The sequence below is a fragment of the Prionailurus bengalensis genome, chromosome C2 (assembly GCF_016509475.1).
Source record: "Prionailurus bengalensis isolate Pbe53 chromosome C2, Fcat_Pben_1.1_paternal_pri, whole genome shotgun sequence".
In the NCBI taxonomy this organism is placed as follows: Eukaryota; Metazoa; Chordata; class Mammalia; order Carnivora; family Felidae; genus Prionailurus; species Prionailurus bengalensis.
The window spans coordinates 87,151,344-87,439,701 of NC_057350.1; the positions used below are offsets into that span (position 1 = coordinate 87,151,344).

The 288,358-nt window shown below is 36.4% G+C and overlaps 2 pseudogenes; one reads left to right on the forward strand and one right to left on the reverse strand.

Moving 5' to 3' along the window:
• Positions 1-14,026: 14,026 nt before the first annotated feature.
• On the reverse strand, positions 14,027-14,522 carry LOC122491698 (annotated as a pseudogene).
• Positions 14,523-41,748: 27,226 nt separating this feature from the next.
• LOC122491699 lies at positions 41,749-42,956 on the forward strand (annotated as a pseudogene).
• Positions 42,957-288,358: the final 245,402 nt, after the last annotated feature.

Sequence of the window (288,358 nt, forward strand, 5' to 3'; positions counted from 1 at the left end):
CACGACAAGGATGCCCACTCTCACCGCTGCTGTTTAACATAGTGCTGGAAGTTCTAGCATCAGCAATCAGACAACAAAAGGAAATCAAAGGCATCAAAATTGGCAAAGATGAAGTCAAGCTTTCGCTTTTTGCAGATGACATGATATTATACATGGAAAATCCGATAGACTCCACCAAAAGTCTGCTAGAACTGATACAGGAATTCAGCAAAGTTGCAGGATACAAAATCAATGTACAGAAATCAGTTGCATTCTTATACACTAACAATGAAGCAACAGAAAGACAAATAAAGAAACTGATCCCATTCACAATTGCACCAAGAAGCATAAAATACCTAGGAATAAATCTAACCAAAGATGTAAAGGATCTGTATGCTGAAAACTATAGAAAGCTTATGAAGGAAATTGAAGAAGATTTAAAGAAATGGAAAGACATTCCCTGCTCATGGATTGGAAAAATAAATATTGTCAAAATGTCAATACTACCCAAAGCTATCTACACATTCAATCCCAATCAAAATTGCACCAGCATTCTTCTCGAAACTAGAACAAGCAATCCTAAAATTCATATGGAACCACAAAAGGCCCCGAATAGCCAAAGGAATTTTGAAGAAGAAGACCAAAGCAGGAGGCATCACAATCCCAGACTTTAGCCTCTACTACAAAGCTGTCATCATCAAGACAGCATGGTATTGGCACCAAAACAGACACATAGACCAATGGAATAGAATAGAAACCCCAGAACTAGACCCACAAACGTATGGCCAACTCATCTTTGACAAAGCAGGAAAGAACATCCAATGGAAAAAAGACAGCCTCTTTAACAAATGGTGCTGGGAGAACTGGACAGCAACATGCAGAAGGTTGAAACTAGACCACTTTCTCACACCATTCACAAAAATAAACTCAAAATGGATAAAGGACCTAAATGTGAGACAGGAAACCATCAAAACCTTAGAGGAGAAAGCAGGAAAAGACCTCTCTGACCTCAGCCGTAGCAATCTCTTACTCGACACATCCCCAAAGGCAAGGGAATTAAAAGCAAAAGTGAATTACTGGGACCTTATGAAGATAAAAAGCTTCTGCACAGCAAAGGAAACAACCAACAAAACTAAAAGGCAACCAACGGAATGGGAAAAGATATTCGCAAATGACATATCGGACAAAGGGCTAGTATCCAAAATCTATAAAGAGCTCACCAAACTCCACACCCAAAAAACAAATAACCCAGTGAAGAAATGGGCAGAAAACATGAATAGACACTTCTCTCAAGAAGACATCCGGATGGCCAACAGGCACATGAAAAGATGTTCAGCGTCGCTCCTTATCAGGGAAATACAAATCAAAACCACACTCAGGTATCACCTCACGCCAGTCAGAGTGGCCAAAATGAACAAATCAGGAGACTATAGATGCTGGAGAGGATGTGGAGAAACGGGAACCCTCTTGCACTGTTGGTGGGAATGCAAATTGGTGCAGCCGCTCTGGAAAGCAGTGTGGAGGTTCCTCAGAAAATTAAAAATAGACCTACCCTATGACCCAGCAATAGCACTGCTAGGAATTTATCCAAGGGATACAGGAGCACTGATGCATAGGGCCACTTGTACCCCAATGTTCATAGCAGCACTCTCAACAATAGCCAAATTATGGAAAGAGCCTAAATGTCCATCAACTGATGAATGGATAAAGAAATTGTGGTTTATATACACAATGGAATATTACGTGGCAATGAGAAAGAATGAAATATGGCCTTTTGTAGCAACGTGGATGGAACTGGAGAGTGTGATGCTAAGTGAAATAAGCCATACAGAGAAAGACAGATACCATATGGTTTCACTCTTATGTGGATCCTGAGAAACTTAACAGGAACCCATGGGGGAGGGGAAGGAAAAAAAAAAAAAGAGGTTAGAATGGGAGAGAGCCAAAGCATAAGAGACTTAAAAACTGAGAACAAACTGAGGGTTGATGGGGGGTGGGAGGGAGGAGAGGGTGGGGGATGGGTATTGAGGAGGGCACCTTTTGGGATGAGCACTGGGTGTTGTATGGAAACCAATTTGTCAATAAATTTCATAAAAAAAATAATAATAAAAAAATAAAAAATAAATAAAAAAAAATATGCCCATTGTCACCATCTTGGTTTAGGCTTTCATTACGGCATCCCTTAATTCTTTGTATTGACCTTTGGGCCTCATGTTTCCACTTGTATCAGTTGATCCCACAGCTTACTCTTGCCAACTACTGCCTTCAGGTCACTTCCTGTTCATAAACCTCAAATGGTTTTTATTTCTTATGTTAATGTGCAACCAAGACTCTTTTTCTTTTTTAGCTTTTTGTTCATACCCTCTCATCTGACAGATCATCATCTCTAAGATCACTTCTTCCCCCCAAATACTTAGAAATGCTTATGTCCTTTTCAATCTAGTCAAAACCTATTTTTGAGACCCAAACACACCCATTAAGCTTTTTCAGACCATCATGACTCATAATGGTTATCCTCTGAGTGAGATTTTATGGTTATATAAGTTCTTCTCTAGCTAGGAAAATCTTGGTTTCCTCTTTTATTTATTTATTTATTCATTTATTTACTTATTTATTTTTGACTATAGCTGACATCAATGTTACATTAGTTTCAGGTGTAAAACATAGTGATTTAACAAGTTTATATGTTATGCTTTGCTCACTGCAAGAGACTACTGTCACCATACAGCTATTACAATATCATTGACTATATTCCCTATACTGTGCCTTTTATTCCTATGACTTTCTCGTTCCATGACTAGGAAAAGATAATGGGTCTTTATATCCCACCTCCCTCAGTTACCAAGTGTAGGCCACTCTGGAAAATGTGGCCTCAAACAAGGAGGGCTCTTTGCAGCTGAAGTGGACCCAAAAGAAGCTGGCAGCTGGAGGCTGCCTGCTGACCACACTCCCTTTATGTCCCTGAGCAGAAAGTCTCTCCTTGAAGGTGTATCTGGTGATGAATCTCAGTGTTTAATATTTGGTTTATTTTGTTTTTCTTCATGTTTAGTCAATCAAAAGTTTATGTTGTTTACTTTCAGTTGTGTAATAATAAATATATTTTAGCTTATAGATAGCCCTGTGAGTATTACTTTGGCATCATCCCACAGGTTTCAATATATAATGATGTAATTGTTTTTTCTGTATAGTTCATAATTTTCATTTAGATTTCCCCTGTAACCAAAAAACTATTTAGTGTTATGTGTTAAAATTCTTAGTGATGAATATAAAAAATTCATTATTGTGGAAATTTTCAAATTTTGAATTGTTAATGTAATATGTTTGTAATATAATCTGGATACTAATGGATACATATTGCTTATTGTATATATTCTTATATATTGTATACATTGTTTTTTATTAAACTACTTTTATTCATAAATATATTTTAACTTAAACACTTATGGAGTTATAATAATTAAAAGTAGTTTTCCACTGTGCATGATATTTACTGGTGATATGATCAACCAGGCTGAAAATGAACAAGTAATGATGTCATAGTGGCCAAATCCACTTGATTATAGGGTGCAATGTGGATAACTACATAAAAATTTTAATGCAATTTTCCTTGAATAATGATTCATAAATTGTAATTCTGCATTGCTGTTATTGTCTTTTTTTTTTTTTTTTTGTCTTTTAAGTCTTCGGTTTTATAACTCCTTTCAACCTTGAATTTCAATCACATTGAGAGGGATATTGATGAATAAATAAGTGGGTAGAAAGATCATGACTTTTTCTTTAAATTAAGTTCTCTAAACTCTAGAATATTATTAACACAGAACAGTTTTACTCCTACTTACCTCTCCTTTGCTAAACACTTACCAAACAGTATAGCAATGTGAAACTCTGGAAAGTAAAGAGGTTATGTGAGACTGGCTCTGTATTTTTTGAGATATTTTAATCCATTTTTTCTGTCTCATTATATTTCATATAATACAGTTCCAATTATTTGTCTCCTTCCCTTCATTATGGTACCAGAATTGTCTACATGTCCCAAAAAGAATGATTACTTTTTCTCCTTTTTTTTCTTCTGAGAAATACCCTGTTACATTTTGAAGATAAGCCATTATTATGGCCGTTCATATCAATGTGAAAGTAGTAAAATTCTATCAAGTGTCAGTACTCAATTTACAGTGATGTTTCAACAAACTCTATTTGCATCCATATTCTACTTTATATACAGGCCTAAAATTATGTTTCATTTCTTAACACCACATCTCTAATTGAAAATAAGAAAAGTCAAGGATAGGAGGCAGAAATGATAACTTTGAATGTAAAAATAAGAATTTTCACCTATAGGAAGCCATCATATTTCTTGCTCCAGGGGATTGAATACACCATAACATAATGTAATCTTTAAAAGCATAATGGGACAGAGACAACTGTGAATAAGATGCACAAATTTTGACATCAACAAATTGTCCAAGAATCTATGTATTATACCTGGGACTGACAAACATTCCATTTCTTTTAACATTTAGTTACTTTAAAAATCAAACTGCTTGAATAATTTTTTTTCTTTTAAAAATTTTTTTTAATGTTTGTTTATTTTTGAGAGAGACTGAGACAGAGCATGAGTGGGGGAGAGGCAGAGAGAGAGGGAGACACAGAATCTGAAACAGGCTCCAGGTTCTGAGCTGTCAGCACAGAGCCCAACTCAGGGCTCAAACTCACAGGCCGTGAGATCATGACCTGAGCTGAAGTTGGACACCCAACCGACTGAGCCACACAAGCGCCCCAAAACTGCTTGAATAATTTTAATGCCAGTATTTATGCAAGACTTCTAAAGCCTGTTTAAGAAAAAGAAGTCTGAAAACACAATATTGCATTGTGTCATTATATACTTACCAAAATAGAGCCTAGTATAAAACCAACCTTATAAATAGCACTATTCTAAAAGAGAACAGAATTGTTGATTTAGTAAGGAAAATAACAGTGCCTTCACTAAGAAAAAAAAAGGCAACAGTTAGTAAAAAAACTTGTACCAACACCTACAGATTTATCTGCAAACATTACTATTTTTTTTAATTTTTAAAAAATGTTGGGTATAGTTGACATACAATATTATATTAGTTTTAAGTATACAACATAGTGAATTGACAATTAAATACATTACAAAATGCTTAACATGATAAGTGGTGTTACTGTTACCATACAAAGTTATTAAAATACTGACTATATTCTCTATGCTATACTTTTTTCATCCCTATGACTTATTTATTTAAAACTTTTTTCCTTGATGAGCCTGGCTGAAGATTTATCAATTTGTTTATCTTTTCAAAGAACCAGTCTTGATTTAATTGATATCCCCTATTGTTTTTTAATCTGTTTCATTTGTTTATGTTCTGATATTTATTATTTTCTTCCTTCTAACTTCAGGTTTTGTTTGCTATTCTTTTCTAGGTCTGTCATGTGTAAGGTTAGATTATTTGAGATTTGTCTTGTTTCTTGAGGTAGGCCTGAACTGAGATAAATTTCCCTCTTAAAATTGTTTTTGCTGCATTCCAAAGATTTTGAACTGTTGTGTTTTCATTTTCATCTGTCTCAAGGTATTTTTTTTTAATTTCATTTTGACTTCTTTGTTGACTCATTGGTTGCATACGGGGTTTTAGGCTGATATAGATGTGTGTATATGAATATATATCTGTTCTACCTCATCAGCCTACATATATATATGATACATATTTGTGTATATATTATATATATATGTGTGTGTATGTATAGGTGTGTGTGGGTATGTATGTGTGTGTGTGTGTATCAGAGTTGATGGAATGCTCTTGTTCCAGAAAGACAGATTGCACTCAGCAGCTTTACTGTTTCTGTTGATCCTCAAACATTTACCATTTCAGCAATTCTCCATTTAAATGGAAAACATTTCTCCTGCATTGACCCCACTACAGTCTAATCTGTTTACATATAGTAGTGATGTTTCTATAAAGTTGCCACAAACACTGAATTAGTGAATACTGAACTATTGCACTTATGATAAATACAGGGTTAAGTTTCTGCGAGCCTTTGGTCACAGCATTTTTGTCAGCTGAAACACCATTTGCTTCATATAGGTTCATTTGCCAAAGTCCTTGTAAAACGAGTCAGTCTCATAGGCATTGACAGCCTGCTCTTCCACATAACTCTGTTTTTGTATAACACCTAGCAGGTATTTTAAAAAGTTCTTCTGCAGCTTTCTGATCTGCAGAACCTGCTTTCCTGGAAGTTTAACATTTTTTACTCTTTATTGCCTTTCGAAATATGCAAGCAGCCAGAACTAGCTAAGAAGGGTTTGACATTTTCTTGACCCTAGGTAACATGACCATAAATTTCTTTGATTTTCAGTCTTACAATGGTGCTCTCCACTATGCTTTTTTAATTGGTTTTAATCTGATGAATCCACAAATTTGTTCACTTTACATATTTTCCATAACTTCATTGCACATATAGATGTTACTTTAGCACTTCCAGAGTGTCTTCATGTACAAATAAGCAAATAACCTATTTTTTTCCTAGAAGTACCACTTTTTAGATTTATTAATTTTTGACTCTTGGCCAACAGAACTATAACTCAGTCCTGAAGGAAGCTAATCTAATACATGTATTTTCTTTGTAAAGCACCAGCATAGCCTTTTGCACTTAGAAACACTAGATAGCACTTGAGCACTATGTTTGGGGGTCATTTTCAACAGCAACATCACCAACAGAAAGCTCAAAAATGTGAAAAACGTTAACACTAGACCACAAGAAGAAAAGTTGTTTACAGTAAGAAAGTTGAAATAAGAAGATAGAGGTTTCTTCATTTGACCTCAGCTGGTAATGTGTTAGTGAACTCAAATTATTATTCTTCATTCTGTGCATGTCCATGAGTGACCATGAGAGAGTTGTGGAGATTGATTTTGAGGTTACAAATAAATTTTAGTGAGTAGGTGAATTTGCAAATATGGAATCTGTGAATAATGAGGATTGACTGTAGTTGGGCAGATGATATCAGGGAAATTATCTATATTCTTTCCGTGCCAATGTGGCTACTGAATAGACCCCTTCACCACAGACTGCCATCATTCTTTGTATACAAAGTGTCCTTAGAAGATTGTTATACAAGGTAACTAAGGTCAGATTTTCAACATCATTTGGTATAAGTTAAAGAAAAGGCTTGTTTGGAAAACTTAAGATCTGAGAGCCAGTATAAAGGGGCACACAGACCCACATCGAGGGAAGCAAGCTGGGTCAGGGGCAAGATGTAGGAGGGTTACATTCCAGGGTAGGACCCTTCCTCCTTATAGGAAAGACATGAGGGCAATCTTGTCTGTTGGGAATAGGATGGTGGGGGTAACAGACTACATGGGTGCCAGACAGTCTGAATTTAGATGTCAGCTATTTTCAGGAGACTTCTGTGAAATCTAGCTGCTCAGCACCTGGAGAGCATAAAATCTATGGGAAATTTCAGACCTTTTTTTCGTGGGAGAAGAGAGTCATGAGACTGGGGAGCTGAGTTCAGGTGCAGCCCTTCCCATTCTCCCCTGGCATTAAGGGGTCTGGACAATGCAGAGTGAGCTTCCACATCACTGTACATCAAATCTCATAGCACCATGTTGTAGTTGATTTATTGTTTGTGTTAAACTGATTTCCAGATTGGAAAACAATCATTATGCTTGAATGTGATTTTCTATTGCCATTTTTCTCCCTGGAGACTAGGATTGATTGATGTCAACCTGATCAGAGAATGCCACTTTATATTGAGTACTCTGTATTCAAAACTATTATAGAATATGTGTAGCAAATCTAGGTTGTGCTATTTAAGGTAGCTATGTACTTTAAGTTATAGAACTTCCTTTAGAAATCAAAGCCCAAACAAATGAATCCATTTCTGTCTCCCCTCGAAAAAAGGACACTTATCTATTCAACTTGGAAAATTAGCTAAAAAAGTCCCCCAATTAAAATAAAATCTAACACTTAATTTTATTATACCATATTTTCTACTGCCTTTACATTCCTTAGCTTTAAATTTAAAGGTTTTAAATTTTTAATAGTTTAAATTTTCTATATTAAGGACCTTTCCAATTTGTAGTTGTAAATCTCTTTAAAGATCATATTTTACTAGAGATGGTAGGAGGACTGGCCAATACTTCTTCTCATTTATTTTTTAAAGTTTTTATTTAAATTCCAGTTAGTTAACATACAGTGTAATATTAGTTTCATGTGTACAATCTAGTGATTCAACACCTCTATACTTCACCAGGTCAGGTGCTCATCACAAGTGCTCTCCTTAGTCTCCATCACTTATTTCACCAATTCCCCCACTCACCTCCTTACTGGTAACCATCAGTTTGTTCTCTATAGTTAAGGTCTGTTTCTTGGTTTGCCTCTCCCTGCTCCCCACTGTGCTCATTTTTGTTTCTTAAATTCCCATATGAGTGAAATCATATGAATTGTCTTTTTCTGTTTGACTTATTTTGCTATGTGATTACAAATGACAAGATTTCATTCTTTTTTATGTCCAAGAATATTCCCTTGTGTGCGTTATACACACACACACCACACACACACACACACACACACACACACACACACACACACACAGCATTTTCTTTACCCTTTCATCAATTGATGGACAACACTTGGGCTATTTTCATAATTTGGCCATTATAGATAATGCTGCTATAAATTCCAGGGTACATTTATCCCTTTGAATTATTGTGTTTGTATTCTTTGGGTAAATACCTATAGTGTATTTCCAGGATCAGAGGGTAGTTCTATTTTTAGCTTTTTGAGGAACTTCCATAGTGTTTTCCAGAGTGGCTACACCAACTTGCATTCCCACCAGTGATGCAAAAGAGTTCCCCTTTCTCCTCATCCTTGCCAGCACCTTTTGTTTCTTGTGTTGTTGATTTTAGCCATTCAGACAGATATGAGGTGATATCTCATTGTAGGTTTAATTTGCATTTCCTGATGATAAGTGATGTCGAGTATATTTTCACGTGTCTGTTGGTCATGTGAATGTCTTCTTTGGAAAAATGTCTATTGTCTTCTGCCCATTATTTTAAAAAGTTTTTATTTATTTATTTTGAGAGAGAGAGAAAGAGAGAGAGAAAGCATGAGCAGGAGAGGGTCAGAGAGAGAGAGAGAAAGAGAGAGAGAGAAAACAAGGATACCAATTAGGCTTTGCATTGCCAGTGTGGAGCCCGATGGAGGGCTCAAACTCACAAACTGTGAAATCATGACCTGAGCCAAAGTTGGCTACTTAACTGACTGAGCCACCCAGGTGCCCCTATTTTTGTGTATGGTATAAGAAAATGGTCCAGTTTCCCTCTTTTGCATGTTGCTGTCCAGTTTTCCCAATACCATTTGCTGAAGAAGTTGTCTTTTTCCCACTGGATATTATTTCCTGCTTTGTTAAAGATTAATTGACTATCTAATTGTGGGTTCACTTCTAGGTTTTTTACTCTGTTCTATTGATCTATATGTCTATGTTTGTGCCAATGCCATAGTTTTGATTATAGCTGTGTAATATAACTTGAAAGTGTGGAATTGTGATGCCTCCATCTTTGCTTTTCTTTTTCAGGTTTGCTTTGGCTATTCGGGGTGTTTTGTGGTTCCATACAAATGTTAGGATTGTTTGTTCTAGCTCTGTGAAAATCCTGTTGGTATTTTGGTAGGGGTTGCATTAAATCTGGAGATTGCTTTGGGTAGTACAGACATTTTTAACATTATTTGTTCTTCTAATCCATGAGCATGGAATGTCTTTCCATTTCTTTGTGTCCTCTTCAGTTTATTTCATCAGTGCTTTATAGTTTTCAAAATACAGGTCTTTCAACTCTTTGGTTAGGTTTATTCCTAGCTATATTATTATTTTTCATGCAGTTGTAAGTGAGATTGATTCCTTAATTTCTCTTTCTGCTGTTTCATTATTGGTGTATATAAATGCAGCATGTTTCTGTATAATTGATTTTGTATCCTGCAACTTTACTAAATTCATTTATCAATTCCAGAAGTTTTTTGGTGGAGTCTTTCAGGTTTTATCTGTATAGTATCATGTCATCTGCAAATAGTGAAAATTTTACTTCTTCCTTGCCAGTTTGGATATCTTTTATCTCTTTTTGTTGTTTGATTGCTGTGGCCAAGACTTCCAGTACTATGTTAAGTAACAGTGGTGAGAGTGGACTGTCTTGTTCCTGACCATTGAAGAAAAGCTCTCAGTTTTTTTCATTTAGGATGATGTTAGCTATGGGTTTTTCATATATGGGCTTTATTGTGTTGAGGTATGTTCCCTCAAACCTACTTTGTTGAGGGCTTTTATCATGGATGGAGCTTGTACTTTGTTAAATGCTTTGTCTACATCTATTGAAATGATCATATGGTTTTTATCCTTTCTGCTACTGATGTTATGTATCACATTGATTACTTTGCAAATATTGAAGCACCCTTACTTACTGGGAATAAATCCCACTTGATCATGGTGAATGATTTTTTAATTAATTAACTAATTAATTAATTTAATATAATTTATTGTCAAATTGGTTTCCATACAACACCCAGTACTCATCCCAACAAGTACCCTCCTCAATGCCCATCACCCACTTTCCCCTTTCCTCCACCCACATAAACACTCAGTTTGTTCTCTGTATTTAAGAGTCTCTTATGGTTTCCCTCCCTCCCTCTCTGTTTGTAACTTATTTTCCCCTTCCTCTGCCCCATGGTCTTCTGTTGAGTTTCTCAAGATTCACATATGAGTGAAAACATATGGTATCTGTCTTTCTCTTACTGGCTTATTTCACTTAGCATAATACCCTCCAGTTCCATCCACATTGCTGCAAATGACCAGATTTCATTCTTTCTCATTGCCAAATAATGAGACAATATATATAAATATTATTATTTATATATAATAATATATATAATATATTATATTATTGTATATATTATATACATTATATATATTTATATAATGTATAATGTATATTTATATACATACATTTATATGCATACATATATATACAAATGTATATACATTTATATACATACATATATATAATGTATTATGTATATTTACATGGAATATTGTATATATAATATACAATAATATATATTATGTATATTTATATGTATATATATATAAATATATATATTTATTTATTATATATAATATAATATATTATATTATATATGTATATATACATATATATACATATATAATATAATATATATATTATATATGTATATATACATATATAATATATATGTATTATATATATGTATATATATGTACATATATTATATACACATATATGTATTTATATATGTATGTATATATATATGTATTATATTTATATATGTATATATATGTATATATTATATATACAATATTCCGTTGTATATATAAACCACATCTTCTTTAACCATTCATCAGTTGATGGACATTAGGCTCTTTCCATAATTTGGCTATTGTTGAAAGTGCTGCTATGAACATTGGGGTACATGTGCCCCTATGCATCAGCACTCCTGTATCCCTTGGGTAAATTCCTAGCAGTGCTATTGCTGGGTCATAGGGTAGTTCTATTTTCAATTTTTTGAGGAATCTCCACACTGTTTTCCTGAGTGGCTGCATTAGTTTGCATTTCCACCAATAGTGCAAGAGGGTTCCCATTTCTCCACATACTTGCCAGCATCTATAGTCTCCTAATTTGTTTATTTTAGCCACTCTGACTGGCGTGAGGTGGTATCTCAGTGTGGCTTTGACTTGTATTTCCCTGATGAGGAGTGATGTTGAGGATCTTTTTATGTTCCTCTTGGCCATCTGGATGTCTTCTTTAGAGAAGTGTCTATTCATGTCTTCTGCCCATTTCTTCACTAGATTATTTGTATTTCGGGTGTGGACTTTGGTGAGTTCTTTATAGATTTTGGATAATAGCTCTTTGTCTGACATGTCATTTGCAAATATCTTTTCCCATCTGTCGGTTGCCTTTTAGTTTTGTTGATTGTTTGCTTCGCTGTGCAGAAGCTTTTTATCTTCATGAGGTCCCAATAGTTCATTTTTGCTTTTAATTCCCTTGCCTTTGGAGATGTGTCGAGTAAGAAATAGCTGCGGCTGAGGTCAAAGAGGTTGTTGCCTGCTTTCTCCTCTAGGGTTTTGATGGTTTCCTGTATCATATTCAGGTCTTTCATCCGTTTTGATTTTATTTTTGTGTATGATATAAGAAAGTGGTCTAGTTTCATTATTCTGCATGTTACTGTCCAGTTCTCCCAGCACCATTTGCTAAAGAGACTGTCTTTTTTCCATTAGATATTCTTTTCTGCTTTTTCAAAGATTAGTTGGCCATACATTTATGGGTCCAATTCTAGGTTCGCTATTCTAGTGAATGATTTTTAAAAATATATTGTTGGATTCATTTTGCTAGTATTTTGTTGAGGATTTTGCATCTATGTTCATCAGAGGTGATGAAGTTCTCATTTTTTGTAGTGTCTTTATCAGATTTTAGTATCAGGGTAATGCCTCATAGAATGAATTTAGAAGTTTTCCTTACTTTTATATTTTTGGAATAGTTTAAGAATAGGTATTAATTCTTTAAGTATTTGGTATAATTTGCCATTGAAGCCATCTGGTTCTAGAGTTCTGTTTGTTGGGAGTTTTCTGATTCAATTTCTTTGCTGATTATCAGTCTATTAAAATTTTCTATTTCTTCTTGATTCTGTTATGGGAGGTTATATTTTTCTAGGAATTTATAATTTCTTCCAGTTTGTCCATTTTTTTGGCATAAAGCTTTTCATAATATTCTCTTATAATTGTATTTCTGTGATGTTGTTTGTTATTTCTCACCTCTCATTTATGATTGTACTTATTTATGTTCTTTCTCTTTTCTTTTTGGTAAGCCTGGCTAGAGGTTTATCAATTTTATTAATTTTTTCAAAAAAAAGAACTCCTGATTTCATTGATATGTTCTATTTTCTTATTTTCTTTATCATTTATTTCTGCTCTAATCTTTATTATTTCCTTCCTTCTGCTAGCTTTGGGCTTTGTTTGTTGTTCTTTGTGTTGCTCCTTTAGGTGTAAGATTAGGTTGTTTATTTGAAATTTTTCTTGCTTCTTGATATAGGCGTTTGTTACTATATACTTCCCTCTTAGAACCACTTTTGCTGCATCCTAAAGGTTTTGGATTGTTGCGTTTTCATTTTCATTTGTTTCCATGTATTTTTTTTAAAGTTTATTTATTTATTTTGAGAGAGAGATGGGGGGAGGGACAGAGAGAGAGGGAGGGAGAGACTCTCAAGCAGGATCTGTACTGTCAGCATGGAGCCGGATATGGTGCTCAAACTCATGACCCATATGACCTGAGCCGAAATCAGGAGTTAGAATCTTAATCAACTGAGCTACCCAGGAGTGCTTAGGGAGACCTTCTTTAAACTACCTGAAGTTTGGGTCTCTTGCTATCTCTGGGTTGAGCCATTCATTGATCCACACTGTCGCAGAAGTCTGGATTTTTCCTTTGTAGCATTTAATAAAATTTAATTTGTGTAATGATATAATATTTAGTCTTCCCCACAAGCCTGAAAGTTCCACAAGGTAGGGACTGTTTTCTATTGCTAACCATGGTATTACCAGGGCCCCAGTACATTGTATACAGTAGGTACTCACTCAGTACTCTCTTAGCAGGTACAGCCTTGTCCCACAAATCTATCTTATTAGATACTCTCCAAGGACTAGGTGGAGAGGTACCTAAAGTTTATGAGCTTGGTGGTGGAGACAGTGTCTGAGCAGTCAGAGAGATGGAGGAGTTCAGAGCTGGTGCAGTGGGGGAAGCAAGAAGGGATACTGAGGACATTAAAGGATGCTCATCAGATGAGTTTGCCCCTGTGCTCTCAACATCACATTTCCAGCCCAAATGAGTCCTTCTTCAATCATTTATGAAATAATTTCTTTAGAGGAAGAGGTAAACATCTGAGTAAAAAACCAAGGCCAAAACAGCTTTGCAGAATTATAACATGTCCCCGAAACCAGTTGCAATTCAACTGGATTGGACTTTAAGAGAGAAATGATTGTGTTCCTCCAAATAATCTTCAGTTAGGAAGCTCCCACTCCTCCCAAGATGTGGAAAGATGATTACATCTTCTGCTGTCAGTTGCTGAGAAAGAAGTTTTTTCTCCTGATGGACCGACCAACACTATTTCTTTTTTGCTGCTCTTTTCCCTTCTCCTTTCCTTGGTTTCCCCTTGCCATGAAGCTTCTTTAGATGCATCTGCTCCTCCTTGAAGTCCTGATGCTCATCTCTATAGAGGCTAAGAAAACGTAGTGTCCCCATGAGTGCAAAGTAAGTGTTGTGATTTGGATACCAGTCATAAGTCTCCTTCTTCTTGGCTAAAGGCTACTCACTGAAGAGCTTTACCACTTTCATGTTTTTAGAATCAGTGGGCCTGGCAACTTCACCGAGTAGCCGGGCACTGAGACAACTCATGTGCAAGGCATATTCTGAAAGTGAAGACATTTCCTGGGCAGCAAGGAGCATGAATCCCTACACGCAACCTTCCTCTCCCGTGCGCCCCTCTCCTGGAAGGCCCTCCCCTCTGTCCATGTATTTTTCCATTAATTTCCTGATTGACCAATTCATTGTTTATTAGCATGGTATTTAACCTCTGTGTATGTGGTCTTTCCTGATTTTTTTTTTGTGGTTGACTAATAATTTCATAGGATTGTGATCAGAAAAGATGCATGGTTTGACTTCAATCTTCTTAATTTGTGAAGGCCTGTTTTGTGGCCTAATATGTGATCTATTCTGGAGAGTGTTCCATGTGCATTTGAGAAGAATGTATAGTCTGCTGTTTTAGGATGGAATGTTCCTAATGTATCTGTTAAGTCCATGTGGTCCAGTATGTTATTCCAAACCATTGTTTCCTTGTTGATTTTCTGTTTAGATGATCTGTCCATGTGTGTGGTGTAAAAGTCTCCTACTACTAATGTATTATTATTGATTAGTTTCCTTGTTTACTATTAATTGTTTTATATATTTTGGAGCTTTTGTATTGGGTGCGTAAATACTTACAATTGTTATATCTTGTTGATTTGTCCCCTTTATTATTATATAGTGTTCTTTTTTGTCTCTTGTTACAGTCTTTGCTTTAATTTAATTTTAAAAAGTTTTTTTTATGTTTATTTATTTCTGAGACAGAGAGAGACAGGGCATGAGTGGGGGAGGGGCAGAGAGAGAGGGAGACACAGAATCAGAAGCAGGCTCCAGACTCTGAGCTGTCAGCACAGAGCCTGTCGCGAGGCTCGAACTCACAAACCGTGAGATTATGACCTGAGCCGAAGTCGGTCGCTCAACCGACTGAGCCACCCAGGCGCCCCTACAGTCTTTGCTCTAAAGTCTAGTTTGTTCAATATAAGTATTGTTACTCTGGCTTTCTGTTGACATAGATGTACATGACAAATGTTTCTCCCATCTACTCACTTTCAATCTAAAGATGTCTTTATGTCTAAAATGAGTCTCTTGTAGTCAGCCTATAGATGGGTATGGTTTTTGTTGTCCACTCTGTCACCCTGAGTCTTTTGACTGAAGTGTTTTGTCCATGTACATGCAAAGTAATTAGTGATAAAAATGTATTTATTACCATTATTTTACTTGTTTTGTGGTTGTTCCTGGAGATTTTCTCTGATCCTTTCTTGTCTTTCATGTTTTACTGATTTTCTTTAATGATATATTTGGGTTTCTTTCTCTTTATTCTTTGCATGTTTATTAGTGGTTTTTGATATATGGTTTTTGAAATATGGTTACCATTATGTTTGTATATAACCTCTTCTGCATATAGCAGTCTATATTAAGTTGTAGGTCATTTAAGTTTGAACCATTCTTTTCTCCTGTCCTCCCCACATTTTAGGCATATGTTGTTATATTGTATATCATTTTTTTTGGTGCGTTCCTTGACTGATTTTTTACAAAAATATTCATTTTTACTGCTTTTGTGTTTCTTACCTTTATACTCTCACTTTTGGTCCCCCTTTGCACTCAAAGTGTCCCCTTTAATATTTCTTGTGAGGCTCCTTTATTGGTCACAAACTCCTTTAGTTTTTATTTGTCTGGGAAACTATTTCTCCTTCTATTCTGAATGATAGCTTTGCTGAATAGAATATTCTTGGCTGCAGATTTTTCCCATTTAGCACTTTGAATATGTCATGCCACTCCCTTCTGACTTGCCAATTTTCTGTTGAAAAATATCCTGCTAGCCTTATGGGTTTTCCCTTGTAAGTTAATGACTTATTTTGTCTTGGTACTTTTAAGAATTTTTCTTTATCACTATATCTTGCAAGTTTACTTACAGTATTTCTTGATGGGAATTCTCTGTGCCTCCTGGATCTGGATGTATGTTTCCTTCCCCATATTAGGAGACTTTTCAGTTATTATTTCTTCAAATAAATTTTCTGCCCCTTTTCTCTCTTCTCTTCTTCTGGGACTCCTATAATATGAATGTTATTATGTTTGATGGAGTTACTGAGTTCTCTAAGTCTATTCTCATTTTGCATAATTCTTCCTCTCTTTTTTTCCGCTTCATTGCTTTCCATTGCTTTGTCTTCTAGGTCATTAATTTGTTCCTTTGCTTCTTCTAGCCTACTACTGTTTATTATATCAAGTATGTTTCTAATTTTGTTTTTTGCACTCTTCATCTTTGATTGATTCTTTTTTTAACTCTTTTATTTCTGTGGTAAGAGTGTCACTGATGTCTTCCATTCTTTTCTCAAGTCCAGTGAGTGTCCTTAGGATTGCTGCTTTAAATTTTCCATCAGACATGTTACTTATATCTATTTTGCTTAGATTTCTAGCTATGGCCTTATCTTGTTCTTTTATTTGGTATAAATTCCTCTGTCTTGGCATTTTGTCTAAGTCTCTTCCTGTTTCTCTATGTTAAACAAGCCAGTTATTTCTCCTGCTTCTGAAAGTAAGAGGTCTCCTGCTTCTGAAGAAGAGGTCGTGTAGTGCCGAGGCCCGGGTGTTTCAGGAGCATATCCAGTGTGTGCTGCATGTGCTTTGCATGTGCTCTAGATGCTCTATCCTTCAGGCCAGTCATCTGCAGAGGCTCTCCTTGCTTGCTGTGGGCAGTGTTTGGTCCCTGGCCTGAGTGTGGTGAGTTTTAATTACCACATTCTGCTCTGTCTCCTTGTGAAATGCAATCTGTCACCACCTCCACTGGAAGTGAGGTGCTGTAAAACTCTCTGATCAGAAGACATAGTGTGGGCAGGGGTTTGTGCTGGTCTTCTGGGGGAAGGGCTGGCCTCACTAGGACTGAGGAAGTGTGACTGACAAGGGAAGTTCCACCAGAGCACAGTGGGGTGGGGCTTAGTGTAAGCAAGTTAGGCAGCCATTTTTCTTGCTGCACTGCCTCTCACAGGTGGTTCTGTGTTTATGCTGAGGAGAGGCAAGGGAAACTATGTTCCCTGAGAGGTGTCTGTATGAACGCTGTTTCTCAGGGACTTACTTGAGAAGAGCAAATAGTCTCCCCACTGTGTGCCCCAAGCACTCTTCAGATCGCTATTTCCACGCTGTCTGCCATGGGTTGGTTGCCTGCCTTCTCTCCAAGAGCAGTGTAGTGCCTTTGGGGCTCTATCCCAGCCAAGCTCTAAAACTCCAGGCTTTAAGTCCAGCTGGTTGCAAGAACTCACAAAATTCAGCCCCTCTAATTTCCCAAGGCAATGGCTATGAGGAAACATTCTCCTTATGCATTCCCCTGTGTGGTCATCTCTGTCTCACCCTTTTCTGTGACCACAGCTCCCTCCCTTCCACAGCCAGGATCCATTTCTCCCCTAAACTATATCTCTGTGCTTCCTCCTTTCTTCAGTGTGATCACTTCTCTCCCTTTAGTTGTGAAGTCTGTTCTGCCAGCTTTCAGGTCAGTTTCTTGGGTATTTGGGATGATTTATCTAGTTTATTCATGGGACGAGGTGAGCCTAGGATTCTCCTATTCCACTGCCATCTTCTGGTCCCAATACCTTCTCATTCAGAAGTTACAAATTCCACAGCCTCAAACTAAGATTGCAAAATAATCATTAAAGAATTTTCTCCCAAAACATCAGCCTTGGAGAATAATTCTTGAATAATCATTGTTAAACATATAATGCCATGCATTTCTATATTTTCAACCTTTACCCATTTTTGTTTTCCTATTTAATTAGGGCCAACTTTCTAAACACAAACTTAAGCCAAACACATAAAAAAAATAGTGATTTAAAGCACAAGTCTATAAGAAAAGATCAACATACCAGTTGTTTCAAGATCATTTCAGTTCAATATATTGGGAGCAAAGATCCATTCTGAAAATGAAAAAAATATGTAGTTTAAAAAATTCTTAGAGGCATAAACCAAATTCTTATCTTTCTACCTGGTTTGTTTTACAAAGAAGCTTCAGAAATATTTGACTATAGTTTTAATGATGGAAATGTTATGTTTTCATTTCAAAGCAATGAAATTCTGATGTTTAATGTGAATCCAGTTGGCTCTCTTTTGTACATTCATAGTTTCAAAGGCTAGAATTTGTTATCAGCAAGGAGAGAGATTTAAGCTGCACACATAAAAACAAAGTTACTTAGAGTTCAAGGTTTTGTCTTGTAAGTAGCATTCCACTTAGAGTTTCAAAACTTTTTACTTTAAAATACTTTACTTGAAACCAACCTTTTTTAAGGGTGTTCCTTCTGAGAGGATCAATAAAAGTGCAGCATTATCCCACTCTCACCTCTTAAGACCTTTTGCATTCATCCAGTTTTTCTTATTTTTTACCCTTTATCTTGCTAACAGTTCTCAGAGATTTCTTCTGTGTTCCTGTGAAGGTAAGTTTCTTGTCAAAGAGGCATGTCATCTTCTGAGGTGGCTTATTCTGTTTAGCTACCCTGTCATCTTCGATGTCCTTGTTTAGGGCAGTCCAGTGGTCCAGATACAAGGCCTAGATCAGCTTCTAGAGATTCTGATCATCATCTTTGACTTGTCATCCTGGAGTCACAACAGTACCCATGGAGACAACCTTGATATAGAGACGGGGTAGATATTTTTCAGTTGTCCATAGTTACTATATTACTATTTATAGCTAATTTTCTTCTTGGAAACTAGGAAGAGAGGGGGAAAGATCTTTTCTTGTTTGTCCTTGAAAATCTCTTTGTGACATGGCATGACTACCACTTTCCCTGGGTTGGCTGCTACTCTGTCACTTCCAATACCCAAGTGGCCTGGGCAGAGTTTACTGTAATGAGCAAACTCATTACATCTCTGCAAGCTTTCTTTCTTCTCTCTCTAGCCCTTTTTGATTTACTCCTCACCTCAACCAAAACTTGCTTACTGATCTTCTGGTCCTAGCTGTTGGGCAACTTTACCCTTTCTCAACTTTACCTTTTCAGAGATGACTCCACTTCTATTCATTCATGCATCTGTCACCAGATTCTTTCAGGGCCATGAATTTCTCTCCATTTCTATACCTGTTGCTATAATAAATCAAATGTTTACTGGTTAAAACGTTGCATCCCTTTCTGACCCCCCATCATGGGGATTGAATTAGTCTATTTCTGCATTTTTTTTCTGCCAAGCACTATTCTAGTCTTCCTGCATTTTCCTTCGTGCAGGTAAAGTTAGTTACTAGTGTCTCTGCAGAGACTAGCTCACACCCTGCCCATATGCCAATTTATTGATTCCTTGAGAAATCTAAGTAGTGAGTTGACACAACCTTTCCAATCCCCACCCTAACTTAGGTCATTGGGAAAATGAACTTCCATTACTTCCCAGTTGCAAGTAGGAAAGAAATTCACTTTTTTTAAGTGAAAATCTAGTTTAAAGTTTTTTCTAGGCAGGGGGATTGATAGGTAGAGTCGATGAGACATCATTGATTGGAAGAAATAGTTGACATATTATCTACATCAACATATGTACATGGAAAAATAATTATGCACTGTTTCCAGAAAGTATCTTGGGTATGTAGAATGAAATGAGCTCTATTATAATATATGATCCAAAATTCATCTTTCAGGATGTTATTGTTGTTTTTTAGCACAAACCCCTCCAAACCTCTTTTTAAACCTTTGCCAAAAGGTGAAGATATCTACACTATGTATATCTCCACCTCTAATTATGAATTTATTTTCTTATGGTTGTCCCCATTATAATGTCAGTGGCAGGGGCGCCTGGGTGGCTCAGTCGGTTAAGCGGCCGGCCGACTTCGGCTCAGGTCATGATCTCGCAGTCTGTGAGTTCGAGCCCTGCGTCGGGCTCTGTGCTGACAGCTCAGAGCCTGGAGCCTGTTTCAGATTCTGTGTCTCCCTCTCTCTGACCCTCCCCTGTTCATTCTCTGTCTCTCCCTGTCTCAAAAATCAATAAAAAACATTTAAAAAATGTCAGTGGCATGATGCAGGTGTCTATTATTAAGAAAATTGTCTGTCACCAACATGACTGTTACCAAGAATTACAGCCCCAACTGCTTCATGTGGTTCAATAGTATACTTGGGGTACCTTAATTTTCTGGCCATATGTTTGTAAATAATCTTCAACTTCTCCCTCTTTTTTATTTTTTTACCTTTAATCTATTCTTCCAAAAAGTATTGCTGACCTATGTATGTGTTCTTCTGAATTCACTGACTTTATACATTCCATTTTTTCTAACTCTGATACCTTCTCCTCCTCCATTGCCATGGAGTTTTTCCTCCTCTGAATTCTACCTGTGATCACTATTGCCCATTTTACATAAATGATGTAAATGCTTTTGTAGAAGTGTGAAGGAATTGCTGAATGGAATCAGAGGAAGGAATTAGTGATTTTGCAAGCAAAGAGAGGGTTCCTAAAAGGTTTCCTAGAGGAATTAGAATCTGGGGATATTTGAGGAATGCACAAAATAGGTTAGGAAGGGCATTTTAGGTGATGGAGTTTAGAGTTAGAATAGCACAGGGTAGCTGAAGTGCAGGTTTGAGGAGGGAGGTCAGGGAAGATACCGAAGGGCCTTAAAGTCATGCTGACTGAACTTTGTCATATGAGATCTGGAAAGCAAGTAACTGGTAAAATATTACATGTATTGCAAACATATACTGTCCTTATTCCTTAGAGCAGTGAGTGTGCGCCTTGCTCCCTTCCAGGTGTTATAAAGCAGTTTTGGTCTCCAGAAACAATGAGGGGAGGAATAGTGTTCATGGTTCTTACTATGTACCTTGAGTAGAGTTCTGGCACTAGAGTGGCTTCTATAGTGAGGATAACACTGTTTGGAGTACTGTACCTTACATATCATGGGTGCTTGAACATGTTGTTGAATGAGTAAATGGAAAAAAAAATCCTTCCCTGGCATTATTCTCCCCACAAAATCAGAAGTCCCTTTTCATACACTCCTGTGGAAAAAAAACAGATTCTCCTCAAATACAGTTCTAGTATTTCCCACCCCCTCTGCCCCCCTCCCCCCGCCACAGTTACATTTCCTTAAAATTTGACTGCACCTTGCTATTGGAGGCCACCTGGGGGGGTGGATATGGTATGGGCTTCAGGGCCAGGGAGACTCAGGTTCAAATCCTCACTTAGTAATTGTGTGAACTTGAATGATTATGTAACTTTCTAAACCTTTGGTCATCATCTTTACCCTATCAATGAAGAAAGGTTGCAGTAAGGAGAGAGAAAATGTCTGTAAGATACTTAAGCCAAGGTTTGGCTGCAGCCTTGTCAGAGGCACTCAAAAGTATATGTGTAGGAAGTCTGAAATGGAGTCAGAGGGAGAGATGCAGAATTACATCAGGGTCACCATTTCACCTCTCCACCACTCCTCTACTTTAGTCTTATACCACCCCCACTCAGGCTCCTGTCTGAGTTCAATGCATGAAATAAGTTAGAATCAGACAGGGTTCATTCCATTTACCAGGTATAAATCTCAGTCTAAAAGACAAAATTGTACAAGAATGTTAACTTTATTTTTTAAATAAGAATTAAATGTTCAATTTAATGGAAAGGTAGAACCATAATTCAGTCAATGTGACATTCCTTCTTATTAACTTATACCTTTTAGCATAAATTCCAGGAGACTTTCATAAGGCCAAATCATTGGGAGGACACATCTAGCCCTTTTTAGTGTCAGGTGCCTTCATCAGCATTTGATGGAATGAACTTTGGTCTTGGTGGTAATTTCTGGGTCCTTTCTTATTTCTTTTTAAGCAGCTGGTTCTCTGGGCCATTCCTGTACTGTTCTTAGAAATATAGGAAACATTCTGTGCCTCCTGAGCCGTGTCATGTCACAGGAATCCCTAGGGTACCATCTGAAGACTAATTTATACAGCCATCTCTTCTGTGGGCAGCACAGGAGATGTGGAGAACCTTGGAGTTTGGCTGCTTCCCTAAACTTTACCCAGGAATTGGGCATGGACTCCTCCAAATTCACCTGTACCTGGTGTTTAGGCAGGGTCTTCCTCCAATGATTTCTCTAGTCCTAGGAACTTTTCTTATTCTCTAGTTAATTTTTTTTCTTTTAGCTTTACTAGGATTCTTATAGATTGTTTTATCATAATAATTTTTTCGTTTTGTCCTCTGATTCCAAGGTTTTCAAGTTCAAAAGCCAGAAATAAAACTTTTTTCTTCTTTTTATCAAGGCAATGAGTGTTATTGCTGCTGAATTGGGGGTGGGGGTGGGGGTGAGGAATCAAGGGATATGAATAATGCAGGAAGGAAATATTAGTTAATTTAAAGCCTTAGCCACGTCAGTTTTTTATATTTTCTCTGTTTATACCATCCCAGATTATTTTTCTACATGTCACCTTCTTTTGCCCTTGATATTATATATTGTCTAAAGCAATTTTCTCTTCGTTGCCAAGGGCATCTTCTCAAGTTGACCATGTTAGGGTAAGAAGTAGGAATCTAATCTATGGACTACTCAGTATATTATGAAAATAGTTTGGGATTAAATAAATCAGTCATTTAAAACTAATGTACATATATACACCTCTCTGGACTGTTTTAAAAGACTATAAAAGTGTGTGATGAAACTCACCTTGAAATCATTATATTTGTGGTGTTGTTAGGATAGAAACTTAGGTGACTTCTTTTAGTCCAGTTGCTAAATTATAATATTGAATTTACTTATGTAAAATCTAAGCCAAACTATATAAATGCCAGTACTTTTTCTTCTTTTTATGAGTTTCACCTTTTTTGTGCCCTATCATTAAAATTAAATTTATTAACAACTTGTTTTTTTTCTGCTGCTTTGGTTTTATTTATAAATATTTCTATAAATACATCTCACAGAAATATTTGACAATTTAGTTTATTGGGAAAGTTCATACAGTACCTTTTCAAACCAGTAAAATCTGGTTTCCTAAAGGAGCACTTTAAGTAAAATGGGAAATAGGAAAAGAACATGGGAAAGGAACTAAGTAAGGTATCAGTCTTTTTATTAGACCATCATGATCAGATGGTTTCTTTGTCAGAGTAGAATGTCTATATCTGAAATAAATCTGAGTGTCCATCAGAATATAAGTGAAATATGTAATGACTTGGAATGTAAATCTTAAATACTGATTTGTGGGGCAAGTCAGTCAAAAGTTTTTTTGAGGGAGATGAGAATACAGTTTAAACGAAAACAGGAAAGCCTTTTCAAGATTTAGTAATCTGCCAGTCCTCATCCATCTCCTTGTTCTCCTCCTCTCAAGTCTACATATATAATAGAGAAAAGAAAAAAAGACTGAATGCTTCATTTTCAGTGAAATAAAGAAAGAATGTGACACTTAGAGAGCTTTCTTTTGAGAACTTATTATGAGGAAAAGGGCCAGAAGATTGTATGTATAGCTTTTGTTAGTTTATAGGAAATGGTGTGTTTGAATGGATGAGGATTTACATTAAAAGCTTAAAATATGAAGCCTAAAATTATATTAGAAAAACCAAAATGTATTATTGTCACTCCTCTATTAGAGGAAGTATAAGGGGATCAAATGATTGGTAGATCATTATCAAGGCGGAAAGAAGGGAAAGGCAGGGTTGAGAATGCCCGTGCCATTTCTGTTCCTCTGCTTCACTGCATTATGTTTTTTAAACTTCACACATTCATATCAGGTAGATGCTGTTGTGTTTATTTCACAGTTTAGAAATCAGGCTCAGTTAAGTGAAATATTAAGTGAAACATATTAAGTGAGATAATTTGTTGAAGGTCACCAGCTCTAGCGTCACCTTCTACCATTCTCTACCTCACCTATTCCACTTAGCCACTGTTGCATCTTTGCTCTTCCTTGAACATCCCTTGATGTTTCTTATGCTCAGTGCTCTTTGCCCCTAGCTATTATTGTGGTTATATCACTCTCTTTATCAAGGTCTTTGATGACATATCATTGCAGAAAAGCCTTCCCTGATAACTCTATACAAAATATCTTATATGTCATTTTTAGTAGGTTGTAATCTTACTTTGGATAACACTAAGAAAGAAAAGTACCAATTAAGCAGTGATATGACAGTTTCATAATATGCATCCTGATTTTAGAGATGTTAAAATGTGAAGAAAAAATTTTTTTAGAATCAGTGAAATGCAGTGATATTGCCTTATTTCCTTACCCCAGATTATTTCTCTTTGCAACACTTATCACTATCTGATATGATCATGTACATTTTCTTTATTGTCCCTCTTTCTACACTAGGTACATATAGGGAGCTTTGTTTTGTTCATTACTAGTTGCAAATACTGGATAGGTGTGCATCATACCCATCTTCTCTCTTTGGGGGGCACTCAAGTTTACATTCCCAAGCCTTTCTTTCAGTTATGGTGGAATCATGTAACAGACTTCTGGACAATGGGATATAGGTACAAGTGAGATATTCCACCCCAGGCCTCTCCTATAAAACTATTCTGTAATTGTCTTAATGGTTGGAGCCACTAGTGGTCAGAGACACTAGAAGGAAGAAGCCCTGGTCTCTAAATCATGGTGTAGAGTAAAGCCCATCTCCATCCCCTCACATTGACCTACATTGGATTGTGATGTGGATGAGAAGTAAATCATCAATTAAAGCTACTGAAATTTGAGCTTTTCGGTTATAATAGATGGCTTATCCTTATTAATACATTGCTGTACCCAGACTATGCTTGGCACCTAGCAAGCTTTTTATAATTTATAAGGATAGAGAAAATTAAAGGAATGGCAGTTTTGTGTTAAAAGGTGATTAATTTTGGTTTGTACATAAGGCATCTGCATAGGCAAGTGGGGGCTACTTCTCGTACCTTTTCCCCACTTCAGGTGGCCTGGAAGAATTTGGAAGGACTAAGAATCAGAGGTTGCAAGTGCTTAATTTCTAGAACAACTAGGGTCAGTAGAATGAGTCAATGGGAATTTGTGGAAAGAGAGGTGGTCAGAGAGAGAAATTTTGATGTAGGGATCATTAATTTTCAGAAATTAAGTAAAAATAGGTTCAAAGTAGTTAGCAGGGAAGTTGCAATGTTGGATGGACCAATGAGTTTTAAAGTCAGCAAAATGGGGCCCCTGGGTGGTTCAGTCAGTTAAGCATCCAACTCTTGGTTTCGACTCAGGTCATGATCTCCCAGATTCATGGGTTCAAGCCCCGCATTGGACCCTGCGCTGACAGTGCGGAGCCTGCTTGGGATTCTCTCTCTCTGCCCCACCCCTGACTCTCACTGTCTCTGTCTCTTTCAAAATAAATTAAAAAAAAAATAAAGTCAGAAAAATGAACTTATTATGGGGCAAGGAGTAAGATGAACTATTTGTTGAAATAATCCAGGATGACAATTACCTGATCCATTTCTTTAAACACCATCTTCTTTAGGTATCACCTTTTAATTGTATTTTGCCCTGTTACTGATCTATCTGTAGAGCTTTCTTTAGGTAGGTTCAAAGACGTCTTTCATAGTGGGTGTTGTGGAGGTGATGCCTGAAAGAATCTCAACTGCATTTGAAGATCTGAACTTACTCCTAAAAGACTTCTTATTACTAATAGTTCTATGGCTAGCTATATGTATTATCAGTTAGTATATGTGGCTTTCCTTTTCCTGAATATAAGTTTAAGTAACTCAGGAAACCACAATGAAGCAGAAGGAATATGTCAAAATTCTGAATAACAAAAACTTTCTTTTTTTATAAGGTCTGTAGTTGTAAAATCAACCATTCATTCATATATTTGTCTTTCAAAGCCCACTATTCAGTTTGAATTTTCAATTCCTTCTCTTTAGATCAGCTTTGGAAGTTTCTGAGTATTTGGCTGTTAAAAAAGGTGTATGTGTGTGTGTGTGTGTGTGTGTGTGTGTGTGTGTGTGTGTTTATGTGTGTGTTAGGATAGTACTCCTCTATAATTGATTATAACCTGCCCCTCTAAAACTGTCAAGAAACTTCTACCTCACCCCTAATTTGTTTTTGTTTCTCTCTTGTTTCCACTTTGGGAAGAAGGAAAGGCAGCTGGTTAGCTGGTCAGGGGGATGATATTGTATAGAAAAGAACTATTTTATTTATGTCTCTCATCTCTATATTAAAATGTCTGAGAAATAGTCTCAAGGTTGTGGAATCTCACAAAACTTAAGAATAGGATTAATCAGGGGCAACTGTGTGGCTCAGTCGGTTGAGGGTCCAACTTCAGCTCAGGTCATGATCTCGTGGTTCACGAGTTTGAGCCCTGTGTCGGGCTCTGTGCTGACAGCTGTTTTGGATTCTGTGTCTCTGTCTCTCTCTCTGCCCCTCCCCCACTCATGCTCTGTCTCTCTGTCTCTCTCAAAAATAAATAAAAACATTAAAAATAAGAATAGAATTAATTTATTTCCTTTTCATCTTTCAGGGCTTAGCTTAGATGTTATCTTCTCTAGGAAACAGTAAGTAAATTCCTAAGACTGGGTTGAATGCTGTCTCCAGGTACGCTCCCAGCATGAACTCATCCAAGAGGCATAGTCTCTATCTGCTTCATCATTGTATCTTTATGGCACAACACTGGAATTGATAAAATATTCAATGAATATCTTTTGAACAAAGGAGTAAATGAGGTTCTCTTTTTGCACAACAGAATCATCATGGGAGGCAGTGATTATTTCATTTCTCCAAGGTTATTTTAAAGCCTGCTATATAAACATGCTTTAAAAAAGGAGAAGATAAAAAACAGACTACTTTGGGTTGAGCATTTATTTCAAGTCAGACGTTCCTTTTCTTATTTTTCTTCATTATTCTCGAACTACTCAGTATGAGTTTGTTGGAATAGGCTCCCATCTAATTTGTAACACATATTGAATAGACATTTGGCACAGCTTCATAGTAATCCATTTTATCTGCAAAATTTGCAGATTTTATCTTCTTTGGCTGTTCTTAGTTTTCAATTTAGTGCCATGGGCTTTAGGCCAGTATAAAAGTTTCAATTTTAAGGTAAAAGTTTGAGTTGATTGCCATCTTAAGATAAAACTGAATTGATTTGGTATTTTAAAGCTGTTAAGTGTAACTCATACATGGTAGTCATGAAGGAATAACACTCATCCTTGAATAAGACCTTAGTTAAGAAGAAGCCTTAAGGCTCATTGATTTTCCCTGTTGGGATGTTGTGAGAGGCAGGATGACAGGACCTATCTGGCAGAAATCTCTCTGTGACATTGGTTATGGAGAGGTAGAATGAGAGATGAAGGGGAATGAGGGAAAGAGGTGGGACTAAAATAAGGGATAATAGGACCAGATGGAGTGAGGAAAGGGCAATATTAATAAAAGGAATGACAAAAAAATTAACAACTGCTGTTGTGCTCTTACAGATAAGACAGATATACAAAGAAATGAACAACTCCCCCTCCAACATGCCTGTTTATATCTATCACCTAAATCTAGAGTATTTGCAGAGAGACAGAGAGTTGTATATAACTGTTATGCCAATAAGCACACAGAATGAATTGATGACTCTGGCATGAAAATACGGTATGTCATGAAACTCAGGAAATCACAATATAATATGATTCTGTGGAGGCAGCACGTGCCTGGCATGTGTCAGCTCTTCAGAAAGTATTGGTTGACTATTCTGAATTTTGAATAAGATTCTGAATTTTGAATAAGTTAAGATTAAGAAGAGGAGAACTAGTTGCAGAACCTGAATAAAGAAATGACCATAGGGCACTGGGATGGCTCAGTTGGTTAAACATCCCACTCATGGTTTCCGATCAGGTCACGATCTCACAGTTCATGGCTCTGCCCTGAAAGCATGGAGCCTGCTTGGGATTTCCTCTTTCTCTGCCCCTCTCACACCTGCTCTCTATGTCTCTCTCTCTCAAAATAAATAAATAAACATAAAAAAAGAAATGCCCATAATTGCCCATTATTTTTAGAAGTTTTTATTAATACCCTGGAAATGAATTAAGGATAAGTGAATTAAGAATTGAATAACTCTAAAACTCAGATAAATAGTTAAAAATTGACATTTTAGATTCATTTTATATTATATTTAGACTATCATATTTTTTCTCAATTAATTCCTTTTGCTATTCTTAAAAAAATCTCTAGTTAACTTCTTCAGGTATTGTTAAAAAATAGATAGATGATATTCATTGGAGTGAACAGACAGTGTTAATAATCTCTTGGTGCCTCACCAGGAATTGGCCGTGTCTGGTAACCAGATCTGAGTCTCCATTCTCTAACAGTGTTTGTTATATTTTGAGCAGTCAGTTAATATTTATTAATGACTTAACTGTTTGGTAGCTGGGTACATGATCACATGGTATCACATATACGCACTGATGATGGAATTGTATGTACCTCCCAATGGTTCTGTATTGAACTGTTCTGCTTTACAAGTAAAAATATTTTTTCCTTAAAAGGCACTATTACAAGCTACATCTTAATTATTGGCTTTGTTTTTATTGCTAAAATAATCATAGGCATAGATAAGTCAGTTATTTCCTGTGTCACAAGGATTTGATCTTTTTAACATCTGCCCAGCTGTTGCATAATATTTTAAGCTAAAAGTATCAGATAAACACAACACTACCAATCTGGTAACATTTCACCAAATAATTATTTCTCTCTGAAATCCCTGAAGCAGTGTTTTTTCTAGTATGTAACCTCTCAGGATTTGTCTCTATATTGTTTAAACTTATATTACAAATAACATACAAAATGTTATAAAACCAAGGCAAGTCATAGAAAGAGTGAATGTATTCACAACTTCAGTAGACCATGCATAAATTAAATGGCACTTGCTCTCCTTTGATGTTCCCATTTCTAGTTTTCTCTTAAATTGAATCCCACAAAGAATTCTAATTTAACTGAAATTCTTTGAACTCATTGACAGTTTGTGGGCTATTCAGGAACTCTAATTAGCTTTAAATCAGTTTATCTGCAAATCACTTTTCCATTTCTGATTCCTTCTAGCAATTAATAGATTACTAGTTATTAATGGCTCTAGACCATTTATGAAAAATTTGGCCTCCATCTGAAAACTTGATGAATCTTTAACATTGAACTTCTTTTGTCAGTGGATTTTTTTCCTAATGAACTGCAATTAAATTGGAAAAAGCAGATTGCAAAAAATGTTTGACAATACCTTTTATTTAAAGCACAGAGACAACTGAATAGAAGTACCTAAAATAAAGTAGGAAAGTGAATAATGGCAAATGAATTTAGTGAAAATAATATGTATTTTAAAAACCATTAATATATTCACATAATGAGTGTTTCTCTATAATTTTTTCTCCCCTTGCTCCTTTCAGATTTATCATGTTTATCCCTCAAACTCTGAAACAACTAATTCTTGTGCCCTACTCTTGAGGTAGATAGGCAAATACTACCATTCTACCATTAGCTGTACAATACTTGACATGTCCTATAGTTTTATAGTTGGGAAAGCGAATAATCAGGCTGTAAACTCCCAGGGGTGGAGAAATTAAGGAATTGATCCAAAATCATAATGAATGTCAGAATAATTGTTATCTTTGTATTCACAATTTTTTGGCTCCTATACACAAAGCTTATCTCTCCATTTTCTCTGTGGTTTCTGATTCCTCTTCCACTAATCCTTTTCTTGCCATTCTCCATGCTTTCTACTTTTACTCATTTTCCCATTCTAGTTTGTGGACACAGATACCTCTTATTTTAAATTCCCTTAACAAAACTTATTCTGATTGAATAAAATTAGAGTAATTTTAGGCATAGATTGTCTTTACTAATAGGAAGATGATCACTTAATTTTCTCCCATTCACTGGAAAACCTATCCATCACTTCATTCCCCTTTCCTTTTTTCCCTTATGCCATAGGGGAAGAGATGTTCACAAACAAGGGTTTACTCCCTTTGCCTGTGCTCCTATCGTATTCTAACACATCTTCTTCATTGGTTTTGTCTTTTGCTTAAATTATGCTCAAGTTTTTGCCATCCTAAAAACAGCAAAAAAAAAAAAAACCCCTCCCTTAGTTATATTTTCCCCTTAAACCTTTTTTTTTGCCTTGGCAATCTTTCCTTCACTACCAGGAATAGAAAAAGTCATCTAAACTTATTATCTCTCCTTCTTCCCCACCTGTCTGCTCTTTAACTCATTGAAATCTGGTCTATATTCCTGTTGCTTGACTGAAATTATTCTCATAGATATCATCAAAGGTAGAGTAATTTAACCCGGTAGCTTCATTAAATTTCTTCTCTTTTTTGCAACATACAGCGTTGTCAATCACATCCTCCTTTACTCTTTCCTACTGGGGCCACAAAACAAGTTTCAACAAATTAAACAAGGTTGAAGTCAAACCATGCATCTTTTCTGACCACAGTGCTATGAAACTAGAAGTCAACCACAAGAGAAAATCTAGAAAGAGCAAAGATATATGGAGGTTTATAAACATTCTACTGAACAATGAATGGGTCAACAGAAAATAAAAGAAGAAATAAGAAATTACATGGAGACAAATGAAAATGAAAACACAATGGTCCAAAATCCCCAGGGTGCAGCAAAAATGGCTCCAAGAGGGAAGTTTATAGCAATACACATCTACCTCAATAAGCAAGAAATCTCAAGTGAAAACCTTACCTTACACCTAAAGAAGCTAGACAAAGAACAACAAACAAAATCTAAAACCAGCAGAAGGAAGGGAATAATAAAGATTAGAGCAGAAATAAATGATATAGAAACTAAAAAAAACAATGGGACATATCAATGAAACCAGGAGTTGGTCCTTTGAAAAGATCAACAAAATTCATAAACGTCTAGCCAGACTCATAAAAAAAAAGACTCAAAAAAATCACAAATGAGGGAAGATAAATAGCAACCAACCAACACCAAAAATATGAACAATTGTCAAGAGAATATTGTGAAAAAATTATATGCCAAAAAATTGGATAACCTAGAAGAAATGGATACATTTCTGGAAACATATAACCTACCAAAACCAAAGCAGGAAGAAACAGAAAATTTGAACAGACTGATTACTAGCAATCAAGTTGAATCAGCAATCAAAAAACCCTCAACAAACAAAGGTCCAGGATGACTTCAAAGACAAATTCTACCAACCATTTAAAGAAAAGTTAATATCTATTCTTCTCAAACTATTCCAAAAAAATAGAAAAGGAGGGAAAACTTCCAAAATAATTCTATGAGGCTAGCATTACCCTGATACCAAAACCTGGTAAAGACATCATACAAAAAGAGAACAATGGCACAGTATCTTTGACATATCTAGATGCAAAAATCCTCAACGAAATACTAACAAACTGAATCTAACAATATATTAAAAAAATAATTCACCACAATCAAGTGGGATTTATTCCTAGGTTGTACAAGTGGTACAATATTCACAAATCAATCAACATGATACACCACATCAATAAGAGAAAGGATAAAAACGTCATCACTTCAATAAATGCAGAAAAAGCATTTGACAAAATACAACATCGATTCATGATAAAAAAAAAAAACCTCAACAAAGTAAGTTTAGAGGGAACATACCTCTTATATGAAAAATATTTGCCTTATATGAAACACCTACACCAAAATCATACTCAATGGGGAAAAACAGAACTTTCCCTCAAAGGTCAGGAAAAAAACAAGGATATCCACTTACCACTTTTATTCAACATAGTACTGGAAGTCCTAACCATAGCAGTAAGACAACAAAAAGAAAGAAAAGGCATCCAAATTGGTAAGGAAGAAGTAAAACTTTCACTGTTTGAGAATGACATGATACTATAAAACGTTAAAGACTCCACCAAAAAACTGCTAGAACTGATAAATGAATTCAGTAAAGTCTCAGGATACAAAATCAATGTAGGGAAATCTGTCACATTTCTAAACACTGATAATGAAGCAACAGAAATAGAAATTAAGAAAGCAATCCCATTTATAGTTGTACCAAAAATAATCAAATACCTAGGAATAAACTTAACCAGGGAGTTTAAAGACCTATGTCATGAAAATTATAAAATACTGGTGAAAGAAATTAAAGATGACACAAACAAATGGAAAGACATTCCATGCTCATGGATTGGAAGAACAAATATTGTGAAAATATCTACACTTCCCAAAGCAATCTCCAGATTTAATTTAATCCCGATCAAAATACCAACACCACTTTTCACAGAACTAGAATGAATAATCGTCACAGAGCTAGAATAAATAATCATAAAAATTTGTATGGAACCACACAAGACTCTGAATAGCCAAAGGAATCTTGAAAAAGAAAAACAACACTGGAGATAGCACAATTCCAGACTTCAAGTTATATACCAAATCTGTAGTAACCAAAACATCATGGTACTGGCACAACAATAGACACAGAGATCGGTGGAACAGAATAGAGAACCCATAAATAAACCTATGATTATGTGGTCAATTAATCCTTGACATGGAAGCCAAGAATATGCAATGGGAAAAGACAGTTTCTCTACATGCAAAAGAATGACACTGGACCACTTTCTAACACCATATACAAAAATAAACTCAAAATGGATTTTGGACCTAAAAGTGAGACATGAAATCCTAAAAATCCTACAAGAGAGCATAGGTGGCCTACCATTGACCATAGCAACATTTTTTGAGATACGTCTCCTGAGGCAAAGGAAACAAAAGCAAAAAATAAACTCTTGGGACTACATCAAAATAAGAAGCTGCTGCACAGCAAAGGAAGCAATCAACAAAACTAAAAGATAATTTACTACATGGGAAAAGATATTTGTAAATGACATATCCAATAAAGTGTTAATATTCAAAATATATAGAGAACTGATACAACTCAACACCCCAAAAAGCAAATAATCCAATGAAAACAGAATAGAAGACAAGAACAGACATTTCTTCAAAGAAGGTGTACAGATGGCCAACAGACACATGAAAAGATGCTCACTATCACTCATCATCAGGGAAATGCAAATCAATAGTTTTGAGATATCAATAGTCTTGAGTCAATGAGATATCAACTCATACCTGTTATAATGGCTAAAATAAAAAACACAAGAAACAATAAGTATTGGAGAGGATATGGAAAAAAGGAACCTTCTTGTACTGTTGATTGGAATGCAAACTGGTACAGCTACTGTGGAAAACAGTGCGGAGATTTCTCAAAAAATTAAAAATGGAACTACCCTATGTTCTAATAATTGTACTACTGGGTATTTACCCAAAAAGTACAACAATATTGGGGCACCTGGGTGGCTCAGTCAGTTAAGGGTCTGACTCTTGACTTCAGGTCAGGTCATGATCTTACGGTTTGTGAGTTCAAGCACCACATCAGGCTTTGCACAGAGAGTGGGAAGCCTGCTTGGGATTCTCTGGCTCCTGTCTCTTTGCCCCTCCCTCACCTCTTCTCTCTCTCTCTCTCTTTCTCAAAAATAAATAATCCTAAAAAAATACAGGGCCATACATGCGCTCATGTCTTTATTGCAGCATTAACAATAGCCAAATTATGGAAGCAGCAAAAGTGTCCATCAACAGATGAATGGATAAAGAAGAGGGAATTCGCCATTTGCAGCAAGATGGATGGATGTTGAGAGTGTAATGGTAAGTGAAATAAGTCAGAGGAAGACAAATACTATATGATTTCACTCGTGTGTGGAATCTAAAGAAACAAAACAAATAAACAAAGGAAAAAAGAGAGGGCAAACCAAGAAACAGATGGTTATCTGTAGAGAACAAACTGATGGTTACCAGAGGGAAGTGGAGGGGGGTGTTGTGAAATAGGTGAAGGGGACTAAGGAGTGCACTTACCATGATGAGCACTGAGTAATGTATAGAATTGTTGAACCACTGTGTTGTACACCTGAAACTAATTAACACTGTATGTTAATGTACTGGAATTAAATTTAAAAAACTTAATAAAAATCTTTTCTACTCTGGCTTCATATATGACTATATTTTCTTCGGTTCTTTCCTTAAAGAATTATTTTCTTCTCTTTCTTTCGTTGTTTATTTCTCTTCTATTATCACTTTAAATGACTAACCTTTAACTTTTCACCAACATAGAATAAAGTTTCTCCCAAATGTATCATTCCCGATCCATGTTTTCTCCTGAGTTTCATCTATATTTCCAACTGTTTATTAGCCATTTCCTCTTCAATAATATCTTTTAGCAATGTCCATTTTTACATTCCTAAGACGGAGTTTATTATCTATCTCCTGCAATCTGCTTTTCTTCCTGGATTTACTACCTCAGCTAAAGTTTATCAAAGTCAAATCCAGGAGAATCAATTAAACTTGGAGTCAGAAGTCCTGGAATCAAATCCTAGATCAGGATCAGATTAGTTTTCTGATTTTTTTAGTTTCTTCACCTGAGCCTTCATTTTCTCACATGCAAAATAGTAATAATAATACTTCACAGAACTTAAAAACAAATAAATGAAGATTAAAAATGAAAGCATCTTGCAAATATCTAACATATAATCATCACTCAATAAATATTAGTTTTTTTCTTTTCTGCATTTCCTTCTTCCTGCTGAAGGAAGAGACTACCACACAATAACTAAAACAAACAGATAAAATCATTAGATGGAGATTTATTGGAGATCTAATTTTTTATTTTTAAGAACTAGATAAACTATCATAGTACGGATGTACTACCATTTTGTTCAGCCATTCCTTTGTGAGACAGTCATGCTGTCTCTAGGGAGATAAGAATCTGAATTGTAATAAGCACTCCTAAGGTGTTATGTGTATTGAAGTTTGAGAACTGCTTGTGCATGGGCTACAATTCATATTCTTCAGCAGGAGAAACCCTAATGAAGTAGCTTGGCAACTTTGTATTTTGACATTCTCCATGAACTTTGTGTTGTACTCATACTGGGCTGCTCATCACTCAAACATGTACAGAAAATCCTCTTCTATTTTCTCCCTAAATTTTTGTCCTTTATGCTGAAATATTGATTCACCTTGTAAACTCCTGTTAATCCTTGAAGGCTACCTTTTAAAGGGAATTATTTATAACCTCATAGATGTTCCTAGGCCTGTTAATATACTTTTAATTGCAATGGGTAGAATTAACTGCCTCCTTTTCCCGCTGGCAGACTGAGTTTTCTTGAGAGTAAGTGTCAAGTCTTGTCCATATGATCAAGGTCCGATGTACCTTGCACATTGCCAATCACATAGAATGCATGTAGGCTGCCTTTGATGATATATATTTATATATCCTAGAAGAATCATAGAACATCAGAGGAAGGAGATTTTGCTTGACCCCACTTACTTATAGATGAAACTAAAGCCCAGTGGTATTCATGATGAACTAACTATACTGTTGTCCTAGATTTCTTTGGAAATAAAAATTAACTTAAACATGGACACTTTTTAACAGAAACTTTGTGTTCTAGATTGTTCATTGGATTAAACATTTTAAGATTGTTCCCTTTTAAGATAAGTTCTCTTTTAACCCATGTTTATTTGAAATGTCCTATACAGAGCTTAGAGTAATGCCTGTTTCCATAATTTTGTTTTATTATTTTTCTTAGTCACAAAAGTAACACCTGCTAATTTTAAATAGATGAACAATCCAACATGTACAAAGTAAAAAACAAAAATTCACATACACATGCACTTCCTGACTCCCACCTTCATCAAATCCTCTTTTTTTTCCGTGTTGTATCCAGTTTTATAGACTGATATGTATTTCTCTAACTTTTATCTATGTTCATATAAATGTACATAAGAATAGTTTTTAAAACATGTAGCTATGTTTGTTTGTTTTTGATGGAATCATGTTATACAAACTGAAGTATACTTTTCTCACTTCATAGTATATTATTTTTCTAGTCAATAGATGGAAATCTAACTTGTTCTTTTTAAGGGCTAGATAAAATGTGATAGTATGGATGTACTCCCATCTAGTCTACCATTTTCTCATTGTTAGATAGTCATGCTGTCTCCAGTTCCCCCACCCCCCACTATCCATGTGCTTAAATTAACATTCTTGTCTATGTACTATTGGTTATATTTATATTGAACAGATTGCCAAGAGTTAAATAGCTTGGTTGCAGGTTATTGTATTTAGTTTTAATAACCAAATTATGTGACAGCATGTTAAACATCTTTTTTTGTTTATTGGCCATTTGAATTTTCTCCTTTATGAATTACATACTGATATGCTTTGTGCATTCACCCAGTGATTTATTCTTTTTTATAAACAATAATTTTAGGCACTCTTTAATATTAACCTTGACTCTTAGATATGTAACTAATATTTATCTTTATTTCTTATTTATCTTCTGTCTTTTATTTACAATATCTTTACTCTACAAACATTTAATATTTTTGTGTTTAGTTATTTCTATCTTATCCCTTATGGATTTCTATATTTCTTATTTTTATTCCAAAATGTTTCCCAATCCCAATTTGTATACTATCTTTTAGTTTTTCTTCTAAAAATTTAGTTTTTTATATTTAAATATAAAATATTAAAATTAGCTTAATTTTGCCTTCTTCCAGATGGGTAGTCAGTTCAGTCAACAGAATTCATTATGTCAACTATTCTTTTCCCACTAAATTGGATGTGACTTATGCCATGTATTATGTTGTCATATGTTTGGGGCAAGCAGTTTGGGGAAGGAGAGGAATTCCCTCACTATCCATCACTAAGGAAATAGATATGACAGATGTAGCAGTTACATAACAGGGAGGTTGAGGTAGGAGATGAGGTGGCAGGGAAATTGGCTAACACTGTAATTCCTTTAGTATTAATTTGCTGAATCATATTTTCTCTTTCTCCCTAAATTATACCATTTTAGTAGCACTTTATTATGAAACAGGAAATGATTGCAAATAGTTTGTACCACAAAAGATTTACAGATATGGCAAAGTTTTTTAAGTTGTTAAAAAAGTATTTCCAAGTTTTCTTTTTTTTTTTAATTTTTTTTTTCAATGTTTATTTATTTTTGGGACAGAGAGAGACACAGCATGAACGGGGGAGGGGCAGAGAGAGAGAGAGACACAGAATCGGAAACAGGCTCCAGGCTCTGAGCCATCAGCCCAGAGCCTGACGCGGGGCTCGAACTCACGGACCGCGAGATCGTGACCTGGCTGAAGTCGGACGCTTAACCGACTGTGCCACCCAGGCGCCCCTCCAAGTTTTCTTTAACAAAAAGAGAAATGTTAGCAATTTGTTGATATTTTTGGAAATGATAAGTGACTACCAGAAGACTACTGGGAGATTTAAAAAAAATAAATATATTTAATCTGTCTTTTTAAGGTGATTTTTATTTTATTTTTTAAAGGTCAATTTGCTTTTTAATATACAGTTCAACTATATGTTTAAAAATATTTTTTAATATAATTTATTGTCAAATTGGTTTCCATACAACACCCAGTGCTCATCCCAAGTGCCCTCCTCAATGCCCATCATCCACTTTCCCCTCTCCACCACCCCCCATCAACCCTCAGTTTGTTCTCTGTATTTGAATATCTTATGGTTTGCCTTTCTCTCTCTCTCTGTGACTTTTTTTCCCCCTTCCCCTCCCCCATGGTCTTCTGTTAAGTTTATCAAGATCCACATATGAGTGAAAACATATGGTATCTGTCTTTCTTTGACTGACTTATTTCAATTAGTATATAGTGATAAGAATATACCTTTTTTTCAAAGATTCACACTAATGAGAAACCATTTCAGTATTGTTCTGTTGTTATATTTTGTTGCTGAAAATGTCTATTTTTACTCTCCATCTCGTAGACTTAAGTCTTTTTTTTCCATAAAAGAAGTAAAACTTTAATCTTGTGTGCTCCATGTTCTAAGTTACAGATCCAAAACATATACATCAAACTACTCAGTACTGACCTGACAATTTGAAAGGCTCACTTCTTTACCATTTCTTTTTTTTTTTTTGAAATTTATTGACAAATTGGTTTCCATACAACACCCAGTGCTCATCCCAAAAGGTGCCCTCCTCAATACCCATCACCCACCCTCCCCTCCCCTCCCACCCCCCATCAACCCTCAGTTTGTTCTCAGTTTTTAACAGTCTCTATGCTTTGGCTCTCTCCCATTCTAACCTCTTTTTTTTTCCTTCCCCTCCCCCATGGGTTCCTGTTAAGTTTCTCAGGATCCACATAAGAGTGAAACCATATGGTATCTGCCTTTCTCTGTATGGCTTATTTCACTTAGCATCACACTCTCCAGTTCCATCCATGTTGCTACAAAAGGCCATATTTCATTTTTTCTCATTGCCACGTAATATTCCATTGTGTATATAAACCACAATTTCTTTATCCATTCATCAGTTGATGGACATTTAGGCTCTTTCCATAATTTGGCTATTGTTGAGAGTGCTGCTATGAACATTGGGGTACAAGTGGCCCTATGCATCAGTACTCCTGTATCCCTTGGATAAATTCCTAGCAGTGCTATTGCTGGGTCATAGGGTAGGTCTATTTTTAATTTTCTGAGGAACCTCCACACTGCTTTCCAGAGCGGCTGCACCAATTTGCATTCCCACCAACAGTGCAAGAGGGTTCCCATTTCTCCACATCCTCTCCAGCATCTATAGTCTCCTGATTTGTTCATTTTGGCCACTCTGACTGGCGTGAGGTGATACCTGAGTGTGGTTTTGATTTGTATTTCCCTGATAAGGAGCGACGCTGAACATCTTTTCATGTGCCTGTTGGCCATCCGGATGTCTTCTTTAGAGAAGTGTCTATTCATGTTTTCTGCCCATTTCTTCACTGGGTTATTTGTTTTTCGGGTGTGGAGTTTGGTGAGCTCTTTATAGATTTTGGATACTAGCCCTTTGTCCGATATGTCATTTGCGAATATCTTTTCCCATTCCGTTGGTTGCCTTTTAGTTTTGTTGGTTGTTTCCTTTGCTGTGCAGAAGCTTTTTATCTTCATAAGGTCCCAGTAATTCACTTTTGGTTTTAATTCCCTTGCCTTTGGGGATGTGTCGAGTAAGAGATTGCTATGGCTGAGGTCAGAGAGGTCTTTTCCTGCTTTCTCCTCTAAGGTTTTGATGGTTTCCTGTCTCACATTTAGGTCCTTTATCCATTTTGAGTTCATTTATGTGAATGGTGTGAGAAAGTGGTCTAGTTTCAACCTTCTGCATGTTGCTGTCCAGTTCTCCCAGCACCATTTGTTAAAGAGGCTGTCTTTTTTCCATTGGATGTTCTTTCCTGCTTTGTCAAAGATGAGTTGGCCATACGTTTGTGGGTCTAGTTCTGGGGTTTCTATTCTATTCCATTGGTCTATGTGTCTGCTTTTGTGCCATCGTAGACTTAAGTCTTTATTTAGCACAGGGAAATTTCTTCTGTTATTTCTTTGTTACCTCCTCATTTTCTTTCTATCTTCTTTGGAATTGTGAGTTTTCATATGCTTCAGTCTCTGGATCTGTCCTCTCTGAGTCTTTTACCTTTCCTTCATGTTATTCATTTCTTTGTGCTGTATGAGACGTGTATTCTCTGTGTTTCTGCTGTGCATATGAGATGTGTATTCTACCTGATTAGTTATCATTTTTAAAAAATTACCTATTGACATTTTAAGTTAAAAAAATCACATTAATGGGGACAGAGAAAATCATAAATTCTAGGATTGTCATGTAGATTAAATAAGATAGTATATAAAAAATCATTTAGCATATAGTAAACAGGTTATAGGTGATAGCTCTTGGTGATATGTGGCAGTTTTTAGTATTATGCTTTGCACAGAGCAACCCTTCTTTGTATTGTAAAGGCATATTATCATTTCCTTTATCTTTACAAACATAGGACAGTTTCCAGCTCATCGTTATGCTAACTTTATACAGTCTAAATTAATAAGCAAAAAAATAAATAATGTTTTTTTAACTGAGATTGCTTTTGCCATTAGACAAAGTTGTATGTAAACCTGGAAAAATATTAAACCAAAATAAACTTCCTTCCTATTCTATTTTCTCTTTCTCTTGAATCTCAAACTGTTTCTATTTTAATACAAGTTAATTTAACAACATGAATAACTAATTGGAAAAAGCCCGAGTTTTAGAAACAAGCTATGGACAACTAGATACAAGACAGAAAAATGTGCCATAGATCATGCTAATAATCAGAAAACTATGGCATTGGACAGTGGTACCGTGTCTTTATTTCATGGTATATGAAGCAACCGAATGTTATTGGCATAGTTTACTATTGCTGTCAAATGTAAACATTGCCCTAACTCCCAGATATTTTTTTCTTTATGAAATACTATATGAAAGGGACTACTTCAAGATAACAAAATAGTCCATTTTTCCTAGTTGTAAGCATTTACTTAGTGATAGGGAAACATAAATATTTCTGAATCATACAAAATCAAGCAGAAAATATAAATTTAACTCTGCAATACTTTTCATAGAATGGGAAGCTGGAAACACGGGCTCTTTATTTTTGGGAGCCTGTTTTATTGATTGTGGATGGATCAGAACATTTATCTATTGATTCAATCATCTATGTTAATTAATGAAACAGAAATTTTTACATTTTAATGTCTTTTGATTCTGAGAATCTTCTATTTTTGTGGCCTTTGAATGAAACCTGTAAGTGTGCCATTTTTCTAGTAGTATCTTAAGATATGGATTCTTTATTATTTTATCTTTTCAGTGTGAGATGTTATTTGTATATTTCTATAAACTGAAAGAATTTCTTATTCCAGTGATCTGCTCCACTTCCATCAGAGAGCTCATATTTTGATTGAGGAGAGAGTCAAACAAGTAATTCAAAAGGGATAAGTATAAGGAAAGAGACATGGATAGATTCTATAGTAGCAGAGAGGAAGGAATGATCAGTTTTTCATGGACAGTGAAGGGGTATCTGGGAGGTTTCATTGAGAAGATAATAGTTAAATGAAAGCTTGGAAGATAGATAAGCATTCCCCTGGTGGACGAAAGACAGAAAGTCATTGCAAATAGGAGGATGACTATGTCCAAAAGCAAGAAGACAGAAAAACACATGGTATGTTTTATGAAATTCAAGTGGTTTAGTGTTTTTTTTTTTTGAGTATAACGTTTAGGGTAGTGATTTGTTAGAAATGAGTTTGGATTAATATAATAAAGCAGATTATGTGGATGGTATGAGTTCTAAGGGATTTTCATTGTAGGATATACCTTTCAGGTAATCTATTTGTAATGTAGATACAGTTCAAATACTAAAACAACCCACCTGGGTTCACTAAAATAGGAACTTTATAAAAGCTATATAATATGACATGCATGCCATCGTTTGTTACTTATTTCCCATGAGTATTTTGGGAACTATTTATGAATACATAAATAAGGTCAAAAGAACTCGGATATAGACAATGAAATTACATTTAAATTACATGTAAAACTAAAATTGTTAAGTATAAAAATGAATAATTACAAATACTAATAAAATATTGAGATTGAAGTAAACTTTAATTTTAAAATATTGATTTGGTGGGATTTGGGTAGAGGAGGAGGCGAGCTAGCTCTGAGCTGAGGCGGCAGCGGGGTGTGTAAGGAGTCTGTGGCTAGGGACCGGCACAGAGGCTGGCACAGAGAAACCATGGCCCTGCAGGACTTGGGCACCTTCTGCCTGTTGCTGCTGTACCTCCATGGGGCCTTGATTGCTAGGCAAGATTTCTATAAGATCTTGTGGGTGCCTCAAAGTGCATCTGTAAAAGACATTAAAAAGGCCCACAGGAAACTGGCCCTGCAGCTTCATCCTGACTGGAAGCCTGATGATCCTGGAGCTCAGGAGAAATTCCAGGATCTAGGTTCCACTTATTAGGTTCTGTCAGACAGTGAGAAACGGAAACAATATGATAGTTAATAGTGAAAAGGGGTTAAAAGATGGCATTAGGGCTCCCATGGAGACATTTTTTCTATACTTCTTTGGAGATTGTGATTTCATGTTTGGAGGAACCCCTTATGAGCAAGACAAATTTTCTAAGAGGAAGTGATATTATTGTAGACTAGAAGTTCCTTTGGATGAAGTATATTCAGGAAATTTTGTGGAAGTAGTTAGAAACAAACCTGTGGCAAGGCAGTTTCCTGGCAAACAAAAACGCAACCGCCAGCAAAAATGGGGACTACACAGCTTCCAAATGCTTCCCAGGGTGCTTCCAAATGACCCAAAGGTGGTCTGTAATGAATGCCCTAATGTCAGACTAGTGAATGAAGAACCAACACTGGAGGTAGAAATAGAACCTGTGGTGAGAGATGGCATGGAGTATCCTTTTATGGGGGAAGGTGACCCTCACGTGGATGGAGAGCCAGGAGACCTGCGGTTCAGAATCAAAGTTGTCAAGCACCCAGTATTTGAAAGGAAAGGAGATTTATATACAAATGTGACAATCACACTAGTTGAGTCTCTGGTGGGCTTTGATATAGATATTACTCACTTGGATGGCCACAGTGTACATATTTTCCAGGATAAGATCACCAGACTAGGAACCAAGGTATGGAAGAAAGGAGAGGGCCTCCCCAACTTTGACAACAACAACATCAAGAATTCTTTGATAATCACTTTCCATGTAGATTTTCCAAAAGAACAGTTAACAGAGGAAGCAAGAGAAGGTATCAAACAGCTACTGAAACAAGGATCACTGCAGAAGGCATACAATGGACTACAAGGATATTAAGAGTGAATAAAATTGGACTTTGTTTAACATAAATGAATCCATGAAATTTATTATCAACAGGGTGTGTGTGTGTATGTGTGTGTGTGTGTGTGTGTGTGTGTGTGTGTGTGTTTTGTTCTTATTTTCAATATGCAAGCTAGGCTTAAATTTTTCTCCTAATGATCATAATGAAATGAATAAGTGGGTTTAAGAATTTGTTCATTTGTGTTCAGAAACGAATGACCAGCAAAAAATTTAATAATACCTCTCCCTTTGGAGATTTAATGGATTTAATGGATTTAATCCCCTTGGAGATTTGGAGATTTAATGTCTGGTGCTGCCACCTGAGACTCAAGAATTAAAGCTGCAAGAGAACTCCAGGAGCAAACAAACAAACAAACAAACCCCCACAATATAAAGGGTTAATTGTTAGCTATTTCATTCAAATGCCATTTCATTCAAAATGCCAACAGAAGTGTGTTTTTAAATACATTTTGTTGCTAATTTTTTTTTTTTTGCAATTCCAACACAAAGTAACTGAAATAAGAACACAGTCTAGGGGTGCCTGGGTGGCTCAGTTGGTTAACCTTTGGACTTCAGCTCAGGTCATGATCTCACAGTTTGTGAGTTCAAGCCCGGTGTGGGGCTCTCTGTTGTCAGCACAGAGCCTACTATAGATCCTCTCTTCTCTTCTCTCTAGGCCCCTCCAATACGTGCTCTGTCTCTGTCTCTCTCAAAAATAAATAAGCATTAAAAAAACAGTCTAATGTTTCATCTATTTATCGTTAATGGAACAATTCAAGTGGAAAATCAAAAGTTGGCTGCATAGTAATTTGGTCCAAATAAGACAACTCTATAAATATTTAGAAAATTGAAAGTATTTTTATCTTTTCTTAGAGGTAAAATTCTTTAAGAGTTCATATAAATGAAGGCTTATTTCTAGTTGGAAAGGGTAGCATTTTAGAGTTGGGATTATGAATGGTGGGCATGCATTAGTAAGTTTGAAGACTTACAATAAATGAAGTATATTCAGGAAAAATAGAATGAAATACTATTTACCAACGAACCAGAAATTTGTACCTAGTACCTCAAGAAAAAAGAAATTGTTGGCTTCCATAACTGAAGAGTCATGTATGACTGTATCCAAGGGTTCAGTGTCATCACTAATCTCTGTCTTACTCACTGTTGGCTCCATTTTAAGGCAAGTCCCTCCCTACCTCAGTACAGGCCAGCATTCTCAGACATACATGCCATTCTCTTAGTAGTCTCTGCAAGAAGAAGCCTTCTCTTTCACTATTATCCCAACATACTCCCCATAATTAGCTATGTTTGCTTTAACTGAGATTCCAAGCTCTTTTCTGACCTAATCAACATGGCTGGTGGTTAATTCCTGGGCTTGGGTCATGAAATTCCTTAAAGTGCAGAAACAGGGATAACCTGAAAATTATATGATCTTAGGGTTGGGAAGCAGTTCCTCAAATGAAAATCTAGTAGATCCTGGGCTGGGAAATATAGTAGTTATCTGTTGTTATCAACTTATATTTTACTGTTTTTATTTTGAACCTGGTACAAATGGAGTGTCTGTGAATTTTTATTTTATCAAAATTAACTAGAACAGAGAGCACTAAGATATGTTCTTGCTTGAGGAAATCTTACATTTCAAGTGTTATAGGTTCACAGTAGACTTACATGATTGTAATCTTCCTTTTCTGATACAAGTGACTGCAGACTCACTCTTGAACTTATGTTCCTCATGAACTGATAGTCTGTAATATAAAAGGGCTACAGTACAAGAGGAAATTGGGATCAGAGAGGAGAAAACATGGTATAATGGGAAGGTAATTTTATCACAAAATTTAAAACGTTAAATATTTACATACAACCTACCTTGATTCAAACAAATATTTTCTAGTTCCTGTATTTCCCTGCTGTTAAGGGGCTCAAAAAATAGTGCAAAAAATTAATAGATTAAAGGATTGTTACAGTGTAGTAAATATATTATTAGAGGGTACTATGGGAACCAAGAAAAGGAACATTTTTCTAGGGTGTAAAATGGGATGCAAATGTGTTTTGGAAGAAAGTATGGTCTCTAAGGATTAGTGAAACATAATTTCAATGTTGTCCAATAATTTAAATATGAAATTTCTTAACAGTTAAAATGAGTAATAGAGAAAAAATGTAATTTAGGTTTCATTTCCTATAAATTGCTTTAGTTGGGACATATTCCACTGACCTCTCTTTCGTAATTTTCAGCTTATTAATTTTAGACTATTTTGTCCTCTACATTAACAGTGAAGGATAGAATTTTAGAATGTAGGAATAATAATAAAACTAGAAAATAAGTTTTAAAAGGATACTGTGAATAAGGCATTTCTTTTGCAATTCTCTGAGTACTCAGCAAAGCTCTGGTTTTACTCAATGAGTAATTAGAAAAACACTTCTCTACACAACTGTCTTTATCAGATGGCAGAAAATCTCAATGGAAATGGGAAGGGAAATATCAATGTATGGGTTCCTGCTTCTTTCCAGATGTCAGATTATCTATTCCCTGGACTCTCACATAGGATAATTTAGTTCTTGTCTCAGCTTTACCAGTTAATCAGTCCATGGGTAGTCTTAGGTACTTTTTAAAAATTTCCTTAGCCATAAAATAGGAATAATATTCACATTTCTTACTTTAGTAAACAGACATGACTGCTTTCTTTTTCTTCCCTTCCCCTCTTCCCTCTCTCTGCTTCTTCCTTCTATTCCATCTTTTTTTTACCCTGAAAACATTTCATTAGAGCCCACTAAATACCTGGCATTGTGATTAGTGCTGGGGTGCAAAGATTAAAATGGCATTGTTCTTTTCCTCAAGAGATCAAGGGCAGTTAGGGAAACCAAATAATGAACAAGTAATGTCAGTATAGTATGATCTGTGTTCTAGAAGAGGAGGGAGTCACACCTCAGGCCACTAATAGTATTTTAATAATTGAGAAAAGAAAAATATATGTCTGCATCACATACACAGAATTCCTTGTAAAATCAAGCCTGAAGTGGAGTAAATAGCAGTTACTTTAGCATATTAAATTACTCAATGAGTCGTGAGTAATGAGTTCAATTACTCAGTGAGCTATATCATAGTACACATTCACTGGGCCTTTGGAAGTGGTGTAAGAGAACTTTTTTCACATTGATATTAGTGCTGCACTCTCTCTAACTGTTCCATAGCAGTGACCATGAGTTACTAATATTTCAGAGCTCTGGTGGGGATTAAAATGTGTATGAAAGTGCTAGTCTTGTGTTCATAGCATTTAAAAAATTTCATTTACTTATATGTTCAACAAATACTTATTGTAGACATACTGTATGTAGTGCAGTGGCTAAGCATTGAGAAAACAATGCAAATACACACACACACACACACATGCACACATAGGGGAATATTATTTAGCTTTGAAAAAGAAGGAAATATTATCATTTGCAACATTATGCTAGTGAAACAAGTCAGATACGGAGAGACAAGTTCTGCATGATCTCACTTGTATGTGGACTCTAAAGTAGTCAGACTCACAGAATAAGTAAATAGAAGGGTGGTTACTAGGGGCAGGGTAGAGAGGAAAATGGGAAAGTGTTGATCAAAGTGTACAAAGTTTCAGTTACACAGGAAGAATAAGTTCTGGAGATCTAGTGTATGGTAAGGTGACTATAGTTAACAATTCTGTGTTGTACACTTGAAATTTGCTAAGAGGGTACATCTTTTAAAGTGTTCTCACCAGAGAAAAAGGAGAGAGAAAGGAAATGGTAATTATGAGGTGATGGATATGTTAATTAGCTTGATTGCGGTGATCATTTTACAATGTTTATACATACATATCAAAATATAACTTGTACACTTTTAATATATACAGTTCCTGTTTGTCAATTATACCTCAATAAATCTGAAAAAAATACGATTCCATTAAGAGATTAGTAAAAAAAATAATAGTGGGATTATTCCAAGATTAGAAATAGAAAGAAAAGAGCAGGTTTGCATGGGAGGAAGAGATGATGAATTTAATATTGCGTATGTTGAATTTGAAACAGTACTAAGTGTCTGGCATTCAGAAGTGCAATCTGGTTTATCAGTTTTTGGAGTCCTTAGGCACATAGGTAGACACCCTCAACGATTTCTTGTTCTTTTTTGAAAAATGTCTTTTGCTCTGAAATGACATGAATCATAAAGGACATCTCTAAAATCTAATAAATAAATTATATCAGTTTATACTTAGAAAAAAAAGATGGTTTATGTGTGTGTTAGCAAACACTTGACCATATAATACTTGTATATGAAAGTAAGCTAATCCATTTCTTCTTTTCTAATATCACACAGTGGTGTTCAATATAAGAGGTTACTGGAAAGGTAGAAGGATAGAATATGAATCAAGAAACAATCCATTTATATGTGGAAAGAGAACGAAAGGCTCTCAGAACTGTGGGATCATTATTATCTGTTTGGTTTCTTTATATCATAACAGAGCTATTATTACTTACCAGTCTTCCTGGGTACCAGAAAATATACCTTTATTCTAGTAAAAGGTCAAGTGTTTTATTCACTGTGTGCACTCTTCCTCACACCCAGACTTTAAGTAGTAGTTGTTTCAAATTCATGTCATAAATAAAATAGATAAAAGATGTCCAAGATAGTCTTTTTTACTCCCTTTCAAAACAAATCAGGTAATCACCCATATTTGAATGAAAAATTAAAATAAAACCAAGTAAATATATTTTATGGAATAGAAAGTCTCTCATTGTCTAGGCAGATCAATACTAGGATTTTGTTTGCTGATGAAAAGAAATGATACAGAGAATAATAATAAGAATCACAATTTCCCATTTGCATATATCTTTTCCTAAAGTGTTTCACAGTTTAATTCTCATAACAACTTGTGAAGTAGGTAGGGAAGATACTATTATTCCCATTTTACAGATACTCAACTTCCTTAGGATTTAGCTATTACTCAAAATTAGTGAGTTGGAAACTGGGGTCTAGAGTCCACAAGAAGTACTGTGGAAGTTTTGGAAGTAACACAAATTATGAAGTTTAAAGATACAGTACATTAAAAATACACAAAATTGGTACATTTCCCTAGCAGTAAAGTGAAGGGTTTAACCAAATATGTCTAAGGTCTTGTTTATGTAAACATCCTATCAATTATTCCATGAACAAATGTTGTGTCCACTATATACACTTCCTATTGCCCAGAAGTTTAGTGGATCATTTCCGGCCATGATGTATGTTGTTTCAGTATTCATTCCAGAGACAAGGATTGCTAACCTCTCAATAATTTCATAATTCTCCATATTATTGTATCTTGAGAATAAATAATTGCTTTGTACAGGAATGAATATTATTGTCATTAATTTATGTTTTATATGACAGCTACTTTCAAGCATTATTTGAGATGACTAAATAACCATAGCCTGCATTAACTGAGATCTTATTCTGTACCAGGATATATGGGCTCTACATGCATTTTATAAATTAATACTCCAATAGTGCTGCAAGATAGGTAATAAGAGTATTCATATTATCCTTATTTTACAGATTAGAAAGTATAGACATAAAGGAATCAAATGATACAGTGAAAAAGGCTAGGGATTAAATTCCTGTCTAGGTCTGGTTAACTCCAAAGGCTACCTGCTATGGAGTGTCTCTAACATAAAACATACATGTAATGTGGAGGGAAAAAAAACAGAATAAAAGCTTTTAGAGAGAGAATATAGATGGCAATAGCTTAGTTGGTATAAGTATCTACCATATCCAGCTCCAAATTTCCTGACAAAGCAAAAATACAAAAGTGTTTGTGTTGGGAATGATCAATATAACAAATAGAAACATACATTCAGTTTTTTCTTGATAGTAACTTTTAGAACTGTTTTTTGTTGTACCTCTATACAATAGGTATATTAAATAAGACAGTGTTCTACATCTTTTATAAAAGATTTTGCAAGGACATAGAAATCTTCTTTGAATGGATGAGTACTTGCTTGAGATTTGCTGTACTCTTAACTTGGTGGTTTGCTATTTTTTGATCAAATATTAGAATCTTTTAAATCAGTATTTCTTCAGATATTTTTCTGCGCTATTTTTAGCCCTCTTGCTTTATGGAACTCTGGTTTTATATATTTTAGACACCTTGATAATGTCTCACATTTCACTGAGGCTTTTTTTTCCTCCTTTGTGTCCTGTTTGGATGTTTTTACTAACTATGTTCAAGTTCAGTGATCTTTTTTCTGTTGTCTCCAGTCTGTCATTAATATTTTCAATAAATTTTTTATTTTATATTTTGTATTTTTCAGTTCTAGAATTTTTATTTCATTCTTTTAAGCAGTTTTCCAGTCTGTCCTGAAATTCCCCAGTTGTTTTCCCACTATAGTAATTTTTTTTTCATTTATATGTGTTAACATAATTCTTCATAGTTGTTTTAAAGTCCTTCTCTGCTAATTACAATTTCTGGGATTTCTTTTTTTTTATTTCATTTTTTTTTTTTTTTGAAATTTACATCCAAATTAGTTAGCATATAGTGCAACAATGATTTCAGGAGTAGATTCCTTAATAATGCCCCTTACCCATTTAGCCCATCCCCCTCCCATAACCCCCCCCCCAGTAACCCTTAGTTTGTTACCCATATTTATGACTCTCTTCTCTTTTATCCCCCTCCCTGTTTTCATATTATTTTTGTTTCCCTTCCCTTATGTTCATTTGTTTTGTCTCTTAAAGTCCTCCTATGAGTGAAGTCATATGATTTTTGTCTTTCTCTGACTGACCAATTTCACTTAGCATAATACCCTCCAGTTCCATCCACGTAGTTGCAAATGGCAAGATTTCATTCTTTTTGATTGCTGAGTAATACTTCATTGTATATATATACCACCTCTTCTTTATCCATTCATCCATCAGTGGACATTTGGGCTCTTTCCATACTTTGGCTATTGTTGATAGTGCTGCTGTAAACATGGGGGTGCATGTGTCCCTTCGAAAAAACACACCTGTATCCCGTGGACAAATGACTAGTAGTGCAATTGCTGGGTCATAGGGTAGTTCTGTTTTTAGTTTTTTGAGGAACCTCCATACTGTTTTGCAGAGTGGCTGCACCAGCTTGCATTGCCACCAACAATGCGAAAGAGATCCTCTTTCTCCGCATCTGTTGTTGCCTGAGGTGTTAATGTTAGCCATTCTGACAGGTGTCAGGTTAGGTATCTCATGGTGGTTTTGATTTGTATTTCCCTGATGATGAGTGATGTTGAGCATTTTTTCATGTGTCAGTTGGCCATCTGGATGTCTTCCTTGGAGAAGTGTCTATTCATGTCTTTTGCCCATTTCTTCACTGGATTATTTGATTTTGGGTGTTGAGTTTGATAAGTTCTTTATAGATTTTGGAAATTAACCCTTTATCTGATATATCATTTTCAAATATCTTCTCCCAATCTGTCGGTTGCCTTTTAGTTTTGTTGATTGTTTCCTTCACTGCGCAGAAGTTTTTATTTTCATGAGGTCCCAATAGTTCATTTTTGCTTTTGTTTCCCTTGCCTCCAGAGACGTGTTGAGTAAGAAGTTGCTGCGGGCTAGATCAAAGAGGTATTTGCCTGCTTTCTCCTCGAGGATTTTGATGGCTTCCTGTCTTACATTTAGGTCTTTCATTCATTTTGAGCTTATTTTTGTGTATGGTGTAAGAAAGTGTTCCAGGTTCATTCTTCTGCATGTTGCTGTCCAGTTTTCCCAGCACCATTTGCTGAAGAGACTGTCTTTATTCCATTGAATATTCTTTCCTGCTTTGTCACAGATTAGTTGACCATACTTTTGTGGGTTCATTTCTGGGTTCTCTGTTCTGTTCCATTGATCTGAGTGTCTGTTCTTGTGCCAGTACCATACTGTCTTGATGGCAGCTTTGTAGTATAGCTTGAAGTCTGGGATTGTGATGCCTCCTGCTTTGGTTTTCTTTTTCAAGATTGCTTTGGCTATTCAGGGTCTTTTATGGTTCCATACAAATTTTAGGATTTTTTGTTTTAGCTCTGTGAAGAATGCTGGTGTTACTTTGATAGGGATTGCATTGAATATGTAGATTGCTTTGGGTAGTGTCAACATTTTAACAATATTTGTTCTTCCTATCCAGGAGCATGGAATCTTTTTCCATTTTTTTGGTGTCTTCTTCAATTTCTTTCATATGTTTTCTATAGTTTCCATTATATAGATTTTTCACCTCTTTGGTTAGATTTATTCCTAGGTATTTTATGGTTTTTGGTGCAACTGTAAATGGGATCAATTCCTTGATTTCTCCTTCTGTCGCTTCATTGTTGGTGTATAGGAATGCAACCGATTTCTGTGCATTGATTTTATATCCTGCAACTTTGCTGAATTCATGAATCAATTCTAGCAGTTTTTTGATGGAATCTTTTGGGTTTTCCATATAGAGTATCATGTCATCTGTGAAGAGTGAAAGTTTGACCTCCTCTTAGCTGATTTGGATGCCTTTTATTTCTTTTTGTTGTCTGATTGCAGAGGCTACGACTTCCAATACTATGTTGAATAACCATGGTGAGAGTGGACATCCCTATCTTGTTCCTGACCTTAGGGGGAAAGTTCTCAGTTTTTCTCCATTGAGGATGATATTAGTGTTGGGTCGTTTATATATGGCTTTCATGATCTCGAGGTATGCTCCTTCTATCCCTACTTTCCTGAGGGTTTTTATCAAAAAAGGAAGCTGTATTTTGTCAAATGCTTTCTCTGCTTCTATTGAGAGGATCATATGGTTCTTGTCCTTTTGTTTATTGATGTGATGAATCACATTAATTGTTTCGCAGATATTGAACCATCCCTGCATCCCAGGTATAAATCCCGCTTGGGCATGATGAATAAATTTTTAATATATTGTGGGATCCGGTTGGCTAATATCTTGTTGAGGATTTTTGCATCCATGTTCATCAGGGAAATTGTTCTATAGGTCTCCTTTTTAGTGGAGTCTCTGTCTGGTTTTGGAATCAAGGTAATGCTGGCTTCATAGAAAGAGTTTGGAAGTTTTCCTTCCATTTCTATTTTTTGGAACAGCTTCAAGAGAATAGGTGTTAACTGTTCCTTAAATGTTTGGTAGAACTCCCCTGGAAAGCCATCTGGCCCTGGACTCTTGTTTTTTGGCAGATTTTTGATTACTAATTCGATTTCCTTACTGGTTATGGGTTTGTTCAAATTTTCTATTTCTTCCTATTTCAGTTTTGGTAGTGTATGTTTCTAGGAATTTGTCCATTTCTTCCAGATTGCCCATTTTATTGGCATATAATTGCTCATAATATTCTCTCATTATTGTTTTTATTTCTGCTGTGTTGGTTGTGATCTCTCCTCTTTCATTCTTGATTTTATTTATTTGGGTCCTTTCCTTTTTGATCAAACTGGCTAGTGGTTTATCAATTTTGTTAATTCTTTCAAAGAACCAGCTTCTGGTTTCATTGATCTGTTCTACTTTTTTTTGTTTGTTTGTTTGTTTGTTTGTTTGTTTGTTTTGGTTTTGACAGCATTGATTTCTGCTCTAATCTTTATTATTTCCTGTCTTCTGTTGTTTTTGGGTTTTATTTGCTGTTCTTTTTCCAGCTCCTTAAGGCATAAGGTTAGGTTGTATATCTGAGATCTTTCTTTCTTCTTAGGAAGGCCTGGATTGCTGTATACTTTCCTCTTATGACTGCCTTAGCTGCGTCCCAGAGGTTTTGGGTTGTCGTGTTATCATTTTCATTGACTTCCATATACTTTTTAATTTCCTCTTTAACTGCTTGATTAGCCCATTCATTCCTTAGTAGGATGTTCTTCAGTCTCCAAGTATTTGTTACCTTTCAAAATTTTTTCTTGTGGTTGATTTTGAGTTTCATAGTGTTGTGGTCTGAAAATATGCATGGTGTGATCTCGATCTTTTTGTACTTACTTAGGGCTGATTTGTGTCCAGGATATGGTCTATTCTGGAGAATGTTCCATGTGCACTGGGAAGAATGTATATTCTTCTGTTTTAGGATGAAATGTTCTGAAAATATCTGTTAAGTCCTTCTGGTCCAGTGTGTCATTCAAAGCCATTGTTTCCTTGTTGATTTTTTTATTAGATGATCTGTCCATTGCTTGAGTGGGGTGTTGAAGTCTCCTACTATTATGGTATTACTATCGATGAGTTTCTTTATGTTTGTGATTAATTGATTTATATATTTGGGTGCTTCTACATTTGACGCATAAATGTTTACAATTGTTAGGTACAACTTCTGGGATTTCTGTGAGTCTTTTTATTGACTGATTTTTCTTTGGTCTGTGTGTCACTTTTAAAAAGTTTATTTGCAAAATTTAAAAAAAATACAAATTTATTTGCATGTCTAGATATTTTTTATTGTATACTGTATATTACAGGTAATATGCTATGAAGATGATGAATTTTAATATATTCCTCTGAAGAGTCCTGGGGTTTGTTCTAACAACAGTTAACTTGAATGAATAAGGTTTGGCTTTATGCTTTCTTCATGGGGTCTGTTTCGGTTTTGCCATTAGTCTTAGGGCAAATATTTTAATTCTAAAGCTTAATTTGTATTCCTAGAATGTGGCCATTCTGGGATATTAATGGAAAACTCAAGGTTTTGGAACTCACATTCCAAACTCTGTCTCCCCTGTGGTAGGCAGAAACTGAAATATCTACTCTGATACCACTGTACTACCAAACTTAGTGCAGAATGTCCAAGTGAGTATTCTGTACTTATCTTGTACAGACCATGTGCTGAGGAAATTTCTCCTTTATTTTCCAAAGTGTTACCTGAGATGGGATCACTTGAGTTGCTCCATAAAAGTGTTTTTCTTAGCTATGCTTCTGAAAGGTGGAGGTAGAAAATACAGAGCCAACTTTTTCATTTGTCCTGTCTTTGGGTATCCTTCAGATTTACCCAATGTCCAACTGTGATGATCTCCATATTTTCCATTCATATTTCACCTTGTCTACAAATTTCCCCCAGGGTCCTGGTAAACTTTTGGTGAAGGTGAAGTCAGGTTATGCCCCAGAAACTCTGTTTAGTTTATTTTCTCCTAGGAGCCTTATTCTTATTGCTGCATTATTGACTTTTCCTACAGAATCAGATTTATTCTTGTGATTAATTTGTTCAAAGTGGAATAAAATATGTTTAAGGATACATACATGGGTGACAAAATGATAAAGAAATATAAAAGAATTATTAACATGGAAGACAGTGGTAATCTGTATAGGTAAAGGAGAAGATTATGATTAAGGAGGGGCTCACAGGATTCCTGAGGTACTGGTAAAAGTTTTTTTTTATTAATCTGGATATATGGTTAATCACTGTGTTATTATTCTTTAAACTATACTTATTTGTTTTATGCACAATTTGTGTACACAATTGTGTATTTCCCAATTTTTAAAGGGAAAACAACTTAGTACAACTGAAAAAAGGACAAAAGAAAGGAAAGGAAAGAATGAGATGTTAGAAAATGACTTCTAGTTATACATTTATATTGTACATAGGAAAACTAATATGCTATTTTCAGAAAGTACCTTGCTCAACAAGTAGTTATTGATGATGAAATTCCAATAAGCAATTAATTAAAATAGTGTCCTTCCCTGTGGAAATAAAAAGTAAACATTTAAAGTGTGATATACCAGGGCTCATATTCTACCTCTAAGAGATTTTACTAGTGTGATTTGGGGCAGATTATTTAATGTCTCCAAAGTTCAGTTTCCTCAACTATAAAATGAGGATAAAAGTAACTGCCTCACAGAACTGTTGTAAGGAATAATGAGTTAGCATATATAAAGTACTTCCTAACACAGTAGGTTCTCAATAAATATGTCCACCAATCCCCCCACCCTCAAATTTATCCCCATAGGTATTGAGCAACTAGGGATAAGAGTCAAATCCATAGCCAAATTAAATTCTTTGTATTAATTATGAGAAGCTTCTTCAATTCAGCTTTCTTGGAAATTTGTTTTTTATTTTAGATTCAATAATTACTCGTGATGTCCCATTGTTATTACATACCCAATTATTTCATCCTTCAATATCCTTAAAATTAGTGCCTCAGAGGGGTGCCTGGGTGGCTCAGTTGGCTAAGTGTCTAACTCTTGATTTTGGCTCATGTCATGATCTCATCCTTCACGGGTTTGAGGCCTGCATCAGGCTCTGCACTGACGGCATGGAGCCTGCTTGGAGTTCTTTCTCTCCCTCTCTCTCTCTCTCTGTCTCTCTCTCCGCCCTTCCCCTACTCTCTCTCGAACTCTTTCAATATAACTAAACATTAAAAAAAATCAAAACCTCAGATACTTTAATTGTTATTAAAGCACATGAAAATAGAGGATAGAAAAATAAAACAGAGGATAGGATCCGTGTGTAAGGAAGAAACAGATTGGATGCGAACAATTGAACTATGAAAAAGGGACTCACAGCAAGTTTACACAAAGTCCTCCCTGTTTTAGTGGTTCACATGATAGAATTTCCTTGTATTATTCAGCAGCTTCCCAAGAATATAGCCCTATGAAGAAGCACGTAGCCTCAAGAGCTATTGCTGTACCTAGAATGAATCTTTGATGACACAGAAAATATTTTCCACAGGTTAGCAAAGGCCATTTAAAGACACATGGAAAAATCTCTTTGGATTTTTTTCTAGGGCTGAATTTATGCAAAACCATTTTATTTTTATTTTTTTAACGTTTATTTATTTATTTTGAGAGAGATGCATACTCTTTTTCTCTTGATGAATCTGGCTAAAGCTTATCAATTTTGTTTATGTTTCCAAAGAACCAGCTCTTGGTTTCATTGATCTTTTCCCTTCCTTCCTTCCTTCCTTCCTTCCTTCCTTCCTTCCTTCCTTCTTGTTAGTTCATTCATTCGTTTGTTTCATTTATTTCTGCTCTGGTCTTTATTAACTCCTACCTTATACAAACTTTGGACACCATTTGTTCTTATTTTTCTAGTTCCTTTATGTAAGGAATAATTTATGTAAGGAATAAATAAAAATTTGGGATTTTTCTGGTTTCTTGAGGTAGGCCTGTATCACTATAAAATTCCATCTTAAAACTGCTTTTGCTGTGTCCCAAAGATTGAGCCATTGTGTTTCCATTTTCATTTGTGTCAAGGTATTTAAAACAATTTTTTAAAATATCTTCATTGACTCATTGATTGTGTGGTAGTATGTTGTTTAGCTTCCACATGTTTGTGTTTTTTCCTGTTTCCCCCCGCCCTTCTAATTGTTTTCTAGTTTGATATCATTGTGGTCAGAAAAGGTACTTGATATGATTTGAATCTTGTTAAATTTATTGAGACTTGTTTTATGTCTTAACATATGATCTGTCCTGGAGAATGTTGTATATGCACTTGAAAGAATGTATATTCTGCTGTTTTTGGATGGGATGTTCTATATATATCTGTTAAGTCCATCTGGTTTAATGTGTCATTCAAAGCCACTGTTTCCTTATTGATTTTCTGTCTTTTTAAAAAAAATTTTTTTTTAAGTTTATTCGTTTTTCAGAGAGAGAGAGAGAGAGAGAGAGAGAGAGAGAGACAGAGTATGAGCAGGGAGGGGTAGAGAGAGAGGGAGACACAGAATCCGAAGTAGGCTCCAGGCTCCGAGCTGTCAGCACAGAGCCTTACGCGGGGCTCAAACTCACAAACTGTGAGATCATGACTTGAGCTGAAGTCGGACGCTCAACCGACTGCGCCACCCAGGCACCCCAATCTATCTTTATGATCTATCCATGGATGTATGTGCGATGTTAAAGTCCCCTACTATTACTGTATTACTATCACTTTCCCTTTATATATGATAATATTTATATATTTAGGTGATCCTATGTTAGGTAAATAGATATTTTGAATTGTTATATTCTCTTGTTGGATTGTTCCCTTTATCTCTGACTCTGAACTGTACTATTGATTACGCTTATATAATGCAGCTCTAGGGACTCACCCAGTTGCTGTCCTCACCTTGCCTCCAAACACAAAGCTGCCTTAGCATATCAAAGCCAGATTTTTCTAGACTGGTAATAGAAGAACATCCCCATGGAGGTAGGAATAGCTGTATCTTACAGCCATAATTTCTTCTCCCCAGATTGAATTTTTTCTTCTATATTTTTCACCAGTAGTGCTGTCCTCACCTCTGGTCTCAGGAATTTGTTTCTCTAAAATATGGATCAAAGTAGGACTATAGAAACTTTCCTTCATTTTTCAGTAACATGAATCTAGAAATTCTTATCAAATATTTGTTAATTGTTGACTGTTCCCCTGGCACTGTTCTGAGCCTAGGGGAATGTAGTAGTCAACAAAGCAGACAAACATACCTATTCACATGGAGCTTGCATTCTTGTGTAGATCAGAAAGTAACATTTAAAAGTAGATTTACCAAACACATGGGAAAATACAAGGGAAAGATAAAGAGCTGGTAACATGTAATTTAATAACCTTGCTCATAAACCTGTCCTCTTCTCTGTCCTTAGCCAATGACCTATGCTAGAGGGTTCTTAACAAGTCTTTGTCTCAAACTGTCATCAGATGTTTCTTTTCTAACACGTAGGAGTGTCTTTAATCTTGACTGACTCTTGCAAGTCAAAATGGGAAGAGTGGGACCTAGAAATACATCTTACAAAAATCAGCATCTTGTCTCAGAACTAGTCTCACTGCCTTTCAAAGGGTAGTAGAGACTGATCAACTACTCACAGTTTATGTCATCTTTTTCCATCATCTAAGAGCAACAACATTAAGTAAGCAATGATATTCAGTAAACACAAAATGAGTGCTGGGGCTATGTACATACTGCAGTTATGTAGTGGGAAGAATGGAAGTATTTAATCACATAGCCACATGCACACACATATACATAGAAGCATGACATTTTAATTTAGTTGCTAAGTTTATCCTTTGTTTTATTGGTAAGTACACAATTCTGTAAAAATATTCTTCTTCCTCTCACAGAACATGACTCAAAAATTTATGTATTCTGGGATATTTTAGGATTTGTTATTTAAGATGGCATGCATACATGCTACATACACACATACTTGTAATAAGTAATTTGACTAGCTTAGCTGGGTTCAGAACCTGCTGGTATCAATAACATCCTCCTTCCACTTTCTTTGGGTTAGCTATATTTTTTGACCATGAAAAGAGTTTTACCATGAGTTTATTTGCCTTGAATGTATATGCTCTTTTGCTGTCAGGACTCCCAAAGAATAAAATGTAGATATTTATTATTTCTTATCCTATCTTTAGCTAGAGCATAATTTGACAGATGCCTTATATATATTTTAGAGAGTTATTTAAGAGGGATTGTTTCTTTATGTGATATAGAACATTTTTAAGTTTATTTATTTTTACTTTTAGTAATCTCTACACCCACTGTGGGGCTCGAACTCACAACCCTGAGATCAAGAGTCTCAGGCTCCTCTGATTTAGCCAGCCAGGTGCCCTAAGAACATTTTAAAGGTTTATTCTCTAGAAAACACTTCAATTTTAAATCTGTGGCAAATTGTCAGGTTCTGTTCCATTTATTTTTCAATGCTGTTAGGATACTGTCATGCTGTGCACTTTTCAGAGGTACATTGCATTTGGGGATGATTGAAAGCTCCAGGTATCAATGATTCTATCAAATCTGGTTACATTTCTGCCTTTGGGAATGATTGAAATCTCTAGGTATCAGGGATTCTATCAAATCTGGTTGCATTCCTGCCTTCTTAAAACATACTAGGAGGAGACTTTGATTCTGGAATAAAATTATGAAGGCTTTCATAATTCTTAATCAGCTCTCTGTTTTATGGGCTTGTTTTTGTAATGTAATTTATAATACTTCATGGTTAATTCTTTTTTCCATGCTTGCAAAAAGATTTTGCTGAAGATCTTCTAATAAAGATGAAGCTGTTTAGCACACAGGCTCAATATAATATCTTTTATCTATAATCAAGGGTCTCTTCTTTGGTCCTATCTTTTGTCTTTCTTTAAACTCCTCCCCAGGCCTTCTGATATGGAGCTAGCTCCATCCCTGCTTCCTACAAACTGTAAGTGCTTGTGACTTTTATCATTTATACTATTATTAATGAGAAGGAATTTTCTTATTAAAAATACCAGGAGTAGAACTTGCACATTCTGTGTGCATATGAGTAAATTCCAACTGTGTTCTTGGCTCATCTAACTTCTGTGGTCCCCAGAATAAGGATACTCTCAATTTGTCTTTTTTCCTTTTCCACAATATGAACCTATGCATATTCCCTTAAATTTGCTGACTTAACGTATTCTCTTTCCACTAAACTTTATACAAATCCCTCCTCCAATATAATAGATCTTCTTCTAATCAATACTACCTAACTCCAAAAAACCAAATGATTCTTTAGGCATAGGTGAGAAAAGAATTCTATAAATGAAACATATGTTAGGTTTTTCCTCTACTGTCATCCTTTTTTGCTCTAAAAAACTATTTTTAAAAATTTTTTTTTCAATGTTTATTTTATTTTTGGGACAGAGAGAGACAAAGCATGAACGGGGGAGGGACAGAGAGAGAGGGAGACACAGAATCGGAAACAGGTTCCAGGCTCTGAGCCATCAGCCCAGAGCCCGACGCGGGGCTCGAACTCACGGACCGCGAGATCGTGACCTGGCTGAAGTCGGAGGCTTAACCGACTCCGCCACCCAGGCGCCCCTAAAAAACTATTTTAGAAATGACTCTAATTAAATGAGCCTTCCTTTACACAAATGAGAAACAAGGTTAATTAATATATTCCACATTAAGGATAATGAATCAGTAGAGAGGAAAATACATTTCTTTTATAGCAATTTCAATAACTGGTATGATTAGTATTTTAAATACTTTCATATCTTCTTTCATCTCAAAGTGAAAAATTTAGATACTGTCCTTTAAAAGGAAAAGTTACATTATCAAGAAAGTGAAAAGACAACATACAGAATAGGAGAAAATATTTACAAATCACATATATGATAAGGACTTAATATCCCCAAATATATAACAAATTCTCAAAATTCAGCAATAAAAAGACAACTCAATTAAAAAATGGACAAAAGATTTGAATACACATTTCTCCAAAGAAGACATATAAATGACCAATAAACACAGGCAAAGATGTTCACCCTCATTGGTGGTTAAAGAAATCCAAATCAAAACCATTATGAGGTACACTTCCCACCTTCTAGAATGGCTATAACAATGTGGAAAAATTGGAGCCCTCATACAATGCTGGTGGAAATGTAAAATGTTACAGCCCCTGTGGAAAATAATTTGGTGTTTTTTTTCCAAAAAGTTAAACAGAATTACTATATGACTCAGCAATTCCATTTCTAGGTACATACTCCAAGGAATTAAAAGCAAGGATTTAACTAGATACAAGTGTGCTAGTGTTTATTGCAATCTTGTTCATAATAATAGCCAAATGTGCAAATGCTCACATACCTCAAATATCCATCAAGAGATGAATGAATTTAAAAAATATGGTAGTATATGGAACAGAATATTACTTATCTATAAAAAGGGGTGAAGTTCTTATATATGCTATGATGTGGATAAACCTTGAAAACATATGCTTTGTGAAATAAAGGACAAATATTGTATCATTGAACTTACATAAAATTTCTAGAATAGGTAAATTCCTAGAGACAGAAAGTAGATTAGAAGTTATCAGGGGAATGGGGAAGAGAGGAGGAATGAGGAGTTATTACTTAATGGTTACAGAGTTTCTGTTTTGGGAGATGAAAAAGTTTTGGAAATGTTGGTGACAATTGCCCAACTCTGTGAATGTAATTAATGGCACTGAATCGTATACTTAAGAATGGTTAAAATGGCTAATTTTATTGTATATAGCTTACCACAATTCAAAAATTTTTTTTAAATTTCAAAAAAAGGTCAGTTATATTAAGGATGTACTTTATTTTATGGTGTGCTGGTAAAAATTAGTGTTTATGGTTATTAATTCCAAAGAAACAACCTAAAAGTTTTTGTCCCTATATTCAAGTTTTCCTTAGTGTTGGGATATGAAGAGTATCTCTGAGAATTTTTTTAAATGTTGTTTTCTCAGTATGCCCCTGAATACAACTAAAAAACCCAGAATTGGCACACTGATTTTCATTAGGGGCATATGACATGAATAACTAATTCAAAACCATACATGACAAAATTATTTTAAATGATCAATTCCTATAGAATGGCTCATATTCTTTGTGCAGCTAAATAGTACTTAGCAAATCTATATGGCTCCAGAGAGTCCCATAATTTACATTAGCAGGCTTAACTGAAGTAATAATTCAAGTGGAAGGTAGATGTTCTTTTTATAAGCTCTAAAAGAAAACATCAAATCTGAAGTGGCACTCAGGGATTTTTATCTCAGAGAAGGCACTAACATTTAGAGGCTTGCTTTTAAAAAAATTTGCAACAGCAACAATAATAAAAAGATAACAAAGGACTTGCTTCAATTCTTTTGCAGACCAGAGAATTATAATTTGGGGGGCAAACAATGTTACATTTTTAAAAGATTCTTTAGGTTAGCACAATGAAAATCTGCAGGGCTTCATAAAATTTAAAACTCTATCCTATCTATATATCCTAGTTTATCACAGATAATACCTTTAAAAGGTTTCTCGTCTTTATTTTGCAAAGGAAAATATTGAGAGATGTTGGTTTGGATACCTATTTTTCTGCATTTCTTCTGGTCCTGTGACTTCATGTTCATTTGGTCATACAGGATTCTGAGAGGCCCTAGAAATGACAGTGTTTTTTTTTTTTCATTCTAATCTAGCCTGCCCAATCACTCAGCACCTGCTTGATAAATCTTAGCCAATCACTTAAGAGCAGAGTTCCCTTAGGAGTACTTGACTAATTCAAATGCTTCTCCATGATGTAAAATCTGAAGAGGATGAGTAAGATGGAGAAATGTTTGACTTAAGTACTAATAATTTTTGCCAGCACCTTTTGCCAAATAGCAGGAGAGATTGAAGAAAGTCTGGTGCTGCTGTATCTGAGAGGTATTCTCCAGCAGACTGGGCTGCTTTATAGAGTTCATAGAACCAGATTTGCTCCCTGCTTCTAATAAGTATAAGGGGACATTTTTTCATATGATATTTTTCATTTCATGTACTGATTCACTCCTGGGTTTTATTATTTTTCATGTCATCCGTTTATATATTTTGATTATCCCAGTTATTAATTGCATTTTAGCCTTTGAATTTTGTTTTGTTTGCACAATAGCTACACTTACCAAATGCTTACTATGTGTAAGCATTTTATATGTGTTAATGCTATTAAATTCTTACAACCACACATAGTAAGTTATCATTATTTTCATTTCAGAAGAGGAAAACAAGGCACAAAAAAGGTAGACACACATAGCTTTTATATGATGGAGCTAGGAATACTGACTCCACAGCTCATGCTCTACCATTACATTAAATTGCCTTCTTTAGTATATTCAAAATCTTTCTATATTGTTATTACCACATGACTAATTGAATTCTCAATAATTGTATTAACCATAGTAAAGCCTATTTTATTCATTTGCCAAATATTTATTCAGATCCTATTTGTATTAGTTGCTGCCAAGACTATGGAAAGCAGTAAGGTGAGAATGGTATTTTTCTAGTGGGTATGTGAGTTAAAACTTCAGAGACAGATTTTCTATGAAGCTAATGAAGCTTATGTTCATCTGCTTAGGAGCTTGCCAAAATTATGGGAAGGGTCCAAGCTCTCTATGTGACTGTGCTCACAAAGTCAGAAGTTTGGTAACATTTTCCAAGATGAGATATTTTGATTGATCAAGACTGCTGTCTTTTTACTCTGACTTCTCTGCCACACTTCTAATATCAGGAAGCATTGGAGTGGCCAGGGTAATTTTGGGGATCCAACTAAAAGGAAGTTGTGTTGAGAATACATTTAGCTTGAGTTTTTTAGAATATATTTGTGTGATTAGCAGTCACTTTCTTCTATAATAAAGATATTGCTAGACATCCCACTGTAGGAATTATCTCCAAGATACACTTTTGAGTAGAAGTAATGAATTAGCCTTTTGGATTGTTTAATAATCCACCCAATGAAAGGAATGCATCATATGGACACATTGGGAAATATTTTAATATTTTAATTTGGTATTAGTACTGAAACTGATGAAGATTATAATTCTAGCACAGATTAATGAGTATCACTAAGTCAGTGAATATGTTAGGTTAGTCCCTAGATAAGAAACATGAAAAGCTCTGAGATCATAGAACATACATAGGAAAGACACTTAATAGAGGTTTTTCCAAATATGATAATAACTCAAAAAATATACATGACATGGCCAAAAAAATTGTAAAGCTAAAAAAACCATTCTAAGTCACTTTAAAAAAATTCCAATGAATCATATCAGAGGAACGTCTGATTTTTTTTCTTAGTCACTGCAGAATAATTATAAAACAATTATCATATTCAAGAGGTGTTTGAACATTTTTTTAATGTTTGTTTATTTTTGTGAGAGAGAGTGGTAGAGGGGCAGGGAGAGAGGGAGACACAGAATCTGAAGCAGGCTCCAGGCTCTGAGCTGTCAGCACAGAATCCAACATGGGGCTCCAACTCACAAACTGTGAGATCATGACCTGAGCCGAAGTCAGATGTTTAACTGACTGAGCCACCCAAGCACCCCAAAAGGTGTTTAAAGAGTATGCAACAAAAAATGTAGGAAAAGCCTATTCTAACTGCATGTCAGGCAGTTAATAAAATAATATGCTATATTGCTGGATTTCATCATGTTTGTGGTTACTTGTCAACATCAACATTTATAATATGTTATGGCTTATTTTCTCATTCTAAATTAATATTTTCTTGTGCATCTAGTTTTGTATTTTTTTCTTAGAGAGGACCCCCACAAAACCTGAATGTGTCCCTGAATTTCTGCATAGTATTTTCAATTTAAAAGTATTTTCGCATTTGTTTTTCAAAATGATTATCCCTGTTTTTCTTGATATGGAAAAGGAAGCTTTAGAGGCTTCAGTGACTTGCTCGTTTCCACTGGGGTCTAAAGTTCAATACCCAGGATTCAGGCATAGATTGCTTGATTCTATTGTTCTCTCCCCTACACCTCACTGCATTCCATGCCTGAGATTTGTTAACTAAAGCAAAATCTCCCAGAAAAGCAATGCCAGATTTTAATGAATTGGCATGACCTTGTAAGGAAAACAATAAAGATCTAAATGAGCATTTAATAAAAACAGTCTAAACTTAGACTTTGCAACTTTGGAGTTTATAAACATTCGGGGACACAAAAAAAGGGGCTTGCTTGTTAAGCAAATGAGAAAGATTGATGAGGGTAAAAGGGAAGGGACAAAAAACAGAACAAGCTGTTTTCAAGCACTTTGTTTTACTTTTATATGACAAACTTTTCTTGACCTTTTATTTTCTTTAAGCTTAACTGGTCACCTTAGGTTTTAGAAACATGTTGGTATACCAGACTGAATGATGTGTATAGTTTTCAATCTATAATAGGTTTTTGTATGCACACAGTACTTCTCATTCATTGTTGTATCTCTAAATCCACCAAGTCATCACAACAACCTGGGAAATCTTATTACTTTTTTTTTTTTTTAATTTATTTTTTTTTCTGAAATTTATTGACAAATTGGTTTCCATACAACACCCAGTGCTCATCCCAAAAGGTGCCCTCCTCAATACCCATCACCCACCCTCTCCTCCCTCCCACCCCCCATCAACCCTCAGTTTGTTCTCAGTTTTTAACAGTCTCTTATGCTTTGGCTCTCTCCCATTCTAACCTCTTTTTTTTTTTTTTTCCTTCCCCTCCCCCATGGGTTCCTGTTAAGTTTCTCAGGATCCACATAAGAGTGAGACCATATGGTATCTGTCTTTCTCCGTATGGCTTAGGAAATCTTATTACTTATATAGCCTTTATTGCATAATCAGGCATGAAGGTACTTTACTGTATACCAGGCACTACATTTTTACATATATTAACCCATGTGATAGCCACACAAACTCTTATGAGATTGGCATTATTGATCATTCCCAGGTGGAAATTGAGCCATGGAAAGGTTAAGTAACTTGTTCAAAGCCATGCAGTTGGATAAATACTTAGACTTTGGTACATGAGCTCTTAACCAGGCATTATTATCCTGTTCTGTTTATCATATCTGTGAGATGGACGATGCTGTTGGTAACATTTTACTTGTATGCATTTATTGAATATGAAAGTTATAGCTATAGGTAATGTTCTATATGCAGTTGGCTCCTTTATTTTATCTTTATTTCTATTAAATTAGAAATTCTTTCATAATAATTATAGGCTCTTGGAAATGGCAGCAAGTGTTTGTTGGCACTGTCATACAGTTTCAGATTTCCAGACTGCATATGGATCCAAAAATTTGAAGAAATTTTCCATTGAAGTCTACTTTGAGTACTCTGAAAGATGCGAAGTAGACAAGGTTAACATACATTAGTTCTAAGAGCTTCAATTGGGATATATAGCCAATGGTTTTCCAATCCACTCTTTAGGTAGTGCTTACCTTTGAAAGTGCAACCCATATTCTGTTGCACGATTTCAATTTGGATTAAAAATAAGCCTAATTTCTTTCTCTGGCCAGTACAGAACTGTTGGCACTCAAGTTGCTTGTCTCATAACTTGTCTTCTTAAGAAATCCTGATATTCTCAATCTCAATAGCAAAATTTTGCATTTTGGCCATAAGGCGATAATTTCAGGCTGATCAAGATATAGAATTTATCTTTGAGGCACATAGCTTGAGCAAGTCCCTTGAAATATTAGAAACCATCTTTTCTGGTATTATGAATTCATGAAGGAGTGGTTTTATCTTGCTCATCTTTTCAAAACCTCATGTGTCAACAGCCAGCATTATTTAGTGGGGAAAGTAGCCCTGTTATTTCTGCCAGTTTCTCTGTAGAGCTCACTGAGGAAGTCATTCCTGTGCAGCCTTCCCTCACTTCTCAGTGCCCTTAACTTAACCCCTACCTCATTACAAAACTCCTCCCTATGGCCTGCTTTATTTATATTCATGGTGTTTATCATTTTCTAAAATACTAAGTTGAACTACATGCAATTATCATTTTTATAGAACAAAGACTATCAAATATCAACTATTGAATTCACTTAATTATTTGGTTTGTTGTTTGTCCTCCCCCCAACCAAGACACACACCAAAATGACAGAGATTAGTTTGTCTGCTTCATCACTGACTTATTCCCAGCCCCACAAGTCAGTGCCTGTCAGATACAATAAAAGTTTGTTGAATCAATTAAACCATGTTTGAACTTTGAATCATTTCCTTCAATACTGAGTCAAGATGAGGAGTTACCAACAGCTATCTGTGAATAAGGCAGAGTGTGGCCCGGCATTTGGGTGCAATTTCTTTATTTTTCCAGCAATACTTCTGTTTCTTGGACACACACACACACACACACACACACACACACACAGCTTGCACTGTAAGTTCTAAGTGCACATTTTCTTCCAATGAGCATGTCACAGCATTTGCTTCTCCACATTGTTTGTAATTGATATTAAATGGCATCTAATAGTTCCATTTGATAGAGGAATTTATCTAGAGCTCATTCTGCTTTTCCTGTGAATGTGATACTTATTAACTTTGTAGCTAATTTAGCAAGCCTCACAGTAATAACAGAACTTCTAGCCCTTTTTCCTCTGAGCAGTACAAGTATGAAGGAAGCCTCTGTGGTTTTGGTCACATCTCCCTAAATTGATTAACAAAGTTAATTAACAAAGTTAACAAAAGTTGCTAACAAAGTTAATCAATTTCATGCTGGAAACATTATTATGCATTCAATCTGGTAAAATGTAATTGGTTTGCCAAAATGGTCACTGTGCTGTGTTTGAAAATGAGAGACTTTCTTTACCTCATTATTATTTCACATGGTCTCATAACAGATAATACATCGAGGGATAGAGGTGACTAGATCTCTTGGCCAACAAAGTCTACTTTCTAGATATTTATAGTTGTGTTTGTTATTTGCCAATAATCATTATACTCATAGAATCCTTGTCAGAACAACATTTAATTTCCACATTTGCACAGGAATACTGTGATACATATATGATGATATTCTGAACTGAAACCTTTATTTACCCTTTCTATCATTGCTTTTATGCTTTTCTGAATTACTGTGAGTCACTGATCCTTTTTTTAGATACAACACAACACTATGATAATTTAAAATGCCTGCTTTATGAAAATGATGTGAAAATTCACTACCTGAGATTAATTCACCTTCTTAACTTTGACTGTAGTGATCCTTCATGCTCCTGTACATCATTTGAGGAAATAATGATGATTAACAAGCAACAATATTTGGGGGATGATAATAACTAACCTTGCATTTCACATTTATGAAATGTAGGTGGACAAAACTATAAATAATTGCTTTTTCTCCTAAAACTGCCAAACCACCCTTGAACCACTTGATAATATGGGAGCTGTGGTGTGCTGGTAACTGTTAACAAGAGATTCTCAGGAGAGGAGGGCCTTTGATTGGTAGTGTTTGCTAAATTTCATGGTGCAAATATTCCCACTATCGCCAATTTCAAGTTACTACTAGCTATCAATATTCCTGAATGCTTAACAGTTGGTTCTCATAATAGCAAAGTTACATTAGCCTGTTCCAGCATCCATTGCAGGGGCTATGCACCAATGTTGAGAAACCCTGGTCAAAGAGAAAAAAGTGGCTAACTACTCTGAATTAACAACTGTGGCTTAAATTGTAAGACTTCCTTTACTTCCATTTAGTCATAAGGCTTAGAACTGGCTTATTGGATGCAACTAATTATAATTCAGCAGAGATCCTAAATTTAAATGAAAGGAAAACTTTATATTTATAGCCTGATTTTATTAAATATGTGAATTTAAATTGGAAAGGGATAAGAACATAAATACTTAAACCAAATGGGTCACAGATTTATTTGAATCTGTGAAAAATTAGTATGTAGTGAGTTTAATTGTATCCCTCAAAAAAGGAGTGTCCAAATTATAACCCCTTTATCATACCTGTAGATGTGATTCTACTTGGAAATAAGGTCTTTGCAGGTGTAATCAAGTTAAGGATCTCAAGGTGACATGATATGGATTTATTTTGTTTTAAATCCAATGACTGGTGTCCTTATAAGAGAAAGGACACAGAAACACAGACACAGTGAAAGGAAGGGCATGTGAACATGAAGTCAGAGACTGGAGTTCTGCTGCCACAAACCCAGGAACACCAGGAGTTAGAAGAGGAAAGGAAGGATTCTCCTGTAGAACTTTCCAGGGAGCACAGCCCTGCCAGCTTTTTGATTTCAGACTTCTAGTCCCCAGAACTATGAGAAAATAAATCTCTGTTCTCTTAAGACACCAAATGTGTGCTAATTTCTTATAGCAGTCTGAGAAGACTAATACACAGTATAACAAACTAGTAGCAAAACAAGGAGCAATACTGTTTGGCTCATTTCAATTTTCAACTGAATTACACAAAATTTCAATTTTTTAAATTTTATTCTTACTCCACCTAAGAGTTCTATTTCTGTCACTATTAATTTAGATATAAATTATTTTATTGATTAAAACTAACCATTAAATGGGATTTCTTATAACTATTAAGTCTTCCTGTAGCTAAGATAATCATTTATGAGTACCACAACTAACTAATGAACTTATTTAGGAAACTAGTGTTCACAAAATCAAATAAATGACTCTAGATGTTAAGTATGTAATTTAAATGAGTGGATTTGGCTGGATTTGGCACTCAATAGTGAATGAAGAGGCCTCTAGAACCTAGGGTATTCATGCTGCACGTGAAAGAACTCAGCTATTCAACTAGCTGTTTGTTGCCAGTGGAAATGTGAGTTGCCAGATCCTTGGGTTTTTTGAGGAGAACCCAGGAGTCTAGATTTTTATGTGATATCCTTGAAGTTTTATATGTTGTCTCAAAAAAAGTAAAACAAAAACAAAAATTTAAAAAACAGGAAAAGGAAAAAGAAGGAAAGAAGAGGGGAATAAAAGGACTAGTTACCTGCTTTTGGACAAGTCTCTGACCTATGCTTTATATAATAATTTGTGTGTTGAAAAATTTGTGTAAATTTAATTATGGCCACTGGGATTGTTTTTTTAATGCCTTTCATTAACAATGTTTCAAATAGAATAGGTTTAAAAGTCTCTGTCTTTTCCTCTTGGTCAAAGAAGTCAAATAGTTAACGATTTATGGAGAGAAAAATCTTAAATGTCTGGGAACTCATTTTCCAAATAATTTTAAGGTAAAGATTTTCAGATAATGAAAGTCTTTTGTATTGTAAAAAGTACCTAATTTATTTGGTCAATTTGGCTTTTCATATATTAAATTTTGAGACCAGACTGTTTTTGTAATAAAAATTGTTATTTTATAAAGGACTTCGACCTCTCATCTCATGTTTGAAGCCTATAACTTTCAGAACTTAGTTATTGTGTCTTAGAAATTTCAACCATCCCAGTTGAAAGAAAGTGTATTTTCTCAATTTTAAACCTACATTTAGGAGATGTATTTTTAGCCATGGGGATAAAGGTGAAGTGGTTCACTCTGCTGGTGTCATGCTGTCTTTAAATTTTATGAAAAGAAGAAATTAGGAGCAATTTCTGGACAATGTACTGCAGGACATAGAGGCTGAGGTTAATTTATTTTGATTCTTTTTTGCTACCTACTGTGAAGTTACAATGGACGGGTGACAGTTTACATTACCCAAAGGCACAATCCTCAGCAGAAGACTGAAGACATTGTCACAGGAGCTATAGGTCAGTGCTCAGGGCACAGAGGCTTTGAGAGGGTGCACAGAAGTGTGCCAGGGTTAGACAAGACTTGGCTGCAAAGGGAGAAAACCGATGAGGCATGACATGATACTGGCAAATGAGAAAAGTAAGCACCCTTACTGATCAAAAATGTTGAAGGAAAGACAGCTTTGCCTCATGGAGCAAGATGGAAGGGTTTACAGTGAAGATTAGTTTAAAAGAATTAAATAAGTATGGCTAATTGGGACGAATATTTTATATACAAATTTAAATAAGTATAGCTGTAAGTAATTCTTTGGAGTTTTCTGGGGAAGCAAATGGATTCATGGAAAATGAGTTACCATAGGATTGGGAGGTGAATGACAAACATTTGCTATAGATAGAGAGATGGCTTAGGACAAAATCCAGAGGAGGAATAGCTGAATACTTTTCTGCATGGAAAAAATATAGTAAGGTTTCTTCTTGAGAAAACTTGTCTTAGTCAACATTTTCAAATTAAGAGGTAAAAAGTAACTGACAGGAGGACAATGTAAATATCCATTTTGCATTTAACCTTTGTTATTTATGAATTGAATATCCTGGTCAATTGATATATATCCTAATATATCTGTTTGTGTGGGCAAAAAATAGCAGATGAGTTTCCTACCCTACTTTTATTATTCCTATTATTTTTTTAAAAAATTATTAGTAAAACAGTATGTGTACATAGTCTAAAAGGTACAGTAGTACTAAAAAGCTTATAAGAATAGATGTTCTTGACTCAACTCTTCCCTTATTTCTGATCCTGCTTAAAAGATAGCCATCTTCTGTGCATCTATTGGTGTCCCTCTAGTGTTACTTTAATACATTTAAATAATGAATTTATTCTGCTATTCTTAATTGGTCAGTTTGAGACATTTTCAATGTTAGACATAAAGATGTAGATACACGCTCTGTGTCTCTTACCACACACTCTACTTTTCTTTTGTTTTCCTAACAGAAGTTTCCCTAATTCCAGGATAAAGCAATTGTCCACTTGCATCTGGGACTTATAAACAAGTCTAGTGAATGGACCTCAAGAAAAATGATCAGAAAACTAAAGTGATCAAAAGGGTAGAGATATGCTGCTTGTAGCTGACCAGTAAGGTCTCTTTAGGGGAGAAGAGACCAAAGCTGATACTGGACATGATTAATATCTAAGAATATATAAATGCCATGTATAATATAAGACATGGACTTCTTCATTCATATTTGAAATTCTAGGAAGTAAAATTTTGAGTAAACATGAACACTTTATTCTAAAAGTGCTATTGTTTTTTAAGAGAATGAGCCTACTTTGCATAGGCACTCAGTTTATACCCTTAGAAGACCTTATTTTTATAGCTGGGATAGACAGCAGTGGACATATGTGTTTTGTGTGTGTGTGTGTGTGTGTGTGTGTGTGTGTGTGTGTGTGTTTATTAAAGACAGAGTTTACATTAAAAGCCATTAAAACTTAATTGAATTGAAAATTTTATCAGCATTTGTGAAATTTTCCATGCCTTAAATTGTGTATTGTCTGGGATTTTGCATCAAAATATAGAATAGCTTCCTAAGTGTAACAATAAATAATACATTTCCTGAACTGAAGAGTGATGCATAATTTTCTTCTCACATGCACACACATAAACCCTAAATAGTGTTGGCTCTGTGATTTGGTTGTCTTGGGAGACAAACAATGAAATCACATTTTAGCCTGGGCTCAGAAATCTATAAAGAATTTTTGTTTTGCACAGATAAATAGCACTTGTTATCATTTTACTTAAAAATAAAATATTCTCTTTTGGCAAAGTCCACCTCAAAAGGTGTTTCCATAGAAACCTGGGAAGAAAAATGGGAACATCACTCTAGCTCTGCTCAGAATGATCTACAGTACCCAGAGATTTATTTAATTTATTTATTAAAATATTTTTTATTGAAGTGTAGTCGACACTTAATGTTACATTAGTTTCAGGTATACAGTGTAGTGATTTGACAACTCTATCCATTATGCTGTGCTCACCACAAACGTAGCACCATCTGTCACCCTACAATGCTATTATAATACCATTGACTATTCCCTATGCTGTACCTTTTATCCCTATGACTTATTCATAAACCAGTTATTTATAAATCATAACTGAAAGCCTGTGTCTCCCATTCTCCTTTACCCATTTTTCCCATTCTGCCACTCCACTCCCCTCTGGCAACCAGCAGTTTGTTCTCTGTATTTATGGGTCAGTTTCTCCCTTTTGTTTGTTTTATTTATTTATTTTTTTAGATTCTACATATGGGTGAAATCATATGGTATTTGTCTTATTCTGTCAGATTTATTTCACTTAGTGTATAATACCCTCTAGGTTTATCCTGTTGTCACAAATGGCAAGATCTCATTTTTTTTAATGGCTGAGTGATATTTCATTGTCTCAATATACCATATTTTCTTTATCCATTCATCTATAGATGGGCTTCAGTTGTTTTCATATTTTGGCTAGTGTAAACAATGCTGCAATACATAGAAGTGCATATATCTTCTTGAATTAGTGTTTTAATTTTCTTTGGATAAATACCCACTAGTGGAATTACTGGATCATATGGTATTTCTATTGTTAATTTTTTGAAGAACCTCTACTGTTTTCCGCAGTGGCTGTGCCAATTTACATTCCCACCAACAGTGCAGGGGGGTTCCTTTTTCTCCATATCCTCACCAACAGTGATTTCTTGTCTTTTTTATTCCACCTATTCTGACAGGTGTGAGGTGATATCTCATTGTAGTTTTGATTTGCATTTCCCTGATGATTAATATGTTAAGCATCTTGCAGTGCTCGATGATTTAAACTTGGCCTGAGACAATATTACCTATGGTCGTTACCATAGATACATGGTCATTACCATTGGTTGTTAGTAAAAGCAATTTATCTATTATATGTACATTTCTTAAACAGTTGATTTATTGCTCTTACCATTTTGGGATTGGGGTTATTTTCAGTTATTATCATCATTAGGATAGAAGAAACTCCAATTTTTATGCAGTAGCTATAACTATCTGGACAATTTTAGAACCCAGGGGAAAAAGATGCACTGCTTTTATAATTCTTCCACATTTCATCTTATTCTGATTGAGGTATCTCCCGAGAATTAGGAAGCAATTTATTTTGTAAACTATTTATATTGTACTTCAGGGATGGTAAATAATTTTATTCCATGAACCAACCTTGAGCTAGGTAGGATTGGCACTGCTGGGAACATTGTGCAAAAAGCCTTGCCTAACAGTTCAGAGTGATGAGTTTGATTAGCAGTGTCTTCCAGGAGTTCAGAATGTAGAAGTGATAGCCTGCAGACTATATTTTTACTATCCTTGAAGTTCTAAATTCATGGTTATATTCAACAGACTCATGTCTTAGATCCATCTATTTACTCTAATTTTTACTATAGCTAGGTCTCAGTTTAAGTTTCTATTTCATATGATATTAGAAATATTTTTGGAGAATAACTTCAGAAAATTTTCAGATATGAAATAAAATTTTAGATTTTCCTTCTCTTATATCAAAAGCCTATATAGAGGTACCTGGATGGCTCAGTCAGTTGAGTGTCTGACTTCAGCTCAGGTCATGATCTTTGTAGTTCAGGCCCTGGGTGGGGTTCTGGGCTGACAGCTCAGAGCCTGGAGTCTGTTTTAGATTCTGTATCTCCCTCTCTTTCTGCCCTTCCCTCACTCATGCTCTGTCTCTCTCTCTCTCAAAAATAAATAAACATTTAAAAAAAGCCTAAGTAATTCCAATTATCTTCTCATCAAATTGATGTTTAGGAAGAAAATGGGATAGAAGAAGTAATGAGGAATTCCTAGCTAATGAAATAAGACAAGAAAAAGAAATAAAAGGCTTACAGTTGGGGAAGGAAGAGTAAAACTATCATTGTTCACAGATAAAACACACAACAAACAAACAAACAAAAAGCCTTCCTGGAGCTAACAAACAATTATAGCAAGGTTGTGGGATACAAGGTTAATACATAAAAGCCTATTACTTTCCTATGTACCAGAATGAACAAAATTTCCTGTATAGAATTTGAAATTAAAAACACAATGCCACTTACATTAGCAGTAAAAATCTTATTAAGTTATTTTCTGGAGATCAAAAAACTGATTATGAAGTTTGTGTGGAGATGAAAAACCCCTAGAGTAATCAGGATAATATTGAAGAGAAGAACAAAGTTGAAAGACTGACACCACCTCAGTTCCAAGTTACTAAAAAGTTACAGTAGTCAAGATAGTGTGGCACTGGTGAAAGAACAGAGAAATAAATCATTAGAACAGACTAGACAACTCAGAAGTAGATCACAAAGATAAACTGATCTTTTTTTTAAAATTTTTTTTTATTTATTTATTTTTTCAACGTTTATTTATTTTTGGGACAGAGAGAGAGCATGAACGGGGGAGGGGCAGAGAGAGAGGGAGACACAGAATCGGAAACAGGCTCCAGGCTCTGAGCCATCAGCCCAGAGCCTGACGCGGGGCTCGAACTCACGGACCGCGAGATCGTGACCTGGCTGAAGTCGGACGCTTAACCGACTGTGCCACCCAGGCGCCCCAATAAACTGATCTTTGACAAAAGAGTAAAGGCAATAAAATGGAACAGAAGTGATCTTTTCAACAAATGGTGCTGGAACAACTGGACATTCATATGAAAAAAAAATGAATCTGGACACTGACCTTACAATCTTCACAAAAATTAGCTCAAAATGGATCATGGACCTAAATATAAAACACAAAACTATAAAGCTTTTAGAGGATAACATAAGAAAAATCTAGATGATATTGGGTTTGGTGATGACTTTAGTCAAATGACAACGCTAAAGGCATAATCTATGAAAGAAACAATTGATAAGTTGGATATCATTAAAAAATTTCTGCTCTGCAAAGACACTATCAAGAGAATGATAAGGCAAGACACAGCACGGGGGAAATATTTGCAAGACACATCTAATAAAGGACTATTATTTAAAATATACAAAGAACTCTTAAAGCTCAACAATAAGAAAACAACCTGATGAAAAAATGGGCCAAAGACTTTAATAGACACCTCACCAAAGAAGATATACAAATGGCAAATAATAATATGAAAAGATGCTCCATATTATATGTCATCTGGAAATACAAATTAAAACAACAGTAAGATGCCATTACAAATCTATTAGAATATGGCCAAAATTCACAACAATGATGACATCAAATACTGGCAGGGATGTGGAGTAACAGGGATTATCATTCATTGTTGGTGGAAATGCGAAATGTTTCAACCACTTTGGAAGACTGTTTGGCAGTTTCTTACAAAACTAACATATTCTTACCATATGATCTAGCAGTCACACTCCTTGGGTATTTATCCGAAGGAGTTGAGAACATATTCACACAAAAACCTATATTCAGATGTTTTTATAGCAGCTTTCTTCGTAATTGCCAAAAACTTGAAAGCCATTTGTAGGTAATATACATACAAATGTATATTTGTATACATACAAGATGGCCATTTGTAGGTAAATTCCATTTAGACAATGAAATATTATTCAATGCTAAAAATAAATGAGCCATTAAGCCATAAAGAGACATGAAGTAACCTTAAATGCATATTACTACACGAAAGAAACCAATCTGAAAAGACTACACACTGTATGATTCCAGTGATACGACATTCTAAAAAAGGCTTTATAAATTTGTCCAAACCCATAGAATATACAACACCAAGAGTGAACCCTAATGTAAAATATGGAGTCTGGGTAATGATAACAGTATAGGTTTATCACTTGTAACAAAATGCACCACTCTGGTGGAAGATGTAGATATTGCGGGAGGCTATGCATGTTTAGGGGCAGAGGGTAAATGAGAAATGTCTGTACCTTCCACCCAATTTTGATGTGAACATAAAACTACTCTAAAAAAATTAATTCTATTTAATAAAAACAAGTAATGGAGCACCTGGGTGGCTTAGTCCGTTAAGTGTCTGACTTTGGTTCAGGTCATGATCTCGTGGTTCCTGAGATTGAGCCCCACATTGGGCTGTGTGCTGACAGCTCAGAGCCTGGAGCCTGCTTTAGATTCTGTGTCTCCCTCTTTTTCTCTGCCCCTGCCCTGCTTGCACTCTTTCTCTCAAAATAAATAAATAAACATTTTTTAAAAATAAAAAAAGTAATGCAAGGAGAAAAAGAGTAAATATAAAAAAATGAGTCATGGGTACTCAAAATCCTGATAAATAGTAAAATGTCTTCTCTATGCTTCCCTGATTTCTGCATTTCTGTATTGAATATATATCAAACTCATATGTATTTACCAAGACACTAGGTATAGACCCATGAATGTCACTGTGAAAAATTGAACAAAACCAAACAAACAAACAAGATCTTACCACTTTTTAATACTTACTAGCAGCATGAAAACATGAGGATACACTACATTTTCTGATGAAATCAGTCCATGCATTGGCATATGAATTTGTTGCTACTGCCAAATGCATCAATCAAATGTTAATTTATTTTAACTGACATGTTTAAGCATCATCTTGGGGGAGGGAGGATAAAATACATTTTTAAATTGTTACTAGCATATATTGTTTCCCAAAGTACAGAAATGATATGGGCAATAAAGTAAGAAGAGTATCTCTTGGGAGTAGAAAATAGGCAGGAATCAAACCATTTCAGCAATATGTGATGTTTCTCTGAAAAATAAACACCACAGATAATTCCAGTAATTAGAAGAATTAATTGTAAATATGAAAAGAAGTTTAAGACTAGAATAGGGAAATCAGGGCCCTCTCCTATACTGACATTTTATTCTGAATATGTTTTGTGTGTGTGTGAATTCTGTATGGTTATATAATTCTATTCTGACTGGAAACAAACTAAAAGCAATGTGTTTTTTTCCTTGTAATTAAATAATAAGGCCAAATATATTTTTTACATACCCCTGTGTTGAATTTACAGTTGCGCTGTATACCATACAATTCAGTCCAGTCTAAATCTAAAACTTGTCAGCAATCTTTAAAATATACAACCCTCAAGTAGAGAAGACACTTTTGACGGGATTTAAATTTTTGGACATCCTAGCAGAATTTTTGGAAAAGCTTAACATGTATTGCTGTTGGTTGTGAATTCAATTTAAAATCTTGTATAAAATTTTTTTCTATGATTAAGGAGGATTTTAGAAGGTCCTATACCACAACTCATTCCTAAATATGGGAAAAATAATACCACTGTCTCTGTCTCATTTAGTCATTGTATTTTTTTTAATATAAAAGAACCATATTTGTGTGAAAACGTGACCTTTATAGGATTATAAATGTCAAAACATGGCCTTTTTAATTTTTCAACTTTCTGACAAATATTTAACTTATTTACTAATGTCAGCTACTGTACTTTTGCATTCCTAGCTCTTACCCTAGTGGTTGACACGTAAATACCTCATAAATGCTAGTTGAGTTTAAATGAATTATTTGAAAAAATTCAGTTCTTTAGAGCATAAATCTTATCTCTGTCACTGTCATCACATTACCATCATCAGATATTTATTAGCAGCGCTTTGTTAAAGTAGAAGAAAGTCTTATCTATCAGTGAAATCACATCTTGTGAGAAAGATAGAGTCTAGCAACATAATAGTTTGATCTGGAAAATAATATTATGGTTAATCAGTGAAGAAGGACTTGTAGTTTCCAGCCTTGTCACTCTAGCTTCAGCAGCAGGACTTTTTTGCCCAACATCACTACTCCAGTGCCAGGTTTTGATCTCTAATATGTAATCTAGCTTACTCTAGAAGCAGACATGGAGGCAAAGATTCTAGTGCAAAGAGAGGAATCAAAAAATGAGCTAGGGAAGGGAATGAAGCTGATAGAAGATACATGCCTTTGCATGTTTTGATTACTGATAACTTGGAACTCTGAGAATTAATGTGAAACTCAAGCCTCAGTATTATGCCACTTGTGGATGAGTGAGTTGGAGCATTTATACCTACCTTTCATGAATCATTGCTTGAGGGCTGCTCCCAGGTGGTATCAATTCCTAGCATTTCCAGCCTACCAATGAGAAGGTGGAATGCAGCCACAAGAACAAGCCTTTAGGTACAGAGTAGCAGAATGCTAGCATTTTAGAAGTGGTGCTCATGATAACTGAAATAATAAAGCCAAGGGGAAAGGGTGGGGCAGGGATTGTGTCTTATACAAATATTATTCTCATCTAAAAGGAAACAAGACTGCAGGATAGCTTATTCCAGGTCTTAAGTCACAAACAATTTAAATAGGAAAAAAAATTGTTGTTGCTAGAAAACAAGGACATTTTAAAGGATATTGTGGCAGTGATAAAAGGACACAGTTGTGATAATATAAGCATCAAACCAATGGTGATAATTGTGGTCAATTGAAATAAGTTGAATCTGTATCAGGCCATGAATTCACAATAATATAAAGTATACAAAACATAGTTGTAACAACAAAAAAAAGAAGACTGAACAGAATATGACATGTTTAATTCTTTATTATTAAAAAAAAATAAAGGCATGCTAATATATTTGGATATGTTGTTACTTCTACTTAATGTACATATGCTAAGGTACTTATGCATAGTAGGTACCTGACTCCAAATAAACACGGGGAACTATGAATAGAGTCCTGGTAAAAGTAGCAGTTACATGAAACACTGATCAGTACTGGTGGTCACACATGATAACCAGCCAGGAAGAGAATTGATCTGTGAGTCAGCATCAGTGATCACACACAGTAACCAAGGAGGAACAGGCCTTAACTATGTATTCAAGATGATAAATTAGTTTCATGAACTAAAAAAGACAACTAATGGCTAAGCCTCACACAATACCCACCCATCTCCTGGGAGATACAACTTCAGATGGCCTTACTGATAAAAATAATAATGGTAAATATATAAAACTCTAATAATGTTAACAACATAAATCAATATCCTAGGACAGGACAATAGATTATAGTAAATCTTGCCAAGTGATAATTTTAAAGTGTATCTTGTAACATAACCATTCAGAAAAAATAATTATTGCACCATCCTTAAATGGAGCATTTTGATCATAGATTCTGAAATACAAAGAAATCTTAATCCATAGTTAAATTTTTATTGTTGGTGATAGTATCAATGATGTTCTTTTAGATATATGCATATACTTATAAGTGTATATTATAGGGAAAAACAAGCAATTAGGTTAATGTTAGGAATCAAGATTTTCAGAGAGAGAGAGAGAGAGAGAGAGAGAGAGAGAGAGAGAGAGAGAGATTGAGAAAGAACCAATGAGGTTAAGGAAAGTTATGTTATGTGAAAGGAAAGTTATGTTTTGTAAAAGTAAAGTTATGACTTTAAATTTCAGTTGGAAATATTAGGCAGAATTTGTGATGTTTTTTCTCTTTTTGTAAAAAATAAATATGTCTCAACTGTGTCCACTGAAAGGCATGGAAGTATGACAACCCAGGAACAATGAGCATATAGAATGCCTAAATTGTAGTATTGAAATCTGTCTGTCTACTAAAAGGAATCAGAGCTCCTTGGGGGAAATGGCCAATTCCACAGGGGTAGGAAATTTTAAGATGAGTCTGTGAGATATCTTTGTGCCAGAAAGCAAAGGAGCTAACAAAGACTGACTAATGGGGTCATAAAGGAAACAGGAGACAATACAAAGAGACTCCTTTTGCCAAAGTTAAGACTGCACCTGGTTATGTCATATTAAATGTAAAAAAAACCTGTGTTTCTAATGGTACAAAAAAGAAGAGGAGGAGGAATGAAGAAAAGAAACATACCAAACTCATTGGAAACCATTGGATGTTGCCAGGACATCAATTAAAAAGAAAGAATTAAGCACTTATCCTGACTCTCTTTATAAATTTTATTTCAGTTTAACTGCATAGGCCTGTGAATAAAGGTATTTAGAATATTCTAGCTAATTAATACAGAAAGATAAGAGAATTATAGAATATCCATTTTGCCAACACTAGTGAAATAAATTAGGCAATGCTCATTAATAAATGCTAGGACTGTTAGGTGAAATGTTGATAGAGAACTTTACAATGAAGGAAATCAAGCTCATCAATAGTGCTGATTAATCTCAGCAATATTAAAAGTGAGATAACGAATGTGCCTTTGGATGTGGTGGAATGTTAAGGAGACAGCACCTTCTGTGTAGTATTCTTAAGCCTTTTCCCCCAAATATTGAATGTGAATCAGATAAAGCCTTTAGCACCAGTTTCTAATCTACAGGAAATAAATACATGGAGATAAGGAACCAATCAGTTCTATGAACAAGGAAGCAATTAATCACATACGTGTTGCAGATTTTCTAGAGGACAACTCACTGGCTTCTCCAACAAATTAGAGTAATGAAAATTAAAGATACTACTCTAGGTTCAAAGAGACTTAAAAGCAATTTAAAATACCTGACAAATATAGTGAGTAGATTTGTTCAAATACTTATTTGAAAAAACTTAATAAAATAAACAAGATAATTTGAATATGGGCTGGGAATTGGTCATAGTGAAAAACTATTATTTTGTTAGCTATGATGATAACATTGAGGTGATATTACTCTACTCCCGTTAAGGGGGAAATGACATGATGTCTTGAATTTGCTTTAAAATATTCAAGAAAAAGAGAGGGAGGGAACAGATAAAATAATTGTAGCAAAATATTGATGGATGTTGAAGGTAGGAGGTGGGTATCTGATGGGTTGCTTATACTTGCTATATTTTTGTGTGAAGTTTTTACAATAATTTTTTTTTAAATACCTTTTAGGAAAAGACACCAAACTGCACAAAAGTAACACCTTTTGTGAAAGATATGGATTTTAAGAGTTTAGATTTGAAACACCTTGACAGAAGGAATCAAGTACCTTAACTTAAACAATAAACAATCCACCAAAAACCTATACTCTTGACTATTCTGGGGAAACTAGCAAACCTGAGAAGGTGTCAAAATAGTCCAAAACTCTGGAAGTTATTATAATAAATATAATAGGAACTCTAAAAACATAAAGTAAAGAAATGAATTAGACCCTTGGTATTGATATTTTAGAATAGCTTTAATTGTATACTTAGTAACACATTTTATAATTATTATATCTGTGTGTGTTTTGATATATTTAAAAGAATCAGTTATGCTAAATTATAACTGCAATTTTGTACAAAGACAAATTGTGATTAGTGTTTAAATGTTCAAGAAAAGTTGGTTTCCAAAGTTTTATTTACCAGATACATGATTTTAATAAATTGGACATTAACTAAAGTAAGGATAATTATGAATTTTTCACTAGATGTGCAAAGGACCTTGGAGATTTATTGAATTAATCCTATATACCCACTATTACAAAAACACTGAGAGAATTAGTATTTTAAAGAGTTTCAGTATTTTTACTAAAGGATAGAATTATTCTCTGCCATGAAAATTGACACACACTGCATTTCATTTTGTTGATGAGTTCTTTTTCACAGAATTCCATCCATTTGTTAGACTTCTAGTATGTTACCGTCACCGTTTGAAAAGGGCAGGGATCATGACATTGTATTTTTGCAACTATTGGCATAAACTGATTTGGTTGTCCAATGTTTGTTTAAAATACATGAGATTGTATATGTCTATACCTTGTTCATGCAGACTGGTGTCTTCTTTAGAGAACAATTGTATTTGCAATATTCACCACTTGGTAGATAATTATGATGACAATGATGAGAAAAGATGTCATTAAGTTATGTTGATGGACAGTGGTTCTCATGAGATAATATAAGCAATGTTTCTAAACTGTAGGACTTAATAGCTATATTTTTATTATATTAGGATGGAAAATACAGTTACTACTTGTGCAGTCACATGTCTTCTGAACAAGATTTCTTACATAATTAAGAGCTTTAAGAACAATCCAAAGAACATATACTCCCTGTCATTAATACACTTTATATTTCAGGGAATATGAAGATTCCCCCTACCCTGTCCCAAAAGATGCCAAACTAGAGCTGCCTGTTCAAGAAGAGACTGATGTGTTCTTAATTTTCACAAATATAATATCTTTTTATTCCCCTGAAGGAACACCACTCTCAGGAAAAATATATCACACCTCAGATTGCTGTGACAGGCTTCTCTCAGATGCAAACAGCTATCTATGTTTATAGCTTTGAAAGTAAGTTACCCTTTGAGCCTGGGGCATATTAATGTGCTTAAATCCAGAAAGCCCTTGTACAAAAATATGAAGTACAAGAAGCTGATTCATGAGGTGCCTCAGTGGCTCAGTTGGTTAAGCATCTGACTTCAGCTCAGGTCCTGTTCTCATAGCTTGTGAGTTCAAGCCCCACATCAGGCTCTGAGCTATCTGCTCAGAGCCTGGAGCCTGTTTCAGATTCTGTGTGTGTTTTCCTTTCTCTCTGCCCCTCCCCTGCTTGTGCTCTGTCTCTCTCTCTCAAAAATAGATAAATATTAAAAAAATTGTTTTTAATTAAAAAAAGAAGAAACTGATTCATGTCCTTTTTTTCTTTTTTGGCATCTCCTTTTACTCCCACATGGTGCCCATGTTTATGTGGTTTCCCATCGTTCCCTCACAAAACCTGTTTCTAGAAATTGCTGATTACTGACAGATTTTCTACTGGAAACAGGGCTGTATTTCATGCTAACTTACACACAGAAGATTCCAGTGCTTGAAGTTTCTGTTTGTCCTAGATGTTTAGCACAAGAAGGACAAGACTATGTCTATTAAGCCCTTTATCATAATGTATTGTGCTGTATAGTAACAAAATATCAAGAAGGCTGCATGTATTTAACGTATTTCTGATAAATTGCTTTGTACTCTGTTGTTTCAAATAAAACAAGATTTGCCATTTATTAAGCACTTATTGATTTCTACCAAATTCTTCCTTATTCAAAGGAGTTTCCTTCCATGATTCCAACTTTTTTTTCATGTTGTTATCATTGCACCTCAAACAATTTCTGATACTAAAGATAAAGTTAATTCATCCCAAAGTAGACATTGGGAGAGTAAAATTTCTAGAGCTTAATATATGTGGAAAGTATTTAAAGGGTTGCATTTAAAAAAAAATTTTTTTTTCACGTTTATTTACTTTTGAGACAGAGAGAGAGACAGAGCATGAACGGGGGAGGGTCAGAGAGAGAGAGAGGGAGACACAGAATCTGAAACAGGCTCCAGGCTCTGAACTGTCAGCACAGAGCCCAACGCGGGGCTCGAACTCACGGACCGGGAGATCATGACCTGAGCCGAAGTCCGCCGCTTAACCGACTGAGCCACCCAGGCGCCCCAAGGGTTGCATTTTAAACAAGGGCCCTGCATTTTCTTTTTGTACTGGGCCTTGCAAATTATGCAGTCTGCCTGACCAAGGCTAACCATATATACTGTACTCTAATAACATGATTAATTTTGCCTATTTTTACAATGTACATAAATTGAGATACACGGAACACACTCTCCTTGAGTCTTGCTTATTTCACTGAACAATATATTTGTAAATTCTTCCCTATTATTGTGTGTAGTTGTATATTTTTCACTTCTTTTATTGTAGAGCCTGAATTTTCAATTTGTGGCATTGGAAGCACTTGGTGGGCTTGTTAAAACAGAGATTCCTGGGGCACCTGGGTGGCGCAGTCGGTTAAGCGTCCGACTTCAGCCAGGTCACGATCTCGCGGTCCGAGAGTTCGGGCCCTGCGTCAGGCTCTGGGCTGATGGCTCAGAGCCTGGAGCCTGTTTTCGTTTCTGTGTCTCCCTCTCTCTCTGCCCCTCCCCCGTTCATGCTCTGTCTCTCTCTGTCGCAAAAATAAGTAAACGTTGAAAAAAAAAAAATTAAAAAAAAAAAAAAAAACAGAGATTCCTGGGCTCCACCCTGGGTTTCTGTTCCAGTAGGTCTGGGGTAGGGCCCAAGAATTTGTCTTTCTTTCTTTCTTTCTTTCTTTCTTTCTTTCTTTCTTTCTTTCTTTCTTTCTTTCTTTCTTTCTTTCTTTCTAATGTTCATTTAATTATTTTGAGAGAGTTTAAGGAGGAGTGGGGGGGGGAGAGAGAGGGAGCGAGGGAGAGAGAGGGAGAGAGAGAGAGAGAGAGAGGGGATACCAAGCAGGCTCCATTCTGCCAGCACAGAGCCTGATGTGGACTTGAACCCACAAACTGAGATCACGACCTGAGCTGAAACCGAGTCAGTGCTTAACTGACTGAGCCACCCAGGTGCCCCAAGAATTTGTCTTTCTAATAGGTCAGTGAGAGTGGTGTTGATGCTGCTGGTCTGGGAATGTGGTTATGGCTCCTGCCCCAAAGAATAGGTATCTAGTTAGGGAAAGACATAAAAGCAAACAGTTCCAATGCAATAGTAAATATTATGATAAAAGTATGCACATGGTGCTTTGGGAGCACAGAGAAGAAAGAAAAAAAAAGAATGATGGAAATAGTGGAAAAACATCCTACCTGAGATAACCACTGGGCTATATTTGGAGATGGAGTGTTATCTATGGAGGGAAAGGTAATTCTAGGCAGAAGAGAAAGGTTTGTAGAAGTTTGGGTGAGGGACTAGTAGATAACATCTAGGGAATTGTAGGAGGTCCACTTGGCAGGAACATTGGGTGAAGTTGCAGAGATAGCCAGAAGAAAAAAGAAAAGGAATATGTCTTGAAGTGACCAAATTAGTTGACTGGAAATACAGCATCAGTTGAATGAATATATTTTACAATCTAAATTTACATCAAACTGATGGGGGTATATGCCTTACTTTAAGCCCATATAGAAAAATCAAATCCTTTACATTAGAAAGAACTATCAGAAAAGTCCTAGTTTTTTCTGTGTTACATTTCAAACAGGAAACAAATTTGCTCTTCCAAATGGGTTTATGTCACTATTTAAATGAGATATGCACTTTTTTACTTTTCTAAAACAAATGCATAGTTACATAAAGGATAATAATAATAATATTTATTGAGTGCTAGGCATTGCCTCATTTAATCCTACCTGAAATCCTATGAGTCATGAATTATCATCTCAATTTTACAGATGAAAAAATGAAATAACCTTAAGTAGTTTGGTGAAGGCCACACAGTTAATATGGCAGATCTGAAACTTAGGTCAGATTCCAAGGCTGTGCCCTTAAGCACCAGTGTCTTCCCTTTGCTATTTCATATTAAGCATAATAAACTAGAGGTGCAGTTTAGAGACATAAAAAGATCATGTAGGTAGGATCTACTTGGGCTCATTCCTTGGAGATATCTCTCCTACCCTACCTTCATAGAGCCAACAGTCTAGTAGGCAACACCTATATAAACACAAGTGGATGTGATAAATTATTAACGGGAATAACTGGGCATAAATGAATCATACATAGTACAATTCTATTTAATGAAAGGAGTAGTAGAAGTATACAGAAAGAATTCAGAAAGAAGGTAAGACTCAAGCTGAGTCCTGCAATCCATGCAGGTGTTTAGCATATAAGGGGAAAATGCCTTCTAGGCAGAGGAAACATTTTGAGCAAAAGCATTGTATATTCTAGGAAGTCCAAATAGTTCCATCAGGTTGAGGCATGGGGTGAATATGGAGGAAAATGAAACCCAAAAGGTGAGTGTGATTACCTAACAGAAGGCCTTATAAGCCACTGAAAGTCATGGGGACTTTATGACTCAGGAGGGAAATATTGAACAGGGGAATCACATGATCAGACTTACATTTTCATTTTAATTTTTTAAAATTTTATTTAAATACAAATTAGTTATCATATAATAATGATTTCAGGAAGACTTATCTTTTTAAAGATCAAGAAAGCAAGGTGAAGGATGGATTGAAAGAAGGCAAAGAGATCATTAAAATTTTTTCATCATAATGTAAGCTAATTACATTATGTGAGCTAATTAGAATGTAATTCTAATATTAATCTGTCTTTGCCTACCATATTATTATCTACAAAAAAACAAAAACAATGGTAAAAAATGTCATTCTGCTGCACTTCTTCACTTAAAATCACAATGTCACTAGGAAGAAAAATAATACAATAGACCAGCTCTACAAAAAATTTGCAAAATTACAGATTTAAAATAAATTAAATTGTTTATGAAAACAAATTTTTAAAAATTTGTTGATTTGTTCTGAGATTACAAGATTGCAGAGAACTTATAAAGGTTTAGATATAATATTTAATCAAGAAATAGGAGTAATGAAGTTTTATTGATTATACCAACTATAGGGCTATACTAGATGCTGACCTCCTTATGGACAGGAGTTTTAAAAATTCAGATATATTTTATATTACAACCATGTACAGTTAGTATTGATGTATATTATTTCATTGAATCCATATACCAATTCTGTGGAGCAGACTGATATCATTGCCACTTTAAAGATAAGAAAATTAAGGCTTAAATAATTTATCCCAGATCATATAGTAAGTGGAAGAACAGAGATTTAAACTCTGACTATATTATTCAGGATATGTTGCTATAACAAACTACCTCTGATTTTGGTATAAACAACCGAAGTTTAATTCTTGCTCATTTTACAATGTATAGACATGGGGGAGAGGGCCTCTGCTCCATGCAATCATTCAGAGACCCAGGCTGATTGTGTTTAGTGTAACAACTATCCCCTAGGGCTTCTGATGCTTTCATTGGATACTCCACATGGAGTCAATAGTTTAAGGAAAAAAAGAGACAATAAGGATATTTACCTGAGGTTTTAGTGGCCAAGTACAGTGGTTATGGTAATTAATTTTGGACCGGAATTTTAACAGCTTTTTAAGGTGCTATGAAGTTTCATTTGAAAAGTTTTTATTTTGTCCTTATAACATCATCTTACAAAATGTTTAATTTTTCTCTGCTCTGGTCCTGTTATTGCAACAAGGGGGATCAGGGTAAGAATGGTGAGACTTCCTGCTGGGGGAAAGTTGAAGAAATCAGCATAATGCAGTTTGGCAACCTGCTAACCCATAGAACTATGTAGGGTTACAGTGATCATACTAAGTTTTAGGTACATAGCTAAATTTGAGAAATTCATGCATCCTTCTGCCCACATTCCACTAGACAGACAAACTCAGTCCCATGGTCCATCTCAATGTATGGAAACACTGATAATAGCTTGATGGTGTACTAAGAATGGCAACAAAGATCTGTGAACAGTTAGTCACCTCCATACTCCCCAGATCTATTGTTAGCTCCTAAGATTCATAAGTAGTACTTTATAGTTAGTTGTATGCCCCTTGGCACCTAACAGAGTTTGTGAGATGTAATAGACTCTCTAGCTCACTTCTTAGCTTCAGGGCCATATAAAGACCTTCATAGGCCTTACACACTCTTATTTAGAAGCTGAAACCTACATTATATCAAAATACCACTGCACACTCATATACCATATTAAATATAATTTTACCAGTAAGATTTGAAAAACATTACATATTTTGATTTTGAAATTATTTTACCACTCTCAAGTGGCAAAATTGTTCAAAAACACTATTTATTACATTGAAGAAGAGAAGGATATCAAGGCTTCATAGGTAAAATTAAATGCATTACTAAATTCAAGAAAAACTGTATAGGTTAGAAATATCTGTTGATAACAAATAAAATAATCATCTGTTAATAACATACAAAATAAGTAGGAAAGTGAAAACTGTGATGTTTTTGCCATCACAGGAAGGGGGAACAAAGAACCCAGTTTGATTTTGACCAAATGGAGGAAAAAGGTTTAACTAAGAATAAACTGCACAATGACGCTTCTCACTACCTTGGTAACTAAGCCCTGTAGCATGGTAATGTTATTGTAACAAGAAATTCCCCCATAAAAATAACAAAATTAATAATCAGAGGTGGAACCACATGAACCTCCTACTCCAATCTGGAGATCGTGGGCTTTTGAAGGGACTTTATGCAGCAAAGGATAAGGGTAAGAATTTGGGATCATATATTAAAATTGGGGGTTAAATTGGGGCCTGCATGCTTGGGAAATTCTTGGCTACTAAAGACATTGCATTGTCTACTGACTTAGCTGACTTGTTACCTTCCTTTTTTCTCTCACTATTCCACTCTTTTCCTTTCCTCTTCCAGAGGCAGAGGTGTTTTCAGTTTAGTTGACAAACATCTGTTAAGAGACATTTATTAAACACCTAATAATGCATATTTCCTTGGCACTGAAATACATATGTTGCTCAGGAGGTTAAGATCTAGTGCCCAAATGTGTGACTTGAGAAATCAACTTTATAGTGACTTGAGAAATCAACTGAGGTTTCTCAAAGACCCCAGAAGGATTGGGGCAGATTGGTTTCTACATTATTCTGCCTTAAAAAGTAGCTGTTCTTGTTTGATTAATGATCAGTACATTTCCATGTTCATTTTAAAAGATGTTTCTGCTAAGTATGCTTTCTCTTCAGTGGTTAAATGTAAAAATAGAACTTCTCACTTGAGGAGCCTCTGAATTAGGTTCTGCATATGACTGTGAAAAACCATTACTGACAGAATTGCAGTGTAAATAATTGTAAGTAATTTTTAAAGATAGGTCTAGAGCTATGTGACTTCTAATTTTGACCCTCCAAGTGAAAACTATGTAGCCCATGATTAAATTGAATTTTTCATTACGTGTTAGAAAACAATAAAGAGGAAACAAAACAATCTGAACAATGCTTAGAACCTCTTTGCAAGGAATTTAAATGAAGTAGGAAAGAAATTAGTATGAAGTGGTTTTTGTCATGTGTTTTTCCTTCTTGTGTTGCTGCTAAATCCCTAAAGTCCTGTGCCATCTTTCTTCATACCCTAAATTATATTTTTGCTTGTTTCTGTTGAATTCTCAACACTCAGTTGATAAAGTTCCTTTACTTTAGCTCCTGGACAAAATTGGAGGATAATAAAATACAGAATGCAAAAGAAGCCACTATGGTGTCATGGGCCTGGAACCAGGAAAGGCCTATCTCTCAATCTCAGCTCTACTAGCTGGAAAGCCTTGGACAGAGCTGATGTTCCTGTTTCATGTTCTTCATCACTAAAATCATGGGGTTTTTTTTCAGGATATTTTTCAAGGATTTGAAATTATATACAGTAATGTTCCTCACTGTGTGTCTGGTGCACAGAGAGTATAAGTAAGCTGTAGCCATTATGTGGGTTCTTTCTCTTCTCTCTATCCACAGGAAATTATTGAGTATATATTATGTGTTCTGTGGACTAAGTGGAATATAAATTAATTGTAAGATACACTACCTGTCACATATAAAGACATGACAGGTAAATTAAGGAGGGCTGAACCTGGAATTACTCTTATGATCTAGGTGGGAAGGCCAGCCACAATTATTAAAAAGATAACAGAAAATAGTATCTACAGTTTTGCAGAGTCCTCTGGAGGATTCAGCATACAAGGGACCTATTGTGGTTGCAACACGTGATACAAAAGATGACAAGAACCCAGGAGTGGGTGCTGCTCTTAAAGTCAAACACATAAGCCAAACCAGTCACATCTTTCCACAGACACAAAATCAATAGTCATTGTGCTAAGCTGTGGAACAAAACTCAGATCTCTGGTAGGGACTGGCATTAAAAATGTAGGACCTTGGTCCTGCAAATTCTGAGGTTCTTAACAAGTTTATTAAGAGATGTTTCAGGAGACAGAAACCAGGGAAGACCTGGTTAGCAGAGCTGGGATACCGAGCAGGGACTGAGTCCCAAGAACTAAGTAGAACACGTTTTTCAAGGCTGGGCTTGATGCTAGAGTCAGAGAAGTGATCAGTATGATTGGATGGTGAGATAATACAAAGATTGGGTTATCAAAATCAGACACATGAGTGACAGATTTTGGCCAAGAACAAGTTTTAATAATGATTTCAGGGACACAATCAGGAGACATAGGTGAAGCAGGGAGAGATCTGAATTAGGGCACCTTTACTGGGTCCTTTTTTTTCCCTCTGCGTCAGGGTGATCCCTGGGCTCAGATTAATGTACGAAGTGTCCAATGAGATGTACAGTTAACTATGGAGGAAAAGCTATTTGGGTTGTAAAACATCTCCATTTTAAACTCAGATAGTTGTGTAGTTTATATGACACTTTCCATGAAGCAGTCTATAAATCCATTGATTCCAGGTATGTTTTTACCATAAACAATTTTATAACAGATATATCCTATTGATGAGGACTGTATTGCTAAGCAAATACCATTAGTGTGTTTGCTAGGAGTCATTAGCCTTAGCATGTTTAGGAGGATATTTGACAGGGTCATCTTCTTTTTCCTTTCCTGGAGGTATTCCCTGTTAAATGGAAAGAGTGAATTGCAAATCTTCTATTTAACTATTTACTTGGTAAGATGGTAAGACCCAGAAAATTGGAAGCAAGCCAAATTCCCTCCTTCCTAAAATCTGAAATTTTGGAGTTTGACTTAACAAGAGAACTGATAGGTGGGAGAAATACAGAACTGGAGAAAAACTCAAGGAACTTTTGTGCTTGTCCTTACCTTTAGTGAATAAATTTACTCTATCATTAAAGCTTAAAAAGGACAAATGGACATATAATAAGTAAAAAGTACCTTGAGAATATGGATAAAGGAAGATCAGGTGAATTGGAGTAATGGGGGGGAGGGGTTGTGACCTTCTTTGTTTACCTTATCTTTTAATTTAATCCTTTCTCTTGACCTGTAGTGTTTTGAGTGTGTTTTCAGTTTCTGCTCTGTGCTGATGAATGAATTTCTGTGCATAAAGTCAAGTCTCACTCAGTGGAAAGTCCCAAGTAGAAGTATTAAAGTTAAAAGAGGAATGTGAGAGAGGATTTTAATAGATAGGTGGTTTCTATGTATTGAACATACTTGACTTAATTTATCATTGACATATAGCCCATTGTCAAGCCTGAAGACCTCTCCTAGTAACATTTCACACCAGTTGGAAATATTTTGTAGGGTGATCCTATTCCCTTCGTTTCTTATACAATATTTAACACCCAAACTAAAGCAAACAGATTAATTTCCTTCTATGTTGTTACTTGAAGTTTCTTGTCTATTCAGTCTTTGCCTATAATTCACACCTCAACAGGAACTAAAAATATCACAATATACCTTCATAAAAATATAGAGAAAGAGAGCAAAGTTAGGCAAGACAAAGTTCATCATATTATTAACCAACAATTACTGCTGTGAACCTGGCTGGCTTTGCATCATCTAGAATGATGGGCTCTGCTAGAACCCTATACCAAGACATTAAGCAGAACTTTTATTAATGATACTTACGGCTGACAGCAAGGCAGAGAAAGTGTGCATAAAAAGACCCCACAGTTTTTCTGAGTCTTCTGGTAAATAATGTGAGCAGTGACTCCTCAATTACCTCGCAACATTTCATCTACTGTTGTCTTGAAGTATTATTTAAATATGTTTCATTGTTTTCTACATTCCCATGCTTGTATTTTTCTTGCTGAATTTTAAGTTTTAAACAACACAAGCATTATAGGTGTTCAGCACATGTTTCTTGATTTAATTTGTAGATCTAAGGGACCACAGGAAAATATTTTAAAAATTAGTCTCTGGTATTCTATCTCGGCCAAGGCACCTTTAAGAATCTGTAAAGACAGGCCAAATACAGGCCAAGTACAATTTATAACAGAAAATTAAAAACATACATTTAATGTTTATTTACTTTTAAGAAAGAGAGACAGAGCGCAAGCAGAAGAGGGGCAGAGAGAGAGAGACACACACACACACACAGAATCTGAAGCAGGCTCTAGGCTCTGAGCTGTCAGCACAGAGCCTGACGCAGGGCTCAAACCCACAAACTGCAAGATATGATCTGAGCTGAAGTTGGACACTCAACCAACTGAACCACCCAGGCATCTCTAAAACAGAATATTTAAATTTTCTATTGGTGGGTACTCATTATTTCCAGCTTCGTTTTAGGAGCCTATACAGTAGTACAAAAATAACACTGGGCCTAAAGAGAAAGATAAAGAACATTATGTAGCATTAAAAGGGAATTAAACTGCAATCAAATAAAATTTCTTGAGTATAGTTTGAAATGAATTTTAAGAAAAAGGGTTAAAAATTTTCTAATCTTGGGGCCCCTGGGTGGCTCAGTTGGTTAAGTGTCCGACTTTGGCTCAGGTCATGATCTAATGGTTGGTGGGTTCGAGCCCCATGTTGGGCTCTGTGCTGACAACTCAGAGCCTGGAGCCTGCTTCAGATTCTGTGTCTCCCTCTCTCTCTGCCCCTCCTCCACTTGTGCTCTCTCTCTCTCTCTCTCTCTCTCTCTCTCTCTCTCTCTCTCCCTGGAATAATAAATGAATAAACTTAAAATTTTTTCTAGTATTTTAATAGGTTTTAATTTTTATTCTTAATCTATTGTTGTAAGCAGTTCCAAGAAAATCTTTACTAATATTTATAATATTAGTCAGTCATATTTCTATGTCAGTCAGATTTCAATCAGAAAAACGAATGTTAATTTAAGCATTCCAGCTGGGGTCTCAAAAGTGGATGACAATTCTCTGGAGTTTTGTCCGGAGGCCTTTGTTAGACTGTTCATCTGCTCACATTGCTAGCATAGACTCCTGGCTTCTCTTCAACCTTCCAGATCTAGCCTAAGTGTTTCTCATTGTCAGAATGTGACTCAGATTGTTAGTTGTTCTGGAAAATGTAGTTTTGACATCTTACCTGTGAGGCAGAGGAGATGTAGAAAGGGGTGGACAATGATGCCTAGTAGACCACAGATCATCATCTGTGCACTATCTGTTCAGTATTAAAAAAAATTTCAAGCAGTTATAATACATGATTGATACATTAGTATTTACATATTTGCTTCAAAGCTACAGTGAACTTCCTTTTCAGATAGAAATGAGGCATTTTTAGATATATTCAAGGAAATTCAAAATGACTCTAAGTCTCATAGTTGGGAATAGTGCCCTGGGTAAAAACTTTTGTTATGTCGCTTTATCATCAAAGCAGGTTCTGACACTGGAGCACCCCAGCAGAACATTTTTACTTTTGTTTCATGCTGTAAGAGTTCCATGAACTAGAGTGAACCAAGTTTTCTCATTTTTTGGTATCATAAACATGACTACAGGACAATAATGGAGAAGCTAACTTTGTTATCTTTTTCTGTTGTTAGGAAGAAGTTTAAGAATGCTGGATATAAAAGGCACTTACTACTGTTAACCATATCATTGTTGAGGCAAAGATGTTTAGAAAACAAAATTTATTGTTGACTTGTAAACTTTTTTTAACCAATGTGCTTGTTATTGTTATGGGTATGACTATTAATTGTTGACTTTTAGGACTCTTTCTATATACCAGGCCTGTGCTTTCCGTATGCAACTTAAAAATGATGATATGTATTAACCATTAATATCCTCATTTTGTGGAAAAGGACAAATGAGATTAACATCACAGTTAAGTGACACTGCCAGTAATTGAATCTACCGGGCCCTTGCTTTTAACCAATTGTATGACCATTTTTAGTTAAGAGTAACTTTAGAGAGAGCTAACGTATGCATTTTATGCTCCAGGAAACTAGAAGCTGAAGAGTCGAAGCCTCTTGCCTTTGGTTATATGGTTGACCCTTAAAAAGTGGTTGAAATACATGAATCCATTTATAGTGGATTTTTTGTCTATATAGTATAGTATTGTAAATGTCTTTTCTCTTCCCTAAGGTTTTCTTAATAACATTTCCTTTCCTTTAGCTTACTTTATTGTAAGAATACAGTATATCATACATATAATATGCAAAATATGTAACCAACTGTTTATGTTAGAGGCAAGGCTTCCAGTCAGCAGTAGACTGTTAACTACTGTTAGTAGTTAAGTTTTGGGGAAGTCAAAAATCATTTGTGGATTTTCAATTGTAGGAGGGTTGGCACCTCCAATCCCCATATTGTTCAAGGGTCAACTGTATTGCTAATTGCAGAATTATTATGGTGCAGGTATAGTAGCCAGGTCAGGCTAAGTTTGACTGTAGTAACAAATGGCCTGAAATCTCAATGGCTTTAATACAACAAATATTTGTTTCCTCTTTTATAAAGTCTAAGAGAGGTCAAGCAATCAAACCTTCTGGAATACTTAGCCTCCACTCACTTTTAGCCGCCTGGGACTAAGTGACATGTTAGATTTCACTCAAGAGAATTAATCAGATGACCTCAACTTAACTGCCAGGACAGCTGGGGAATATGGAAATCCTAAAAGTGTGGTAAATAGATAACATTGTCCCTATCATAGCAGAAGTCCTGATATCTAGTCACATACTCTTATTATGACATTATTTTGCCTTTCACCCCATACATTCTAGCTTTGAAGCTAGTTTGATATTCTTCACTAATAGTATTCTTAGCTAAATCATATCTATTTACATAAAATCTAGGCATTCTGGTCTTTTTTTTTCTTATTTAAAAATATTGGGACACCAGGGTGGCTCAGTCAGTTAAGCATCCAGCTCTTGAGATCTTGGCTCATGTTGTGATCTCACAGTTCATGAGTTTGAGCCGCACATCAGGCTCTACGCTGACATCATGGAGGCTGCTTGGGATTCTCTCTCTCAGCCCCTCCCCCTTCAAAATAAACAAACGTTTAAAACAAACAAAATAACAACAACAAAAAAACATGTACACCTTTCAACGTAAGTCCCTTATTTTAGGTGAGATGGGGGACACATCAGGCCTCAAAGAAACAACTCAGGTTTCACATTTATTTGTTCTAGTTTTATAATGCAAATGGACAACTGTACACATTCCATATCCTCACTTCCTATTGAAAAATGTCACTCTAGCTGCTGCTCTACTTGCATAAACTTAGATGAAATATCTATAGAAATATGTCATTGTAATAAAGAAGAGAATTTGGCCAAAATTGACATTCTTTATGTTGCTCTGCAGAGGAAAGATATAACAAACCTGAACAATATATTTGGTATATGAAGTAATGAGTAGGAGATATATAATGAAAAAATTTAAATATTTATTGAGTAGTAACTAAACACAGAGGAGAAAATGTTGATTCTGTTCTACACTGACACCGAAGAGTCATCAAATATGGTTAGACAGCTCAATATTACCAAATAAAGTGCATAGTAGAGTGCTAACTCAATGGGCTTGGTGTGCTCAAATCCTGCACATCCCAGATGGGCTGGTTTTTAACTAGCTCCTGGGAGGCAAACTGAGCCCTTGGAATATCATGCCTGAAAAGAGTATCTTTGTATACCTGAGACCTTGGACCACAGCAGATGGTTTATGCTAACAGTGAAATTTATGGTGAATGCCTGTTTTTATCTTTCCTCAGCCATGCTGTATTAGTTTGACCTCTGGTGGGGGGGTGGGGAGAGTAAGAATGGAGTTGCTACATGACTGACTCCTAATAAAAACCTAGGACACCAAGGTTCTAGTGAGCATCTCTGGTTGATAATACATCTCAAATGTTGTCACACATTGTTCCTGGCAGAACTAAGCACTGTCTATTCAACTCTAATAGGAGAGGGTAACTGGACGCTTGTGCCTGGTTTCTCCTGGACTTTGTCCTATGCATCTTTTGCTTTTGCTGATTTTAATCTGTATCCTTTCACTGTGATAAATTGCAACTGTGAATATAAGAGCTTTTCCGAATTCTGTGAGTTCTAGTAAATCATTGAACCTGAGAGTATCTTGGAATCTCATAAAACAAAAGATGAATAAAAGTTAATAAACAGAAAAAATTGTCCAGTAGAATTATGATATATAAATGTTATAATAATATATCAAACATTTATTGTTACGATTTACAATAATTTTCCATAATTTATTTGTTATAGGAATTCAGAGCAGTGAGAATCACTTCAAACTATAAAGATTGAGCAAGGTTTTATTGAAGAGTCAGGATGTTAACTGGATCTCAAAGGGCTTGGGAGAGGAGAGAAGACAGAAAAAAGTAAGGAAAATGCAACCCAGGGTCAGCGGCAGTAAGCAGAACACCTTGGCTGAAGTATGAATTTGAGGAAGGTAAGTTAAGAGTTAAAACTGGAAATATAGGCAGGGAGCAAATTGTAGGGTTTTAATGCTGCTGTTGTTTACCATAAAACTAAAAGCTAAACTTTCAGTAAATTAAGCTAATCAAATTCCAGAAAGTTTTTGTGTGGAGGGAGTTCCCTATGGGAGGGAGGGTCTCCATAGGCTGCTAAATTTTTATCATAAAGTAAGTCTTACTGCCAGAAAAAAGTCACTGTAATAATAAAATAGTAGGGTTCCACATGTATCCCAATACAGTAATGTCCACATCAAATTTGCACAATTTATTACCACAAAATTGAGGTGTCTTCAGCCAGAAATTGGAAGATTCACCTGTCATCTGAGAATCCAGCTGTGTTCTTTTTGGGTTTTTGTAACATCACAGTAATAAAGATTTTGTAATCTGAATTGAGCTCACAATTTTGATAATGATTCACAATGCAAAACTGTTTCCAGCTCAGCTTCCCTGTGGCTTCACTGGCCCTAAAGTCCCCAAAATTGCTGTCGTCAGGAAGATACACTGGTCTTACTTCTGTTGTTACTCACTGAGTGCCCTAAATACATACCATTTGCTTTGGAAGTGAATTGTGGCAGAATGGGGTTGGAGTGGGTGGGATTTATTAGGAGAAGATGTTAGGTTTATACAACGGTTTGAATTTCAGAAAGGCAAGAAACCTCATGTAAAGGTTAAAAGGTTGTAACCATGGACAGGCCACCCCTCATATTCACTTCTTTAACAAACTACTATACCAATTAGCCCATTTCCTTTCCCCTCAGCTCTATAAGCATAATGTGATGAAAGTGGTGGATATTTTTATTTCAAGTCTGTTTCTTTCATCAGGAGTGAGAAACAGAGGTACATTATATTTAATAGTCCTGTTTGTTTCACTGAAAAATCCATATTATTATATTATTATCTCCAGCCATATTATTGTCCAGACTAATTTTATCATAGCTACATACTCTCACATATCTTTCTTTTTTTTTTTTAATTTAAGATAATTAACATACGGTGATATTAGTTTCAGGTCTACAATATAATGATTCAGCAATTCTATACATTACTCAGTGCTTATCAAGAAAAGAGTGTTCTTAATTCACTTTATCTATGTTGTCTCTCCTCCCAACCATCTGCCCTTTGGCAACCACCAATTTGTTTTCTGTATTTAAGTCTGTTTTTTTAATCTTTTTTCTTCTTTGTTTATTCATTTGTTTTGTTTCTTAAGTTCCACATGTGAGTAAAATCATATGATATTTCCATTTCTCTGATTGACTTATTTCATTTACCATTATACTTTTATATCCATCTGTGTTGTCAAAATAGCAAGATCTCATTCTTTTTTATGGATGAGTAATAAATATTCCTATATTTTCATATACATATATATTTATATCACATCTTCTTTATCCATTTACCTATCAGTGGACACTTGGGTTGCTTCCATAATTTGGCTTTTATAATTTTTTTAAAAAATTTAACATTTATTTATTTTTGAGAAAGAGAGAGAGAGAGGGAGGCTGAAAGAGGGTGATAGAGGATCTGAAGCAGGCTTGGCACTGTGAACACAGAGCCTGATACAGGGCTTGAACTCATGACCTGTGAGATCATGACTTGATTGGCTACTATAATTAATGCTGCAATGAATGTAGGAGTGCATATATATCTTCAAATTAGTGTTTTAATTTTTCTTTGGTAAATACCCAGTAAAGGAATTACTAGATCATATGGTAATTTGATTTTTAATTTCTTGAGAAACTTCTGTACTGTTTTCCACAAAGGTTGCACCAATTTACATTCCCACCAATAGTGCACAAGGGTTCCTTTTTCTCCACATCCTCACCAGCATTTGTTATTTCTTCTCTTTTTGATTCTAGCCATCTGACAAGTGTGAGGTAGTATCTCATTGTGGTTTTGATTTGCATTTCCCTGATGGTTATTGATGTCAAGCATCTTTTCATATGTCTGTTGGCCATCTGTATGTCTTTTTTGGAAAAATATCTATTCAACCGCTTTGCCCATTTTTAAAAATTTTGTTAATTTTTTAAAAATTCCTGTTAACGTACAATATAATATTAGGTTACAATATATTGATTCAACAATTCTATATATCACCTGGTGCTCATCTCAGCAAGTGCACTCCTTAATCCCCATCACCTATTTCATCCATACCCCCACCCCCCTGTCCTCTGGTAACCAGGACTATGTTCTCTACAATAAAGGGTCTGTTTCTTGGTTTCTCTCTCTCTCTTTCTCTCTCTCTCTCTCTCCTTTTCCCTTTAATCATTTGTTTTGTTTCAAAAATTCCATATATGAGTGAAATCATATGGAATTTGTCTTTCTCTGACTTATTTTGCTTACCATTATACTCTCCAGCTCCATACATGTCACTGAAAATAGCAAGATTTCATTCTATTTTTTTCTTCCAAGTTTTTACTTAAATTCCACTTAGTTAACATACAATGTAATGTTAGTTTCAGGTGTAGGATTTAGTGATTCATCACTTACATATAATACCCATTGCTCATCACAAGTACCCTTCTTAATACGCATCATTAATATAACCTATCCATCTCTGCCCACCTCCCCTCCAGCAACCCTTAGTTTGTTCTCTATTTTTAAGAGTCTGTTTTATAGTTTGCCACTCTCTTTTTCCCTGCTGTGTTCATTTGTTTTGTTTCTTAAGTTCCACATATGAATGAAATCATATGGTATTTGCCTTTCTCTTACTGACTTATTTCACTTAGCATTATACTGTCTACCTCCATCCATTTCATTGCAAATGGCAAGATTTCATTTTTTTATGGCTGAGTAATATTCCATTCTATATGTACATGCCACTTTTTCTTTATTCATTCATCAGTGGATGGACATTTGGGCTTTTTCCATAATTTGGCTATTATTGATAATGCTGCTATAAACATAGGAGGCACATATCCCTTCAAATCAGTATTTTTGTATCCTTTAGGTGATTATCTAGTAGTCTGGTTGCTAGATCATATGGTAGTTCTGTTTTTAGCTTTCTGAGGAACCTCTGTACCATTTTCCTCTGTGGCTACACCAGAATGCATTTTCACCAATAGTGTGAAAATACCCCTTTCTCTGCATCCTCACCGACAGCTGTTTTCTCCTATGATTTTAATTTTAGTCATTCTAACATGGGTGAGGTGATCTCTCTCTCTTTTTTAAATGTATTTATTGTTTAATTTACATCCAAGTAAGTTAGCATATGGTGCAACAATGATTTCAGGAGTAGATTCCTTAATGCCCCTTACCCATTTAGACCATCCCCCTCCTACAACCCCTCCAGCAACCTTGTTTGTTCTCTATATTGAAGTCTCTTATGTTTTGTCCCTCTCCCTGTTTTTGTATTTTTTGCTTCCCTTCCCTTAAATTCATCTGTTTTGTATCTTAAATTCCTCATATGAGTGAAGTCATATGATATTTGTCTTTCTCTGATGGACTAATTTCACTTAGCATAATACCCTCCAGTTCCATCCATGTCGTTGCAAATGACAAGATTTCATTCTTTTTGATTGCAGAGTAATACTCCATTGTATACATATACCATATATTCTTTACCCATTCATCAGTTGATGGACATTTGGCTCATTCCATACTTTGGCTATTATCAATAGTGCTGCTAAAAACATTGGGGTACAAGTCCCCCTTCAAAACAGTACACCTGTGTCCCTTGGATAAATACCTAGTAGTGCAATTACTGAGTCATAGAGTAGTTCTATTTTTAATTTTTTGAGCAACCTCCATACTGTTTTCCAGAGTGGCTGCACCAGTTTGCATTCCCACCAGGAGTGCAAAACAGATCTTCTTTTTCCACATCCTTACCAACATCTGTTTTTGCCTGAGTTGTTAATGTTAGCCATTCTGACAGGTGTGAGGTAATATCTCATTGTGGTGTTGATTTGTATTTCCCTGATATTGAGTGATGTTGGACATTTTTTCATGTGTCTGTTCACCATCTGGATGTCTTCTTTGGAGAAGTGTCTATTCATGTCTTTTGCCCATTTCTTCACTGGATTATTTGTTTTTTGGGTGTTGAGTTTGGTAAGTTCCTTATAGATTTTGGATACTAACCCTTTATCTGATATGTCATTTGCAAATATCTTCTCCCATTTCATTGGTTGCCTTTTAGTTTTGCTGACTGTTTCCTTCACTGCACAGAAGCTTTTTATTTTGATGAGGTCCAATAGTTCATTTTTGCTTTTGTTTCCCTTGCCTCCAGAGACATGTTGAGTAAGAAGTTGCTGGGGCCAAGTCAAAGAGGTTTTTGCCTCTAGGATTTTGATGACTTCCCATCTTACATTTAGGTCTTTCATTCATTTTGAGTTTATTTTTGTGTGTGGTGTAAGAAAGTGTTCCAGGTTCATTCTTCTGCATGTCACTGTCCAGTTGTCCCAGCACCATTTGCTGAAGAGACTGTCTTTATTCCATTGGATATTCATTCCTGCTTTGTCACAGATTAGGTGGCCATACATTTGTGGGTCCATTTCTGGGTTCTCTCTTCTGTTGCATTGATCTGAGTGTCTGTTTTTTGCGAGTACCATAATGTCTTGATGATTACAGCATTGTAATACATCTTAAAGTCCAGAAGTATGATGCCTCCAGCTTTGGTTTTCTTTTTCAAGATTGCTTTGGCTATTTGGGGTCTTTTCTGGTTCCATACAAATTTTAGGATTGTTTGTTCTAGCTCTGCGAAAAATACTGATATCATTTTGATAGGGATTGCATTGAATATGTTGATTTGGGGAGTATCAACATTTTAACAATGTTTGTTATTCCAACCCGTGAGCATGGAATATTTTTCCTTTTTTTGTGTGTGTCTTCTTCAATTTCTTTCATAAGCTTTCTATAGTTTTCATTGTATAGATTTTGGTTATGTTTATTTGGTTATGTTTATTCCTAGGTATTTTCTTTGGTATTTTCTTTCCTAGGTTATTTCTTAGGTATGTTCTTTGGTTATGTTTATTCCTAGATATTTTGTAGGTTTTGGTGCAAATGTAAATAGGATCAATTCCTTGATTTCTCTTTCTGTTGCTTCAATTATTGGTGTATAAGAATGCAACCAATTTCTGTGCATTGATTTTATATCCTGCAACTTTGCTGAATTCATGGATCAGTTATAGCAGTTTTTTGGTGGAATCTTTTGGGTTTTCCATATAAAGTATCATGTCATCTGTGAAGAGTGGAAGTTTGACTTCCTCCTGGCTGACTTGGATGGCTTTTATTCCTTTGTGTTGTCTGATTGCTGAGACTAAGACTTCCAATTCTATGTTGACTGACAGTGGCTAGAGTGGACATCCCTGTCATGTTCCTGACCTTAGGGAAAACTTTTATGATCTTGAGGTATGATCCTTCTATCCCTACTATCTTGAGGGTTTTTATCAAGAAACGATGCTGTATTTTGTCGAATGCTTTCTCTGCATCTATTCAGAGGATCATGTGGTTCTTGTCCTTTTTTTTTTCATTTTTTAAATGTTTATGTATTTTTGAGAGAAAGAACAACAGAGCACAAGCAGGGGAGGGGCAGAGACAGAGAGGGAGACACAGAATCTTAAACAGGCTCCAGGTTCTGAGCTGTCAGCACAGAGCCCAGCGCGGGTCTCGAAGTCGGGACAGAGATCATGACCTGAGCTGAAATTGAATGCTTAACCAACTGAGCCATCCAGGCACCCCTCTTGTCCTTTCTTTATTGATGTGATGGATCACATTGATTGTTTTGCAGATATTGAACCAGCCCTACATCCCAGGTATAAATCCCACTTGGTCATGGTGAATAATTCTTTTAATTATCGTTGGATCTGGTTGGCTAGTATCTTGTTGAGGATTTTTGCATCCATCTTCATCAGGGAAATTGGTTCTCCTTTTTAGTGGGGTCTTTGGTTTTAGAATCAAGGCAATGCTGGCTTCACAGAAAGAGTTTGGAAGTTTTCCTCCCATTTCTATTTTTTGGAACAGCTTTAAGAGAATAGGTTTTAAATTTTCTTTAAATGTTTGGTAAAATTCCCCTGTAAAGTCATCAGGCCCTGGAATCTTGTTTTTGGGAGATTTTTGATTACTAATTAGATTTCTTTACTGGTTATGGGTGTGTTCAAATTTTCTATATCCTTCTGCTTCAGTTTTGGTAGTATATATGTTTCTAGGAATATGTCAATGTCTTCCACATTGCCAATTTTATTGGCATTAAATTGCTCATAATATTCTCTTATTATTGTTTGTATTTCTGCTGTGTTGGTTGTGATCTCTCCCCTTTCATTCTTGATTTTATTTATTTGGGTCCTTTCCTTTTTCTTTTTGATCAAACTGGGTAGGGGGTTATCAGTTTTGTTAATTCTTTCAAAGAACCACCTCCTGGTTTCATTGATCTGTTCTACTGTGTTTTGTTTTGTTTTTGTTTTTGTTTTTTGGTTTCATAGCATTGATTTCTGCTCTAATCTTTATTATTTCCTGTCTTCTGCTGGTTTGGGGTTTTATTTGCTGTTCTTTTTACATCTCTTTGAGGTGTAAGGTTAGGTTGTGTATCTGAGACCTTTCTTCCTTCTTTAGGAGGACCTAGATTGCTGTATTCTTCCCTCTTATGACCACCTTTGCTGTGTTCTGAGGTTTTGGGCTGTGGGTTATCATTTTCATTGGCTTGCATGTACTTTTTAATTTCCTCTTTAATTTCTTGGTTAGCACATTCATTCTTTAGTAGGATGTTCTTTAGTCTCCAAGTATTTGTTATTTTTCCAGATTTTTTCTTGTGGTAGATTTCGAGTTTCATAGCGTTGTGGTCTGAAAATATACACGATATGATCTTGATTTTTTGTACTTGTTGAAGGCTGATTTGTGTCCCAGTATGTGATCTATTCTGGAGAATGTTCCATGTGCACTGGAGAAGAATATATATTCTGCTACTTTAGGAAGAAATGTTCTGAATATATCTGTTAAGTCCATCTGGTCCAGTGTGTCACTCAAAGCCATTGTTTCCTTGTTGATTATCTGTTTAGATGATCTGTCCATTGCTCTAAGTAGGGTATTGAAGTCCCCTACTATTATGGTATTTTTATTAATGAGGTTCTTGATGTTTGTGATTGATTGATTTATATATTTGGGTGCTTCACATTTGGAGTATAAATGTTTACAATTGTTAGGTCTTCTTGGTGGATAGACCCCTTAATTACAATATGATGCCCTCCTTCGTCTCTTGTTACAGTCTTTATTTTAAAATCTAGACTATCTGATATAAGTATAGCTACTCCGGCTTTCTTTTGTCAAGCATTAGCATGATAGATGGTCCTTCATCCCCTTACTTTCAATCTGAAGGTGTCTTTAGGTCTAAAATGGGTCTCTTGTAAACAGCATAGAGATGGATCTTGTTTCCCTCTTCATTGTTATTCTGTGTCTTTTGATTGGAGCATTTAGACCATTGACGTTTAGAGTGAATAATGAAAGATATGAACTTATTACCATTATGTCGCATGTAGAGTTGGAGTTTCTGGTAGTGTTCTCTGGTCCTTTCTAGTCTTTGCTGCTCTTGGTCTTTTTTTTTTCTTTTTTTCTGTCTTTTCTTTCCTCAGAGAGTCCCCCTTAAAATTTCTTGCAGGACTGGTTTAGTGGTAACCAACCCCTTTAATTTTTGTTTTTATGGGAAACTTTTTATCTCTCCTATTTTGAATGACAGCCTTGCTGCATAAAGAATTCTTGGCTGCATATTTTTTCCAATTCAGTACATTGAATCCTGCCACTCCTTTCTGGCCTGCCAAGTTTCTGTGGATAGGTCTGCTGCGAACCTGATCTGACTTCCCTTGTAGGTTAAGGACTTTTTTCCCCTTGTTGCTTTCATGATTATTTTCTTGCCTGAGTATTTTGTGAATTTGACTATGATATTCCTTGTTGATGGTTGGTTTTTGTTTAATCTAATAGCAGTCCTCTGTGCTTCCTGGATTTTGATGTCTGTGTCTTTCCCAGGTTAGGAAAGTTTTCCACTATGATTTCCTCACATAAATTTTCTACCCCTTTTTCTCTCTCTTCATCCTCTGGGACCTCTATGATTCTGATGTTATTCCTTTTTAATGAGTTACTGAGGTCTCTAGTTTTTATTTCGTGCTCTTCTGCCATAGTCTCCCTCTTTTTTCTGCTTTATTATTCTCCATAAGTTTGTCCTCTATATTGCTTACTTGCTGCGGCAGCTCAGTTATAGCATTTTTTATTTCATCCTGACTAGCTTTTACTTCTTTATCTCTGCAGAAAGAGATTGTAATCTATTTTCAACCCCAGCTAGTATTCTTATTATCTTGATTGTAAATTCTGGTTCAGGAGTCTTGATTATATCTGTGTTGATTAAGTTGCTGGCTGTCATTTCTTCCTGTTCTTTCTTTTGGGGTGAATTCCTTCATTTTGTCATTTTGGAGGAAGAAAAGGAATTAATAAAGTTAAAAAAATAAAATTACAAAATTTGAAACAACACAAAGAAATCAAATAAAGGATGCTAGATCCTAGGTGTGTTTTGGTCTGGTTGTTGAAAGAAGCTTGATGGATTAGAGAAAAAAGAGAAAGATAAGAAAAGGAAAAAAAGGAAAAATAAAAGGAAAATGTTTGAAAATTTGAAAAAGTGAATACAATAATATAGAATAAATGAAATGATGAAAGTAAAATGGAATAATTACAGAAAAGTCTTTTAATAAAAATGGAAAATAAAAATAGATTTTTTTCTCTTTCTGTACCAAGAATAAGAAAAGAAGAGAAAAAGAAAAAAAAATGAATGCAAAGACCAGTGAACAGAATGAAGTATGATTGAAATTACATCAGGTTTCCCATAGAAGTCAATCTACGAAGCACTTTATAGTCTGTAAACCAAGCAGGCGGAGAGACTTGTGTTTGTCAAGAGCGCTGTTGGCCCAGTTGGGTGGGGTTTACTCTCCATTCTCCACTAGGTGGTGATGCTTAGCTCACTGGGGTAGATTGCTGTGGCGTGTGTAGGCGTGTATGTGCATGCACTGGAGGGGTGACAATGGCGGCACCCAGCTACCCAGTCTCTAGTATCAGAACTCTGACCTCTCCACAACTGTCAATCAAACACCCCTCCTTTGTCTCTGGCTTCCATCTACTCCCTGCTTCTACATTGTCTGTGACCAGGCCATCAGGCTGCCAGGCGGCACCTCCTTCCTGAGTTTTATCTCAAATGGGGCTGTGTTTTTCAATGCCTTATTTCTGAGGGACTGCGGCTTTGATCTGTTCTGACCTTCTGGGGGAGGGTCTCACTAAGCAATGGCTGGTGCTGGCCCCAGGAACGTTCATGAAACCGCACAGCTGCAGATGCCAGAGACTCCCGCTGGGTGCCAGCCCACCCCAGAAAAAGTTTGCACAATGTTGTAGCGGCAGTGTTTCAGGGTTTATGGAAAATCACAACACACATCTGGTGCCAGGCTTCACCCTTAACATCCTGTTCCAACACCAGTGAATGTGGTTGTTATCCAGGTTTTGCTGGGACCTTTGCCTGTGGGGTGGCCACACAGCCTCTACCAAATGTCCTCTCAGCAGGGAACTGCTTCTTCCCATGTGGCCCAAGGGCCCCTTGAACCTCGCTCTCTGCTCCTAGGGATTCACCCTTCCCACCAGAGCACCTCCAGGTATCCAGCTGTGGAGTTTCAGAATCTGTGCTCCCCCTGTTTATAGAGCCTTAATGGAATTTAAACCCTCTCCTTCCTCCCTTCTCCTTTTTTTGTCCAGTCCCTGTGGCTGTTTCCAATTCTCTACTTTCTCTCCAGCTGCTTTTTGTGTGTGTGTGTGGGGGGTGCTTTTCCTATATTCTCCCCCTGTCTCTGTCCTCTCTCTGAAAGCAAAAACAGCTCCCTGTCCTCCGCAGCTTCTCTCCGCCATCCTCTCTCTCCGTGCTGCGTACCTGCCGAGTTCTATAGTTCAAGTTGTGCAGATTGTTGTGTTATTCCTCAAATCAATTTTCTGGTTGTGCATGATGGCTTAGTGTTGATCTGGCTGCATTTCTTTAGAAAAATGTCTATTTATGTCTTCTCCCCATTTTAAGCTAGATTATTTGTTTTTTGGGTGTTGAGTTTGATAAATTCTTTATAGATTTTGTATACTTACCCTTTATAAGATATGTCATTTACAAATACCTTCTCCAATTCTGAAGATTGCCCTTTAGCTTTGTTAATTGTTTCCTTCACTGTGTAAGAAAGTGGTTCAGTTTCAACTTTTGCATGTTGCTCTCCAGTACTCCAAATGCCATTTGTTGAAGAGACTGTCTTTTTTCCAATGGTATTTTCTCCTGCTTTGTCAAAGTTTAGTTGACCCTATATTTGTGGGTCATTTTCTGGCCTTCCTTTCTTTCTTTTTTTCTTTTTCCTGGGTTTTCTATTCCATTGATTTATGTGTCTGTTTTTGTGCCAGTACCATACTGTCTTGATGATGAGACCTTTGTAATATAACTTGAAGTCTGGAATTGTGGTGCTGCCAGCTTTGCTTTTCTTTTTCAAGACTGCTTTGGCTATTGAGGGTCTTCTGTAGTTCCATACAAATTTTAGGATTCTTTGTTCTAGCTCTTGGTATTTGGATAGGGATTGAATTAAATGTGTGGATTGCTTTGGGTAGTATAGGCATTTTAACAATATTTGTTCTTCCATTTCATGAGCATGGAATGTTTTTCCATTTCTTTGTGTCATCTTTAATTTCTTTCACAAGTGTTCTATAGTTTTCAGAGTACAGATCTTCTACCTCTTTGGTAAGTTTGTTCCTGGATATCTTACGGTTTTTGATATAGTTGTAAATGGGATCAATTCCTTAATTTCTTCTGCTTCATTATTGGTGTATAGAAATGCAACAGATTTCTGTACATTGACTTTATATCCTGCGATTTTACTGAATTTGTGTATCAGTTCTAGCAATTTTTTTGTAGAGTCTTCTGACTTTTCTACAGAGTATCATGTCATCTGTGAATAGTGAAAGTTTGACTTCTTCCTTGCTTATTTGGACCTTTTATTTCTTCTTGTCTGATTGCTGAAGCTAGGACTTCTAGTACCTTGTTAAAATAACAATGGCGAGAGTGGACATCCCTGTATAGTTCCTGACCATAGAGTCAGTTTTTCCCCACTTAGGATGATTTTAGCTGTGGGTTTTTCTTTTTTTTTTTTTTTTTTTTTTTTTCAACGTTTTTTTTTTTTTTTTGGGACAGAGAGAGACAGAGCATGAACCGGGGAGGGGCAGAGAGAGAGGGAGACACAGAATCGGAAACAGGCTCCAGGCTCCGAGCCATCAGCCCAGAGCCTGACGCGGGGCTCGAACTCACGGACCGCGAGATCGTGACCTGGCTGAAGTCGGACGCTTAACCGACTGCGCCACCCAGGCGCCCCAGCTGTGGGTTTTTCTTATATGGCCTTTATGATGTTGAGTTATGTTCTCTCTTACCCTTCTTTATTGAGGGTTTTTTATCAAGAATGAATGCTGTACTTTATCAGATCCTTTTTCTGCATCTATTGAGATGATCACATGATCCTTATCCTTTCTTTTATTAATGTGGTGTGTCACGTTGATTGATTTGCAAATATTGAACCACCCCACAGTACAGGAATAAATCCTACTTGATTATGGTGAATGATTCTTTTAATTTACTGTTGGATGGGATTTGTTACTTGTTGAGAATTTTTATATCCATGTTTATCAGGGATATTGGCCTATAGTTCTCTTTTTTAGTGGAGTCAAGGTAATGCTGGCCTCATAGAATAAGTTTGAAAGTTTTCCTTCCATTTTTATTTTTTGGAATAGTTTGAGAAAAATAGGTATTAACTGTTCTTTATACATTTGGTATAACTCCACTGTGAAGCCACCTTGCCCTAGAGTTATATTTGTTCGAAGATTTTTTTTTAATTTTTAAAAATATTTATTTATTTTTGATAGAGAGCATGAGCAGGGGAGGGGCAGAAAGAGAGCAAAACACAGAATCTGAAGCAGGCTCCAGGCTCTGAGCTGTCAGCATAGGGTCTGACATGGGGCTCAAATCCACGAACCTTGAGATCATGACCTGAACTGAAGTTGGACACAACAAATGAGTCACCCAGGTGTCCTTTGTTGAAAGATATTTGATTGCTGTTCAATTTATTTGCTGATTATGGGTCTGTCCAAGTTTTCTATTTCTTCCTATTTCAGTTCTGTTAGTTTGTATGTTTCTAGGAATTTATCCATTTCTTCCAGATTGCCCAATTTATTGGCATATAATTTTTCATAATATCATCTTACAATTGTTTTTATTTGTTGTGTTGGTTGTGATTACTCCTCTCTCATTTGTGACTTTATTTATTTTGGTCCTTTCTCTTTTTATTTTGATAACTCTGGCTAGGATTTTGTCAATTTTATTAATATTTCAAAGAACTAGCTCCTGGTTTATTGATCTGTCCTATTGGGTTTTTTTTTTAGTTTCTATATCATTTAATTTTGCTCTAATCTTTATTATTTCCCTCTACTCCTGGCTTTAGACTTCATTTGTTGATCTTTTTCTAGTTCCTTTAGGCATAAGTTGAAGTTGCATATTTGAAATTTTTCTTGCTTCTTGAGATAAGTCTGGTGTTGCTATATACTTCCCTTTTATGAGTATTTTTGCATCCCAAAGATTTTGGACTGTCATGTATTTATTTTCATTTGTTTCCATATTTTTAAAATTTCTTATTTAATTTCCTGGTTGACCCATTCATTCTTTAGTAGAATGTTCTTTAACCTCCAGGTATTTGTGGTCTTCCCAAATTTTTCCTTGTGGTTGACTTCAAGTTTCATAATGTTGTGGTTGAAAAATATGCATGGTATGACCTCAATCTTTTTATACTTGTTGAGGCCTGATTTGTGACCTAGGATGTGATCTGTTCTGGAAAATGTCCCATGTGCACTCGAAAAGAATGTGTATTCTGCTGCTTTAGGATGAAATATTCTGGATGTATCTATTAAATCCATGTGACCCAGTGTATCATTCAAAGCCATTGTTTCCTTGTTGATTTTCTACGCACATGATGTATCCATTGATGTGAGTGGTACTCTCCCTCCATGTTGATATGTTGATATATATAATATGATGCTTCTTTTTGTTTTGTGAGTCCCTTGACAGATTTCTATAGATAAACATAATTGATTTTACTGCTTTTGTGCTTTAAGTCCCATACTGGTTTTATATGTGATTAATCCATTACTTTTATTATAGGCTTGCTTTTATTTGTGCATTTTTTTCTTTCATAATTCTTTTACTTCTGAATATGACTTTTCCTTTCCACTCCCCTTAACAAGGGGAAATTGTGTAAGCCTGGTTTAGTGGTGATGAACTCTTTAACTTTTGTTTGTCTGGAAACTCTACCTCTCCTATTGTAAATGATAAAATTGCTGGATAGAGTATTCATATTTTCAGGGTTTTTTTCTTTCAGCACTTTGAAGATATCATACCACTCACTTTTGGCTTGCAAAGCTTCTGATGAAAAATCAACTTACAGCCTTATGGTGTTTCTGTGTGTAACTATTTTCTTTTGCTGCTTTTACAATCTCTTTATCACCTTTTTGTCATTTTAATTACTATGTGTCTATGTGTCTTGATGTGGACCTCTTTGGGTTAATTTTGTTGAGGGCTCTTTGCACCTACTGGATCTGGATGTCTGTTTCCTTACCCAGATTAAGGAAGTTTTCAGCTACTGTTTCTTCAAATAAATGTTCTGCCCCCTTCTCTCTCTCTTTCCCTCTGGGATCTCTATAATGTGAATGTTATCATGTATGATGATGTTGCTGAGTTCCCTTAACCTGTTCTCATTTTTTTATTATTCTTTTTTCCTTTTGCTGTTCATTTTGGTTACTTTCCATTACTGTGTCTTCCAGGTTGCTGATCCATTCTTCTCCCTCCTCTAATCTGCTATTGAGTCCCTCTACTGTATTTTTTAATCTCAGTTATTGAGTTATTCATCTGTGATTGATCCTTTTTAATATCTTATTACTATTTGTTGAAGGTCTCACTGAGAATATCTACTCTTGTCTCAAATCTAGTGAGTATCTTTATGATCATTACTTTCACTTCTCTACATATGTATTGCTTATCTCTGTTTCATTTAGCTTTCTTTTTTTGCTATGGTTTTATCTTATTCTTTCATTTGGGATATATTTCTCTGTTTCATTATTTTGTCTAACTCTCTGTATTTGTTTCTTTGTATTAGGAAAGTCAGCTAGATCTCCTGCTTTTGAAAGTAGTGGCCTTTTGAAGAAGATATCCTGTGATGCCCTGTAATGTAATGTCCCCTGTTTACCAGAACTAGTCATTTTAGAGGTGTCGCTTATGTGGGTTGCATACACCCTACTGTTGTGACTGAACCACATATACCTTCAGTCCAGTTGGCTGCAATAGCCCACTTTGCTTATTGTGGGTGCATCAGGCAGGGTTAGGTCACTGTGCTATTGGCCAGTCTGAGGCTGCTGTGGGCTTGTAGTTGGGCAGATGCCTCCCCTCAACTTGTTTGCTGGGACTGCAATCACACTGACCTGTCAGGAGCCTCCCTGCTTTGTCCCCTGAGAGGCTTTTGTTGGTCGGTAGGGCTGGCAGACAGACCAGATTCCTGCCACCAGTCTGTCTTCCAGAGCTGCACTTGTTGCACTGATTGGCAGGGTACTCCATGCTACTGGCTATAAGGTTTGGCTTGGACTGGAGGTGCACTGCTGTGTGTGGTTATCTCCCCCTCTTTTCAGGGCAGAAGTCACCTTGTAGTGGTGCCAGTCCCTGCTGGGGCTACTTAGAGGGTGTTGGGGGGCTTTGAGAGGACACCTGCTGAGTGGGGCAGGTTGGATGCCATGGATCTGTAGGGGAACATGGGGGTAGGGTGCACAGTGCTAGCAAGATAGGTGGAGAATGTTAGTGTTGGTTCCTGCAAATGTCCTGCTATTTAGGTCGAGGGAACAGTGGAGAAAAGTGGTGCCTGCCAGCTCTCTTGTTCTTAGAAAAGTCTCCTAAAAATCCCTGTCTCTCCAGTGCGTGTTCTGAGGTTAGTAAATAAATCTCCTTCTTGTATACCTCAGGCACTTTTCAAACTGCTGCTTTTATGCTGTATGTTGGTGGAGTTATTTGTTAAACTGGCTCTTTAATGTCAAGGACTCAGTTTCCTATTGCCCTCCTGCTCTCCGAAGCTAAGCCTGCTGAATTAAGCCCCACTGATTGTAAAAACGCTTGAGGTTAAACCCCACTGCTTTTCAAAGCCAAATATCATGAGGGCTTATCTTTCCAGTGCAGGTCCCCTTTGCCTGGGGAGTCTGATCCTATTGCTTCTCCATTCCTGTATCCTTCTCATTTGTGACTAAGTCTCATAGGGAGTTTGGTTCCCAACTGCATCACCACCCTTCCTAACCCTTTCAGTGTGGCCTGCTCTCTAAACTTAACTGTGGAAAGTCTGTTCTACTACTGGTTTTGGGGTTGTTTTAGAGTTAGTTGCACTGATATGGCTGTTATCTTGGTGTGTCTGTGGGATGATGTGAACTCACATTCTCCTATTCTGCCACCTCCCAGAAATCTCTCATGTTTTTTAAAATTATCATCTATACTTAAATTGCATGAATAGTTTCTTCAGCTTCTTCTTAATATCTAATAGACATCAGCTTACAATATGACTGCAATTGAGCCATTGAACTCTTTCTCCAAAATTGTATGCTTTCCATGTATTCTCTATCTCAATACCACCAGTATCAACCCAGACCTCAAAGTCAGAATCTGAAATTATTCTGACGTTTCCCACTTATTCACCCTTTCTTACAATCAATCATCAACTCCTGGCTAATTTATTTCCTGAAAACTTTACCATCCTGTCCACTTTTTACTCTTTCTATTACTATTCCTTAGTTTAGTCCACCATTATTTCTTACATGAATTGTGGAAATAACATCTTGGCTGGTTCCTCTGTTTTTCATCTTCTATCTCCTAATTCATTTAAAAAATTATCATGAAATATTGCACTAAGTTTTCAGAATGCAAGGCAAGAGACACATGATAGTCAGTGTAGATCTTTCCTGCCACTTTCACCCTTCTCCCTATCCTGTTTAATCCTGGAGAGGAGCTAGGAAGAGGGGAGGAGGTATAATGAGGAAAGAAAAGAAACTAGCTGTACTCTCTCCTCCCCTCAAGCAGGCCTGCATTAGGGTGAGAGGCAAACTTTAATAGGAACATTTTGGGATGGAAAGGGCAACTCTGATATAAACATGTTGATTTTGAAATCTATTAGGCATTTGAGTAAAGATGTTGAATAGGCAGTTGGATTTATGAATCTAAAATTTAATGCTGAAGGATGTCCACTCTCACCACTTCTAGTCAATATCGTACTGGCAGTCCTAGCCAGAGCATTCATGCAAGAAAAAGAAATCCAAATCAGAAAGAAAGGAGTAAAATTGTCTCTGTTTGCAGATAGCATGATCTTATATATAGAAAACCCTAAAGACTTCACACAAAAAACTATTATAACTAGTAAACAAATTCAGTAAAGCTACAGGATACAAAATCAACATACATAAGTCAATTCTGTTTTTAAATACTACAATGTACTGTCTGAAAAAGAAATAAATAAAACAGTCCTATTTATGATAGCATAAAAAACAATAAAATACATAGGAATAAATATAACCAAGGAGGTAAAAGATTTCTACAATGAAAACTTAAGATATTGATGAATGAAATAGAAGATACAAGTAAATGGGAAAACATCCCATGTTCATGGATCAGAAGAATTGATATTATTTGGGTAATGTCCATATCCCCCAAAGCCATCTACAGATTCAGTATAATGCCTATCAAAATTCCAATGACATTTTTCACAGAAATAGGAAAAAACAATCCTAAATTTGTATGGAACCACAAAAGATGCCAAAGCAATCTTGAGAAAGAAGAATAAAACTTGGAGGTACAACATTTCCTTATTTCAAACTATATTGTAAAGCATAGTAATCAAACAGTATGGTGTTGGTATAAAAACAGACCCATAGACCCGTGGAACAGAATAAACAGCCCAGAAATAAACCCCTACACATGTGACAAGGATTCCAAGAACATACAATGGGGAAAGGAGAGTCTTTTTTATAAATGGTATCGGAAAAACTGTGTATCTACATACAAAAGAATTAAATTAGACTATTTAGATATAGATATATAATTATATAAGATATAGAATTATCTTATATACAAAAATTAACTCAAAATGCATTAAAGACTTGACTTGAATGGAAGACTTGAAACCATAAACTAGAAGAAAACTTGGAAAAATCTCCTTGACTTGGTCTTGATTTTTCGGATGTGACTCCAAAGGCAAAAAAAAAAAAAAAAGAAGAAAAAAAAAGAGTAGTGGTACTACATCAAATTAAAAAGCTTCTGCATTGCAAAGGAAATAATCAACAAAATGAAATGGCAACCTACTGAATAGGAACAAAAATATTTGCAAACCATATATATGATAATATTCAATATTGAAAATATATAAAGAACTTACAAGTCAATAGCAAAAAACCCACAAATAATCCAATTTAAAAATGGGCAGAAGACCCAAATAGACATTTTTCAAAAAAAAAAGACATATAGATGGTGAAAAGGTACATGAAGAGGTAGTTAACATCACTAATCAAAACCCCAATGAGGAAGGGGTGATAAAAGATGGCGGCTTAGGAGGACGCTGGGCTCACCACACGTCCTGCTGATCACTTAGATTCCATCTACACCTGCCTAAATAACCCAGAAAACCGCCAGAGGATTAGCAGAACGGAGTCGCCGGAGCCAAACGCAGACGAGAGGCCCACGGAAGAGGGTAGGAAGGGCGGCGAGGCGGTGCGCGCTCCACGGACTGGCAGGAGGGAGCCGGGGCGGAGGGGCGGCTCGCCGGCCAAGCAGAGCCCCCGAGTCTGGCTGGCAAAAGCGGAGGGGCCTGACGGACTGTGTTCCCACAACAAGCGCGACTTAGCCTCTGGGAGGTCATAAGTTAACAGCTCTGCTCGGAAAGTGGGAAGGCTGGAGGACAAAGGGAGGGAGAGCTGCTGAGCCCCCCGACGACAGAGCTCAGTTTGGTGGGGAACAAAGGCGCTCGCCAGCGCCATCTCCCCCGCCCATCCCCCAGCCAAAATCCCAAAGGGAACCAGTTCCAGCCAGGGAACTTGCTCGCTCCGCGCAAACACCCAACTCTGTGCTTCTGCGGAGCCAAACCTCCGGCAGCAGATCTGACTCCCTCCCGCTGCCACAGGGCCCCTCCTGAAGTGGATCACCTAAGGAGAAGCGAGCTAAGCCTGCCCCTCCTGCCCCCGTGCACCTTGCCTACCCACCCCAGCTAATACGCCAGATCCCCAGCATCACAAGCCTGGCAGGGTGCAAGTAGCCCAGACGAGCCACGCCACCCCACAGTGAATCCTGCCCCTAGGAGAGGGGAAGAGAAGGCACACACCAGTCTGACTGTGGCCCCAGCGGTGGGCTGGGGGCAGACATCAGGTCGGACTGCGGCCCCGCCCACCAACTCCAGTTATACACCACAGCACAGGGGAAGTGCCCTGCAGGTCCTCACCATGCCAGGGACTATCCAAAATGACCAAGCGGAAGAACTCCCCTCAGAAGAATCTCCAGGAAATAACAACAGCTAATGAGCTGATCAAAAAGGATTTAAATAATATAACAGAAAGTGAATTTAGAATAATAGTCATAAAATTAATCGCTGGGCTTGAAAACAGTATACAGGACAGCAGAGAATCTCTTGCTACAGAGATCAAGGGACTAAGGAACAGTCACGAGGAGCTGAAAAACGCTTTAAACGAAATGCATAACAAAATGGAAACCACCACAGCTCGGCTTGAAGAGGCAGAGGAGAGAATAGGTGAACTAGAAGATAAAGTTATGGAAAAAGAGGAAGCTGAGAAAAAGAGAGATAAAAAAATCCAGGAGTATGAGGGGAAAATTAGAGAACTAAGTGATACACTAAAAAGAAATAATATACGCATAATTGGTATCCCAGAGGAGGAAGAGAGAGGGAAAGGTGCTGAAGGGGTACTTGAAGAAATCATAGCTGAGAACTTCCCTGAACTGGGGAAGGAAAAAGGCATTGAAATCCAAGAGGCACAGAGAACTCCCTTCAGACGTAACTTGAATCGATCTTCTGCACGACATATCATAGTGAAACTGGCAAAATACAAGGATAAAGAGAAAATTCTGAAAGCAGTAAGGGGTAAACGTGCCCTCACATATAAAGGGAGACCTATAAGACTCGTGACTGATCTCTCCTTTGAAACTTGGCAGGCCAGAAAGAATTGGCACGAGATTTTCAGGGTGCTAGACAGAAAAAATATGCAGCCAAGAATCCTTTATCCAGCAAGTCTGTCATTTAGAATAGAAGGAGAGATAAAGGTCTTCCCAAACAAACAAAAACTGAAGGAATTTGTCACCACTAAACCAGCCCTACAAGAGATCCTAAGGGGGACCCTGTGAGACAAAGTCCCAGAGACATCACTACAAGCATAAAACATACAGACATCACAATGACTCTAAACCCGTATCTTTCTATAATAACACTGAATGTAAATAGATTAAATGCGCCAACCAAAAGACATAGGGTATCAGAATGGATAAAAAAACAAGACCCATCTATTTGCTGTCTACAAGAGACTCATTTTAGACCTGAGGACACCTTTAGATTGAGAGTGAGGGGATGGAGAACTATTTATCATGCGACTGGAAGCCAAAAGAAAGCTGGAGTAGCCATACTTATATCAGACAAACTAGACTTTAAATTAAAGGCTGTAACAAGAGATGAAGAAGGACATTATATAATAGTTACAGGGTCTATCCATCAGGAAGAGCTAACAATTATAAATGTTTATGCGCCGAATACCGGAGCCCCCAAATATATAAAACAATTACTCATAAACATAAGCAACCTTATTAGGAAGAATGTGGTAATTACAGGGGACTTTACCACCCCACTTACAGAAATGGATCGATCATCTAGACACACGGTCAATAAAGAAACAAGGGCCCTGAATGAGACATTGGATCAGATGGACTTGACAGATATATTTAGAACTCTGCATCCCAAAGCAACAGAATATACTTTCTTCTCGAGTGCACATGGAACATTCTCCAAGATAGATCATATACTAGGTCACAAAACAGCCCTTCATGAGTTTACAAGAATTGAAATTATACCATGCTTACTTTCAGACCACAATGCTATGAAGCTTGAAATCAACCACAGGAAAAAGTCTGGAAAACCTCCAAAAGCATGGAGGTTAAAGAACACCCTACTAACAAATGAGTGGGTCAACCAGGCAATTAGAGAAGAAATTAAAAAATATATGGAAACAAACGAAAATGAAAATACAACAATCCAAATGCTTTGGGACGCAGCGAAGGCAGTCCTGAGAGGAAAATACATTGCAATCCAGGCCTATCTCAAGAAACAAGAAAAATCCCAAATACAAAATCTAACAGCACACCTAAAGGAACTAGAAGCAGAACAGCAAAGACAGCCTAAACCCAGCAGAAGAAGAGAAATAATAAAGATCAGAGCAGAAATAAACAATATAGAATCTAAAAAAACTGTAGAGCAGATCAACGAAGCCAAGAGTTGGTTTTTTGAAAAAATAAACAAAATTGACAAACCTCTAGCCAGGCTTCTCAAAAAGAAAAGGGAGATGGCCCAAATAGATAAAATCATGAATGAAAATGGAATTATTACAACCAATCCCTCAGAGATACAAACAATTATCAGGGAATACTATGAAAAATTATATGCCAACAAATTGGACAACCTTGAAGAAATGGACAAATTCCTGAACACCCACACTCTTCCAAAACTCAATCAGGAGGAAATAGAAAGCTTGAACAGACCCATAACCAGCGAAGAAATTGAATCGGTTATCAAAAATCTCCCAACAAATAAGAGTCCAGGACCAGATGGCTTCCCAGGGGAGTTCTACCAGACGTTTAAAGCAGAGATAATACCTATCCTTCTCAAGCTATTCCAAGAAATAGAAAGGGAAGGAAAACTGCCAGACTCATTCTATGAAGCCAGTATTACTTTGATTCCTAAACCAGACAGAGACCCAGTAAAAAAAGAGAACTACAGGCCAATATCCCTGATGAATATGGATGCAAAAATTCTCAATAAGATACTAGCAAATAGAATTCAACGGCATATAAAAAGAATTATTCACCATGATCAAGTGGGATTCATTCCTGGGATGCAGGGCTGGTTCAACATTCGCAAATCAATCAACGTGATACATCACATTAACAAAAAAAAAAGAGAAGAACCATATGATCCTGTCAATCGATGCAGAAAAGGCCTTTGACAAAATCCAGCACCCTTTCTTAATAAAAACCCTTGAGAAAGTCAGGATAGAAGGAACATACTTAAAGATCATAAAAGCCATTTATGAAAAGCCCACAGCTAACATCATCCTCAACGGGGAAAAACTGAGAGCTTTTTCCCTGAGATCAGGAACACGACAAGGATGCCCACTCTCACCGCTGCTGTTTAACATAGTGCTGGAAGTTCTAGCATCAGCAATCAGACAACAAAAGGAAATCAAAGGCATCAAAATTGGCAAAGATGAAGTCAAGCTTTCGCTTTTTGCAGATGACATGATATTATACATAGAAAATCCGATAGACTCCACCAAAAGTCTGCTAGAACTGATACATGAATTCAGCAAAGTTGCAGGATACAAAATCAATGTACAGAAATCAGTTGCATTCTTATACACTAACAATGAAGCAACAGAAAGACAAATAAAGAAACTGATCCCATTCACAATTGCACCAAGAAGCATAAAATACCTAGGAATAAATCTAACCAAAGATGTAAAAGATCTGTATGCTGAAAACTATAGAAAGCTTATGAAGGTAGTTGAAGAAGATCTAAAGAAATGGAAAGACATTCCCTGCTCATGGATTGGAAGAATAAATATTGTCAAAATGTCAATACTACCCAAAGCTATCTACACATTCAATGCAATCCCAATCAAAATTGCACCAGCATTCTTCTCGAAACTAGAACAAGCAATCCTAAAATTCATATGGAACCACAAAAGGCCCCGAATAGCCAAAGGAATTTTGAAGAAGAAGACCAAAGCAGGAGGCATCACAATCCCAGACTTTAGCCTCTACTACAAAGCTGTCATCATCAAGACAGCATGGTATTGGCACCAAAACAGACACATAGACCAATGGAATAGAATAGAAACCCCAGAACTAGACCCACAAACGTATGGCCAACTCATCTTTGACAAAGCAGGAAAGAACATCCAATGGAAAAAAGACAGCCTCTTTAACAAATGGTGCTGGGAGAACTGGACAGCAACATGCAGAAGGTTGAAATTAGACCACTTTCTCACACCATTCACAAAAATGAACTCAAAATGGATAAAGGACCTAAATGTGAAACAGGAAACCATCAAAACCTTAAAGGAGAAAGCAGGAAAAGACCTCTCTGACCTCAGCCGTAGCAATCTCTTACTCGACACATCCCCAAAGGCAAGGGAATTAAAAGCAAAAGTGAATTACTGGGACCTTATGAAGATAAAAAGCTTCTGCACAGCAAAGGAAACAACCAACAAAACTAAAAGGCAACCAACGGAATGGGAAAAGATATTCGCAAATGACATATCGGACAAAGGGCTAGTATCCAAAATCTATAAAGAGCTCACCAAACTCCACACCCGAAAAACAAATAACCCAGTGAAGAAATGGGCAGAAAACATGAATAGACACTTTTCTAAAGAAGACATCTGGATGGCCAACAGGCACATGAAAAGATGTTCAGCGTCGCCCCTTATCAGGGAAATACAAATCAAAACCACACTCAGGTATCACCTCACGCCAGTCAGAGTGGCCAAAATGAACAAATCAGGAGACTATAGATGCTGGAGAGGATGTGGAGAAACGGGAACCCTCTTGCACTGTTGGTGGGAATGCAAATTGGTGCAGCCGCTCTGGAAAGCAGTGTGGAGGTTCCTCAGAAAATTAAAAATAGACCTACCCTATGACCCAGCAATAGCACTGCTAGGAATTTATCCAAGGGATACAGGAGTGCTGATGCATAGGGCCACTTGTACCCTAATGTTCATAGCAGCACTCTCAACAATAGCCAAATTATGGAAAGAGCCTAAATGTCCATCAACTGATGAATGGATAAAGAAATTGTGGTTTATATACACAATGGAATATTACGTGGCAATGAGAAAAAATGAAATATGGCCTTTTGTAGCAACGTGGATGGAACTGGAGAGTGTGATGCTAAGTGAAATAAGCCATACAGAGAAAGACAGATACCATATGGTTTCACTCTTATGTGGATCCTGAGAAACTTAACAGGAACCCATGGGGGAGGGGAAGGAAAAAAAAAAAAGAGGTTAGAATGGGAGAGAGCCAAAGCATAAGAGACTCTTAAAAACTGAGAACAGACTGAGGGTTGATGGGGGGTGGGAGGGAGGAGAGGGTGGGTGATGGGTATTGAGGAGGGCACCTTTTGGGATGAGCACTGGGTGTTGTATGGAAACCAATTTGTCAATAAATTTCATAAAAAAAAAAAAAAACAAAAAACAAAAAAGAAAAAAAAAACAAAAAAAAAACAAAAACAAAAACCCCAATGAGATGTCACCTCACACCTGTTAATGTATATATATAATATATATATAAATGTATATATAATAGTTATTATATATAATAGTTATATATAATAGCAATTACATATATATGTGTATATATATATATATATATATATATATATATATGAAGAAATGACAAATGTTGGCAAGGATTTGGAGAAAAGAGAATCCTGTGTACTGTTAGGAATGTAAAAAACTAGACCTAGCAATTCCACTTCTGGATGTATATCCAAAGGAAACAAAATCATTAACTTGAAGAGATATTGGCACCCATGTTTATTGTCACATTATTGACAATAACCAAGATATAGAAACTACCTAAGTGTCTGTCAGCAGATGAATGGATGAAGAAAATGTGAAATGGAAAACTAATCAACAATAAAAAGAAGGAAATCTTGCTATTTGAGACAACATGAATGAAATTTGAATGCAGTGTGTTAAGCGAAATAAATCAGATAGAGAATGACAAATACTGTATGATGTCACTTAAATATATGGAATCTAAAAAAGTCAATCCCATAGAAACATAATAGAATGGTGGTTGTCTGGGGCTGGGGTTGGGGGAAATGGGGAGATGTTAGCCAAAGAATATAAACTTTTAGTTATAAAATGAATGCGTTCTGGGGGTCTAATCTATAGCATGGTAACTATAGTTAATAATATTATATTGTATACTTGAAACCTACTAACAGTAAATCTTAAATATTCTCAGGACACACACACAAAGGTTATTATGTGAAATGATGGATGTGTTAACTAACTTTATTGTAGCAATTGTTTCACAATATATACATAGAATAGATCATGATGTGTACATCCTAAATTTATACAGTTTTATTTGTCAATTGTGTTTTAATAAATCTGTAGAAAATGTAAGTGCAAATGAAAAAAAATTAAGTTCCCCAAAATAAAATAATAAAATTTAATTTAATTTAATTTAATTTAATTTAATTTAATTTAATTTAATTTAAAAAATTTAAGCCTGGAGATCTATATTTGGGAGTCTTCAAGATATTAGTGTTGTCAAAAGCCATGAGGCTAGATGAGATCACTAGAGGATAAATGTAAATAAAAAAACTGAGAGGTTCAAAGACTGAGACCTGGGGACTTCCAGCATTTGGATGATGGGTTCTTAAGGAGGAAATGTTTCCAGAGATATGAAAAGAAAACCAGGCTAGTGTGGTGTCCTAGAAGCAAGGTGAAGAATGTGTTTCAAGGATGTAGACTGTTGGCCTTTGTGAAATGGTGTTGAAGAGGTTGTAAAATGACTTTTGAGAACTAACCATTTTATTTAACAACATGGAGACTGTTGGTGACTTTTCAATTTCAGTGAAGTGTTAGGGGCAAAAGCCAATTTGAACAAACTCTAAAGAGAACAAGAGAAGAATCATAGAGGGTAAAGAGTTTAGACAAGGGGAGGAGTTTTGATCTACAAGAAAATGGGGTGGTTGCTGGAGGCAGAAATGGACTGTAAGAGGATTTTTAAGATAAGAGGTGTTTATATGACACTGAGCAAGAGAAAATTGGTGACACAGAAAAGAGAGAGGAGAGTGACTGAAGCAATGTTCCTGTATAAGCAAGAGGGGATTGGATCTGGTGCACAAATGGAGGTGTTGGATTAATTAAGAGCCTAGATAGTTCTTCCAAATTAACAGGAGAAAAGGCAGAGTGTATGGGCATAGACAGATGGGTAGATGTCATGGTGGCAGCATGTGAAGCTCTCTTCTGATTGCTTCAGTTTTCTCAGGCAAATAGGAAGTAAGGTCATCAGCTGCATATGAGGTATTGAGAACTTTGAAAAGTCCCCTTCCCATCAACCTATGTAAAACTTAGCCCCCTTAGCACTCACCACTAACATAACCTATATTTTGCTTACTTCTTATATGTATCGTCTACTTTTCCCCTGGAATGTGAACCCCATGAGAGTAAGGTTTTATGTTTGACGTATTTACTGCTGTAACTGCAGAACCCAGAATATTACCAGGTAACTAAGTATTCATTCAATATTTTTAAAATTAATTAATGGAAGGTTTTATGATTATTAAAAGTGGGGTAGATTGGATTTTTTTAATACAAAAATAAAGGAAGCATCTGAGTATAATACAGGAGTGAATGAAAAAGCTATGGGACTTGGGGACATAGCATCCTAACAGTGGGAGAAAACCAGGCTGAGTGGTTAGAAGAAAAATAAGTTGGGTTCCACTGACACCTTCCTGAGCCCAACTCATTCAATAAATTGGTGATAATATTTCATAAGTTTTAGGAAAACGAATATCTTCACTTACCTGAAAGCATTCTAAAACTTGGAGAAAATAGTGTTAGACTGCTATGGGCTAGATAAGTATGAACACTGAGTTTTTTTCACAAAATGCAGCAAAACTTCAGGTTCGACAATCTGACAGTATGACAAATTACAGGACTGGTGGCCAAAGGGAAATGAATCTTAATAAAACATTAAAATTCATGGCTATGTGACTTACTTTTTGAGCTTCATATGCTTCTCTGCCAGAATCCAGCCCATGCCATAGTAACTAATTTTTACAGCAACATATTTTGAATATAGCTGTGTCAATAATAGTTTCCAGTTACATAAAACTATTAAAAAATGCATTGAGTCATGTAGTCAGGGGACATATGAAATAGAATCAGAGACAGAAGTTATTGTCATATGTTAATGTGTGACCACACATTCATACTTAAAAAAAGATCACCTTTTTGTTGGCAGTGTACTATTGTGAATCAATAGAAAGAGAGCTAGGTAAATAAATCAAATAGACTAAAATTTGAATCTTTATGAGCCAGATGAGTCAGGAGCAGAGAAACCAATCTAGGTCTTCCCTTCCCCTCCCTCTCTCCCTTTTCCCTTCTCTTCCTTTACTTTCCCTGCTGGCGAGTTTTAATACAGAAAGTTCACACAGTTGAGGAAAGGAAAGGGATCTGTTGGGCAAGGGATCAGTTTGGGCCGTTCAGAGATTAGTATGAACAAGAAGCAGCAACCTCTATTGCTGAAGCAGCAAGGAGATGGTAGACTACCTTGTCTTCTTTTCTGTGGCCTCCCGGTCTCCAACAGGTCCCAATCTTACTTACTACCCCTTGGCATAATATATCCAGAAGCCACAATAAAGGAGCCTGGGAATTGCATTTTTAATAGTGAGCAGGCAGAATGAGAGCAGAGAATATTTGAAAGCAAAGAAACAACTCAGAAACACTGTTCAACCTTTTATTAGCTGTGAGACATTGCCTTAACATTTAGAGTCTGTTTCTTCATCAGCAATATGAGAAGAGGGATACCTACCTTATAGTTTTGTGACTACAAATGCAATAATGAATATACAGTGTTTAGTTTATAGTGGGAGCTCAAGACATATTCCCCCCCTCCCATTTAGAAATATTCCTCAAAGTATTGTTTTCCTAAAAAGAAGAAGAAAGTAATGATTCTTAAGAGAATTTGGCCACCAAATCTTACCTTTAGCTCTGCTTTAATTTCAGTAATCTTCATCAAAAGGAGCACAAAATCCAAAACTGACTCAAAGGGGCAGTTCTCAAAGCTCACATTTATCTAGAATTGTTTCTTTGGATTCTTGGTCATTCCCACATTCCCCTGACAAGATAATGTTTGTAGTAATGGCCACAAAAATCAATGTACAAGTGTTTCAAAGAGACTAAAGTCAATAGCCCTTAATCCTTGCTGGTAAAATAGGATGTTGTAATTTTTCATAGATCTTGAAAGAGAGGAATTTTAATGGGTGCACTAAATCCTAAGGGAGATTTATCTCTTGACAGTAAAACCCACTGCCAAAGTTAAAAAAAACATGCTCACGAAAGTGTGCATGAGGAAACACAGTAAAATCTCATTTATTTAGCTTTTCCTAATTTGAAATTGGGGTAACTTGGCCTTGAAAAGATTTAAGTTCCTGCTGAATTATCTAATTTAATTCATCAAGCTCTTACTGAGTCACTTCTGTCCCAGGGCTCGGCTCATGACAGCAAACTCACAGCACTTGTAACATAGTCCCTGCTTTCAAGGCATTCTTGTCTGGTAGTGTTTCCCTTGGTGAAAAGTTTGAGTAAATTATAACTCAGGGAGCAAACTTTAGCTATTTAATAAAAAATTCTTAGTAAATTATATGACTCAGTACAAATAATTTTCATCTCATTAAGTATGCTGTGAACTGTTATTTTGCTTAAAGTGTCATTTAATTGCAAGAAAATGAACAAGACTTTTTTTTTTTTTTTTTTTTTTTTTTTTTTTTTAGCAGATAGTCCTATGATCAAAATCTGACTTGTGACATGCTAGATTGATTTTGGACAAATCATCGACTTGTGGATAATAACATCTGCTCTGTAGTATTTCCATGGCAGTTAACTAAGGAAAGGTATAAGAGGATTTGGCCCACCACCTGGTTCCACATGCTTAAGTAGTATTTGATGATTCCTGTTCTTCCCTTCTCTGGGAAATGTTCTACTTTTTAGTGACCAATTCTAGTTATCCAGTCACTGGAGAGTTTAAAGGGTTTTGTTTTGTGTTTTTAACTTACACATATGAAAGTATAATGGGGGGATCAGTTTTTCTCCTGATAACAAGATTATTATAGGAATTTAGGAACTCAAGGAAAGTATGTGGAAGCAGAAAAAAAATTTCTTAACTTCCTTTCTTAGAGGTACCACTGCTATATTTTCAGTATATTTTCCCTTTAATCTTTTGATCAACGGTTTATGTCATTGAAATGATACTGTATATGCATATGCATTGTGGTATCTCACTTTTTTTGGATAACTTTATATTATAAGCATTTTTCCGTGTCATAAAACATACTGTAAAGCAAAATGTTCTATTATAGATCTCTATCACAATTATTCAGGGGGATTAAATTATTCCCTTAATGTCAGGCCATTTGCTTAAATTCCATTTTTAAATTATAAATAACACTGTAAGTATGTTAGCATATAAATATATATCCACATTGCTGGATTGTTTCATAGAGTAGATAGCTAGTCATATATTTATAGGCCAAGTTTATAATTTTTTTTAAAGCACTTGATAAAAACTACCAAACGTAGTGTATCAGCAGTAGCACAGTTTTATATATATATATATATATATACATATATATATATGTATATATATATATATACAGTTTTTTTTTACATGTTTAACTTTAAGGAAGAAAATAATGTATATTATTTCAACTTTCAGTTGTTAAGTAATGAGACTGGAGATTTTCTTTTTTTTTTTTAACTTTCTTTTTAATGTTTATTTTTAAGAGAGAAGGAAGAGACCAAGTGTGAGCAGGGGAGGGACAAAAAGAGAGGGGGACACAGAATCTGAAGCAGGCTCCAGGCTCTGAGCTGTCAGCACAGAGCCCAATGCAGGCTCGAACTCACAAATGGTGAGATCATGAACTGAGTTGAAGTCAGATCCTTAACCACTTAACTGGGCCACCCAGGTGCCTGGAGATTGGCGATTTTCTAATAGCTTATTGGCCATTTGAATTTCTTCTTTGGCAAATTGCTTGTGAAAGAGCAAATTTTTTTCAGTTCCATTCAGTAAATACTTCTTTAGCATTTTCTTTCTTTTCTTTTTTTTTTTTTTAGAGAGAGTGAGCACGCATGCACACGTGCGCATACAAGTGGGGGAGGGGCAAAGAGACAGGGAGAGGGAGAATCTTAAGAAGGCTCCATCCTCAGCATGGAGTCCAACACAGAGCTTCATCTCAGGACCACAAGATGATGACCTGAGTTGAAATCAAGAGTCAGATACTCAGCTGAGCCACCCAGGTGCCCCTCTTAGCATTTTCTATGCTCTAGATGTTGGAACAACAGGAGTCAGTGGATAGAGAGGCATAAAATGTAATCACAATCTTTAGAAATTCTAAGCATCCAAAGAGAGAAGGATTAAAAATGAGATCAACAATGGAAATAGAAACAGTTTTCAGTTAGAATAAAGAGTGATTAATCTTTGAGGAAGTTTTTGAAGAACGAATAGAAATCTTTTAGGCAGATAATTAAGGAAAGAGTTCTTTGGAACAGACAGTTAAGAACATACACAAACCCTGGAAGTTTGGAGGAATAAATATTTCAGGAACTAGAAGTAATTAGCAACAATTGGAGTATAAAATAGGTCAAGAGAGGATGGAGTGGGAAGAGGTGAAGATGGGAAGATGGAGAAATTTGCAAGAAGTAGATCATGAGAACCTCATATTCCATGTGAGGCAGAATGACTTGACTCTGAAGGTGATATGTAGACTTTGAATTCAGCCTTTTTATTTAATAATTTACAATTTAATAACTAATAAATAGATAGCAATTTAAGCTTTTAAAATGCCTCATCTGTAAGCTAGAACAATCTGTTTATATTTTTGCTATGCTAAACATGCTATGGAAAAGCCAACACTGATTATGTGATGTTACCCTGGAGACATGAAAATTATTTTGTGAAGCTGCATGTGCATTCCCACCAGGGTCCAAGTATTTCCCAGATATCACACACATCTTTTATCTACTTAGTTCTGAGAAACTGTGACACTTTTCATGCCACAACAAAATTTTATGTATTTTAACATTGTCAAGCAATTTTCATTTTATGAAGATTCAGCATCCATGTTTTTACCAAGCCATTGCGTGACTTTTCACTTAGGGATATAATTAAGCCATACCTCCCTTTTTGTATGTTAAGGCTTAAAAATATAGATGTTAATTTGACAGCTAACTATCACCTTCCTCCTGAAGGTCAAGGAGTCCCAACTAGCCTCAGGCAAAACTACGTAGGGATCCTCTCTCCTGCTCTAGTTCTGTCAGTGCTGCAGACACACCATATTTGGCAAGTGAACATTGGATGGCAGAAGTGCAGAGAATTATTTAAACAATAACTGAGTGTTAGGCTACTTCCATGCACTTCTTAAAAATAAACTTTTACTGAAGTACAATATACATGAAGAAAAAATGCAAGCAAGTATATAGCTAGATGAATTATCACAAAATAAGCACCTGATATAAGCACCACCAGGTCACAAAATATTACCAGAAGCCCCATTCATATCTTCTCACATCCACTCATGCCAAAGCAATCATTATCCTAATTTCTAATGCCACAGATATCTTTTTCCCATTTGGTGGTTTTAAAAAAATGATCGGTGTGTCTGTGATTTTCTTTTTCTCAACATATTAGTCCATCTTCACCATATTGTTGTAAACATACCAGAGTTTCTTTTTTTTTAAGTTTATTTATTTATTTTTGAAAAACAGAGAGCATGAGTGGGGAGGGGCAGAGCGAGAGGGAGAGAGAGAATCCCTAGCAGGCTCCATGCTGTCAACACAAAACCCAGTGTGGGGCTTGCTTGAACTCATGAACCTTGGGATCATTGTCTGAGCTAAAATCAAAAGTCAGACTCTTAACCAACTGAGCCACCCAGGTATCCTTCTGACATACCTCAATTTCTAAATTCACTTTATTTTTTATAAACTTTGGGAATGTTTTCAGTTTATGGCTACTACTAATAATGCTGCTATAAACATAGTGGTACACGACTTTTGGTGTGCATATGTGTGTATTTCTATTGGATATATATCTAGGAGTGGACTTGTTAGGTTATATAGGTACTTACATTGACAATATACTAATAGATACTACCGAATATAATTCCAAAGTGATTATATAATTTTTTGTTCTTATAAGAAGTATATGTATCTGCACTTTATCCTTACCAACACATGTTATTATCAGTTTTTTAAATTCTTTTTCTAGCCCTCTGGAAAGTTTGTGATGGTATCTCATTTGGTTTTAGTTTACATTTTTTATGATGCCTAATGCAATTGAACATTTTTTCATGTTTGTTGGTTCTTTGTATATCCTTTTCAGTGACATATCTATTCATGTGTCTTGCTCATTTTTTATTTTATCACTTACCCTTTTACTTACTAAGTTATGAGAATATTTTATAAATTCTGGATACTAACCTTTTGCTGGTTATATTTTGCAAATATCTTCTCCTAGCATGTGATTTGTCTTTTTCCCTCTCTTCATGGTGTCATTTGATGAACAGAAATTATATATATATATATACATATATATATATGTATATATATATATACACACACATATATATATATATATAATTTATTGTCAAATTGGTTTCCATACAATACCCAGTGCTCATCCCAACAAGTGCCCTCTTCAGTGCCCATCACTCACTTTCCCCTCTCTCCCACCCCATATAAACAGAAATTCTTAATTTTTTTAAGAAGGAAGTATTTTTTTTTAATTTTTTAAAATGTTTATTTATTTTTGAGAGAGACAGAGACAGAATGCGAGTGGGTTAGGGGCCGAGAGAGAGGGAGAGACAGAATCCCAAGCAGGCTCCAGGCTCTGAGCTTTCAGCACAGAGCCCGACGTGGGGCTCTAACTCCCAAGCTGTGTGATCATGACCTGAGCTGAAGTCGGATGCTCAACTGACTGAGCCACCCAGGCGCCCCAGAACTTCTTAATTTTAATGTAATCCAATTCATCAGTCTCTTCTTTTATGGTTAGTAATTTTTTTTAAGTTTATGTATTTATTTTGAGGGTGGGGAAAGGCAGAGAGAGGGAGAGAGAGAATCCCAAGCAGGCTCTGTGCTGCCAGCACAGAGCCCAATATGGGGCTCAAACCCATGAACCATGTGATCATGACCTGAGACAAAGTTGGGCACTTAACCGACTGAGCCACCCAGGTGTCCCTGGTTAGTATTTTTTATATTATACAAGAACTCTTTTCACCCCTATTTGTGTACCTTGAAAGGGAATAATGAAAGCTTTGTTTTCCCTTCAGAAGCTTACTTTCTTTGTTATTTGTAACCAATGGGAAATTAATATGGGCAAGGCAATTTTAAGAATATGGGAGCACTTGAGTCTGTACAAACTCTGATCAATTTGTTTCTTAAAGAATGTTTTCGGTCTGAACTCAATTTTTTTGAAAACCAGGGACTCTCTGTAGCCATTTATTGTATCAGTACCACGTTCTCAACCTGCCTCATGGTGAAACCAGACACCTTTAGTCCTATCTAATTGTCTAATGTTCCTCTTGAGGGAGGAAGGGAGGAAGAAAATGTTTTGCTTATCCAGAATAGATCCTGTATCAAGGTTGTTTTTCACCCTCTCACCAGCAGTGGGGTATGCAAGACAGGCACCAAGTGTCAAAATGACATGTGTGAAAGAGTGTCAAGGATATTAACCAAGAGGGGCATATCCAGTTGTGTTTTCAGATAAAGGTGGGTCTGGGTTGAATATCAGAACCTTGCTGAAGAACTAAAATGTGGTTTGGGCCAACCCAAGAGGGGGTGGCTGTAATTTCTTATGAATGGCTCAATATGTTTCTGGAATAAGTCACATGAGTAGAACAATGACATGGAACATATCTGGAAGTACTCATTGCCAGACAATTTTTCTTGCATATTTTCTTTCTTTACATGTTAGACATTTCTATATTAATAAAATCCTCTTAAAATTTAATGTGCTAATTTTAGACATAATATAATATTAAAGATGTATGATTCTCTCCAATAATCTCCCATAAATAAGAAAATACTTTTTATTTCTGAGAGTTATGTTTATGTCAAGAGGGCATCAGTGTGGTAATTCCCCTAAGTACAGTGGAGCAATGTGTGATTCTGTCTTTCTTTAAAACTTCTTCATTAGAGATCAATAACCTTCCAGTTGTACTAATGAAATTTCTTGTCAGCAGAAGGCCGAGGAGTCTAAGATAAAATAGCTCTGCCTTGCCCTGCTTTCAGCCTTATACAGAACATTGTTCCTTTTTAAGGAAGTATGTCCTATAATCCTGCTTGGCTGTAGTTGCCAGCCATTCCTCACAATGGTAGTCAAGTATATTTATTTTATGTGCATTTTATCAGGTGAAAGACAGAGACTTTATAAATATTAAAAATAGGTCAAAATAGATCAAAGAACTATCTGGTACTATTGGTCAGAATGCTCTGCCAACTGCTCCTTGTACTTCTCATTCTCATTTCTATAACTTTCTCCCCCCAGTTTTCATTCATTTCTTGTCCTCAATTACAGCTTTGGGCACTTCTTTATATCAGTTAGTGTCCCCTTTTTTGGACTTTGGCTGCTCCTGGAACCTTACCTCTTGGATTACGTGTCGTGCTGTCTATATTTTCTTTGTAGTAGAATCTACTTGTATGTAAGTGCAATCTACTTATACACAAGTGAGGCTCAAAAATATTATCTATGTTGGTGGATGGAATTCAAATCCTTTTTTCCCATCAATTCCCACTTGTCTCCCTACCACATTCTATCCTAAATTATAGTGAACTATTTTTAGGCCTCCAAATACCTCCCCCACCCCACCCCTTCTTCCATCTGTCTCTCCTCTATGTGATGAGGCCTTAGTGCATGCTGCTTCTTCTGCTTTCAACCCTTTCTGTTTCTATCTGCTCTTGTCCTATACTGCTTCACAATTCACTTAAGGCAACAAGCCTCCCAGGAAGCTTTCCTAATTGCTTTTCCAATCCAATCCCTGATCACTTAAGTTGTCTTGGGAGGCTTTCTATGGATCCCTGTAGCTCATTGTGTGTACCCCAGCTTGGCATTCCTCACACTCTAGTTAGTTATGTGGGTATTCATCTGTCTCCCAGACTAGAATCTAAGTTGCTTTAGATCAAGAATCCCATATTTTTACTTGTTTGTTTCCCAACTCCTGTGGCAATACCTGATACACAACTGGCAAAATATATTTGTTGATTGTTGAATGACTTGAGAGAAGAAGCCCTGAGAAAATAGCAGAATGTCTTACAGATCAATGTTAAACTCTTGCTAACTGATTTGTAATTTCATTTTGGATCTTTACAAAGATCCAAAGACTCTGCTAACACTTCACATCCTAATAGAGGAAGAAAATGCTTATTTTTTTAGAATCTCATAGAGAGAAGCATGCTAATTTGCTTTCCACTAATTTCAGATTTGTAAAAATGTAGACAAGGACTGAGCTTCAAGTTTAACAAATATGTTTTCAAAGATTGTACAGTTTCTCTTGTAGGCAAGAATGTATACATTATTCAAGGAAACAAATGTTTTAAGTACTAATTTAAAGGAAAGAAATTCATATGGTGGTTACTAGTTATTCTCATATATTTATTAAAGTTTTATGTTATAAATGTGAGATAAAACTTATAGAATAAAGAGGGAGACTGGGAGAAGCCAAGATGGTGGAACAGCATGGAAGTTTTTTGTGTGTCTCACGTCCATGAAATATAGCCAGACCAACACTAAACCATCCTACACACCTAGAAAACTTATTGGAGGATTAACACACAATCTGCACAACCTGAACCACAGAATTCAGCAGAAAGAAAAAAAAATTCATTTTTATTTTCAATTTTTATTAAAAATATTTTTCTTTAATTTTTGTTACTATATTTTTTACTTTTTTGTAAATTTTTCCAAATTCTATTTTACTTCCATCATTTTATTTTAGTTACTTCAATGTATTCACCTTTTCAAATTTTCAAACAATTTCCTTTTTTCTTTTTCTTTTTTCTTTTTCATTTATTTTCTTTTTCTTGAATACAGAAAGAGAAAAACTTATTTTTACTTCCAATTTCTATTAAAAATATTTTTATTTAATTTTTTTACTATAAATTTGCTTTTATGTAAATTTTTCAAATTCTATTTTACTTCCATCATTATATTTTAGTCTACTACAATGTAGTCACATTTTCAAATTTCCAAACGATTTTCTTTTTTCCCTTTTTTTGTCTTTTATCTTTTTCATCTCTTTTTTCTTGAATACAGAAAAAGAAAAATATTCATATTTATTTTTAATTTTTATTAGAAATATTTTTCTTTAATTTTTTCTACCATATTCTTTACTTTTGTGTATATTTTTTCAAATTCTATTTTACTCCCATCATCTCATATTAGTCTACTTCAGTGTCTTCATTTTTTTAAATTCTCCAATGATTTCTTTCTTTTTTTTTCTATCCCCCCCCCCTTTTTTTCTCTAATCTGTCAAACTACTTTAAACACCCAGACCAAAACACACCTAGGATCTAGCATCATTTATTCAATTTGTGTGTGTGTGTGTGTGTGTGTGTGTTTAATTTTTTAATTTTAATATTTTTTTAATTTTAATTTGTTTAATTTAAATTTTTCTACCTCATTAATTCCATTTCTCCCTTCAAAATGACAAAATGAAGGAATTCACCCCAAAAGAAAGAACACGAAGAAATGACAGCCAGGGAATTAAACAACACAGATACAAGCAAGATGTCTGAACCAGAATGTAGAATCACGATAATAAGAATAGTAGCTGGAGCCAAAAATAGATTAGAATCCCTTTTTTGCAGAGGTAAAAGAAATAAAAAATAGCCAGAATGAAATTAAAAATGCTATAACTGGGACGCCTGGGTGGCTCAGTCGGTTAAGCGGCTGACTTCGGCTCAGGTCACGATCTCACAGTCCGTGAGTTCGAGCCCCACGTCGGGCTCTGTGCTGACCGCTCAGAGCCTGGAGCCTGTTTCAGATTCTGTGTCTCCCTCTCTCTCTGACCCTCCCCCGTTCATGCTCTGTCTCTCTCTGTCTCAAAAATAAATAAACGTTAAAAAAAAATGCTATAACTGAGCTGCAATCACGGCAAGGATGGATGAGGCAGAAAAGAGAATCAGCAATATAGAGGAAAAACTTACAGAGAATAATGAAGCAGAAAAAAGAGTGAGTTTGAGGCAAAAGAGCATGATTTAAGAATTAGAGAAATCAGTGACTTATTAAAAATGAACAATATCAGAATCATAGGAGTCCCAGAAGAGGAAGAGAGAAAAATAGGAGTAAAAGAGTTATGTGAACAAATCATAGTGGTAAACTTTCCTAACCTGGGGAAAGACACAGACATCAAAACCCAGGAAGCACAGAGGACCCCCATTAGATTCAACAAAAACCGACCATCAACAAGGCATATGATAGTCAAATTCACAAAATACTCAGGCAAGGAGAGAATCATGAAAGCAGCAAGGGAAAAAATTTCCTAACCTACAAGGGAAAACAGATCAGGTTTGCAGCAGACCTATCCACAGAAATGTGGCAGGCCAGAAAGGAGTGGTAGGATATATTCAATGTGCTGAATCAGAAAAATATGCAGCCAAGAATTCTTTATCTAGCAAGGCTGTCATTCAAAGTAGAAGGAGAGATAAAAAGTTTCCCAGACACACAAAAATTAAAGGAGTTTGTGACCACTAAACCAACCCTGCAAGAAATTCTAAGGGGGATTTTCTGAGGGGAGAAAAGATGGAAAAAAAAAATATATATATATATAGACACACATACCAAATAAATACCAAAAGCAACAAAGATTAGAAAGGACCAGAGAATACCACTAGAAACTCCAACTCTACAAGCATCATAATGACAATAAATTCATATCTTTCAGTACTCACTTTAAACATCAATGGACTCAATGCTCCAATCAAAAGACAGGGTAACAGAATAGATAAGAAAACAAGATCCTTCTATATGCTGTTTATAAGAGGCCCACTTTAGACCTAAAGACACCTTCAGATTGAAAATAAGGGGATGGAGCACCATCTATCATGCTAATGGTCAACAAAAGAAAGCCAGAGTAGCCATGCTTATATCAGACAATCCAGACTTTATTTATTTTTTTAAAAATTTTTTAATGTTTATTTCTGAGACAGAGAGAGACAGAGCACTAGTGGGGGAGGGGCAGAGAGAGAGGGAGAAACAGAATCCAAAGCAGGCTCTAGGCTCTGAGCTGTCAGCACAGAGCCCAACGCTGGGCTCGAACTCACAGACTGCGAGATCGTGACCTGAACCAAAGTTGGACGCTCAACCGACTAAGCCACCCAGGCGCCCAAGACAATCCAGACTTTAAAATAAAGACTGTATAAAGAGATGCAGAAGGGCATTATATCATAATCAAGGGGTCTATCCACCAAGAAGACCTAACAATTGTAAACATTTATGCACCAAGTGTAGGAGCACCCAAATATATAAATCAATTAATCACAAACATAAACTCATTGATAGTAATACCATAATAGTAGGAGACTTCAACACCCCACTCATAGCAATGGACAGATCATCTAATAAAAAAATCAACAAGGAAACATGGCTTTGAATGACACACTGGACCAGATGGAACAGATATATTCAGAACATTTCATCCTAAAGCAGGAGAATATACAGTCTTCTCCAGTGCACATGGAACGTTCTCCAAAATAGGCCATATACTGGGACACAAATCAGCCCTAAGTAAATAGAAAAATATCGAGATCATACCGTGCATATTTTCAGACCACAATGTTATGAAACTCAAAATCAACCACAAGAAAAAATTTGGAAAGGTAACAAATACTTGGAGACTGAAGAACATCCTACTAAAGAATGAATGGGCTAACCAAGCAGTTAAAGAGGAAATTGAAAAGTATATGGAAGTCAATGAAAATGATAACACCACAACCCAAAATCTCTGGGCTGCAGCAAAGGCGGTCATAAGAGGAAAGTATATAGCAATCCAGGCTTTCCTAAAGAAGAAAGAAAGATCTCAGATATACAACCTAACCTTACACCTTAAGGAGCTGGAAAAAGAACAGCAAATAAAACCCCAAAACAGCAGAAGACAGGAAATAATAAAGATTAGAGCAGAAATTAATGCTATCAAAACCAATAAAATAGAACACATCAATGAAACCAGAAGCTGGTTCTTTGAAAGAATTAACAAAATTGATAAAAAACCACTAGCCAGTTTGATCAAAAAGAAAAAGGAAAGGACCCAAATAAATAAAATCAAGAATGAAAGAGGTGAGATCACAACCAACACAGCAGAAATAAAAACAATAATGAGAGAATATTATGAGCAATTATATGCCAATAAAATGGGCAATCTGGAAGAAATGGACAAATTCCTAGAAACATATACACTACCAAAACTGAAACAGGAAGAAATAGAAAATTTGAACAGACCCATAACCAGTAAGGAAATTGAATTAGTAATCAAAAATCTGCCAAAAAACAAGAGTCCAGGGCCAGATGGATTTCCGGGGGAATTCTACCCAACATTTAAGGAAGAGTTTACACCTATTCTCTTGAAGCTGTTCCAAAAATTAGAAATGGAAAGAAAACTTCCAAACTCTTTCTATGAAGCCAGCATTACCTTGATTTCCAAAACCAAAAAGAGACCCCACTAAAAAGGAGAACTATAGAACAATTTCCCTGATGAACATGGATGCAAAAATCCTCAACAAGATATTAGCCAACCGGATCCAACAATACAGTAAAAAAATTATTCCCCATGACCAAGAGGGATTTATACCTGGGATGCAGGGATGGTTCAATGTCTGCAAAACAATTAATGTGATTCATCACATCAATAAAAGAAAGGACAAGAACCATATGATCCTCTCAATAGATGCAGAGAAAGCACTTAACAAAATACAGCATCCTTTCTTGATAAAAACCCTCAAGAAAGTAGGATAGAAGGAGCATACCACGACATCATAAAAGCCATATATGAATGACCCAACACTAATATCATCCTCAATGGGGAAAAACTGAGAGCTTTCCCCCTTAGGTCAGGAATAAGACAGGGATGTCTACTCTCGCCACTGTTATTCAACATAGTATTGGAAGTCTTAGCCTCTGCAATCAGACAACACATGTCTGGTTGCCATGCCCCATAATCTAGCTTTAAATGAGTTGAAGTCATAGGAGAAATGCAGAGGGACTGGTGGGGGGAGCAAGTAGAAGGGCCTCTACAACACCCACAGGGAAATCCTCTAGACTGCTGGGTGCTTAGCTCTCTTCATGTGGGTGTTTCTGCCCGCAGGCCTGAAAGGAATGAGCACAGCTCCCAACAGAATATATCAAATCACCACAGGATGAGTCCTGATTTGAGCTTGTTACAAAAATTCAGAATCTTCAAGAAAATCAACAAGAACCAAATAGTATATCTGCTTCATTTAAAAAATTCAGAAAGTTAAACATACTTATTGGGAATCTGTATCAGGAATCAACTATATATTAAACACTGTTCTAAAAAGCATAGGTAATATAATAAAAGAGTTACTAAACAAATCACCATGGGATTGAAATTAGAAGTGAATGTGGCAATAATTGTATCATAGACAAATTAAAATGAAAATCATAACTAGGTTAATATGTGCATTTTCATTGTCTTCAACAGCATTGATTCCATTCTGTGTGCAGGCTATGTCATTTTAAGCTTTGCAATATAACTGTATCACCCTCTAGCTAATAACAAGATGAATACAAAAGATTTAGGCCCGTTCAGTATTCCAGAAGAAGTGAAAAATAATACATAGTATTTTAAGAAATGAATTAGCAGCAACTTTCTATACCTCAGCTGACATTCAGCACACAAGTCCACATTTATTTGGCCTCAGGAGATTGTTGTAACTGGAGGGGAAGAAAAATCAAAGAAACACATTTTTATTGAGCAGAAATCTGAGAAGTGTCAGTTTATTAGCAAAATTTGGGGCCATAATTTTAAAACTGTATTTTTACCAAACTAGTACTGACAGTATTGGGTCACTCTGAAAGAAATAATGGTTACATCATAAGTAAAGTTGTTAGGAAGAAGAATTTCTTCAGGATCATAAACAAGAACTGCTGTCCCCTGGAAAATACTGGGTCTTTGAAATGGCATCATGGAAGATTTTTGTAATATATCATAGCTTCACAAGAAATACCTTAAGCTTTTCCAGAAAGAAAAAATTAACAGCAATAATCTTTCTGAAAGGAATCTATGAAATGAATTTCTTCTACTGGATACCAAAGTAACTAATGTAGCTATTTAAACACCTTAAGTCACATATAAGCAGATTATGAATTAACATGTAGCCCCATAATAGATAATCTTCACTTTAAATGATAGCTGAGTTTGAGGTGCCTGGGTGGCTCAGGTGGTTGAGCGACCAAATCTGGATTTCAGCTCAGGTCATGATCATGGTTGGTGGGATCGAGCCCCACATTGGACTCTGTGCTGACAGCATGGAGCCTGCTTGGGATTCTCTCTCTCCCTCTCTCTGCCCCTCCCCCATTCACGTGCACTCTCTCTCTCTCAAAATAAATAAACTTTAAAAAATGATAGCTAAGTTTAAATAAGATCGGATTTTTAAAATTTGTACAGAGAATCTTACTTTTGCCATCTCTTTAAAATTAAAATGCATTTCCTTTTGGAGTTAAAGATAGTGTCTGTGAAGACTTGAGTTAAACACCTTTGATGATAAAATAAAACCTAGTGGTCAAGTCATGCTCTGCTTACCATCATGTTTTACAATAGCAAAAATGTGTGGAAAGACAAAGTTCATGCTTAGCCACTCACATGTTTTTAAACCAAATTATCTTCCTTCTTTTTTTCACAACTTTAAGAGATTCCTTTGCTATTCTCTCCCAGCCTGTCTATATATTTTCCCTGCCAAATCTGGGATTTCCTTAACATTGCCTTTAAGAATCCTTGAAATTGTTACACAGCTATTTTTCCCCAATTTTTGGTTACATTCCTTCCAAATGTATACATAGTTAGGTAATGCTAGCTGTTTAACAAACTATTTCCAAAATTTCGGTAGCTTAACATAATATAAGGTTATTCTATGCCCATCTAATACTCTAATGTGTATGTTCCTTGGTTGGAGGGCAGGCTTCTACAAGGAGATTCAAGGACTTGGGCTATGCCGTTACGAAGGCCTACCATCCTCTCACATGGAGAAGGTATGCTTTCTTCCTAACAGCCTTACCTGGAAGTGATTTGTAACACTTACTGTTTGCATTAACAAAAATTTCCTGTAGCTGACTTAAATGCGAAGGGTGAGTAGAATAATTGCCAGTGGATTATCTGCTTCCCAACCACAACTCTCTACTAAGAAAAAGAGAGCACTGAGTTTTATTAACAGGTAAATTTTTCTCCCCCCAATTTGCAGTAGAACTAAGCTGCAAACACACTTTGTCAGGAGGTAGCACTATTGTCAGTTGATGGACTCCAGCCTTAAAAGTCCTAATTTATATCTAGGCTATGCAAAATTGAGATGAGGAAATACATTGAAATTTCTTTATAGTACTTCAGCAAAACAGTGAATTTTAGAAACTAAAGATGACTATAGTAGTATAAAGCTTGAACCATGCTCTTGCATTACTCTTAGAAAAGTGGGCAGAGTTTTGTGGGGGGGGAGGGGGTAATATTACTTTGCCACATTTATCCATATAAACCTCTGAAAGGCAAAAGTTTGACTATCACTGGCTTCAAACTCCGGCTACTCTACATAAACTTCATCCCTTAAATCTGGGCACAAGTTCCAAAGCAAATTTATGAATCTTGTACAAATTTGAAAAATGGTATACAGTGTTCTCTGTGTCAGATTCTTAATTTAGTATTTTTTGATATTTTAGCTTCTAAATATCAAGGATGTCCTGATTGAAGTAGAGCTAAACATTAGATATGGCTCATGGGTTGGGCTGGCTGAACTGTACTCCTCTCGTCTGTATATTTTTGTCAGCTGATAACTGACATAGAAAACGGAAGCCTTTATAAAGTACCTTCCAGAAGAGATGACCTGATGGAATCCAAGTTGCCAAGAATGGTGGACTCCCCTAATCAAAAGGAAAGAGGACTTGGGTATGGTTTGCTCAACTGAAGAATGGAACCTGGAAGCTAAAGAGTAGTGGTTTGGAGCTAGGCATGAGGGTCAGTACTTTACTATGACATTACTCAGATTCTTAGGCAGCATGTCAACCCTGGGGAGAAGCTCTGCATGTACCATCTCATTAAATACTATAACATGCACCCCAGCTGTGGGACCCTTATAAACAAGCCTACCTCACCTGGCTCCAAATTCTGTCACTCTGCTCCCAGTGTTCTCTGCTGATAGGTAAAAGCTCTGCCCTGCTAAGGCGCAGATCTCATCATCTGTACTAAATACCTGGGTTGCGTATACAAAGCTGTAGTATACAAGTCAGCAGTCACTAACAATGTAAGAAGATTCTTCCTCTTTTTGTATAATTTTCAGTTGGCAGAGAAGCTCTGTAGCCTATTTACCAGTCTCCTGTTACTACTTGGTATTGGCACAAATATTGTCCTTGGGATACAGTGTCAGATACATAAGATACCTAGTCAGACTAAGGTGCAAATCTTCACTCCAGCACCTGCTCCTTAAATGGGCCTCAGTATCCTCAAGTTTAAATATGCAAAATAGTAATATATGCCCAACTTCCATTAGAGGTTTTTTTTAAGGATCAAGTGAGATAATGTTTATGAAAGTGTGTTGTGAAACAAAGTATTATAAAAATTTAAATAAATTCTTTTTGTACTATTGTTGTTGGTACTTTGTAAAGGAAAATAGGAAAAACTATTTGTGAGAAAAAAAAGGCTTCTCTGAAATTCTTACTCCTCAAGAGATAGTAGTCAAAAGTATTACAGATGGCAAAGTCATTTTCTTTTGAGTAAAGCTTAGTATTTTGTTACATCTGATGAGGAACAGAGAAGACAGGATTAAGAGAGAAGCATTAGCCATGACTGAAAGAGAAAGCATTGAGAAGTTCTTTGTATAGGCATTTCTAGGTGAATATTACAAAGATGGTCCAACTAATATGAACTTTGTAGAAAATGTTAAATGATCTTTGAAGCAACAAATAATACATCTTGATACAGCATGGTACGAGATACCTATTTTTTAAATGAAATGATTTAGGAATCTATTTTCAATTTGAGAAGAACCCATAATTCAAAGGGGTTAATCATCAATTATTAGTGGTTAGAATCTTGTTTGTAGCTAATAAGGGAAATTTGAGACATTCTTCATGAACAGTTCATATTAAATTTTAAACTTCTTTTCTGGATGCAAAGAATATGAATGGCTGCATTACTGGCATGAACTTGGATGTCACCTTCAAATTTGTACCTGATAATTTTAAGACACAGTACACATTTTGAAAAATCCAACATTTAATTCAAGCTAAAGACAAACTCCTGGAATAAATTTTTTTTTCTATTTCATTTCTACCTCTATTCCATTTCATTAGCATCAATAGGGTAAATGGCATCCTAACGACTTAAAGTCATTAATATAGTTCACATTTAGTCATTTTTGAGTCTGAACTCATTTCAGCTTAGTCCATGTGAAAATATTCCTAATGAGATTGAAGTGAAGGGCCTGATGTCTGGATTTGATCATAGTTACTTCTTAATCAAGGAACCAGTTGAAAAAATATGAATGGGTGAACACTAGTTAACACCATAGCTAGGAAAGCAATCCGAAATGAATTTCCTGAAGATTGTGATTATTAAAATTCACCTTGCTATGCAAAGATTCACTCTTTTTTTTTTTTTTTTTTTTGTGGTTTAAATTTTTTTTTCCTGAAATTTATTGACAAATTGGTTTCCATACAACACCCAGTGCTCATCCCAAAAGGTGCCCTCCTCAATACCCATCACCCACCCTCTCCTCCCTCCCACCCCCCATCAACCCTCAGTTTGTTCTCAGTTTTTAAGAGTCTCTTATGCTTTGGCTCTCTCCCATTCTAACCTCTTTTTTTTTTTTCCTTCCCCTCCCCCATGGGTTCCTGTTAAGTTTCTCAGGATCCACATAAGAGTGAAACCATATGGTATCTGTCTTTCTCTGTATGGCTTATTTCACTTAGCATCACACTCTCCAGTTCCATCCACGTTGCTACAAAAGGCCATATTTCATTTTTTCTCATTGCCATGTAATATTCCATTGTGTATATAAACCACAATTTCTTTATCCATTCATCAGTTGATGGACATTTAGGCTCTTTCCATAATTTGGCTATTGTTGAGAGTGCTGCTATGAACATTGGGGTACAAGTGGCCCTATGCATCAGTGATCCTGTATCCCTTGGGTAAATTCCTAGCAGTGCTATTGCTGGGTCATAGGGTAGGTCTATTTTTAATTTTCTGAGGAACCTCCACACTGCTTTCCAGAGCGGCTGCACCAATTTGCATTCCCACCAACAGTGCAAGAGGGTTCCCGTTTCTCCACATCCTCTCCAGCATCTATAGTCTCCTGATTTGTTCATTTTGGCCACTCTGACTGGCGTGAGGTGATACCTGAGTGTGGTTTTGATTTGTATTTCCCTGATAAGGAGCGACGCTGAACATCTTTTCATGTGCCTGTTGGCCATCCGGATGTCTTCTTTAGAGAAGTGTCTATTCATGTTTTCTGCCCATTTCTTCACTGGGTTATTTGTTTTTCGGGTGTGGAGTTTGGTGAGCTCTTTATAGATTTTGGATACTAGCCCTTTGTCCGATATGTCATTTGCGAATATCTTTTCCCATTCCGTTGGTTGCCTTTTAGTTTTGTTGGTTGTTTCCTTTGCTGTGCAGAAGCTTTTTATCTTCATAAGGTCCCAGTAATTCACTTTTGCTTTTAATTCCCTTGCCTTTGGGGATGTGTCGAGTAAGAGATTGCTACGGCTGAGGTCAGAGAGGTCTTTTCCTGCTTTCTCCTCTAAGGTTTTGATGGTTTCCTGTCTCACATTTAGGTCCTTTATCCATTTTGAGTTTATTTTTGTGAATGGTGTGAGAAAGTGGTCTAGTTTCAACCTTCTGCATGTTGCTGTCCAGTTCTCCCAGCACCATTTGTTAAAGAGGCTGTCTTTTTTCCATTGGATGTTCTTTCCTGCTTTGTCAAAGATGAGTTGGCCATACGTTTGTGGGTCTAGTTCTGGGGTTTCTATTCTATTCCATTGGTCTATGTGTCTGTTTTGGTGCCAATACCATGCTGTCTTGATGATGACAGCTTTGTAGTAGAGGCTAAAGTCTGGGATTGTGATGCCTCCTGCTTTGGTCTTCTTCTTCAAAATTCCTTTGGCTATTCGGGGCCTTTTGTGGTTCCATATGAATTTTAGGATTGCTTGTTCTAGTTTCGAGAAGAATGCTGGTGCAATTTTGATTGGGATTGCATTGAATGTGTAGATAGCTTTGGGTAGTATTGACATTTTGACAATATTTATTTTTCCAATCCATGAGCAGGGAATGTCTTTCCATTTCTTTAAATCTTCTTCAATTTCCTTCAGAAGCTTTCTATAGTTTTCAGCATACAGATCCTTTACATCTTTGGTTAGATTTATTCCTAGGTATTTTATGCTTCTTGGTGCAATTGTGAATGGGATCAGTTTCTTTATTTGTCTTTCTGTTGCTTCATTGTTAGTGTATAAGAATGCAACTGATTTCTGTACATTGATTTTGTATCCTGCAACTTTGCTGAATTCCTGTATCAGTTCTAGCAGACTTTTGGTGGAGTCTATCGGATTTTCCATGTATAATATCATGTCATCTGCAAAAAGCGAAAGCTTGACTTCATCTTTGCCAATTTTGATGCCTTTGATTTCCTTTTGTTGTCTGATTGCTGATGCTAGAACTTCCAGCACTATGTTAAACAGCAGCGGTGAGAGTGGGCATCCTTGTCGTGTTCCTGATCTCAGGGAAAAAGCTTTCAGTTTTTCCCCGTTGAGGATGATGTTAGCTGTGGGCTTTTCATAAATGGCTTTTATGATCTTTAAGTATGTTCCTTCTATCCCGACTTTCTCAAGGGTTTTTATTAAGAAAGGGTGCTGGATTTTGTCGAAGGCCTTTTCTGCATCGATTGACAGGATCATATGGTTCTTCTCTCTTTTTTTGTTAATGTGATGTATCACGTTGATTGATTTGCGAATGTTGAACCAGCCCTGCATCCCAGGAATGAATCCCACTTGATCATGGTGAATAATTCTTTTTATATGCCGTTGAATTCGATTTGCTAGTATCTTATTGAGAATTTTTGCATCCATATTCATCAGGGATATTGGCCTGTAGTTCTCTTTTTTTACTGGGTCTCTGTCTGGTTTAGGAATCAAAGTAATACTGGCTTCATAGAATGAGTCTGGAAGTTTTCCTTCCCTTTCTATTTCTTGGAATAGCTTGAGAAGGATAGGTATTATCTCTGCTTTAAACGTCTGGTAGAACTCCCCTGGGAAGCCATCTGGTCCTGGACTCTTATTTGTTGGGAGATTTTTGATAACCGATTCAATTTCTTCGCTGGTTATGGGTCTGTTCAAGCTTTCTATTTCCTCCTGATTGAGTTTTGGAAGAGTGTGGGTGTTCAGGAATTTGTCCATTTCTTCCAGGTTGTCCAATTTGTTGGCATATAAGTTTTCATAGTATTCCCTGATAATTGTTTGTATCTCTGAGGGATTGGTTGTAATAATTCCATTTTCATTCATGATTTTATCTATTTGGGTCATCTCCCTTTTCTTTTTGAGAAGCCTGGCTAGAGGTTTGTCAATTTTGTTTATTTTTTCAAAAAACCAACTCTTGGTTTCGTTGATCTGCTCTACAGTTTTTTTAGTTTCTATATTGTTTATTTCTGCTCTGATCTTTATTATTTCTCTTCTTCTGCTGGGCTTAGGCTGCCTTTGCTGTTCTGCTTCTAGTTCCTTTAGGTGTGCTGTTAGATTTTGTATTTGGGATTTTTCTTGTTTCTTGAGATAGGCCTGGATTGCAATGTATTTTCCTCTCAGGACTGCCTTTGCTGCGTCCCAAAGCGTTTGGATTGTTGTATTTTCATTTTCGTTTGTTTCCATATATTTTTTAATTTCTTCTCTAATTGCCTGGTTGACCCACTCATTCGTTAGTAGGGTGTTCTTTAACCTCCATGCTTTTGGAGGTTTTCCAGACTTTTTTCTGTGGTTGATTTCAAGCTTCATAGCATTGTGGTCTGAAAGTAAGCATGGTATAATTTCAATTCTTGTAAACTTATGAAGGGCTGTTTTGTGACCCAGTATATGATCTATCTTGGAGAATGTTCCATGTGCACTCGAGAAGAAAGTATATTCTGTTGCTTTGGGATGCAGAGTTCTAAATATATCTGTCAAGTCCATCTGATCCAATGTCTCATTCAGGGCCCTTGTTTCTTTATTGACCGTGTGTCTAGATGATCTATCCATTTCTGTAAGTGGTGTATTAAAGTCCCCTGCAATTACCACATTCTTATCAATAAGGTTGCTTATGTTTATGAGTAATTGTTTTATATATTTGGGGGCTCCGGTATTCGGTGCATAGACATTTATAATTGTTAGCTCTTCCTGATGGATAGACCCTGTAACTATTATATAATGTCCTTCTTCATCTCTTGTTACAGCCTTTAATTTAAAGTCTAGTTTGTCTGATATAAGTATGGCTACTCCAGCTTTCTTTTGGCTTCCAGTCGCATGATAAATAGTTCTCCATCCCCTCACTCTCAATCTAAAGGTGTCCTCAGGTCTAAAATGAGTCTCTTGTAGACAGCAAATAGATGGGTCTTGTTTTTTTATCCATTCTGATACCCTATGTCTTTTGGTTGGCGCATTTAATCCATTTACATTCAGTGTTATTATAGAAAGATACGGGTTTAGAGTCATTGTGATGTCTGTATGTTTTATGCTTATAGTGATGTCTCTGGGACTTTGTCTCACAGGGTCCCCCTTAGGATCTCTTGTAGGGCTGGTTTAGTGGTGACAAATTCCTTCAGTTTTTGTTTGTTTGGGAAGACCTTTATCTCTCCTTCTATTCTAAATGACAGACTTGCTGGATAAAGGATTCTCGGCTGCATATTTTTTCTGTCTAGCACCCTGAAAATCTCGTGCCAATTCTTTCTGGCCTGCCAAGTTTCAAAAGAGAGATCAGTCACGAGTCTTATAGGTCTCCCTTTATATGTGAGGGCACGTTTACCCCTTGCTGCTTTCAGAATTTTCTCTTTATCCTTGTATTTTGCCAGTTTCACTATGATATGTCGTGCAGAAGATCGATTCAAGTTACGTCTGAAGGGAGTTCTCTGTGCCTCTTGGATTTCAATGCCTTTTTCCTTCCCCAGTTCAGGGAAGTTCTCAGCTATTATTTCTTCAAGTACCCCTTCAGCACCTTTCCCTCTCTCTTCCTCCTCTGGGATACCAATTATGCGTATATTATTTCTTTTTAGTGTATCACTTAATTCTCTAATTTTCCCCTCATACTCCTGGATTTTTTTATCTCTCTTTTTCTCAGCTTCCTCTTTTTCCATAACTTTATCTTCTAGTTCACCTATTCTCTCCTCTGCCTCTTCAAGCCGAGCTGTGGTGGTTTCCATTTTGTTATGCATTTCGTTTAAAGCGTTTTTCAGCTCCTCGTGACTGTTCCTTAGTCCCTTGATCTCTGTAGCAAGAGATTCTCTGCTGTCCTGTATACTGTTTTCAAGCCCAGCGATTAATTTTATGACTATTATTCTAAATTCACTTTCTGTTATATTATTTAAATCCTTTTTGATCAGCTCATTAGCTGTTGTTATTTCCTGGAGATTCTTCTGAGGGGAGTTCTTCCGCTTGGTCATTTTGGATAGTCCCTGGCGTGGTGAGGACCTGCAGGGCACTTCCCCTGTGCTGTGGTGTATACCTGGAGTTGGTGGGCGGGGCCGCAGTCAGACCTGATGTCTGCCCCCAGCCCACCGCTGGGGCCACAGTCAGACTGGTGTGTGCCTTCTCTTCCCCTCTCCTAGGGGCGGGATTCACTGTGGGGTGGTGTGGCTCCTCTGGGCTACTTGCACACTGCCAGGCTTGTGATGCTGGGGATCTGGCGTATTAGCTGGGGTGGGTAGGCAAGGTGCTTGGGGGCAGGAGGGGCAGGCTTAGATCGCTTCTCCTTAGGTGATCCACTTCAGGAGGGGCCCTGTGGCAGCGGGAGGGAGTCAGATCCGCTGCCGGAGGTTTGGCTCCGCCGAAGCGCAGAGTTGGGTGTTTGCGCGGAGCGAGCAAGTTCCCTGGCAGGAACCGGTTCCCTTTGGGATTTCGGCTGGGGGATGGGCGGGGGAAATGGCGCTGGCGAGCGCCTTTGTTCCCCACCAAACTGAGCTCTGTTGTCAGGGGGCTCAGCAGCTCTCCCTCCCTTTGTCCTCCAGCCTTCCCGCTTTCAGAGCAGAGCTGTTAATTTATGACCTCCCAGACGCTAAGTCGCGCTTGCTGTCGGAACACAGTCCGCCCGGCCCCTCCGCTTTTGCAAGCCAGACTCGGGTGCTCTGCTTGGCCGGCGAGCCGCCCCTCCGCCCCGGCTCCCTCCCGCCAGTCCGTGGAGCGCGCACCGCCTCACCGCCCTTCCTACCCTCTTCCGTGGGCCTCTCGTCTGCGTTTGGCTCCGGCGACTCTGTTCTGCTAATCCTCTGGCGGTTTTCTGGGTTATTTAGGCAGGTGTAGATGGAATCTAAGTGATCAGCAGGACGTGCGGTGAGCCCAGCGTCCTCCTAAGCCGCCATCTTTGTGGTTTCTCCCGCAAAGATTCACTCTTGAGCCAGATAATCTTTTCTTTGCACTTATCTTTTCAAATTTCCTAGGGAATGGATTTCCCAAAAATTCGTTTATGACATATGTCCCCCAACTCATTTACATGATGCTGCACAGGGTTTAAAAGTTACTTTAAAAAATTTACAAAGAATAACTGTTCTTTTTCTGAAAGTTACTGAAATTGGTCAGTGAGTTAAGTGTAATATAAAATATAATGGGCTAAGCAGGAATGAAGGGGGAAAGGGAGAAAATTTCAGAGTAATTTCAAATACAAAAATCCATTCATCCACAAATGCCACTTTATCCTAAGAATTAGAAATTTAATAAAGTTTATAAAAACAAATGAGAAAATCTCATAACTTACTAAATTGTGAAAAATCAAATTAACATCATTTCTGCGATTACTCTATTTGCCCCAAGTTTCCATTGTCCCTCACCTACTTCAGTCCCTCATTATGTCAGCAATGTTTTCATAGCCTCCTAACCAATCCCCTATGTCCTTCCCTTCTGACAATCCTTTCACCACTGCCATCTGATCTTATTCCCACTTAATACCAAAATGTGAGTTTGAGCCCTGTGTTGGGCTCTGCGCTGGCAGCATGGAGCCTGCTTGGGATTCTCTGTCTCCTCTCTCTCTGCCTCTCCCCCCACTTGCACTGTCTCTGTCTCTCTCAAAATAAATAAAACTTAAAAAAAAATTTTAAAAATGTGAAAATGACTTCTGCTGCCTGTAGGTTGAAATTTCAACTACCAGGTTTTCAAGGGCCTCCATAGCAAGAGATCTCCCAACCTTTCTTGCCATATGCACTGCTTGGATTCTAACATCACTAATGTAGATGAGACTTAACAGGAATTATGATTCAACTAGATTTGATTAAATTAAACATGACTAGAAATATCTCTAAAGCATCTTGCATCATTTCTAGAAAATAGTAGGTATTAATAAATTATATCTGCCATTATTGTTTCTGCTGTTAGTGTTATTGTTGCTTGTTATCTCTGCCTGGAATGCCTGCTCAGGTCTTATCCTTCTTTAAAACTCCTCAACTCAGGGGCGCCTGGGTGGCTCAGTTGGTTGAGCATCTGACTTTGGCTCAGGTCATGATCTCATAGTTCATGGGTTCAAGCCCCTCATGGGGCTGTGTGCTGACAGCTCAGAGCCTGGGCCCTGATTCAGATTCTATGTCTTCCTATCTCTCTACTCCTCCCCTGCTTGCACTCTGTCTCTCTTTGAAAAATAAATAAACATTAAAAAATTAAGGGATGCCTGGGTGGCTCAGTCAGATGGGTGTCTGACTTCACCTCAGGTCATGATCTCACAGTCCATGAGTTCAAGCCCTGCATCAGGCTCTCTACTGACGGCTCAGATCCTGGAGACTGCTTTGGATTCTGTGTCTCCCTCTCTCTCTGCCCCTCCTCTGCTCATGCTCTGTCTCTGTCTGTCTCAAAAAGAAATATAAACATTAAAAAAATTTTTTTAATTAAAAAAATTAAAGCTCCTCAATTCCAAGGATCATCTCTTCTTCACTGTGCCACAGCACAATATTGAAACCTTAGTTTATAACTCATCATTCTACTTTATAGTGGTGTTGTTTTGTTCTTTCATTGTCTATCTTTTCATTATGATAGTTAACTCTTGAGCAATAGAAACTGTATTTCCACCTTAGCATTAGGACTTTTAAAATATTATTTTGTATGTAACAAATAGTAGATGTTCGTTGCATTGAAGGTATGACATAGGAAAACCAATATAATATGTTTAAATAAACTGCAAATTTATTTTTTTAAATATGGCTATGGTAATCAATAACATATTGTTCCAAATGGGGACACTTTTAGCATTTTAGAGTTAGAGAGGATATTACTTATTATTATATGGGGTAACAGGTACACACTGGAATGTATGGTCATCATGACCAAAAGAAAACTCCATGAAAACACAGCTAAATAGTGCAAAGATTATCCTAATTATATTACTTCTTCCTTTTGGCCATCATGAAACCAACACAGTTGCAGAGAGAAAGTTGAGTCTGATCAAATTTTTAAAATATGGAAGTGTGCTAATAGAAGCAATTGGAATATGTGTCAGAGTTTGAAGGTCCTTGAAATTAGCTTGAGTTGACCAGACTACAGATTTGAAATGAGTTCCCTTCTCCCATTCACCTGGAATGGAAAAGACAATTTTAAATTTGCCTTCCACGGGGCGCCTGGGTGGCGCAGTCGGTTAAGCGTCCGACTTCAGCCAGGTCACCATCTCGCGGTCCGTGATTTCGAGTCCCGCGTCAGGCTCTGGGCTGATGGCTCAGAGCCTGGAGCCTGTTTCCGATTCTGTGTCTCCCTCTCTCTCTGCCCCTCCCCCGTTCATGCTCTGTCTCTCTCTGTCCCAAAAATAAATAAACGTTGAAAAATAAATAAATAAATTTGCCTTCCATGTTGATCAGGAATATAATGGGGGGAGTGTCCCTGGGCAGAGAAGCATGCTGCCCTTGCCTTAAATTCTAAAACCCTTGCCTTACCTCTCCTCTATTTCCAGAACTTCTTGGGTTTTAGCCACATAAGATGTAGCCTTCACATCCAAGTGCATTTTTCTGTTTCCACCCTCCTGTCTTATCTGTTAATGCTCGGTGACTTTTTTAAAAAGGTTTTGGGGCGCCTGGGTGGCGCAGTCGGTTGAGCGTCCGACTTCAGCCAGGTCACGATCTCGCAGTCCGGGAGTTCGAGCCCCGCGTAGGGCTCTGGGCTGATGGCCCAGAGCCTGGAGCCTGTTTCCGATTCTGTGTCTCCCTCTCTCTCTGCCCCTCCCCCGTTCATGCTCTGTCTCTCTCTGTCCCAAAAATAAATAAACGTTGAAAAAAATTTTTTAAAAAGGTTTTATTCACCCTCAGTACATCCTAAGTGAGAATGTTTTGGGGCCATTAATGACGTTGCCCACAGAATGTGAAGGAAGGCATTTTCCAAAGAGGGGTGTGGTATCGGTGGAAGCAGCCTTGTGTAGGTAGAGCACGAGGTTATGTGAGTCAGAGAATTTGCAGGGTCCACACTGAAGTCAAGAGGACTCTGATGAAGTAGGGAGCAATGCTTTCCATCCCAGATCTCTTAGAGACAGGACCTCAGTTGAATCGTTTAGCGGTGACCTTTACATCACTGTGTGAGCAGCTAGTCAGTCAGCAGCCAACCAAAACTCAGAGTGACCATTATATCACATATGGTTTAATGAATGGCTGTTAGTATTTTTCCAGGGAAACACTGAACTTAGAGCTAGGAGACTAGAGCCCAGGATGTGATCTAGGTAGGGTCACCAACCAGCTGTGTGACTTTCAGCAAGTCACATAACAACCCTGTGTCTTGAGTTACAGAAGACAGTAACAATCATTGAGTACATCATAATAATGAGAGTAGATGGGAAATCACTTGTTAAATTGTAAATCACTTCAAATGTCCTGTCCTCTATTATTAAAGTAGGCCACTTTATTCCCTATATGTTATACTTTGAAGCCTTTGAGATATGATTGTTTCTTTTAAGTACTGTTCTGAGTGCAATTAAGCTGTTTCTTTTCATGATTGCAATTTTTGGGCCACATTACCTCAAGACAAGTATTATTACTTAATGAAAAACAAGTAAATGGATTTTGCTTTTCAAATTAAGAAAATTAGCTTGAGATGATATGGCTTTTGACAGCAATAATGCTTGTGAGCCAAGCTGTCTAATTTGGAATGCAGATACACTCAACTATGTAGGATTTAATTGACTCTAAAAAAAGAGTACATTGTTTTTGAAGCACTATGGTATCTTAATGTGACTAATTTCATTAATAGTTTGAGGGGAAAATACTAGAATTTTGATCCAGTTCAGCTCTGCCAGTCAGTTCTCTGTGACCTGTGGTAAGTCACTTAACAAGCTAGATCTTAATTTCATTTGCAAATCACTTGGAGTAGATAATATCTAAAGTCCTTTCTAATTCTAAAACCCAGACTATTTCATAGCCATTATAATTTTAAAAGCAATTTTAAATTGAAATCTTTTTTCCCCTTTTATTAAAACTAATAAATGCTTGGTTGGGATTAATTTACCCAGCACCAACCAAATGACAGCTCAATGACAGTATTTACAAAATGAAGTTGTCAAAATGAAAGAGTGACTTTTTGGGAAAGAGTATTAAAGTGCAATTGACTTTGAAATAACCTGCCTAGGCATGGCTCACAAATTCTATCCAAAGCAACATTTTGAGACTGTTTGCTTAGTATGCAAATTAAAATCATCATTAAAAGATCAGTGGCCATGTGGTGGTTCTATGATTAATGATTTCCATGGCCAAAGGGAGAGATCTGAGTTAATTAGCTTGCCTGATCTCTTGCCCTCTTTGCTTCCTGGGACAGAATCCGGTGCAGAGGTGTTTCCTTGGGGGAGATGGAGGGATCCTCAGTAGTGGATGCCAGACTCTTAAACTGACCATGGTGATCTTATCCAATTCATCACCCAGCCTTTTTAGTTGAAGGAAGGTCATTCCTTGAAAGACAAAGTGATGATGATCTTGGTGAAGAACCAGAGTTATTAGGTCACTGTATCTTAATCCCTGATGGAAATCAAGGTAATAAATTGTGGAAATAAAAATACTTACCAGGAATTAAGAAAAAAATGCAAATTCCAATTTTTTTAAAGGAAAAAGTCCACACACTTTTTTTTTTGCATATTCCCCTCTCTGTTTTTCCTTCTTTGTTCTTACATTTACCATAGACATCTCTGTGTAGTAGAAAAAACAGTCTCTTAGCTTTCCCACTAACTTGTTTTATAATCTTGGCAAGTGAGTAATTCTCTGGGATAATTTCTTTGCATGCAAAAATGTTTCTAGCTTCAGCAGCTCTTCAACTCAGTGACTCCATAACTCCTTTTATTAAAAAAAAAAGACTGTAAAGCTATTTATGAAGTCTGAAGATTACGGAAGTCATAGGTCAGAAATTGGTCAGGCAAAGAGGATTTAAGAAGACAAAGCAAGGATGATTGGGGGTTTGAAGTCTCAGTCAAGTGGTCTGTGACCAACTAGGTCAGCAAGAACTAGAGTTGCTGGAAAGACCTAGGCTGTTTGCACTTTACCTGAAAACCGTCATTCCTACCCTGGACACTTGAGTTACTCAAATATGTCAGTTCTGGAAGTTTTAACCCAGTCTCATATTATTCCAGTCATCTTCACTTCTACTCTGTGATTGCCAAGCTCTGATGGCAAAAATAATGCAAACACTCAAACTGATATCACCAAAATCCTGACCCTTCATCAGTCATCCCAAACCCCACTCCACTTTCTCTCTCTCACCCCTCCTTCTGAGCAGAAAACTTTTCTCAACCTCACAGAAAATAATAGATTTTTTTTTTACCAGGATCTTTTCTATGTCCCTATTTATTAACTTTCCTCCCAGCATATAAATTTGATTGTTTTCCCTTCTTAAAAAGTAATCCTATGTTCTCTTGTGGTTACTTATCTATTAATTTCCTTCCTTTCATGGCCAATCTCCTAAGAAAGGGTTTGGTGCTCTTTCTTACTCACCTTCTATTTGTTTTTCAATCAGTTCTGTGTGGACTTGAGTTCCCTCAGAAACAGACTCTGGGACAAGGATTCAAGTGCAAATAGATTCTTTGGAACTTGATCCCAGGAAACACATTAGAGGTAGAAGAAAGCAAGACAAGGAAGAGAAGGATGCCAATCCAGGGTGTATAATCAATCACTTTTATGCTGAAAGTTCTCAAATCTGTATCTCCAGGTAATGTCCCAAATTCTAGGTCTTTATTTGTAAATCTACTAAATGGCTCTAACCAAATATCCATGGCATCTCAAACCTGACATCTACAAATATTGGTGTCATGGGTTCAAGACCTGGCTCTTCTACTTAACTACATGTGTAAATAACATTGAGCAAGTTATTTAACCTCCATAATTCCCAGATTACTTCTCTATAAAAACAGGGACAATAATAGTATATCAATATTGATACAATACCATGATTTGATAATTAAATGAGGTTGTTTGTATTAAGCACTAAGCATAGCGCCTGGTATGTAAGAAGTTATCAGTAATCATTGGCTTCCATTTTCAATGTAATAAGGCCTTTCTCCACAGACCAATTTATTAATATAAATTGCCCATCTTTGTTAATGACATTGCATCTACCCACTTAAATCAGAAATTTCCAATCATTCCAGAATCTTTTACCTACTCTGAACATCAGGCACCATATTCTGCCAGTCCCACCTCCTACATATTTCTTAAATTTGTCATTTCCTCATCATCCTTTTCCCTCTGCTTTAATGCCACCCCTTGTCAATTCTTACTTAGATTAAGATTCCTTAGGGGATTCTTCCTGTCCACAAAACCTAGCATAGTATCTTACACAAAGTAACCATCTAATAAATGTTTGAATGAATAAATATCATCAAATTATCTCTATTATAATAAATAGTACTACACTGCTAGATGCCTAGGAATCTTCCCTGATTCCACTTTCTTCCTCATAGCACACGCTTAATTCATGGTAACCTGTTGCCTCTGCTTTCAAAATATACCCAGAAGCCAAGCATTTCTCAATACCTCCCCTAATACATTCCTGACTTAAGACCAGACTTGTCTGCCTACTCAGTCTGTCTACTTCTCTTGCCTTTCTCTATGTCTGCCACATGGAAACTGGAGTGATCAAAGCATAAATTAGATCTTACAGTGCCTCTGCTTAATACCTTCCTGTGGCTTCTTAATAAATTCTTTAATATCATCTGCAAGGACTCCAAAGTCCCCCACTGACTTCTCTCACTTTATCTCTTCTTGTCTCTTCATTCCTGTTATTTTTCACTATGGCCTTTGTTCTGCACCTGGAGCACACCAAATGTGCACTTTTTGCAATGCTTTTTTCTGTTTGGACCAGCCCCTCTTCCTTGGGGCTTCACATAGCTGCATCTTTTTCATCATTCAAGTCTCTGGGCGCCTGGGTGGCTCAGTGAATTGAGCGTCCGACTTCGGCTCAGGTCATGATCTCGTAGTTTGTGAGTTCAAGCCCCGTGTCGGGCTCTGTGCTGACAGCTGGGAGCCTGGATCCTGCTTCCAATTCTGTGTCTCCCTCTCTCCGCCCCTTCCCCACTCATGCTCTGTCTCTCTCTGTCTCTCAAAGATGAATAAACGTTAAAAAATTTTTATCATTCAAGTCTCAGTTCTCCACACTTATCACTGCCTAATTTACATCTTTACATCTTATTATCTATCTCTGCAACCCCACTCCTAGAGCGTAAGCTACATGAGGCAGAATTTATGTCTATAATTGCTGTCTCCCAGGACTTGAAACAATGCCTAGCACATAGTAGGAGCTCAATAAGTACTTGTCAACAAAAATATTTACTCTGTTCAAAACCTAGGCTCTTGTAGGACACTAAATGGTAATAATAAAAGAGAGAGAGAGAGAGAGAGAGAGAGAGAGAGAGAGAGAAAGAGGGGTTAGAAGATATCAACAAGAACATCAACAACACTAACAAGACCTTAAATGCATATAAAAAAGGATGTGAAATGAATTAGAAAATAAATTGGAAATAGCTAATTTGTTAAGATGATAAGATTGTGTGTGTTTCCTCTTAAGAAATTCTTTAATTATCATTAATGTAGAGTATTAAATGAAAATTATGAGTTGAGTACTATGGCAAAATGTCCTGTGGCAATTCTCAGAAGGAAGCATTTTATGACCAGGGTAGTCTGAGAAGACAAACTTCTGTTACTCAAGGCATTTAGTAGACAAAGAAACTATTTGACATAGTATATAATGAATATTTTTCTTCTTTAGTTTATTTTCCAATAATGGTTCTGAAATTTTTTAATGACAATAATGTTAACATCTTAATGAAATAGAACATTTAAAGTTCTCACTCACTGATGGGCCGAGTTGATATAAGTTTTATGTGTGTGCATGAAGGGGCAATTAGCAGACATATAGGAAGATGCTTCTGGTTTGGGGCCTCTGGCTGCTCATCATATTGCAGGTGGCATAGCCACTTTTCACAGCCTCCCCGTTCCACTTAACCTGGAAGTTCTAAACAAGTTTCTGTGGTTCTCTTGATTTCCCTTGAGAGTCCCTGTACCAAAATCAGCTCTTATGGTAAACTTGAAGTGAGAAACAAATTGGTCAGAGAACACTTCCATGATTCCCATTACTAGAAAATGCTGCTTCTTTTAATTATAGCACAAATTTTCAGAGTGTAATTTAGAGACAAAAAGAAAGAAAACTATTAGAATATTTTTTAAAAGGGAGGGGCAGGAGAATGAGTTTCCTTGTTTTGGTGTTGTTATGATTGAGGAGAGAGTTTCGGCAGTCAACACAAATGAGATAATTTTGTCTTCATAAACCACTCCTTGGTTGCTACTTAGGTCAATAATGACAAAGTAGGATACATGAAAATCACTTTACAAATTAGTTTCTCATGATTATATGGCTTAGCCAAACAAAAATAAGTAAATATAGATAATTCTGTCAATAGTAATACAAAATGTGAGAAATAGTCTCATTCTCATTCCCCAGAACCAGACAATGACAAATCAGAACACTTAGAAAAATTAGCTGGTGGTTTCATATTTCTTCACCCCAAATACTGGTAAATATAAATTTTATATTCATTTAGACTTTAGCATTGACATTGGCTGTTGTGGCAGAAATTGCCAGCTAATGTCACCAAATCTTTCCTTTTCTTGCTGGATACTCAGGTAGACTGTATTTCCCAGCCTCCTTTGCAGTTAGATGTGGCCATGTGAGTAAACTTTAGCTAATAAAATGAGATTAAAGTAATGTATATCCTTTTAGAACTGGTCCATAAAACCTTTCATACATAATTTTCATTTCCCTTTTCCCTTCCAATTTGATGCAAATGAACACAATGGCTTTGGAAGCAGCATGTTGAAGTTATAGAACCACAAGATAGGAGAATCTGAGTCGTTGAACTATTTGGTAGAAAGCCATTTGTCAAGCAGGGTTTTACCTAAGTGAGAAATGAGTTTCTCTCATGTTAAGCTTCTGAGATATGGGATTCGTCTCTTACATTCGCTAGTGTTCCCTTTACACAAATACACCTGATTACAGTTGTTGCTTTTTAATTAAAGGTCCTATTGGTTCTGTCACAAGCTTTTCATAAAAAGTGCTGAGAATTTTAAACAGTATTTTTAAACTCATAATCCTACTTTTTTTTTTTACTCTGTATGTAACTTAACAACAATTCCCAATTGGGAAAATTCTGTCCATTAATACATATTATATAACTGCCCAGAAAGCTAAGAGCTTCCTGACTGAACTTTTTCTAAGTCATATAAATTTATACACTGATGACTTTTTAGGCCACTTTATTAACAATTAAAGTCAAATAGTTACATAGTTCAGAACTGTGGGCATATATTATAAAGGAAATAAAGAAGTAAAATCATTATGTTAAGTAATTCTAAGGTTTCCAATCTTTATCCCCAAATGGTGTATTGAAATAAATCTCTCTCAAATGCTTCTGAGATCAGGTCATAGATCTTCATTTTCAAGCAATTGGTAAAACAATATCTTTAAAAAAAAAAAAGGACACGAGGGCACATGACCAATAGATGAATGAATAAAGAAGATGTGGCATACACACACACACACACACACACACACACACGCACACACGCACACACACACACAGAAGAATATTATGCAGCCATAAAATGGAATGATATCTTGCCATTTGCAACAACATGGGTGGACCTAGAGGGTATTATACTAACTGAAATAAGTCAGACTGAGAAACAAAAATACCATATGACTTCACTCATGTGGAATCTAAAAAAACAAAACAGGAGCCTGGGTGGTTCAGTCAGTTGAGCGTCCAACTTCAGCTCAGGTCATGATCTCTTGGTTTGTGAGTTTGAGCCCCATATCAGGCTCTCTGCTGTGAGCATAGAGCCTGCTTCAACCCCTCTATACCCACCCCCTTCTCTGCCCCTCCCCTGCTCCCCCATGCACTCTCTCTCTCAAAAATAAATAAACATAAAAAAAATCTGTTTAAAAATAATTAATTTAAAAAAACCAGAAGAATAAAAAACAAACAAACAAACAAACAAAAGCAGAGAACTCAGTAAATACAGAGAACAAACTGATGGTTGCCAGAAGGAAGGGGGATGGAAGAATGGGCAAAATGAGCAAAGGGAATTGGGAGATACAGGCTTCTAGTTATAGAATGAATAAGTCACAGGAATAAAAGGCACATCATAGGGAATATAGTCAATGATATTATAATAACATTGTATGGTGACATAAGGTAGCTACACTTATGAACATAGCATAATGTATAGAGATGTTGAATCACTATGTTGTACACCTGAAACTAATGTAACAGTAACATTGTATGTCAACTATACTTAAATTAACTTTTTAAAAAGACACATGGCCCGTTCTCCAAATGATGAAAATATATATTGGTATGTCCTTTCATGACAACATGGATTAATGTCTTTAGATACTTACTAATTAAAGGAGGATAATGTGTCAAAAAGAAGTTTTATCAGGAGCACCTGGGTGGCTCAGTCAATTAAGTGTCTGACTTTGGCTCAGGTCATGATCTTACAGCTCATGAGTTCAAGCCCTGCATCAGGCTGTCTGCTGTCAGCACAGAGCCCACTTTGGATCCTCTGTGCCCCCTCTCTCTCTAACCCCCCCCCACACGTGTGCATGCATGCACACACACAAGGGTGCATGTATTGTCTCTTTCTCTCTCAAAAATAAACATGAAAAAAAGAGTTTTATCCAGAAATACAATTATAGATTATGATACAATTGTCCATATAAGAAGCTTTTCTTTTTCAGTCTTACACTTTTCTTTTTTTAAAACTGGATACACATTTGCTACTGGTTCCAAACCAAGATTCTCTTCTTAAGGAGTTAATTCATGCTTCCAAAACCTTACTGCACAGATAAGAAATCAAACTGTTCTCTGGTTTACAAATTGTAGATTATGGAAATGAATTCCAAGGTGTTGACTCATGCATGCAGTTATATCACTCTATCAGTACTCAATTTGTATATGTGAATATTTATGAACCCTTGGAGGTGTACAAATAACATGAAAGAATTCTTGGTAAGGAAAGGCAGTAGTCTTCTCAGTGAAAGTCTAAAGAAGGACTGAACTCAAATTTGATGAACAACTTTCTTAGGAACAGAGATTATCAATTCAAACTACTTTTATAACTACCATCATAGTCTAGGTGTCAACTGATTTATTGTTACCTATGCTTTCTCTCCAATGTAACCCAGTCACATGTGTGCCAACAGAGCATTGTTTTTTGAGTGTTCCTAGCCTTCACAAAATGGAGCTGGACATTAAAGAACTCTCGGTAATAAGTTACTAGTTGGCACTAGTTCCCAGCTGCTTCACATGGCAAATCCATTTTTGCTTCAAAGCTCTTCACCAGTACTCATCCAAATAGTGTTTTTTTTCTTTATCCTTTCTTCCTTTTCTCTTAATTCTACCTCCTCCCATCCCCACCCCCAAGAAAAAAGATAGTATTTATGAAGTCTTTACCATTGTGTCCTAGGCAGTTCTTCCCTCCCAGCTTCTTTTCATTCTGTTTCCTCAGTCAAAACTTACTTGGTGGAAGGAACATTGAAATGGAGTCAGGTGACCTCAAAACTTTATTGCCTACAAGTAAGTAACCTAAATTATCTTGCTTTGATTTTTTTTTAAATCTGTAAAATGGACATAAGTATACCTAGGCCAAACGATTGGGTACAGAAACAATGTTCACAAAAGCACCAAATAGAATTCTTGGCACATAGTGGGAACTTAATAAATAATAGTTTTTGGGTGCCTGGGTGGCTCAGTCAGTTAAGTGTCTGACTTGACTTCAGCTTGGGTCATGATCTCATAGTTGTGGGATCAAGCCCCGTTTCCGGCTCCATGTTGGGCATGTTTTCTCTCTTGCTCTCTTTCTAAATTAACTAATTAATTAAATATTAGCATTTTAGTTTTTGTGTTATATAAATCAACCCCGAACTTAGTAGCTTAAAACAATAATGATGATTTATTATTTCTCGTTGTTTCTGTGGACCAAGAAGTTCAGAAGGGCTCAGTTGGGCCATTGTTGCTTAAAGTCTCTCATACAGAAGCAGTTAGATGTCAGCTGAGGCTGCAGTCACAGAAGGAAGTGGAGGATCCAAGGAGACTAACTTGCATAGCTAGTAGGTTAGAACTAGATGGAAAAACTAGAGGTTTCAGCTTCTGTCTCTGAAGACTTCTACAGAGCTGCTTAAGTATACTCATGGTATAGTGGCTAGCTTCCCCCTAAGTGAATGATCCAAGAAACCAATGTGAAAATTGTAATGCCATTTATAAATCAGCTTGGGAAGTCACATACTACCATTTCCACCATATGCATATTGGTCACACAGAGACAACCTCAATTTCATGTGGGAGGGATTTACATGAGTTTGAATACCAGAAGATGTGGATCATTGGAGGCTATCTTGGAGGTTGGCTACCATAGTTAGATATTTATTTCCTCAGAGAAAATGCTGACAGCCTAGACTTCAGTCATACTAACTGGACTGCTTTCCAGTTTCACCTTGAAGTATTCCTTTTTAGGCTACTTAAGCCCAACCTGCCTCTCTTTACCTTCTCTCTCTCTCTCTCTCTCTCTCTCTCTCTCTCTCTCTCTCTCTCACACACACACACACACACACACAGGGCTAGCATCCATATCTAAATTTTGCACACATTATTTTTCAAATTGGTATCATCACTTTTAAAAAATAAACATTTTTTTAGTTTAGAATAGTTTTAGATTTACAAAAAAGTTGTACATATACTACATAAAGTTCCCATATTTCCCCTGCCAAGTCTCCCCTATTATTTTAGGCAGTGCTTTGAAAGAAAGAAAGGGTTTTGAATGACTTGTTATCTAAAACCCATGTTAGAAAAATAATGTGAAATTAAGGTAGAGTTGAATTATATGATTTTTGTGATCCTTTTTAGGCTTCTACCACAAGATTAAATAGGAAAATAGTGATTGCAACTTTTAAGTAAAAAATTGATTTGAGTAGTGATTTATCTTTTTGCATAATTAATTATTAAGTGGAAGGAGACTCCCTGGATTGAGGTGGAAAAAGCAGTTTTGTCTCACTAAGCAAAGTGTTTGTATAGTGATGTGTAATATAGATAGCTAGGTCACATATAACCCTATGGGGAAAGAAGGAAGGTTATTGACCATTTACCGATGAGCAAACTAAATAAAGCTCAACAGAACACTCTCCAGACCAAGCCATGACCAGAGACTGACTGACTAGATGTTAGAAATCAAGTGGACTAGACCAAAGATCCATAGTCCATATAAAGATTCAAGGAAAGAGGTCTGAGAGTAAAATGAAGGGTATTATCTGGAAGATCTTTTCTCTGTTATGGAACACAAGTGTGTAGATTTTCAGGGTCCACAGCAAGTCTGAAGACATTAAACTTGAGAAGCACAGACTGAGAAAGGGAGGTTGCTGTTTTAAGCTACTTTATCTGTCTCTCTCTCTCTCTCACACGTGCATAATATCTTTTAATTCACTCACACTTGATTATTTTGTTGTGCTTTGAAAATACTGAAAGGCAATGAAAATGGGGAAAATCCTATAGCAGACTCCAAAAGCTTCCTACAAGGTCTTCCTGCCCCAGGCCCATGGTTCTCCAATCTAACATTTTTAGCAACTTCTTGTTACCCACTCTCCAACCAAGAAAACCCCCACACATCTGAACATGACAACTCCATCATACCTTAACCGCAAAATCCAGGCCCCACACATCTGAACATGACAACTCCATCATAACTTAACCACAAAATGCCAGCCTAAATATGTCATCTTCATGCCTTCAACCTGTGATAGCTGTAGGATAAGTGAACCTCTTCAGCGTGAGGTACATATCTTTTAAATATCAAGTCCTAAAGTTCCATTGTAACCTCATTTCTCACCACTTTCTACCATGACTATTATAGGCACATAAAACTACCTATTGTAGGGTAAAAGGGGCTGGTATTCAGACACACACAGCATTTTTACATGAGCAGTTTTATCTACCCATAATGGTCATATAGTCATGGTAACAATTACTGCTGTATTTACTGAATACCTACTTATGACAAGTATTGTAGTGGTACTTTACATGTTACATTTCCATTAAACTTTATAAAAACCTTCTTCACAGTTATTCAGAGTAATCTCACATTTAAGTGGAGAAAACAGATTTAGAGGTTAATTTTAACTCAAGATACACAGCTAATAAAAAGGTTTAAAACTCACATGTGTCTGCCTTGAAAGCCTGTTTTCTCTCTCCTTTGTAGTATATTGTCATGAAGAGCTATGATTTTGGAGCCATATGGTACTGTGTTTAAATCTTAGCCCTGCCATTTACAGGCAGAATAACCTGCCAGTTCCTCATTTGTAAAAATGAAAAATTTTTACAAAAAAATTTCCTGAGAATCAAAGGGGAAAACAGATGTAAAATATGTTAGCTGCTAGTATTATTGTATCTCATCACATCTGCTTGTCAAACTCTACTTATTTTTTAAAACCTAGTTTGTTACCTCCTAAATTGACACCTTCTCTGACTCTGCCAGGCAGAATTGTTTTTTCCTGAGTTCCCATATGACTTTAGTCTTGTAATCATTTGTCTGTTCCTCATTAGGCAAGAGGTTCTGGATATCATTTGTTATTCTATCTTAGTCTGGGTTCTCCCTGAAGCAGACTCTGACACAAGGATTTCAGTCAAGCAGTCTTTTGAGAGGTGCAAAGAACATGTATAGATAAGGAAGGAAACAATCATGGAAGGGAACACAGCCTTTAAGAGATATGTTATTAACTCAACTTTTGTGGGTAACTGATAATTACTATCCCATTAGGACACTCTGCAAAACTATGCAAAAGTTAGCCAAGAAGGTGGGATCTGGGCCTACACTGATTAGTCATTGGTTACAAGCTACCACTGTAGTGTACAGGCACTTTAGGATTCTGGAATATATAGACATAATGGGTGGGGCTGCCCACCAACAAAGATACCAGTGCTACATTTGAAAGTAAACTTATGTATGGTTAAGAGGATCTGACAGAGCAGTAATGGAACACTGAGAGTGTATGGTATATATGTCTCAAATTATTTTTGCTTTAATTGAATTTATTACACTATCTGTGCATTCATTCATGTGACCTTGATATTTATCAATCTCCTTTCACCTTAGATTTTCTTGCATAATAACTAGTACATAGTGTGCAACCAATAAATGATTGAAGAGGAAAGAGGAGGGAAGAGGATTTAAAAAAAGAAGAAAAGAAGGAAAGGGAGAGAAAGGAGAGGGAGAGAAATGCATGGAAGGGAATGGAAAGGAAGGGAGGGGAGGAATAGGGAGGAGAAAGTAAGGCTGAACGCTGTGCCATGATTTGGAATGGAGGAATCTCCCTTCTTTTTACTTCTCATAGCAGCAACAAATAAAATGCATAAATATGCTAAAAAAATAAAGAATTACCAGGATGGCTTACATAAATCTGTCTAAATATGAATTTAGGCATTTAATATGAAAATGAATTGTAGAATCAGAGTTAGAGTTATGGCCTTATGCTTTTTCCTTGCCTGATCAAAAGCCAAAAATTTTCTATAAAGCTGGTAAGGAACCCTAACCTTTAGCATATGTAGTTTGAAAAAAGATTCTAAAAAAGATAAGTGAGGATTTTTTTTTTGCTGTACTAGGTAATGAGTTTTATAATGGAAACACAATTGCAAGTTACATAATCAAGTAGGTCAGAGCTATTGATCTGCCCAATGACAAGACTTCCTGAGTGAATTGCATTATTCCAAAAGGATGGTTTGAAGGCTAATAACGGCAAAAAGTGTTACCTGAATTTTGTACCTACAATAGGATTAGGTCTGTTGCTCTGTACGTCAAAAATGTTAGGCTACAAAAGCTTTCTGAAGCAACGTAGAATGTGAACACAGCACTGGGAAGCAGGTGCAACACTACCTCTAACTAGCTTAATGTGACTTTGGAGTCACTACAAAAACTCCTTGGGTTCCAACTTCATCATTTGTAATATTAAGACACTGGACTTAGTCAGAAGTTGGAAATTCAGATGTTGCTGCCTCCTGAATGAATGGTAGGGGTGGTGGTGAATAGAAGGGCACATATCCCATCTAATGAGGCAGTCATTACTCAGATCCAACCAATGGTTGCCATGCTGAAATTTCAGTCTTGGGCTGTCAAATCTCCTAATATTTCCTAAAAACAAAAACATGACATGTATGTGAATTTTTCAGATTTTAATGTATTGGTATAATTATTATGAGAAACACAGTGTGGGCCAAAGAAGACTTATCAGCTCTGGGCAGAATATAGCCCATAGGTTAATACTCACCTCTGGATTAGATGAACTTCAAATGTCCTTCTAGTTATTCATATTTTGAAAATGATATACGGAGGCATAACTGTTCTTCTAAGACTGAGACACCTGTGCATAGTACTGCTCCTGTTCCTACACCTGCTTTCTTCCCCAAAGGGATTTCTGTACCTTGGCCAAGGTCCAGGGAAGTCACCAGTAATATTGCTCAGCTAGGAAATTCTGCAGCATCTTTAGCACTCTTTCCTGATTACCCATCTATATGTCCTAAAATCCATCCCAACTTTGGATAAACTTTTATTATTTATCATAATGTAGGTTACGTTAAAGATTGGGTAGGTCTCTGGAGCCTTATTGAAGTCTTCCCTAACATCTTTGAACCCTCCTTGATCTTTAATTAGGATTGGAAAGATTGCCATCTTTGAAGTCAGGTTACACTTCATTCCTAGAGGATGCCACTAAAAGTTATTTCAAGTGAATGACAGCATAATCTAGACATAGGAGACTAATTCAGGGAGAAGAGCAATAGAAAATACAAAAATAATATATGGAGCAAGGTGTGATAGTGGGATAACACAAGAAGGGATGGGGGCCACACCTGAAGGGATCCCTTGAAAAATAATCTCTTGTCCTGAGATGGATGGGACAAATAAGAGCTTGTGAAACAAAACTGTTGAGGAGAGAGATCATATAGCCAGTTGCTTTCAATCTTTCTTGTAAAGTAGGTATTAAGGTTTTATTTAGAAAGCTAATACCAGTAGGCTAATCTTAATGTTTATTTATTTTTGAGAGAGAAACAGGGAGAGAGAAAATCCCAAGCTGGCTCTGTGCTGTCAGTACAGAGCCCAATGTGGGGCTCAAACTCACAAACCATGAAATCATGACCAGAGCAGAAATCAAGAGACAGACACTCTTCTTGAGCGTGCCTGAGCGATTGAGCCACCCAGGCACCCTCAGTAGTCTTTGAGGAGGGACAAAAAAAAAACTAGAAAAAGTTTTTTTTTTAATGTCATAGGTAGATAAATGTAGATGATTTTTTAAAATGCCAAACAGATTTAAGATTTAATAGATTTGAGGCAGCAAATCTGTAGAACAAAATGAACCAGCTTATTGCCTTTGTCTAGGAAGGTAATTAGCAGCTTTAGGATAATTGAAGAATGAAAAAAGAGTGTAGGGTGGGAGGAGGGAACTGTTCGTTTCATAGATCTGGGATATGGAGTTATTCTGAAGGATGCCAAGTTTCAGGATGTGGTTATGCCTGTGGGTGGCTCAAATGGAGCAGAGATGAAGGCCATATGTATTGAGAAGGTCATGGAACCGGGAGGCCAATGGGGGAAGAGGTTAAAATTACTAAGGAATGTAGCTGCAGAGTACACTGGAGACAAGTGCTATTTGAAGAAGTTAGGGGGTTATTCTGGAGGTTAACTGTGTGGGGACAGTAGGGAGCAAGCAAGGAGCTTACTATTCTTGTTCTGCGAATTTTGACAGTAGCAGAAGGGCTTGCTTCCAAGAGGAGAGAATTATCAGGGAAAAGGAATTGTTAGCAAAAAATCACCATCTCATTTTTGGTGAGAAGGTAAAAAGAGTGACTCAGTAATGTTTTCTGGCAATGGGGGAGGGGTTTCAATGGAAAGAGAGAGCAGAGGCTCATGGAAGAGATTATAGGGAAGGAACAGAGCTAAGCTATAAACAAATGAGAAGAAAAGAAACCAGCAGAGAGTAGCTTTGAAATCACAGACCTTGGATTTGAATCTGACTTTGCCGCTTACTGGCCATAGAAATTGATCCAATTTTAGACACTCACTTTAAGAAAAATAATAGAGGAAGTGACACTGGAAAGATGGCAGACTAGGAGAACCTAGCCCTTGTGCCCCCACCAAAAACCCCACAATTTTACAACTACTTACTGATGAGAATATCTCCGGAGAGTTCTGGAGTACACTTAAGAACCTGTGGCAACCCAGTGGAGCACAAAAAAACTGAAAATGGCTGCATAGAAAAGTATAGGAAGCATTTCACCTGGATCCTCCATTCCACAGGCTGGCACAATTTGGGGCCAAAAGGGATCCCCTTGTCCCATGGGGGAAAAGGAGACCAGAAGAACTTCGACAGCCTTCATCACTGAGGATCCCAGAAGCTCTTGCCACCGCCATGGGCACCTGCAACTTGCACCACCAAGGAAGCTGAGAGAGCTGCCTACAGTTTAAGCCACTGTATGCTCTCTAAGCAGGAGCTGTTCCTTCATCCCCCAAGGCCAGAGGTGCCATGCCTTTCCCTTTCTTACCCTACTCCCTGCAAGTCCTGGTGCCACAGTGTGGGTGCCCATGCCCCAGACACTGGCACTGCTGCTGAGCATGCATTTGTGTTCCTGGCCCTGACACCGGGAAGCTTCCCCTCAGCCATGACTACCTCACCATGGGGGGAGAGAGACAAGGAGGCCCTCACCACCAGCAACCCTCACCACCACTGTGAATGTCTTCAGTACAACTGAAGTTAACTTGAGATCAACTTAAAATAGGAAGTTATAACTGGTATAAAATCTTTTATGCAAGCCTTGAATTAATCACGAAGAAAAACCTATAATAGATACACAAAAACTAAGAGAAAAGAACCAAAGCAAATCACTACAAAAACCAAATAACAAAGGAAGATAGCAAGAGAGGATGAGAGCAACAAACAACAGAGCAGCCTAAGCTGCATTAGCTTTATGGAAAATTGACTGCAGACTGGTTGTGTGACCTCATGCTAGCTACATTACTTCCCTAGTATCCATTCTCTATTTCACAGGGTTATAAGGCAGATGAACTGAAAGAATGTAAATAAAATACCAGTGTCTGGCATATAGTGAATAATTAATAAATGGCAAATAAAAAATAATTACTGTATTTTGCAAACTGGTAACACTTTATGTATCTGATTATATAGTAGGTGCCATCTAAACTCTCAGAGGCTATAAGGACTTTTGTTTTTGTGGTTTTCTTTTTAAGACAGGGTGAGCCACTTGGGCATTTTTTACCATCCTCTTAGAACTGGGAACCCCTTGGAATTACTATAATGGAGAGCTTGGAATCCGGAGGAATGGGGTGAGGGGGCAGTTTTAAACCAAAGCAGTAAAGGCAAAATAACTTATGGCCTGTCCATAAGGAGATCTCCTCAAGGATTGATTCCCTTTCCTTTTACCCTGCTAGGTGTGACTGGTACATGGGCTCAGATATGAGCATCCATCATATCTTTATACATTCCTGCTAGAAGATCAGGAATAAATGAACAAACACACCCACTTTTTGAGCAGCTTTGGCATACCAGGCATTGTGCTGGACCTGCCAACTCAGTTAAGCTTCACAGCAAGACTGTGCCCATGAAGGTCGTCAATATACAGATGAAGAAACAAACATGGAGAGAAGATCAACCTATTCAGCCCTCACTTGGAATTTTTGTGGAAAAGTGAAAAAGCCCAGGGTGGTAAGAAGCTGCGCTCCATCTGTGTGGTTCTCAGCTATACTACTACAGAAGTGCCTGAACCAACTGGCCTGGTTCCCTTCCTCCTAGTCCTGGTCCTGTGGCCAAGCTGGCACTGTCAGCCACTCTCCAGAATTCTGTGCATCAGGCCACGGGGGCAGAGCTAAGTTCCATTAAAGAGTAAACACCAGGAACAGGTATGGAAGTGGGATCTGGTTAAGAGGTTGGAGAAGAGGAAGGAATGTTATCTTCAATGTGAAGACATTAAGTAGAAGTTCAAATATTTTCAAACATACATCTTTGGCTAATGGTAAGAGTAGTTTTCTTACCACCCCCCTCTCCTCCCAAGCCTTGAGACAGCATTAATTAGAATAGTTGCTTTATTTTAGTTTTTAAAAAAATATAATTTATATAATTCTGACATGAAATTCTGTATTTGTAAACAGTTAGATTAAAAGGCCACTATTTTATTTGCTAAAGGAGTCACTGAAAAATTTTTTTAACCAATCAATACCCTTAGAACATTTGAAAATGGATCTATTTCTTAAAGATTTGGCTATTATCCTAAGCAGCAAGGTATACTATGCATCAGACAAAAAGTTTCCCATGCCATTAATGATGGTATCTGTATCTAGTGACTTAGATGAAAAGTAAGAAAGTACAGGAATAATTTTATTCCTGCCCTTTGCCCTTTCCCACTCTGCCAGACTCTGACTATCAGATCTCTGTGCTGTTGGCTACCCTGAACATTCCTTGTCCCTTTAGCATAAGAGGTGAGGGAGCAAAGTAAGAGACACTGTTACATGTGAGTGAGAGAGGGGGGTGAGTGCCACAGGTTGTGTTCCCTGAAAAAGCAGGTCCTGAGATGGGAGTTCAATAAGCAAAATGTCTACACAAGAAAGGGAAAGGGTGAGGAAGCAAGACTGGGCAAGGGGAGATTTCAGATCATTCCATGAGAAGAAATTGTAATGGGCTGAAATGGACAGGGCCCCATGCCTTCATCTTGCTCAGTCACTGGATGCCAACCACTCAAAAAATGAGGCCCTGGCTCTCTGCAGTTGAGGCGAACTGAAGAAGCCAGTGAATAGGGGCTGTCTGCTATCATCTGCTTCCTTACAGCGGACAAAAACATATTCCTTGAGAAAGAATAAGCAGCACATTTCTGTGTCTGTCACAGTCCGTTTGTGTACTCCTTCTTCACTTGCTTTGGTAGTATATCCTCCAGGATTCGGGTGGACCTCTTTTCCTAAGAGGAACTTAGAAAATAGAGGTTAGTGGGATAAACTATAGCTGCCACAGGTAAAGTTGGTCTAAGGGTAACAGCTGGTACTCCTTGTCTCACTCCTCCACTCAACTTTCCAGAATCCCCTCGTCTTTAGCTTCCAAATCTGCTCTTTTCCACAGCCGCCTGGTAGTATAACCCAGACCCAGTGGTTGGGGGCTGATAGCTGACCACATTCCCTACATTTACAGCAAGTCCTTCTTTGAAGGCAGAGCTGAGCAGTACATTTCCATGTCTGCCATTGGAGAGTGGTATTTTAAGCACCTCTCACAAAATGATAAGACAAATATAATTTATATTGGAATAGTAATTTGTCTATTATCTTGTGTTTGTATATTTATTTTTGTTTTTCAAGTAAGCAAATAATAATGATTTTTTTTGTTTGAAATTTTAGATTTCTCTTTAAAACCGCACATCTCTAGGGGAGCCTGGATGGCTCAGTTGGTTAGGTGTCTGACTCTTGACTGCGACTCAGGTCATGATCTCATGGTTCATGAGTTTGAGGCCTGTGTTGGGCTCTGTGCTGACAGCAAGGAGCGTGCTTGGGACTCTGTCTCCCCTTTTTCTCTGCCCCTCCCCTGCTTACTCTCTATCAGTCTCTCTCAAAATAAATAAAAATAAACTTTAAAAAAAAACCCAACCACACATGTCTGCATTACTAGGTAGAACAGGGCAGGAGGAAATGACTGTCTGGCTCTTAAATAAGTATGAGATTTTTTTATTCAGTAGATGGTTTTGTGTTGAAGAACACAGGTGCTCTGGGGTGTCTTTCTTCATTCCTTAAAAAAGGAGGCATAAATTCCAAAACCAAAATAGTCTTGTTTGGATATTTAGGATTCAGTTATTTTTCTGATAATAAAAACTTCAAAGTGAAACAAAGTTGTGGTAAAATTAAGTGAATCCTAGGGATATGTGGTAAATCAGAATAATGAGAAGACAACTTTTCAGAGAGGACTGTTAAAAAAGCCCCAAGTAGTAGAGGCCATCATCAAGATGAGCAAGGAATGAGGAATAAATTCATTCTCTAGTGAACAGACTCTTAAGAGAAGCTAATGCACAAGTTAACTCCCTGGGAGGATGCTCTGCTCTCCACAAGCCACCCAACAGGCTCAACTCATTGATGACACAGAGGCTTCTTGCAGTTTCTTGCACAAGCAATACTATCCTTTTGTCCATGCCCAAGTGTGGAACCCACTGGGTGCTGGAGTCCTGTGTATCAGTCAGTAAGACTGACTTATAAATACTCTGATTATTGTGGCATGCCTGGGTGGCTCAGTTGGTTAAGTGTCCAACTTCAGCTCAGGTCATGATCTTCTGAGTTCAAGCCCTACATCAGCATGTTTATATGTATATATACATACAAACAAACTTTGCAGATAAAATCCAAATACGATTCATGAGATAACACAGATGCAAACACCTATATATGTAAATCTGCATGTTGGCAAAAGAACCAAGTTATCAGTTAGCCAAATGAGTCTTACCTAAGTTCTGAAAACAAATTAACTTTTAAAAACTACAGTGTAAATCCTGGTAAAGGATTATTACATTAAGTTCTTTAAGGGCAAGGACCTTTTTGAAACTCCTAGAGTGGTACTTTGCATATAGAAGTTACTCAAAAATGTTTGCTGAATGGAGGATAGGTGGATGATGAGTGAATGATATTTGATTACCTACAATCAAGATAAGAGAAAGAGTTAATCCTTAGGAGCTGTGTTAGAGTTGTGATTTACTTCACCTAACTCAAATCAATGCTAATGGTTATAATCGCAGGGATTGTTGGAAATGCAATGGACTTTAGGAATCATGTAGTTAAATTATTTTACCAATGAGAAAAGTTAAATTCAGAGTAGTGAAATGACTCACATAAGATCTCTCAACTACTTTGTGATCTGACCTGTTTTAGATCCCAGGAATTCTGGCTTTGAATTCAAGGTTCTGCCAAATGGTTATCAAGAGATCTTAAATTGGTTCCACATAGTCATGTTCATCTGTATCATGCCATATATGTGAGTATGTGTGCATGCACATGTGTGTGTGTGTGCAATATTTCTGATTCCATTTTCAGATTTCTTGTTTTCTCCTCACAGCACCATTTGTCCAGGGATGGTCAACCCAATAGGCATATGCATGTGAACCATCTTTCCTCTTATCTTCCTTCCTTTCCAGTACAATTTCTCTTTGAATATTTTATTTTTGTAGATACTTTATTTAAAATTTTTTTAATGTTTATTCATTTTTAAGAGAGAGAGAGAGAGAGGGAGAGAGAATGTGAGCGGGGGCAGGGGCAGAGAGAGGGAGACAGAATTGAAGCAGGCTCCAGCTCTGAGCTGTCAGCACAGAGCCTGATGCAGGTCTCCAGTTCATGAACCACGAGATCATGACCTGAGCCAAAGTTGGATGCTTAACCGACTGAGCCACGCAGGCACCCCTTTTTGTGGATATTTTAGATTTAATCTCATTTTAGGTTCCAATAAACCTGATCATTGAAGACAGTTGGGGCCCTATCTCATGTGCCTGTTCTGTTTACAGTCTCTATGCATTGAACATTTCGGTCTTCTGCTTGTGCAGTTACTAGATTTAAGCTATATCATGTCATGCACTTTGCTGTTCACTTTCCATCTCAGATGTCCTCTGCAGCTAACCTTTCAACAGAGCACCTGCCATCATCATTAAAGGGTCCACAGAGCTCTGTTACAGAGTAATAACCTTGGCAGCCTGTGCCCTGTGTCAAACCCCTCTCCACAGCCAGTTATAGAATTTGGTTCTCTCTGGAACTCAGTCACTCATAACACAGAAATTGGCCTCAGTGACCTTTCTATTTTTAATTGCAGTCTTATTTTCCTTTTTCCATCATTTCTCTTCTGCTTAGCCTCTATAATGCCTTGTTTCAGGTCAGGCTCAGCTCAGCTTCCACTTTCTTCATTTAACCTCTCAATTCTCCTGACAGCTCATTCTTTTCCTTTGTCAAAGCTGCACTTTGCAGAATGTTCTCAGTCTATAATTGGAGTTTGGGTTCATGCTTAGCAAAAGTATGTATGCATTTTATTTCTAATTATAAAGTACTACTTTATAACTTGAAAGAAAATATTTACTGAGCAGGAACTGCAGTAAGCATTAGGGATGGAGCACTGGTTGATGTTGTCGCTGTCTTCAGTGGCGCTAACATCCTAGAGGGGACAGCAGATTATAAATTAATATACATTCAATAGAAGTGAGATAGTGATAGTGCAATGAAGAAAAACAAAGCAGGGTGAGGAAATATACAAGAACAGAAAGGTGAAGAAGTAATATCTTGGGTAGAGTCAGGAGGACCTGTCTAAATTGAGCTCATAGAGGAATGAATTGAGGAAGTAGACTCTGTAAAGGCCAGGGGAAGTAGGTGCCAGGAATAAAGGCTAATAAATGTTGAAAAGGGAAGCCACTGTGACCTGTGGGTACAAGAGGGTAGTGGTGGAAAGGGGGAGATGTGGGCCAGGGACAGATCTCATACAGCCCTAGGGAAAAACTTAAGGAAGCCACTGGAGAAGAATAACAGAATGATATGGTCTGAATTATGTATTAATAGAACTATTCTGGCTGCTGTGTGGAGAATTGGCTGGGAGGTGGGGGAAGTTGGGGTAGGCAAGAGTGGAAATAGGGAAGCCAAGTAGGTGGCTATTCAAGTAAGATTTTAGGCAAAATTTTAAGGATGGCAGGAGAGGTTATCAGAAGTGGTCAAATTCAGAATATATTTTCTCTAATGTATGCTCCTCTGAAGAGAGGAGTCAAGAAATTAGACTTAGATTTTTGGCCTGAGCAAAAGGAGAATAAAGAAGCAATTAATAATTTGTAGAAGCCTGGGAGGCTGCACATATCTCATTTGTGTGGTAGACAGGGAAGAAATTCAAGAGTTCTGATTACATGTAAATTTGAGATGCTAGACTTGGAAAATTTGAGATGCTAGACTTGGAAAATTCAAAAGAATGAAAAGGCATTTAAATAATCTCAAATACCTATTAACATTATAGTTTTTTTCTTTCTGAAAAATACACTTTATATTTTTTATTTAGCTTTAAATATACCTTATTTCAAAATAATTGTGTTCTTTGAATTCATGTACAAAACTATACTTACTGCATTAGATGGTGTTTAGATGTGTAAAGGAAAATTTCTGAAGTTTCCCTGTATGCAAACTGAAAATATCTGTGCAAGTTTTAAATATACAAGTCTGAAAAGACTCCAAGAAAGTCCAAACCTTAACATTTTAAAAAGTTGCTAGTCTTCTCTCAATATAAATGCAGTGTGGGAACATTCTAGTAATAGGTGGATATATAAACCTGTCTCTATTTCCTTAGTTATATAAACCTGTCTCTATTTCCTTAGTAATACTTAGTGTTTAGTATTAATAAAGAATAGAGCAGGATAAGGTCAGCTTCATAAGAAGCTCTGTATTAGTCTGAGGAGAAGGTGGTATTGATTTTTAGAAACTTAGAAGTTGCAGTGGTTTGCAAAGAAACATCCTGGACTGAGAGTGAAGAGAGTTGCTTTCCAGTCCTAGCATTGTCACTTTACTATGTGGCCATCAGTCACATGATCTCTCTGGCATACATTTGAAGTTAGGTCTACACTATTTTGCTTATATAGCTCATAGGACTATTTTGAGGATTCAACAAAATAATGTATGTGAAAATACTTTTAGCATGGTGAAACTATAGAATATTTTATATATAATAGGTGGATATGTAAGCCTCTATTTCCTTAGTTGTCTGTGTTTAGTATTAATAAGGAATAGAACAGGATGAGGTCATATATCCTACAGATTACATAGGCACAGTTTTTGTTATGTTGTACCATACAAATATGCTAATGGTGGATTTACATGTATAAAACAATCAGTTTTCAGGGCACCTGGGTGGCTCAGTCAGGTAAGCGTCTGACTTGATTTTCGCTCAGGTCATGATCTCGTGGTTTGCGTGATCAAGCCCCGGGTTGGGCTCTGCTCTGACAGTGTGGAGCCTGCTTGGGATTCTCCCTCTCTCTCTCCCTCTCTCTCTCTCTCTGTGCCTCTGACCCTCCCCTGCTTTCACTCCTCTCTCAAAATAAATAAATCTTTTTTAAAAATCACTTTTCTTAAGACTAACAGCTATAAAATTACACATTACCTGGAATTAAAGCTATAATTTTCTCATATCTTAATATCACAATACAGATAATTATAATTAGAATAAAATGACATGTAACATACCTTATCTACTATGATTTACTGACATAAACAAACATGGCAATTGTTAATGAATCTCTATTAGGAGAACATGTGGGTACAAAAAAAAAGCTCAGTAGGTGATATAATCTGAGCATCCACTACCAACCAAAAGTTTTTCTGGATACCCTGTTAATTTTTATGTGAGATACCTGCATAAATATAATTGTATAATTCCTGTTCTAGAGAAGTTGAAATCATCTTTGAGGGTGTATGTGTGTATATCTCTTAGGCTTCTTTATTTTATTTGTATAACTTCATGTATATTCTACCTTGAATTATAAATATCTTTCAAAAACTGTAGAAAAAGATATGCCACATGGATAAAATTGAATTGAATGGAGATTCAACAGCAATGCTAATTTACACAGCTAAAGAACTTTAAGTCTTAAAATTATTCATTTTATTTCATAACCTCACATAAGTAATATAGAGCTGTTCTACAGTGAACATTGAGTAGGCATGAAAATACACTTGTTACTCATAAAGTGTAATAAGACTTATTAAATGTGTATATCTATACCAGCAGGTACATTGAAAAGAGCATATGAAAATTGTTTCACTTGTTTATTTATATAATGCCTTATTCCAAAAAAAATACTTGAATTTTTTTATGAAATAATATCAGTAAAATGATATGGTCAAGGAAAAGGGAAAATGAAGGTGGGAAAAAAAACATGAAGCTGGGAGGCCATGTTATTACAAAAACACCAATGCCAAAAGTACCTCACAAGGGATTTGATAACTCATATTTAGTTCTGAGCTTCCTGGAAGGCCCAGCACAAGAGGAAACATGAGTTATGAGGCACAGTGTCAATTTTATGAAAGCAAAGCAATTTGCTGCAATGTGGGAATTTTTGTTGTTATTGTGTTTTGTTTTCCCCAAAAGGAAGACATTTGTGTAAGTAGGTATAACTTGAATGGTATAGGCTGACATTTCCTTTTCTCATGTAAAATGCTGTGGTTACCAGTTTGGTAATGAGTCTTGAAACTGAGAATCAACCTGTATAATCCGCTGGTGCCACAGAGATCACCTATGCTTTAAAAGAAATTTCAAAAAGTAATCTAATTTGGCAAAGTAGGCAATAACCTAGAAATTTATGATGAACAAAACACAGGGAAGTAGGAGAGGTTTGCAAAAGAAAGGGTATCAAGCTAAAATCTGAAACTATGGTCTTATATCTGATACCATTGCTTATTATTAGTTTTATTACCAACAAAAGGGAAAATTTCTTAGCCTGCACTTTTTTGTTGGAAAATTTCTGATTTTGATATGGATAACATTTAATCTACCTTTCTAACTTAGAATCTGAGTTTGCAATTATACTCTGGAGTCAGATAAACAAGGTAGGTTGTCTTGGAAAAAGAAAATAATATTCAGGACAATAGTGAGTGTGAGAGTAACAGAAAAAAAGATAATGATTCATTATATGTATTAATGTATTAATTCTGTCATATTTTAAAATATCTAATTTTAGCATAAAGATTTTAGCAAAGCTTTTCTAAGAGTTATTTTAGAAAACTTTTTCAAACTGTAAAATAAGAAAATGATCCAGTATTTGGAAGATAAAATTAAAGACAACTGCTATACTTTATGTATTCATTTCTTTTTTTATATCAGTAGGTTTATAACATTGTTTTCTGATTATATAAGAAATACATGTTCATTGTTTAAAAAAACTGGAAAGAAGGGTAAATAAGAAAATAAAACTCATCCATACCTACACCTCCTGAGAAAAAGTCACAATTACTATCTTGGTGAATTTCCCTCTAACACTCTTTCTGGGTATTTAAATATGATAACAAAACATTTATTAAGTTTATTATGTGTCACAAATTATGCTAAATACTTTACTGGCATTTTCTCATTTAACTTTTCAACAAACCTCATGCGTGTGTATATATTAGTATTTAGTATTTAGCATATATATGTATACATATGTATATACTAAATTTGTAATGTCCCATATGTACCATTTTAAATTCTCTTTTTTTCTTAGGATTATATTGTGAACAGTACCTCATATGTCCTAGAGGTACTCTTTTGGTGTTCTGGGATCCAAATGTCTAGTGTTTGGAGAAGGGAGTTCCCTACACCTTCAACAGGCAATACTCAGACACTGCAAGGTATCCATGAACTTAACTCCATTACACTCAATTCTGACACCATCTACCCAGAGGTACCATCAGATTCCACAGTTTAAGTATTCCGTCCTACAAAACTGCCCTCTCTCCCCTTTTCAGGAAGCCAGTCACCAGCCCAGATTGTTACTGTACTTCTGACTGACTGGCTATAAATCAGAGGTTCTCACTACCCTCTCCTCAGGTTTGATTAATTTGCTAGAGTGGCTCACAGAACTCAGAAATATTTTACTTACTAGATCACGAATGTATTATAAAAGTATATAACTCAGGAACAGCCAGATGAAAGAGATGCATAGGGCAAGGTATGGTACATGGGAACAGCATAGAGAATCCATGCCCTCTCCAGGTGCAGCATTCTCCCCAAATCTCCACGTGTTCACCAACCAGAAGCTTTCTGAGTTTTTTGGAGGCTTCATTATATAGCCATGATTGATAAAATCAGTGGCCATTGACAACTCAATCTCCAGCTTGTCCCTTCTCCTAGTAGGTCTGGGGTCGGGACCAGAAGTTCCAGCTCTCTAATCACTTGCTTGGTTTCACTGGCAACAAGCCTCTATCCTTAAGTGCTTTCCCAAGGTCACCCTATAAACATGACACAAGATACCTTTATTACACTCAACACTTAGGAAGTTCTAAGAGTTTGGGGAGCCATAAGTCAGGAACCATGGAGAAAGACCAAATACATATGAGAAATATATTTTGGTTATCTGAATGACCAAATATACACTTTTCTTATAAATTACAGTATCTAGGTACCCATTACTTCATGGCACCCTCATCTCATAGCCTGCAAGGGATAGCAGTATGACCTCATGGTCCCAACTTCTGTCTAACTGAACAAGAATAAACTCCTTGCCAAGTAGGGCCAATCCACCAATCCTGCCTGAGAAAGTGGAATTGAGACAGACTGATAGTAGAAAACCCAATTTAATAGCATGTGTATGGGGAATCCACCCAGACAAGATATTCCAAAGACAATGAGGCAACAGGAAGCTTACCTGAGCTAAGGAGAGGGGATGGTCTGAGGACACAAAGGGGAAAAAGCTCATTAGCAAGAAGGTGCAAGGAGATGTTTAGAAGAACAGGTTGCCCTATTATGCAGATAGGTTCCTTAAGTAAGGGGGAGTCTCTGTTACTAGCTCTCTTCCTGTTGCAGGCTCTGCTTTCCAGTGTAAATTTAGGCAGTTGTGGGGGAGGCAGAGAGCTTTTCCTGCATCTGCTGAGTATTTATGACTTTTAACTTGAAGTAGTCTTTATGCCAAAGTGGCATATTTTGGGGCATCTCACCCTGCACCCCTTCAATCTCATAAAAATAAGCTTTATTCTGATCTCAGGGAAATTAATGATCTTAGACATTAGACACAGCCTTTTATTTTACATGTAGTTATGTATTTTGTGACTATCTTAAACTTACACAGTGCTTTACTCTTGAAAACATTTATTCAATATTCATTTAACAAACATTTATTAAGTATATACAGTGTTCTAGAATGTACCAAGTGCTGGGACACAGTAATAAATAAAACAGTCCCTGCCCTAAAAGCTCAATTCTTGTATAGGATTTACATAACAATCTCAGAAAGTTCAGATAATCTTGGGAATTGAAGACAAAAATTATTTCTGAAAGTATAAATGTCTCTATAGTATAAGAAATAGAGGTAGTGGCACCTGGGTGGCTCAGTTGGTAAAGTATCCGACTTTAGCTCAGGTCATGGTCTCATGGTTCGTGAGTTTGAGCCCCACATCAGGCTCTGTGCTTATGGCTCAGATCCTGGAGCCTGCTTCAGATTCTCTCTCTCTCTCTCTCTCTCTCTCTCTCTCTGCTCCTCCCCCACTTGTACTCTGTATCTCTCTCTTTCTCTCTCTCAAAAATAAATAAACATTAAAAAGAAAAGAAATAGGGATACATTACTTGACTTCCTTCTTGTCAGCCAGGAGCTGAGTCTACCTAGAAATTACTACACATTAGAATATTTCAACTAATCATGTACAAAGGTATCATGTGATTACAATTTAGTATATGATACGCACATGTGACTCAAACACCAAGTACTACTCTCTATTCTATTTACAAAAATTGATAAGAAAAGACTTTCATCATATAAAATGTGTAGCATGTCCCCAAACTCTGTTTTATCTTTATACGTTCTCTGTAACTTAGTTTCTTTTTTTTTTTTTTTGTAAGAAGAGGGATTTGATCCTAGTTAAGAAAACACAATTCAGTACTATTGCATGATTGTTTCTGTCTTTGAACTGCATTGTCGATAACACTTCAAAAGAAACTGGGTGTGGAACTTGACACATAAATTAAAATGTCAACATTAAATTATATCTCTATGATAAAAAGGGGGGAAAAAACCCTCACAAGACTTTTAACACACTCCTGATGTCCTATTGCTTTGCTTCTCAGCCTCAGTTTTTCATTTGTCCAAAAACTATTTCTGTGACAGAAACATGCCTTCTTTTTATTAAGAAGATCTAGCATTGTAACTCTGTTAAAAGAGAGAGAGAAAAAAAACTATTTAGAACTTAGCTTAGAAGCTATCTTCTGGCCCTGTCCATGAAAAGTAAAGATAAAATCACTTTTATTTCTCCCCAACCCCCAACACACATACAATGCTCCAAGGACTTGCTTTCCCATTCAAAAAGTGGCCTAGTGATTGGAACGGAGTCAGGATGTACTTATGGAAAGACAGATTATTAGTAGGCCATGTCAGCATAATAGTAGGATAGTGTTATAAACATCAAGGAACATAATTCTCTAGTCCCAGTGCTAGTGGGTAGCAAGTTAAGGAATTGTTATCTGAATGTCTCTAGTATCAAGGCACCATGCCTTCCAGCATGCTTCACTGAAACAACTCATAGATATATCCCTTCTATTTTTCTAACCATTTCCCTATTCTTATGCTTCTTTTTTGTTTGGTACTGAAAAAAGAATAGTTTTATAAGTCAGAAAGATGTGGGTTTCAATCTTGATGCCACTTAATAACTGTGTCAACTTGGTCTTAAACTCTTTAAACTCTTTAAACCTCAGAATCCTCACCTGTGGAGTGGTTGGAAAGACCCTGAAGGAGGTGGAACATAAACCTCCATTCCTTAAGTGTGGGCTGTGCATAGTGGTTTCCCTTCTGGTGGTTTCTTTTTCCATCCAAAGAGTGCATGAAGAAAAGAGGAAAAACAGAGGACTGTATAGCAGAAAAATCTGACAAACACTCCCCCCAAGGTTAACATCAACAATGGTGAATCATGTTGATAACATATATCCTAGACTTCATGTGATAAGAATGACACTTTTCCTCCGTGATCTTCCTTCCCAAAAAACCCATAACCCCAGTCTCATTATGAGAAGAACATCAGAAAAACCTAAACTGTAGGACATTCTGCAAAATGTCCCAACAAAAACCACCCAAGAAGGGGAAAGTGACATTTATCTTTACTTGTTAATGAAGTTCAAAACATTTTTAGTTACATAGTGTTAGACAATTATATATTGTTCAAAATATACATTCCCACCCTATTGACATCAGGTTTGGCCATGTGACTTGCTTTGACAAATGAAATGTGAACAGAGGTGAAACGTGTCCTTCTGAGCCTTTATCTTGTGATTTTGTCATGCTGTGTCTCTCTGAAACCTCCGTGAAGGCCTCTTTGTCAATCAGCCCTAAGTGAAGACAGTGAACTGCCCATTGGCAGTTAATCTGTGATAGACATGTAGCATAAGAGAAAGAAATGTTATTATATGCTACTGAGATGTTGGGGTCATTTTATGACAGCAAAACTGAGCTTAAACTGAGGACCTAACTCTAATCAAGTAATTCAATCCATACCTTTTCCCCATGTTTCTCTCCCCTTCTCCTCTCTCCATGTTTCCCTCCCCTCTCCTCCCCCTCTTCTTCTACCAACTTCTTAGACTACATTTACTGATTTCTGAGTTTCTCCTTCCTCTAATAACTCTTTAGATTTGAGCAGTCCAACATCCCTTCTTAAATTTGCTTTTAGCTATTTCTGTCACTTTCATTTTTCTGTTTTTTTCAGCCAGAGGCACCAGTGAATGATTGAGGTTCAGATAAAATCCCTCTGCTACTCATCTGATTTGCCCTTTATTCACCCCACATTTGTGTCCTGGTGAAATTAGATTAAAATTAACATCCAGAAACTCTTTGAGTGAGAGAAGAAACCACCACAAGGGATGAAGGTTGTTTTTAAAGAAGTTAGAAGCTCATTATAGGCATGTAAGTCTCATACTTTTTTTTTCTCTTTGCAGTAGCTATCTCCTGAATCAATGCCCAGTTGCCAGCTGCAAGTCCTAGCTCCACAGTAAGTCCGGCCAATTCTGAAATTCTAGTTGACTCATCCAACCTTCATGTTCACTCAGGGCTTACTTAAACATCCAAAATGACTTAAAATGTAGATTCCCTCATCCTGACATATCTGCACCTGGTATATGATACAAAGGGTAAATGGGCAGAAAGAACTCCTCTTAATCATGTCCAATTTCAGTTTCACATGCATGCAACGTTTATGAGAACATAATGTCATTAGATTTATCCAACCTGCACAAAATAAAACTATCCATTCAACCATTTTTACAGGACATAAATGTCCACAGCACAAAGCCAAAAGAATCTCTTAAGGGTGATACTGTCAGGCAATAGCAGAAGGAGTTGGTGTTCTGGAGTCAGACACAGTTCACACAAGCTTTGAGATTAATTTCATTGACACAAAGAGAGAAGGCATTGCTGACTGCCAACAGGTAAACATACATACAATTTTTTTTAGTCCTATAAAAAAGATTGAGGAGTTTGATTTGCTTTCTCAGTTTCAATCTCAAAATTCATGTTGCCTTCTAAAGAGTTCATTTATCTCTTTCATGTGAAGATAGAGAATATGTCTGCTTAGATGGGTGCTTTGGGCATCTGGGTGCAAAATCAGAGAAGGGTCAATCTGTAGGAGAGTTGGTTGTTTAAGAGTAGCTCATGTATTTCCTCCATGAAAAGTCCTATTGGCACAGTGTATTGGGGGGATTAAAAGAGACAGTCACACAGCAGTGGGGTGTTATGGTGGGAGAGAAAAGAACATTATTGGGTTTCAGGAAAATACAAAAGGTTCTAGAAGACAACCTGGTATAGGATACATTTTTCTGGTATAACCACTTAGATGTATAGTTGAGAAGGAAAGAAAATTGTCCCGTTTATTTTGCCATAATTGGCAATTAGACAAAATTTGTAGAAATCTGCTTCCAAACCCTATTGCAATCTGATGGTGAGTGGGATTCTACAGCTTCTAAAAAGCTGATTGGGCAATTTTCACAATGTGTAAGAATCTCTGCAGAATTTCCTCTACTATTCCTTTTGTGACTAAGAAAGAGGGGGAAGAGAGGAAAGTGATGGATGGGACAATCCAAGTAGAAAACATAATTGCCTTTGAAGTTTTGTTTAATTCAGCAAACTGGTCTCTAAATTTCTGAGCTTACTATGGAAACTTTTGTTGGTCATCAAATTTTTATTTTTCCCTATTGTTTGCTCAGTTGTTTTTATTTATGTGTGTGTTTTTTAGATTACTATCTGCTTTAAATCTTATTGTTAAAGTTTCTTTATGGGAGCAAGAGCCAACTTACTAAAACTTTAAACTTTTTTCATGTACAAAAGTTCATTATACTGTCTTGATAATGGTTTTTTAAAATACATATTTGAACACGACTTACACCATCTCCTTGAAGACAAAGCAGAAAAGTCACGTATTAAATATTCTGATCACCACATACAGTTGCTAAAAAGAATAAATCAGTAGAAACAATTAAAAGTGTGTCAAACATAATAAAAAAGAACAATTACCAATCATACAGATGGTTATTGTCTTGACAGCTTGAGATAGAGGTTAAGCCCAGAAAGTACAGCATTTGAATTCATGAGAGAAAGGAATGCACTCTTAAAATATCAAAAAGTAGAATCCAGTACTTTTCAGAATATATTTCTTGTCTTATTAGGACTTGATGTAATGCACTCATGAGATCTAAATGAAACATAATGAATTGTTAATATTGTGTGTACTTGTGGCTACATCATTTGTAGAAAACTATTATTTTGAAAACATCAATATTGAAACATTAGCATATTACTTAAAAATAAGGGGGATGGATGAGCACTAAGGTGAGTCGCTAGGAGTAAAATTCCCTGGACTTCTAGCTTCAGTGTCTGGCTAAACAAGGTCTTTGAATTGAAGGAGAATAGAAAGGGAGCCTGAGATTTAGGGGATAGGGTGAATGCGTTCTTTGTTGGAATGGGCACTAGTCTACTCTAGGATATTATTTATTTCCTTGTGTACTAAGTCTAGATGATCCAGGTATTTGGAGTTACTTGACCGGTAACATATATGCATATAACAAAGAAATAATAAATACTAATATAAATAGAGAAAAATGTGTTCTGGATGTTTTACTAGACAATAGGATTAGTCATATCACAGGACTGACCTGTAAATTTGTTTAGATTTGTTTGTATATGTCTTTGTTAGTAACTTGCCTCAATGTTGAATCCTCTTCCCAAGCCTGTCTAGCACCCTCAAAAAAAAAAAAAAAAGAGAAAATTCAGAACTTTTATCTACTCTATCAGAACTCCTAAGAAGTACTTATCCTAACTTAAATGAATTGTTCTATCACTTGTTTCATTGGAGTAGTGACTCCTTGGCTTTTCATTATAGGAGCTATATTCTACCCATTCATGGTGATCTTGTGTCCTTCTGATGGAATAAAAGTTGACACATTTGTGCCTTTGCTTATGTGCTCCTCCTCCTGGAATGCCCATGGCTCTAAACTTGGTAAACTTTATTCATACTTTAAAGCCTAGGTCAATGGTATCTTCTTGAAGATTTGCCGTACAGAGTAGGCAGTCAATAATTAATGCTTCTTTACACTTATTAAAATGTGTGGTCAAATATATAAATCTTTCAACAAGATTCTTTTAAACAAATTTTACATCATATAGTTGCTGACTTCTAGCTAGTAATGTTGGATTTAAAACTAGCAGTGAATTTCAAAGACTTGAATTAAAAACTTCATACTGCCCCTTACTATTTAAAAAAAGGCTCTTATATTCCAATAGTGGAATGCTTTTTGTTTTTTCTTTTATCCTACATAAATGTCTTAGTTTCCTTTTATTTATTTTTTCCTATTACACTGTGTATCAGACTTGGCTTATCTTCATGTACATCATATTTTTTATCATGACTGCTATTTTCTAACCTTTCATCACATGATAAACTAATCCATTGATGTATTATCATATCTGGGAGCATGCCATATCCAGGAGCGAATCTTACAGTTATTACAGCTCAGTTTTTTTTAATGAAAGTATACATTTTTACTAAAGGAATTTTGCCTTTTGAGGTTTTTTTTTCCAACTAAGACAAACTCTTTGAATGTTTTTATTATCATTTTGATAATTACTGCTACTTCTCATACAGTTTTATTTTTATGAATAAATTGCCTGAGAGGGTGACTTTGGCTTCCCAGGAGCCATTTATGCTGACTTTCTGGTTTGTGTTAAGGTCACCAAACAAATAACTTCAAAATTAGCAAGGTATTAGTATATTAAATATGAAATGAGATTTTTTAAAAAGTGTATATGAGTGGATAGCATCTGAATTCCTCTTAGGGAGACAAATGTTTTGAAAAGGAAAGTGCCTGTGGTGTGGAAGATGAGGACGGAGGATTAAAATATATGGAAGCATTAGTCAAGTGTTCAGCAAGGAAAGTTATCACAAATTTGGGAGTTTCAGTGACGAAAAGAAAAGTGAGAGAGGGATTAGTCAGACAGGGGAAGTGCTCAAATTATATGGCAGAAGACTGGAGCCTGAAGAGAGCTAGTTGATGCATAATTTCTTCTAGCAGAGCTATTGAAGGAGTTTTAAGAAAGGGATTATCTAATATTCAGTTTTAAAATGTTTTCTATGTAACTTTGTGCTGTAACTGCCTCTTCCGTTGTCTTAAAATTTCAGAGAAGTCATCTACACAAATAATTGACATGATTTTGAAGAAATCAAGGAAAAGTCTTTGCCCCTTCCTGTTTTGTATAAGACAGAGCACACAGAATAATCACTGGGGATGAGATAACAGTAACACTCAGAGTTCAGCAAGAATAGAAAATGAGACCTGCTGGTGTACATGAAAACACCAGCTAATAAACATCTCTCTGAAGTTAGAGTAGTGGGGAAAGGGTGCAGGTTTCCTACTTCCTGAAGTGATAGAAGGGTTGAATAAATTTTGTGTTAATCTTAAAAAAAAGTGTTGGGGTACCTGGGTGGCTCAGTTGGTTAAGTGTCTGACTTCAGCTAAGGTCATGATCTCCCAGTCCATGAGTGTGAGCCCCACTTTGGGCTCTGTGCTGACAGCTCAGTACCTGGGGCCTGCTTGAGATTCTGTGTCTCCCTCTCTTTCTGCCCCTCTCCTGCTCTGTCTCCCTCTCTCAAATATAAACATATGTTAAAATTTTTTAATAAAAAAGCAATGTTAATTTTGTTGACATTTGGGATACCTGTATAAATAATAAATACCAGAACTATAAAAATTACTTTTATAAAAAATTTTTTTCTAGAAAATGGTACTATCAATCCAGATTTTTTCTTTGTCATCTGATTATGTCATATTTTTTATGTCATCCATGTGTGTGTGCTGACACTGGGACATGGAATGGAACAGAATCCAAAAGCCATGATTCAGGTTCAAATCATTGTTTGGAAATATCATGGTGACAATACTAGTTCATGCCTGGTGCTTCACTAGCTGTGTGATATCGGGCATGTATCTCAGTAGTGTTATGCCTCAGATTTTGTTTTTGTTGTTGTTGTGTTTTGTAAAAAAGTAAATAATAATCTTGGGGCACCTGGGTAGCTCAGTCATTTAAGTGTCCAATTCTTGATTTAGGCTCAAGTTGTGATTTCATGGTTCATGGGATCCAGCCCTGCCTCTGGATCCACACTGCCAGCTTGGGATTCTCTCTCCCTCTCTGCCCCCCACCCCTGCTCCTCACCCTGCCCACAGAGTCTCTCCCTCTCTTTCTCTGTCTCAAAATAAATAAACTTTAAAAAAAATCTTGGAATAGCTTTGAGAATTAAATAATATAACATATGCAAAACATTAAGCACAGTGCCTGGAACCAAGTAAGCATTCAATGAATGGTAGCATTATTTATTTGTTTGGCTTAAAATTATTATTTGGAGAAAAAAAGTTAACATTGGTAAAATTATTCACATTCCTTTCAATTCTTATCATTCCAGAGAGCATTGTCTGTAAACATTTGAGAAGGATTTTTGGAACAGAATTTTAAAGAATTTAGGTTTTTCAGCCTACATCAATGTCAATCTCATGGACACTATAAATTTATACTAACTGAATGAGGCCTACGGGAAATCTCAAGTGACCCAAGGGCGTTAGTTTCCTTCAAATCCTCCTACCAACTGATTTGTCATCCTGAGACTGAATTAGCCTAGGTTGAGACATAATCTTTCACAGATGCCTCACAAACTGAGAAATCACTAGAAGAATCCATAGCAGCTGGTGGTACAAAAGCCAAAGTCATAGATTGCATGTTGAATATGTAATGCTGCCACTCTAACCTTATCCCAGAAAATTTTCTTTTATCATCAAGATTTAAGTATCAGAGTTTAGGACTTCCTCCATATTCTAGAATGTGGCTTGAATATCATAGATTAGAGATGATGAAAAAGACTTTGTCATAGTAGGAGGCAACTCTTTCTTAAAATTGAGAAAATTGAATCCCAGGAATGTTAGTAACTGCTCAAGTCCATAGCAAGTCATGTACTTCTTTTAAATGAAATAAAAGTAGAAAACTATATGGTCTGACCTCTAGTATGGTCACCGGTAATTAATTTTTGTTACAATCTTGTTGAGGCCTAATTGACATACAATAAACTGCATATATTTAAAGATTATATGTTTATTAGTCTATATATATATATAGAGAGAGAGAGAGAGAGAGACTAATAAAGCCCTCACAACAATTAAAACAATGTACGTATTCTTCACCCTCTAAAAATTCATCATGTCTTTTTGTGATACCTTCCTGCTGCCCTCCCTTGCTGCCCTTCCTTGCACCCCACCTCTATTGTCCTAAGCAATATATGATATATAATATATATAATGATTATTATAGTTTAATTTGCATTTACTAGAATTCTTATGAATAATTACACATTGCCTATATTTTGTTTGGCTTCTTTCACTCAAAAAATTATTTTGACATCTATATCTGTCTTTGCAAATATCAACATTGTACCCTTTTATTGCTGAAAAATATTCCATTCTGGAATGTACCACAATTTGTTATTCATTTACCTAGTGTGCAGGTGGTGATGGTAGACATTAGGGTTATTTACAGTTTTTGGCTATTAAAAATAAAGTGGCTATGAGCATATATACAAGTCTTTGTATACAAGTCTTTGAGTCAGACTTGCTTTTGTTTTTCTTGGGTAAATACCTAGGACTGGGTGAAATATTTGAATCATTTTGTAGGTATGTGTTTAACTTTTTAAGAAATGGCCAAACTGTCTTCCAAGTTGTTGTACCGTTCCCAACAGCAGCATATGAAAGTTCCAGTTGCTCCACATCTTTACCAACATTTTGTATAGCCAATCTTTTTTATTTTAGCCATTCTGGTGGGTGTGTAGAGGTATGTCATTTCAGTTTTTATTTGTATTTTACTACTGACTAATGATATTGAGCATATTTTCATGTGCTTGTTTGCCATCTATATCTTTGATAAAATACTATCACGATCTTTCGCCCATTGTTTGATTATGCTGTTTATTTTCTTGGTACTGAGTTGTAAGAATTTTTTACATTATTCTGGATAAAAGTCCTTTGTCAGAAATTTTATCTTGCTTTCACATTGGTTGAATGCAAGTGGTGAGATCAGATGTCCTTACCTTCTTCCTGACTTAAGGGGTAAACATTTCACCACCCAGATGTTGCCCCTTATCAGGTCAAGGAAGTTCCCATACATTTATTTAACACAATTTTTTTTGTTTTTTGTTTTTTTGGACAGAATTCCCTTAGTGCCATAGGAGAGAGCTTATCTGTGATATTTAGCATTCTCCACAGGCATAGAACCTCTTATGTAAAAGTAAAAGTTGAAAGCATGTATGGGAATCAAGCTATACTAGCCACACTAGAAACTAATACTTGCGTCTGAGAGGAATGAAAAAATATCAATACATGTGCCTGTGTTCTTTGTATGCTTATGGTAGAAATTAATAGTTGATCAAGCATTCTTTCCCAGGGACCCCAAATGCAGACAGAGACACCAGATCATCACAGAGTCTAAGTAGCCACTAGAGTTGGCATGTGTGATGAAAATTTGCTATCCCTGATCTATATAATATTTCCACATAAAACATAAAAAAAATTCAGTGATTTGGCAGAATACAGATGTGGGTGTGATATCACTTGGTTTCTGGATATGGTCAGTAAACAACTTTAGAAAATCATCTTATAGCTTTGGGAGGCTTTTCATAAATATTTCTTCAAACAACCTTGTGGAGAGGGCAAGGATCTGGAGAAGCCTGATCATTTAGGAAACTGTAGAACCATAAGATGTTCCTGAAGGAAAGTTTTCTTAGTATCATCTAACTCAGAAGTACTGTTTTTAGCTTCAGAACATTTTCTTTTAAAGAACCTTACAAAAAGTCCAATATATAATAAGCCAGATAAAATTAAGACTGTATAGTTTCCTCATGCCCCACTCTTCCATCTCTTGGGAGCCCCTGATATATCTCTTTGAAAAATGCTAATGCTCCATTGAGCAAAGTTTCAAAACCACTGATCTTATCCAACTTTCACTTTATGAAGGTTGAAGTGTAAGGAGTGATGTCAGGTGCCTAAGATCACCCGGGTAGAGAATGACAAATGAGACTTGAAGACAGACATCTTGATCCTGGTCTGATATTTTCTTCTGTATTGTATACATATGAGTTGTTAAAGATAAGATTAAGACTATATGGCTACATAAAACTTTACAAATCACTCTTTCACTTATGATATCATTTGGTTCCCAAGCATCTTCATTTCCAAATCAGGAAATTGAGGCTCAAAGAGAAGTAACTTTCCCAAGATCACAGAACTGATATGTTGTTATATTGAGGCTCAAGTACAGCATTACCTATACTTAAGCTAATATGCCATGCATTCTCTGTACCCACAGAAATTCAGAGCTCATAGACTTCTGCCAAGTTCTAGACTCGTATATCCAACCACTCATGGGCTCTCTTCATCTCCACCTTTAATGCCCCACAGATATTCCCAACTTGTCCAATCCAATGTTGAACTAACATCTCTGTTCCCCTCTCAAACACATGTAGATGGGGGTTGGACATCTGTGTTTCAAAAAGTCTCCCTAGATAATACTAATGTACAGCTAGGATGATGAACCTTTTGTCTAGAGAATAGAACCCCAGCTCCTTAACACAGCAAACAAAATCTCCGTGACATTCCAGGCCACATCTCTAATCTGATCCTCTGCTACTCTGTACCTGACACTTTGTATTCTAGGATCATAATATTTGCAGTTTATTGAACTTGATACATTCTTTCACCCTTTTGCACAATGTGTTTCTTCTGTCTTCCCAGATACCTAGCAAACTCTTATTTATCCTTCAAAACCCTGCTCAAGCAGTGTCTCTCGTGTGAGGATTTAACTGACCTCTTCAGGCTCAGCTCAGGCTATTCTTGTTTCATCTTACTATGTACATTATTCTATTATTACATTTATAATAATAGCTCACTTAAATGGTAGTCTCCTTATTAGACTGTTGACAGACCCTTATCTTGTTCATATTTTTGTATGTAATGGAAATGAAGTTTTTCCTGTCTATCACCACTTCTCATTTTCCCTCATTTTGCCTCAGTACAATTTTCCTGATTTTGTAAGACCATGCTTTCTCCTGTACATGAAGGAACCATGAACTTAGTTCACAGGCATCTCCTGCATGTTATCTATAACAGAAGTGAAGGGATTGGCAGCAAAAGTAAGTAAAGTTAATAATCTAGAGATAGATGACCACAGACAAAAGTACTATTAATTGACCAGTTAAACAACACATATTTATTATGTATCTGTTCTATGTTTGGCACTGTATTAGACATCCCAGCATTACAATAATATGTAATCTTCCTTACCTGAGATTGCAAACTCTCTAGTTTGCCACCTTGACCCATATGAAGGACTTGAGGTATGTCAAACATATTTGAAGCTTAATGATGAATAAATAGGGAGCAACTAATATTTACTCCCAAAACCTTAAAATAAGAAGAATAAGCAACACATTATATGATTTGTTTATAAGGGCGTTTTCCAGCCTTATGGTAGATCCCTATAATTCTTCAAGTAGAGTCTCTTCTTGTTAATACAAGGGTCTGATCCCTGTTAAAATGTAAATAACCTCAGAAAGGAAAACATTAAGTTATTATTTATTAAATATGTCTTAATGAAATACGTAGGAGTAGAGTTTTTAGGAGGACAGGGGATGAGAGCAGAAGGGAGCATAGAAAAGAGGCATTGGCAAGTGGGCAGAAACTTGAGTGGAGTGCTGAGAGAGTAGGTGACTCCACAAAGGCCTTGTCACATGAGTTATGGATGATTGTTTTGGGTGAGCGAAATTAAGGTGGATTGTTCTATAAGATTAGAAGAATACTAAAATTTGGCTATTTCTAATAATTTTCAAAAATTTATGTACTAATATAAAAAGTAAGTAAGTACTAGAGTGAGCGAATCAAAAAGTTATTGGTAATGAAGCCACTATGTTAGAGACAACCAAATTATCCAATGATTGAGATAGTTCAATAAATTATGATACTTGCAAACATTGGACTTCTTTACAGTTATGGCAAATGATATTCTAAGATAGTACATAATTTCTTAAGATATTATAGGATAGGAAATATATTCAGGATAAATAGTGAAGTAAAAAATTGTATTATAAAATAATATGTAATATGTGATTCTAGATTTGGGGGGGAAGATAGATAGATAGATAGATAGATAGATAGATAGATAGATAGACAGACAGATAAAGGATATGGAAAAAGTATCTAACCCTGATTTTAAGTGACTACCTTTTCAGGAGATGGGGGAAGAGACTATAAACATTCATTTTAAGGAAATAAAATTTTTTGCCTATCTATGTTCTTTAATTTTATTTTGAATTACAATTTTAAAACTTTTATCACCTTTTTAAAGGAAGTCCAGTTAGAAGTTATAAAATTCTAATGCATTCTGTAAGATCACATTAAATTATTAATTTTAAGGGACTATGTGGGTGAATGTGCCAGTGAGTACATGATTAAGAACCCCAGTAAGGACTTTGCAAAGAACAGAAGTGTCTATACATTACTCAGTGCTCATCATGATAAGTGTACTCTTAATTCCCTTCCCCTGTTTCACCCATCCCCCCACCCACCTCCCCTCTGGTAACCATCAGTTTGTTGTCTATAGTTCAGAGTCTGTTTTTTGGTTTGTCTCTTTTTTTCTTTGTTAGTTTTGTTTCTTAAATTCCACATAAGAGTGAAATCATGTGGTTATTTGTCTTTCTCTGACTGACTTATTTCACTTAGCATTATACCCTCTAGATCCATCCATATTGTTGCAAAGGGCAAGATTTCATTCTTTTTTATGGTTGAGTAATATTCCATTATATGTATATACCACCTCTTCTTTATTCATCTAGAAGTGGGACTGCTGCTATAATTTAGCTATTGTATATGATGCTGAAATAATCATAAAGGTATATTTATCTTTTCAAATTAGTGTTTTTGTATTCTTTGGGTAAATACCCAGTAGTGGAATTACTGGATCATATGGTAAACTCAAAACCATTAGAAGTCATGAAATAATAAAGGTTAGAAATAAATGAAATAAATAAGTGAAATAGAAACTTAAAAAAAAAACAAAAACAAAAATAAAAAACAAACAAAAAAACAATAGAACGGATCAGTGAAACCAGGAGCTAGTTCTCTGGAAAGATCACAAAATTGATAAAGCTTTAGCCAGATTCATCAAAAGAGACAGAGAAAGAGGGGTGGGGGGACTCAAGTAAACAAAATTAGAACTGAAAGAGGAGAAATAACAACTGACACCACAGAAATTAAAAGGATTATAAGGGAATATTATGAAAAATTATATGCCAACATATTGGACAACCTAGAAGAAATAGATAAATTCCCAGAAACGTATAACTTCCCAAAACAGAATCAGGAAGAAAGAGAAAATTTGAAAAGACCAATTACCACCAATGAAATTAAATCAGTAATCAAAAATATCCCAACAAATAAAAGTCCGGGAACAGATGGCTTCATAGGTGAATTCTACCAAACATTTAAAAGAAGAGTTAATACCTATTCTTCTCAAACTATACCAAAAAAAAAAAAATAGAAGAGGAAGAAAAGTTTCCAAATTCATTCTATGCAGCAAGTATTACCCTGATCTCAAAACCAGATAAAGGCACTACAACAAAAAAGAACTCCAGGCCAATATCTCTGGTGAACATATATGCAAAAATCCCCAACAAAATATAGCAAATTGAATCCAACAACACATTAAAAAAATCATTCACTCAATCAAGTGGGATTTATTCCTAGGATGTGAAAGTGGTTCAACATTCACAAATCAAACAACATGATACATCACATCAACATGAGAAAGGATAAAAACCATATGATCATCCCAATAGATGGAGAAAAAGTATTTGACAAAGTGCAACATCATATTCATGATAAAAACCCTCAACAAAACAGATTTATAGGGAATATACCTTAATGTAATAAACACCCACATATGAACATATTAACAAAGAAAAACCCACAGCTAACCTGATACTCCATGGGGAAAAACTTAAGATCAGGAAAAAGACAAGGATGTCCACTCTCATTGCTTTTAGTCAATGTAGTACTAGAAGTCCTAGCCGCAGCAGTCAGACAAGAAAAAGGAATAAAAAAACATATAAATTAGTAAGGAAGAAGTAAAGCATTCACTATTTGCAGATGACATGTTACTATATATAGGAAACCCTAAAGACTCCACCAAAAAACTACTAGAACTAATAAGTAAATCCAGTAAGGTCGCAGGATACAAAATCAATATACAGAAATCCGTTGCATTTCTATACCTAATAATGAAGTAGCAGAAGGGAAATTAAGAAAACAATCCCATTTACAATTGTACCAAAAATAATAAAATACCTAGGAGTACACCTAACCAAGGAGGTGAAAGAACTATACTGTGAAAACTATAAAATATTGATGAAAGAAATTGAAGATGACACAAATATAAATGGAAATATATTCCATGTTCATGGATTGGAAGAACAAATATTGTTAAAATGTCTCTATGCCCAAAGCAATCTATAGATTTAATGCAATCCCTATCAAAATACCAACAACATTTTTCATAGAACTAGAACAATCTTAACATTAGTTTGGAACCACAAAAACCCTAAATAGCCAAAACAATCTTGAAGAAGAAGAAAAAAAAAAAAACCTGGAGATATCACAATCCCAGATGTCAAGAGGTACTGCAAAGCTGTAGTCATCAAAACAGTATGGTATTGGCATAAAGATAGATACATAGATAAATAGAACAGAATAGAGAGCCCAGAAATAAACCCACACGTATATGATTAATTAATCTTTGACAAAGAATCCAACAATATGCAATGTGAAAAAGATAGTCTCTTCAACAAATGGTGCTGGGAAAACTGGACATACAAAAGAATGAAACTGGATTACTTTCTCATACCATCCACGATAATAAAGTCAAAATGGATTAAGGTCCTAAATGTGAGACCTGAAACCATAAATATTAGAAGAGCACACAGGCAGTAATTTCTCTGACATCGACCATAGCAACATTTTGCTAGATGTGTCTCCTAGGAGGGAAACAAAAGCAAAAGCGAACTATTGGAACTACATCAAAATAAAAAGCTTGTGTGTAACAAAGGAAGCAATCAACAAAACTAAAGGACAACATACTGAATGAGAGAAGATATTTGAAAATGACATATCCAAAAAAGTTAGTATCCAAAATAATAAAAAACTTATACAACTAAACACCAAAAACAAAAAACAAAAACAAAAACAAATACAAATAATCCAGTTAAAAAATGGGCAGAAGAAATGAACAGACATTTCTTCAAAAAAGACATACAGATGGCCAGTAGATACATGAAAAGATGTTCAATATCACTCATCATTAGGAAACACAAATTAAAACCAGAACAAGATATCACCTCACAACTTTCAGAATGGCTAAAATCCAAGACCCAGGTAACAAATATTGGTGAGGATGTGGAGAAAAAGGAACCATCGTGCATTGTTGGTGGGAATGCAAACTGATGCAGCCACTGTGGAAAACAGTATGGAGGTTCCTCAAAAAATTAAAAATTGAATTAAAAATATTTAAAGTCAAATGAGATTTGCAAGGCAAACAACTCCATTCATGGAAATAAACATCTTTGACAACGATGAAAATTCTAGAACACCTGACAATTGAAGATACTAGCACAAAATGATGCCAACTGCCAAAATAGGTGATACGCAAGTATGAGGAAGATTACACATGTAAGTGAAACTACATGGACCCTAAATGCTTCCACTTCTTAGTCTCGGGAAATTAGCCATCCCAGTAACATCATTAATATAAACCATAAAAACTAAATGTGAAATTCAAAAGAGATTGCATGGAAGGATGTATTTATTACTATATTTAATCAACATAATGCAGTTCACAGTGTCTGCCTATACATGTCTTACTCCTTGCCCCCTTTTGAACTCAGGATCAGATTTTTGGGAGCCTGTTCTACTTCTCCAGTATTTAATTCAAGGAAACAGTAAATCAGAGATTAAAATCTCCTCATATAATTCTTGGATTCTCATTTTTTTTTAATTAAGCTTACTGTCAGTGGCATTGTAAAACAAAATGTCTAACTTTTCCACTATCTCCTAAAATGTCTGCTGCAAGCAGAATCAAAATTAACAAAAGGAACAACTCAGAAATAATACAAAGATCTCTATGGTGCATTAACACTAGGAGGAATTTAAATGCAACATGCAAATATCAAATGACATTTACAAAGCACATACCCTGTCTAATTCTTCTGTGAGCTAATACGGTAATTACAGATGTTATACTTTCCAACAAAATCACCAGTGAGAATATAGCAGCCAGAAAAATTTGAATCATGGGGGAAAAGACACAAAGAATTACTGAAACTCTCACCTACTCACATAAAAAATTCAGACCGTTGATTCTGCTAATACTGGCTGACTGCTCCTTTTCCTCCTTAAAAATAACTGTGAGGAGGTACCTGTTAGAATAAATATCATATCTATATCTATATCTGTATATTCATCTGTTATATGTATTTGTGTATCTGCATGTAAGTATATCTATCTAATTTGGGCTTCAGTCTGACATATTAAATAATCTGTTGCTATGGTAAATTAAGACTACCAATTCTGAAGAGTATCCAGTTTGTAACCAATGACTAACTACACCTTATCAAGCAAAGCCATACTCTGAAACTGTTCAGCTTAATAGAACATTCTGCAATGATGGAAATATTCCACCTGCACTCTCCAATACACTAGCCACTAGTCCCATGTGGTTATTGAGCATTTAAAATATGTTGGAAAAGCAAAAAAAAAATAAGAAAAGAAAAGAAAGAAACAAAAGAAATGTGGTTAATGTGACTGAAGAACTAATTTAATATATTTCTTTAACTTTAGTTAATATTAAGCCAGATTTTCTGTTCACTACCACGTTGGGCAGTGGCTTTAAAGTAAAAAAGCTCAAGAGATGATAGTGACGAAATGCAATACAAGTAAGAAAGCCTCCATTTGCTTATCAGCTGCTTGCATATGAACAAGCTGAGCTTCTATTCCCTACTATAGAAGTAAGCCATGGATTGGTGACAGAGAAGGTAATGAGTGGAAGACACTCAAGCTATTTGAGATGTTTAGGACTGTTTTTTGAATGTATCATACATTACTCATCTCTGTTTATGCAGTAAACAGTGCAGTTCCTAGAATAGAATAGATGGTCAATGTTTATTTTTTACTATTTTGAATAAGGTTTATCAAAATTAGAGACAAATCCAAGCATCTGAATTCTAAAAATATAAAACAAACAAAAGACAGTTGACTGTGTTCTCTTGTCCATGATTTGTTTTGGACAAAACTTTGGCTGTTTGTACATACCCGATAGATATTACCATGTTGAAATCAGACATTTAAAACCTTATTACTGTTAAAATACAGAATGTCCCCATAAAAATATCTTCACAGAGATTTGATTTAATTTTTTCCCACACCTGTATAAACAATGGCTATGTGAAAAAAAATTCTCATGTTATGTAAAGCTCTGAATACACTATTACGTTGTTTCATTTATGTTCTAGGTAAGATTCCAAGTGCCTATTTCACTTTATAACTTAGGGCTAGAAAGAAAAATTTATCTCAGTTAACCGCCATGCTCCATTTTTAAGGAGAGCTGTGTATTTACTTGGAGGAATATGAACCTCTTGGTCTTGGTAGCAAGGAAGCTCTGACAAACAAAATAAAAGGTAAGGTGCACTGTTGGGAGACAATTCCATGGCATTCTCATATTTCTGCATGTCTTTCAAGTGAGGCACTAACTACTCTTTGTTCTGGATTATTTTTTAAAGATGTTTTTTATAGCAAACAGCTTTGAAAGAGATAACACTTCCCTCCAGAGCAAAGTACAGGTGGACTATTGACCATTATAAAAGGTTTAGATTCTCTGAGCCCAGAGTTGCTGTCCTGTCATACAACCCATTGTCTGTGCTGATATCACCTGGCTTTCTTTGTACCACCCTGTGGCAGCTGAGACTCAGGGAATAGTTGGGGTGTAGAGGGGTTTGGGGGGCTGGGGGAGGCTCGGAGGGAGGACTGTAATTACTCTGGCTACTGCTAATGGCTGTAACAGTTCTTTGTCTCTGACTCAGCAGTCTCATGAATTCTTCCAGCATACATGAAACTGTGGCAGGCCAATTGTTAATTTGCAAGGAGGTTAAAACCCCAGACTCTTAATAGATCTTGATGCTCTCATGTTGCAAAAATCCTAACCTGGGTTTTTGGTATGATTCTCTCCTCTACATTACATGGCTCTTGATTATCATTTTAGCTGATTTATTTTATGTGTCTTTTAAAAGTTGAAAATTCAAATATTTCCATCATCTAAGAATGAACAGAATGGTGATAAATTTTATGGCTGCAATTTTCTATGGTTTTTTTTAATATAATATGGTTCTTTTATATAATAGAAGTATACATAAGACATCTTTCCATCTGTATATTTTCATGATGGTAAAGTACACATGATATATAATTTACCATTAGTAACATATTTTTAATCTTTAAAATTGATTGCATTAACTAAAAGTATGAGAATTTAATGGCAAAACAAGCTCTTAAATAAGTTTCAAGGTGTTCATCAAAAGATGAACGGTGGGGGAGGGGTGGGGACCCAAGACTGAAATCAGATGGGAAAGCTGGAGTATTATTATAGAAGCCTGAGCTCATTGTTGCAAAAACTGGTGTGAGAATCAGTAGAAAGCAAAAAAGAGCCATCTCAGGGTAAGGTCAGTCATGGTAGCAAAACAACAGACAGTGTACACCAAAGAACACAGATCAAAAAAATCAACAGAGCAAAAAGGTAGCCCACAAAAATGGGAGAAAATATTTGCAAATCATATATTTGAAAAAGAGTTGATATCTTGAATATATGAAGAACTCATAACTCGACAGAAAAAAAGGCAACTTATTAAGAAATATGCAAAGGATTAAAAAAACAAAATAAGTGTTTGCAAGGATTCAGAGAAATTGGAGCCCTGTGCGCTGTTGGTGGGAATGTAAAATGGTGTAATGGCTATGGAAAACAGTATGCAGGTACCTCAAAAAATTAAAAACAACTACCATATGATCCACCAATTCCACTTCTGAGCATATACCCAAAAGAATTGAAAGCAGGGTCTCAAAGAGAAATTTGTGTGTGCAAATTTATTCACAATAGCTAAAAATTGGAAGCAACCCAAGTGTCCATTGATGTATAAATGGATAAACAAAATGTAGTATATACATAAAATGGAATATTAGTCTTTAAAAAGGAAGGGAATTCTGACAGTGCTACAACATGAATGAACCTTGAAGACAATATGCTAAGTGAAATAAGCCAGTCGCAAAAAGAAATACTGTATGATTCTACTTATATGAGGAACCTAGAGTAGTTAAAATCATAGAGACAGAAAGTAGATTGGTAGTTTCCAGGGGCTGGGGGGAGGGAGCAATGGGGAGTTGTTCTTTAATGTGTATACGTTTTCAGTTTTGCAAGATGAAAAGAGTTCTAAAAATTGGGACTATACAACAACAATATGAATGTAATATTGTGGAACAGTATGCTTTAAAAATGATTAAGATGGTTAACTTTTATGTGTATTTGACTACAATTTAAAACACACACACAAGACAGGGAAGAATAGAACTTGGTCAGGTTCTCAAAATGGGGTGTAACTCAGGAGTTTATAACCCTGAGTTCAAAGCTAATCTCCATTTAAGTCTCCAAGGCTTCTTTCACTCCACCTAATCACAGTGGGTTCAAGAAGAATTTTCGATTTTCCTTTCATGCAAAACTTAGCCTTAAAGTCAATTAGACACATTTTGATAGTGTCATAAACATCTTCAGATTAGTAGTGACTCAAAATAAGGGAATTATACCCTCTTTTTTAACTTTAAAATGATTTTTTAAATTTTTTTCATGTTTATTTTATTTTTGAGAGAGAGAGACAGAGACAGAGTGTGAGCAGGAGAGGAGCAGAGAGAGAGGGAAACATGGAATCTGAAGCAGGTTCCAGGCTCTGAGCTGTCAGCACAGGGCCCAATGTGGGGTTCGAGCCCACGAACTGTGAGATCATGACCTGAGCCAAAGTCCGACTGAGCCACTAAAATGATTTTTAGTTACACAACTAATGTATAAATTTATCCCCTTGTAAAACACTAAAACATTACAGTTTAGGTCAAAGAACTTTGATGACTGAGGCAATAGACCTCAGCTGCCTACCCCAACATTTATTCTCCTTTTTTGACTTAGTAATGAAACCCCTCATTTAACCTGGAGACACAGTCAGGTAAAACAGCAACAGCATTGTACATTCTCTTTTGCAATTGGAATCTACCACCTGACAAAATTCAGGCTGATAAAATGGAGATCAAAATGTTTTATGACAACATCTGTGAAATTGTCTTAAAGGATAGCTGCTACATGTGTTATATTCCTTTTTTTTTTCCTCTCTTTGTTCCTCCATCCTACCCCCTGGAATTTAGAAGTGATGGCTGGCACATGAGTCATCATTCTGGGCATGAGAATTAAGGTCACACTTAATGACCTTAAGGATGGCAGAGAAGAATGCTGAAAGTAACCCCTCTTCTTATCTTCATGGTATCTTCATACTTGGCACTTTGCATCTCTGGACTTCCCTTATATGAGCGAATAAGTCACTATTAGGTAGGCTTTTTTGTCACACAATGCTAAAACTAACCCTGAAAGACTATCATCATTATTTGGATCCCTTCTTTGAACTATTCCACTCTCATCTGAAGGTAACACTGTCACCAGTTTGGTGTGAAACCTTCCATACTTGTCCTATAGACTTATGTGCACCCACAGAAAATATATAGTGTTGCTTTTTGAGATTTTATGTTTTAGTTTTCTTACCCAAATGTCATCACAGATTATATGCTATGCATAGTGTTCTGCTACTCACAATTTACTTAATCTCAGGTGTAGTATATTCTGAAGCAGATGCTTTCAAATGTAAGATGTAAAATGTTGCAGGGTCATACTCTATCCCTGACCCCCTCCTAACCTGAAGGTATATAATGAGTTACCTGTCACAACCCCAGTGCAGCTCTTCCTGTCCATGGGTCCTGTCCCCATGCTTTAATAAAATCACCTTTTTGCACCAGAGAGGTCTTCAATAATTTTCTTGGCCATTGGCTCCAGACCCCACAAACCCCCCATCACCCCAAAACTTCATCACTGTTACTCCGCTATCCTAGATTTGCTAAAAGTAACTTATGAAGCTAGCTTAAGGAGGAGAGTCTGATTTGCCCTATATAAATGGAAATCAGGCTGGAAATAACTCTCCCACAGGTCTTTCAATTCTAGAAGTTTAAGTCTGAGGACTTTTCTGCTTCAAATCAGCTATTTAAACGTCAGAATTTTATGTCAGTGTGGTTCTTCATAGTGGTGATGTTTGGGGTTGATGGTGGGGTGGTCTGGAGCTGATGGCCAAGAAAGAATTCTTGAAGATGTCTTTGATGCAAAAAAGATGATTTTATTAAAGCATGGGAACAGGACCCCTGGGCAGAAAGAACTAAGCTGGGGTTGTAAAGAATGGTTGGTTTTATACTATGGAGTTGGGGAGGTAACGTCAAAGGGAGGCCTCCAGAAGGACTTTGATATGTTAAAGATGACTCCTAAGATGCCTGAGGCCTTGCTATTGTCAAGCTAAGGTTATTTTCCCTCTAGTAAGGCATTAACTTTAGGATGGTAGGGAGTTCCTGGAGAAATGTCATATATACTCTGTATTTGCCTCAAGTATTTGTCAATGGGCTGCAGGTTATGAGGAAATTTAATTTTACCTACCATTTCCCTCTGCCTTTGTTCCCCATATCATTGTGGAGGGGTGATGTTGGGGCTCCAGGAAATGGGAGTCTTTTGGCTTCTGGAGATTAGGCTATTGATAAGATTGCCTTTTTCTTGTAATTTACTAAGATATTTGTAAACTAAAGGAGACTCATGTCCTGTATGACTGTGATCTCTATCAGTTGGTCATTTGTTTTCTTTCCTTTCCTTTGTCCTTGGGCAGTCAGGAGTGCCTGAGGAATATTACACACATCCCACCTGGAGCTAGTATACGCTAGCTTGCACTTTGTCCTCTGCCCAGCCCATGTTCAGTCATCAGTAGGAGACTACAGCAGCAAATCTGCTGTGACGTATACACATTTCCTGTGAGCATTGTTGCAGGGGAGGCATTTCACCCAACATATTAACATTGCATTTTATTGGTAATTTTCAGACCATGACTTTGAAATGGCCAATGAAGCTTTTGTGACAGATTAAAGCTAACCCTTTTATATTTTGTTTCTCACAATGCTTCTCATTGGAATTTCTGAAGAATTCCAGAATAATAGAAACTGAGCACTAGGCTAGTAGGGCTTGGCACATTTAAGGTACTTAGTAAATGTTCTTTGAATGAGTGAAAGAATGAATGAGTGATTAATAAACAAAGCAAACTAGTCTCTTAAGAGTAATTTTTTAGTTTTGTAAGTAAATGTGTGTTTTCTCCTTCCCCTTGTTTTGGAAATGGAATGATTATCCTTTCCTCACTAGGCACAGATCAGGTTCATTGACATTTGCCTTCTCATTTAGAGACTTTCTGTCATATTCAAGGAACATCAACAATTCCAATTCTGAGAATTGCTCAACCCAGCCATTAACTCAAAATGATTTTCTTCATGCTAATAGAACATCATTGGCAATTTATCTTTTGTGTTGTAAGGAAACAGAACTTCTCTGCCAATGAATGAAATTTTTCAACAATTTGCATGATACCCTAAAGCTCATATACAGGTATATTACTTAAAGTTGGCTCTGACAAGCCCAAACACTTCTTTAAGGTCTAGGTCAGCTTTCATGCTTCATTGCAGTCTGGCTCCCATATACTGACCTCTCCCAGACTATCCCCTCAGCATTCAGGGTCAGGGGACAGAGGCAGAATGCAACCTGTGGCATTAGAATCCTTTGCATGGCCTTAGCACTTAAATGTTTGCAAAGTACTTTCCCATGTGCCATCCTCCTCCTTGCAACTACCAAAGAGAAAAATGGAGGCTTTAATAATGGTAGCTCTCATTCTACACTAGATAAGGCACTAAGTGCTTTTAGCCATCATCTCATTTATGTGACTTTACTGTTTGGGGCAGAATCTTAACTCCATCACATTGTATGTAGATGTAACCTTCAGTAATTTTTAAACTTCTCTTAGCTTCAATTTCCCAAACTGTAAAAATGGGAGAGTGATTATAGTATAGAACGCTGCACAGTAAAGCGCTGTTTGGTGCATAGGAAACTATCCATAAAAATTAACTATTGTTATAATGATCTCCACTGTACAGAATAAAAACTGAGGCTCAGGTTAATTCCTTTGCCAAAATCACACAGTTAGTAAGTGGTGGGGCCACAAGTCAAAAGAATATCTGATTGAAACCAGAATCTAGTGAAATCCACCAATGTTATATTGTTTCTCTGAGAATTAAAGTGGCATTCTGTCATTGTCAGCCCCTGCCCAGGTGAATGCAGTGAGTACCCAGTAGATTAAAGGCTGACCAACCCTCTGTCAGGGCCAATGCAAAACCTCTGAGCAGGAGGCCATTCACTTTTGCTTTCTTAACTGAAGGAATTTGGAAATGGTCTTCTGGTACTCTGCATCTAGGGGATTAAAGAACATGGGGAATTGCTTGATGCATTGGACACTTTGATGAATTTATAGGCTTGTAATTTCTCGATTCTAAGCCCAACCCTACATCTCCTCCCTCCCACCAAGCCATTTCCATCTGGCTTCCTCCTGTCCTACCATCTTGCAAACTGGAACTGCTCTATCCTCTCAGGAATGTGGTACCAGAAGCAACTAACTCTCTGGTCAGCTGCAGCTGGGACCTGCCAGATACACTTATGACTCTGAAACCCATCCTTGGGTTCTGTGTGCTAAGCATTTCTAAGCACGCAAGCCCACATCTGTCTGTCTCCAAATGGGCAGTCTTATCTACTCCACTCTACAGTTTCTAAGATGATGTAGGGATAGGAGAACAAAGTAGATTCTCCTTTTGTTTTTTAAGTTTATTTTTTTATTTTGAGAGAGACAGAGATGAGAAAGTGGGGGGAGAGGAAGAGGGAGAGTGAGACAGAGAATCCCAAGCAAGCTCTGCACTGTCAGCATGGAGACTGGTATGGGGCTCAAATTCACGAACTGAATCGTGAGATCATGACGAGCCGAAACCAAGAGTCAGATGCAAGAGTCAGACTGAGCCACCCACACACCCTGCAAAGTAGATTCCTAATCATGAAGTGGCCACATAACAGTTGGATTCTTGATCATCAGGTGAAAGCAGGAGGCACCAAGACCATGAGAATGGGTTTCCAGCACCTTGCATGTTGGAGGCCTCAATCCCAACCAGGGAAGCACAGCCTTTACATTCTGCTTTTTTGGGGAAATGACCCTGTGCACTGAGTTAAAAAAAGAAAACAAAAACAAACAAACAAAAACCTCTTTATTTAGTTATATATTTATATACATATTCAATATATAATAAATATAGCTTATATTTACATATATACACATATATAAAATATAATGTATGTATATTAAGAAATTTATTTTAAGGAATTGCCTTGTGTGATTACAACAGCTGACAAGTTATGAGATTTGGAGCTGGAGAGCCAGGAGAGCTAAGTTCCATTTTTGTCTTTCTTTTTTTTTTAAAAAAAGTTTATTTATTTATTTTGAGGTTTGGGGTGGGAAGGACAGAGAACAGGGAGAGAGAGAGAGAACCCCAAGCAGGGACCCCGATACAGGGCTCAAACTCACACTGTGAGTTCATGACCTGGGCCAAAGTCCAACGCTTAACAAACTGAGCCACCCAGGTGCCCCATAGTTCCATTTCTAAGGCCAGCTGGCTTGAGACCTAGAAAGAGTGAATGTGTCAGTTTGAATCAAAAGTCACAAAAAAGTGAATGTCCCAGTTCAAAGTCAGGTAGGCAGGAAGATTTATTTTTTATTAAAGGGAAAGTCAGCCCATCACTCGATGTGGCCCACCCCCACTAGAGAGTGCGATCTGCTTAACTCAGTCTATCTAGTTAAATGATATGCTCATCCAAAAACACCCTCACAGAAATACCCATAATAATATTTGACCAAATATCTGGGCACCCTATGGCCCAGTCAAATTGACACATAAAATTAACCATAATATTTGGGATGGTTTGGGAAAAAACAGGTTGTTCTCATTTAGAATTGTTTGCCTTTTCTGTCTCTTTTCTCATACATGGCCTCAAACCAAGGTGGGTTTCTTTGGGGTGACATTAACTTATTGAAACTTCTCTACAGTCCAAGGTAGCCTATTACTAGCCTTGACAATAAATGGAGACTTTGAGAGTTTAAGTAACTTGCCAAGATTATAAAGGATACAGCCAACATTTAAACTCAGTTCTGCCTATCTCTAAACTTCCACTTTTCCATTCTTCCCATGAGACCTGCTTCTACTTCTCACTAGTTTTCAATTTCCTGTTTAGTCACCTAATCAATACCTCCTTTTTAGCACCACCCACTACTACTCACAACTTCTGAAGATGTAGACTCCCTTTAGACTGTGACCCTACCTATAACTAACTGGGGTTGCATTTCTCTTCGTAGCACTTGATTTATGATCATATCAGCCTCTCCCTGGCCATGATTCTTCTTCTGGCTAGCTCCCCTTCTCTATTACCTCTTCCCTCCACAACCCAGAGTGCTGTGCAACTGGGGTTATGCTGCGAATTATCCCAAGTCCTCATAGGAATTAGAAGTGATAAATCCAGGAGTCAACCCAAATTTTCATATCTTAAGCCCAGTGCACTGGCCTCATGGCCAGGTATCTGCAAAATGGGTGTGTGCTCGATGATCCATTGAGGCAGTGGCAAGAAATTACTAGAATGTCTATTTTTAATTTATTGTTTTAATTTAAATTTTTATGCTCTGTTATAGTAGTATATATATCATTTATAAATATATACACATGTATTGGAGAATATTACTTTTTTAGATGGATAAGAATGCCAAGTTAGGGCTAAGATTCTGCATTTTTAACAAGCTCTCTGCTGATATCCATATTTTGGTTTGGAGCCATACTTTGAATAGCAAGGGTCTCTATACCACACTGCTTTTCTTGAATTAGTGCTATGGGGATGCCGTGAGAGTTAAATACATGGAATAGGATGAATGAAAACAAACAAATCAAGATATATGTGTTCAGATATTATTTTGAATTTTTTTTGAAATGTTGTCTATTTAAGAAAAACAGTACCTGTATTTGTAAAATAACTGCTAAGATTAATGTGAAATTATGTTAGGTATTATATTATTTTATATCAATTCCTATGACAAATTGTATTTGGTTTTAATCTTCATTTGGGATCATATTCTAGACTAAAGATAATACCAGCAGAGTGATCAAGTAATAGAGTTTAATTTTGAAATCTGATGCAAACATTTCAGAGACCCCTTTCTTCCTCCTCCCTTTGTCCCCAGCAGCTCTTGGGGAGCCTAGGAAGAGTACTTCCTCTCATAGCATTGCCCGAAGTCCAGCCTAACATTTCAAAATTCAGCCCTTATCTTTCTGGAAATAATGGATCTACTCATTGACTGGTAACACCTTTCTTCCAGCAAGTTCTAGGGAGTGAATGAAGCTGGAGGCATTGAATTTAATAAACATGTAGGCTGTGGTTGGAAGGATTAGAAAGCAGCCAGAAGGCATGTCAGTTACCCTCCAAGTGGAAGAAAGTCTGGGTGGAGACAGGTATCCTGTATCAGGGGTGGGGGGCTAATTTGGGTTATTTGTGCCAAAATTCTGTGGGCCCCAGAGTTATTGCAGAATGTAGAAGAGAAGAGGCAAGTGTTCTGTTGGAGTCACAGGTAGCTTCTTACAAGAGACTTTCTTACTATCTTTGATTTTACTTTTTAATCTTCTTGGTAGTTTATTTTGTAACAAAAAATTATTGCTTTTAAATGTAGACTGTTTCATTCTTGGGAAAGAAAAGAATTCATTTTAGTGAACCAATATGACATACTTATGAACGGTTCTGTTTAGTAGCTAGATGTTTTTTAAGAAATAGATGGTTTAGAGAACAATGACAATTTTCGAGGACGTTATTATTCTGAAGGCCCAGTTTATGTGTATTTTCTACTGATTATATGGGAAAATTAAAAATCTCTTTGGGAGTGATAAATTCATGGCAGACAGATGGGAGTAAATATTTTCATAAAATTTTAAGCACTCCTTTTCCATCCTTTATTTAACATTTTTGTGTTGTCTTTATATTTACAAACTACGTAAGAATTGAACTAGTAAACATTTTCAACCATGTGCATGAGCAGGGAAGGGGCAGAGAGAGAGAGAGAGAGAGAGAGAGAGAGAGACAGAGAGAGAATCTCAAGTAGACTCCACACATGGGGCTCAAACCCACGAACCACGATATCATGACCTGAGCCAAAACCAAGAGTTGGGCACTTAACCAACTGAGCCACCTAGGTGTCCCAAAAGCATTTTTAGATCTTTCTTCTTTGCCATTTCTTGGTTCACATCCTTTATGTTCTTAACTTGTACTTATTTTAATATTTGGTCTAAAACACAATATATTTTATAAGATGAATTTATAAGATAATTTATATAGGATCTGAATTTGACTTATAATATGTTATTGTAAGCACATATTGTTCCAACTGATTAGTTTCTCATAAGCTTTATTATTCCAGAGTTTGGGCAAGTCATTTGGATACTTACTATTTATTAAGTAATGTTCAAAAAACTATCTTTTAGATTCTCAGAATCTAGAGGTTGATGGACTGTCTCTACACTCAAGAAACTATGATTTGAGGGTCAGGTTTTGAAATGTTTTTATACAAGAATTTCTTTCTCTTAATTATGGCTTCTCTTGTTAATATGCTTTGTTTTGTCTATTTTTACAGTTATTTTATTCTGTTAATCTGTTAATTGATGGAAACTTTGATATGAATATGCAGACTCATCTTTGTATTATATTTCTTAGAATTGGCTCATAAGTCCCATATAATGAAAGCAGCTATGTTCCTGAATCCATATATTGGACCTCTCCCCTGAGCTGATGATTTCATGTTAGGAACTCAGAATGTACCTCTGATGAAGTTAGGGTTCTGATTCTGAGTTCAGTTTCCTTGTGAACCAATTATCCAATTCACAATTATTTGTGAATGATGTTTCTGAATTTCCCATTGGTTGCATGGGATTCAAGTGAAAGAGTTGAGAGTATTGTCCAAATCCACCTTCACTGGTGTAAAACTAAATGAAAGCTCAGGTTCTATAGTCAGAAGAATCATTTTTATTTAATCATGAGGCACTCTGCATTAGTTTTTATAGCACATGGTCAATATATTCCTGGATGAATAAATGAACTTGCCTAGAGCCTGTGCTATGTTAGGGCCTAAGGTGCATGGGAAGCCAGTCTGCATTAGAGGGAGAGAGGCCACCAAGGGTGGAAATTACACAAGTGGTTGCTTTAGTGTGGGGGCTAAGAACATTGCTAACATTGGAGGATATAAGTACATCCCACTGATTCCAGACCCAGGACACAGCACAGGAATGTTATAACAACCCTGCAAAACCTTTTCATTATCAGCCTTTGGGAGCTATGATCATGTTCTTCTGCATCCAAAGCCTTAGATACAGGACTCTCCCTGGGATTGCAAAACTGGAATACTGAATGGGCAAGTCTGTAGAGGATCCCTGACTCATCTCTACTTTCTGCTCCTTTCTTTTTTTTTTTTTCTAATTTTTTTAACGTTTATTTTTGAGAGATAGAGTGCAAGCAGGGGAGGGGCAGAGACAGACACACACACAGAATCTGAAGCAGGCTCCAGGCTCTGAGCTGTCAGCACAGAGCCCACCTGCAGGGCTTGAACCCATTAACCATTAGATCACAACCTGAGCCAAAGTCAAACGCTTAACTGACTGAGCCACCCAGGCACCCCTCTTCTTCTCTCTTTCTTAACACACCTCACATTGTATTGTTATACTGGTTTTTTCTGTCTATTTTTCCTTCTAAATTCTGAACTCCTTATGGGCAACAGTTCAGTTATTCCAATGTCTAATGGTAGGTGACCAACTCAGTTGGCTCTCAGTACATGTTTGTGGACTATGTAGATGCTAAACAGGGATGGATTCTGAGAAGTAAGATGTCAGCTGGTTGGAGGAAGGAAAAACTGGAAGGTCTCCATAGAGGTGCTGATGACAGATAGAAGGAGTTTCAAGGAAGGCCTGAGGAAAAATGACATCTGTTGCAAGGCGTGTGTTGGAGACTGGGCAGGAGCCAATGGCAAGAGCAGTGCTGAAGAGTGCTCCAACAAAGTGTAGGCAAGTACAAGAATCCTCTAGTGGTCCCTGGAGTTGAAGTCAGCACTGAGTAGACTGAAGACCTCAGGAAGCCAGAGTGGTGAGAGCTGAGGAACCAGCAGCCAGAGCCGCAATGCAGGTTGGAGGAGGCCAGGACCCACTAGAATTATCCCTACAGGAATGGATGGAACTCACATTGCCCACATACTGAGAGGATCAATGTACCAGGGAGTTTCACAAACGAAATCTCAGTGACCCCTTCAAAAACCCAATGTGTTAGTATCATTACGCTCATTATACAGATGAAATTGAAGCTCATAAACTTGCCTGAGCACACGACTAGTGAGAGGCAGGACTCGGCTTTAAACCCAGATTGTATGACTCCATGTTCAATACTGCTATCATTGCAACACATGCTTAGGCCAACCAACCTGAGCATCACTTGGACCATAAAGTGGATGTCTCGTCATTGGGGGAATCCAGCTTTGCATATCAGTTCTAAAGAACCTGAAGTAGTATCTTCTGGGTGACAGAGGCCACATACTCTCAGTGAACAGTGAGTAGTGGTTTCAGGGTTCCACACAAGGACTCATGTTTCAAAGAACATAGTCTCTGTCCCCCACTGGCCAGTAGAGTTTAAGGAAAGAGCTACATTTGTATAGAGATGAAAGTAATTTTACTATATTCTAAAACGTCTATCAGTTTATACTGCATTATTTCTCTTAGTTTAAATTGGTCATTTAGTTGATATTTCCTTCTGAATGTTATCAATTAAGACTTAAACTATTCAATCTTCTATGCTAAAAACAGCAGTAAGACCTTATCATTCATGGTATATTTGCCCCTTTGGCAGAAAACAAAAAAGAAAACACTGTTGCTTAAAAAAAGAAATAGATATCCCCCTTGTTAATTTCAAAATTTCCTGAGTACCCACAACTACACAACGATTAGTTGCTTAGAGATAATACAACATTAGTCTATGTCTTCAAAGAGCTTACATGTAAACAGCTAAATCAGACTTAAATGGTTGCTAAGTAGAACTACAAATAATATGCCCATGGCAGCTCAGGGAAACCTCAAGAGTCAGAGTGTAATAATGACTCTCATTTTAGTAGAAACTTAAATTCTGAAGGATGAGAAAGATTTCAAGGTTAAGAGACCTGAGAAAAAGTGGTTCCATCATTGCCTTGCTCTAAGGTCTTTTGCTCATTTTAGGATGTATAGTTCAGTGTTAAAGAGTCAGCTTTGAACCAAATTACCTGCATCCCTGGCTTCTGCTGCTTACTTTGAACAAGTCATTGATCTCTCTATGCTTCAGTTTTCTCAGCTGCAAAATGGGGTAATAATGGTCCTTCCCTTTTTAAGGTTGCTATGAGAACCTAAATCCATCAATATATGTGAAAAGTATTTGAAACACTGCCTAACACATGGTGTTATGTAAGCCTTAGCTACTATTATTCTCAGTACTCTTTAGTTTCCTTAAATCTAAAACAGAGATAACAATACTGGCCTCACCAATTTGTTGTCAGGATTAAATAAGATCGTTTATATTAAGTACCTGGCACACAGTAAACATTAAACATTAGCTCCTTTCCTACTTTATTAAGAGAAAATTCATTTCCTCAGTTTAAAATAGACAATAATATGCACACAAAAAATGTAGCTTACAGTTTGCCTTTTTAAAAATTGTCATGGTAAAGCTTTAGAAATTTATAAGCATACCAATAAAAGTATTGCCTCAAGTTTTGCTGGACAGTGTATTATTTATGCCCAAGTTCCAAAGTTTATAAAGTTCCCAAACTTGACATGGCAATTTCCACTCAGTGAATCCTTTAAAAAGGCTTATTTATGTCATCATTTCAGAATAAAGCAGTCCTATCAATATCTGTAAGAGCTTTGCAACACTCATTTCTTCCACCCACTCTAACAGCTTTAAAGTCTGTAAGCTTGTCAAGAAACTTGTTTTTCATTTCACTTTGGAACTCTCCAAGCTAATGAATGAGAAGGCTTGCATTAAAGGGCATTTATAATAACAGTAATAAAACACTCATACATTTGGAGATAAACCAGCTTTAAAAATGAGTTTTGGCTGTAAACGTATTCTTTCACATTAGCATATATTTTGAAAAGGGGCCCCCACAAAGGCATGCAAATGTTTGAGAGTGGGCAGTAGTATTTTTTATTATTTTCTTCATAGACTTTATTTTTTAGAGCAGTTTTAGTTTTACAGCAAATTAAGCAAAAGATACAGAGATTTCCAACTTAAGTCCCCCCCGCCCCGACATGCATAACCTCCCCCATTATTAGCTTCTCCCACCAGAGTGGTACATTTCAACTGATGAAGTTCCATTTACACATCAAAATTACCCAAAGTCCATAGTTTACATTAGGGTTACATTGGTGTTGTACATGGATTTGGACAAATTTATAATGATATGTATCCACCATTATAGTATCATACAAGAGTTTCACTGTTCTAAATATATTCTGTGCTCTGCCTTTTCATCCCTCCCCCTGGCCAACCTCTGACAACCAACTGATCTTTTTACTGTCTCTATAGTTTTACCTTCGCAGAATATCATATAGTTGAAATCATACAATATATAGCCTTTTTAGACTGGCTTCTTTCACTTAATAATACGCATTTAAATTCTTCCATGTCTTTTTATGGCTTGATAGATCATTTATTTTTAGCATTGAGTAATATTACATTGTTTGATGTGCCACAGTTTCTTTATTCATTCATCTACTGAAGGACATCTTGGTTGCTTCCAGGTTTTAGCAATTATGAAAAAGCCTGCTACAAACATCTAAATATAATTTTTTGTGTGGACTTGTTATTACCTACTTTGGGTAAATACCAAGGAACAATTTCTGAATCATATGATAAGATCATGTTTAGTTTTGTAAGAAGCTGCCCAACTACCTTCCCAAGTGGCTATCCCATTTTGATTTCCCACTAGCAGTGAATGAGGGTTCCTGTTTGTTGTTCCACATCCCTGCCAGCATTTAGTGTTGTCAGTGTTCTGGATTGGGGCCATTCTAATAGGTATGTATGACATCTCATTGTTATAATTTATATTTTCTTGATGACATATCATGTAGAGGATCTTTTCATATTCTTATTTTCCATCTGTATATCTTTTTACGTGAGGCATCTGTTTAGGTCTTTGGCCCATTTTTTAAATGAATTTTTTCATTTTCATATTGTTGAGTTTTAAGAGTTCTTTATATATTTTAGATAATTGTCCTGTGTCACATGTGTCTCTTACAAATATTTTCTCTTAGTCTATGGCTTTATTTTTTATTTTTAATTTTAATGAAGTCCAATTTATTAATTCTTTCTTTTATGAACGGTGCCTTTGGTGTGGTCTCTAAAAAGCCATTGGCAAGCCTTAGGTCATCTAGATTTTTTTAATGTTATTTTCTAGGAGTTTTACAGTTTTATGTTTTACATTTATTTCTATGATCCATTTTGAGTTAATTTTTTGAGGCGTGTAAGGTTTGTCTGTGTTTAGAGTCATTTTTTTTTCTGTATGTAGATGTCTAGTTGTTCCAGCACCATTTGTTGAAAGGACTATCTTTGCAACATTGTGTTGCCTTTGCTCTTTTGTCAAAGATTATTTGCCTACATTTTTGAGGTCTATTTTTGAGTTCTCACATCTGTTCTATTGATCTATTTGTTTATTCTTTCACCAATACCACATAGTCTTGATTACTGTTGCTTTATAGTAAGGCTTAAAGTCAGATAATGTCAGTCTTCCAACTTTGTTTTTGTCTTTCAATATTGTGTTGACTATTCTAGTTCTTTTGCCTTTCCATATAGACTTTATAACCAGTTTGTCAATATCCATAAAATAACTTGCTGGGATTTTTATTGGGATTGTGTTGAACCTTAGATCAAGTTGGGAAGAACTGACATCCTGATAATATTGTTTTCCTGTCTGTGAACAAAATATCTCAACATTTATTTAGTTCTTTGGTTTTTTTTCTTCAGAGTCTTGTAGCTTTCTTCATATAGATCTCATACATGTTTTATTAGATTTGTACATTAATATTTCATTTTGGGGGGTGGTAAGGTAAATGATATTGTGTTTTTAATTTAAAATTCCACGTGTTTATTTCTAGTATATAGGAAAGTGATTGACCTTTGTATATTATCCTTTCTGTCGTACAACTTTGCTATATCACTTATTATTTCCAGCAATTTTATTTGTCAGTTCTTTCAGATTTTCTGCATAGATGATCATGTTGTCTGCAAACAAATTTTATTTCTTCCTTTCCAATCTAGATATCTTTTATTTCTTTTTCTTGTCTTATTGTATTAGCTAGGACTTCCAATATAACATTGAAAAGAAATGGTGAGAAAAATCCTCATCACCTTGTTCCTGATGTTACTGGAAAAGCTTCAAGTTTCTCATCATTGAATATGATATTACGATAGGTTTTTTGTAGATGTTTTTATCAAGTTGGGGAAGTTCTACTCTATTGCAAGTTTACCAAGAGCTTTTTCATGAATGGGTATTGGATTTTGTCAAATGCTTTTTCTGCATCTATTGATATGATTATGTGATTTTTCTTTTTTAGTCTTTTGATGTGATAGATTACATAAATTTTATTTTGAATAAATAAAAACTATTATATATTTATTACTATATATATTAGATCAGTTAAGAAAAACAAACATAGAAATTTTAATTTTACCTTCACTTATTCCTTCTCCAATGCTTGTCTTTTCTTTATGTATATCTGAGTTTCTAGCCTATATTATTTTACTTCAATCTAAACAACTTCTTTTAACATTTATTATAAGGCAAATCTGTTGGCAAAAAATTCCCTCAGTTTTTGTTTGTCCAGCAAAATCTTCATTTTTTTTTCAGTTTTGAGGGATAATTTCCTAGAGTACAGAATTCTAGGTTGGTAGCTTTTTAATCTCAACATTTTAAATGTTTTGCTCCATTTTCCTTTACCTTGCATGGTTTCTGAGGAGAAGTCAGATGTAGTTATTATCTTTTTTCCTTTATAGGTAAGATGTTTCTCCCCATCTGGCTTCTTTCAGGATGTTTTATCTTTGATTTTCTGCATTTTAGATATTGTATGCCTAAGAGTTTTGGTTTTTGTTTGTTTTCATTTGTCTTACTTGGTGTTCTCTGAGCTTCCTGGATCTGTGATTTGGTGCCTGAAATTTATTTCAGGGAAATTCTCAATCATTATTGCTTCAAATGTTGCTTCTATTCCTTTCTCTCTTTTTTCTCCTTCTGATATTCCCAGTATATGTATGTTATGCCTTTTGTACTTATCTCACAGTTATTGGATATTATGTTTTGACTCTTTTAGTCTTTTGTTTTGTTTTGTTTTCCTTTTCAATTTTGGTGGTTTCTATTTGATATATCCTCAAGCTCAGAATTTTTTCCTCATTGGTGTCCAGTCTACTGATAAGGCCATCAAAATCATTTTTCATTTCTGTGCTTTTGATCTCTAGAGTTTCTTTCTGATACTGTCTTAGAATGTCCACCTCTCTACTTACATTGCCCATTTATCCTTGCATGCTGTCCACTTTATCCATTAGAGTACTTATTATATTAACCATAGGTGTCTTAAATTCTCAGTCTGATAATTCCAACATGACTTCTATATCCGAGTCTGATTCTGATGCTTGCTCTGTCCTTTCAAACATGTTTTGCCTTTTATCATGTCTTGTAATTTTGTCTTGATATCCAGACATGATGGACTGAGTAAAGGGAACTGCTCTAAATATGCCTTTAGTAATGTGGTGGTAAGGTATAGCGGAAGAATAGTGCTATGACTAGGTCTCAGTCATTTGGTGCATGTGCACTTCTGGACTATGAACTTCATAAATGCTTCTCAGGTCTCCCCACCCCCTTAGATGGGATAGTATAGCTAAACATTAGGGCTGAAGATGGTCATCTTCCTTCTCAAAGGTCAGTTAGGCTCTAATAAAACCCCAGTAGGTTAGGCTTTAGTTAAATAGTTTCTCTTAAGGGCTGACCTTGTTAGGAAGAATAGAATGCTGAGATATATTTTTAAATGACTTCTTTCCCCTCTCCCTGCTGATTGAGTCCCCAGAGGCAAAATTCACAAAAGCATGAAGTACCCCCTCCCCCCCCCCCCCCCCCCGCCCCACATCCCTCCACCTAGGTCTCTCTAGAGTGTTTGACTGTCAGCTCTGTCCACACTGAGCCTCCAGCAATTGATCAATTACATTTCAGGTTTTTCTTATCCTGGCATTGGTTCCTATGAAGGTTTTTACTTCAGTAAGTTGTGATTTTTCTGTGTCTGCCTTTCTGTCTCTCTAGTTTGGGGGCAGTGGTTTGCCCTGTGATCTTACCTTTCTTCCTTAAGAGATGTAAGAAGATGTGCTTATTTTTCAGTTTGCTCAGGTTTTCACTTGTTAGAGTAGAGTGGCAATTTCTAAGTCCTTTTGTGCCAGACTAGAAACCAGAAATCAATAGTAGTATTTTAAACTCCAAATATATTCCATCTATTTTCTCATTCTGCATTTCAGGGTTTTTTAAGGGAACCAACATTTTGCCCTTTGGAAGAAGGGCAAATGCCCTTTGTATCATTTGCTAGATTCATTCTGCTTTACCTAACATCATCTTCCTTCCATTTTGCTTGCTTTTCATTCTCCTTGCCAAAATTTTTCTTAGGAAAGTCTCTGTTATCAGTGGTTGAGTAGCATAGAAGAACCAGAAGCCACCAGAACTAGGAATGACCTTAAAGATTACTTACTAGAACCACACTTGAGATGCTTAAAACTCTTCTACAATATTCCTGACAAGCTGACACCAGCTGCTTGCACATACTGTTGTGGAAAACTCACTACAACCTATAACCAGTCTATTAGACAAGCACTGTTTTGGAATATAATCAAAACCACAACGTTTTACTTCCTTTTGTCACTTTAAAATGTACTTGGGGACACCTAGGTGGCTCAGTTGGTTAAGCGTCTGACTTTGGCTCAGGTCATGATGTCATGGTTTGTGAGTTCAAACCCCATGTCGGGCTCTGTGCTGACAGCTCAGAGCCTGGAGCCTGCTTCGGATTCTGTATCTCCTTCTCTCTCTGCCCCTCTCCTGCTTGCTCACTTGCTCTCTCTCTCTCTCTCTCTCTCTCTCTAAAAAAAATAAATAAACATTAAAAAAAAATTTAAATGTACCTGGTGGGAGAAGCTTTCACTAGCCCCTAAATAGAAACTTGGCAAAACCCATGATGCTTCTGGTTGCTCATAGTTAATACACAGTGCTATAGTCTTTTTAAATCACAAGCGTACATTCTTAATTCTATAATTAAAAATTCAATTCAATATATTTGTCAACACTTCAGTATTTTTACAAAGACACAAATCTCTTTCTACTCTACCCATTCCAGCAAAGCCCTTAGTGGGGGTGATCTACCTCTTTCATCCTGGCCTACCTAGCTAATCTTGGTCTTAGACCTTTCTGGAGTCAGAGTATAGGAAGAGAGAGGGGGAAAGGGAGTAGAAAATTCTTACTCCACAGAATTACCATAAAATTGCTGAAATCAAACTTTAGAGTTCTTCATTTGCAAAGCCCCTTCCAAGGCCATCTAGCTAATTTTATACTTATGATGTGCTTTCTTCTTTTTCGCAAAGAAAGCTTCTCAATTCTGTGTTTAGTACCTCACCAGACCTGGATCTGCCCTTGTGTCACAAGTGATGCCTGAAGTCCACAGTCCATAGTTCTGACTAATGATTACACCTGATGACTCCTGAATAGATGCAATTTGTGGGTTCTTCTGAGGCTCTCCTGCTGGGTTCCCCTGAGATGACTCTCAAGATACCAGAAGTTTCACCCTTTGACTAGTTGTTCTGCCTCCCTGTTTTTAATTTCTGATTTTCCAGTGGTCTTCCCTAACCAAACCCTCTACTGGACTCCCCTCTCCCTCCAGCAGAAGTCCTCTTAAACAGAATATTATAGCAAGTTCCACATATGTTCTTGGGGCTTCATGTGCCTTTGACCCACCATTGGAAAAAGGGTATATTTATTCAACATAGAGTGTCTGTTTTTGCCCTGCCCCCTAAGACTTCACATCCCAACCCTCAGAAGTTGTGAATGTTACCTTATATGGCAAAAGAAACTTTGCAGATACAATTTTAAGAATTTGAGATGAAGAGGTTATCTAGATTAAACAAGTGGGCCCTAAGTATAGTCACAAGTGTTCTTATGAGAGAGACAGAGGGAGATTTGCCTATAGCAGAAAGGGCGATATGATGATGAACACAGAGATAAGAGTGCTTTTCTTTGAAGATGGGGAAGGGGCCACCATCTAAGAAAGGAAAGTGGATACTGGAAGCTGGAAAAGGCCAAGCAATGATTTCTCCCTCCAGAGCTTCCAAAAAGAAACTACTCTGTCAATACTTACTAAGTAAGTCTGATCTCAGACTTCTGACCTCCAGAATTCTAAGAGCATACATTTATGCTGTTTTAAGCCATTAAGTTTGTGGTAATTTTTATAGCAGTAATAGGAAAACTAATAGACCCTTATTAGTCAGAGACCATTGTAGCTTCTTGAGACTCTTGATGAAGAAGTCATGTTGCCCAGAAGGATTGGGGCTCCTGTTTAAAGATATTTAAGTAGAGAGCAATGGCCCTTCCTGGTGTCCCAACATCATACAACTTAAATGCACAGTCTAAAAATGGTTCCTTATGTTTTGTTGTTATTGTTGTTGTTGGGGTTTTTTGTTTGTTTTTCTTTTTTCTTTTTTTTTTTTTTTGAGGTGGGTTTTCCCAACTAAGTCCTACCAAATAGATTTTATCAAGTCAGATGTTTACTCTGACTGGTTTGGGGGGCCTTCTCCAGTTCTAGGAAAATAAAAATAAAGGCAAACAAAAATACTGATGGTACCACTACATGGGTCCACTGCTGTAGACAGCTCCAGTTTCTTTTCACTGAAACTTACTTCTTTTGTTCTAAGAAGTTCAGCAGGCTGCATTACTGCCTTCTGCTGAAGAGCTTTAAATAATCTCTGCCCCACACTATTTTTGGCATCCAGGACAATAGATTATTATAGGCAAAAGAAAAAATTCAGGGCAGTACTCCAAAAATAGGCCTTCTCATTTTGAAATGAATTATCTCTTACTTGGTCCCAGGGTAGCTTGCAGGGACAAAAAAAAATTTACCCAGGGAAGCAAAGCAAGAACTTTGATGGCATTTTGCAGTAACAAGTTTGGGTTGATTCTATTTTGTTCATTCTTTAAGTTTGATCAGTTTCCTGTGTTCATTTGCATAACTACATTTTACCACATTCCTCCAATAACTGGATACTCTGGCAATTTCAACTTCGCACTCTTAATATAGCTTTTATTTTCTTAGCAAAGCACAGAATGCTAAGAAAATCTCAAGCAGCAGCATCTGTGTTCTCTGCCTTGCTATAGAAATTATATTTGTGTTTTAATAGATGTATGAATTTATATACATATTATTGTATCATTTGCAAACAAAGATACAGCAGCAATATAACAACTCCACAGTAAACCAGTGTTATGCTAAACACTTTTGTTGATGTCTCTAATTATTCTATATATAGACAAATAACATTTTTTATCATTCTTTACTGTCTCTCAGCAGAACAAAATCAATTGAATTTACATCAACCTTCATTTGTGGAACACATGTGGTATACTACCAGATGACATGCTGGACACTGGTTACAAAAGTGGCATTCATGTGTTCCCCTTAAGGAGCTCACAGACAGAAAAGTAATGCAAACATGCAAAAGAAACCCATTCCAAATGTGAGGATAGTGTAAGTACAGATCCAAAGATGATACAGAAGAGGAAGCAATCACTTCTTTTTGGGAGAGGTCAGGAGAGCCTACAACAAAGAAGTCATATTTGATCAGAGCCCAGCATTTTTGTTTTGTAGAGTGTTTTGTTTTGTTTTATAGGACCAAGAATGCAATGGGGAAGTATATTTCAGAAGCAGCTAACAAAAGGAACAAAGGCAGTAGGCTATGCAAACGCTCAGTATATTTGGGGGAAAGCATGTGCTCAACAGAAATGTAGTAGGCACTGCCTACTCTTTAAGCCCCTGAGGAATAAATGCCAAAGGTAAGCTAGGCAAAGAGTCTAAGGGGACTACTAGTTCACAATTACCCACTTCCTTGCCTCAAGTGCATGGATACACCTGAGCAAGCAGGCAGAAACATCAACTCTTCATCTTCCAACACATTCATCTTGAGGTCAGTTCCCTGTTTTCATGTGCAGTGAAGTGGAAAGGAGACACAATAGATAGCGGAGAGAAAATTGGGCTGGAAATCAAAAGACTTAAATTTCAATCTAAGTCACTACCTACTAGTGATTGGATTTTCTGTTTTGACCTTCCCTGAGCTTTAGTAGCAATATCTGTAGAATGGAAATAACTGCTCTGTCTGCCTTATCAGGTGATTGTGCACATCAGTCATAAGAATGAGCTGTCCATTCTGAAATCTCATTAGGTATTAGTTTCTTTACATGCGTCACTTCTAATTCTTACAACAATCCTGTGACTTGAGACTTACCAATCTCATTTTTTAAAATGATTAAAAAAAAGTAAATGAGATTCTTTTCCAGCTTTATTGAGACATAATTGACATATACTACTGTGTAAGTTTAAAGTACCCAACCTGTTGATTAGGTACACTTGCATATTGCAAAACGACTACCATAATAGTGTCAACTAACACGTCTGTCCTGTCACATAATTACTGTGTGGTGTGTGTGTGTGTGTGTGTGTGTGTGTGTGTGTGGTAAGAACATTTAAGACCTGCTCTCTTGGAAACTTTCAAGTATGTAACATAGTATTCTTAACTATAATCTTTATGTTGTATATTAGACCCCCAGAACTTATTCATCTTATAACTGGAAGTTTGTATTCTTTGACCAGTGTGTTCCCTTTACCCCCACAGTCTCATCCTCTGATAACCACCATTCTATTTTCTGTGTCTATAATTTTGGCTTGTTTAGATTTAGTAATATCATAGAGTTTGTTCTTCTCTGACTTATTTCACTTAGCATAATGCCCTAAACTAAAATTAAGCTGCTTCCCCACCCTCCTCCCCATGTTTTTTTATGACTTGTACTATTTTTGTAAGTTGAAGAATAGTTAACATATAATTTTATTTTAGTTTCAAGTGTACAACATAGTGATTTGACATTTATATACATTTTGCAATGCTCACCATAAGTGTAGTTACCATCTGTCACCATATAACATTATTACAGTATTATTGACTGTATTCCCCATGCTGTACTTTCTATCACCTTGCCTTATTTGTTTTATAACTGGACAGTGGTACCTCTTAATCCCTTTTATGTATTTTGGCCATCCCTCCCACTCTCCTCCCTTTTGGCAACCACCAGTTTGTTCTCTGTATTTATGAGTATGTTTCTGTTTTTGTTTGTTTTGTTTTTTGGGATTCCACATATAAGTGAAACCATATAGTATTTGTCTCTCTCTGTCTGACTTATTTCACTTAGCATAATACCCTCTAGGTCCACCCATATGGTAAATGGCAGGATTTCCTTCTTTCTTGTGACTGAATAATATTCAATTCTATATATATATGTGCCACATCCTTATCCGTTCATTCATTGACAGACACGTAGGTTGTTTCCACATTTTGGGTATTGTGAATACTGTCTTAGTGAACGTGAGAGAGCAGATATCTCCTCAGTATCCTTTGGATGAATACCCAGAAGTAGAATTGCTGGGTCATATAAGAGTTCTATTTTTAACTTTCTGAGGTCACTCCATACTGTATTCCATAGTTGCTGCACCAATTTACATTCCTACTGACAGTGCATAAGTGTTCCCCTTTCTCTATATCCTTGCTAACGCTTGTTATTTCTTTTCTTTTTGATAATAGCCATTTAACAGCTGTGAGGTGATATCTCATTGTGGTTTGGATTTGCAATTCTCTAATGATCAGTGATGTTGATCACCTTTTCAGGTACCTGTTGGCCATTTATATGTCTTTTTGGAAAAATGCATATTCAGTTCCTCTGCTCATTTTTTAATTGGATTGTTTGTTTTTTCTATTGAGTTATATGTTCTTTGTATATTATAAGAACATATAAATAACACGGTCCAAGATGCCTTCTTTGTTTTTAGTGACTTCCAGTAGTTGAGAGTATGCCAAGACTCATCAATGTCTCTCTCAGAGGGGAGGATTGTAGTTAGCACTTAAATGTAGGCTGTTTGGAAGCTGACCCTTAGGCAGCAGCTGGGAAATTTATGTAGTTAGGCCCCTTCCTTATAGAAACTGGGAGGTGGGCATTTTTGCCAGATCTCTATGCTCTAGGCCCTGGAGGTTAGGGGGTATGTCTGAGCCTTTAGGAATTTCTTTGCTACAGTTCTGTGGGACTGCTGAATGCAATCTGGGGGCTTATCCCTCAGATGGCAGTCATAAAGGTGGTGTGCCATACATTTGTATAAAATCTTTCCAGAGAGATATTGGTGACTTGGATTACACCAGAGGGAAAGGGCCGAAGGGAATCTGCCAGTTTTCTTGGTCCCTGGGGAGAATCTCTGTTAGTCCTAGATGTGTGTTAAATTAGAAGTCTGACCCTCAGGCAGCAGCTTTTAACTATACAAATAGACCTCTTTCAGGGAAATTATGAGAGCCAAGCATTTTTGCCTGTTTCCTCAGCACTGAGCCCCAGAGGGATAGCGAGTTAGGAAATGCTTCTTTGCTACAATCCTGTGGGCCTCTTGAAGGAAAGTCCTTGGCTATTGGAACAAGGCAATCTAGTCTTTTCCCAGGGGAGGCAGCTGAAAAACTAGGGTGCAGATGTGTGTACAAGCTCCTTCCAGTGATATACTAGTGACTTGAAGTGGTCCATTTTGATATGCTCAATGATTCAAAGTGTTAGAGTCACTCAGTTTCTGGATTTCTTACAAAAGGAATTGTTCCATGTGTAGTTGTACAGTTGGTAGAAGAGGGGAGTTCAGGAACTTCCTATGTCACCCATCTTTGAAGGCCAAATTGTTGATTCACAAGCTCCTTGGGGACTTCCCAGGTGAAATCTGAAACTAGCCCCTAGACATAGATGGCAGAGAGAGACTGAAGAAAGAAGCAGGACATTCCAGATTGGTAGGTGACCTGTTTAATAAGCAAGGGAACTTACATATGAGGCTTATCTTGGGAGGCCACAAAATTAGTAGATCTCTGGACCTACCCACCAAATCTTCAGAGTTTATATACAGGCCTTACTTGGGTTCAGTCACATATACCATCCAGATGGTCTGAGTACCACATCACTATCTCCAGGCTATGTCCTTGGGGCGGCATCTTGGGAGCAGGGAAGGCAAATGGAACCCACATTTCAAGGATAGGGGAAAGAGTGAGGAGCCTTCAGTTGTTAGGGTCCACCTCATGGGGCAGTCAACAGTCACATCATATCAATGACCTCTCCCAACATAACTCAAGAAATAAGTGAGATTAAATAATTTTTCTGAAGGCCAAGGACCCTAGAAAGTGATGAGTTTGAATCTGAACTTACTCAGATTGGTTCCAGAGTTGATACCCATTTCTTCTTATCCACTGATTATCAAGTGAAAATAAGTATTTTGTTGGTTTGTAGAGGGAAGCAACCTCCAAAAGTAGGTATTGTGATGGTTGCCTAATTGATTACTGAGGTTGTTCAGATTCTGCAAACACATTGAGAGTTTAAAATTGTCAGATGAAATTATCAATAGAAAACAAAACTATTATGTAGCCATAAGTATTTTGTCATGCTGTACCCTAGGCTATAAAATTTAGTACAAACTTTCCATTTCTGCTGTGTTCACCACATGTTAAGTGTGATGGATTGAATGTGAGGAACGTAATCTAGATTACCTAGTCTATAACATTGCTGAGAGTCCAAAGGAATAGGTGCATGGTAATTACTAACAGTGAGTGACCCAGTGAAGAAGTCATTTATTTTTTAATTTTCTTTCAATATACCTGAACTACATAAAAGAGGATATCCTGTTTTTGTGCTATTTTTCTTTAACATCTAACATTGATAATTTACAAATGGCAGTCTAAAAAAAATGGGCAAAAAATTGAACTAAAACATTTATCTTTAGTCTTTGTTGTCTCCATTATATCAACTTCCCTTCCCAAGTTTTGAAGATCTTTTCCTCCTTTCCATTCTTTTCTAATACTTTCTTTTCTGTTAGCCAACGATTTCTTTTACTGAAGTTTAGGTGACACTTGTTTATATTGTATTCAATTCACAATGTTGGCAGGTAAGCTTTAACTGGGTTGTCAAAAAGCTTTTCCATCACTTCAACACATAGAGATCTAAATCCAAGTGAAATCTACATGTTCATAACTGAAGATATTTTTATTTTATTAATAAATAATATAAAGGTTAAGTTTTTTATACTGAAAAGTTTAAAACAGACCTTGTCCTTGATTTTAAGAAACTCAACTAAGTTGTGAAGATTCATTATCGACCATCAGGAGTGGTGGTAGCCTAATATAAATGCTGTCAACATAAATGCAGTTTAGTTCAATCAGTGTTTATTAAATGCCAACTATTTGCCAGTCGCTGTGTTCAGCATTGAAGATGCAATATAAATTTTATATCTTAATAGCTATAATTTACTGGGCACATTTAATTTATTATACCATTTACATCTTACAACAGCCCTCTGAGATAAAAGACTGTTGTCTCTATTTTTATAGATGAAGGAACAGAGGTTCACAGAGTTTAGGTACCTCATCCAGTAACACGTAGCTACCAAGTACCAGGATCAGAGTTTTAATCTGTTAGAAGCTAATTCTCACATTCTTATGTTATACTATTTTACATCAGAGTCAGAGTCCCAAACCTCTAGTAGCTTATAATTTAGCAAGCAGAAACTATATGTGTGTGTGTGTGTGTGTGTGTGTGTGTGTGTGTGTATATATATAGTTAATGTATGTATGTATACATTATATATATTGTATATATATTGTATATACTATATATATTTATATAATGTATAAAGTATATATATGTGTGTGTGTGTGTGTGTGTATATATATATATATATAGTTAATGAAGAATAGCAATTTAGAATATTCCAAATGCCAGAGAATGTTATATCCATATATATGGCCAGTGTTTGAAACTGCATTGAGAGGGAACATATTGGAGTTCTCTTCCCTCAACTGGAAAGGAAGTCTAGGATTCAAAGAGGCAAAGATGATTTGGAAAGGTGTTTAAGGTAGATAAATGGAAATAAGCAAAGGAATAGAAGCTTAGAAGAGAGAAGCCAGAGAATGGTAACTGTCTGGTAGTTATAGCAGACAGTATGCACTGATAAGCAGAAGGAAAAATATAGAAAGATTGTCTAGGGCCAGATCATAAAGAGTTTGCATGCCATGCTTTAAGCTTTATTCTAAGGCAAGTGTTCCACTGAAGGGTATTGAGCAGGGGAAATGTGTAAGAATTGTGGTTTAAGAAGATCATCTTTCAAGAGTATGAAGGTTAAGTCAGGAGAGAGAGGACTGAGGAGGCTGCAGCCATGGAACTACAATAGCTTGATGATAATGAAGGCTTAGACTTTAGCCATAGAAGGGAAAGGATAGCTTTAACAGCTTGGTAGCCACACAGATTATACATCCAAGATACCCTCCTAGTTCTGGATTTCTAGGTCTCCTCTTTAGAAAAAGGCCATGATAAGGAGATTGAGGAGGAGATGAGAAGAATAAAACCTCACCAAGGCAGGAATACAGAAGAAAGAAGCTAAAAATATCCTAAGATGTATTTCTGGGTTACATGAGACACAGAAATGCAGGTAACACTAAAAGCACACTTCAGGAAACTAGCAGAAGGAACTAACTAAAATCCTTGCAATCAGACTAAGAGGAATATATATAAAGCAAACAATGATTGTTCTGTAATTTCTGAAGGCCCCACTGAAGCTAAGACTAAGGAAAAACATTTCAGATCTTTGGAATTCTGCCTCAACAAGGTATGACCTGGAGTCTGTTTACTCTATATTCCCAGGGAAATATTATATGGTTTCAAATGACTGCCAATTTTGACATGTAACTGCTGTGTAGTAATTTGCAGTCATGTATGTTTTATGTCTGTCTTATTATATGACTGTCCACTTATGAAGCATAATTAGGACCTAGTAAGCTGTAAATAAGGTAGAGTTTACTTTCTGCCAAATTCCTTAATGTGACTGTTACCCTTGGCACAAAAATTACAGTTGCATGGGCTTCTTAAATAAAAACTGCATAACGATCTTTCCATCTGTCAAAGTTGCATAATTAAAGGCATCAGCAGTGCATAGAATTAGCACCTCAGGTTTTGTTCACAGGTTTGGACAGCATCCATCATCATTTTGACAGATGGAATTGTTTTTTTCTTTATTTCTCCATGTTTCTCTCATTTCTACGGCTACATAAGTCCCCATTGAGGGCCCCTTGGAAGACTAAGAAACACAGACCTGGGATAATTGACTGCAGGCAGGATCTGTTAGCTTGCTTCATTATTTATCACCAGACGTAAGCTGAGACTCTGCGCACCATTAGAGAGAGGATCAATCTGCACTGTTTATCCCCTTGAAACAGGAGAAAGCTATTATAAGGGTACACGAGGACACCTGGCATTTTCTAAGATGGAAAGAGGAAAAGGTGACTTCTTTGCTTCTTGGTGGCATTTTCTGAGCACCTGCTATGTACTCGGCTATTGGAGTTACTACAAGAATTACAGATGAGTCAACACTTTCACCTGCATATTCTAGCCCTAGTTTTCACATTAAATAATAATAATAACCAATATTATTATTACAATGAGTGCCAGGTCACAGACACTCCTCAAGTATTTTCTTAATTTAGAGATGAAGAAACTGAGACAAAGACAGCTAGAATCTTGCCCAAAGTCACATTGTAACAAAAACAAAGTTTGACTCTTTACTCAGAATAGTCTACCTTAATAAAATAATGTGGCTTAAGTAGTTGGCAAAGTGATTTATTTCTTTCCCATACACAGAAGGATGTCCATAAGGGAAAGAAAATAGAAAATTAATAAATCTATTATTCAACTCAAGGTAGAAAAACAGGCAATCCTCAAATCAGTAGAGGATTGTGTTCTAAAAATGTATTTGTAAATTAGCTGTTTGGCATTTTTTCATGAAATGATATGATGTCTGGGATTTGTTTCAAAATAATCAGGATGAGGAGGATAAAATAAGATTGGTCATGAGTTGATAATTGTTGAAGTGGGTGATGGGTACATGGAGGTTTAAAATACTATTATCTCTATATTTGTATATATTTAAATTTTTTCATAATAAAAAAGTTAAAAAGGAACTGATAAAAACCTGGCAGCTTCACTATGGAGAAACATACAAATGCATATATGGAACATTCCACATAAAATTCCCAAGAATCTTTGTTGCACTGGCAAACACAGACTTTATACAATCTGTTTCAAATTGTAAGAACTCACTCAAATGGCTATCATATTGCAATTGGTTTGAAGAGTAAAACGTTTTCTAATTTCCCTTTCCATTTCTAAGAGTCCATAAATATCTGCTAGGTGCCTATGTTAGTCTGGGTTCTCCAGAGAATTAATATTGTATTCATAAAATATTTATATAATAATAATATGTAGATATATAGGTCAATATAGATGTACAGATATATACACAGAGATTTATTATAAGGAATTGGCTTACACACTATGGAGGCTGATACGTCCAAGGATCATAGTCAGCAAGGTGGAGACTAGAGGGAAACAGCAGTGTAAATTCCAGCCCAAGTCCAAGTCTGAAGGCAGAAAACTAATGTCCCAGCTTGAGGACAGTCAGAGACAGTAAATTTTCTCTTACTCTACCTTTTGTTCTATCCAGGCCCTAGATGGATTGGGTGATGCCCACCAACATTGGAGAAGGCCATCTGCCTTACTCATTCTATCAATTTAAGTATAATTTCAACCACAAACAGCCTCACAGACACACCCAGAATAATGTCTCAACCAAATATATGGGACACCCATGTCCCAGTCAAGTTGACATATAAAATTAGTCATCACAATGCTTAATAAATTATAATACATTCAGAGGTGAAAACAGTAGGAAGAATCAGGCAAACCAGCTACCTAATGATACACCAGATCCCTCAGTGAATCTGTAATCACAAGGAATTTAATAGACCTGCTAGTATCCTATTAATAGACGCCATGTTAAAAATGGAACCCTAGGGGGCGCCTGGGTCATTAGGTCCGTAAGCAGCTGACTTCTGCTCAGGTCATGATCTGATCATGGTTTGTGGGTTTGAGCCTGTCGGGCTCTGTGCTGATAGCTCAGAACCTGGAGCCTGCTTCAGATTCTGTGTCTTCCTCTCTCTGTCCCTCCTTCGCTCATACTCTGTCTCTCTCTCTCTCAAAAATAAATAAACGTTAAAAAAATGGAACCTTAAATGGAAACCCCTAAATGGAAAGTTGTCTACTCACTTCACATCAGCTATATCTGATGTCTCTATTGGTAGGTAATTGGTTTTCCTTACAGTCACAACTACTTCCTTTTATTCCTTCCTTCCTTCCCTCCTCCCTCCCTTTCTTCCTTCCTTCCTTCCTTCCTTCCTTCCTTCCTTCCTTCCTTTCTTCCTTCCTTCCTTCCTTCCAGAGAGATATTGATCAAGGGTTGTGTACCAGGTACAGTGCTAGGTACTAGGAATATAGCAGTGAATTACAGACATGAATCTGGTTTACAGTTTGTATGTAAAAGAGGCTTCAAAGTAAAATCTGGTTGAAATGAGGGCAGGAAACTTGTCTTGAGTCTTTTCTTTTTGCACAACACTTGACATAGCACTAATAAAATTCTAATTATTTATATCAAATAAACATAGATAATAGAGGGGGGATAACCATCTTCCCATCCCTTGATGCTGCCACTAGTCCTACCCTTTACCCAAGATCTTAAAGTTTATTAAGAAAGATAGACAATAAACAAATCAATATACCATTGCCAATTGTGGTAAATGCACTGAAGAAAAATATAGTATGTTCAAAATATAATAATGAAGCTTAATTTAGATTGGGATGTCTTTCCCTTTGAGAAAGAGATATTTAAGCCGGGTCTTGAATGAAGCTATATTAGTTTACCAGGGCTTTCACAAAAAAATACCATGGACTGGGTAGTTTAAGCCACAGAAATTTATTTTCTCACTGCTCTGAAGACTAGAAGTCTATGATCAAGGTATCAGAATGTTTGGTTTCTCCTAAGGTCTTTTCCCTTGGCTTGCAAATGGCTGCCTTCTCACTGTGTTCTCACATGGGCACTCCTTGATCTGTATCCTGATCTCTTCTTAAAAGGACACCAGTTACATTGGATGGGGGCCCTTCCATATGATCTCATTTTACCTTAATTACCTCTTTAAAGGCTCTGTCTCCAAATATAGTCACATTCTAAGTACTAGGGTTTAGACTTCAAAATAAGAATTTTGGAAGGACACAATTCAGCCTGTAAGAGGGGCCATCCAGGAAAAAGGGGATGGGAATGGAATAGGAAAATACATTGTAGATTTGGTGACAAAGCATAAGGAAGCTCTTATCTGATAACTTCTATTTTCTTTAGGATCTCTTGAGCAGTGTCATTAGCAGAAAATGACCATGGTGGGAGGAGAGGAGGAGAGGTCAAAAAAGAAGAGAGAAGTTATGATTTGCTAGTTGCTATGGATAGATGATCAAGCTTATTGTAAGAACAGATTTCTGGTCAGTGTCAAGGACTCAGATGAAGGAAATGAACAATGTGAGTCTGCCTGGGGGTGTAGTTTTGCTCTGCCATCTACTTAGCTGCTTTGGTGAAGGCTCAGCAAAGATGAATGATGGATTCATTCATTCAGGGTGGGGTTTGGTCAGAGAGGTGATTGAAGAGGCACTAATAGTGGTATTGGGCTGTGGAATTCAAGCTAGATAATCATGGAGGAGAAGGAAAGTAGGGAATGATGGATACAAAGGAAGTGGAGAAATCAATGGACAATAAACTCTAGTGGATCCTGGTGCCATCTTCACTATAGAACTGGATATATCTCCCAAGAAAGTTTATGCCACTTCGAACCCCTTAATCCAGAGGCCAAAAAGCATCCCATTAAGGGATTTTGATAGGAAAATTCAAATCATGTTGCTATGTTGGTGAGCATACTGATGACTCCTAGACCAACTTTTTACCTCCACCCTCTTTTTTGTGTCCCACTGCTTATCGTTTACAATGGCATACAAAAGAGGTCTGAAGGACTACCTTCAGTTACCATAGATTTGAGAAAGCGGAGGTTGGTGCCGAGAAACCTTATTCACACTAAATATTACTATAGATCTAAATGTCAAATGCTAACAGAAATTCACCAAAGGATTACTTCTAAGAAATGGTGGAATTCATTATTTTCAGAATTTTACTTACTCATTATTCATAGTTTTTGGCTTCTCTCTGCATTGTAAACAAATGCAAATTTTATTTTGCATAAGTATGTCAAGTGATGCTTTGTGACCAAGCCAAACAGACTTGATTTAATGACTATAGGGATAGGCCCAGTCCCAATTGCATTAATTGGTAAAATATTTATGACCCATAGTATCATAATGTATGTGTAAATGTAAGTTGGACATTGGGTGACCCAGATACCATGAGAGTGCCATGTCTATGATTGGATTAATTCCTCTGGACCCCACTTTAAAATATCATTTGGTGCTGAGGACAACTAGACAGAAACTCCAGGGAGGGGGCACAAAATAAAAAGGTAGGGAAACCACCTCAAGGCTGTGTCATAAAATCAGCACTTAGCAGCTCACCTTCAGACAGATATAGCAAAAGCATATCAATTTATGGCTTGCCTATGATGTATCAGGCCTTTTTACATCCATTATTGTCTTAATGTTAATAACAGTGTAAGGTAAACATTTACTGGTTGGAAAACTAAGCTCAGCCAAGATGAATGACTTGCACAAAGTCATGTGTCCAGTAAACAATAAGCCATCATTCCAACTTTAGTTTGTCTGGTTCTTAAAGCTCTTCCCCCCAAACTTTACCTGCTCTTACCCTGTGCTTCTTTGAGAATAGCCCTTTCCCAGCTTTCATACCTGCTCTTCTGTCTGCCCTATGATGATTTTCATCTCCTTCAAGGCTATTCATATTCCTTGTACCTGTTTTCACCTGGATAAAAATGTTGGGGCAGGAGACAACACATGTTCAAAATTGTCCACTTGGCCCCCATTGTCTCTCTTGACAAAATTACCTGTTTAAGTAGATAATACTCAGTTCATTTATTTTATTAGTGATGGCTCCACTAGTTCCATTGCAAAAGAAAAAAGACAGAAGGAACTGACAAATTGGCTAATAATACTGAATTAATTTACTTGAGTCTCATTTATTTTATTGTAACAACAAATCCAAAATGTTTGACTCATTGTAATCATCATTTTAAAATATTTAACAATGAATAAGATAATATACACTAAAAACTGTGGAGTGTTTGGAAAAGCAGCAAACAAAATTTGATAATAGATTAGCTAACAACATCCAACCCCTGCTAGGTCTTACAAGGCCTTCCTACTAAAAGTATGGCAGCCTTAGCATCTGCTGGAAGCTCATGAGAAATTCAGAAACTGAAGTTCCTGAATCAGAATATGCAGTTTAAAAAGATTCCTACTTTATTTGTGCATACATGGAAGTTTGAGAAGTACTATTATAACATTTACTTTTAATAGCCAGCAAACACATGAGTGTACATGGAATCACTCTTGCTGGAGTAGTTTTTGAAATAGTAGAAAAGAGTAAGTATTTAGGTGTTAGACATACTGGTGTCAACACTTACTAGTTTTGTGACTTTAGGCAAGTTATTTAAACATATTTAAGTCTGGGAGTCTTTATAAAGATAAGAAAAGGTCAAATGGGGCAGATTGACAATCAAGAGGAACACCAAGGCAAAAAGGCAACAGGAAGGAGAAATGGATTTTGATATAGGGTATGCTAGAATGAAGAATCGGAGAACAGATTTTGAAGAATACTCCTCCACCTGTTACTGGGACTGTCTACTTGTAAAATCTGGTTGACAATTATGAACTAGATGTGACAAATTTTGCCTTTGTTTTTACTATGCTTATAACCTTTCAGCAGTGTACATTTTGGATATATAGTCATATACTATAGGAAAGCATCAGAAATGGTAAAACAGAGGTGACTTAAGGACAGACAATCAATTTAATGGAAAAGTTCTTACAAGCAAAACAAAGAAAGTCTTACAAAAATACATCTTTGTAATATATCTTTCACTATTACTCTTGTAATCAAATGAGTTTAGATTTTTATTTTCTGTATCCAAAGTCTATTAGTTTTTAGAATCCAGTTTGCTAAATTCTAATGATTTTTTTAACTTACCAGGAATATTATCTTCTTCAGGCAGAATAATAGTTTAATCAAAACATCTCTAATTTCTTTGATATATTGATATGATTCCAAAAATGAGGAAATGAAGCAGAAGTTCATTTATTTCACCATTGATTAGATAGAGCAAAAGGTAAAAAAATTATATTGGAGACACTATTCAAGTAATTTCCCAGACATTTTTTTTCATAATTCTCTTGCCAAAATATAGATGCTGCTAGTGTTTCTTTGAATGATAGCATTACAGCAAATATTATTAAGGCAGTGTTTATTTTAAATGGGAAACCAAAAATCATATTAATAAGTTGTAAAATACTCTTCCCACTACATCTGATGTTGTCTTTTCCCACTTTTTTATTGAAATATCTTATACAAAATGTATGGCCTAGAGTTCCAGGCATAGATGCATAGATGACTCCAAAATAACATGGAGAAAAAAAGAAAAAAAAGAAAGAAAGCCTTACCACTATTTGATGTTTATGCTGTGTTTTTGATGGAGAAGTTTAATTGGGTCAGTCTAGACATTGGCATGGGGATTCTTGTTTTTATGACTAATTAAATTAAACTTACACATTTGAACAGACCTGTGACAATCCTGTGCACAAAAATTTTTAAATTAAATTCCAGTACACAATATTGGCACTTACACACATAAGGAAAAACAACAAAAACAACTTTGTGTGACTTAAGGCATTCTGAGACTTTTTAAAAAAACTTCCTTCTAATTTTAGCAAATCATCATACTTTCTTTAATTTCTGGAAAAAAGCTAGAACAGAAAAATTATTTTAATAAAAATGTTATATCAAAAACTAGAGAAATCAGAGCAAGATTTATAGCACATATTTCAAAGAAAGTAAGGAGATTATAGAAATCTAAAACAATGCATAATTCATGACAAGTCTTGGCATATTTGAAATGTAGTTGAATATTAATTGGATACCCAGATAGAAGAAGTTTCTATAAATTCTGCCCTATGATGAACCTATGGAAAGCTTTTTATATTTGTATAATAATTCAGAAGCACCTTTGCAAAGAGAAAGCTGTTCTTTGGGGATATTCTAATATAAAGTATGTGCTTCTATTTAAAGACTGAGTTGAAAAGTTGGGAGTACCTCATAAGAATGACTTCTGAATCATACGTACATTTTTTATCATTGAGAAAAGAGGGAAAGCTTGTATCACAATGATTATTGCAAAATTGTTGATATAGGGCTTAAAATTGCCTTAACAACAATGCTATCATTTGTGATTCAATCATACCCACAACATAAATGCACCAGTCATATTGCCTCACAAAATCTGTGGATCAAAAGTAATCTCTCTTAGAAGGCTACTCCAGTCTTCAAATTTCTATGTGTGCACTAAGGATTTTGAGATGTAGTTGCACCATAGCCTATTAATACATCAAGTTCAAGCTTTATAGGCAAGTAGTAGTTAATGATCCAAACTATGCAAATGACCAACTGTAGCCAGAAAGTTGCATATGGCAAAGACAAATATTTTCAGAAAAGGCAGGTATCTGGAAATATAACTTGTGCAATAACTGACCATATATTTTTTGGTTATTATATTATATTATATTTATTATATTATATTGTCTGTTAACATTTAAGTAGCTTATGTTGAGAAATTATTTAGATGAAAGTGATTGGCAGAAAATGGAAGAAGATTTAGACAGTTGTGTAGGCTTAAGATTGTATTGTCTAAAGCAGAATAATTACTACTAATGCTTGTTAGATATTGCTGTTTTCCCTTACAATAATAAAGAAACCTCCATTATGATAAATTATTCCAGGCATTCATATAAGTCAAAGTAAATAAAATTCTCTCCAAAATAAAATTTTTAAATATGAAGACTGAGATAAAATAGCAATCTCCTACGTTACCACAGACATTTCAACATTGCTTGTGATCCTGACCATATCAGTTTTCTAGGGCTGCCAATGAAGTACCACAAACTAGGTAGCTTAAAGAAACAGAAATGTGTTCTCTCTCAGGTTAGAAGTGTGAAGTTAAGGTGTCATCAGGACCATGATCTCTCTAAAGGCTCAAGCAGAGAACCCTTCTTGGCTTTTCTAGCCTCTGATAGTTGTTACCAGTCACTGACATGAATGCATCACTCTGATCTTTGTATCTGTGTTTATGTGGTCTCCTTGTTTCTGAATCAAATTTCCCCCTCCTTATTAGGACACTAGTCAATAGATTAGGGCTCAACCTAATTGAGTATGACCTTATCTTAACTTGATAATGCCTACAAAGACCTTATTTCCAAATAAGGTCCCATTTTGAGGTCCCTTGCTTAGTATTTCAACATATCTTTTTTGAGGACACAATTTAATCCATAATACTGACCTAATATTAAGTAGTCCAGGAATAGTCATTTATTCATTCATTTACAAATGTTTATTGAGTATCAGGCACTGTTATAAACAAAGTAGACCAAACATTTGTCCTCAAAGAGTTTATAGTCTGCATTCAACAATACCCTGTAGCTGCATATACTTTATAATTTAAAATTATATGTGGTTTGTAATTTGGCAAAATTATTTAATCTAGACTTCTGGATAAATCTTCAGAATACCCTGCTGTATATGCTGAGTAAGTATTAGCAGCTACATTTTTTTTGCAAGGGGAAACTGAGGCTTAGAAAGGTTAAATCTTGTCCAAAACTGCCCATATGGTAAAAGCAAAGTTGGAACCAGAACTGAGGTCAAAACTAACAGCATATAAAATGCTGGATAGTATCCACTTGCCATTTATAATTAATAATGAGCATTACTGCATATTAGAGTATTTCACAGCTCATCATATAGAAATATGGTTAAAAAGTAAAGGACAGTAGCTCACAAAGCAAAACATGTTCCTTTATTTTGACAAATTTATTTTATTTTTAATTATTCATGATACTCCAGCAAACATTCTGTGGTATATTTCCCAAAAAACAGTAACACCTTCGTTGTTGCAAGTTGTGGCAAGAGCGTATTATAGATTTTCACTGAGGAATAAAGTGAAGCTAGATTTTAATATGAATTCATAGAATCATATTTACACTGGGATTTCAGTGTTAGAAATGATGAAAGGACTCTTAAAGCTCATGTTATTCTATCTCACATCTCTACAAGTATCTAGAAAGAAAATCATGGCAATGAAGAATTTAAAAGTGTAAGCATGGTGTACTCATTCCCCTATAATTAATTTAGGTAACGGGTGATGTTTTGTATATCCTAAACTGTAATGAGTAGTAAAAAATACACCAACTGTGAATGAACCATCATCTTATCTGATGAGGTAGTAGTGGAGGCAGTGGTATGGTGAGGCAGTAGATGAGCCCAGATTCTATCCCATAATTGTGTGTTGTGCATTGCAGTGTTTCAGCTTGTTTTTGGCACACACACTGAGAAATGCTTTTGCAGATACACAATTCTTAGCCCCCTACAACAAAGAGGCTGTCAGTGCTAAAACCAACATTAGGAAACAGGGAAGAAACCATTCAAATCTGAAACCAAGGTGATAAAGAAATGGACTCAAAATCCACCATAAGGCAGATGACAAATGGAAGCATACATCACATAACAAGCCTCTACCTTATACAACAAAACAATGTTGTGTTAGTGACTCAATAATAGGGGTGAGCCAGAGAATGAATAAGCAGGAGAAGGAACTAGAAAGAAACAAAATTCTGGGAAGATAAATTGCTACTCATGGACAAACAGAGGACATACTGATTAATTTAAAGAAAAAAAGAGTTACATGTTTTAATGATCATGGATCTTTGGGTCATCTGCATGCACAAGTGGGTACATTTCTTCTTCTTTTCCCATAATGAAGGATCTCCACTGAGAAAGTTAGCTACTTTGGGAATATACATTTGTATCTTGCAATATAGATTCTTTTCATTCTCTTAAAAACAACCAGAGAAGTATTTTCTTATGAATAATTCATCATCTACTGTGGTCTCTGAGGTCATTTTTGTCACTCATGCAGACTGCCAGTTTTTCCCCTACACTGTGGTTGTGTGTCGTTAGCTGGATCCTCTCATTTCTCACTCATGCTAAGGGATTAAAGATTTTATGCCCTCAGTCCTCACATATGCAAATCTCTTAGCATGACTTTTCTGTTGGTATTCTCCTGCCTATAATCCATTTCCCCTTTTTCTGATAACAGCCTTGAGCATATCCCTTAAACTTTTTGCTCGTTTCCCATTCTCAGAGGAGGATGCTCTAGAGGTGGGAAAATGAAGCACATATAGCCAATCATAGCCCTCAGAGCTCCTAGAATCAGTGATTCATCACAAAAGGGGACATGGCAGAAGTCAGGCCAAAGAGAGGTGGCTCTGGGACATTTGCTAGATAGAATTTGGGGGAATGAAAAGCTTTCTTTCTACTGGAGTTCCTAACCCAATAGGGTATTGCTCGTGGCTGCCAGTGACATTTTCATGCCTGAGGATAAGCCCAGCTAGAGAAAAGTAGAGGCAAGAAATGAAGAGAGAAATATTTTCAAACTTAATGTTTAAGCACCTCGATTCAAGTGTGCCTGAAAAAGACACCTCCCCTGGACTTTTCGGTTAGTTTGGATAATAAATTCCCTTCATACTTAATACAGATTAAGTCCAGTTTTCTATTGTTTTCAGCCAAAAGCTTTCTGAGTACTCAACCATTTAGGACCCAACACAATTAACCTCAAGTTTCATAATTTTTTGCTCCAAAAATATATACTATCTGTCATTTCCTTTCCTTAGCCCCTAGTCCTACCATGCTATCCATGTCAGAATCATATTGTTCTGGATGGGAAAAGGGGAGCTATTATTTAGAAAGATAATTTATTATACATTCTAGCTCCATCCACGCCATTGTAAATGGCAAGATTTTATTCTTTTTGATGACTGAGTAACATTCCCATTGTGTGTATATATATATATATATATATATATATATATATATATATATGTTAATTCTTCAGTTGATGGTCATTTGGGCTCTCTCCATAGCTTGGTTATTATTGATAATACTGCTATAAACACTGGGGTGCATGTACCCCTCAGAATCTATACTTTTGTATGCTTTGGGTAAATACCTAATAGTGCAATTGCTGGGTGGCAGGGTAGTTCTATTTTTAGTTTTTTGAGGAACCTCCATACTGTTATTCAGAGTGGTTGTATCAGTTGGCATTCCCACCAACAGTGCAGAAGTCTTTCCCTTTGTCTGCATCCTCACCAACACCTGTTTCTTATGTTGTTAATTTCAGCCATTCTGACAGGTGTGAAGTGATACCTCATTTTGGTTTTGATTTGTATGTCCCTAATGATGAGTAATGTTGAGCATATTTTCATGTGTCTGTTAGCCATTTGATGTCTTCTTTGGAAAAGTGTCTATTCATGTCTTCTATTTCTTAACTGGGTTATTTGTTAGTATCCAAAATCTGTAAAGAACTTACCATACTCAACATGGTGTTTATCACATATGTCATTTGCAAATATCTTCTCCCATTCTGTAGGCTGCCTTTTAGTTTTGTTGATTGTTTCTGTTGCTGTGCAGAAGCTTTTTATCTTGATGAAGTCATGTTTGCTTTTGTTTCCCTTGCCTTCAGCAACATGTCTAGTAAGAAGGTGCCGCAGCTGCAGTCAAAGAGATTGCTGCCTACGTTCTCATCTAGGATTTTGATGGTTTCTTGTCTCACATCCATTTCCTGTATTTCATCAATTTTGTGTTTATTTCTGTGTATGGTGTAACAAAGTGGTCCAGTTGCACTCTTCTGCATGTCACCATCCAGTTTTCCCATCACCATTTGTTGAAGAGACTCTCTTTTTTCCATTGGATATTCTTTCTCACTTTACTGAAGATTAGTTGACCATATAGTTGTGGGTCCAGAGCTAGAATGTGTTATGTTAAGTAAAATAAGTTAATCAGAGAAAGACAAATACCATATGATTTCACTCATATGTGGAATTTAAGAAACAAAACAGATGAACAACATATGGGAGGGGTGGGAAGAGAAGAGAGGGAAACAACCCACAGGAAACTCTTAATGATGGAGAACAAACTGAAGGTTGATGGAGGGAGGTAGGTGGGAGATGGGCTAGATGGGTGATGGGTATTAAGGAGGACACTAGTTATGATGAGCACTGGGTTTTGTATGTAAGTGATGAATCAGTGAATTCTACTCCTGAAATCAATATTGCACTTTATGTTAACTAAAATTTAAATTAAAAAAGATAATTTATTATAAAGATAGTTCATACTTGTCCTAAAATCCATCAAAATAATATTGTATGAAGCAAAAAGTACAAGACATCTGGTTATCTCCCTCCTCTCTTCATCCTACTTCCACTTTACTGTTATCCAGATATTTTAAGTACAAATACAAACATGTGTATCTGTGTGAGTATGTTGGGTGTTGGACAAGGGATATAAATTTAAAAGCACAAGACAGCATTTAAACACAGAAGGTCTATCCACATTTGCTGGTGTCCTCGTAATACTATAAAATTTTTAAAATAGACACAAATTTCATATAAATAGTATGACCCTGCCTTAAGAATCACCACAAAACAGCCTCTTCCATAAACCCCTCAGTGAAAATTTGAGACATTTTGGTCTCTTCTCCTGGAATTCTTTGTTTATTTTATTTAATTCTGCTTCACATTGCAGATAGCTGTCTACACCTATTTTACCCTCTCTGGACAGTAAGCACTTTGAAGGCAAGTAATTAATTTGATTCATCTTCATATTTCCAAAAGTTAGTTCAGTGGTTAATTTATGTTTTTAGGTGAATTAATGAGTTAGTGAATGATAAATAAGTGATAAGAGATCTCTTTAATAAGTATTCTCTTAGGTTGAATTTCAATAATGGCTCTGCAGACATTCTCCTGTATTTTAATTTAAAAACATTCTTTCAGAGTTCCTCTTATACTAGTAGAAATCAGACAAGTGATGAGCAGGCCTTTAGTTCCAATTCTTTTGGAAGAGCAAACACTAATCTGAGTTTATCTCATCCTTAATCACTACAGAACAATGACAGGAAGAGAAAAAAATAGCTAGGACACAAATACGATATCCCCTGGAATTTTTTACATGGACTTCAAATAGTTAACTAGATCTTTTAACTTGAACCCTGTAGTGTTCAGCCTTGATCCTGTGCCCCAGCTAATAAAGAACTCTTGGCTTATTCTGGAATTGGACATCTATTTAGTAATTTATACCTCATTTCCCCCACCTTCATTCCCTTTTAAGTTTTCTAAGTTTTGGAACTGGAACCTGGTTTTCAGACTGAAGGATGAGGACAATCTAGGGGCCACAGATTTTTACCTGCTTGCTCTGATTTCCAAATATTGCCAGTTCCTGGATCCTCATCACCCTGGCTCTATAAGTTCTTGTTTAATCTTCTAAATACTTACTGCCATATTGCACTGCCAGCTACTTCTGTTTGTCCTCCACCTTAAAAGGGAGGCAATGTAACATAATGAGTAAACATTCAATGGTAGAGTGAAGCCTACATCCAAATCCCAGTTTTGCCACCTAACAGCTGTGTGATCTTCAGTAAGTTAACTTCTCTGCACCCACATTTCTTGTAAAATGGGATTTATGTACCTTATAGATCATATAAGGGGTGTTTTTAGTGCCACCTTCAATCTGCATTTATGTGCCACTTACTTTCCTTTTCACTCTCATCTCCATTTATTCCTTTTCATGATACTACAGCAAACATTCTCCATGCTCTTCCCAAAATCATAGTCAGCAAGAAGTCTACAGTTTCTAGACTCTCTTGCCAAATTTCTTTGGTGACCTTGTACAAAAGGGCTGGGAAGTTAGGAGCAAGAGAGAGCTATTATTTTTATTTTTTTATTTTTTTGCAACAGCTGCTGTCAACCCTGGGCTGCAGGAGAATCTATGGCAGTTTCAGGAGTATTCAGCCAGACTGCAAACTCCGCAGATGTCTGGTCCCAACAATAACAGCAATGGTCATACTATAGCATATCTGTTCCAATTTCCCAAAAGTTAAGAACATGACATTTATGCAAATACATAATGAACATTGTCAACTATTTTATCCAGTTTAGTAATTAATCAGATAACCAGCAAGATAGTCAGGTAGTACAAAAGGGAGAATCTGAAAATGGAGAGTTATGTAGTCAGTTACACAAAATAGTGAAATGAATTTTCTAATAGATACAAATTGCCTACAAGGCAATAAAGTATACCCCCCAGTGTTATCTTTGCAACTGGACAAGGATTATTTGCATTCATATCAGATAAAAACCTACAAATTAACATGTAATGTGTATTTTCACTAAGTCTGGACAAAGTACCTTCTCCTAAAAATCCTTGGATGAATCTGTTTAAAAGTCTCGTCATAAGATAGTGAAAAAAATATATGCTGCCCAACTTTTTCCCTCATTTCAAATTTTGGAAAATGCTTTTGAATAGAAATAAGGAAAATGGTGCTCTTATTATGTAAATGAAACTTTAGGCATAGCTAACCTCCTCTATCCACCTATAACCAGATTGCTACCCAGCAAACTCTTCAAATAGATAATCTGGAGCCATTGTTGCTTAAATGGGATATGGTGTATTAGTGTACACGCTAGTGTAAAGTGTGTAGTCAATAATAAGTGAGAGTAATAACAGTTTCCACTGTTACTTTTTTTTTTATTATACATGAATAATCAATTAGATGGAATTTAGAGCTATTTCTTCCATCTCTGCTTCTCACTTTCATGGTTAACTCTAGTTTTAGGACCTGGCCCCTCTTAGGCTGTCCAGTTATTCTAGTTAGTCATGCCATTTACTGGAATATTACAGTGATGAATACAAAAGTAACTGTTGACTTTTCTTAAGTAGTTAGGTTGGCACAGGAAGAATCATTGTCTCATTCATTTTGTCACTTTGCTGAGTCCTTAGAAAATATGACTATAAAATCAGTACCAGATGGAAGGAGCTATGGCTAGGATTGTACTGTGCATTTGCCCAGAAAAAATTACCTTCTCAGTTGGCCAAAAAGGTACGACCATGCTGCTCCATCTTCTAACCACATTTGTGTGGCACTGGAGCTAGCTCCCTATTATCTAGCAAAGCATGTGTACATACAGTATAGCACCTGGAACACATCCTTGTTTGCCTAATGAGGAGGGATCATTAACTTTGGATTGGAAAAATTCAAAACACTTTTGAAAACTCCTAACCCATGGTTCTATATTTAATTCAGGAGGACTAACTCAATGTGGACATGAAGAAATGTATTAAGTAATAAGAAACAACTCAACTCCCTGAATTGAATTAGAGAATATTGGCCATTTTTCTCTAACAATTTATTTCAGGGCATTTAAAGTCATCAGCACTTTACTTTTAGTATGACTCTAATAAAGTCAGACTTTGTTTCTTACAGTTCAGCCCCCATGGCTGAGTACACTTAATCACCAACTGAGGCCCCATGTGTTTTTGTGTGTGCCCTTCAGTCCCGGATTTGACCAGTCCCATTCCTAACCGGGCATATAATTCAATGAACCCACGATTTCCAGTTGAAGAGATCAGCACTAGATTTGCCTTGATTTGATTTCACTCTGATACATGACAGTGTTTCCAGCACACACATCAATACCAGCAACTAAACCTCAACTTGGGTTGCCTGATTGATTCCCGACTTCCATAAGGATCTGTATTGCCTCTCAGAATTTGAGATTTTCCCCTCAAATTAGTCCTATTGCTAGCTAGTTCCCTCCCTGTACAGACAGACTCCCTGGAATTCAGATATTTTCTTGGGTTGGGAGTAATGTCTGTGCTAGACAGCAGTGGGCATTTCTCACCTGCCTATGGTAAAAAAAAAATAAAAAAAATAAAAGACCTTTAAGATCTTCCCTGCTTGCTTTCTGGACCCATTCTTATTTGAGGTTTTCTAATAACCATCCTTTGCTTGCCGATGGATTTTCATGCTTGTTATTTTGACCAACCCTGAAGTATCTCTGTAGTGACTCACTGACTCTGATCCCCTTTTGTTCTCCTCCATGAATTCTACTTAGACATTGATGATTTCCATAGGAAGAAGAAGAGTAGAAGAGTAATAGTGATTGTCTGTACACAATTTATGGTGTATATAATCCTTAAATATGGGTTATGTAGGTAACATAAATTAATGATTCACGCTTGATAAGGAGTTAAAGACCAAAATGCTGTGCAACTCTAGGGACCATCATTTACTGAGAATCCGTGTGGATAGTATCTCCTTGAATCATGCAGAGTGGTGGTCCTGATAGGGACTCATATGCCACACATGATTGTTGCCAATCTCTTTTTCAAGAAACTTGGGAATTTATTTTTTTTAATCTCACAATTTTTAAAATTTTGGCAATTTGTTGAAAATGTTTACAGTACTATACTGGCATAAAATGTGTCAATTAGCAGCATTTGGCCCATACGCCACCAGTGTGAGTCAGTCACTGAATGGTCTCTAGAACTGAAGACTGTGAGAGAGGAAGCAAGTTTTATTCTTCAAATATGCCCCTTTTGTCATGTTGGAAAATTGGAAACATATTCTAATATTTTCTGATAATCTTCCTTAAGTAATATTTTTCTATTTTGTATTCTTGTGCTCATCAACATTTTTGTTCAGAGGAAAATTTTATTTTTCAATCAGTCATTCAACATAGGCAGTTACCATAAAATTGCACTATTAGGTTTATGCAGTATCATATCAACCATAAATAGAGTTTAGTTACATATTTTGACAAAAACTCTTTACATATGGGTGTATTGTGATAGAACCTTTAATGAATTTTGACTGGTTGAATTTGTTTCAGTTTGATTTCTTTGTAAAGTCTGATAGTCTTATACATTTATAAGAGTACAGATTACACTAACCACCCATAGAGAGAGGTAATACAGTGTACTTTTGTTAATACATATTATATAACATGAAAATTTAAAACTTTGGCCTGATAGTATTCCTTAAGGTCTAATATAAACTCATAGTCTAGCAATGTCTTTACATTTGGGACCCTAAAGTAGTTTGCAATTTTTCCTTCAGAGTATCCCTAAATGCCATGACTGCTCACCTCAATCTTAAATACCTTTGCTATTTCATGTCTTATCTGTAAAAATGACTTTTGCTTTATAATTCATAAGATGTCTATGAATAATCGGGTAGCCATTGATGAAATAGATTTACTCTGAATTTAGGAATAATAGACTTTAGGTATAAGATTTTTCCTGGGGGGGGGGTGGGGAAAGGATGTTCTTACTGTCTATTATACTGAACAGGTTGCTAGATCATGAAGTAGGGAGACAGATATTAAATGAAGTAAAACTGTCCCCTTTTGGCACTCAGAACTTAAAGCTGTCCTTATATAGGGACACTTAATGTGAATTAGCACATTTCTCCTGGGAATCAGTGGTGACAGAAGCTTAATAAGGTTTCCTTGTCACTAAATATACCCCAATATGCAAAACTTTATGAGCCAAATTGAATAAGGATTTAAAAGATTTCCTGAAGAACCATTGAGCCCTTTCTGGTTTTAAAGTTCAAAACTATTTTTAAAAAGTCTTTGTTGAATTAGGGTAGTCCTAACACAGGTATGCTGGTTGGGAAGCCTACAAAGACACTGTTATCCAAGGGAAAGTTACCATGAGGAAAAAAGAAGGTACATTGGGTCCAGACATTTGTGGGGAAAGGTTGCTATCAGCACTGCATTTGGCTGAAGCTTGAGAGCTTGTCCAGGTTTATCTGCCAGGCATAGAATCATGTTTTGGGGAGGAATGGCTGGCCTCAGAAGCATTAACTAAGACAGCAGTTACCTTGGAGGCCAAGTGTGGGACACCATTGCACTGTGTGCCAACAAGGATGTCATTGTGCCTAGACAAGATTAGGGTTCCACAGCAACATGAATGGCAGTGTGCAAACCAATGGTGCTATCTAATTAGTTGGACTTTCTATTTTTCTTTGCTTGGCATTTTGAGAAGGAACTAAACCCTATGGACAGAGTAGACCCTGGAGTTCTTAAATGTGTCAGAGGAAGGATAAAGAACATAAACAGTTAATTTGAAAAACAAAAAGTATACTTATTTATAAAGTGTATCTGTATTATACTGTAAGTTGGTAAAGCAGATTATGCCAGTTACTTGTGGAAGACCTGCATAAACTCTAGTTAGGGGGCAGGAGCTGCCCATAACCAGTCTGGAGATGAGATGGAACATGCCTGGCGAGAGATCAAAGGTTTCTTTTACAGAAGGCTGAAGACCCTGGACTCAGAGAAGAACCTGGGAATGCTCGGAAGAATCACTATAGAAGAATAGAGTAGTACCCCTCTCCTGAATCCAGAGCAAGGGAGAGAATCCAGAAAAAACGGGGCATCTGTAGAGTGCCAGGCTGAAGAAGCAGTTGGCTCAGAGAGACAGACAGACAAAGCAGCTGCACTAAGTATCTATGCTAAGGCTGGGCAACAGCAGCTGCATAGAGGTGGCCAGGTTCTTAGAGATCCAGTCTCCAGGGCCATGCTTGTATTGGCCCTCAAGAAATACTATCTGGGATCTGTATCAGCCAGTGAAGGGTTGGAACAGACAGAACTCACCCTATGAACCTGAGTGAGCTCCCTTAGGATCTTTGAACATATAAGAAGAGTCATTAGAAAAGTCTGGACATCTTGATAGGGTGGGCAGGTGGGGATCTCAGAGTTAACATGCTCCAAGCTAATAAACTAGATATTCCAGCCATACATGCTTATTTAAATGAAATGTCTTCATTTAATGAGTCTACTATTAAAGAACAAAAACTCAACTGAGTAATTTAAAAGATCAAGTTGACTTTATTAAATAATTCTGAATTGGTATTCATTCTATTTAGCATATAGAAAGGAGTTCTAAGGAGCTGTACAAAATGGAAGGTTTTTAAACTAGAGAGGGAGTGGAAAGAAATAAATTATTAGCATTGAATGCATTGCTTCAGGTAAGGTTACCCCCTTAAGGGATATGGGAAGGACCTATCAGTGGTTTTACTCACCTGCTAGTGTTGATCATGCAACTTTAGTTTGCTGGTTAAAGTTCACATGTCTGGGAGTTGGGGTTAGGGGTAGAAACTGCAGTTAAGTTAGGTATTAAGTCTTCGTTTGCTGACATGGGACCTTAACACAAGTGACTCCATTTTGAGCCTGTGGTTTTATTTTTTAACAATTCCCCCCTTTTAATCAGACTCTCAGCCTAACTGAGAAATATGATCAAAATTTAAAGAATCAGTGCCACTCTCAGCTACTGTTCTGTAGTTCTTACAGTTTTTGTGAAATTTTGTTGATCCTTTGTGTGATATTAACAGGTCAGGATTAACAGGTTCACAATTTTTAAGTTGATCATCCTCTTCATTCCTTTTTGATATTGCGTTTTTAGGACGATCATTTGCTTGGTAGTTAACAGCTGCATTTAAAGCTTTTGAGAGAACATAGCACTCCAGGGAGATTATTACAATTACTATAAACAGGATAATACTCAGTGTTCTAAGTACACTTCAGAGTCATGGTTCCCAAACTTGCCTGATGATTGAGGGTGATAGAGATAGTGATAATTTCAAGAGGTTAGTAAGGTCTTATTTAATGCTTATATGATTTGCCCAGTGAAGTGGGTGCCTCAATACTGGAAATTATGGAAGGTATACCCCAAGTGGGAAACCCATTTTCTAACAGCTCTTTTGCCACTGTTTGGGCATCAGCTTTGTGGTAGGGGAAGGCCTCAACCCATCTACAAAAAACATGCATATAACAACAAGAACGTATTGATAACCCATACCAGGTAGCAATTGAATGAAGGCCAGCTGCAGTTGTTCACACGGTCCCCAGGGAAGAGGTTTAAGGCCTCTGGGAACAAAAATAGTTTTTTTAGGATTATGGACCTAAGATAGGTCAGACATTAATGTAAACATTTTTTTTTGCAATTTCATATGTCTTCCTGCCACTGTTTTTGTTTGTTTGTTTGTTGTTTTAATAATTTGAGTCATCTTAAATGTACCACGGTGGGTGAAGGAATGTGAAAATCAAAAAAATGGACTTTGCCAGGGATCCAGGAAAAATCAAGTGGCCATCTTGGGTTTCCTATAGCCGTGAATGTTTATTGAATTTACAATCATAATTTGCTCATTTTATTTCTCTAATTTGGGAACAGACTGTTGCCATGTCACAAGCACATCAGGATGGCAAAAGTCTGGCAACAAGATGTCATATTTTGTAGAAGCAGAATGGACTTCACCCACAGGTGCCATAGCTTTTACAGATTCTTTTGCTGCTGCCTTTACATGAGAGTCAGGCAGAGCATTTCTGTGATACTCATGTTTAGTCTTTATAGTGTGATCTTCAGTTTTGATAACAGTAGTTTCAGAAGATAAGAGAATAGCAGTAAGAAGGTCATTTACTTGTTGTTTACTGTGGATTGGGGTCCCAGGGGATATAAGAAAACCCCTTTGTTTCCATAACATTCCAAAATCATGGATGGCCCAAAGCCTGTCAGCTATAAGTACAAATATTAAAAATTTGCCCCTTTGGTAACTGGCATGTTCTGATAAGGTCAAGGAGCTCTGCTTTTGGGGCTGATTTAGTTTGTGAGAGATTTCTCCTCTAAAGGAGCTCATATTGGATGCTAACAGCATAATCAGCCTGGAAATTTCCTTTTTCATTTTTGCAGTATGACCCATTAACAAACAAAATTAGATTGGGATTAGTCAAAGTCATAAATCAGAACATGGTGTCATGAAATGGGAGGTGATGGGGCTCACCTTCATCAGGCAGCAGTGGTAAAATGGCAGGATTAGGAACATTGCATCATTTGAGATATAGATTATGTGATGAAAGCAGAGGATCTCATAAGAAATTGGTCTGCTTGGAGAGAAATGTTGAGTTAATTCAGAGTTAAGAAGACTTTGGACAGTGCATGGAGTTTTCAAATAAATATCATTTTCTAAGGTTACATCTGCTGAGGCTTCTATTAACTTTGCAGCTGTGGCTATATAGCCTTAAGGTAGTTCAGATACACACAAGCAACAGAATCAAGTTATATACTATAATAGGCAATATGACTATGTTTATTGCCATGTTCTTGCATGAGCATTCCCAGGGCTTCATTATCCTTTTCATGTACAAATAAGGTGAAGTGTTTTTGAATAGTTAGGTAGGACAGGTCACTTTTGTAATATTTGTTTTAGTCTTATAAAGGCCGGATCGTATTTATCTTCCCAGGGAAGAGACTTGGGGACTGAAATTTTAGTAAATTCACAAAGTGGGGAAACAAATAGAGTAAAATATGGAACACGTGGTCTGAAATAGCTAGTTACATTTAGAAATCCATGAATCTGTTGCTTCATTGTGGGTCTAGGAAATTCCTGGGTTAGCTTAATTCTTTTTGGAGATAGCTGGACTCCTTCAGCACTTAGATTATGACCTAGCTAATGAACAGCGTCCAAAGATAATTATAATTTTTTTAGATACTTTATGTCTTTTTTCAGCTAACCATTGTAACAAATAAAGGGAATCCTTTATGGACATCTCTTTGGTAACTGAGCACAGCAAGAAATCAACCATATATTGATTGGGTTGATTGGGTAAATGGGTTGATTTTCCAGGGAATTGGAGAGTACTTAAATATTGGTGGAGCACTTGGCAGAAATAAGAAGGAGCCTCAGTGAAACCCTTCAGGCATAACTGTCCAGGATAGTTTTTTGATTGTAAAGGCAAATAGATATTGACTGTTGGGATCTATGGGGTGCTGAAAATGGCTGAACAAAGGTCTACAGGAGTGAACCATTTGAGTCTGGAGTGTCTTGTGACAAAAGGAGGTTCATGTTTGGAATAGCTGGGAAATTAGGAATAACTATTTTTTAATGTTATTTATTAATTTTGAGAGAGAGTGCATGAACAGGGAAAGGGCAGAGTGAGGAGAGAGAGAATCCCAAGCAGACTCCATGCTGTCAGCACAGAGTTCCACAGGGTTCAGTCCCACAAACCTTGAGATAATGACCTGAGCTGAAATCAAGAGTCGGACACTCAACCATCTGAGCCACCCAGGTACCCCAGGAATAACTATCTTGATGATAGCTCTTAAGTCTTCAGCAAATCACCATCCCCTCCTATTGGTAAGATCTGTATGTTACAAGGACTGGTGCAGGGGATGACTAACCCCTGGGTGATTAGGTCTTCTATTATTGGTATGAGGCCTTGTATGGCCTCAGGCTTTAATGGATATTGAAGCAATTTAGGAAGAGGTTTAGTCACATCTGTCTGAATTGTTATAAGCTCTGCATTTTTTTTCTCCTAATGTCAATACTGGAAGTAGCCACAGATTTTGGGGCGCCTCAATTAAATTAGGGAACTTTTGTTGGAATTATTCCTCTTCTATATGAAGGACAGGAAACTCTAAGGTAAGATCTCCATTGGAAGTAAAACATATTAACTCTTAATTTAAAAAGGAAATCTCCACCTAATAGATTGACTGGAGCTGTATCACATAGCAAAAAGGAATGTTTTCCAGTAAAAGGTCCCAAAGTCATTTGTACTAGTTGGGATAGAAATTGTCTCTGAATTTTATGATACCCTTTCCCCACACACCATAGGAGCCTTTCTACTCCAAGGGATTTGTTGTTTTATGAGAGTGGGGTTTAAAGTAGAAACTTTAGGGGCATCTGGTTGGCTCAGTCAGTTAGGCGTCCAACTTCAGCTCAGGTCATGATCTCGCAGTTTGTGAGCTCGAGCCTTGCATCCGGCTCTGTGCTGACAGCTCAGAGCCTGGAGCCTGCTTCAGATTTTGTGTCTCCCTCTCTCTCTACCCCTCCCCCACTCATTCACACACCCTCTCTTTCTCTCTCCCTCTCACAAAAATAAACATAAAAAAATTTTTTAATAATAAATAAATAAAGTAGAAACTTTAGTAGCCCCAACATCTACCAGAATTTGGCAAGGGTTTCCATTAGTTTTAATTTTAGTTTTTCTTTGGCTGTTTAAGGGCAGTAGTTTACCAGAGCCCCTTAGAGCTCTACCAGTTTTAGGAGGGGCTCATAGAGGAGTCTTTCCTTGGGTGCAGTCAACTGAATGTTAAGGAATTTGTATAGGACCTTTGTGGACAACTTTTTCTCTAGTGCCCCAATTGAGTACAATTGAGACATCAGCCTCTGGGCCAGCTTTTTGATGTTGGGCCCCTGGTGGAGTGTAGTAGGAGGCTCAGGTGCTATTTGAGGTCTCTGGTCCTGGTGCTGTTGTAGCTATAAGGCCATTAGTTTGGCAGTCCTTTATTTATGATCTTGGCCCAAAGCTATTTCAAAATATTCAGCTATTACCATGAGTTCAGTCAGGCTGATGGCCTTTCATCCTATTTTCTGTCTTTTAAATAACCCACTCTTCTCAGGAGATAATCCATTTACAATAGGGCAACAAGAGCAAGTAGGGTGACCTTGTTTATTATATGGACTCCAGAATACTTCAGAAAGAGGGCTTCCAAATGGGCTTTAAAGTCAGCCACAGATTCATCTGTCCTTTGTTTGTTTGTATATGGAATAATAGAGCAATCAGCATGGGCAGAGAAGACTCTAGGAATGGCTTGTAAAAAGAAAGTTGTTATTTTGCAAGCCCTTTCTGGTTGAAGGTCTTGATTATCTTCCTTGGGGTTTTACTTATTTTGCTTCTTGCATCCATTTTTGAGCCTCCCCAGGTCCTACCAACTTGTGCACAAGCTGATATAGATCTGGCAGCCTGGGGTCATAGGCACTGATAATGACTGTAAATTCTTCAAGAAACATTTGGGGTTTCTCTGTAGGTTTTGGAAATGCTTTAACTATAGTTCTTCATTCAGCCTTTTACTGAGGGGTGAAATACCTAAAGGGGTTAATTGCAAACTTGCATAGTTTTATTTTAAAAGGTGACTGTTTAATAGTCTCTTCAGAGTAGAAAGGTGGTTCAGATAAAGAATTAGTTAAATGTGAGTGCTTAGGTAAAGAAAGATAGAGGGAGGGGAGCAGTAGGAGTCACATGCTATTAGGAGTCAGTCCTATTGTCTTTTGTTTTAGCTACCTCTTGTGTCTTTAATTTTTCATTAGCCTTCTCTAATGAGTCTTTTAATGAAGCTATTTTAGAATCTTGAAGCCTTTTGGAAGCTTCTATGTACCAATTAAAATAGGTATCCCATTCTATTTGTTTAATTTTCAAACCCTTACTTTCAAGTGCACTTCTCAAATGAACAATCTTATCTGATTGGAAGTTCCCCATAATGGCTATTGTAATTCTAGACTGTTTTCAGAAAATTTTTCCATTTTTGTAAGTATTCACAACTTCCAGGACCATAGTTTTTAGACATAAATAAGCAAGTGTGCTGGAAGGCGATGTGCTTAACTTTAGAATTTAAGGATCCTGTTAGCTTAGACTCTGGACTTCTCAGAGCCAAGCTAAAACCTAAAAGGGATGTGCCTCTGGTTCGGGGATTGCAACCAGTGTACCTCATTGCATGAAAGTTTTCTTGAGGTTGGCAGGTGACCTAGTGTCACTCTAACTCGTTCCATGACCAACTTATCTTAACAAGGGAATCTTTGAGTTAGGTGGTGAGTGCTCTAATAGCTCTTAAATGCTCCTCCTGTGCCCATCAATTTTTGCAGCTCTTTGGCCTCTGAGATCCCCATTAGCAATAGCCTTTATTCGCACAAAACAAGACAAACAAACATGCATACATCAAGACACCAGCAGTAACCAAAATATCACTGTCAACTGGCCAAGAGAAGGCTGTGCACACTACCAGCAAACCCCAGTGTGGACTAACCCAGCAAACCCCAGTAAATGGAAACTGCAGAATAGATCTGGGAAAAAGGATTCCAAACAACTGGGAATTGTGGACAGAACCAAGAACTAGGGACTTGGGTTCTAGGTGGAACTGTCTGCAGCTCAAGCTGCTTTGCTGAGCCCTGGACTAGAAAGCCAATTAGATCAGAAGCTCAACTCAGAAAGCAGAACTCAAACTTACAAACGAAATTCCTACCAGGAAAATTCTGGTTTGGCTAGTTAAAGGTCACGTTTCTGGAGTGGTTGAAATGACAGTTAGCTTAGGTTTTAAGTCTTGGTTTGCTGATATGGGAGTCTTAACATGAGTGACCCATTTTAGACCTGTGGTTTTCTTTTTAACATTAGTAAAATTGACATTCCGGGAATGTGGTTTCAAGGGACCACTGTCACTTTGCTGTGAAACCTTAGGTCCCAGGTTGAAATACATGATCCAAGTACAAAGTTAATAGCTTGGATTTTAATTCCTTCTCTGCACCCTAGCAACTGCAGGTAATCTCATTTCTCTAAACTTTAATTTTCATCTATAAAATGGGAATAAGGTTGTCATGCTTTACATGCAGTAAGGCGTGTAAAGTTCTTAGTAGAGTGCCTATCAATATCATAACAGATAATTTTAGAATGTGAACTGCAATGTGCTATTTTTATCAATAGGTACAGCACATGACTTGTATCAGAAATTTGGGGGCTCCTGAATGGCTCAGTTGGTTAAGCGACCAACTTCTGCTCAGGTCATGATCTTGCAGTTTGCGGGTTTGAGCCCCTCCCCCGCCCTGTCAGGCTCTGTGCTGCCAGCTCAGAGCCTGGAGCCTGCTTTGGATTCTGTGTCTCCCCTCTCTCTGCCTCTCCCTCTCTGCCCCTCCCCCACTCACATTCTGGCTCTCTCAAAAAAAATGAATAAACATTTAAAAAAAAAAGAAATTTGACTCATTGAAATCTTGTACAATCAGAAGGTTATTTCCAGAGAACCTTTCTATGAAATCAGTTTGTGATTAAAACATACAGCCTTTTTTTCTGAAAGCAGTTTGTGTCAGAGATAATTTATAAAAATCATTGGCTACTGATCATTGCTTGAGGTGAAGACTTGCTTTGACTGCTTGCTAGTCCAGTCCTATGAGCAGCTGGATGTATGAGGAATGCTATGGTGAGAATGCTGGTCTCTACTGCTCCATCTCTTTAAGGTCAGAACATGTTTATACATCATTGACTCTCTCCTCCTGCACTGTTACCTCTGAGCTATTAGTAAGGTTTCTTTTTCTCCTTCAAAATGCCTCTTGGACCATCCACTGTCAGTACTTTCCTGCCTGGCTCCCTACCCCACTCTCTGGAGAACCCCCATGGCCACTTTATCCTCACTGTAAGACATGAAGCCAATTTTGTCATTAGACTACAGGGATTTAAACAGGCATAAGCCAAAAAGTTTAATATTTCATTCTCAAGTGAGCCTGCACTGATTCTAAATCCTAGAAGAATTGGAGGAACAAGCAAGAATCAAGGAACAAGCATGGAATAAAGGAAATAATATAGGACAAGACTTCCTCCCTCAAGCCCTTCAGGGCACGGAATTCAAACTCCAATGACAGTATCCATGATTGGGTCCCACCTGATTCTGCCTTTATTAAAGTTAAAATAAAAAAGTAAAATTAAATTAAATTAAATTAAAATTTAAAATTCACTATTTGTTGAGCAGTATCTTTATGCTATGTGTTGTACAAAGCACTTCACATAACTACTTCATTTAATACTGACATGAACTCTAGTAGGCTAATTGTATTCTTATCCCCATTTTATGTTGGAAAAAATCTAAGGCTAAAATAAATGTTACTTGCCCAAAGTCTCACAACTACAAAAAGGCCAAGTCATGATTTCAGCCCAAGTTAATTCAATGCCAAAGCCCAACTCCAGGTGTTGAATCTTCGTCATTTAATTCAATTCTGAGTTTTTCTTTTCTCACTTCATGTTGAGATCCCTGCAGTCTGATAACTGAGGTTCCTGCTCTAGTCCTCTCCCCATCTCAAGCTATGTGCCAACTGTCCCCGGAAATGCTTGTAGCCTCCTTCTGGCCTCCTGTGTGAGCACAGATCAATAAGGAAAGGATTAAAATCAATACAGAGACTTGAAGTTAGCATGTGCTTCATTCTTTGCCTTCTTCAGTATCAGACTTGGTTCAAGAACACCAAATAAAGCTGCTGCAGTTCTCAGATACATTTTATATAGAATGGACAAGGAACAAATGACAACTTAAAGAAATAGTAAATCATTTCCCCTCATAAAAAGTATTCTTTATGAGATCATTCTTCACACTTTGATTCTGCTGTTTCTTGTGCGATTAATTTATGCAGTTTTACCAGCTGAAAGCATGGGTAGGCCAAACATGCTGATGCCAAATTTTCAGTGGAGATGACACAACAGAATCTGAGATCCACCACAGCAGAAGGTTCAGAACCAACAGTCAGTATTTCTTTTTCAAGCTTACAAAAAAGCATACAGTCCCAAACAGTGAGCAAACTGTTCTGACTTTTTCCCCATGGCCTATTAAGGGTATAGACCTATTATTCTTAAACAGTCCCCAAGAGGCTTTTGAAGGAGTAGAAGTAACTAAAGAATAATCACAAAAGAATTCCTGACTTTTGCTTTCATTTAAAAAAACAAAACAACAATAAACTTTTAATATAACCATATCAAAATTTTCTACATTACAGAAGATGAAAATATCATTTATAATTCTACTCCCTAATACAACTACTAAGAATATCTTTATGTATTTCTTTTCATCATTTCATTATCTTTTTCCTGGTTGAAATAATAATGCCCATAAAGATGCAAGCAAGCAATTCATAGAAGAAGAAGAAATGGAAGTGAACATTAAGTATGCTTCACTGAAAATCAGGAAAATTGAAATTAAAACAATGAGGCATTATTCATTGGCAAAAATTCAAAGATTAAAAATATTCACTTTTGGATGCGGGCACAGCTATATTCCATTTGCTGGAGTATATATTGGAAAAAGGACACTGGGGGAGAAATTTGGCAGTATCTATTAAAATTCTATTTTTGAGGTATCATCCTACAGAAATGTTCACATACATGTACAAAAATATATGTGTAACAGTGCTCACTGAATAATTGTTTGCAGAGTTAAAAAAGATACCATCTAAATCTGCATCAGTAGAAGAATGGTTAAATAAATTACAACATGTTGATACTGGCAACAGTAGATGTTTAATAATATGACATAATGTTAATAACAGCAATGTCAGTTATGGGAAAGATTTCCAAAACATTTCACCCACTAATAAAAACATGTTCTAGACTACAGATTTAATGTATCTCATTATGAAAAAAATGGCACATGGAAATGTATAGAAGGTGAGAAGGGAAATGCATGAAGGTACTGACAATGATTACATATGGAATCAAGAGTCAGATTAGAAAAAGTCATAAAGAAGTTTTTTTGTATAGTCTTTTGAAATTTAATGATAAGATAACATACATGTATTTGAATTTTTATAATGCAATTATATACCTATATTTGTTGTGTAAGTTTTAAAATGTTGGACTGAAGAAATTATAATATTCATGTAATTTTAGATATCATCAGGTTCATTCAACACTATATCCAAACATTTTCTTTGCTTTTAATAACCATTATTTTAATAATATAAAATATCCCATCCAGCAAATATGCCACTTTACATAATAACTCCCCTATTGCTGTACTTTTACATTGTTATCACATTTCACTATAGAAAATGTTGCAATATACATTTTTTTAGAGATAGGGTTTTTAATTTTATTCATTTGGAAATAAATTTCTATAGGTTAGAGCCCAAGGATGGGATTACTTGGTGGAATGTTGAGAATCCTATTGAATTGAAAAATCCTCTTGAAACCAAGAGCAAGACCCTATTGCTCCTGACCCCTTCTGCCAAGATCTTATTGACAGTCTCCCCTACAAATGGAAACGCTCTGTTTTATTTGGTCAGTTTGTCCCCTTGTACTTTTATCTAAGTGATTTGATCTCAAATGATAAACAACTGATATTTCTACCATCTCAAATTTTGTGGCTGAACCCAGCTCCAAAATAGTAAGGTGAAGCAAGGTGGCAAGAAGGTGGCTTGTCTTTATCATAATTTGCCAACATGAAGACTCAGACATCAGTAACTACTTACTATTCCAGAAAGCATTCTCTGGTTGGTTAGGACAGTGTTATAGAACATCTTTTCCCAGAAGGCAATGAAGTTGCTCAGCAAGAGCAGCCTTTTGTGGAAGAAAAACCTGATAAAGATTGAGTAGCCCCAGGAAAGTTGTGCTTTCTTTTTGGAACAAGGTGTATCTTGAATTATATGAATTCAATCTTGGTGAAAACCAACTGCATTCATACAGCCCAAGATAAACATTTTCACTTGTTGTTGTTGTTCCCTGAGTACCTGATCCTGCAGTCTTTTGCACCCAGATTCACTTAGGAATTCTTCTGCTGCTAACACCATCCATTCTCTTGTTCTGAACCCTGATCTGCCTTTTAGGAAAAATATCTAGTTTTTCCTTGAAACCTCTGGAGAAATCCCCAGGGAAGTTTAGAGTAAATGCTTTAATTAAGTGACTAGCAAAATAATACAGTAGAATTAGAAAGTGTATATAACCACAAATATATAATAATCAACAATTATATATAAGTCATTTACAGTGCCCCATCAAAAAGTGAAATCTTGAAAGTGAGAATGACCTTTTTGGCTGCCTAGATAAATGTGACAGAAGTGAAGTTTCAGAGTATCCAGAGCTATGTCATAAAAAGCAATATGGCCTTCTCTGCTCCCCATTCCCACCTACCCTTGATGTTTACCCTTGGAACTCAGCCACCACATTGTGAGGAAGCATATCAGTTTGGAGGGACCATGTGTGGGTATTACATCCTATATGTTACTCTCCACTAAGGTCTTAGTCAATAGCCAACATTAACTACCACAGATGTGAATAAGCAAGCTTCACCTTGGTTCTCATCTGTGGGTAATACTGCCTCCCTAGGGAGAGAGGGAGCATTTGACATTTTTTGGTTGTTATGACTAGAGAGAGAGTACTACTGACATCTAATGGGTAGAGACCCAGAATACTGCTAAACATCCTACAAAGTCCAGTCCCTTTCAACAGAGAATATCCAATGCACAATGTTAATAGTACTAAAGTAGAGAGATACTCTGCTTTAGAAGATTCAAGCCTCCAGTCTTTGAGCCATGCCAGCTGATTCTAAATGAAGCAGAGACAAGCTGTCCCTGCCAAGCTCTGCCCAAATTGCACTTTCATGAGGTGATTTGTTTTGCAGCAATGAATAATTGGAACACTGTCTAATAAGTGGAAGAACTGAGTCCTATCCTCAGGTCTTTGTGACTCTGAAGCTCATATACCTCCCCTGCTATCTTGAAGGGACACAGCAACAAAGAAAGAAAAAAGAGCAGCTTTACCCAAAGTGTGGCTGAGACCTGGGCACAGAATAAAGGAACTATGACTATTACCAAGAAGAATCAAAGAAATATTTCTCATTGGGTAGTCCTTTGTGTTTCTAATCTCAAACTCAACACTAACTACTTTCTTCTTTGGAAAAGCTGGGGAGAGAAGTCTCAGTTTCCTTGTCACAAGTTTCTCATGAATATGCTTTTGGGGGTTTGTTTTTGTCTGTTGACCCCAAATACTCCTCTAGTAACTTCTACCATCTGAGATTCTAAAGAGGCTCACCTTTCCCCTAGTAAACAGAAAAGATTGTTTTTCACAACTACATTTTTTCCCTAGAAAGAATTGATTGATCAGGATCTTTTCTCAAACCATATCACACCCTACTTTGTTCATAAAAATCCTTTAAGCAATCAACTGATTTCCTAAGTATCTCACCATTTCAAAGTGGGAGGGACAGCATCCCAGTAATTCTACTTCTGATGTCTTAAAAAAAAATAATCTGAAGTTTAGAGAAATATTTATGAGTAGAACTGTTCATGGAAAGATTATTTGTAAGAGTTAAAAGCTGGAGAAAAAAATGTTAGGGTCTGACAATAAGGTAACATAAATTTATTATATAAATCTACAGCAAAATACCATGTGACCATTGTTCTATTCTGGGCCCTGCTTCTAATCTTACTTGTTATACCTTCCCTATGCAGTTGATCTACTCCATGGCTACGATGACCATGTCTGTTTCTCAAGACTAGATCTCACTCCCAAGTTTAGGCCCAACATATTTAAATTCCTGCTGGATACCTCTGCATTGATGTTGTTCAAATCCCATTATCTTTCTCCAAAATTTCCTGTCCTACATTCTCTATTGGAGTTACTGACAACACCTTCTGCCAGAACCCAAGCAAGAATCATGGGCACCATCTGTGATTAATCCATTTTTTTTTTCCTGCATGCCCCATATCCAGTTAATCCTATATTCTTTCATTCTATTACGTCTCTCCTAAATTTCTGTTGAATTAAGTTTCAGTTTTCTTACCCAGTTGCCACCACGCTACCTCAGGTCACCATCACCTCTTAACCTGAATCCCTGCAGTAGATTCTAAATGGATCCCATTTTCTACAGCCAAAGTGATCCTTTTAAAACACAAACGTGATCAATTCCCCTTGCTTAAAGCCCTTCACAATATACCATTGTTTTAGTATAAAATTAAAACTGCTTACTGGGTTTTGAAAGGCCATTCATCTCAGACCATTCTAATTCTCCAAATCTCTTTGAATGTTATGGTCCAGCCAGCTATGGTATTTACAGTTTTGTGATATTACATTCATACTTTAGGGCTTTACACATACACTGTTTATCTCTAGCTAGATCACTCCTCCTCTCATTCCTAATCCCAATTTGTTACTAACATGGCTAATGCCTGCTTTAATTTTCTGCTTTCAATGTCTAGAAAGGCCAAGTTTTCTTACTTCATATGCTGTTCCATGTTCATGGAATTCCTCCTCAACATAGGTAGACAGACACATTAAACTAGTGTGGTAGCTATAAAAAGTGCCTCTCAGCTCTCCTAGTATGGCATACAGATTAGATTGATAGCCATAGTGTCTTTGCTCTGAATCCAGTACTGCCTTTATACTAAGGCCAGACTTTTCACAGGCTGTTCCAAGTCACTAGCAGTCCCATTCCTGGGAGACAGGAGATTTCTCTGACAAGTACTTTGGCTTGGGGACTCCCCATTAGCCTTGCCATACTTCCTCAGACTTGTGCTGTAGCCTGTGACATTTGTTCCTTCTCTGTCTCCTTTAAAGAAATCAGACCTACATCCTGATCTGATGACTCTTCTAATCTCCTCAAAATTCCATCCTGTTATCCCACATAGACATTTTCTTAGTAAATATCTGTATAATGAATCATCCTATCTTGGTACTCACTTCTTAGAGAACTAATGCAAGTTGTATTGAGAATGGTCCAGGAAAACAGATGGTTCATTCACCTGATGGACATAGAGAACAACATTCTATTTGTTAGGTGGGGCATTTATTTTCATGGATAATCCCTGGAAAAAATTAACAGCTCAAATGATAAATATTTCAGTAGTGGTGGCCTGATAAAATACCTTGGTGGAGAGGAATGCTATTGTAACAGTTCACTGGCTTTGAGGACTTTTCCTGGGACATGGGCTATGTCACTCTGGCAAGGACTACAGGAAATATGGCAGACTTGCAGCTAGGATGGCCCTTAGACATCTGGAAAAAGTGGTGGCCAGTGGCCAGTGATAAAAAATATCTGAGTTGTTCTGGTAGGTGACAGAGAAAGAAATATAGAGGCTGAAGGAAGTGAGTGTATTGCAGTAGATATGTTGTGAAAGACCAGAAGACTAACAAAAGACTGAAGAACAGTGCTGAGGACACACCATTCATCAAGTCCATTAGGAATCTGCCACTGAAAGGGACACCAGCATCACTAAGAATCCAGTAGTAACTGTCTTCTGTAGGGCAGTGCTGATGGTAGAAAAAATAATCACAGCGTTGGGCACTTTAATGGCCGTGATAGTGATGGTTCCCCAAGGTAATAGAGGCCATGTAGACATCAGTAGCCAATTATTATTAATGACCAGAAGAGTCATAGATTGCTGGTAATCAGTGGACCCTTTTAATCTGGAAACTTAGATTTTCAGTACTTGGACATTTTCTTTCATACATTATTTAATAATTTATTTCTTTCTATATTATCTGTTTCTGGAATTCATTAGCTCAGTGGTTTTTCTTCCTAGATTGATCTTTGAAAAATTTTTTTCTGTACTTGTATCCATTCCATATATGTTTTTTGTGTTGCACTTTCTAAAAACTCTTCCAGGGGCGTTTGGATGGCTCAGTCGGTTAGGTGTCCGACTTCAGCTTGAGTCATGATCTTGTGGTCCATGGGTTTGAGCCTGCATCACGTTCTGTGCTGATGGCTCAGAGCCTGGAGCCTGCTTCCGATTCTGTGTCTCTCTCTGCCCCTCCCCTGCCCATGCTCTCTCTCTGTCTATCTCAAGAATAAATAAACATTAAAAAAAGTTTTCTTTTTAAATTTTAACTTTGTCTTCCAACACTTTTATTGATTTGTTGTTGTTTTCCTGGTTCTTATATTTTAGTTTCTAAGAGTTCTTTCTTGGTGTTGTTCTTTTTCTATATTATCCTGTTATTATTTCAGGTGCGATTTCTTCTCTTATCCTTCTGAGGATACAAATTATGAGGTGGGTGAGCCTTTTTTTTTTTTTTTGTCTTTGTTTCCTCTGAAGATTTTGTTCTCTGTTTGCTTTGGCCTCTCACTTTCAAGTTAGAGGTTTTGTTTAATTTTCTTGTAATCTGTAGCATGCCATACATATTAAGATAAAGATTCCACAAATATGGCTGGAGCTTTTCTAGGGGAAGGAGGAGAAAACATAAGCTTTTAAATTGGTAGGCTTCATTATAGAGTCATCAGGCATGAAGATAGCTTTTTAGATAGCAAAGCCTAATGTAACTGACATTGGGACCGCTTGTCAATTTGCAAGAAAAGAATCTTATTTTCTTCAGCCTGAGGTAGGTAAATTGCTGGCTATTGTTCTGGGAAGGGTGTTGGAGAGGACTCATGATTAAGGATACAGACCTCCCTGGATCCTTCTGTTTTCAACCTATGTACCATCCACTGTGCCTGGACTTCATTTTATTTCATTTCAGTGTCACTCTCTGCGGGCATCTAGGTTACAGCTTCCTTCCCTTGCTGAGTTAGTTTCTATTCCTTCATTTTTTTCTCTCTTTTTCAAAAATTTATCATGACTCATCTGCTTTTGTCTTCTCTCCTGATCCATTTATTTGTACCTTGTAGTTCTATGCTTTTAAAAGATCCTTCTAATGATATTTCAGAAGGAATTCTATAGGGAGAGGAGATAAATACATCTGTTCAGTCACACTCCCATCTTTTTCTTCCTGGTTTAAATGCTACTTTTATCATACCCTAAAATTGGCATGTAATTGGCAATATTTTAAAGCATTCTAATCTATTCTGCTGTGCTATCTAATTATGTAACAGTACCAGATTTCTAATTATCATGACTTTAAAATGTATTTTCATATCTGGCAGTATAATTCCTAATCATAATTCTTCTTTTTTAAAATTTCAAAAATTTTCTTGGCTGTTCTCACACTTTTTAGATTAACTTTAAAATCAAGTTGTAACAAATTTATAAGTCAATTTGATAAAATTGACTTTTTCTATTAGTGTCTCTACATTTAAGAACTTTGTATAAGTCCATTTATTCAGTAAAGTTTTATGTTTCTTTCATACTAATACTGATTAATTCCTAAATCTATTCTCAGGCATTTCATGTTTGCATTTTATTTTGAAAAGAAACTTTTAAATTATATTTTATAATGTGCTTATACAATGAGAAACTGATTTTTTAAAATTTCGTTTTATAATTTGAAATTCTACAGGTTGCTAAGTATTTTAGTAGGTTCCCTCTGATTCACTTAGGTTTTCTGGGTACATAATCCTATCATCTGGAAATGATAGTAGTTGTCTGACGTTCAAGAATGATTTTTACTCATTTTCCTGCATTATTACACTGGCTTCCATTTGAAATATATACTTAAATAATAAAAAAGATCAAATGCCACTTTTATCACTTTGGTAGCTATGTAGCCACTTAACTTGTTTCACTGCATTAGTTAATAGTGTGTTATTACAGTAATGCTGGCAATCTAAAAATGACAGAATATCGCTCTTAGAATTAATATTAATGGAAATGCGTTTAGGAAGCCATTGCTGTTGGTTTCTGCTCTAATCCTCAGGGGCCAGATTGCCTGGATTTGAATCAGTGATGTGCTGGAGCCTGCTCAAACAGGCTCATAAAAGCAAATTGTGTGCATCTCCTTCCAATTCCACTCACAGTGTTGATTTATTGGTAACTTGAAATTGATCATGGTGGGAGTACTTGCAGACACTACAAGTCAGGGACTTTCGGAGAGAGGGGAAGGGAGAGCGAGGAGATAGGCTGTTTGTTAAGCATTGCCAAGCATTTACCAGCACACCACTAGTTTGAATCCTTATTCTGTTGCTTACTAGGTAACTCTGGGCAAGTTATCTATCTACATCTCAATTTCCTCATTTGAGAGTGAGAGAAACACTAACGACTCCCTCATAATTTGTTATGAAGATGAAAGGGATTAAAATGTATAAAGTATTTAAAATAGTGTGAGATACATTACAATCATTGCAATTTTCTTTTTCTCTAATTTGTAACTTTTTATTGTATCCTTATTGTGGCCTTCTTTCTGGTCTCCTTAGTCATGTTTTTCTAACTTGCATTGAGTACTTATTTCATGTATTTTAATTCTTTCTTATTTACCAACAGCCTTTAAGACTATTAATTTATCTCTAAATTCACTTTTGACCACATTCTATATTTTCCTTATATATTTTGTTTCATTTTATTTTACATAAACTTTGAGTTGCAGATATTTTTCAGAGTAATATATGCACAGGGTTACATAATAGAGTTCTGAAGGATCTGTAAAGAAAATTAACCAACTTAGGACCTAATATCACCACTCAAATGTCACTAACTAGTGTTAGCCATTTTAACCAATTTTGTTTTAATTCCTCTAGTGATAATCTATTTATCTCTAAATAAGATCGATGCACTTCTATTTCAGGATTCAAATAATTTAGATAATATCTATTGACTTCTTGTTTTAATAGATAAAGAGTTAACATACTTCTGTCACTCCCTCTTTCCTCACTAGAATTATACCATTGTTTTAAATTTCCATTTATAGTAACATTCTTAAACCATCACTTCTTTTCCAACTAACAATATACACATTTTAACTAATCTCTTTGTATGATAAGAACATTATCATTATTCCTCTTCTATTGCTTTTCCAAATCCCAAATGGTATCAGTTTTATCATAGCTTTTCCATTGTCATTTTTACTAACATTTTTATTTTCTTCTCTAACCTTAGTTTTTTCATGGTTTAATTATAAACTGGTTATAAGATTCTATGATTAAAGCCAATACACAGTAATGACATTCTAATGACTGAGTTTTTCAGCTGTTCTTTTAAACAGTTTTGTCAGATTACCTGTACCATAAAAGAATATTCTTGGGCCAAGTTCATATTTATTATTTTTGTCTACACTCTACTGAATGATACAAGTTAGATGGCTGACTCCCTGGATTATGTCTTCCTTGTATAGTTGTGTGTGTGTGTGTTTTGTAGTAATAGAATCTCTGCTTGCCTTTGTCTGTGTGCTGTTATCATATAAAGTATTCCCAAGCTCTCCATCAGAGTTTATTTTCCATCACATTCTAAATTGTTTTGGTTTTTCCCCAGAGTCCTTTGTTCTCCCATCTCTCCAATGTGGATTTGGAGGCCACGGATAGAACTGCACTTTCCCTCATTGTTCCCTGACCTCACGTTTTAGTTCATTCCCTTATTTCAACGGAATACATCCTCTTGAAAAATAAAGCCTAAAAAAGACAATATCTGAGCCCTTACATGTCATAAGATATTTTTATCCTGTCCTCACACTTGATTGATAATATGACTGGGGAGAGTTGAGTATGAAAATTGCTTTTCCTCAGCTACATGAAGGCATTTGCTCCTTTGTTTCATAGTATCCAGCATTTCTGAGAAATATGACTTCAGTTGGATTCTCATTCTTTTGTAGATTATTTTTGGTTCCCTTTGGAAATTTCAGGCACTCCTTTTTATGCTTGATTTTCTAATACTTCACATGGATCTGTCAAATTTGAATCTTTTATTCATCTATCTTGTCAACACTTGAAAATTTTTCCTTCAGTTCTAGGAAATTATACTTTTATATTTATAACTTATTTATATTTATAATTTAATACCATTCTTTCCAGCTCTTCTCTGTCCTCTCTTTTTGGATGATCTAGTAATTGGATATTGGACTCCCAGAATTGACCCTCTGTGTCTCTTATCCTTTTCCATATATTTTTATGCTTGTCTTTTTATTACACATTCTGTTTAAGTTTTTTAACTTTATGTTTCAAATAATCATTATTTTTTTAATCCAGTAATCATTTATTTAATTTTTAAGAGTTTTATCTTATTGAGTTTGCCTTTCCCATTGAAGATAGACAGTACTAGTTTTATTGCATGCATTAATTATAGTCTTGAATTTTTCTGAGATTAATAATTGGAGCTTTCTTTTTCAAGTTCTTTTCTTTTCCCTAATTTATTTCTGTTTTCTCTAGAGGCAGTTTTTTCCATTTTATTCTCTTGGTTTGTTTTGTTTTGTTTTTTTTTGTTTTTTTTTTTATCATGCTGCAGGCTTTCCTCAAATGTCTGGTGATCTTTGTGTTTTCATTTATATTTAAAAACCTATAAATGTAACTTGGATTTCCTCATTGAGGCAAAAATATTTAAATAACTTTTAATTGAAAGAGCTATTTCTGTTGATTTTCTTTTGTTTTGTTGGATTTAAACTCTTCTAACTAAATTACTATTTGATTCTATTGATATCAGGGGCTGTGACCTGTACAATTTTCACTCTTGAAGATAAATTAAGATGCAATTTGTGGCTTATATGATTAGTTTTTATAAATATTTCATGAATATTATACATACACACACATATATATAATCAGGTTTAATAATAACATGTTTAAAATATTTCAATCTTATTAATTTTTGTCATGTTGATCTGTCAATGACTGCGAGATTTCCACTAAACTCTCCCTTTACAGCAGTACTAACAATGTTTTTATTTTCCATATATTCCATTTTTAATTTGTAAAATATTAATGAAAAAGCAAAGCTAGTATTTCAAAATCCACATGACACACCACCCAGAATGAACATAAAATATTTGTTATATTTGCTACAGTTCTTTAAAAAACAAAAATAACATTTTATTTAGTTAATTAAAACTAAATAAAATTTTATTTAAATGAAATGACACAAATAATATAAAGTTGGATTCCATTTGATCCTCAGAGAAGCCTATTCTCCTTTCTCTCCCCTCAAACAAGAATGAATTTGTTGTATATTTCTTCAGTCTATGTATCTATTTATTTATTACATAATAACATGAATATGCAAATGTGCATATATATATAACATTTCTTGGTATTTTAAATTTTTCTCTCAATTATATTATACTTATGTTTCTTTCTACAGCTTTTTAAAAATTCAACATTATGTTTTAGAGACTTAGTTTATTCATACATTTTTATTATTTTCAGTGGTGTTTTTCCTAGAATTGTCTTGCCAGTTCTTGGGCTTCTCCTAACTTTCTGGATCAAACTTTTATTGTTGGAATTTCATGAAATTTACAGATAAGAAGAAAATCACCATGTTTGCAGGATTTAAAAATGCCACCTAGAACCTGATAAATTTCATTATTGATTTATATTATTATAATTTAAGCATGCCACTTAGAAATATTAAATACCTAGATTTTGTTTTGTTTTTCCCAATTTCAACTCTGCCTTTTAATTTCTGAGTTTTTCCATGTGCATTTGTTTTGATTACACATACATTTGTGCTTGTTTTTACCACACTATTTTGTTTTCAGTTTACCATATTTTTCCCTTCCTCTATTTCTGGAATAAATTAAGCTTTATTAGTTCTTTTGTTCCCAAATAGTAGGCTGCCTTAAAATTACATCTGTAAATAGTTCCTTCAGTAAATGTCTATGAATGGCAAACTTTGTTAGTGTTTTAAGAAATTCTGTATGCACTCTTGATTAATACTTTATATGATAGGTATTCTCTGCACTTTGAAAATATTATTCCATTGGCCTCAGGCATCCACTGTTGCCCCCAAGAAGTCCACTTGTTATTGGTCTACTTGTTGCTATTTGGGAGACTTTGTTTTTTTCTTTGGTTGCTTTTAAGATTTTCTCTATATCCTTGATATTCTGCAATTTCACAACAAAATAAACTTTTAAAATTGAGATGTCTTTGACATATAACATTGTGTTAGTTTTAAGTATACAAAATAATGATTCGATGTATGTATATATTACAAAACGATCATTGCAATAACTTATCATTTATCATCATATATGCTTTTTTTTCTTATTATGAGAACTTTTAAGATTTATTCCCATAGATCTTTTAAAACACAATACACTATTGTTAACAGTAGTTGGCATGCTGTGTATTACATCCCCAGGACTTACTTATCTTATAACTGGAAGTTTGTGCCTTGACCAACTTCACCCATATTTTTACTATTCCTCGCTGGTACTGTGTCTCTTCAATGTTAGGGTTCAGAACTATCTATCTATCTATCTATCTATCTATCTATCTATCTATTTTTAGAGAGAGAGCATAAGCAATGGAGAGGGGCAGAGGGAGAAAGAGAATCTTAAGCAGGCTGCATGCTCAGCGTGGAGCCCAACTTGGGGCTCAATCCCACAACCCTGGGATCATGATCTGAGCCAAAATCAAGAATTAGATGCTTAACTGACTGAGCCACCCAGGCTCCCCAGGACTCAGACCTCTCTTGACATTATCTCTGAATATTGCCTCTCTCTCATTTTCTCCTTTTACAATTCTTATTATTATGTATAAAACCATTTAGACTTATGAACCATGGCTTTTAACTATATTTTGGTATTATCTGTTTCTCATAATCTCTTCCTAATAAGTCACCTCTATCTAATTTTGTTCATGATGTCCACAAACAGAAATCCTTAATTTTGATATAATCAATCACTCTTAATGGCTTAAAAAAAAAACAATGACTTGGTCTGATGAATTTTTTTAAGAACTACTTCCTACCTATTTCTCCTATTTATATTATAGCTTTATATTTTACATTTATATTTATAATTGATCTGGTCTTATCCTTCATGTATGATGGTGAGATATATTTTCTAATTCCTATGATTTACTACTATTTAGTTTCTACATCTTAGACCTGTTTTAATAACTTACAGTTTTCCAGAATTTATTCATCTTGCAAAACTAAAACTTTATACCCATTTAACATTTTCCTTTTCCTTTACCCCCAGTAACCACCGTTCTATTCTCTGCTTCTAAGATTTTTACTATTTTAGATGCCTCGTGTAAGGGAAATCATGCAGTATTTGTCCTTCTGAGACTGGCTTTTTTCACCTAGCATAGTGTCCTCCAGAGTCATCTATTTTGTCACAATTGGAAGGATTTCCTTCTTTTTTAAGACTGAATAATATTCCATTGTATATATATAAACCACATTTTCTTTATTTAGTCATCTGTCAATGAACATTTGAGTTGCTTCCGTATCTTGGCTATTGTGAATAGTGCTACAGTGAACATGGGAGTGAAGATATTCAGGATCCTGATTTTAATTCTTTTGGATATATAGTTGGAAGTGAAATTGCTAGATCATATGGCAGTTTTATTTAAAAAATTTTAAGGAATCTCCACACTGTTTTCCTTAATGGCTACACCAGTTTACATTCCCACCAACGGTGTACAAGAATTCCAATATATCTCCATCCTTATCAAGACTTGTTATATTTTTATTTTTTGATAATAGCCATCCTAAAAGTTATGAGGTGATTATCTCATTATGATTTTGACTTGTATTTTTTTGTTGACTAAGGATATTAGGCAATTTTTCATTAAAATAAAACAAATAATTTCATTATTTTCTTTCCTACAAACCATCCATTTGAGATTTTCAACTGGAGTGGTATAAAGTTGTATGTAATTTCTATAATTTCTATAATTTTAATTACCTTCTCACCTACTTTGTACATACTTCAACTTCTAATTTTTGTGTGTTTTATTTCTTTTAAACTAGATTTGTTAGAGAAATTGTCTGTTTTATTCCTCTCTTTTGTTTTTGGTTTCCAAAGTTTTGACTCTCAAGTTGATTCATTAATTTGACTCTTTCAATTTCAAACTTCTTTTTTATAACAATGATTTAAGATAACAATGATATCAAGCTATGAGAAATTCAAATACTAATAAATACTAGAAGAGACTGCAATGAGAGTCCAGGCTTCTTAGAGTTATTTCATGTAAGCCGTGAACATTTTAGCTGATAATTAAAGAACTAAGGTACATCTTTATTACATTTTTTACATAGGCCTAAAAATATTTTTAATGAAAAAAAAAAGAGATGATATCTCCAGAGTACCAAGGGGTAAATGACATGAATTAAAATTTTCCACTAGGCTATCACTGACAAATGAATATATATATATACATATATCCTATATATATACAGGATAGTCTCAAATACTCAGGAATTCATAAATCTTGTCTGAAAAATCTGCTTGAAGACACAATCCAGCCATCTTAAAGATGAATCAACAAACTAACTCACAAAAGGTGATGACACAATAAGGATAAGGAAACTGGCAGGAAGTTCTGAATCCACTTAAACATAGCCATCACTGTGGCTACAAAACAAAGTAATCATTTCAATTCTTGAGTTTAAATTCCATAATTTAAGATCATAATGTTTTAATGTAATAGTATAGAGTGAAATAAATAGTTATGGAATAAAACAAATCTCAAAAAACATCAATAAAAATGGGTTGAGGGAAGACTTGGAAGGGAAAATGGTGAGAGAGAGGTAAAAGTGGGAATGTTTTTGACAGTCAAACAAAAGATAAAATTTCATTTCTGAAGTTGATATACATTGAAAAATATGTTTTAATCACATTCGTGAAAGATACGAAAGACACTTTAAATGGAGGTTTCAGAAACAGAGTGTATTTATTTTAAAGCATATGTGTAACAACTTTTAAAAATTGATTACTGATAAATTGATTCTAGAAGCCTTTTTTTAAAAATGCATTTATTTAAAGCCATTTAAATTGTTTACAAAGTTGTAGCAAATACTCAAGAGACAGGCTTATTTGAAGTGGGAAATGTAATTTTGTAGGTTTCTTTTTACTTTTTTGTTTTTGCATCATAAACTGAATTATAAAGAGGTGTTTGTAAAAAAAATAAAAATAAAAGAGGTGTTTGTAAGATCATTGTGCATGGTTTATAATATAAATAGTTTTAAGGAGATGATGGCTAGGGTTAGGAGGTGAAATTAGTAGTTAGAATTGGAGATTAGGGTAGAGCTAGTTAGTGTTTGGAACTAGGATTTGGGGTTAGATATCAGAGATTAAATTTGGCATAGAGTGGAAGAAGTATAAAAGTGTTTGGAAGGTTTTTTATTTATAATGTTGACTTGTTAAAGATATATTTTGATACCTAAGTGTTTCCTTACTACTGTTGAAAGATATTTTCTTTAAAAAAAATACACGTGCCCTCCATTTGTTGCAGCATTATTTACAATAGTCAAGATATAGAAGCAACCTAAGTGTTCAATACTTGAATGGATAGGGAAGATATAGTGTATATATATATATATGTATATATATATATACATGTATATATGTATATACATGTATATATATGTATATATGTATATATATACACATATATGTATATATATGTATACATATATATATGTACACTATATATACTTCTCCTATACTATATACTATATATACTATATATATATGTATATATATATATATTCCATCCACATATATATCTATGATGGAATATTGCTTAGACATAAAGAAAAATGAGATCTTGCCATTTGTAAGATGGACTTTAGGATGGACCTAAAGTGTATTTGCTAAAAGAAATAAATCAGAGAAGGAAAAATACCTTATGATTTCATTCATATATAGAATCTAAAAAACAAAACAAATGAATAAACAAATAAACACAACACAGAAACAGACCCATAAATACATAGAACAAAGTAATGGTTGCCAGTGGTGAGGAGGGTATAGTGACGGGCAAAAGGAAGAGTTGTGGGAGGTATAGGTTTCCAGTTATGAAATGATTAAGACACAAGAATAAAAGGTAAAACATAGAGAATATAGTTGATGATATTGTAGTAGAATTGTATGGCAACAGATAGTAGCTGCTCCTGTAGTTGGCATAGCATGATGCATAAACTTGTCAAATCACTGATCACACCTATGTTGTGAGTGTTAGTCCATTTGATGTTGTTCTCTTAAGCTGTGTTTAATTTTTAAATTCTTTTTACTACTCTGATGAATTGAGTTCCACTTGCTTTATCTTCGAGTTGGCTTATTCTTTCTTAGACTTCAGTCTTCTATTGAACCCATCTAGTACATTTTTCGGTGAGTTATTATAGTTTTCATCTTTGATTTGTTTAGTACTTCCTTATATTTTCTCTTTGTAGAAGTCTTGTGTTCATCCACCCTTCTCTCCAGTTTAGTGAGCATTTTTATGACCATTACTTTAGACTCTTTATCAGATAAATTGCTTAAGTCCATTTTATTATTAAGTCCCTCCCCCCCCCAGAGGCTTTATCTTGTTCTTTTATTAGGAACATATTCTTCTTTTTCTTCAATTTGTTTGACTCTGTTTGGTCTACACAGTAAATGAAGCAACCACATCCTCCCTTTAGTTTGTCAGCTTCTATATTTGATGGTCTTTCCTGTTCCTTAATTGGATTTTTATTCTCCTAGATTTCATTACAAATGGGTTCTTGTTTTGTTTTGTTTTTATATTCAAGACCTAACTCTATTTTGAAAGCTGTTTTTACATGTTGTATAATATTGGTGTACACTTTTTCATATTGATAGTTATACCACCACCAGGTAAATTTGATAATTTTTCTCACTATTAACAAATATTGAGTTTCCATGTATTTCTGGAGGTGTTATTTGGTTCCTTTATCAATACTAAATATCATTATTTTGGGTTGAGGTGCTTTAGAAAATATTCAGATATCTAATAATTCAGATCTCACTTCATTCTTTTTCATACTTCTCTATTTTTAGGAATTATATTCTTCCATGTACTATATAAGATTACTCTTGCTATTTATTATCAGCCAGACTCTGCTCTATATCTTCTCTCTCCAGAACCCAGGCTGATGAAGCAGCCACCATTTTGAATGTTGTATCACTTCCTCTGGTGTACAGCAGGAAGAGGAGTAAGAGGAAGAAAGGTGTCCCAGCCTTAGGACCCAAGAAAGGGAGAACCTTCCATTGCCTTTTTGTTCAAAAGATACTTTCAGTGGTATAGAATCTGGGCCTGAATTTTTTTTCTTTCAGCACTTTAAGTATGTCATCCCATTGTGTTCTAGCTTATAGGGTTTTTAATCAGAAGTCTGCTGTAATTCTTATTTTTGTTCTAATATGTGTAATGTGTCATTCTTCCTCCCTCCCCGACCTTAGGCTACTTTTAAGATTTTCTCTTTCTCTTTGGATTTAACAATTTAATATTATATGCCTAGATATATGTAGTTATATGAGTTTCATTTGTTTTGTATTTACCCAGTTTGGGGCTCTCTGAGTTATTGGATCTGTTAACCCTTTATTATTATTAATGGAAATTTCTTAACTATTATCTCCTCTAATATTTCTTCTATGTTCCATTCTCTCTCTCTTCTCCTTCTGAAATTAAAATTACACACATTTTAGACCTTTTGATATGTCCCACAGCTTTTGGTGCTGTGTGTTGTTTTTAAGAAATTTTTACTTTATAATTTTTATTATCCTATATTCCAAGCACACTGATTCTTTCTTTGGCTTAGTCAAGTCTGCCGGATAAAGGCATTCCTCATCTCTGTGATTGCATTGATATTTCTAGCATGTCCGTTTCACTCTACTGAAATTCTCATCTTCAATTTCCTTCATAAGCTTTCTATAGTTTTCAGCATACAGATCTTTTACATCTTTGGTTAGATTTATTCCTAGGTATTTTATGCTTCTTGGTGCAATTGTGAATGGGATCAGTTTCTTTATTTGTCTTTCTGTTGCTTCATTATTAGTGTATAAGAATGCAACTGATTTCTGTACATTGATTTTGTATCCTGCAACTTTGCTAAATTCATGTACCAGTTCTAGCAGACTTCTGGTGGAGTCTATAGGATTTTCCATGTACAATATCATGTCATCTGCAAAAAGTGAAAGCTTAACTTCATCTTTGCCTATTTTGATGCTTTGATTTCCTTTTGTTGTCTAATTGCTGAAGCTAGAACTTCCAGCACTATGTTAAACAACAGCGGTGAGAGTGGACATCCCTGTCGTGTTCCTGATCTCAGGGAAAAAGCTCTCAGTTTTTCCCCATTGAGGATGATGTCAGCTGTGGGCTTTTCATAAATGGCTTTTATGATCTTTAAGTATGTTCCTTCTATCCCAACTTTCTCGAGGGTTTTTATTAAGAAAGGGTGCTGAATTTTGTCAAAGGCCTTTTCTGCATCGATTGACAGGATCATATGGTTCTTATCTTCTCTTTTATTAATGTGATGTATCACACTGATTGATTTGCAAATGTTGAACCAGCCCTGCATCCCAGGAATGAATCCCACTTGATCATGGTGAATAATTCTTTTTATATGCTGTTGAATTCGATTTGCTAGTATCTTATTGAGAATTTTTGCATCCATATTCATCAGGGATATTGGCCTGTAGTTCTCTTTTTTTACTGGGTCTCTGTCTGGTTTAGGAATCAAAGTAATACTGGCTTCATAAAATGAGTCTGGAAGTTTTCCTTCCCTTTCTATTTCTTGGAATAGCTTGAGAAGGATAGGTATTATCTCTGCTTTAAACATCTGGTAGAACTCCCCTAGGAAGCCATCTGGTCCTGGACTCTTATTTGTTGGGAGATTTTTGATGACTGATTCAATTTCTTCGCTGGTTATGAGTCTGTTCAAGCTTTCTATTTCCTCCTGATTGAGTTTTGGAAGCGTGTGGGTGTTTAGGAATTTGTCCATTTCTTCCAGGTTGTCCAGTTTGTTGGCATATAATTTTTCATAGTATCCCCTGATAATTGCTTGTATCTCTGAGGGGTTGGTTGTAATAATTCCATTTTCATTCATGATTTTATCTATTTGGGTCATCTCCCTTTTCTTTTTGAGGAGCCTGGCTAGAGGTTTATCAATTTTGTTTATTTTTTCAAAAAACCAACTCTTGGGGCACCTGGGTGGCGCAGTCAGTTAAGTGTCTGACTTCAGCCAGGTCACGATCTCGCAGTACGTGAGTTCGAACCCCACGTCGGGCTCTGGGCTGATGGCTCGGAGCCTGGAGCCTGTTTCCGATTCTGTGTCTCCCTCTCTCTCTGCCCCTCACCCGTTCATGCTCTGTCTCTCTCTGTCCCAAAAATAAATAAACGTTGAAAAAAAAATTTTTTAAATAAAAAAAAAACAACTCTTGGTTTCATTGATCTGCTGTATAGTTTTTTTTAGATTCTATATTGTTTATTTCTGCTCTGATCTTTATTATTTCTCTTCTTCTGCTGGATTTAGGCTGTCTTTGCTGTTCTGCTTCTAGTTCCTTTAGGTGTGCTGTTAGATTTTGTATTGGGATTTTTCTTGTTTCTTGAGATAGGCCTGGACTGCAATGTATTTTCCTCTCAGGACTGCCTTCGCTGCATCCCAAAGCATTTGGATTGTTGTATTTTCATTTTCGTTTGTTTCCATATATTTTTTAATTTCTTCTCTAATTGCCTGGTTGGCCCATTCATTCTTTAGTAGGGTGTTCTTTAACCTCCGTGCTTTTGGAGGTTTTCCAGACTTTTTTCTGTGGTTGATTTCAAGCTTCATAGCATTGTAGTCTGAAAGTATGCATGGTATGATTTCAATTCTTGTATACTTATGAAGGGCTGTTTTGTGACCCAGTATATGATCTCTCTTGGAGAATGTTCCATGTGCACTCGAGAAGAAAGTATATTCTGTTGCTTTGGGACGCAGAGCTCTAAATATATGTGTCAAGTCCATCTGATCCAATGTATCATTCAGGGCCCTTGTTTCTTTATTGACCGTGTGTCTAGATGATCTATCCATTTCTGTAAGTGGAGTGTTAAAGTCTCCTGCAATGAACACATTCTTATCAATAGGGTTGCTTATGTTTGTGAGTAATTGTTTTATATATTTGGGGGCTCCTGTATTCGGCGCATAGACATTTATAATTGTTAGCTCTTCCTGATGGATAGACCCTGTGATTATTATAATGCCCTTCTTCATCTCTTGTTATAGCCTTTAATTTAAAGTCTAGTTTGTCTGATATAAGTATAGCTACTCCAGCTTTCTTTTGACTTCCAGTGGCATGATAAATAGTTCTCCATCCCCTCACTCTCAATCTGAAGGTGTCCTCAGGTCTAAAATGAGCCTCTTGTAGACAGCAAATAGATGGGTCTTGTTTTTTTATCCATTCTGATACCCTATGTCTTTTGGTTGGCGCATTTAGTCCATTTACATTCAGTGTTATTATAGAAAGATATGGGTTTAGAGTCATTGTGATGTCTGTAGGTTTCATGCTTGTAGTGATGTCTCTGTTACTTTGTCTCACAGGATCCCCCTTAGGATCTCTTGTAGGGCTGGTTTAGTGGTGACGAATTCCTTCAGTTTTTGTTTGTTTCGGAAGACCTTTATCTCTCCTTCTATTCTCAATGACAGACTTGCTGGATAAAGGATTCTTGGGTACATATTTTTTCTGTTCATCACATTGAAGATCTCCTGCCATTCCTTTCTGGCCTGCCAGGTTTCAGTAGAGAGATCTGTCACGAGTCTTATAGGTCTCCCTTTATATGTTAGAACACGTTTATCTCTAGCTGCTTTCAGAATTTTCTCTTTATCCTTGTATTTTGCCAGTTTCACTATGATATGTCATGCAGAAGATCGATTCAAGTTATGTCTGAAGGGAGTTCTCTGTGCCTCTTGGATTTCAATGTCTTTTTCCTTCCCCAGATCAGGGAAGTTCTCAGCTATTATTTCTTCGAGTACACCTTCAGCACCTTTCCCTCTCTCTTCCTCCTCTGGAATACCAATTATGTGTACATTATTTCTCTTTAGTGCATCACGTAGTTCTCTAATTTTCCCCTCATACTCCTGGATTTTTTTATCTCTCTTTTTCTCAGCTTCTTCTTTTTCCATAATTTTGTCTTCTAGTTCACCTATTCTCTCCTCTGCCTCTTTGATCCGAGCCGTAGTTGTCTCCATTTTATTTTGCAACTCGTTGATAGCATTTTTAGCTCCTCCTGGCTGTTCCTTAGTCCCTTGATCTCTGTAGCAAGAGATTCTCTGCTGTCCTTTATACTGTTTTGAAGCCCAGCGATTAATTTTATGACTATTATTCTAAATTCACTTTCTGTTATATTGTTTAAATTATTTTTGATCAGTTCGTTAGCTGTTGTTATTTCCTGGATGTTTTTCTGAGGGCAATTCTTCTGTGTCATCATTTTCAATAGTCCCTGGAGTGGTGCGGCACTGCAGGGCACTTCCCCTGTGCTGTCTTGAATAACTTGCATTGGTGGGTGGGGCCGCAGTCAGACTGGTGTGTGCCTTCTCTCCCCCTCTCCTAGGGGCGGGATTCACTGTGGGGTGGCGTGGCCCGTCTGGGCTACTTGCACACTGCCAGGCTTGTGGTGCTGGGGACCTGGCGTATTAGCTGGGATGGATCGGCAAGGTGCACAGGGGCGGGAGGGGCATGCTCAGCTCACTTTTCCTTTGGAGATCTGCTTTGGCGGGGGGGGGGGGGGGGGGGGGGGGGGTCCTGCGGCACCAGGAGGGAGTCAGACCCGCTGGAGGGATGGATCCGCCGAAGCACAGCTTTGGGTGTTTGTGGGGTGCAAGCAAGTTCCCTGGCAGGAACTGGTTCCCTTTGGGATTTGGGCTGGGGGATGGGCGAGGGAGATGGCGCTGGTGAGCGCCTTTGTTCCCCGCCAACCTGAGCTCTGTCATCCTGGGCTCAACAACTCTCCCTCCCGTTGTCCTCCAGCCCTCCCGTTCTCCGAGCAGAGCTGTTAGCTTATAACCTTCCAGATGTCAACTCCCGCTTGCTGTTGGAACACACTCTGTCCGGCCCCTCCGCTTTTGCAAGCCAGACTCTGGGGCTCTGTTTGGCGGGTGGGCGGCCCCTCCATACCGGCTCCCTCCCACCAGTCCATGGAGCACGCACTGCCTCTCTGCCCTTCCTACCCTCTTCCGTGGGCCTCTCGTCTGCGCTTGGCTCCGGAGACTCCATGCTGCTAGTCTTCTGGCGGTTTTCTGGGTTATTTAGGCAGGTGTAGGTGGAATCTAAGTGACCAGCAGGACGCGCGGTGAGCCCAGTGTCCTCCTACGCCGCCATCTTCCCAGGATCCTCCCAATCTGGCCTGTTTAAGCAGGCCTTGGATCCCTTGGTTTGTGAGATGTGGCTTTTCCAGTGGTTTCACCTCTCTTCTCCCCCATGGAAGCCAAATCCTGCCTTTTATTTTCAGGAGGTCTTGTGTGGGAGTGAAATTACTGCTCTCTCCCCAACATAAAAACTGTAATGATTTAGGACCAGGAAAGTTTCTTACCACTTCTAAGATTGAGAGCTTTCTTTTTTGTTGTTGTTTTCTTTTTTTGTTTGTTTTGTTTTGTTTTTTGTTTTGCTTTTACCATTTCTCCAGGTGTAGTAAATCTTCATCAATGTCCTAGAGGTAGCAAGATTTGCTTCCCTTCCCTAAGAAGCTTAAGTCTTTTGTTCTCTAGGTACATAGGACCCAAGCAGTTTATGCCTTTCCCACAGGGGAGGCCACTCCTTCTCTCAAATCTGTACTACTGACAGAGGTTTCCTTTGGTCTTCCACTGGGTCTTTCTCAAAAGTATCCCCACAGAGGCATATTAGAAGATCCTTTGAGTTGGTACAATATCTCCTTGTATGTTATCTCTGGAGGTTTTACATTCTCACACAGCCTATATTTGGTTTTTAGTAATATGTTCAAAACCTTAGCTACATTCTTCTCTGCCTTGAATGGTGCCTGGCATATCTTCCTCCTGTGCTCTGCCAAAAGAAAACCATTATTCATGCCCCATCTACTTGGAGACACTTAGATTTCAAGTGTCTACTGAAATCTAATTTCTAAGTACCGAGTGGACCTAAAATGACAGTTTTCTAACCAGTTCAAGGAAAGTTAGGATTTTATGGTTTATTTTGCTTTTCTTTGTTATTGTGGTTATTGACAACCAGAACAACATTTTTCTACTCTTTGTTGTGGTTCTTCTGTTCTGAAATTTTCTGGTTATTGCCTTTATCATATTGATATTTGTATTGTTTCCTTTCATTTTTGGTTTTATGTTTTAATAGCTCTCTTGCTTTGTCCTTTTAGTGTACTTGTTCTCAGTAGAGATGTACTACCCTTAGAAAGGGCATTTTAAAAATTTGTTGGGACAATTTTGTTTGTCCCAGTGATTCAAAGAGACTGTTACTCTTAAATGGGTAGATAATAAATACTCAGTGCTAGACATCTTGCAACACGAAGGAAAGTTCCACATATTAAAGAATTTTCTCATGCCATACAATTTTAAATATCCTAGTGCACAGTCATGTAAGTAAAAACTATAGCAGTTTTAGAACATAGATTGATTTCAGACAGGAACATAATTTTAAAAATAATTTTTAATAAATACTGAATGTTGTAAAATACAACTACTTTCTTTTGTACTTAACCAAATTCTGGTCACTCTTTTGTAAATAACTTCTCCAGTGGTAATGTTGCTTATAAAGTTTGAGTCACCAATATAACATACCTCTATCAGTCTACCTTTCTAGCTTTGGCAATCAGTTATTTTATGTAAAGCTATGGACATTTAACTACTTCATCTATGTCTTCTAGTATTGCCATACATGAGCTTTTACATGTTGGAATAATTATTTGTTTTGTAAGCCACTGAGATTCTGGGATTGTTTGTTACACAACATAACTAGCAATCCCCAGCACAATTTATGTTTCTTAGAGGACAGTTATGAGTGAACTCTATCTCTATCAGCCCTGTTCCCCTTACATTCTAATAGCAAAACATTGTTGTTGCTTCTATAAAGTGAATGACACCATTTCTCATTTCTAGAATTGCTATTGGTATATCTCTAGTTTTCACTATTGACTGGATTATTCACACAGGAATCTTTACAGGGTAGGGTATCTTATGCAACCTTCCCCAACTTAAAACAGAAGGCATCCATATTGAATGGTACTAGTAACTTTGGTTCAGTGATTCCATCCTAGACTCCTCTGTAAGAACTCAAGACAAAGAGAAGGAAGGTAATAAAAATCTCCATTTCCTATGAACATATGAAGGATAAAGAAGTGGAAACAAGAGATAAAGACTCCTGAAAAGACAAAATTGGCATTTTATGAGGCCTCCCTGGCTTATTCATCACAAACCCATTTTTTAAATGTAGCTTGTTACTGAAAATAAAGCCCCATTCAGAGAGGCTGAAAGAAACTCACACACTCTGGGGAGCCAGATGGTCTTTTATTCATAAAATTATATCACTTCAGGATATTATAAAAGTTTTAAATAAATGGAGGCCACAAAATATACTGAATTTCAACCTGAAAGAAGATTTTTTTAATGTCAATACATGAACTGCTGTGCACAATAGTCAGTAACTATGGATAAGTTGTTTTGACTTTAAACTGCTATAAAGAGGACATTGGTTTCTTTTCCAGTTTAGAGTATTCTTTTTCTCTTTAGTGGCAAGGCAAAGGACATATGGCTGAAATGGGTTGACTACAATTAAGAAATAAAAGAATAGGGGTGCCTAGGTGGCTCAGACAGTTGAGCCTCCAACTCTTCGTTTCAGCTCAGGTCATGATCTCACATGAGATTAAGCCCCATGTCAAGCTCTGTGCTGAAGGTGTGGAGCCTGCCTGGGATTATGTCTCTCCCATTCTCTCTGCCCCTCCCCCCACTCTCACTCTCTGTCTCTCTCAAAATAAATAAATATTTTTTTAAAAAGAAAGAAAAGCATAAAAGTGACAGGTGGATTTACTGCCTTCAGGGATTTTCCATTTTTTAGACATTTGTGTATGACATTTGACATGGTAATCCTTGGCATTTTCAGACTGTCTAAAAGGAAAAAAGTGGAGTGAAAACTATAAGTAACAAAGTAGAGAATGAGGGGAGGGAAAAAGGAAGGAATAAGGGAGATAAGAAAGAGGGTAGGAAGTAAAGAAGGAAGGAAAGAGAATGGAGAGAAAAAGAAGAAAGGGGAAAGGAGTAGACAAAGAAAGTTATATAAGGGAGCAGGGCAGATATTTATCAAACACACTTATCCAAAGTCTTATGACAATTGTATTTACCCATTAGAAAGAGGTTGCTCCAGGGGCGCCTGGGTGGCGCAGTCGGTTAAGCGTCCGACTTCAGCCAGGTCACGATCTCGCGGTCCGTGAGTTCGAGCCCCGCATCGGGCTCTGGGCTGATGGCTCAGAGCCTGGAGCCTGTTTCCGATTCTGTGTCTCCCTCTCTCTCTGCCCCTCCCCCGTTCATGCTCTGTCTCTCTCTGTCCCAAAAATAAATAAACGTTGAAAAAAAAAATTAAAAAAAAAAAAAAAAAGAAAGAGGTTGCTCCAAAAATAAGCATCTGAAAATTTTTATTTTATTAAATGTTACTGTTGCTTTTATAAATAATGCTAGTGTACAATAAAAGTCAGAACTTATGTGGTGATGGAAATGGCTTAAATGGAAACAGTATAAATTGAAAATACATGATATAATGCCTGACAATCATAACTTGCAATCATCATGTGATGAAAATCTTGGTTCTAAGTGCCTTGGATTTTAAATTTTAAAATTATTTAAATTACAGAAAAGTAGAGTTATACACAAAATTTTATTTCTAATTTTATCATTGGTAAATTATGTCTTTTGTGTTTTATTCTGTGCAAAGACTCAATTCATTCTTTTAATTTTTTTAATTCATTTTTGAGAGACAGAGAGAGACAGAGCATGAGTGGGGGAGGGGCAGAGAGAGAGGGAGACAGAATCCGAAGCAAGCTCCAAGCTCTGAGCTGTCAGCACAGAGCCTGACGCGGGGCTCAAACCCATGGACTGTGAGATCATGACCTGATGCTTAACTAACTGAGCTATCCAGGCACCCCAAGACTCAGTTCTTACCTCAAGGAATATTAAAGTGTTTTCAATTAGATCCAAAATATAATGGCATAATATAGAGGCCTCTGGATGAAGATCCTTTGGAAGAAATGACAAAGTACCTTCTCAGGCCATTTTATCTGTTTACTTTATGACTTTATAGCATCATCTGTCCTTGCCTTGTTGCTTTTCCACATCTTGGAGATCCAATTATTGCTCAGTGAAATATGGGGGACAGATAACTCATCTCTTTAGCTCAGAGCCCTTTAGCATAAGAGGAATTATACTCAGGAAACTAGGATTAAAGAACTACACTTTAGAAGCCTTATCTCCACCTGGGTGTGATAGAGATTATGAGATCCTATACCTTGAGCCCAAGCCTAATGTCATAATGGGATGATACTTTTTAGGGTCTCAAAAAAGGGAGGGAGTTAGTGTATTTTGCATGTGGAGGAAACAAACAATTTATGACAATAGTGCAGACTGTGTTAAAGATGAAGGTAAATTCTTTGATACTCCTCCCATTGAGAGGTGGAGGATGGGAGAATAGAAGGGTGTCTGTAGCTACTTACCTTGAATCTGGGATGGACTGTAACTGCTTGGACCAACAGAATGCAGTGGAACTAATGCTGTGTCACCTCCAGGATTAGCCTTTATGACACCCAGCACTTTCTTCTTCCTTTTTTGGGGGGAGTCATGAGTCATTCCGCAAAAGATCTGATTACTCTGAGGGAACTATGGTGTGAGCAAGCCCACACTAGCCATGTGGAGAGGCTGTGTCAAGAGTGAAAGAGAGATGCCTGACCAACCCTCAGTAATTTTAGTTCTCTGCTCCACGGAATCATGACAAAATATTTTTAATTTGTTGACTAAAGCCATTAAATTTGGGGACAGTTTGTTTTATAGTAATAGATAATTGAAACAACAGGTGAAAGTATCTTTTTTGTTTCCGTGTTCTTCTGCCTTCTTCCTGCCTGGAATGTGGACACAAGACTTACGGATCTGAGAAAACTTTGGAGATTGTGAGACAATGAATACATACATAGATACATACATACATACATATGCCTATCTATTAAAGACAGAAAAAGTTTGGGTCCTTGCTGACATTGTTAAGCCATCCAGACCATCAGGCTCTAGACTGGCTCTTTTGGAGACAAATAAAGCCCTCTCTGTTTAAGCCAATATTATTCTCATGTTCTGTCATTTGCCACTGAATACATTGAGGCTGATACAACTATTAAATATCTGTTGATCAGTTGGCTGAATCCCTTGTTTCTCAGACTCATCTTTTTTAATAGTTTATCTTCGACAGGATAGTCTCTTTGGGGTTTATGGTTGGTACCTACAGAGCACACTTGGTGCTTCTCTCAAGAGGTGCTCAACTGTGGTCAGTCTCCACTCATCATGTTTTTCTAGCCTTTGTTAGAAAAGTAGAAGGGTGTTGTTGTTGTTGTTGTTGTTGTTGTTGTTTCTAAGCAACCCTTGAATCTTCAGTCCCAAGTGTGTGACTCTAAGATTTCGAGTCATTTTACAGTAAAATGCCTTCTATTTTTGCCTCAATTTTAAATTAGAATGAGATCCTTCTGAATGATGCAGACATTTAGCACAGTCAGAAGTTCCCCTTGCCCTTCATCTCTGGCTTTTAAGCTCTTTTTAAAATATTTTTTCTCAGCAAAGCATGAAAGATGAAATAATAGAGAACAAAATAAAAACTCTATATGTGATCATCTCTCCTAATTCTCAGAAACTGATGTCTTTGATAAAATAATTAGGAAAAAAAATCGCAATCACATCAGCCATACCAGAAAACATCTCAATACTGACTAAAATGTGTCACCTTTCCCCCATTCAGGTTTAGGTGAGGGGATATTAGCAGAGTGAGTTGTAAAAAATGTTCTGGTTTCTTTTGCCTAAAATTTAATCTCTCACAGCATGAAGGAAGAGGTGGCTTTGAAGTGTAAGGGCAGATAGAGCACAGGAATTATAGTTTATCAAGGATGGGTTCAAATTTCTGGCTTTGTTTTTTAGTAAGCTGTATAATCCTGAGAAAGTCCTTTCAAACTCAGTTTCTTCTTCTGTCAATGTCCATGGTCAGGTCTCAGAGAGCAGGCTTGTTATGAAGACTGAATGAGTGTACATACATACACTCTTTCCATTATAGACAGATATAGACAGGGACATAGACATAGACAGACATAGGCATAGACATAGACATACACACACACACTCTAGAACTAGCACATAGAGAAGAAATGGTAACTGCTGACTTTGCTATCAAAGGAAGTGATGTACTTAAAACTTAGCCTTTATGGTTGCACCTACAATAATCTTTTTTTTAAATGAGTTTTGAGAATTATCATAAATAAATTCTTTAGTGCCTTAAAAAGCAATGTTCTGCCTTTAAAAATATGAATAAAATAATTATAAACCAATGAAAAACAATGCTAACACACTAAGGTGCCTGTATTTGGTGCAGTTTATATCTCAAGTCTTCTAAATGGAAGTTTGGAAGAAGTAAAACTTTGGAAACATTGTCTGAGACAAAAGCTAAGAGTTGCTAAATGTAGAGTTGAAGATAAATTAACTAAGTGGTAAAATGTAATAAAGCAACAAACCAAAAACTGTGGTACCTCAACAAATAAAACATAAAAAATATCTAGTGAATCCTGATGGCTAAAATGATTTCGTAACCATTATGACTTCCTTAGTTTCTCCAATATATTGTCTCTGAATATTTGTACTTGCCGTTTTATGAAAAGTAGCACATCTTCTCAAACTACACTTTTCCATTGAGTGAAATAACTATAGACTGTATGTTTAATAATGGAATGCAAGAGACCCTCTGAGAATACTTTTTGTTCTACAACTTAATATTTATTTGGACCTGTTCACCATATGATAAGCTAAGGAAAATTCTATTTAGTTTACAGAAATTACCTTTACAAAAATAGTCTACTCCTGTTAAATGATATTATTAAGACCTAATGATTTGCTTTAAAACCCAAGTCTGCATCACAGTATCACAGTTGGAACATTTACTTCTTATAATGATAAGTTCTGCTGATGTGTATGCCTTTTAGAAAGAGGATACTTGGGGGCAGGGGGACTACATTCCTTATGTTTTCCAAGAGTAGAAAAATGAACACCAAGTAGGACGTTTACAAGATAATTGCCTTTTTTTCATTAAAGTGACTTTTTGAGAGATTATCTTTACAAATAACATTTGGCAAAAAGCACAATAATTTGCACATATTAGACATGAACTGTATAAAATTTCTTTTAGAAGAAAGTCTTTTATATATGAAAAGTCAGGCAAAATGTATGCAAAATATGAGAGTTTACTGATTGATTCCCTCCTTATTTTGCTAGGTTGAAAGGCTTTGCATAGCTACATTATTCAGGTAAGTGGTTTTTGTAATAGTATAATCAGTTTAAGTACATAGGCTTCAAGAGAAGTCTTTTAGTGGAACAAGAACATCTTTATGCCAGTGCCATTTGAAATCATTACAGTACACAATTACAGGAAACCAAAAGTAACAAAACACCCTATAGAAACTCAAAGAAAAAACACCATCAAAATTAAACTACTACTTTTGGATACCTCATTTACATAACACTCAAGGAAAAGAGAGCTAGCTTTTGCATCTTTATAGAAGTCTTCAAGCCTCCAAACATCCCTTAAAAAATTTATTTTTTAAAGAAAACCCCTCTATTGAGCATGTGCTATATGCAGTCTGTTGTAGATGAAGTTGGAAAAATAAAGGAAACCATCCCTGATCTTGAGACCTACTAGTTTAATGACAGATACACTTTGCTCTTGTTCCCTGGTTAAGAGCAACAACAGCAAACAACATTTAGTTTTCTATTTCATGATCCTATCAAATCTCTGATTAAGAACAAAGAAAATTGGGGTTGCCTAGGTGGGTCAGTTGGTTGAGCATCAGACTCTTGATTTCAGCTCAGGTCATGGTCTCATGGTTCCTGGGATGCAACCCTGTGTTGGGTTTTGTGCTGAGAGCATGGAGCCTGCTTGAGATTCTCTCTCTTCTCTCTCTCCGCCCCCCCCCCCCCCCACCTCTCAAAATAAATAAATGAACATTAAAAAAGAAAAAAGAAAATAATAGACTTCCTGGAGTGAAAATTTTCAAGCCTTCAAACTGTAGCCCAGCATCAGCCTTTCCCCATCTTCAAGTGATATTTAAGGGTCAGCTTCTCTCCAGAGCATGGGGGGAGAGAGGAGATTTGGCCCCTGTCTCCTCCTGAGCCATCTGTCAGCAGTTGCTTCTCTAGGACTGTGGTCCTTTTCAACTCAGCCTTAGCAACTCTTGGACCATGGGTAACTGGCTATTATCATGGGATAAACTGCTGTTATGGTCACTCTAATTTAACTTTTAAAAATTGTTTCAATTAGGACTATGCCTAAGATTCACTCCCAATCAACTAACTCAGGATCTCTGGGGTGGGCTGTCAGCATGGGCAGTGTCTTAAAACTGTTCAGGTGTTTCCAATGTGCACCCTGGGTTGTGAAGCATCACCTATAAAAACTTCCCAGAGGGTAGGCCAGAGTGTGCACTTGACAGTCCAGATGAATTTTGGAATTATGGGCCTGGTACAAGAATCCCAGATGGGTTTGGCACTTAGGATTTGGATTTAAGATTTGATCCTCTTTGAAATCTGTTTCACCAGTGCTTTGTACAATATATCCCTCTGTCCCTTCATTCCTCTTCTAGTACTATTCTTCATGGTATAATTTTTGCCCAGAATAATCACTCAAAAGTGAAGACATACATGCATGATCCTCAAGGACTAATAGTTTTATTTTTTGGGTTTTTTTTTTTAATTTTTTTTTCAACGTTTATTTATTTTTGGGACAGAGAGAGACAGAGTGAACGGGGGAGGGGCACAGAGAGAGGGAGACACAGAATCGGAAACAGGCTCCAGGCTCTGAGCCATCAGCCCAGAGCCTGACGCGGGGCTCGAACTCACGGACGGTGAGATCGTGACCTGGCTGAAGTCGGACGCTTAACCGGCTGTGCCACCCAGGCGCCCCTGGGTTTTTTTTTTTTAAATAATACAGCTTAAAGTCACATTCAAGAAGAGAAACAGTTTTCCTAAATTTGACAAAATCTGGGGAAATTGTTCTGCCGCAAAAGGAGAGATTGGTATACATGATTATGTGGAGTTGCAGATACCTAAAAGAAAATAAGGAATGAGGAACATTACAGAGTCCTGCCACACAACATAATCACCCTGATGGCAACTCTGAATCACATATGAGTAGAAAATTTAAAAGTGAAGGATTTTGTTTCACTGGGACAAGCCCTACCCCCCACTAATCTCTGTAGGTAGTAAAGGAATACTAAAAGTATTTTTATTTTCTCTGTCCATACCCTTCAGGGCTGGAGGTGAACTGGGTACTGCTATGCAAATCACATTTGTACCTTCTACAACAGATTATGGAGGAGATTAATCTCAAATATCCACAAAATGGTGGAATACAAAGTGTGAAAGGATATAGCTTCCCACTGTGTTCAGATCAGAATCTATTAGAGAGACACCCTTTACTTCCAGCAGGCCTTCAAGGAGGAAGTCAGCTGTTGTCTAGTACCTTTAACAAAAGAATCCACATAATATAATGTACTGGGCTAATTTACATAAGACTTTTGAATAGTTCATTTACAGGAATTGGCTATAGCGTAAGTGAACAAATAAGATTGCTTATAGCAATAAATTGTGCAAGTTTTGTGGCTATTGCAAACCACACAATTAATTTTTTTTCCTCTAAGAGATTTTTTAACTATGTAAACAGTTGAATGTCACAAAGATTCTTGTTCTTTTTCCTTTGAATATGGAAGAAAAAAAACTGTGATCATGATAACAAGAAACAAGATGAATAGAAGCTATGTAAAATATTTGCCACAATTATTGAGTCCATATCTCTTCACTCAAAGTACTTTTATGATTCCTGGAATGTTAATATTTGTTATCCTTACCTTCTTTATCTTACTACAAAGAGCAGTAAACAGCACAGTTCTGGAAATTTCAAAGAGTTATTTTTTTGTCAACAAGATTATTTTCTCCAAGGGTTCCTTATCAAATGCCATTATGATCTATAGGTTGGTTCAATTTTAACCAAGACTAGTTTCAGTTTTAAAGCATATGATTTTGACTCCAAAACAGATTATTGAGTAGCAGCTAAATAAAAGCAAGGTTTATAGAGTGGCTAATGGTAAACATGAAACATTCCTTAAGTGGAAATTTTAAAATGTCTCCTGGGCAAGTATCTTTTGGACAATTTTGGTGTTAATTTATAACAAAATAGGCAAAGCAAGTTAGACAGTTTTTTGTTTTGTTTTGTCTTGTTTTTTACTGAAGAAATTCTTAGAGTTTCCCTATGGTTATATGCACTATGAATCTTTGAGAGAAAAATATAGCGTACAGCCCTTCTCAAATTTACCTGATTGAAAATACCTATTTTTTTTTTCTTGGAGAATCTTCCTTGAGTAGTTTTCTGGATAGCAAACCTAGAGATTGATCATGGGTCACCTTGCTATTGAGATGTGGACCAGGCACCTTGGCAGAATGGGCATCACCTTCTATATTAGAAACGCTGAATCTCAGGCACTGCCCAGACCTGCTGAATTAGCATCTGTAAGATTCCCAGGGTGATACTTTGCATATCCAAGTTTGAGAACCCTTTAGTTAGAAGATAATTCTGGGTCCAATGTGAAAAATACTTATGTTTAGATAAGTGTAATGCATTGTCATCTTTCTGCAATTTAAGTGGAGAGGATCAGAATAGGCCACCCCAAAATATGCCACTTTAGCATAAGGATTATTTTTAGCTGAAGCCATTGAAAATCAACAGATGCCTTCCCTTTATGTGCCTAAAAGCAGAGCATCAATTTTCTTTTGAAGAAGGTGCCCACCTCCCATACCAGGGAAAGAAGAGATACTTTTGTCATCTAAGATGGGGAGTTGACACCAAGATGAATTTGCATAAACAGACCTCACTAAAATAGCCCTTATCTTGGGGTGCCTGAGTCATTCAGTTGGTTAAGTGGCCAACTCTTGATTTCAGCTCAGGTCATGATCTCATGATTTGTAAGTTCGAGCCCCACATCGGGTTCTGTGCTGACAGTGTGGAACCTGCTTGAGATTCTCAATCTCTCTCTCTCTCTCTCTCTCTCTCTCTCTCTCTCTCTCTCTCTCGCCCTCTTCCACTGGCTCACATGCACGTGCATTCATTCTCTCTCTCTCTCTCTAAATAAATATATAAACTTTAAAAAAAGAAATAAAATAAAATAAAATAGTCCTTATCTTTTATTAGTTCCTCCATATATTTCTTAGTCATTTCCCCACAATTTATTGTCCCTTGGTGCCCCAAACCCTCTTTGTTAAAAGAGTCTATAAGCCCAGAGTCTAACTATTTCTTTGAGTTTTACTTCTTTTCTATGAACTCCTGGGCACATGAATATCAGTAAAAATTGTGTGTTTTTTCTCCTATTAATGTCTGTTGTTAGTTTAATTTGGAGACCCCCATTTACTGAATATAAGAGTAGAGGAAACTTTTTCCTATCCAGTATAAGCTTAATGAAGGCAAGAATTGTTTTTGCACAGATGTATCCCAAGCACCCAAAACAGTGTCTGTGGAACATTATAGGTATTCAACAAATGTCTGTGGATGTAATGACCTATTATCCTATCCAACTGATTAATTATACATTATATGATCCTCATAGTATTTAATCTTAATGGAACATTATCTAGATTTTGATGCCTTAAGGAGTTGAGCGTGGATTTAGGAAGAAGAAATGGTGGTTTTTCCAAGAGGCCTCACTACAGAATAACTTTCAGCCTCCCAAATAGACTTAAATGTATTGCGTACATTATCAAGACTGTATTTTTAAAAATCTGGCTGTGGGGAAATAACTAATAAGTATATATCCTATACGTCATGGAAGTAAGATTTCCTACAAGTGTTTTATTATTCTCATCCCTAGATTGACTGTATTTTAGCAACTTTTCTCCCAAGTTCTCTAAGATTATATATATATATATAATATATATAATATATATGATATATAATTATATATAATTATAATATATAATATATATATTTTATAATATATAATATATACATATATTTTTTACTGTATGAGGTGTCTTTCTGCAATGATTTCTTTGGTGTATGTTTTTCACTCTGGGCCTATTTCTTCCTCCTTCCTTTAATTCTCAGAGTCACATTCTTGTAGATTGCAAACCTTAAACTGCCACATGATTTCAAATACTAATGTGGTTTGCAGTTAAGTTCCTGATCTTTATAAATTGAGATAATGTATTTAACTCCTATTAAGAGTAATTATGGAACATCTTTGATGTGGAATTATAAAATATGGACACATTTTCTGATTCAATAATATAGAGCTTTCATATCTAAAAATACTATAAAAGCATAATTCAAAATAAATGTGCAGTTGATGAAATCAAGGGCACCTTTATGTGATGACAAATGGGTTGCTGTTTGTATAGGGTTTGAAGACATACTGAAGAATCTCCTTTCCTCTACCATTACCACCAAATAGTTCCCCTTATAATATTAATATGGACTTACACTTGGTGAGTAGTAATTCTGTAAGAAATCCAATCCTTTACCTTTGGACTTGCATTTTCTTCCATGTCTATTTTTTCTAGCTAATCCCTCCATACCTTATGCTCTAACCCACTGGACTGCTTGACATTCCTCAGCATTTCATTGCTATGGACCTATGCTCAAGCCATTTCCTGAAATACTCTTCCCAGTCTTCTCTCTGCTCATTTCTCTGCCTATATACCTATAAAGTGAATTCACACAAAGTATAAACCCTTCAGAGCATAGTTCAACTATTAGCTCTAGGAAGACTTCCCTAACTTCTCAGCTGAACTCCACTGTACTGGGTGTTGTTTCTATTCCAGATAAACCACTTTATATTATTCTGTCTGGGAATATCTTGGTTCTGTATCTCACTACATATGCCCAATTAGGGCCTGCTAAATTATGAGCTACTCAGGGATGGGTGTCATGTTTTTTATCTGCATATTCCTAGTACCTAGTATCACAGACTAATTCATTTATCCAATAAGCATTCTAAAGAACTTAAAAGAATGACAGACCAGTGAATAAATGAATAATTTGGTCCCAAAAGTATGTAAGCAATGCAACTCTTCTAAGCAAGACATATCCAAATCCAACTTAGTATGCCATTCCTTTCTTCGTTCATTCTTCACATGCTTTATGTAATGTTATATTATAACAATAACCACAATTTATCAAGCATCTAGCATGAAGCAAGTACTGTGCTAGGTTCTTTGAAACAGAGACACAAATACCTTACTCTGAAGTTCTCAGGGTTCTCATGGCCTTCTCAAATTCCAAAAAAATAAATAACTTCTTTGGCAGTTTGTGTCTTTCAAGAAATTGATTCATTTTATCTAAATTATTGAATTTATGGGTTTAAGTATTCCTACTTGAACAGATGTTTGTACACTTTCATCTTCTTAGTGGCTTTATTCACAAAAGTGAAATAAGCTAGATACAAAAGGACAAATACTATATGATTTCACTTATATGAGGTACCTAGAGTAGTCAAATTAATAAAGACAGAAAGTAGAAGGTGGAACTCGGGGGCGGAAGGAAATGGGGAGTTATTATTTAATGGGTATAGAGTTTGGGAAGTAGAAGTTCTGGAAATTGATGGTGGTGATGACTGCACAACATATATTTAATGTCACTGAACTGTATATGTAAAAAAGGTTAAAATGATAAATTTTACATATATCTTACCAGGATAAAAAAATCCCTGGGGCACCTGGGTGGCTCAGTCAGTTAAGCATCTGACTCTTGATTTCAGCTCAGGTCACGATCTCACAGTTTGTGGGTTCAAGCCCTGCACTGGGCTCTGCATTGACAGCACAGAGCCTGCTTGGGATTCTCCCTCTCTTCTCTCTCTCTCTCTCTCTCTCTCTGCCCCTACCCCACTTGCACTCTCTCTATCAAATAAATAAATAAATAAATAAATAAATAAATAAATTCCTCATGATTAAAGTAAGAAATATAACAAACTAAAACAAAAACACTGGAAGAAAATATGGAATATTTTTAAGTTTGAACAAGAAAAGACACAATAAATAAAATTAATAGATTATATAAAGGAATAAAATTCATACTATTATTTCATACTATAAAAGAATCCCTTCCAAACAATAAGAGAAAGCAAGTAAACCAAATAGAAAATGGACAAATGATCTGAACAGACAATTCAGAGCACACACCTCAAAACCATACAAAACTAATTCCACATTGATTATTAAACACAACAAACTAACTACAAAATTTAGCAGAAAATAGAGCACATTTTAGAAATGCTTGCTACATAAGATACCAAATCCAGAACATCAACAAGGAGAACATCAACAGATTTGACTAACCCCAAATTTTAACCCCATCTACAAGACACCATAAAAAAGTAAAATGATGATGGCAGATTAGTATACAAATCATATAAAGAACACCTATCAATTAATTATAAAAGAAAAAATAAAGCAAATGGAAGAAAGTCAAGAATTTGAATAATTCACAGAAGAAATACAAATGGCTAACAAACATGAAGGGATAACTTTATAAATAATCAGGGAAATGCATTTAAAAATATTAATGGAATAATTTTTACTATTAGATTCATAATAAAAATTTAAGAGAAATAATATTCAGAGTTGGCAAGGCAAGTTCCTCACCACTGTACAGGAAATATAAATTGGTACCAAATTTTTTAAGGGCAATCACAAGCTTGATCAGAACTTAAAATTGGCATATCTGGGGGCTCCTGGGTGGCTCAGTCAGTTAAGCATCCAACTTCAGCTTAGGTCATAATCTCAAGGTTCATAGGTTCAAGCTCCATGTCAAGGGCTCTGTGCTGACAGCTTGGCGGAGCCTGGAGCCTGATTTGGATTCTGTGTCTCCCTCTCTCTCTGCCCTACCCCTTTCATGCTCTCTCTCTCTCTCTCTCTCTCTCCTCTCAAAAATAAACAAGCATTAAAAAAATAATAAAATTTTTAAAAATGGCATATCCGATGACCAACAATTATTTGTAAGAATTTATTTGACATATAAAAAAAAGATGTTCACTACAATATGATTGTAATAATAAACCATTGAAAACTAAACAAGCATCCATAAAGAAATTCTTAAATTATCAGTTGTTAATACTATGGAATACCATACAACAGTTAAAAATAATGAACTAGTGTGGGGAATAAGCTTAGGAATTTTGCACCAATGGGTTAACAAGGTTTAGGATGAAAGCATCCAAGATTGGATAAACAGGGCAAAAGCACCCCCAGCCCCAGTATAGAACAAAGGCATAGAGAAATAAGAAGCCACAGGATGAAAACATCCAAGATTTGATAATAAAGTGCCCCAACATAGTACAATAACAGAAAGCTGCTTTCACAGGAGGGAAGGACCAGGATAGGTAAATAGGTAAATAGGGATATAGACTGCCAGCAGGGTGAAGTTGCCCAGAGCTGAGCTAATTAGCAAAAGAAAGGTGCCTTGTTGACCCTAAGGTAGCATGTTCTATCTCTCTTATCCCCTAGGCAAGTTAAGATAAACAGAAGGTGTCTGGTGCCTGCTGTAAATAGCCATCTGGCCAGCACTAGGATTTTGTTTTGTATTGACCCAAGCCCCTAACACTGCATATCTTCGAAACCCCCTTTCTCTCACACACATAAGTTATATTCACGGTTTCATTGTCTCTTTCTGCGTGTCCATCACACTTGTAGACCTTCTGATCCTAATAAGAATGGACCAAGGACCATATTGATTATTGTCTCCTCCTGAACATTAGCCTCTCTTGCATTTTAATTCTGCGCCTGCTGTCTTGGTGGATAAGAAAGAGCTCCAGACCCAGAGTATATGACAAGTTAGATATATAAATACTATCACAGAAGTCTCATAGATTTAGTGAGTAAAAAGAAAAAAATGTAGAAAAATACCTATAGTATGAGCTCATTTTTATAATTTTACAATAAAAATTACAATAAAATTGGGGCATATGGGTGGCTCAGTCAGTTAACTGTCCTTAGCCTGGAGCTTGCTTCAGATTCTGTGTCTCCTTTTCTCTCTACCCCTCCCCTGCTCATATGCTGACTCTCTCTCTCTCTCAAAAAAAAAAAAAAAAACATTTTTAAAAAATTTTAAAAATTACGATAAAATTACCCAAAAAAGCCATATCTAATTTGTTTCTGAGTGGTAATAAAGGGAGTCTTTTTCCCCCCACACATGATATTTTTCCCAAGAATGTATTCATGTATTTTATTTTTAGAATATATGGAATGCAAACACTTGTGTATTGTTAGAAGAAAAATTTTTAAATAGGGAAACATAGACTCAGAGGTTTTGAAATTCAGAGTTTCTTTTTTAAAAAAATTTTTTTCATGTTTATTTATTTTTGAGAGAGACAGAGACAGAATGCGAGTGGGTTAGGGGCAGAGAGAGAGGGAGACACAGAATCCAAAGCAGGTTCCAGGCTCTGAGCTGTCAGCACAGAGGCCAATGCGGGGCTCCAACTCACCAGCTGTGAGATCATGACCTGAGCTGAAGTCGGATGCTCAATCGACTGACCCACCCAGGCACCCCAGAGTTTCTTTTTTTTTAATATTTATTTATTTTAAGAGAGAGAGCACAAGTAAAGGAGGGAGAGAGAGAATCTCAAGCAGGCTCCGTACTGTCAACATAGAGCCCAACATGGGGACTCAATCCCACAAACTGTAAGATCATGACCTGAGCTGAAATCAGGATTGGACGCTTAACTGACTGAGCCACCCAGGCACCCCTGAAATCCAGAGGTTCTGAAAGCTCACAATATGTAGTTCAGAATCAAGAAAGGCCTGAATGAAGACTCCAGTAATACTGTGCATTGCAGGGTCTATCCATACTCTTTCCTCACTTCAAAAGAGGAGATTCTCCCTAGGGCTTTTGAGGACTTCTATTTCCTGTTCTTTTCTCCTTTTCTCCCTGGTTGTCCCCATAGCACTGGTCAAGAATGAGAAAGTCCTAGGAAAGGGTTAATCCAAAGCAATGAAAATCTCCCACAATCTTTCCTGATCCAAATTTTTGACAAACCTTCAACAAGCTCTGCTTACTTAGGTTGGAGTCCCGTGAGCTTAACATGGTAGTCCCACCGTCAGCAGCCATACCACACCATACCACACCCACCAGCCTAAGATAGACACTCCTTTTCTCACCATATATAAAAAGCATGTGGTCATTGAGTGCCTCAAGGAGATGCTCAGTTGTCCATGTCCTTTTTTCAGGCTACTCATCTGTTTTGGTAAATTTTCCTACCAATGACTCCTTATCAGGAATAGTAAAGGTTAGATATCATTTAGTTAAGATGAGTAGTTCTGTTTAATAGGAGCCAGGAGCTGTGGCCCAGAAAATGCAAAAATATGTATATACATTACTCTATTTAGCTTCCTAAGTTAATTGTGA